We start from the raw sequence: 288,358 nt of genomic DNA on the forward strand, positions 1-288,358 counted from the left end.
CTGCATGGTGTCTCTTATGCAAAGTCCTATATACTTTAATAGGGATGAAACTAACAGGGTTCTGTGAAATGTACTTTAAAAAACAATCAAATTTAAAAGAGGACAAAATAGCAGGGGCATAACTTCCTATTTAATCTAAGAGTTTTGGAACCATTCTATATCATCACTTCATATTAAGTTGTATAGAACTTTTCCACAAAGGGCTGGTGAGGGGTTGATGGTGTAGAAGGCAGCCATTGTCCATTCACAGAGTCTGATCATTCCAGAGCACCAGGAAGTGTTTCTGTGTGGTTGGGAGAAGGGGAACATACTGGGGTGCTTGCATCTGGATTCTCTGCCTTTTGCTCCAAGAGCAGAAGTAGACAGAAGATTTGGGGCCTTGGTCTGTTGCATGTTCTGTGAGGCACTGTATTCCACAGTGAATGCTCAGTGCACTCTGTAAAAATGTGTCCTAGATCTCAGTGGTTGTGAAATTCAGGCTCAGTTTAAGTACGGCACACCAGTAAAAGAAATAAGGAGCATTTTTACAAGAGTAATGGTCAGAGAGGGAGTATAATTGAGTTGCTAATTCTAAAATAGGCTATGCTCCTGCATTGATTTCTAAATTCATTTTATTCATTAATTAGTTAATGCCTGTAAAGTGCTTTGAAGATAGAAAGTGCTATATAAATACTAAGTACTATTATTACAATCATTATCCACTAGGCTTAATTAGTTCTCTTACTGTAATTGGATTATGGAGATGTAAATATGGGTGGGTGGGTGTGTGGGGGAGAAAGGAGGGATGGGGGACTACAGGCAGAAGGAGTGAGGGGCCCCCACTTGCTCTGGCCCAAGGCCCCACAAAACTGTAATCCGCCTCTGGACATCAGGGATAAAGCCAGCAGACACCGAATTCTGCAAGGGCCTGATCCAAAGGCTCTTGCAGATAATAGAAAGACTCCTATTTACTCCAGTGATCTTTGCATCAAGCCCTAGATTATCTAGCCAGCGCACCATTACATAATCTGAATACCTGATAAAATATTTCTTGTTAACCATGCATTGCCCTGTTAACTAGAGTTGCCCTGTCTCCAACTTTAGACTCTTATGTAATGACCTCTTATCCTTAATTCTCCAAACTCCCCAGGAATGACCCCTAATTGGATCTGGATTAGATCCATCTTTATTTCTCATTCTGCTGCAGTTGCAAGAATTCCCTACATGGAAGTCTTGCTTCGTGTGCATTATTTATCTCTTGCTACAAACAGCAAATAGTGGTTACCTCTAGAGCTCATTTGTCTTTGGCCTCAGCTATTTGCTTGTGTGAAACAACTGTTTGTACTGTAGCATTTTGTTTTATCTCCAGCAATTCTAGTTATAGGCCATTGTCTTACATCAGTCATGACAAAATGCCCAGCAAGTTGATTATCTCTTTTTTTCTGCTGCTCCTCACACAGATTGAAAGTTACATATTATGTAACTCCTAATAGTTGGAAATTTGCTGAAGTTGGCAACAGTGTGACTGTTCTAAAGCACATATTTATTTATTGTGCTTTCGTTTCCCATTAAATGACATTTCCAGGAATGACTTTCTCCAATCGCCTCCAGTGTTTGCCTTCACTCTAGGGTGATGGGGCCACACAAGTACAGAGACAGACTAGTGTGTGAACCCCTGGCAGACACTCCCGTCAGATAGTGAAGTATTGTTAATACCATTTTGATGCACAAACTATTGGTTGGTTCTATGGCCTAGATCAAACTAAATGATCATAATGGTCCCTTCTGGCTTTAAAACCTCTAAATTTTATAGATGGGGAACCAAGACACAAAGATGTGACTTTCCCAGCATCACACAGGAAGTCTGTGGCAAAGCCAGGACTCCTGAGTCATGGTATGTTAAGACCACTTTTCTTCCCTCTCCCATTGCAAAGTTCTCTCTCACGGTTTGGTTTCCATCCTCCCTCCCCACATTTTGGAGAGTGCATTATTCTTTCCATCTCTTGCTCCTTTGAAATGTGCACTCCCACTGCCTCTTTCTCTGTATCCCAACTCACTTTTTTGGATAAATTTCAACTTTGCATCACAATCAATAACCTGTTGTTTCTCCAAATTTTTAATTCTGTTAGCAGCATGTATCAGAAGCTCTCTACAGGCAGCTCTTCCAGTGCTGCCCTAGCACCTTGACCAAAACCGGATTAGTGTCTACTAGCAATGATTATGCTTAATATCTATCCACGTAACTCTACCAGATGAGTCTGAATATTATTGAGTCTGAATATTCCACTTGAGCTCCAGTACCCTTAGCTATGCTTGTGACGCCCAGAAATTAGGTACATCCAGCCCTGGGAGCACAAAGGTCCTGTGTGCAGCTAGTATACCCCTTTGGAAAATCATATACATCTATCTTCATTTAAGTGCTCCAGAAACCCTGAAAATTCCAGCCTCTCCTTATCAAGCTGGTTAAACAGTGATAGCTTAAGGTAAGTAGGCTTTTAACAAGAGTGCTGTATTTATTTACTTTTTGCAATAAACTCAAAGAATGAACACACCAATAATATGCATGTGACTGCAATACTGTACCATACGAATGTTACAACAATGTGTAATACAAGGCTAGTGCTTCTTGGAATACTTCAGTTACCTAAGATATCACATGCAGCTTAATTAGATATTTAAAGAATTTGTCCTGCTGAGGGGAATCAGCAGCATGACAAAAGAGTTTGTATTATGAAGATGAAAGTCAGAGTCAAATGATCCATGCGGCTCAATACTAATCATTTTAACAGTCTCTTGAGTTGCCTTTCCAGTTGCTTGTAAACTTTTTTTTTCCCCCGAAGCATGGCATTCCCTCCATTTATATATGTTTGTTAGTCAGTATTTCAGTGGTGCCTGGAGAATTAAGATTTTCAGAGTATTATTGAATATGACATGACAACAGGTATCAAATAGGCCACCACTTGCCAAACTGTCAGTACAATTGGCAGTTGCTATGTCATTTGACCATATTCCCAGAATCAGAATGGAATGGAGAGAGAAAGATACAGTGTAAAAGAACTCTGATAGAGTGATGATACTACCTAGGCAGACAGATGGATAGAATGATAGGATTCATGGACCATCCTCTTTCAGTTTCAGTAACAATAATCTTGATCATTTCTAAAATTTGTTGCATAATTTGGCACCAATTCTCTTACACATGCCAGGCCAGTACAGGAAGTCACTGGGAGAGTTAACACTCTACAATTGGAGAAGTTAGAGGCAATTCACACTCACGTGCTCACAGATTTGTTTGTTTCCCCTTCTTGGTCTCTGACGCCTGTAAACCACATACCCCAACAACAGGCACTGCATCTGGAAAGGTAGCTAACCCATATTAGAACACTACACTTTCTGGCAGATGTAATTTTTTCTCCTCTCTAATCCCTGAAGACCCTGTATTTTGACTGCTCAAGGCTATCTTTGTCAGTTATGACAGCCTGGTGATATCTCTTTAAGCATTTAACGTTTCCCCAACAATTCCCAGACTGATCTTTATTTTCAGCAGGACTAACCATCTTGATTCTGAGGGCTAAAATGTTTCCCTTATTTTCTCTATTTATTTCTCTAATGTCTACCACAGTCCCCATGGTTTCACTATTACCACCTGCACAGGCATTGTCTGGACATTGTCTAATTTCTGCCATCACTGGCCCTCTATAATCTTTTTAGATTTCATTACTAAGTTTATTGCTGCTTGACAGAATCCCCTCTAACATGGAACTTAAAATTTTTGTCTTGTTACTTCCATTTTGTCCTTTCTTCCCTGTAAATCTTCTCTTTTCACTGAGTCTCAAGCTACTTTACTATCTGCTACTTTCTGCCTTTCTTATGTGGGTTTTCCTTAACTAGCTTAATATATCGCTTTACTATGAAAAATTATGATATAAAAATGGCACTGTCTTACTCAACGGATCTTCTCCCTAGGTATATTCAGAGTATGTTGACAAAATGAGTGTTTATTGCTGTTTACTTCTGTTAACCTGGCAGGACACACGTCTAAGACTAAACAAGCTTCAGACTCTACTCCCACTTGTGTAACATCATCAGAATCGCTAAACTAAACTCCAACCAGTTGTATCTATGGCAGTTCAATGAAGACAATAAGTGTGAACAAGTCTATTTATTAGTGGGCAGTTTCAGTCTACACTAGTTGCAATTGCTGAATAGCTTAAAGAGGAAGGCAGCTGTAAAGCTCTTTGCAGTAAACCTACATGACATCTGCAACATTAGCTACAAATTAACCATTTTAACCAACATACTATTACCTTTTCTTCTTTTTTCCCCTAAAGTATCTTTGTAAGGCTGGTCAAACATTTTCTCTCAACATTTGTTTTTTTGACGGAAGACTGGGTTTTTGGTAAAATGAAAATTTTCATGGAAGGTGTTTGCTTCCCTCACAGAGTGCTCCTTTCTTTACCAGAAAAGTAAAAACCAAAATTGTTTAGCCAAACACCAAACAATTTTTGCATTTTTTTGGTTAATTCAACAAAAGGTCAGTGACCGTTTCAATGGATAGAAGACCTTTTTTTTTTATTTGTCAAATTTTCTGTGGAAAATTTACCCCATTTTCCAACCAGCTCTAATGTCTTATTTGCATTTACTATTTTCAAAGCTGTACTTAAAATTGATGAGGGGGGAGCACACCCTTAAAGATGTACAGAAGTATTGGTACCATTTCAGACCAATATCCTTGAAAAGTTTCTGTGCCTTTGCAGGAGAAAGCTGATTATTTTGTGCCTTGGAGAGCCCCATCCCTTCTTCTGAGTGGCTGATTGAACAGGGGGTGCAAATTCAGAGATTCCAAGAGCAGCTGCTGCATTTGAAGGATCCCTGGAGAATGGTTATTACATGGGTTTGTCCCCTCTGAACCATAGCTTCCCATTTTCAGGACGACACTTAAGATAGCCTGGATCTTATGTGTATATTACTTCTGTGGATTTAACTCTCAAATCAATGATAAATCTGAACTTGAAATGAACTCTATTCCTGCTGTGTGTGTTTCTAATTCCCCCACCCCCAAAATGGCTGATCTGTGGTACCTGCTACTCAGGAATCCTTCCAGGATGAACAGCCTTAAACTGTCAATGGCTTTGCTAAGAGTCTGTTTCTATGTGCATTTTAATCTGTGCCTTTCAGGTGAACTTCTGAGCCCATCTTTGTATCATAGTTTTGATAGGACTATAAACAAAGATGTTAGCAAATGCCACGTTTGTGGGTATTCATTGGAATGGCAGAGCCTACTTACAAAACACTATATCTGTGAAGAACGGGGAAAATGCTTTGTTTTAGCTATATCACACAAAAAACATATAGGGCCAAATTCTCTACTGGTGCGAATGGACACAGCTCCACTGAACTGAATGGAGCTATGCTGCTTTAACTAGCCAAGGCTCTCTCCTGCTGACTTTTGCTATGAAGTAATTTTATTTAAAATTAAACTTTACAATCCTATGCAAAAATAAGCTATGCATAACAATATTATCTACAAGAGATAATGACCTCATCATGAAATACACTAGTTCAAAAAACAATACTTTGGGTCTGCAAAGAATAAAAATACTATGTCTTGTGTGTCAGGGCAGTGATGACGACAGGATATGGAACATATCACTTCTAGTTTGAATCCAAGTAGTCAGTCAGAGTGGCTGAAAATTGTTACTATGCAATGGTGGTTTGGTTGCCCATGTGGAGTAAGGATTATTAGTCCAGTTCTTAGTGGATATATGTGCATATTGAAAAAGCTACAACCCTTGTCCGCGGTGTTCCCTCTAATTTTTTATGTCCATGTGCAGAATGAATTTTGTTATGTGCACCAGTATGGAGGTGATGTGATACATCACCTTCATATTGATGCACATAACAAAATTCATGTCTTTGGGGTGGGGCTGAGGAGTCTGGCGGGTGGGAGTGAGCTCAAGGCTGGGGCAGAGGATTGGGGTGCGGGGCAGGGATGAGGGCTCTGGCTGGGAGTGCAAACTCTGGGGTGCGGGGCAGGGATGAGGGGATTGAGGTGTGGGAGGGGGCTCAGGGCTGGGGCAGAGGGTTGGGTGCAGGAGGTGAGGACTCTGCCTAGGGGTGAAGGCTCTGGGGTGGGGCCAGGGATGAGTGGTTTGGAGTGCAGGAGGAGGCTCAGGGCTGGGGCAGAAGGTTGGGTGCACGAGGTGAGGACTCTGCCTAGGGGTGAAGGCTCTGGGGTGGGGCCAGGGATGAGTGATTTGGAGTGCAGGAGGGGGCTCAGGGCTGGGGCAGAGGGTTGGATGCAGAGGGTGAGGACTCCAGCTAGGGATGCAAGCTCTGGGGTGGGGCCAGGGATGAGGGGTTTGGTGTGCAGGCTGCCCCAGGGCTGCAGTGGGGATAGAGGACTCCCCCCAGCCCTCACTTGCCGCAACAGTTTGGGCCGGGTGACGAGCACCTCTCCCCAGCCGCGGCAGCTCCAGTGGGCCCGGGTCAGGCCGAGGGAGGGGCTCCTCTCCCCGGCAGCTCCGGTGGGCCTGGGTCAGACTGGGGGAGGGGCTCCTCTCCTCGGCAGCCCGGCGGCCCTGAGCCTGGCATGGGTTGGGGAAGGGGCAACTCTCCCTGCCTGCCTGTGTGGCCCGAGCCTGGCACGGGCTGGGGAAGGGGCACCTCTCCCTGCCTGCCTGCACGGCCCTTGTAAGCCTTGTGAGTGGCCGTGAGGCTGCGCAGCTTACAGAGAATGTAGCTTGTCTGTATGAACTTCATGGAAATCTCAGCAGAGAAGTGAAGGAGCGAATGTGAATGGAAACTGAACTATACCCTCACTTCTAGATAGCGGGCCTGTTGGACTGCTTCTTGTGTAGTCATTTACACCAGTGCAACATGCATTTGTTAGCCTTTTGCCATCACTTTGTGCTGGTCTGACTGAAAACACGTGGTGCACAGCAGCAAGAATTGGGCCAACTGTCTTTCTAGGGCAGATGTGTAGCCTGCTGGCAAAGTGGTGAAGAAAACTAGCACTGCACCTCTTTGGGGAATAAACTGAAGTTTTCAATCCATCCTGTTTACATGAACCCTGAATTAACTGAACTACGTTCTGCCTAAGTCGAGATCACCATCCAAGCAATGTGACAATAAATTACATTTTAGAGACTGAATTCTACTAAAACGCTTCAAAAGATTCATAAAAATTATCAGTACAAATTAATACAGTTAAAACAATCTTCCCAAATTCATCAGCTTGTTACAAGAACTTGTATGGAAATTGTTAACTCACAATGTTGAGGTCAGAGATCAAATGAGAAGAAGCTGGGGTGAGGAACAGAAAGGTAGAAGAACAATGGAATGTCAGCAAGTTTGGAGTTTCCTCCATATTTTCTCTTCAAGAGGGTAATGTTTGGAACCTGCGACTGGGAGGACTCTTAGGTGCTATGCAAAAACCTGGCTCTATCTCCTCGGATCCCAGAATAGTAGTGATGGGTACAGAGCACTCTCTGTGTTACCTGACTTTCCACGCACCTCCCTCAGGAGCTATACATCCATTGGTTATCCCCCAGTACCTATGCCCAAGGCACCTCTCCAAAGGCAGCCATGGAGAGAGTGGTAAAGCTGCATTCACTTCCAGGCTGATTAGGAGAGGAGCATGCATACAGATCAGCTGTTCTCCATCTTCAGCTCTTCCCACCCTGTGGAACCCCTATTGCTTGGTATATTAGTAGTGGGGTTTGGAGGAGGGAAGAAAGCATTTTGAGGAGCATAGCCCCTTCATCCTTCCCACCTGCTTTGCTTCTCTCCATCAGCATAAATGGAGGGAAGCATCTGGCTCCTCATTAACTTACTAATCAAATATGAAGACAAAATGAAGTTAAAGGGTCCCAAAATGATAAATAGAAGTATAATTAGAACAAACCCACAGATGTTAGAGAGATGAGGCTCTCTTGGACCCTGGCCAGGATAAACTGTCAGCTGTATGAAAATCTTGCCAAGCTCTTCAGGGTAACATCAACCCCATAAAATGTTATCATTAGCAATTTTAGTTTAACATCTTTGGATGCCTTCATGTTATTGTTCCAGATAGGTTTTCTCTTGAGCTGGAAAGATGTCATTTCCTAGAACCAGGCTGTAATTTGATGTAAGGACTAATTACTCAATCCATTTTTTAAACCTTGAAAGGAGTTTTAAATATATTGATTTAAATGTGCCACATTGGAATGAATAAATAGGTTTGAAAACTTAGGCCAACGTTTTTGAAAGTGGCTTCTGGGGCTATTTGTGTCACAGTTGCCTTTCCTCTTCAGTGGCAGGTACTGTATGTATAGATGTGACCACAGGAATTCCAGATGTGTTGTGGAGGAGAAGAACACACTTCAAAGCTGATTAGCGCTTGTGTTTTTAATGAAAATGTCCCAGAATTTTTTTTTAAAGTCTCAATTTGTGGCTCTCAGAAGTGAGGCCAGTCCTGAGGCTTTTGTGAGACAAAACAAGCTGCTACAGCACCTTCCAATCTTTTTCTTCTTTTGAAGTTTGGCTGACCTGTGTTCAGCACAGGACCTGAAGAGAAAGTGCTAAACCTGTTCCACTCCCTCTGGTGGTTGAGTGGCTGCTATAAGCTACACTAGCTGCAACGGTTCCCTGGGGGTAGATCTCCCCCCCGCCCCGCTCTCCTGCTGGTAATAGCTCACCTTAAGTGATCACTCTCGTTACAGTGTGTACGGTAACACCCATTGTTTCATGTTCTCTATGTATATAAATCTCCCCACTGTATTTTCCACTGAATGCATCCGATGAAGTGAGCTGTAGCTCACGAAAGCTTATGCTCAAATAAATTTGTTAGTCTCTAAGGTGCCACAATTACTCCTTTTCTTTTCACTGTGACAGTGATTGCAGGACTCTGCCTTATGCCATAGCCAATCTTGCTTGTGACAGTTTGAGACTGTAACCTCATGATCCACCATGATTTGCAAAGAGAACAGAGAGGGTCTAAAGTACATACAGTGTGCCTTCAAGAGCAGTGGGCAGAACTCCCCTTTTATAGTCCCAAGCAGTATTGAATCACAGAATTAGAGGAGGTAAAGGCCTCTTATCATTCCTTTCCCTGCCTATGCAGGATTGTTCTGGAGAGACTGGATGACCTAGTACAGTGAATCCAGTAGATTATCCACCAAACTGGTTCAGTTCATCCATTTCTGCCAATGGTAAAATTGAGATACATCAGATCACCTTACTTAGTGAGAAACACTGATGGACTATAAGGCTACACTTTCAAGTCATCCACAAAGAAGATTAGTCCTAGTACAGGATGTTTGCCCCTCACAACTCTACAATCACTCTCACAATGTTGGGCACTTGGAATCTGAAATCCCAGCCAGCAACATATTGCAGGTGTACATAACCTTCTGCAAAATGGTGTTGTAGCCAACTACATCAGATCTGAATTTGGCCCCAAAAGGTAAATTCTCTCTGTCTGTAAATGAAGGGTCAGGACAAAGTGTATGAAATGGAGCTTTTTGTTGCTCACAATCTTAAACAAACAATTTCATTTGCTCCATTAGAGAAAACAGGAGTGCTAACAGGTAGGATGGTTTTGGGTAGTTATTTTTCAATTTAAAATAGTTTATATAAATGTGTTTGAACATTGGTTTCAAATCTCACTGTCATAAAAATAAAGGGAAGGGTAACTACCTTTCTGTATACAGTGCTATAAAATCCCTCCTGGCCAGAGGCAAAACTCTTTCACCTGTAAAGGGTTAAGAAGCTAAGATAACCTCGCTGGCACCTCACGAAAATGACCAATGAGGAGATAAGATGCTTTCAAAGCTGGAGGGGGAGGAACAAAGGTTCTCTCTGTCTATGTGATGCTTTTGCCGGGAACAGAAAAGGAATGGAGTCTTAGAACTTAGTAAGTAATCTAGCTAGATATGCATTAGATTCTGTTTTGTTTAAATGGCTGATAAAATAAACTGTGCTGAATGGAATGTATATTCCTGTTTTTGTGTCTTTTTGTAACGTAAGGTTTTGCCTAGAGGGATTCTCCATGTTTTGAATGTGATTACCCTGTAAGGTATTTACCATCCTGATTTTACAGAGGTGATTCTTTTACCTTTTATTTAATTAAAATTCTTCTTTTAAGAACCTGATTGATTTTTCATTGTTCTTAAGATCCAAGGGTTTGGGTCTGTGTTCACCTGTACAAATTGGTGAAGATTTTTACCAAGCCTTCCCCAGGAAAGGGGATGTAGGGCTTGGGGGGATATTTTGGGGGAAGACGTCTCCAAGTGGGCTCTTTCCCTGTTTTTTGTTTAACATGCTTGGTGGTGGCAGCCTAGGGTTCAAGGACAAGGCAAAGTTTGTACCTTGGGGAAGTTTTTAACCTAAGCTGGTAAGAATAAGCTTAGGGGGTCTTTCATGCAGGTCCCCACATCTGTACCCTAGAGTTCAGAGTGGGGAAACCTTGACACTCACCCTCTCATCAAATTGTTCATTAGGCTTCAAGGTTGCAAAATCTGAGTATCTTGATATAGTTTGTAATGTACTGTAGAGAACAGTTCTGCTTGGCCAGGGAGCTGAGCTGGGTAACAAGAATAGATGCAGCAGCAACAAACAATAGTAATTAATCTTTAGCACTTACACAGTCTTGTTCATGGAAATCAGCTGTACAATATTTAATTGAGAGAGTAATTAACCATTGGAACAATTTATCGAAGGTCCTGCTGGAATCAACATCTCTGATGATTTTAAAATAAAGATTGGATGTCTTTCTACAAGATGTGCTCTAGGACAGTGGCTCTCAAGTTTTCCAGACTACAGTACCCCTTTCAGGAGTCCGATTTGTCTTATGCACCTCAAGTTTCACCTCACTTAAAAACTACTTGTTTACAAAATCAGACATTAAAATACAAAGGTGTCACAGCACATGATTACTGAAAAAAGTGCTTACTTTCTCATTTTTAGCATATAATTATAAAATAAATCAACTGGAACATAAATATTGTACTTGTATTTATTGTACTGGAGCGCCGGAGCAGGGCTGAGCTGCGTGTTGCGGTCCCAGACCAGTGCCCCGGCTGGAGCGCCAGAGCAGGGCTGAGTTGCCTGGTGCGGCCCCTGACCCCACTCCCCAGCGGGAGCTTGCAGGGCAGCTTAAAACAGCTTGCGGCCGGCTGCGGCCCGTGGGCCATAGTTCGCCCACTCCCTGTTCTAGAGCAGATGATCACAATGGTCCCTTCTGGGTTGGAACTATCGATCATTCCTTGAACACCAATGACTGCTTCCCACCTCTTTCGGGGGAAGATATCTTCTGCCCAGGGTTGGGATGAGGCGATAAGGCAGCAAGGTTAAGTGGAATTGGTCAGTCATAGACTCCACCACTTTCTCCTCTGTCTCTCCTAGCTAGTGCCCAGGCTCCTAGTAGCTCCCAAATAAGGAATGCTGCCCCTCCCTCCGTCCCCCTACCTTGCCATTGTACAGGCAGGGCATTCAAGAGGGCTGAGAGAAAAGAGGAGTAGGCTGAGGAGCCCGCTGTGTGAAGCTAGTTGTACAGGCAGCGAAGCCAGTGGCATGCAGCAGGTGGCGCCTGGGAGCCACGCTGGACTGCGGCCGCTGCGGCCGGCGGCTCCCTCCCAGTGGGCTCGCACATGGCACGCGCCTCTGTGAAAAGCCGCGCGCCGCTCCGGGTCAGCTCACTTGTTCCGGGAGAGCCTCAGCGGGAGGAGCGGCGCGTGAGTCTCCGGCCGCAGCTGCAGGCGCTGCAAAGCTCCACCGCCTCCCCCTCCCAGCCCCGAGTCCGATGCAGCCTCAGTGCCGCCCAGCGGGTACGCGCCGAGGAGGCATGCCACGGAGCGGGGCGGCGGCAGCGGCACTGCCCTCTGCCTGCACCCCTCACTCTTACTGCTGCGCAGACAGAGGGGGCGAGAAGCCAGGCACCAGAAGCTGCGTCTGCTTTTAAGGGGCGCTCCCCCCGCTCCCGCGGGATCCTGCTCCCCAGCCTCCTGCTCTCCTCGTCCCATCCACTATGGTGCTTCAGCTTGGGACTTTGCACTCCTGTTCTTGCGCATGGCTCCATCGCGTGCCGGAGGAGGACTCGGTACCGTCAGAGCCCTAATTAGGGAGGATGGCTTTGGGGGATGAGCACAACCTCGGGAGCGGCGAGGAGGAGGAGAGCCAACTGCAGCTGACTTGGTGAGGAGGGTGCGATCCCCAGGCTGGCTGTGGGAGTCCCCCCAGACTTCAGCCCACCTCCCTCGCTCTGTCAGGATCTGCGGTCCGGGTCCGGACCCCGCCTTGTATCAGCACAGCAGCAGCACATCGTGGCCAACTTGCTGGGAGAGAGCCGTCCCTGCTGCTGTCCTGGCTGAGGAGCTCCCATTCCCTGAACCCAGCGGCAGCAGAGCCAAGGGCTGGCTTGCTGGGGAGCGGGCTGAGCCCCGGCTGGCTTTGGGGGAATCCCCCAGCGCAGCCCAGCTCCCCGCTCTGTACGGACCGGCCCCTGCAGTCAGCACCCAGCCCCGGGAGCTGGACCGGGCTGACTTGCTGGGGAGCAGGCAGAGCCCGGGCTGGCTTTGGGGTCCCCCCATCTGCTGCCGGGGCGGCCGCGGTCAGGGAGCTTGGACTTGGGCTGCCACCATGTCTAAGACGGCGGATAGCGGCGGAGCGGCTCCAGCCGAGGACCTGTCCAAGGTGTCCGACGAGGAGCTGCTGAAGTGGAGCAAGGAGGAGCTGATCCGCAGCCTGCGCAGGGCCGAGGCGGAGAAGATGAGCGCGATGCTGGACCACAGCAACCTCATCCGGGAGGTGAACCGCCGCCTGCAGCTCCACCTCGGCGAGATCCGCGGCCTCAAGGTGAGGGGCGGGGGCAGCCCCGGCCGGCACGGGAGAGGGGGCCGCTGCCGCCAGGCACTGGGCGGGGCGCTTCTCCTGCGCCCCCAGCACCGAGCCCACCTCAGGGGCGCTGCTGGAGGGGTTTGGCTGCGGAGCTGAGCCCGCTGCCCGCGCGGTCTGTTGGGCTGTTCTGTGCTTGGGGCAAGAGTCTCCTGGTGGTATTTTGCGGGAAGGTTTGGAGAAGAGAAGCACGGATTCCCCATGAGGTTAGGGGGATGGGGAATGATGAATGTGTCTTTCTCCCCCACATCCCTGGACTGGCAGAGGGCCCTCGGTGGGTTCAGGGATCTGCGCTTTCCATCAGAGGGTGGATTTCCAGTCTGCATGTGCATCATCCAGGGACAATTCCCCTACCTCCTCAAATGTTTTTACTCAGTCATTATTTAGGTAAATTCTCACTGGGACTTGACAGCAGTTTGTCTTAGTGAGGACAGAGTAAAACCTGAATAAGGATGGCTGGATTCAGCCCACAATGAATAGGAATTGAAATCTTTTAAAAAAATCACTCTACTTTTATGTCCTCCCTAAAATGTGCAGAAACAGAAGTGGCAAACTGTGTGCAGGGTGTAGAACGAGTATATGGTGCAATGTACCTCAAAAACTTTTTTGTGGTGATGGGTACCTTTGATTCTTTGAATTCTTGCCCTCAAAACGTGTAGATTTCAGTAGGTTTAAATGTTCTCATTTCCAGTGCATGTGAAAGGATAAAATATATGATCATGTTGGATAGATTCAAAGATTGTGGTGTTAAACTCTGCTGCTGTCTTAAGATTGTTTCTTAATTTACCAATACAGCTTCTCACCAGGCTTCTGGGAAGCTTTGATCATTTTCAGTGTGCAGCAGGTAGTATTTATGCTTTCCAGTCCTGGGACAGATTGTTGAAAACCTCTCTGATTTTGGGTTCACCGATACTATGCTTTAATTTCTTTAGTGAGAGCATGTCCTCTGATTAAACACTAATATTTTCCTAATTCCCTCCTTTAATTTTTTTAAAAAAGCCAATTGCAGTTGAAACTCTTTTCAAGCAAGATGTTTTAATAAAATCTATGAGTTGGGCATATCTTCAGAGGGTTTCCACTTTTTGACATGCTGTTTCTGTTTTAAGACCTGATCCAACCATTCTCAATGGAATATTTCCATTGACTTCAGGCCTCTAATTATTTATTCCTAATTGTTTTAATGTTTTCTGGGTGAGAGGCATAATCACTCATGGATGCTCACCCTGCCTTTGAGAACTGGGGCTGTGTGATAGCTACAGCTATGATGTAGCATGCCAAAGCTGTTATATGGAACAAAAATTTCCAGTTGGGATTTATATAGTTTATATAGCTCACCAACACTTTCCATCCTGTTGCTCTGAGGGATGAAGTTCTCAGGGAGTTCAATAACTGAGTTGAAACTGCAGGATTATGAGGGGGGTAATGAGAAGAGACACATAGGGACAGGTATGGACTTATGAAATATTATCTGGGGAAGTTCTTGTCTGACAAAGTAGAGCAGGTGCATACAGTTAGCTCATATTATGTACTATTATGTACAGAAAATCAGTGAGAGATAGAAGACTTCATTCCCCTCCTCATATGTCCTGTTCTGCAAAGCATGACTAGACCTGTTTCTGCTTTGGCGATAAATGACATCTGTCTGCACTTCAGGAGGTGCCAGGGTCCCATCTGATGATACAATTATCTTAGTAAAAATAAAGCTAAGGTTCTAAATTACAACAGCAATGCAAGGAAATCAAGAGTTTAGGCTTTCACTCTCTCTGCTGCTCTCTCCCTTGGTATTGCAGGGGTGTGGCTAGAGAGTATGGGTTTATATACTAGGTAAATTTAATTAAGAAACCACATTGGACTGTGATAGGGAATGAGTGATAAGTTACTATTTTAACTCTGAACTTCCTAAGCGATACTTTTATTTCCTCTTTTTTTCTTCTTCATATTTTTGAACTGGGACTTGAAAATGAATTTTCTTCTAATAATTCATAGGCCTGCTGTGTAATGTTTTAAGTATTAATTGTAGATGTTATTCATTTCAGAAGCCTCATTCTCTCTTTTAAAAACTTGAGCTTAGTTCCAGAAGGCTACACGATTGTGATTTTCTAAGGTGTTTAATGGAGTTAGGTGCCTACACTCGACTGAATTTCAATGGGATTTGGGCACCTACCTCCTACATGTTCCTTTGAAAATCTGAGCCTGTATAAACACTGCTGAATAAACATCCATCTTTGCTTCTAAGAAACAAAAAGAAAAGGGATTTTCCCTAATGCTAAAACATCATATGTGTAATTAATTTCTGTATTTCAAATAAGACATGAGAGGAAGAAAAGGGAAGTATAGGAAATGTATTTAAAGTGTGAGCATTTACAAAATAAATATGTGTCACAAATACACAGAATGTTACAAAAGCATTAAAAGGTGGAAAAGAATACCCGGAGTTGCAAATGATGAATATGATCACAGGCCAGATTGTTAAAACTGGGAACAACCATAACAAATGCTAAAAAAAGGTTTCTTTTGCATCATGTCCTGCTATAGCAATATCTTGAATGTTTTTACTTTAGAGCATGAATGTTCAGTAGTTAGAGAAGGGCATGGGGTATGTACTTCTTAGTCTTCTTTGAATTGAGACTCTAGTAAGTTATTTATAGGAAATTATTTAATTTCAGAATGGCTGAACCAGTCTGGACTAAATCAAACCTGACCAGATTCTTTTGTCCAAAATTGGAACCAAAGCAAATGAAACCCCAAACTCTTTTGGGCTCTGAAAAGTATTATATATATATATATATAACCTTCAATCATCCATCTATCTATCTATCTATTAGATTATAGATATAATAACATCAAAGTATGATCATATATATAATTATTAGTGTCTCTACACTTCCTGGTTTTATTCAGCAATAACAGACAAGAGGACATTTCACGACAGTGGAAATCTTTTGAGAGAAGCTATGAAAAATATATTTTTTTCTATCCAGTTTGAGATTAAAAGGTTATGGATGAGTTTTGGTTTAAAAAACTGAACTCTTCTCACCATATCTGAAATTAACCTATGAACCTTTGAGATTCATTCAGTGTGATGTTTAGTTTTGTGCTGCTTAATGTCTTTGTTTTACAGAAATATTATGCAGTCATAGTAGACCAATTGTACGTGCAAAATTGATTGATGTATGCTGATTAGAGCAGGATGGGGAAGTTAGATGACATGTCTACAACAGCTCTGTTAATTGGCTTATGTACTGTTAACATTAGAATGAATGTTAATATTTAGACACTTCTCTCTAATTATTTTCTTTCTTTTAAAGGATATCAATCAGAAGTTGCAAGAAGATAACCAAGAACTGAGAGACCTTTGCTGTTTTCTGGACGATGATAGGCAGAAAGGCAAGAAGGTATCACGAGAGTGGCAGAGATTGGGCAGGTACAGTGCTGGGGTTATGCACAAAGAGGTTGCCTTATATTTACAGAAACTGAAAGAATTGGAAGTGAGACAAGAAGAAGTGGTTAAAGAAAACATGGAACTGAAAGAACTGTGTGTTTTGCTTGATGAAGAGAAAAGTGGTGGAGCAGGCAGCAGGAGTTCCATTGACAGCCAAATCAGCCTCTGCCAGCTAAATGCAACAAGTACTTACATACGAGATGTTGGTGATGGGAGCAGCACCTCTAGCACTGGAAGTACGGACAGTCCAGACCATCATAAACACCATCCAAATACTAGTCCTGAACATCTCCAAAAAAGTAGGGGCGAAGGAAGCCCTGAGCATCAAAAACATAGGAGTCTTAGCCCAGAGCATCTCCAAAAACCTAAGAGTTCTGGAAGTCCCGATCACCAGAAGCATCTAAAAGGACCAAGTCCAGAACATCATAAAAATGTTGGCAAAGGTAGTCCTGAACAGCAAAAGCACTCCAGTAGTAGTCCAGAAACTCTTCCAAAGCACATTTTAAGTAGTAGCCCTGAACATTTTCAAAAACATAGGCCTAGTAGTAGCCCAGAGCATCAAAAGCACAGCAGCAGCAGCCCTGAGCATCTTCAAAAACACACATTGAGTGGAAGCACAGAACATCTCCAGAAAGTGAGGGGGACAAGCCCTGAGCATCTCAAACAACATTATGGAGGGAGTCCGGAGCATCTCAAACATCTCAGTGGGGGCAGCAGAGAAGGTACCCTAAGGAGACAAGTAGCAGATGATATGTCACCTCATCACAGGAGTGTATACAATGGAATGAATGGTGGGTCAATATATTTACTGAAAGCACATTTACAAAGACTACTGAAGTAGATGTAAAATTATACCAGCCACTTTTGAAAAGAACAATTACATGTAATGGTAAAGCCAATAAGAGCTAGATATTATTATTATTATTTTATTTTATTTCATTATTAAGTGAGGCAGACATAATGTAGCCATTCAGACATCCATTGGCAGTTAGACTTAATAGATAAGTAAGGGATAATGAAATCATGTCACTTAAGTGTGTAAATGTCATGTCTGTGACAGATTAACAATTCTAGGCCCTGATCCTACAATGATAGTTATATAGACAGACCCTTATACCTATGTGGAATTACACTGAAGTCAGCTATTAGATAATAATAACTTCTGGTTAGGTCTGATGCTGGCCGGATATGAACCACCTACTTAAAGTTGAAAGCTTCTCCATCTGAGTGCCAGTTTCCTGAGCCACCCTGTCTTCTAGTTAAAAGATGAATCAGATAGCTGCCTGAAGGCCGTTACTTGGCCTTAGGCCCCTACAGTGTCCCAAACCCTATAGTTGGTATATATTTATTAATGAATTGAAAATAAAATGAACAGGATTAGGGAGAATTTTAAGTATTTTTTTTTCTGCTCTTTAGTGTTCCGATTCAGGAAGTTAGCAATGGGAGTACTCATGTGCTTGTCTTCAAGCACATGCTTAAGTATTTTCCTGAATTGAGGCCTTGGTATTTTGGCAGGAGAGAAACATTAGGGAAGCATCCTATAGAAATTAATAGACAATACCTTTTAAAATCAACCTATAGAACTCAATAAAATTGCCTACTTCTGTTGTAGAATATTTATAGAATGGATGAAAAACCCACCTATAAATTCTGTAGATTTTTACAGTAATTTCCATAGAGTCTGCTTTGATTTAGTTCCTTTTACATTCTTTATAAGGTTTCCATAAGGGAGCACCTGAGTCTTAGTTATGCAGTTATAAAACCTATTCCTCACCTCTTCTCACTCTGATTTGGAGTAGGGCATCCTACAACTCTGCCAACAATGGAAATTTTACCTGAGTAAGAGGCTGAGGATAGGCTTTATAGGCTCCAGCTCTGCAAGGCCAGATCCCTGCACCTGCATGGAGCCCATTGACTAAAATGGAACTCTGCACTGGCATAAAGGTCTTCCTGTGTGGATCTGCTTTTAGGATCAAGGCCATAATGAATTACATGCCTGGGTTGCAATCTTCATCAGCTTGTGACATTGCTCCCTCAAGTCAATCCATTTATAAATAATGCATGACTTACAAGAGGGTTTTGTTATGAGATGATCTACTCCTCAGGCCTGTTGACTGGCTTATTCCTAGTGAAGTGTGGATTCACAACACCACCAAACCCTGAAGGATAGTTAAAATATGGAGATTTCTAATTGATTTTTAAAACAATTAATTAAAGTGAATATTTGAAAAATGAGAATGTAGATTTTAAGATATAGACATTTTAAAAACGTTTTATGCTTTATTAAAGTATATTTCCGTTTTCATTTAGTTTATTTAATTTAAAATTAATGAAAAACATTGAACCTCTTAATATCTTATTGTAGTGATACATTTTCAAAGGGCCTCCTTATTTGCAACCACGTTGTTCATGAATCTATCCACTTTGATATCTTAAATCATCTCTTAGCACACACAAATATATATTTGTATGCTTGCAGACATAGATGCAGGTTGTGTGTGCAAATGGGCCCGCTAACTAATATTCTACATACAAATAATGAGATCCCTTGAAAATTTGGACATGTTATTTCCAATGAAACTAGAGAAGTTGCAGGTTTCAACCTGAAGTGATTGGCATTTCTTGAGTAAAGTATTCCAGCTTTACACAATTTGGGCTGAAGTCATAATGAGCTGAAGGGAGGAGCCAGGAATTTGGGAGTCTCTTTATTAGCTATTGAGCTGGATAAGACTTTACGGCCACTCAGAATGCTGCTTTAATCCTGCCCATTATGTAATCATGTTAGTGGAGGCCTTTGGGTGCTCAAGGGCCTTCACTGTACTTTTCCTTTGTTTTTGTATAATATGACTTAAGCGTGAGTTCTGGGCCCAGTAAAATCAATGGCAAACCTCCTAATGATTTCAGTAGTCTAGGATTAAACCCTCTAAGTTAAAATTTAGGTAACTTTTCTGCTTCCGAACTATACTGTAACTGTTTTGTCAATTACGCTAAAAAATTTGCAAGATAGACATTGGTAATAAAGAACTGCATTTTCATAAGTGGCCTGAAAATCTGTTTTTCCGCTATTCTACGCATACTGGTACATGTGCAAAAAGCCTGCACATTTTTCTCCCTGTGTTCTTCCCTCCTCCACCAGAAAAAATGTGGGGGAGGGATAGTTCAGTGGTTTGCACATTGGCTTGCAAAATCCGGGGTTGTGTGTTCAATCCTTGAGGGGGCCATTTAGGGATCTAGGACAAAAATTGGGGATTGGTCCTGCTTTGAGCAGGAGGTTGGACTAGATGACCTCCTGAGGTTCCTTCCGACCCTGATATTCTATGATTTGAGTAGAGAATTGTGAATTACATTACCCAGAATTTGAGTGCAAACTCAGGTTTTACATGTGCAAAGATGATGCAATTTATAAGCATTAATGTAGGGGTCCCTTGTGAAAACATGGCCCAAAACATAGTGTAATAGAATAAAAATAATGCTATAACCATTGCATTTAAAAAAAATCAAACTTTTTATAGGTACTTGGGATCCTGTGTGGGTTAGATAAAAATCTAGATAAATTTCCACCTCAGTATATATTCAGGTACTACAAGACAGCATGTGTTTGATCAAATATCAATGTATAGTGTTCATTTTATGATGTACTGCAGGGGTAGGCAACCTATGGCACGTGTGCCAAAGGCAGCACGCGAGCTGATTTTCAGTGGCACTCACGCTTCCCGGGTCCTGGCCACCGGTCCGGGAGGCTCTGCATTTTGATTTAATTTTAAATGAAGCTTCTTAAACATTTTAAAAACCTTATTTACTTTACATACAACAGTAGTTTAATTATATATTATAGACTTATAGAAAGAGACCTTCTAAAAAATGTTAAAATGTATTACTGGCACGCGAAACCTTGAATTAGAGTGAATAAATGAAGACTCGGCACACCACTTCTGAAAGGTTGCCGTCCCCTGATGTACTGGCAATTTCATTGCGATATTATTTGTGGCTGTCATTTGTTTGACCAACAGGAATGAAATGTTCATGTTAGCGTATGATGAATAGAAAGGTTTAAAATTGTTTCAATTTATAGTATGTGTTAAATATGTAATCAGAATATTATCTTATTCATCAAAGGCCTGATCCAAACTTCTTTGAAGTCAATGGAAAGATACCCATTGACTGCAGCGGGCTTTGGGCTGGGCTGAAGGGGTGTAGCTCTGCCTGATACCAAACCATCCTGTGAGGTGCCATGGTCTCTCAGTTCTTACTGACTTCACAGAATCATAGAATCATAGAATATCAGGGTTGGAAGGGACCTCAGGAGGTCATCTAGTCCAACCCCCTGCTCACAGCAGGACCAATCCCCAATTAAATCATCCCAGCCAGGGCTTTGTCAAGCCTGACCTTAAAAACTTCTAAGGAAGGAGATCCTACCACCTCCCTAGGTAACGCATTCCGGTGTTTCACCACCCTCCTAGTGAAAAAGGTTTTCCTAATATCCAACCTAAACCTCCCCCACTGCAACTTGAGACCATTACTCCTTGTCCTGTCCTCTTCTACCACTGAGAATAGTCTAGAACCATCCTCTCTGGAACCACCTCTCAGGTAGTTGAAAGCAGCTATCAAATCCCCCCTCATTCTTCTCTTCTGCAGACTAAACAATCCCAGTTCCCTCAGCCTCTCCTCATAAGTCATGTGTTCCAGACCCCTAATCATTTTTGTTGCCCTTCGCTGGACTCTCTCCAATTTATCCACATCCTTCTTGAAGTGTGGGGCCCAAAACTGGACACAGTACTCCAGATGAGGCCTCACCAATGTCGAATAGAGGGGAACGATCACGTCCCTCGATCTGCTCGCTATGCCCCTACTTATACATCCTAAAATGCCATTGGCCTTCTTGGCAACAAGGGCACACTGCTGACTCATATCCAGCTTCTCATTCACTGTCACCCCTAGGTCCTTTTCTGCAGAACTGCTGCCTAGCCATTCGGTCCCTAGTCTGTAGCGGCGCATTGGGTTCTTCCGTCCTAAGTGCAGGACCCTGCACTTATCCTTATTGAACCTCATCAGATTTCTTTTGGCCCAATCCTCCAATTTGTCTAGGTCCCTCTGTATCCTATCCCTGCCCTCCAGCATATCTACCACTCCTCCCAGTTTAGTATCATCCGCAAATTTGCTGAGAGTGCAATCCACACCATCCTCCAGATCATTTATGAAGATATTGAACAAAACCGGCCCCAGGACCGACCCCTGGGGCACTCCACTTGACACCGGCTGCCAACTAGACATGGAGCCATTGATCACCACCCGTTGAGCCCGACAATCTAGCCAACTTTCTACCCACCTTATAATGCATTCATCCAGCCCATACTTCTTTAACTTGCTGACGAGAATACTGTGGGAGACCGTGTCAAAAGCTTTGCTAAAGTCAAGAAACAATACATCCACTGCTTTCCCTTCATCCACAGAACCAGTAATCTCATCATAGAAGGCAATTAGATTAGTCAGGCATGACCTTTCCGTCGTGAATCCATGCTGACTGTTCCTGATCACTTTCCTCTCATGTAAGTGCTTCAGGATTGATTCCTTGAGGGCCTGCTCCATGATTTTTCCGGGGACTGAGGTGAGGCTGACTGGCCTGTAGTTCCCAGGATCCTCCTTCTTCCCTTTTTAAAAGATTGGTACTACATTAGCCTTTTCCCAGTCATCTGGGACTTCCCCCGTTCGCCATGAGTTTTCAAAGGTAATGGCCAATGGCTCTGCAATCACAGCCGCCAATGCCTTTAGCACTCTCGGAAGCAACTTGTCCGGCCCCATGGACTTGTGCATGTCCAGCTTTTTTAAATAGTCCCTAAGCACCTCTTTCTCCACAGAGGGCTGGCCATCTACTCCCCATGTCAGCGGGAGGTGAGGGTAGTTAGTGCTTTGCAAGATTGAGCCCTATGTAGGGCTAGAAGTTGTGTGTGTGTGTGTGTGTGTGTATGAGAGAGAGAGAAAGAAAAATTTGGTATGTATATTACTCTAATAAGATAGTGCATTAACATTTTGTGGAATTTTTCTGCAGTGGGGACATCATTATTATTACATACATCATTATAACATCATTATTTCTGTAAAATCACAAAAGAGAAAAATCCTAACACATGCACAAATGTTTGTTCCTTATTACAGTTGTGTTGCTTGCTTTGGATGTTGTTAATCTTTCACATTTGTACTACAAGGTTTGTCTAAGACTTCTAACTTGGCAGTTTCAAATAACATGGGCCTGAAGCAGCATAGCAGACTATGGTCATGTCACTCTTATGTGACAGTTAGAGCCTGAACACAAAATGAGTTGGTTTTTTGGTGGATACAAATCAATTTCCAATTTATAAATTGTGAAAAAATAGAAAATGCTTAGAATTTGAGGTGCTCCTTTTTTTGCTGAACATTATTTTGAAAAAAAAAATCCTATTATGCAGACTTGAAATGGACTAATTGCTCTTGGTATTTGGAAAGCACTTTTGTAAACAATCAAGACATTTCTAGTAAAATGGAAGCTCCTATAAAGGTACTTTTCTTGCTGTCCAAAATTCTTCCGTCATTAATACTTGCATCACCTCAGTATAGTTAGTAGCACAGTTATGATGACAGAATTTTGCCCTACTATATGTGTTATAATAAATACAAAAGGTATAAAAATAGCTTAAGCATTTGATTGAAACTGACAAAGACTGTGGAGTTAAGGCTGTTTTAGTAGGCTATTATAGGTGTATCTTAATTGTATGATATTAAGTAAATATGCTGCAGTGTGTGGAATGATATGTGTTGTAATACTTAAGTCCTAGTTTTCTCTCAGATGCATGCTTAGGGCTCCCACTGAAGTTAATGGGAGCTGCTTGCACCTGAGAGCAGTATTTGTAGGCACAATTGGGTAAGTAAAGGATGTTAGGTGTCAGCTTTAAGTTTAAATTTCTGTTTCCCCCCTCTTTATGCCAAAAGTATGATTGCATTTTGATATGTTTTTATGTATTAATTTTCAAATTCTAATGATAATATTGTAAAAGTTTTAAAAAGTAGAAGATAGGAAAATGTTCTATACATTCCACTGAAATGGGTTCCCTCATCTGCTCAAAAGTTTTGTGTGCTTAAATGTTCTGCTGAATCGAGGTCAGAGAGTAGAAATTGGTCCAGTGTTTGTAACTGAAAACATATATTTCATCTTAAGGATGTTAACCGAATACAACTTATGTTGTAACAGTTAATAATATTTTACAGTGATCACTCTTAAAGTGTTCTGCTTAATGAGCACAGAACTATTTGGGGATAAGAAGACTGCAGAAATTATAGGACAAAATGCAATGGTAAAATAATTTTTATAGTGAACATTTATGGAATCTAGAAATAAGGTATGACAATCTTTAACTCTGACATAAGTATAGGTATTGTATATGTACCTCTATATAAAAATTAATATGCTTTGAGGGCTAGTGTTTTGAGTTGTTTTTTATTCTAAATTTACTGTAAATCTCCAATTTTCTGATTTTGTTTTAGTCTGGAATTTGATTTTTGTGTCAAAGGAAAATATCAGAGGCTTTTAGAGATGCCTCTTGCTTCTTGTTGAGGTTATTAATGAGCTAAAGTAAAAGTGCTGACTAGCACTAACTGGTACATACTGCTGGAGGTATGGGAACTCATGTACAGAACAAGTGCAGCAGTATTTCTCTCAAGCAAAAATATTTGTAGGTTAAATGGACACACATCTTAAACTATGAACAATTACTGTTATAAATGTGTTGCTTTTTAAGGAAAGACAGTGCATAGCAGAACATACTCTTTGTATGTGAATGAGCACAGAAGAAATTGCTCTATGTCTTCAGGGAGAAAAGGTTGAATGGCAATACTGCACTGATTTAATTGTTGTCTGCTGGGTAGTATGCAATGGCCAAAGAACAAAGCAATGACATATGTTCTTGTGCAGGTTTATTTAAGGTAAAGTAACCCCCTTTAAAAAGTCAAAGTTTTATCAAAGAGTCAGCACACAGTGGTATTTAAGATGCAACAATTATTTTCCTATACGGAGAACAGATAATCATTTTGGTCTCTCAAATACGATGGTGTGGTAATTTGTTGGTAAATGTAGCCTTTTTAATGGAAACCACTGTACTCCTGTCAATAGGTGTCTAATCTAGGTGGGTAACCCTTACTCTTGCGAATAGTTTTGTTGACATCAGTGGGACTATTTGGATGGTTCACATGAGTAAGAGTTTCAGGATCAATCCAGTTTGACAGAATGTCTACTTGTAGATCTCCTATTGATTGCAGTGGAAGTGTGCTCATTGAAGTGATACAAGATTGAGACATACTTGTCCCAAAGCCCATTGATGTCCGTGGGAGTCTTTCCACTGGACTCCAGTATATGGGTATCTACATGACTAGAATATGCTGAATTTGTTATAACAACAAAAACATTTTTGTGAGCAAGTGTGGTTAATGCTGGAGGTGCAGTTGGTAATATGAAGTTTGAAGCTTTTGGTTAGCTTCATGTTACTGGAAAATTTGTGTCTGAACTCTTTGGAGAGAATTGTAAGTACTGCCTTACATATTGTTAACCACACTGGGAATATTTTATTTATACTTTAAATATTTTAGTATTTGGTGAATCATCTTTCCAAAAATGACTCCATATCTTAATAGGTGCACTAATGTCGGTTTATAAAGCAGCCTAATCTAGTTTAAACAGTTGTCTGTATGTACTGACATATCACCACTCTGATTACTAAAAGTTTAACGAAAGATTGAACTGGGAATCATACAATAGCTGATACAACAATGCACATAAAAGTGGGAATGACTACAAATGATTGCATTTAACAGCCCTCCACCCTTACACCAGTATAGGTAAGAGCAGACGACAATGAAACATGCTCATTGTATGAATGCGCAATGTTCAGGCTGTATGCCTGTATTTCTGAAATGCCAGTAACCTTTTCTGAAAGGGTTCAGCTAAAAGTTCAGCATTATGGAAGAGACACAAAATAAAGTGTGTAAACTTTTAAGACTGGCTTTACTGTAAGCTAATGAGAAATACCCATTTTAAGCCAACATTGGCCAAATTTCAAAGTTTATTGTTTAAGTTGGATAGTCATGCAAAGACAAATTTTGGTGAGATTTTCATAAGCGCTCATTGGCGACCTAACTCTGCTCCTATTGAAATCAATATCAGTTTCATCATTGGCTTCAGTGGAAGCAGAGTTAGGCCTACAGACTGCTGTTCTAAGGAGATGTGGCCATGCGACCAAGGTATTTTGGTGCAGCCAGCAATAATTCCTGTGCTGGGCCTTTGGAATAGCCCATGTCTGAATGGGTGAAGTACACTTTCTTCATGCATACTGTGGTCTTATTTGTTAGGCTAGTATGGAAGAGGGCCCAGACCTCTCCCCTGGCCCTTCTTGTTTTCTTCAGGAGTATAGCAGTGGCGACACTACACTTTCCTTGTGTTCAGGGAATGTAAGGGATTGGATTTTGGCTGGTTCCTATGGGACATAAAGGATGGGAGAAAGCTTATTCCACCTGTCTCTGTGCACCTTTGCACACCCATACAGGGCCAGTGAAGTCTGGATTGACCTACATCAAGCCTGTTTGCCATCAGTTTTCGCATCTCCATTTTGTTTGTATGATAGTTGTGCTCATGACTGGTGGCAGAAATCTCACCAATTTAGTTTTTTTGTGATTTAAATAAACAGTAACCCTTTTAATTTGAGCATCGGATCTAGGGAATTGTTCTGTAAGTGCTGTAATGATTCCTGTCTTATCAGTCTTGGGAATAAGAGAACAGTGTTCTCTGCAGTGCTACAGTATATCTTAACCACACCTTTTAAGATCATGTAAAAATTTAATCTTGAGATTTATATTAAGGTTTATTAATGTTATACACCCCCCTCTCTCTCTGCTTCTGTTTTTCTGTCTGTCAAGATTCCTTCCCCACTCTGAACTCTAGGGTACAGATGTGGGGACCTGCATGAAAACCTCCTAAGCTTACTTTTACCAGCTTAGGCTAAAACTTCCCCAAGGTACAAATGAATTTTACCCTTTGCCCTTGGATTTCCACTGCCACCACCAAACTTTATCTGGGTTCCTGAAAAAATGGAGTTTGGACACGTCTTTCCGCCCAAAATCCTCCCAACCCTTGCACCCCACTTCCTGGGGAAGGTTTGGTAAAAATCCTCACCAATTTGCATAGGTGACCACAGACCCAAACCCTTGGATCTTAGAACAATGAAAAAGCATTCAGTTTTCTTACAAGAAGACTTTTAATAGAAGTAAAAAAGAAATCACCTCTGTAAAATCAGGATGGTAGATACCTTACAGGATAATTAGATTCAAATATAGAGAATCCCTCTAGGCAAAACCTTAAGTTACAAAAAAGAAACACAGACAGGAATATTCATTCTATTCAGCACAGCTATTTTCTCAGCCATTTAAAGAAATCCTAATCTAACACATACCTAGCTAGCTTACTTACTAAGTTCTAAGACTCCATTCCTGTTCTGTCTCCGGCAAAAGCATCACACAGACAGACACAGATCCTTTGTTTTTCTCCCTCCTCCCAGCTTTTGAAAGTATCTTGTCTCCTCATTGGTCATTTTGGTCAGGTGCCAGCGAGGTTACCTTTAGCTTCTTAACCCTTTACAGGTGAAAGGATTTTTCCTCTGGCAAGGAGGGATTTTAAAGGGGTTTACCCTTCCCTTTATATTTTATGACACTGTCTCTTCCCTATATGTTTAAAAAGTGACTAGTATGCTTGGGTGCATTAATAAAGAAGGAATATGGTAAAAACATAATATAAATAAATGATATGAAGCAATGGCATGTGCTCACATGGAATATTGTGCTTAATTTTGGTTCCCATACCTTGAGGAGGGTACAGCAGAGATAGGAACAGGGGCAGGACAACAAAGATTGTTGGGGGCGGGGGGAGTAGAACTTACATAGGAGGAGAGACTGTAAAAAGCTAGGATTAATTCGCTTTGTAAGGAAAAGAGTTGAGGGGACTTACCAATATTGAGGTAGATAAAATTACAAAGCGTATAGGAAAAGATTTTCAAAAGGCACAAATTGGAGTTAGGTGTCCAATCTTCATGGACTTCTAATTGGTGGTAGGGGTTTAACTGCCCTTTATGTCTTTGTAAATCTTTCCCCGAGGGAAAACAAACACTCCTCCTGTTGTGAACTGCCCCACACTCTGAGGTGCCAGGTCACTCAGTGAAGTGAATGGCAGGAGAACATAAACCACATAAAATGAACCTTCCATTAAAGCAAATGCTACTTCATGCAGAGTGTAATCAGCCTCACCACAGGAATTCACAGAGTGTAATACCTTATCTGGGTTTAAAAGGAGCCGGGTGACCAACCATTATACATGTTGTTATGCATGTTAAAATAGGGGTAGTTACACTTTGTGATTCAGGGCATCATGATGCTGATTGTCTCAGGCATTGGGAAAGAAATCTGCTCTTCCTCCATGTACAGCACTGTACAACTGGCCAGGGGTCTGATCCACTCCCATTGAACGCAATGGAAGTTCTTGGGAATTGGTTTGGCACGCAGGTGTCAGATGGATTTGTTGAAATTTCTCTGAAAACACAGACATGAGACCAATACCAGAGGCAAGATAACTCAGCTTGTTAGCCCAGTTGTCTGACTGGTGTGACAAATCCTATATCCTAGAAAACTTTCCACGGTCTATGCTGTATGTGATGGGAAAATGCCACCTAAGCAATATTTACAAACAGTCCTAGGGCTCCACCAGTTTAACAGGAGAGTTTAGCAGTAGGGGAACTAAAAAAACAAGTGCTTGTGTATCTGGAGAGTGGAGTTTAGCAAATGTTAAACCTAGTATATCTCATGAGTAAAAGGCCAGTAACATCTGCTAGAGCCCAAGGTGTCCATGAGAATTCCTAGGTCCTGAGGACATTAATATTTGAAACTCCTTTAACCTTATACATATGTTTTTCCTCCACCCTTCCTCTTCTTTTCCTTCTGCTTCTCTCCCATCCTTTTCTGCTTTCATATGTGTCCCTGTCAGACCTCCTTCCTCACTCCTTCTCACCCGTTGCTGTGCTGAATAAGAGTTAAAAAATATTTTGGGCTCCTGGTATCCATCTGCTTTTTCTTGATGGGCTGCTTCAACAGTAGTCCTGTCCTGTAGCAATACAGCCACTCTGGTCTCTGCTCTGCATGTGCTTTGTTCTTCACTGTGAACTATTACTGTATCCAGCAACTGCTGTAAAGGTCCAATGGCACCAAAGTGGAATCACTGACTGTTAGAATGAGTGGGAATCACATCAAGAAAACAGGAGATAACTACTGCAGGCAAGTTATCTGGCACTTTTAAAAAGTATGCTTTATTTGAATTAACTTTCATGACCAGTGGACCCTCTGAGTCATTGTCACTTTCCCCAGGTGGGTATGGCTAGAGCTAGGCATTTTGCAATTATACAGAGGTATCTGCACAGTTCTATCAATTCCAGACCAGCAAGTGCCCTGATGTTCCCAGTATTTGACTTTTGCAGAACAGAATCTAACAGCTGTGCCAGATTGTCTGGGTCATTTGAGATGTGTGACTATCCAACTCATTTCAAGTATATATTAGAACTTAAATGAGGTTTGAAGACATACTTGCAGAGGTGAAAAGCTAGCATATTAAATCACTGTGTCATGTTTAGTAGCACCTTTATACTTAGGCAATCCAATTCTCACTCAAATCCACTGACTTTACTGGGATGACACTTGGGATGCATTTGAGCTATAGTTTCTTAATTGATTTTTATGTTATATTTTGATTAATTAGATTAGTGACTAGGAGGTTGTTTCAGCACCCATTTAAGTCAATGGAAAGGATAATTGATTTCAGTGGGAACTATCAGGAGCGTGGAGGATCTCAGAATGTTTGTCTACTTGAAGTATGTGTTGTAGCAACAAGGGAAGGTACTAACAGACTTCGACAGAACTTTATTTTTAAAGTGGAAACCTCTTTACTAAGCAGCTTCTGCACCCTTGGTAGCTCTCACTCCGCCTCCTCAACTCCCCCCCCCCCCGCTTCCTGTTTCCTGTCCTTTCAACCAGTGCTCCCAGTTCTAATAATTACAAGCAGCATCTAAACACCACATTCCCTCCTCTCTTAAGAAACTCTCCCAATTAAAATAAACATTGTTGTTCTAACCACAGGAACAAATATGAAACAAGACACTATACTGTTGGCAGAAATATTACACTGAAAACACTGTAGATACTACATAACATAGTCTCTAGTCCAGACAGGTGCTTTTCTGGGTCTGACAGGCCGTCTCCCAAGCCCCGGTTCCAATGCAATGGCTTGTTGTGTTGATACTGCGGTGAAGTCATCCAGTGCAGACTGGGTGTTGGCATAATCTCCTCTTGGTGCATAGCCAGGTGCAAGATAAGAAGCATTTCATACCCACCCATCAGAAAGTCGATAGGTGTAAGGTCCCTTCTTCTCTATGATTTTAAGAGGAGCTGTGAATTTATGGTCCCCTTTGTGTAAAATTCCAGGTTTTTGGAATTCTGATGAAGGCACCACACTCAAACTTTGGTTCCTTAGCACCCTGCTGTCTGTGAAAGCTTTATACTTTGCTTGGTTCCGTTCAACTGTTTTTCTCACATCACCTTCGGTTGGGCATCAGGTCGTGCCTTTAACAATCCAGCAATGTTCAGTTTAGTATTCATCTGTTTCTCATGCAGTAACTCTGCTGGTGATCTTTGCGTTGTGGCATGTCGTGTAGCCTGGTATGCTTGCAAGAAATCAGTAGTGAAAGTTATCCACAATCGCCCTTCCAGTTTAGCCATTTGCAAACTGTCTTTCAAACTTCTGTTAAACCGTTCGATTTCCTCATTGGCTTGATGGTAATATAGGGATGACCTTCTGTGTAAAATGTTCCTCTCTGCTAGAAAAGTTTCAAACTCCAGGGAAGTAAATTGGCAGCCATTATCTGAAACTAGTTCTTTGGGGTTACCTTCCCTGCTAAAAACTGAAGAGAGAAACGTAATTACTGTAGCAGAAGAGATTTGTGATGTAAACGCTACCTCAGGCCATTTACTGAAATAGTCTATTTAAGTGATGGCATAATGGCAGTCACTTGGAGCAGTATCAAAGGGTCTTACAATGTCAATCGCCACTTTTCCCATGCAGATTCAGGAAGAGGAACAGGCTATAATGGAGGGGTACATGTCACTGCTGTTTTATCATGCATTTGGCAAGTGACACAGGATTTTATGAGTGTTCCAGTTTGAGAGTCCATCCCTGGCCACCAATTCAGATCCCGTAGTCGTTGTTTAGTTCTGACAATTCCTTGATGAGTATTGTGTGCCAGGTGTATGAGTTTTGACTCTAATTCTTCTGGCACAAGTAGCTGGTATATACCTCGTAGCACACAGCCATCAAGCAAAGAAAGTTCATCCCAAGATCTAAAATAAGGCAGCAAAACCGGGTCAAGGTTTTTAGGGTTACTGGGCCATCTCTTTGTCAGAAATTCCCGTAGTTTTTGTTGAATTGGACACTCTGAACGAGCAGCTTGAAGTTGTTCTTTTGTAACTGCAGTGAGAGTGCTTGTAATAAGCGCAACTACTACATCCTTATCCTCTGGTGGATCATCTGGTGAAGGCAAAGGCAGGCGAGAAAGGCAATCAGCTACCACATTTTGGTTTCCAGGCTTATATTCCAGTTAATAATTGAAAGAGAGTAGTCTTGCAGACCATCTAGCAATACGATATCCTGCTCTTCCCAGTCCTTTTGTGGTGAGCAACGTCGTCAAAGGGCTGTGGTCTGTGCGCAACTTGAACGTGTGGCCCCATAGGTAAGTTCTCCATTTTTCAGTAGCCCAGACACAAGCAAGTGCTTCTTTTTCGACTGTAGAATATTTCCTCTCAGCATTACTTAGTGTCCTTGAAGCAAATGCAACAGTACTCTCTGTGTTGTCCTCATGAAAGTTGTGTGAGGACAGCCCCGAGTCCATAATCAGAAGCATCAGTAGTTACAATTGCGGGCAATGAAGGAGTGAATAGTGCAAGTACTGGATGATGTACAATCAAGTCTTTCACCGTTTTGAAACTAGCTTGTGCATCCGTTTTCCACACTAAGGTTGAACTTCTCTGTAGTAATTCTCATAATGGTTCAATGACAGAAGCATAACTGGGAATGAATTTTTCATACCAGGAGGTAAGACCCAAGAAGGAACGTAAGGTTTGCAAATCTGTTGGAGGAGGAACATTTGAAATTGCCAGGATATGATCTGGATCAGGTTTTAGTCCAGCCTCTGAAATTGTATGCCCCAGAAAGGAGAGTTCAGTTTGTCTAAATTTGCATTTGGACCTATTGAGCTTGAGGCCTGTTTTGCTGATGCCGTTTAGTACAGACTGCAGGTTATTGTCATGCTGCACAGAAATATTTCCAAACACGATAATATCATCCAGATAGCACAGAACTCCATGTTGATTCTTCAGAATCAATTACATCATTTTTTGGAAGGCACTTGGGGCAGATGCGAGACCGTATGGAACACGTTTAAAACAAAATAGTCCCTCGTGTGTAATAAATGCTGTGAGGTCTCTGCTATCTTCATGCAACATAACCTGGTAGTATGCAGTCTGCAAATCAAGAGTAGAAAACATCTTTGCTCCACGGAGTTCTGCAAATACTTCTTCTATGTGAGGAAGAGGATGGCTGTCAATCACAATAACTTTACTAGGCTCCCTTAAGTCCACACAAAGGCAAATGCCTCCACCCTTCTTCTGCATCACTACTATCGGTGAAACCCATTCCGAGGAGTCAATCTCTTCAATATTGTCCTTTTGAACAAGTTTTCTAAGTTCCTCTGACACAGCTTCCCTGACTGAAAATGGTAAGCGCCGTTACTTCTGTTGTACAGGCATCACATTATTCTGAATTTTAACTTTATGCAAAAACCCATAAGCACAGCTGAGTTTCTCCTCAACCTGGTGTTGGGTCCCAGCTGAAACAGGTGTGTGTACTGCAAGAGTGCTTTGCTGAGGAAGATCAATTCGTCCATTAACTACCTTGATTTAAAGCAGCCAATAAATCTCTGCCAAGGATAGGAGTGCCTTTGTGGACAATGTAGAACTCTGCAGTTACACAGCAATCACCAAAAGTAACTATTGCTGGCAGGCAGCCATGTTCTGGAATATGGTTTTTCAAATAGCACACCAAGTGAAGTTTGGGTTCAGGAAGAGGCAGATCTTTAAAGTAACGCAGATAGATGGAATCAGGTAGTATAGATACTGCTCAGACAGTGTCCAGCATTAGCTGAATAGAATGTGATTTGCCTGAGGGTATGGTGGAAACATTTACAGTGCACTTTATCTGGTCTGGAATATGTGCAGTGGTGATTTTGTCCACGCTCAGCACCGTAACATCTGGTATTGTAACTTCATGCACCTGTTGATTGAACTGGCTACTGTGACATACTTTAGCAAAATGCCCAATCTTTTTGCAGTCATTGCACTGAGCTACTTTTGCCGGACATCCTGTGTAGCTTGCAAGGTATTATGGGGATCCACAGTGAACGCATGCTTTTACTGTATTTTGAATTTGCTGATTTGGTGGTTTTCCATTAGTTTTTCTCTTGTAATCGTTTGTCTACAGCAATAGTGAACTTTTCTGCAAAGGAGTCACAGCTTGGACTGTGCTTCCTGTATCCATGCTCATTATTTTGGCTTCAGCTGTAGCCGACTCAATCTGAGTAGCAACGGTTATTGCTTTTTCTAGTGTAAGTTATGGTTCTAGAAGTAAGCGTTCTCTTACACGAAGCACGGTTGTTTTCTCAATGAGCTGGTCTCTAATCATCTCATTTGCCATATTCCCAAAGTCACAAGTTGCATCCGATGAAGTGAGCTGTAGCTCACAAAAGCTTATGCTCAAATAAATTTGTTAGTCTCTAAGGTGCCACAAGTCCTCCTTTTCTTTTTGCGGATACAGACTAGTATGTCTGTTACTCTGAAAAAAGTTACAATCAGACTTCTCAGGGAAACAATATACTGCATTATAGTTTCCCCTGGTTTCTGCTCACACTGGCAAAATCTGTAGCTATTAGCTACTACATTCACTTTTGGCACAAAAAAGTTCTTTAATGCAGTGAGCGCAGTCTCATATTTATCATCTGCAAGGGGAGAAGTGTAAAATATACGCTGCCCTTCTGCTCCAAGGCAGTGGATTAGCAGAGCACGCTTTCTTACTTCAGAAATCTCTGGAGAACTGATTGCAAGCAGGTAAGTCTCGAACATATGGATCAAGGTAGTAAAAGCTATTGGAGGCTCACCTGGGCTTTGCAGAAAGGGTGCAGGTGGGTTCAGAGGCAGAAGATCCATCTCGTCGCCAAAATGTTGTATCAACCAGGCAAGGTACTAACAAACTTCAACATAACTTTATTTTTTTAAGTGGAAACCTCTTTATCAAGCAGTTGCTGCACCCTCAGTAGCTCTCACTTCGCCTCCTCAACTTCCCCCCTTTCCTTCCTGTTTTCTGTCCTTTCAGACTCTCAACAGCCAATGCTCCCAGTTCTAATAATTACAAGCAGCATCTAAACACCACATTATGCAGTAATATTTTGTGGCTGGGAGGAAAGGTCTGCCACAGCTCTTGAACTCTTAACTCAGTCCTTTACTCAAAGGAAGCTCCTTTTGATTTCAGAATTGGGTCTTATGCATCACGTTAAACTGAATTCTGGGTTTCTGTATTGCAATATTGTTGCAATGTAAAACATGCTTTTTAGATATATTTTGGTGATTAAATTGTCTGACTGTCTGAGGTCTGGCTGTTTTAATGCAGATCAACAATATTATCATAATTCTTCATAAGTGGTGCTTGCTTAACCTCTTCACTCTCTTCAGATTTATAATACACATTAATCAAAAAGCCTCTTTTCTTTCCTTCTGCATGTGCTGACAGAATATTTCTTACTGCCCTGTTGAAATAATAGAGCCTTAAAAGAATGACTGCCAGATGTAATAGGACCTGGAGTAGAATGGGTTAACAATGAGTAATGAGGAGCCCAAGTGGTCAGGTAAAGTGGAAATGAAAATACCGGCAGCCTGCGTTTACCATTCAAATGTAGAAATCTTGCTGTACAGATGCTTTCTGGTGTTATATCTGTTTTGTGAGGTGTAATAAAACTGTGCATGCCTTGTTTTCATTGCTAGAGTGATTTTGTTTATTGGTTTTAGAGCTAGCAAGCATTGCCTTTATTACTGAGCCAGAGAACTGCTAGGCTGAATTTAGTTCTTTCATGTCACATACGAAGATTTTTTTCCCTACCAAGAGAGCATTCAGCATTATGTTCAATTAGTGGTCTTGAAATAAACATCGTCCAGGTGGTGCTACTTGAATAGTTACAGTGTGGTCTCCATGAAGAGAATCAACTTGGAACTCAAGCTGCTCAGTTTCTGAATGCTGCTGCTTTTTCCAGAGAGTAGTACATCTTCAAAATGCCATGTTCTAACTGTCACAGGATCAAAACTGACCCATGCTATGATGGGTCTGTGTGCAAGCTTGCAACTTGTATTTTAAGACTGTAGGAAAATATATTTTTTAACCGTCAATATTTTTGTCTTTCTGAAGGTACTTTGGAGTTTGGAGTCTCAAATGGAAAAGGGCAAAATGCTGTACAATGGCATTTTGGGAAAATATTTTTGATAGGATGAGACTCCTTAATCTCTTACAGTTAACACAATTCATTTCCACAAGATACCATTAAGACTAAGCCCTGGTCTACACTACGAGGTTAGGTCGAATTTAGCTGTGTTAGGTCGATTTTATAAGTAATGTGGCTACACAACCAACCCCATTCTGTTGACCTAAAGGGCTCTTAAAATCGACTGCTGTACTCCTCCCCGGCAAGGGGAGTAGCGCTAAAATCGACCTTCCTGGGTCAAATTTGGGGTAGTGCAGATGCAGCATTGTGCAATTCGACGGCATTGGCCTCCGGGAGCTATCCCAGAGTGCTCCAATGTGACCACTCTGGACAACACTTTCAATTTCGATGCACTAGCCAGGTACACAGGAAAAGCCCCGGGAACTTTTGAATTTCATTTCCTGTTTGGTCAGCATGGTGAGCTCAGCAGCACAGGTGATCATGCAGTCCCAGAATCGCAAACAAGCTCCAGCATGGACTGAATGGGAGACACTGGATCTGATCGCTTAGTACGATTAAAAAGAGGATTTGCCATTTCTTGGGATTTTGACAACATACAGAGCTACAATAGTAAAGATGAAAACAAACAAACCAGGACTTTAAGGGTTTTGGAAGAAACCAAACTCTCCTGCTGGAAGCCAACCTCTGCTAATGGAGGTTTGGAAGAAAATTCACTGTGGGCAAGTTATTCCATGACTGCCTACTGCAGGGTGTCTTGCATATTCCTTTAACATAGCCGGTATTTGTCACTGTTTGAGACAGGCTGTAGGACTAGATGGAGCCACAATGGCAATTCCTGTGTTTTTAGGTTACAGTTTTTGAAAAATGTCTCTTTCTTTTACCATACTGCATGCATGTTTGTGATTTGTCTACACATTGGTTTTCTGGCTGTGGCCACTAGAACGCTGATACTAGAGCCCTCTATTATAAAGGTAAAAGCATTTGTAAGTTATTCAGCAGTGATGAGTTGGTTACTTATAGATACTCTTGGGGGAATTCCACGCCAAAAAATTAAAAATTCTGCACCAAAAATTAAGAATTCTGTGCACAATATTTTAAAATTCTGCAACTTTTATTTGTCAAAATAACACTATATAATCATGCCAGTTTCAATTATTTTGGTAATTTATTTAAAAATACCGGTCAGCAAGTATGTCTGTGACAATATAGACACACACAAAAAATGCCCCAGGAATAGATTTAAAGAAACCCCTACGACAACCCAGTTCCTTTTTCTCTGCCTCCTCTCCCACAGAGCCCAGCCATGGGGTATCCCCCAGCCCAGACACCTGCACCCCTGATCCCCAGGGGTAGAAACAGCCTGATGCTGGGTCCTTGGCTTGTACGGAGTTTCCTCCATGCCGTCTCCTTCCTTCAGGTCGTGCTTAGTACTGCAGCTGCCCAAAACCCACCAGCTCCCTCTCCCCCTCCCTGGCAGTGTCTTCTGTTTGTGAGCTGGGCTTTGCTGGGTTCAGTGGCTTCTAGTGGCGGCCAGCAGTTCTGTACTACTTTTTTGGGGCGGGGAGGAAGGGAATTTCTTCATGCACAACATTAATTTCTGCTCAAATTCTGCTTTGCACAGTGGCGCAGAATTTGCCTAAGAATACTTGTAGATCAGTCCAGATTCTTTTAGATTTTCCAGGCATTTTTTGATCAAGGAACCTTAAAATGGCAAAAATCGTAAAAACTCATCCCCAAAACAAAACACAACCCTCTCCTCACCATTTGTGCTACTGCATGGCCTTTCTGTGATGGAAGTTCAGTTGTGATCACATTACAGACAGTCTCAAAACTGGAGCTGTAGCAAGTATACTGGGGGACAGAACCAAACTGCAAAGAAACCTGGAACTTAGAGCAATGAGGGTTGAAAGGCAATGAGGTACATTTCAGTAGTAATAAAGGTAGAGTGTTTTCCCAGGAAATTAACAGAGAGAAGATGGGGGAAGAGACTTAGTCAAGTAGCTGTATCAATCCCATTTAAAATTAGTTTGTTTAAATCTTGTATATATATTGATATTACTTTTTGAGGTAACTGAGCACAATAGTAGCCTCCAAGAAGATGTGAGATCAGGATTGGCGGTGTGCTCACTAAATGATTTTGATCTCAAGATGTAGTCTACTATATGAAAAAGTTTGTAAACCTTTGGATAGCAATTTGTCTTTTATTTTGTCTCAGTATAGACTTGAAGGAGAGCTCTGCGAAGCTTGAAAGCTCGTATCTTCCACCAGCAGAAGTTGGTCCAGTAAAAGATATTACCTCATGTACCTTGTCACTTTAATAAAATATAAACAGATATGGGCAGATTGGCTGTGAATTGAAACATTTCTGTGGTTCCGACTGCATCAGGTTTGCGACAGAGCTTCTAGTGCATTTTCACTTGCCTATTTTGCTATACAATCTTTTGGAAAAATCTGTTGGACTGTTGGAAAAGACTGTTGGAAAAGAGGATGGGATGGATCACTGTTTCATTTTTTACCTCTGTGATTCAGTGAGTACATTTCTTAGAAAGCCTGGCGTATATTTCTCTTACATCTGATTTGTATGAAATTTGCACTAGGTTATCCTGAAGGGTATTACAAATAATGCTGGCTGCTGGAGGAGAACAGACTGCAACATTTATAGAGCAGTTCTGTAAAAATCTAGTATGATTTTAAGTGGTTGTTTAAATTAGTCAAACACAGCAGCATTTAAAACTCTGTTAGGGATAACAAGAGATTTATTACGGTTAATTAAAGGCTAATCAAAGCGAACCCTGAGATAAACAGTACAACAAAGCAAACATGAACTAATATAGTAAGTAAACAAGACCCAGTAGACATTTAAAAGACTTTGTGATCTTGGGAAGCACTCAATAAGTTTTCCAGAACTCCTATGACATAGTTTAGATTAAGAGATTAAATGACATAGAACCAAGAATGCCCAACTCGTTCCATTTAATCAGCAGAATCAGATTTGCCTTCCATGTGCTTCCAAATGTTTGGCTTCATGGCCCAATGGCTAAGACTGCATAGCCGTGTCTCTTTTAGTGCATCTGTTTTTATGGGCTTATGAATTGTAACGCTCTCCCTTGATCATTGCCTGCAAGTTCTAGAAATGTGAATTTACAACTAAGACCTAACATCTGTAGTGCTTTTTGAAACATTCCTGGAGTGATTTGCTACCAAGTTACTCACATTTAAATAAACCTTACTTACAGCTGGGGTACTACATTGCTTGGTGACTCACAGCCTGTGTTGGTTTAGGAGTCTCTTTTAGTAGAGACTTTTACAGTGGATGAATCTAAGGATTTAAAAAATGCATCCCATGATTTTTCTTGTCTGAGGTCAGTACTGAAAAGATTGATAGATTTCAGAACATAGTGCCCAGCCATGGATTATGTAGTATTTCACTGGAGTTAGTTAAAGAAAACCAGTAAAACTAAACCTGTTGAAACAAATGTGGTGGGGCTAAAATTGGAACATTCTAAGCTAGTTCCTGCAATGCTCTTTTCAAAGACATAATTTAACTATTATTTTAGTACATTGTTTTCATTTCTGTTGTGGGACTTTGAACGATTTGGGGAGGGATAGCTCAGTGGTTTGAACATTGGCCTGCTAAACCCAGGGTTTTGAGTTCAATCCTTGAGGGGGCCATTTAGGCATCTGGGGCAAAAAAATTGGGGATTGGTCCTGCTTTGAGCAGGGAGTTGGACTAGGTGACCTCCTGAAGTCCCTTCCAACCCTGATATTCTATGATTTTAGGGTTTTCTATATTATTAAATCCATAAAAATAATGAAACATAAAACAAAGCATTCCAACGTTTTTTTTCCTAACCAGATCTCGAACCACCAAGATCAAAGGCTCTGCAGTCTTAACTAAACAGCAGAAGACACCAGAATCAGTGTCTCCTCCAGGTACAGGTGCTTAGTATTCTTTGATTTATTCCTTTTTGGAACTTGATAAGAAATGAGGCCTGATACACTCTGCAATCAATATGCTGAATGCTACATTTCATTTAGTTGCTACTACAGAGCAGGTGTATAGTTTGGAGAGCTAGTTAGAAAAAGAGCATCTTGGATATATTCAACCAAACTCTGTTAGCTTTTGGGTATCTGGACTCATATCTCTTTTCAGTTCCATATCAAGGTACTAAAATGGAAAATGAAGAGAACTCATCTTTTAGAACCTACTGAAAAATTGTACTCAAGCTAGTAAAGATGAATCATTGGATTAATTGAGAGCATGAAAATGACTGATCAGACTATTTTGGAATCATGGCCCTCAGATTTATATCACCTCAAGACACCCGATCATCCCGGTTTTGTTGAAAATTAGTTGGATAGTGCCAACTCAATGTGTTGATCACAGTCCTGCTGTTGTATCCAGGGTTACAGATCCAAGGGACAGAGAAAAGATACTAGTGGAAGTCTAACAGCAAAAAAGAGTTTCTGCATAAAGGGAGCTGCGTTATCCTCTTTCTTGACATTTCTGAAAACATTCAAATTAAACAGAGGGTTTTTTTTTAATACACACGTAAACATTTATCAACAGCCACTTGGAAATGCATACTGTAGATTGTGAAACTAGGAGTCTGTTTCCAGGACAACACATTTTTATTCTGGTACTCTGTCATCTGAAGGTTTTTTATTTTAAAGCCAGCAAACTCAGTTGCTGGAAGGATTCTGATATCCATTTGGACAAGAGGATAGTTTGAGTGACTGCATAATATCCAATATGAAATCACTATTTTTTGCTTCGAGAACAAAATATTGGTTTGAATGTACTAATGTGCAAGAGCTCTCTGTTTTATTAATGTGGCAGATCTCAGCTTTGTATGTTTCTTGTTTAGTGTGGTTACATTTGGAAGAGATGTATTTGTCACAAGGTTGCTGTTAGATATCAGTCTTATCACTTCCTTGCTATAAGATTTCAGATATCTGCATAATGGAAAAATAGGATGAAATAGGTGAAATTTGCCCCCAAATTTAATATTTTGAATAACATGCTTTTACAAACCCTCAAATCATTTAACATTTCAGTGAATTTACATGAAATTCCAGTAGAAATACATTTAATCTCCCCTGTTCCCCAGAAATTCTCTACCTTGTTTGCAACCCCAAAATGCATAGTACTAATGACTGAGAACTTGAAATTGACTGGAAGGAGACTACATCCCAGAGTGAAACTGAGTGTATTTTAATTGTCCTGAATGAGAGAAATACAAAGAGTTAAAACAAACAGCACTAATAGTGAGAAATGTTGTGTCTCAGAGAATGAGGAGCTCCCTAAATCAAAGCACTGAGACTCATCCAGTATTTCTTCTTTCCCTCTCATGGTGCTCTAACCAATCTCCCCATTACTGTCATCATAATTGGGAGGGGCGTTCCTGATGTGAAGCTGCTAGATAGGCAGACAGCAGACAGATAACAGTCTCTTCATTTGTATCTTTTGATCTTGCAGTGCTTTTTGCACTGTGACAGGCTGGTAGAGGAATGGAGAGACAGCATAAGTGAGGAAAGAGGCAGGTGGCACACAGGCCAGCCTCCTAGGGAGGGCGGCAGCAGGCCAAAATCAGGAGATGGTTTGAATAAGTCAGGAACACAGGAGTTTGTGGCTAACTCTGGGAACTTTACAGGTGTAGACAGTTTTACCTGTGGTTATCAAAGCTGCTTTTGTTAGTTCCCTTCAGGAAAGGGTTTCCCAGGTTGGCCAGAGCAGAATAGGAACGTTTGGCCACGACTCTTCTTAAAGTTCTTCCTCAGTTCATGATGAAGCTTCCCTTGCAGCAGGATGTCTGGATATGTCCTGAGTATCTGTTGTACAAATCCTCCAATGTCATTATCATGAGCCTGATTCCCGTGCATGACAATGAAGCCAGGCAGTCAGAAGGCTGATTCTTATTTAGACTGCGCTGGCAGTGTAAATGAGAATAAGGCCCAGCGAGTCTGCTTTAAAGGAAGGGGTTATGTAGGTTTGGTGAATAAAAGATGGTATTTCTCCCATCAATCTCCCTGTCACAGTGGCAGCTATTGGGCTCAATTCACCCTCACTGGTATAGGGAAAAGTTACGTGCTCCTGCCTGTGCCAGCATGGACAGCTGTGCCCCAGAGGGATTCACTTTGGAGGAAGGTTTCCTTTGGAGGAAGGAAACTTTAAATTAAATTGGGGGCGGGGTGCAGAGGAGCTCACTGGCAAAGGCTCCAGCATGGTGGATCAGTGTGCTGGATCAGTGCCCCAACCATGATCTGTGCAGCCCATTTTGGGGACATGCTAGCCACCTGCAGAACTCACTGTGGACTTTCAACCACCCTGGATTATTCTGGCTAACCCAGAGCTGAGTCTAGCTATTGGATTAATAGGAATTTTACGGAGCTTCTGGGAGACTGCAGCTGCCTAGGTTAATTTCAGCTGGATTGAGCATTTAATACTGTAAGTAGTGATGTCATCTAATCCTGCACTGTGAGCCGAAATTCTGTTAAAATATTGGTGTGATGGTCTGTCTGTTTCCTGTAACAGAGATTGCTGAGGGCAATATCGGTTTATATTACAGGTTTTGCCATAGTTTCTCTTTCCATCTGTTCAATAGTAGATGCAAGGAAGTCAATTGTCCTTGATAGTTATTTCGATAATGCTTGGCATTTTACTGTGTGCTGTTATTTTGCACAGGCTTGTTAGGGGCTGCTCTTTCAAGGTGCTGTGTACTTCCTAGGAGCTCCTTGAGTGCCTCAGTTCTCTGAAAGATCAGGGCACTGCACACCAGTCAGGAAGCATGCCTTACCTGGAAGGATAGGGCCATTATAGCAGTTCAGCTCCTGTATCTTCTGTTTGTTCAATTATCCTTGTTTTTGTAAAGTCATCTTTTTTTAAAAGTATTGTGCAGAAAACTGAAAAAAAATCTAGAAGATTAAGCAGCTACTGAAATAAACACACAATGTCGTATCATCCCCAGGGTAATGTCTACAGTGTGTTTAAGCAGAACAGCTGGCAAGAGAAGGAACTGGAAATCCCTAATATACTGGTCATCAGACTAATCTCGTTAATGAATATTGTGGCAATCAGCAATTGTAGTAAGTCTGCCCCCTCCAGCCCCAGTACACTTCGCCTGACCTGAAATTTGCTGCTCTGATTCTAATTGTATAAACTGACTGCTGCATTCCTCAGAGACCCGTTGAACTTTGAGGAGCAGGTCCTCAAAGAATCAATCCTGAAGCACTTGCATGAGAGGAAAGTGATCAGGAACAGCCAGCATGGATTCACCAAGGGAAGGTCATGCCTGACTAATCTAATCGCCTTTTATGATGAGATTACTGGTTCTGTGGATGAAGGAAAAGCAGGGGATGTATTGTTTCTTGACTTTAGCAAAGCTTTTGACACGGTCTCCCACAGTATTCTTGTCAGCAAGTTAAGGAAGTATGGGCTGGATGAATGCACTATAAGTTGGGTAGAAAGCTGGCTAGATTGTCGGGCTCAACGGGTAGTGATCAATGGCTCCATGTCTAGTTGGCAGCCGGTATCAAGTGGAGTGCCCCAAGGGTCGGTCCTGGGGCTGGTTTTGTTCAATATCTTCATAAATGATCTGGAGGATGGTGTGGATTGCACTCTCAGCAAATTTGCGGATGATACTAAACTGGGAGGAGTGGTAGATACGCTGGAGGGGAGGGATAGGATACAGAAGGACCTAGACAAATTGGAGGATTGGGCCAAGAGAAATCTGATGAGGTTCAATAAGGATAAGTGCAGGGTCCTGCACTTAGGACGGAAGAACCCAATGCACAGCTACAGACTAGGGACCGACTGGCTAGGCAGCAGTTCTGCGGAAAAGGACCTAGGGGTGACAGTGGACGAGAAGCTGGATATGAGTCAGCAGTGTGCCCTTGTTGCCAAGAAGGCCAATGGCATTTTGGGATGTATAAGTAGGGGCATAGCGAGCAGATCGAGGGACGTGATCGTTCCCCTCTATTCGACTTTGGTGAGGCCTCATCTGGAGTACTGTGTCCAGTTTTGGGCCCCACACTTCAAGAAGGATGTGGATAAATTGGAGAGAGTCCAGCGAAGGGCAACAAAAATGATTAGGGGACTGGAACACATGAGTTATGAGGAGAGGCTGAGGGAGCTGGGATTGTTTAGCCTGCAGAAGAGAAGAATGAGGGGGGATTTGATAGCTGCTTTCAACTACCTGAAAGGGGGTTCCAAAGAGGATGGCTCTAGACTGTTCTCAATGGTAGCAGATGACAGAACGAGGAGTAATGGTCTCAAGTTGCAGTGGGGGAGGTTTAGATTGGATATTAGGAAAAACTTTTTCACTAAGAGGGTGGTGAAACACTGGAATGCATTACCTAGGGAGGTGGTAGAATCTCCTTCCTTAGAGGTTTTTAAGGTCAGGCTTGACAAAGCCCTGGCTGGGATGATTTAACTGGGAATTGGTCCTGCTTTGAGCAGGGAGTTGGACTAGATGACCTACTGGGGTCCCTTCCAACCCTGATATTCTATGATTCTATGATTCTATGAACTGCTGACAGGCTCAAGTGAACATTGTGGTCTTCTGGATGGAAACAGCTGCAGTGGCCTGGGTGATTGGGGCACTGTATCTTTGATTGTTTTTTTACACCTGTGGCTTGGATGCTGTGAAGAGCCATCAGAAAATCCTCTCCTCTTTTACACCTTTCAGTTGCAGGCCACAGTCCGCAAAGACTTGACATAGACATAACCTGAAGGTGCATATGTGTTTCAGGACTCCCTCTGTGCCTGAATGAAAGAAGATTACAGTGTCACCTAGGGAGCCTTGGCTTCTAAACTCCAGCTGGAGAAACTCACACTTTCAACTCTGGAGGTCCCTTGTTAAGTCCCCAAGAAGGTGGCCATCACGCCGGGATTGCACAACTTTGGTTTGTGAGTGTTGATTTCAGTAGGACTGCTTGCATGCATATCATTATGTATATGCGTAAGTCTTTGCAAGGTCGAAGCTTGATGTTTTGATAGAGCTGCTGGTGAACTGATAAATCGAATTTAGCCAGCTTCTCAGATATAGCCCTTTTGATCAGTTGATTTCAAAGCGCTTTACAAAGGAGTTCAGTATTATTATCTGTGTTATACAGATGGGGAATCTGAGATAGGAAGTGACTTGCCCAAGGCACCCAGCAGCAAAGCTAGGCATGGAACCCAGATATCCTGAGTCCCGGGCCAGTGCGCTGCCCACTAGGCAACACTATCTCCTATTAGGTCTTTTAAAGATAATATCTTAGGGGAAATAAAGCTTTACTATAATGCATAGAAAATTTTTAATTTTAATCATTATCATGATATCAACATTATCAGTGTGTTTCCTTTTAAAATTAGCTTCTTAGGGAGATCGCTTTTTTTGCTAGGCCAAAGGGAAACTAAGCTACTTTTTAATTTTTGATGCAGAAAACCCATTAATAGATGACAATGTGCTTGTAATGAGATTGTCTTAAAGATCCTTGCTCACAAGTAAAAAATGCAATTTAAGGTCCTCTCTCCCCCCAAAATCTTAATAACAAAGGATTGACGCTTTAAGTAAAAATTGATGAAGGGATTACATGCTATGATCACGTTTGCAAAGGCAGCTTTAATTTCTAATCTTGTTTCTTGTGACCTGTTTTTCATGTTGCAGTGTAGTGCAACAACCTTAGTTTTTGTATTACTACTATAGACAACTTCTGGCTAAGAAAGTTGTTTATATTAATCAGTGGTGCAGTCAGCTGTTAGCCAGAGATTGCTAACCTGAGGAGAAACAAAAGAGCACAAATCTTTGTGATCAGAATTCAAAATTCTTTGTTCAGTCATGATTGGTAGACTTAAAAAAACCCTGACTTAGTATAAGACTGTGTGACAGGATGGTCAGCCTGACCACTGATTTCAGTCAGTACCTTGATATCATTGCAGACATGCTGGTGGGTGGGAGGAAGTGGTGCATAGCAGATTTAATCCTCTCTGATGGGTGTCCAAGACTATATCTCCCTTGCCCTGTAGTTTGTACTATGGGGATGTGAATTGCAGAGCACACCAAAGTGCAGTACTGTAACTCTCCCATGTGTCCGCCTTGGATGCGAAGGAAAAGGTACCTACTTTGTGTTAATGGAGTACTGTTCAAAGAGGAATACATTAACACAGGGGCGGGCAAACCTTTTGGCCTGAGGGCCACATCGGGTTTCTGAAATTGTATGTAGGGCCGGTTAGGGGAGGCTGTGCCTCCCCAAACAGTCAGGGATGGCCTGGCCCCTGCCCCCTATCTGACCTCCCCTGCTTCTCGCCCCCTGACTGCCCCCCCCAGGACTCCTGCCCCACCCAACCCCCCTGTTCCCTGTCCCCTGACTGCCCCTGACCCTCTCCCCGACTGCCCCCCACTGCCCCATCCAACCCCTCCTCTCATTCCTGACTGTCCCCCCGGAACCCCTGCCCCCATTCAATTCCCCTGTTCCCCGCCCTCTGACCGCCCCGCCCCCTATCCACACCCCCACCCCGAACTCCCCTGCCCTCTATCCAATCCCCCCTGCTTCCTGCCCCCTGACCGCGCTGCCTGGAGCGCTGGTGGCTGGTGGCGCTACAGCCATACTGCCCAGAGCACCAGGCCAGGCAGCTGTGCCACCCGGGTGGAGCCAGCCACGCCACCGTGCAGCACAGAGCACCGGGTCAGGCCGCGGCTCTGCAGCTGCACTGCCCGGCAAGAGCTCGCAGCCCTGCTGCCTAGAGCATTGCGCCGGCGGCTCAGTGAGCTGAGGCTGCGTGGGAGGGGGAACAGCAGGGGAGGGGCTGGGGGCTAGCCTTCTGGGCCAGGAGCTCAGGGGCGGGACAGGACGGTCCCGCAGGCCGGATATGGCCTGTGGGCTGTAGTTTGCCCACTTCTGCATTAACATGAAGTTGGGTACCTTTTTGTTCGCGCCTTCAGCGTCTACACGGGTAAGTTACAGCACGGCACTTGGGTGCATGCTATAATTCATACCCCCCCATAGTCTAAACTGTGGGGCAGTGTGACTTGGCAGATGTGGAGGGTGGCACCCTGGTGAACTAGCCTCTTCGAAGCTGGCGTGGGTTAGTGTGCTTTGCATATTAGGCACATTATTTCAGGCAGGTAGGTTGCTGCTTTTGATGTTCTTGCGTGCACTAACTTGGTGGACCGGTTAGTTGAAACTTGTATGAAGCAGTGACCATACATTTGAAAGAAGCTCTCGGAAAGAGAACCCACAGTCCATTTTGTACAGAATGACTATGTGAAGTGTAGTGCAAATGTTAATTTCTACAAGCACTTACAATGGGCACCATTTGCAGTTAAGATTGAGATTTTCATAGCCTTAGGAATTTGGACACCCAGTTGTGACATGGGTATCCAATCCCTTAGGTGGCTTTACAAATCTTAGCCTAAACATTTTTCACTCTGTAGTGATTGGTACTATAGCACCTCCTGTTATATGTACAGAAAGATACCACAATTACTGCAGGTTCTGGTGGTGTTTAATGTTGAGTTTTTAATGGGATTTTTTATTATAAAGCCTGTTTGAGTGCAGTTCAATCTCTCTAAATCATCCATAGATTAAATCTCAGATGAGGTTCCATTACTATTTTAATCCTACATAAAAACTAGTGCAAACATCAGGTTATGTGTCCTGAGCATGATTTGCCAACATTTTTGATGGTCTTTTAATTATCTATTTCTTAATTAGATTGGTCTGATTCTTGGCTCCTTAAAATATGCACATATTTCAAGGATCACAGGGCAGTAGTTTTTCAGAAAGACTTCATTACGTTTTGTTTTACAGTCAGTATTTCTTGCAAGCTGAAGTGTAGGAACATATGGTGTCACTTATGATGTAACACTCTTGTATAAAGGTCTTTGCTGTAAAACATTCTGCAGAGACATATAATTTTCTCCTGTGAAAATATTCCTAATGTATTTAGCCAATTTTATAATAATAGTTTGGGCTTAAAGCATGTGTGCCACTAAAAACCTTTTACTGGGTATAGGTCAAATAATTAAATCGTTGCCCCAATTTAAGATAAGATGAGCAATAAGTGGTTAGAAATTTCAAGTGCCTAATCAAAAAATAAGTAGTTTAATACAGACAGTGAAAATAGCACAAGAAATCAATTATTTTTAGCAAAACACACACAAGAAATTCTCTAAGAGTCAAACTGTCAAGGCTCATATCTCATCATTTTACTTTTAAGATAAATGCATTTGATACGGAAATCACTGAGAGACAACAACCATGGGACCCCCGATGTCATTTATTAGAGAAGAACCACACCATAAGAGATTCCTTCTTGGTTTGTGTTCAGTCTAGTTTTAAATATCCCAAGTGATAATGCTTCTGCGCTGCATGAGCATGTTCAGCTTGAGTTGTCGGTGAGCCATCCAAGTTGAAACCCCGGAGAAAGAAATTTAAATATACAGGACTGGACAGGGAGAGACTGGTCAGGCATGGAGAAACAGATTTGAAAGCCATCAGAATAAAGATGATAGTTAAATTTGTGTGAATGGATGAGGTTGGCCAAGGCCAACCAACAGAATGGACAAGGACAAAGCCCTGTAGGTCCTTTGCAGAGGGAGTGAGAGAGAAATCACCAAAGGAAACACTGAAATGGCAAAGGGAAGGGGGTGGAGGCAATGAAAGCCAAGGGGGGACAGAATGTCCTGGAGAAGGGGGTGATCAACAATGCCAAAAGCTGTGGGAAGGTTGAGGCTGGAGTACAGGTGGGAACTTTGTCTGAGGGGTAGGGCAGAAAAAGGGAACGGCAGGAATCTCACAGTGGTGGAGAGGGGAAATTGAGTGATATCAGGAAAGTTTCCTGTTGATAGAGAAAGGGGATCGATTTGGAGATATGGTAGTTCAGAGTGGAGGTGTAAAGAGACTTGGTGATTGCCATGCTTCTTATGAAGATTTCTAGGATGGGCACTGCCTGGTGTTTTAAAAATTAAAGCTGTACATAGTAAAGGAAATGGCATTAAGTGCTTTCCTCTGATTGAGCAGCTCCAGTACTTGATGAGATAGGACCGTTTGTATAGAAAGTCTAGCACAGCTAAACAGTAGGTGGGATTATATCAGTTTCTCTCGAAAATGCTGACAGACAATGCTCCTGTAGCTTCTGAGGTTTGAATTGTTAGTGAATACAGACTTGAGCCTAGTTCATTCCCTATGTGCAGGAAGGGGTTTGTTTGGAACTAGCCACCAGCTATAATGTTCGTTTCAGGTGTGGATTTTTTGGGTTTTTTTGGAGGGAGGATTTCAATTATTGATGTTTTGGTCATGTACAATAAGGAATTACAATTATACTGTTGTGATGCATATTGTTACATATTTAACTATGGAATTAAGTGTTAAGCAATATATTGTATGTTGACCATATATTGTTATATAATTAACTTTTCTGTTTTTTTCTAAAGTTATTAAAATACAGCCTTAACATGGTGTGTGTTTGTGCTTGTATAATAACAAAACAAACTTCATATTAATGTAGGCATAGATCTTAATGCAGTATGTGTAAATCTGGAGACTATGGCATTTTCCCAACACACTTCATTTTGTTATTGTACAAGCAGAGCTGAATGCTCTTTCTCTCTCTCATTGTAACCTGTCTATCCACAGTGCAGATACAGTACTTGTTTTTAACAGGGCTACTGCAGGCACTCCCTGTTCAGAGGTATCTTGCATTTGCCTAGGGCCGTTGAAAACCATTATTCCTTTTGGAACCATTTAGAAATGTTACATTGTGTTACTTACTGGCTTTTGCCCCATCTCACGATGATAATGAAAAATAATGAGTGTAATAGCACTAAAGAACTGTACTTTATTAAAAACATTGCAATAATTGAAAGCATTAAAATAGTAAAACTATCTTTGAAAAAATAAAACTAGTCAAAGGGATCTAGAAAAAACAAAAGACAAAAATGGGTAGAAGGACAGAGAGGCGTAAATATAGGGCCCACAATTCTTATAGTAACAAATAAACCTTCATAGCAAAAAGTTTTAAGGTGTTTTATAAAAGTCAGGGAGAGCTTGATGGAAATGGATTTTAGGGAGAAGCAATTCTCATATTTTAGACCCATCTTAAGAAGCAGAGGTAGGGAACTTAAATGATGGATAGTGCCTGACCGCAGAGATCCACCAAGCTGAGGCTGAAGGATGAGATATCTCCTATAACTGACTTCGACACCATTAAAAATCAAGGATGCTATCTTAAAATCAATCCACTGCAGCAGGCAGCTGATGAGAAGCACACAGAGTGGTGGCTCTTCCATGGAAACAGTAGTTCCAGCCAGAGGGCATATGTGCTGGCCTCCTTGCATTCTGAACAAGCTGCCAGCACTGGAGAAGCCCTGCTAAGTGAGGATTACAGTAATTGAGGCATGTGGTCCCGAGGACATGTGTTGCGATTGTGAGGTCCTCACAGGATAAAGAGGGATGTAGCAGTTCAACTGTAAAAGCTCCGTTGCCGAATCACATCCAACCCAGGGTGGCTTGCCACAGAAAGGGGTAATCTAATGTGACACGATGCTTGAACTGACTTACCACCTCGATAAATAGGAGTATAAAGGAGAGCGGAGCCTCCTCAACACTGCACTCCTGGCCCTGCCTTGTTCCACAGTCTTTCATAAGGCCACCTAGAAATAGGTGTCTAGTATTTAAAGAGGAGTTAGAAGCCGTGTTGACCACTAGCAGTTGGGAATTCCAAACTATGGGCTGTTTTCTGCTCTAGGAGTGCAGGAAGTGGAATGGAGAGACCCAGCTAGGTTCTTTCTTAGGGGCTTCTAGCCAGCACACACTGCTTTACCACCTTTATGGACATTCCCTGTTGGCCAGTGTAGCGGGAGGTTACAACAAGAGCCCCCTCTCCATGCCCCTTACCTCTCCCTGATCCCTAGTACCTGTGGGAGTGCTAGGAAAGAGGAGGTCCTACTCTCCCATTAGAACTCTGACCATCTCCTGTGCAGGGGTATGGAGAGGGGGCTCTTGTTGCCCCCTTTACCCCTATGTAGGAGCTGGTCAATTTCTGTTGTTATATTAGTAGCCCTAGCAGAGGAGTAGCCTAAAGCTGAAAAAGCTTACAGGAATTGAAGCCTCAGAGGCTGATCAAGTGAATTAAGGAGTGACTTGCTCCAGAAAATTCCATCCAGGTGATCAGTTACTCTTTTGTTCCACTGGAACTATCAATTCCAGCATCATTAGGAAAGGGCAGAGTGGGGCGCTAGCATTTTGGAGCACAGTTATACCTAGGATTACCACCTGACCGATATTTGACCGGCTTGGCTGCTTTTCTATGGATTTGCCAGTTGCCAGAAAAATAATGAAATCTGCTGGGTTATTTATGTGAGTCTAAAGATTTGCATTATTATCACAATGCACTGGGATATCTAATATTAAAAGTTTCCGTGTCCAGGTAAAGATGCTGCAGTGTTCCCATGTCTGCAGTAAGAAAATGATGTTATCAATCTTATCTATATGTGTGTTCTCTCTGGATTCTATACATGGCTGTTGAAGGAGGAGGAAGGTTGCGGTGTTGCCTTTTTTTGCATTTCAAAGGTGGTAACCCAAGTTATACCCCACCAAGTGACTCATTCCTTTAGACCCCCAAGTGACATAGATCAATTTTTTTACATGTAAAAAATTGGATTTTCTAACTGCTAGCCCTGTGAACTCAGCATGGAGTATCCCAGTGTCAGACTTGGTTCTTTTTGGCTTGCACATCACAAGTAATAAAAATTTGCCAACTGGAACCTGGTTAACAATTCTGATGATAATGTGCAAGTCAGAAAAGAATTAGCTTATTCTCCCCTAGCAGTATGGGCTGTGCAGTATGAATAGCAAAGAGTAGTTAAAAACTGTTTTGTGTTTCTAGGAACTTATTATGGCCTTCATCACTGCAGAATCTGAGCACCTTGCAAACAGTGATGAATATATCCTGACAATACACCTGTGAGAAGTAGAGAAGCAGTGTTATCCCCAAGATTTGGTATGTCTGCACGGGAGAGAGAGAGGGGGAGAGAGAGAGAGAGAGAGAGAGAGAGAGAGAGAGAGAGAGAGAGAGAGAGAGAGAGAGTGTGCGTGTGTGTGTGTGTGTGTGTTATAAGGGGTAATTTCCCAATGCCCAGGTAGCACTATCTGTTTCAGAGACATCATTCTTCCATTGTGAAACTCAGGCATGTGCCTTCTCCCTATTCCTTTCTCAAAGGAGGCATAATTGGGCCCTGAGTATCAGTAGAATTGTCTTCTAGCTCAGAAAAAAACTAAGAAGAAATAAACTACACGTTTCCTATTTAAAAATTGATCTGATCTGTTAAAGAAAAGCTAAATGAACAGAACAGTGAGTGTTAAATTCGCTCTTAAATAGTGAATCACTTAGGGCCAAATCCTACTTGTTTTACTAATCAAAGTATGCCCATTACAGCAGCTGATACTCTACGCATATGAATAAAGTGTGCAGATTGTACTTTTCAGCATGCTGGTTCTTTGATTAAAATTTATTAATTTTACTTTAAAATCTTCACTATAAATGTAAGATGCTATGTAGTTTCAGGTTTCAGAGTAACAGCCGTGTTAGTCTGTATTCGCAAAAAGAAAAGGAGTACTTGTGGCATCTTAGAGACTAACCAATTTATTTGAGCATGAGCTTTCGTGAGCTACAGCTCACTTCATCGGATGCATACCGTGGAAACTGCAGCAGACTTTATATATACACAGAGAATATGAAACAATACCTTCTCCCACCCCACCAGCAGGACAGTGGGGTGGGAGGAGGTATTGTTTCATATTCTCTGTGTATATATAAAGTCTGCTGCAGTTTCCACGGTATGCATCCGATGAAGTGAGCTGTAGCTCACGAAAGCTCATGCTCAAATAAATTGGTTAGTCTCTAAGATGCCACAAGTACTCCTTTTCTTTTTATGTAGTTTCAGAAACTTTTAGCAGCTGCCTATTGAACTATTATACATAATTAACAGCTCATTCATCATAGATGATTCAGATTACTTGCCTGTCTTTAGTATCAGTTTGACCTTTAAAGTATTCTTCTGCAGTTGGATTGTAATTTAAAAACAACACGTAAAAGTCTATTAATCAGTCTCTTTCGGACATTTCCATGTCCCCTATATATTATTCAAATAGCTTTGGTTTGTTTGTGAGAATATCAATAGTATTTTTTAACAGTGACTTATTTTGCAGTGGATGTGACAAGAAATTTTGTTTTTGATCTCTAACAGCCTTAAAAGGTCAGCAAATATATTAACTAGTTGTTTATTCTGAAATGTACAAAATATCTCATTTGAAGAAAACTGTAGACTAGCAGTACATTAATCAATGTGCTGTGAAAGGAAATATTAAATTGAAAATGTTATCAAGAATGAAGATCTTGGCCTTAGTGGCAAAAGTTTGTGTTAGTCATTCATTTTTCTCCCCAAAAGTAGATAATCGGGAATACTTCAGCATATTGTTAAACTATTACCCAGCATGAGCAAAAATTAGTAAAAGGACAAAGTCTGTAAAACAGATTGCCTATTAAAGTTAAGGTGGGAAAAATATTAATCTCAACAAATGATGCATATATAAAATTACTCCCCTTGCACAATGATGGGAAAGTGATGATATTGATCAATATGGCTCTCTAGAAACTCTGTAAGGCATCAAGATGTGGGGATCTGATTAGCATCACTTGCATTACTGTATTAGGAAATGCTCCAGGGCCTAACACAATAGAAGACTGATGAGAGGGCCTAATGCTCCTCTGCAGCTTTATAGCAGTTACATTATCCAGCAACCTGCTGCAGTTTTTGAGTGTACATACTGATTGAACTGGGCAAACTTAGGCAGACAAGCAACCAGAAAATGTCTCCCATAATGCACAAAGGCTTACATGGAAACACAGATTTGTAATGACAGGGTTGCCAACCCTCCAGGATTGGCCTGGAGTCGCCAGGAATTAAAGATTAATTTTTAATTAAAGATTGTGTCATGTGATGAATTCTCCAGGAATATATCCAACCAAAATTGGCAACCCTATGTAATGCACATTTTTTAATGTGCACTGACCTTTTAGGAATATGCACAATTAATATAAAACTTAACACAGAAAGCTCCTGTTGCTGCTTCCTAGGACCAACAGTTTTCCTCTCTTACCTGGACTGTTTTCTCATTATGTGCAAAATTATAAAAATTAATATTAATGTTGTAGTTTTTCTTCCTCTGAGAACAGGAGAACTCACTTATCTACGATCAGCTAATCTAGTTAGTGAAAGAATTTAGGGCCTGGTCCTGCATTTGTTTATGTAAGTAACTTTATGCATTTGAGGATTCCCATTGAGTCCACAGTCTCTTAGACCAGGGGTCGGCAGCCTTCAGCACACGTCCCATCAGGGTAATCCGCTGGTGGGCTGCCAGACATTTTGTTTACATTGACCGTCTGCAGGCCCGGCCCCCCACAGCTTCCAGTGGCCGTGGTTTGCTGTTCCTGGCCAATGGGAGCTACAGGAAGTGGAACAGCAAACCGTGGCCACTGGGAGCTGTGGGGGGCCGTGCCTGCGGATGGTCAACATAAGCCAAATGTCTCGCAGCCTGCCAGTGGATTACTCTGATGGGTCGCGTGCCGAAGGTTGCGGACCCCTGTCTTAGACTGTTCTAGAAACAATGTTAACTCCATGACACCACAGAAATACTAATGGGCTGGGCTTTAAACTGCTTATTTTCGGGGAACCTGGTAATGACTCCTATATTTAGGTTGCCTAATATTTTCCAGTGTAAAGGAAGCTTGGAACCTTTTCTTTGAGAAGGTCTTGCATTCCTATTGATTTCAGCAGGCCTGTTATACTCAGCAGGGAACATCTCCTTGTTCTACAGAATTGCCTTTTCTTTATCCTATGAAACTCTACTCAGGTTTGCCTGAGTGTTAAAAATCACCATTTCCTTCTCTCTGTTGAGTTTCTGCCAGCCTGCCCAAATCTTTGAACATACTGAAGTCAGACTCATGATACTGCCAGTGCAGCAGTAGCAGCAGCTCCTACTACATGGAGAAGACCAGAGAGCTCTCAGAACAGCAACACATGGGAGAGGAACTCCCCAAACTGTGGGTGTGAGGATGGCGGTAGAGCGGTGGAGGACAGAGTCAGGCTGGACTGGACTTATTCCTGAGTCCTGGCTATTCTCTGGGACCAGCACCAGGATCTAGCAACCAATTGTCACCTCTGGGAAAATAATGTTCTCTTGCTGCCTGCTCATCTGGTTAGTCCTGTAGCTCAAGTGCTGCAGTACTAACGGCTCATGCCTCTAGCCTGATGATGATGTGCAATAGAGGGTTGTTCGAGGTGCACATAATAGAATTTGTTTTATCTTTTTTTTTTTTTTTTTTAAAAAAAGGAAATCACACAAACACTTACATACACAAACCTACAATAAATAACATTATTTAGATTGAAAACTCAAACACGCAAAAGCTAGGAAAAACTAAAAGTAAGGTACCTTAATTTGGACCCCTGGTGCATCTGATACAGTCTTTAATTACATGAGCACATGCTACTTTTTCCACAGGACTCCTGCCTTATTCAGTGCACAGGATAGATGTGCAAGGGAGCAGAATTAAGGTTGAATAGGAATCCATGAATTTGGCTTTTCCTAACTTTCGAAGATAGGTTTAATATAGGTTTTTTCAGTGTGTGATATATTTAATAGTTGAAGGTTTTAGTATTATTAAATAAACAAATTGTAGTGTCTGTGACAGGTTCCGGATAGGTAGCCTGAACCGCCCCTTAGAAAAGTTAATATCTATATTATAGCCACTGCCACCAATGATAAAAATGGTACTGAGTTACTGGTGTAGTTGAGAATCAGGTTTTTTAACACTGTGCTATTCTGTGAGTGCCCCTGGCTGTGGGAGCTGCTGGTACTTCTGAGGAAGACCTTATAGAAATCATATGGACCGTCCCGATGTGTAGAAAGAATAGCAAATATGGCAAGAGACCAGCTTGGCTTAACTGTGAAATATTCGGTGAGCTTAAACACAAAAAGGAAGCTTACAAGAATTGGAAACTTGGTCAGATGACTAGGGAGAAGTATAAAAAATATTGATCGAGCATGCAGGGGTATAATCAGGAAGGCCAAACACAGCTGGAGTTGCAGCTAGCAAGGGATGTGAAGGGTAACAAGAAGGGTTTCTACAGGTATGTTAGCAACAAGAAAAAGGTCAGGGAAACTGTGGGACCCTTAATGAATGGGGGAGGAAACCTAGGGACAGATGATGTGCAAAAAGCTGAAGTACTTAATGCTTTTTTTGCCTTCACAGACAAGGTCAGCTCCCACACTGCTGTCCTGGGCGACACAGTATGAGGAAGAGGTGAGCAGCCCTCAGTAGTGAAAGAACAGGTTAAGGACTATTTAGAAAAGCTGGACATACACAAGTCCATGGGTCCAGATTTGATGTGGTTACGGAGCGATTGGACATTATCTTTGAAAACTTGTGGTGATCGGGGGAGGTCCCGGACGATTGGAAATAGGCAAATATAGTGCCCATCTTTTAAAAAGGGAAGAAGCAGAACCGGGGAACTACAGACTTGTCAGCCTCACCTCAGTCCCTGGAAAAATCAGGGAGCAGGTCCTCAAGAAAACTATTTTGAAGCACTTGGAGGAGATGAAGGTGATCAGGAACAGTCAACATGGATTCACCAAGGGCAAGTCATGCCTGACCAACCTGATTGCCTTCTATGATGAGATAACTGTCTCTGTGCCTGTGGGGAAAGAGGTGGACATGATATATCTTGACTTTAGCAAAGCTTTTGATACAGTCTCCAACAGTATTCTGCAAGTTAAAAGAGTATGGATTGGATGAATGGACTATAAAGTGGATAGAAAGCTGGCTAGATTATCGTGCTCAATGGGTAGTGATCAACGGCTCAATGTCTAGTTGGCAGCCGGAATCAAGTGGAGTGCCCCAGGGTTCGGTCCTGGGGCCGGTTTTGTTCAACACCTTTATTAATGATCTGGACGATGGGATAGATTGCACCCTCAGCAAGTTTGCAGATGACACTAAGCTGGGGGGAGAGGTAGATACGCTGGAGGGTAGGAATAGGGTCCAGAGTGACCTAGACAAATTGGAGGATTGGGCCAAAAGAAATCTGATTAGGTTCAACAAGGACAAGTGCAGAGTCCTGCACTTAGGATGGAAGAAGTCATGCACTGCTACAGGCTGGGGACCGACTAGCTAAGCAACAGTTTTATAGAAAAGGACCTGGGGATTACAGTGAACGAGAAGCTGGATATGAGTCAGCAATGTGCCCTTGTTGCCAAGAAGGCTAACGGCATATTGGGCTGCAGTTGTAAGAGCATTGGCAGCAGATTGAGGGAAGTGATTATTCTCCTCTATTCAGCACTGCTGAGGCCACATCTGGAGTATTCCGTCCAGTTTTGGGCTCCCCATTCCAGAAAGGATGTGGACAAATTGGAGAGAGTCCAGCGGAGGGCAACATAAATTATCAGGGAGTTGGGACACATGCCTTACGAGGAGAGGCTGCGGGAACTGGGCTTGTTCTCTGCAGAAGAGGAGAGTGAGGGGGGATTTGATAGCATCCTTCAACTACCTGAAGGGGGTCCCAAAGAGGATGGAGCTCAGCTGTTCTCAGTGGTGGCAGATGACAGAACAAGGAGCAATGGTCTCAAGTTGCAGTGGGGGAGGTCTAGGTTGGATATTAGGAAACACTATTTCACTCGGAGGGTGGTGAAACACTGGAATGCGTTACCTAGGGAGGTGGTAGAATCTCCTTCCTTCAAAGTTTTTAAGGTCAGGCTTGAGAAAGCCCTGGGTGGGATGATTTAACTGGGAATTGGTCCTGCTTTGAGCAGGGGTTTGGACTAGATGACCTCCTGAGATCTCTTCCAACCCTAATCTTCCATGATTCTTCTATGATTCTATCTCTGATGGGTGGGAAGGGGATGTTGTCACTTAAGCTACATTAGAGTCATGAGACTTAGATAGCCAGATAACTTTTCACCTAATGAAAACCTCCTTTCCTAACTGAAAAATGACAATATAAGAACATAAGAATGATCACGTTGGGTCAGACCAATGGTCCATCTAGTCCAGTGTCCTGTCTTCTGACAGTGGCCGGTGCCAGATGCTTCTGAGAGAATGAACTGAACAGGGCAATAATTGAGTGATACATCCCCTGTTGTCCAGTCCCAGCTTCTGTCAGTTAGAGGTGTAGGTACAAGCAGAGCTTGAGGTTGTGTCCATGACCATCTTGGCTAACAGCCATAGACCTGTCTTCCATTAATCTAATTCTTTTTTGAGCCTACTCATACTTTTGGCCTTCCCAGTATCCCCTGGCAATGAGTTCCACAGGCTGACAGTGTGTGACGTGGAGAAGTACTTTTTTATGTTTGTTTTAAACCTGCTGCCTATTAATTTCATTTGGTAACCCATGGTTCTTCTGTCATGTGATAAACACTTCCTTATTCTCTTTCTACAGAGAGTTAATGATTTTATAGACCTTTGTCATATCACCTTTTAGCTGTCTCTTTTCTAAAGTGAACAGTCCCAGTCTTTTTAATCTCTCCTCATATGGAAGCTGTTCCATGTCACTGATCATTTTTGTTGCCCTGCTCTGTACTTTTTCCAATTCTAATATATTTTTTTATTTTGAGATGGGGTGACCAGAACTGCACACAGTATTCAAGGTATGGGTGTATCATGGATTTAAATAATGTCATTTTGATATTTGCTGTTTTATTATCTATCCTTTTCCTAATGGTTCATAGAATTGTAGGACTGGAAGGGACCTTGAGAGGTCATCTGTTCAGTCCCCTGCACACGTAGCAAGACTAAGTATTATCTAGACCATCCCTGACAGGTGTTTATCTATCCTGCTCTTAAAAATCTCCAATGATGGTGTCAGGGTTCCTTCCCCACTCTAAACTCTGGGCTACAGATGTGGGGACCAGCATGAAAGACCCCCTAAGCTTATTCTTACCAGCTTAGGTTAAAACTTCTCCAAGGCACAGATTCCTTTCTTGCCTTGGGATCGCTGCCACCACCAAGTGATTTAACAAACAATCAGGGGCAGGACCACTTGGAGTCCTATTCCCCCAAGCCTACACCCCCTGTCCTGGGGAAGGCTTGAGCATATATCCTCATCAATTGGTTACAAAGGGACTACAGACCCAAACCCCATGGTCTCAGAACAATGGAAAAATCAGTCAGGTTCTTAAAAAGAAGGATTTTATTTAAAGAGAAAAAGGTAAAAGAATCACCTATGTAAACTCAGGATGGTTACAGAGTAGCAGAAATTCAAAGAGCACAGAGGAACCCCCTCTAGCCTTAGTTTCAAAGGTACAGCAAAACAGGGATAAATCCCCCTCTAGCAAAGGGAAAAATCACAAGTTGAGAAAACAAAGATAAACTAATACACCTTGCCTGGCTGTTACTTACAAGTTTGAAATATGAGAGACTTGTTCAAAAAGATTTGGAGAACATGGATTGATGTCTGGTCCCTCTTAGACCCAAGGCCACAGAAACAAAGAACCCAAAACAAAACCTCTCCCCCACACCAGATTTGACAGTATCTTTTGTCCCCATTGGTTTCTTTGGTCAGGTGCCAACCAGGTTACTTGAGCTTCTTAACCCCTTACAAGTAAGGAGGAATTTAGGCTACCCCTGTGGTTCTGACAGATGGATTCCACAACCTCCCTAGGCAATTTATTCCAGTGCTTAAACACCCTGACAGTTAGGAAGTTTTTCCTAATCTACAACCTAAACTTCCCTTGCTGCAATTTAAGCCCATTGCTTCTTGTCCTACTCTCAGGGGTTAAGGAGAACAATTTTACTCCATCCTCCTTGTAACAATCTTTTATGTACTTGAAAACTGTTATTGTGTCCCCTCTCAGTCTTCTATTTTCCAGACTAAACAAATCCAATTTTGTCAATCTTCCCTCATCGCTCATATTTTCTAGACCTTTAATAATTTTTGTTGGTCTTCTCTGGACTTTCTCCAATTTGTCCACATCTTTCCTGAAATGTGGCGCCCAGAACTGGTCATAATACTCCAGTTGAGGCCTAATCAGTGTGGAGTGGTGTGGAAGAATTTCTTCTTGTGTCTTATTTACAACACTCCTGCTAATACATCCCAGATTGATGGTTGCTTTTTTGGAAACATTGTACTGTTCACTCATATTTAGCTTGTGATCCACTAGGACCCTGAGATCCCTTTCTGCAGTACTCCCTCCTAGGCAGTCATTTCCCATTCTGATTTTTCCTTCCTAAGGGGAGTACTTTGCATTTGTCCTTATTGAATTTCATCCTGTTGACTTCAGACCATTTCTCCAGTTTGTCCAGATCATTTTGAATTTTAATCCTATCTTCCAAAGCACTTGCAACCCCTCTCAGCTTGGCATCGTCCGCAAACTTTATAAGTGTACGCTATGCCATTACCTAAATCACTTATGAAGATATCAAACAGACCCAGACCCAAAACTGATCACTGCATTCCTAACGTTCTGTTAGTTTTATTAACTGCTGCTACACATTGAGTGCATGTTTTCAGAGAACTATCCATGATGATTCCAAGATCTCTTTCTTGAGTAATAATAGCTCATTTAGGTCCCATCATTTTGTATGTATAGTTGGGATTATGTTTTCCAATGTGCATTAATTTGCATTTATCCAATATTGAATGTCCTCTGCCATTTTGTTGCCCAGTCACCCAGTTTTGTGAGATCCCTTTTTAACTCTTCCCAGTCAGCTTTCGACGTAACTATCTCGGGTAATTTTCTTATCATCTGGAAACTTTTCCACATCACTGTTTACTTCTTCTTTCCTGATCATTTGTGAATATGTTGAACAGCACTGGTCCCAGGACAGATCCTTGGGGAACCCTGCTATTTACCCTTCTTCATTCTGAAAACTGATAATTTATTCCGACTCTTTATTTCCTATCTTTTAACCAGTTACTGATTCACCAGAGGACCTTCCCTCTTATCCCATGATTTCTTATTTTGCTTCAGAGCTTTTGTTGAGGGACCTTGTCAAAAGCGTTCTAAGAGTCCAAGTACACTATATGCACTGAATCACCTTTGTCCACATTTGTTGACCCCCCTCAAATAATTCAAATAAATTGGTGAGGCATGATTTCCTTTTACAAAAGCTGTATTTACTCTTCCTCAACATATTGTGTTTATCTATGTGTGTATCTACTCAAAAGAATAAATGGATAGAAATCTGACATCAGGAATCATAACATTCAAAAACCAGTAGGAGAACACTTTTTAACCTCTCTGGCCATTCAGTAAAAGATTTAAGGGTGGCAATTTTGCAACAGAAAAGCTTCAAAAACAGACTCCAATGAGAAACTGCTGAGCTTGAATTAATATGCAAACTAGATACCATTAACTTGGGGTTGAATAGAGACTGGGAGTGGCTGGGTCATTACACATATTGAATCTATTTCCCTATGTTAAGTATCCTCACACCTTCTTGTCTACTGTCTAAATGGGCCATCTTGATTATCACTACAAAAGTTTTTTTCTCCTGCTGATAATAGCTCATCTTAATTAATTAGCCTCTTACAGTTTGTATGGCAACTTCCACCTTCTCTGTATGTGTGTGTATGTGTATGTATATATATATAATCTTCTTACTATATGTTCCATTCTGTGCATCCAATGAAGTGGGCTGTAGCCCACAAAAGCTTATGCTCTATTAAATTTGTTAGTCTCTAAGGTGCCACAAGTACTCCTGTTCTTTTTGCAGATACAGACTAACAAGGCTGCTATTCTGAAACTTTTGATAATTCTGTTCTTTACTATAGTTTCAACCAATTTATCTGGTACTGAAGTTATGCTTACTGGTCTGGAATTGCGTCTTGAGCCTTTTTTAAAAATCAGTGATACATTAACTATCCTCTAGTCATGTGGTACAGAGTCTGATTTAAGCAATAGGTTACATACTCCAGTTAGTAGGTCTGCAATTTCTAGGGCCTTTCATTTTTGATTTTTATTTTATTTAATTTTTCCTGGGAATTTATCCATGTTTATTACTACAACAACAAAAACAGGTGAAAATTGGTGGGAAAAAACATTAATAATTTTTCTGAGTATATTTCGGGGTTTATTTTGGTGGACAGAAGGATGGAGAAAAAAGTATTCAGTAGATTAATGCTTTGATGAATGGAATTCATCGTGGTTTGCTGCACAACTAAAACAGAGCTCAAAACACAATGCCACCTCTGAGTTTAAAAAAACAATATTTCTCTAATCCCCAAATAAAACTTTTCATTTGAATAAACAGTTTACTGTTGTAGACTTAGAACTATTAGCCTGTAAATACTTGCATCTAATAATTGGGTCACATCATTTGCAGTCCATGCACTCAACTTCATCCTTTTCTCCTGTGTTTGTTTTTTTAAACTTTCAAATACTTCCTTGTGTTCTGAAATGTATTCTGATACAGATTTTAATTTTCTTCCCATTTTAATGTGTCAGATCTTGAAACCATTATCTGCTAGCAGCTTGAAATGTGTACGTGGTGGGTGTGAGATTCATCAGTATGTTCAGATGCACACGCACTTTAGAGCTTGTATGCGTGCCTATTTGTTTATTGTGCGTATCTTCTAGACTAATACATAGCCTTACTTTAACAGGCAGCTTTGCATATACACACGGACTAATGTATTATCGAAATACATATATCTCCTGCAATGTATTGTATTTTCCTAATAAAACACATTATTTTTTATATATTTGAATGATACAAAAGTAGGGTGAAAATTGGAAAAAAATAAATAATACTTTCTGTAAAACCTGGGATTTTTTCAGTAAAAATCGGTTTAAACTGAAAACGAAGGGGTTTAGCAATTTCATATTTGAATTCCTTCAGAACTGTTGAGTGAACACCATCTTGTCCTGGTGACTTATTAGTCACAGACAGCTGCAGCGGCACAGGAGCTAGCAAATAGAGCTGTAAACAGGGGAGTTTGAGTGGGAGTTCTGTTGGAGGAGAAGGTATTTGTGTGTGTTTGGTTTTGTATTGGTAGTATCTGTATGTGTAGAGGCTTGTAGGGGCTTTGTGCTGGGAGAGAAGCTGAGCCCTGATTAGGGGGCGTGGCTTCACTGACTAGGGGTCCTATAAAGGTAGCAGCCAGTCAGGCAGCGGCACAGGAGCTAGCAAACAGAGCTGTAAACAGGGGAGTTTGAGTGGGAGTTTGAAAGGGGAGTTTGTCTTGTGGTGCTTGTGTGGGGTTTGGTTTTGCTGTGGGTGGTGGTGTTTTGGTGTGGTTTGTGTTTCCCAGTTTAACAGGATTTAGGTGGGAAGGCTATGACAGATTCAGAGGTGGCAGTGGGAGTGACCCATGTAGCAGATGACACAATGAAGATGACTGGATGTGGAAGCTGTGGTATGTACATGATCCTGGAGGGGGCACCTGGTAAGAGTTTTGTCTGCATGAAATGCTGTCTGATAGAGCTGATGGAGGAAAAGATCAGAGGTTTGGAGATGCAGGTGGAAAGTCTGGTAGAGTTTAGGAAGGGGTTTGAGCAGATTATGGAGCAAAGACATGAGGTATCTGAAGGGAAAAGCTCAGACTTGCAGATGGAAGCAGGACTAGGGAATTCTGAGGGGAGACTGGGTGAGGAAAGTGGTCAGTGGAAGCATGTGACTAAAAGAACTAGGCAGAGGAAAAGACGGGCTAGTGAAGGAGAAATAGAGCTTCAGAATAGGTTTGCAGAGTTGGAAAATGAAGAAGGGGCTCAGCAGGTAGTCACTGAAGGTGACAGGGCAAGGAAGAAGAGAAGAGCGGTTAGTCCTATAGGAAAAGGGGAAGAGTTAATGGAGATTACACCAAATATGAGCCCCAGGAGGATACAGGATGGGTTAAAAAGGATTACAAGGGAGAATGGGAATGGAAAGAACTTGCAGCCAGAGGGAACAGGGGATAGACTGGAGAATAGCACCGTCACTAGGAAAAGGCAGGTCTATGTGATTGGGGACTCTTTACTGAGAAGAATAGATAGGCCTGTAACCAGAGCTGATCCAGAAAATAGGAGGGTGTGCTGTCTTCCAGGTGCTAAGATACGGGATGTAGACCTGAAGTTGAAAAGGATTCTAAAGGGAGCGGGAAAGAATCCCCTAATTATCCTTCATGTGGGAACAAATGATACGGCTAGATTCTCGCTGGAAAGTATTAAGGGAGACTATGCTAGGTTGGGGAGGACGCTTAAGGAAATTGAGGCTCAGGTGATCTTTAGTGGGATTCTGCCTGTTCCTAGAGAAGGGCAACAAAGGTGTGACAAGATTATGACTATCAATAGATGGCTTAGGCAGTGGTGCTATAAGGAGGGCTTTGGGATGTATGGCCATTGGGAGGCATTCATGGATAGAGGACAGTTCTCTCGGGATGGACTTCATCTGAGTAGGGAAGGAAATAGACTTCTAGGATGGAGGCTGGCACAACTGATTAAGAGAGCTTTAAACTAGGAATTTGGGGGAGATGGTTGGGAGATGTCCAGGTAATCTCCACGCCAGAATTTAGCATAGAGTGGAAAGAAAATGAAGTAAGAGTGGATACAGCTGTAGGTAGGAGGAAGGGCAGTGTAGATACAAGTCTAATAGGTTATACTGGTAGTAAAATAACCGTGCCTAATAGGGTACAGAATGTGAGTGAGGCCAAACAGCAAAAATTAAGATGTTTGTACACTAATGCAAGGAGCCTAGGTAACAAAATGGAGGAACTAGAGTTACTGGTGCAGGAAGTGAAACCAGATATTATAGGTATAACAGAGACCTGGTGGAATAGTAGTCATGACTGGGCTACAGGTATTGAAGGGTATGTGCTGTTTAGGAAAGACCGAAATAAAGGTAAAGGTGGTGGAGTAGCACTGTATATCAATGATGAGATAGAATGTAAAGAAATAAGAAGCGATGAAATGGATATGACTGAGTCTGTCTGGGCAACAATTAAATTGGGGAAGATAACTATTAGAGCCTCCCCTGGGATAGTGCTTGGGGTGTGCTATAGACCGCCGGGATCTAATTTGGATATGGATAGAGCCCTTTTTAATGTTTTTAATAAAGTAAATACTAATGGAAACTGTGTGATCATGGGAGACTTTAACTTCCCAGATATAGACTGGAGGACGAGTGCTAGTAATAATAATAGGGCTCAGATTTTCCTAGATGCGATAGCTGATGGATTCCTTCAGCAAGTAGTTGCTGAACCGACTAGAGGGGATGCCATTTTAGATTTGGTCTTGGTGAGTAATGAGGACCTCATAGAGGAAATGGTTGTAGGGGATAATCTTGGCTCAAGTGATCATGAGCTAATTCAGTTCAAACTGAATGGAAGGATTAACAAAAATAAATCTGCAACTAGGGTTTTTGATTTCAAAAGGGCTGACTTTCAAAAATTAAGGAAATTAGTTAGGGAAGTGGATTGGACTGAAGAATTTATGGGTTTAAAGGTAGAGGAGGCCTGGGATTATTTTAAATTAAAGCTGCAGAAGCTATCAGAAGCCTGCATCCCAAGAAAGGGGGAAAAATTCATAGGCAGGAGTTGTAGACCAAGCTGGATGAGCAAGCATCTTAGAGAGGTAATTAAGAAAAAGCAGAAAGCATATAGGGAGTGGAAGAAGGGAGGGATCAGTAAGGAAAGCTACCTTATTGAGGTCAGAATATGTAGGGATAAAGTGAGACAGGCTAAAAGTCAAGTAGAGTTGGACCTTGAAAAGGGAATTAAAACCAATAGTAAAAGGTTCTATAGTCATATAAATAGGAAGAAAACAAAGAAAGAAGAAGTGGGACCGCTAAAAACTGAGGATGGAGTGGAGGTCAAGGATAATCTAGGCATGGCCCAATATCTAAACAAATACTTTGCCTCAGTCTTTAATAAGACTAAAGAGGATCTTAGGGATAATGGTAGCATGATAAATGGGAATGAGGATATGGAGGTAGACATCACCATATCTGAGGTAGAAGCGAAACTTAAACAGCTTAATGGGACTAAATCGGGGGGCCCAGATAATCTTCATCCAAGAATATTAAAAGAATTGGCACAAGAAATTGCAAGCCCATTAGCAAGAATTTTTAATGAATCTGTAAACTCAGGGGTTGTACCGTATGATTGGAGAATTGCTAACATAGTTCCTATTTTTAAGAAAGGGAAAAAAAGTGATCCAAGTAATTATAGGCCTGTTTGACATCTGTAGTATGCAAGGTCTTGGAAAAAATTTTGAAGGAGAAGGTAGTTAAGGACATTGAAGTCAATGGTAAATGGGACAAAATACAACATGGTTTTACAAAAGGTAGATCGTGCCAAACCAACCTGATCTCCTTCTTTGAGAGAGTAACAGATTTTTTAGATAAAGCAAACGCAGTGGATCTAATTTACTTAGATTTTAGTAAGGCGTTTGATACTGTGCCACATGGGGAATTATTAGTTAAATTGGATAAGATGGGCATCAATAGGAAAATTGAAAGGTGGATAGGGAATTGGTTAAAGGGGAGACTACAACGGGTCCTACTGAAAGGTGAACTGTCAAGTTGGAGGGAGGTTACCAGAGGAGTTCCTCAAGGATCAGTTTTGGGACCAATCTTATTTAATCTTTTTATTACTGACCTGGGCACAAAAAGTGGGAGTGTGCTAATAAAGTTTGCAGATGATACAAAGCTGGGAGGTATTGCTAATTTAGAGAAGGACAGGGATACCCTACAGGAGGATCTGGATGACCTTGTAAACTGGAGTAATAGGAATAGGATGAAATTTAATAGTGAGAAGTGTAAGGTCATGCATTTAGGGATTAATAACAAGAATTTTAGTTATAAGCTAGGGACGCATCAACTAGAAGTAACGGAGGAGGAAAAGGACCTTGGAGTATTGGTTGATCATAGGATGACTATGAGCTGCCAATGTGATATGGCTGTGAAAAAAGCTAATGTCGTCTTGGGATGCATCAGGAGAGGTATTTCCAGTAGGGATAAGGAGGTTTTAGTACCGTTATATAAGGCACTGGTGAGACCTCACCTGGAATACTGTGTGCAGTTCTGGTCTCCCATGTTTAAGAAGGATGAATTCAAACTGGAACAGGTACAGAGAAGGGCTACTAGGATGATCCGAGGAATGGAAAACTTGTCTTACGAAAGGAGACTCAGGGAGCTTGGCTTGTTTAGCCTAACTAAAAGAAGGTTGAGGGGAGATATGATTGCTCTCTATAAATATATCAGAGGGATAAATACCAGAGAGGGAGAGGAATTATTTAAACTCAGTACCAATGTGGACACAAGAACAAAGGGATATAAACTGGCCACTAGGAAATTTAGATTAGAAATTAGACGAAGGTTTCTAACCATCAGAGGAGTGAAGTTTTGGAATAGCCTTCCGAGGGAAGTAGTGGGGGCAAAAGATCTATCTTGCTTTAAGATTAAACTCGATAAGTTTATGGAGGAGATGGTATGATGGGATAACATGGTTTTGGTAATTAAATATTCATGGTAAATAGGCCTAATGGCCTGTGATGGGTTTTTAGATGGGGTAAGATCCAAGTTACCCGGGAAAGAATTTTCTGTAGTATCTGGCTGATGAATCTTGCCCATATGCTCAGGGTTTAGCTGATCGCCATATTTGGGGTCGGGAAGGAATTTTCCTCCAGGGCAGATTGGAAGGCCCTGGAGGTTTTTCGCCTTCCTCTGTAGCATGGGGCACGGGTCACTTGCTGGAGGATTCTCTGCTCCTTGAGGTCTTCAAACTACAATTTGAGGACTTCAATAGCACAGATATAGGTGTGAGGTCTTTTTTAGGAGTGGTGGGTGAAATTCTGTGGCCTGCATTGTGCAGGAGGTCAGACTAGATGATCATAATGGTCCCTTCTGACCTAAATATCTATGAATCTATGAATCTATGAATTAATGTTTAATTTATCAATTTGTTCCAAAACCTCCTCTGTTGACACCTCAATCTGGGACAGTTCCTCAGATTTGTCACCTAAAAAGAATGGCTCAGTGATGGGCATCTCCCTCACATCCTTGGCAGTGAAGACCAGTGCAAACAATTCATTTAGCTTCTCTGCAAAGGCCTTGTCTTTCTTGAATGCTTCTTTAGCACCTCTGTTGTCCAGTGACCCTACTAATTGTTTGGCAGGCTTTCTGCCTCTGAGGGACTTAAAAATGTTTGCTTTTATTTTTTGTGTCATTTGCTAGTTGCTCTTCAAATTCTATTTTTGGACTGCCTACTTATGCTTTTACACTTGACTTGCCAGAGTTTATGCATTTTTTTATTTTCCTCACTAGGATGTGACTTCCAATTTTTAAATTTAAATTAATTTAAATTTAAATTTAATTTAATTTATATTCCAATTTTTAAAGGATGCCTTTTTGTCTCAAACTGCCTCTTTTTTGTGTTTAGCTACGGTGGCATTTTTTTGACCCTCTTACTGTTTTTCGGGCGGGGGGGCATACATTTAATTTGAGCCTCTATTATGGTGTTTTAAAAAAGTTTCCATGTAGCTTGCAGGCATTTCACTCTTGTGATTGTTCTTTATTTTCCATTTAACTTGCTTCCTCATTTTTGTGTAGTTCTCCTTTTTGAAGTGTGCTGGGTTTCTTTGGTATTTCCCCCCTCCACAAGGATGTTAAATTTAATTACTTTATTGTCACTACTACTGAGCTGTTCAGTTCTCTTCACCACTTGGACCAGATCCTGTGTGCCAGTTAGGACTAAATCAAAAATTGTCTCTCCCCTTGTGGGTTCTAGGACTGGCTGTTCTAAGAAGTAGTAATTAATGGTATCTAGAAATATTATGGCAGCATACCATTCTGAGGTGACATGTTCCCAGTCAATATGGGGATATTTGAAATTCCCCTTTATTATTGAGCTTTCAGTTTTTGTAGCCTCTCTAATCTCCCTGAGCTTTTCACTATCACGCCAACATCCTTGTCAGGTGGTCAGTAGTATATCCTACTGCTATACTCTTATTATTCAAGCATGGGATTTCTATCCATAGAGATTCTATGGTACAGGTTGATTCATTTAAGATTTTTACTATATTTGACTCTATGCTTTCTTTCACATATAGTGCCACTCCCACACCAGCCTGACTTACTCTGTCATTCCTATATATTTTGTACCCTGGTATTACTGTGTCCGTGGTTGCTATTGTTCCACCAAGTTCCTGTGATGCCTGTTATATTGATACCTCATTTAATACCAGTCACCCAAGTTCACACATCTTAGGATTTAGACGTTTAGCATTTGTATACAAGCACTTATAAAATTTGTCAATATTTAATTTTCTGCTTTCATGTGATGGAGTTGCATGGGACTCCTTTTTGTTTGACTGTTTCTGTTCAGTTTCTACCTGTACTTTATCAACATCTGTCCTTTCCTCTTTCCTAGAATATAGAGAATCCCTTTTAATAAATCCTTTCCTAAGGGATATCTCTCTCCAAACTGTGTGATTCTCAGCACCAGTCGGCTTTCCCAGAGCCCTTAGTTTACAAACTTCTCTATGACCTTTTTAATTTTACATGCCAGCAATCTGGTTCTGTTTTGGCTTAGGATGAGCCTATCCTTCCTGTATAGGCTCCGCCTTTCTCAAAAAGTTCCCCAGGTCCTAATGAACCTAAATCCCTCCTCCAAACACCATCATCTTATCCACCCATTCAGACCCTGCAATTCTATCTGTCTAACTGGCCATGTGAGTGGAACTGGAAGCATTTCAGATAATGCTGCCATGGAGGTCCTGGACTTGAATCTCTTATCTAGCAGCCTGAATTTGGCCTCCAGGACATCTCTCCTATCCTTTCCTGTGTCACCTACATGTACTACAATCACTGGCTCCCCCCAGCACTGTGCATAAGTCTGACTAGATATCTCGAGAGGTCTGCATCCTTTGCACCTGGCAGGCAGTTCACCATGTCAAAGAATCCTAAAGGGATTAGGGATCAAAGGATGGCAAGCCAGAGCCTCATTACGAAGCTCTCAGCCTTGCCTAGCACACCACTAGGCTCAGCACACAGCCACCCAAACTGCACACACTATACATTTCAATCGAGCAGACACATGGCAAGCAAGCACACAACAAACTAACTGATGACAAACTCACCCCAAGGGTCACATAGTTGCTTCTTCTTTGGCTGGGAAACTCCCTTGCAAAACTCTCCATTGCTGCTCCTGTTTGCTAACTATAAAAACTTCAGACTTGTGTCTTTACACACTAACCCTGATTAAGAGGTGATGCACTGAACAATTTTTTTTACCAAGTTGGAATGCAAAGTCTTTGGTATTAGAGGGTTAATTTTGTAACATCTCCCTCAGTTTTACCTCTGTGAGACGGCTGGATATGTTTACAAAACTCGGCTAACTCTATTGCATCTAAACTTTCACTTAAAAAAAAGGAAGAAAAGTCTCTTTCCTTTCTAACCCTTTTCATCATTGGTTAGTGTTTGGGGCTTGTGAAGCCCATGCCCAGGGGTCCTCTGACTTTTATTGCTATTTAAAAAAAGATTTATATTACAGGACTCCAAAAGGCATCAAGCAAGAAAGGCTCTGTACCAAACACATAGGCCTTGTCTACATTGCGGCAGCATGTTGGGCATGTGTAGCAACATGCTGTAGTAAAAAGCAGGCAGTGTCCACACTGTAGTGTGTAGCTACACGTAGTATTGAAAGGGGGAGGCAGCGGGGAAAAGCTACAGCAGTTCCCCACTGCTGGAGCCTTTCATTGTGGCGAGGAAAGATTCTGGCTGTGGGGAAGCAATGGGACACTACACTGCTAAAAATAACAGTGTAGACAGGGCAGGCCCTGCTTGGGTGGGTAGAGAACTGTGTAGGCTACATACCCGCAGGGTTCAGGCATGTCAGGACTCCCCCAGCTGTACTGCTATTTATACCCGTGATCGCTGGGTATGCTGTGTCCGTATTCTACATGCCGCCCTAAATGTAGACATATCTTACGTGACTTAGGACCACAAGTCCCACTGACATTCAAAAGATGGCTTTCCCTTCACTATGGATCTGGAGAAAATGGAACAGATTCATAGAGAAGTTTGCATTCCATATGCTGCTGCTGGTCCCCATTCCAACACTTTCTCTTCAGGTCTTGACACATGGGGATGAAAGTATTTTAAACCTTTTTTAGAACAGCTAGAAGCCTTCCATATGCGGTGTCTGTGGGCCATTATAGGGATCCGCTGGCCAGACAAAATTACCAACCATGAGGTTCTCCAAAAATCAAATGCCATAAGCATCGAGGCCACGCTGATAAAAGACCAGCTGTGCTGGGTTGGACACATCATTAGGATGCCTGAACATCGACTCCCTAGAAAAATTTTCTATGGAGACTTGGCACAAGGACGTCGGAATCAAGGCCACCCCAGAAAGCGCTACAAGGACAGCATCAAGAACATCATACACTTTGATACAATAAAACCAGACTATCTTGAGAAGGCTGTGTCAAATAGATCAGCATGGTGACACACAGCACTCAGAGCTTTCCAAGCCTTTGAAGAGGACAGAAATAATTGATTGTTAGCTGTAAGAGAAAAGCATCATACCACTGTTATAGCTACCAAGATGCTCACCAATGACTTTGTCTTCCCAATCTGCTCACAAGCATACGCGTCACGCTTTGGACTTCAGAGTCACTCCAGAATCCACAAAATGAGAGAACATGAAAATGGGGAGGCAGCGGGGAAAGGCTCCAGTACCTCCCAACTGCTGGGGCCTTTCACTGTGGCGAGGAAAGGTTGTGGCAGTGGGGATGCAATGGGACACTACACTGCTAAAAATGTCTGTGTAGATGGGGAGGCACTGCTTGGGAGCGTAGAGAGTTGTGCTGGGCATATATTCTAAGGTTATGGCATGTCTTTACTCACATAAGCAATGCCACACTGTCTATACTGCTGTTTATACCCAGGCTAGGTGGGTGTGCAGTGCATATACTTTACACGCCACTGTAAGTGTAAACACTGCCTTAGTGAGAGGCAGACCCTGCCCTGAAAAGCCTATGTTCTAAGTAGACAAGGCAGACGAAGGATGGGCGATGAAGCAGGAATCTTTTTTTGTCGGAACAATAACTTTAGGAAAGAGCCAGAGATCCCAGTGAAGTTTGTCAGCCATCCCTATACAGACTGGAAAACCCACTGTACCTACCTTATTCACTTTCCTCGTTTTGGCTGGAGACCCCACATTGCAAAGGTATATTGACCATAGACTCCAGAGTACCTTATATAAGCCTACTTATGCAGCAGAGCTGGGAATTTACTTGGGCCCTGTACACAGGGAGGGGTGTGTGTTGCCCTTACATGGCAGCCTCACCACATGGTTAGTTGTTAGGGTTTTTTTAATTTTTCCCTTGGATTATGTAAGAAAAGAAGTACAGTGTAGCTAGAATGATTTAGAGCATGGCAAAACAGGTTGAGTGCAACAGTACAAAAGAACAGAATAGAGGCATTTAGTGGAGGATCCAGATGGCTCATGCTGCCTTGTTCTTTCCGCATTGTAGAGCTGCTTAAAAGCTTAGCAATGTGCTGCTAAGCATAATCAGAATGATCCATCAAGCCAGAGACAATACACATTACTCAAAAGTCAAAAATGGCTTAGTAGTTACATTTTACTTATGGCCCTCTTTTCTAATATATTAAACTTACAGTGCAAGTTGCCTAGTGTCTTAGGCCCCAGTCCTGCAAGCATTTGTGTATGTGCCAAACTTTAAGCACATGAGTGGCTCCATTGACTTTAATGGGACTTTGCTCAAGTGCTTAAAATTAAGTATGTATGTAAGTGTTTGCAGGATTGGGGCCTTGGTCTTGTTTTAAAAGGCAGAACTGTGCAAAATATTCATAACAAAATTGGAATCACAAGAGACTCACCTGCACTGGAGGCTTTGTCTCTGGCTTGAAACTCAGGCCATGTTCACAGAAAGGTTTCGATCAAATTTGGCTTTTGGAATCTGTATCTCATGAAATGTAAAACAAATTCATGTGGATCAAAACCACAGAAAATATTTGTGAGAATCCCTGAGAAGAGAAATGGTCCAGCCTTGTATAGCTCTAGTAAAAAGCACAGACCCAATAGTCAAAGTAGCAAATTTAATTGTAAGAAAGATTATAGGGCGAGTACTATCTTGAAAGCAAAGCTTAGTTTATATGGTGTTTTCAGTTTTAGTTGTAGTTTATTGACTTTTTTAGCATAAATCATTAGCATAGTAGATTAATGCAACATTCTATAGTGTTTACTGTAATAACATAACAAGATTTCATTTCTTACATAGACAGGGCTATGTTAGCGCACTTTTTTTTTTATCACTGTGTAACCAACCTTGGCACATAAACTCTGGCCAGCTTCAGACTGATGTAACTCCACTGATTTCAACAGCATCATGCTTGTTTGCGGCAGGGCTGAATTTGGTCCTGAGCGTAATGGAGATGAATATATTACTGCAAATCTGCCAGTGACTAAAATAATCAGGACCGGCTCTAGACACCAGTAAAGAATACTTGTGGGAGTATTCATGAAAGATACTCCTGTGTTTTAGGCTTTCAGTAATGTTTTGCAAATTTTAGCAAATATTTCCAGTCCAGGCAAATTAGAATCTGATGATGCAATGGACCCATCCTATCCAGTGGCCTTAAGTACATTCAGGGTATTGCTCATTTTTTGTTTGAAGTCCAATAGAAAATGCACAAACACTCTGATGTCACGGTGATTGGTACGACACAAATGCCTAGTCAGATTAGGTCAAATAAAACTTATAAATGGATTTAAACTATTGAAATAGTATCTTGTATTGAGTGACAATCATATCGTTGTATTTTTTTAATATATAAAAGGTGGATTATACCCTTTAACTGGTGGGTTAAATAGTCCCATGTGTTAGGGGGCTTATTCCTTCACCCACTTACTTCCCTGGTCCTTCTCGCATGAACAGAGAACAGTACCCGAAGTCCAAAGGTGCAAACAATTCAATGTTTATGGGGGTGAACTTTCAGCAAGCATGATTCCAGTTTCCTTCCTTAGTGTCCCCCTTCCCAGCTCTGACAACACAGAGCCTTACCTGTGTCCCTGTTCCTATTTCCCCCCTTAGCAAAACATGATTCCAATTTCCCCACCCCCATTCCCTGTTCCCATTTCCCGCCCACACACACACTTCCTGATTGACTGCAGACTATATAATAAAACTTGAGTTCTGCTTAGCTATACCTTAACCAATCATTTTCCTGAAATTTAACTAACCAATCCTAACATATTGTAACATAATTATGTAACCAATTATATCCCACCACCTTAATTAGTTTACACCCAGCAAAATTAATTATACAGCAGACCGAAACAATCACAGAGCCAGACAGAGGCCATGCAAATAAACAATAGCAAAGTGGGAATTATAATGACAAAACAATACAGAAGTGAGGATTTCATATCCCAGCTATTGATAAGTGAGTTCTTGCCAGACAGGATGCTATCAAACTAAGTTTCCTTTTACATCTTCTAGGCACTTCCCTTTCTCTAGAGGCGATAGGCATTATCAGGACAGGATTGTATTCCTAAAAGCCCAATAGCACCTTATTTCAATGTGACTAGTTTGGAATGTGAGGATGTGACCGTTCGCTTCCCAGTTTATGGCTGCCTCTGCTGCTTAGCCAAAGATCTTAGCCTAAGCACAGGGCCTCAGACTGTCATAGTAAGAGAAGGACCTTACACCGGCAGACAGTGATTTTGATTCTTTCTTTTATACCTCTATAACTAGCCAAGTGATAAGAATACACCTAAATTCTTAGAGTACAGGCCTTTGCAGACAGGCCTGAATATCTATATCCTAACACCATGCCTATTATTTTTTAACTCTTAAAATCTTAAAACCAGATTCTGATATCTTGATTGACATTGAATAGAACTTATTACTATTCTTATTCCATGGGCTTCAATGGGGCTACTTTTGAGGTGAGGTGCTACTCAGTGTGAGTAAGTTTTCTGAATTTGACCTTTAGAGTTATCAGGCTGGATCAATGATTTTCTACTGTTTTTTTTTATTACAGATAGGCAGCAAACCTAATGCTAACTCTACTGAAAATTGACCACAGCATTTAACAGCATCTCAGTGTGACTCCCTCATTCTGCTGATCCTTGGGTGCACTTCCACATCCAGTTATATTAGTACTCTTAAAAGTAGTTATAAGCTGCTGCACTTGTTACAGGTTGAAAAATAAAGACTGTTATTGGTGCACTAGCAGAGAAATGAGCAGCACTAACTCTGAGAAAAAGTTTCAGGTCCTTCAGACATCTCCTAACCTCTTATCTTTCCTTTGAGCTGTCCAATCAAATGGGTGTACTTTCAGCTATTAAAATAATTATATGCTGAAATAGAGGTAGGGGGTGAATATTGTAAGCTGTAATTTTTCAAAAATTTCAGCCCCTACAAATGTTCCTCTCTTCAGAGAGGCAAAGAGGTGAGGCTTTCTGAAGATAATGCACTAAGCAACACTGTTATCAAGTGTCCGTTCCTTAACACTAGTTCACAGGAAAAACTTCAGGCAGAGCAAAAGCACTAAGGCCTAGCTGTGTCCACTGCAGAGGGCTGGGATCAGTGGGAGCTAAGGACATTCCACAATTCACAGAACTGAGATCATAGTGCTCATTTCTGGGTTAGGTTGTGACTTGGACTATACAAAGGAGTAAGGTGAAATAAGAACCCCCTTACAGTCTTGCACAGGCTACCCAAGCGTTGGGTTCAAACATTAGGAATAAGTGGAGCTAGTTGCCTGTTTACTACTTCCTGTGTGGGGAGGAGTACAGAATGGTGAACCTTCGACTGCACCTCTTCTTCTTGAGGCCAGAGTGATCGAGCCAGCATCGGGTGATATATATGCCAGCAGTAGATTACTACGCCCTTCCCACCTGCCTGGAAGCGGAACTAAGAGGAGTGTCTGAATCATGAAAGCAGATGACAGAACAAGGAGTAATGGTCTCAAATTGCAGTGGGGGAGGTTTAGGTTGGATATTAGGAAAATCTTTTTCACTAGGAGGGTGATGAATGCGTTATCTAGTGAGGTGGTGGAATCTCCTTCCTTTTGAGGTTTTTAGGGACAGGCTTGACAAAGCCCTGTCTGGGATGATTTAGTTGGGGATTGGTCCTGCTTTGAGCAGGGGGTTGGACTAGATGAGCTCCTGAGGTTAATTCCAACCGTGATATTCTATGATACCTAGCAAGATTACTTGGCAGATGGAGCCACTTCATACCACCCCTTGCTGAAGGCTGTGCCTAAACCTACAAGTCATCCTTAAAGTCATCATAGAATCTTATGCAGACTAAATAACCCCAGTGCCCACAGCCTCTCCTCGTAAGTCATGTGCCCCAGCCCCTTAATAATTTCCGTTGCCCTCCGCTGGACTCCCTCCCTCCAAAATATCCACATCCCTTCTGTAGTGGGGGAACCAAAACTGGACTCAGTACTCCAGGTGTGCCCTCACCAGTGCCGAATAGAGGGGAATAATCACTTCCCTCGATCTGCTGGCAATGCTCCTACTAATACAGCCCAATATGCTGTTGGCCTTCTTGGTAACAAGGACACACTGCTGACTCATATCCAGCTTCTCGTCCACTGTAATCCCCAGGTCCTTTTCTGCAGAACTGCTCCTTAGTCAGTCGGTTCCCAGCCTGTAGTGGTGCATGGGATTCTTCCTTCCTAAGTGCAGGACTCTGAACTTGTCCTTGTTCAACCTCATCAGATTTCTTTTGCCCAATCCTCCAATTTGTCTAGGTCATCCCTCCGATGAGTTTTTCAAATAATTCTGTGTTTGAGTTAGCAGGGTGTAATTAAAAAGAAAATCTGAAAAGTTTCTTAACAGTTGAAAACTAACTGTCCCCCATATTTGGATAACACAAGAATGACTGAACAGGTTTTCATGGACTTTTCCAAAAAAGTTCTGAGAAAATGAATGAAAAGGGCTGTTTGGATTGGAAGGGCCACCTCACTATTAACTGTCACATTGTTCGTGTGGCACTATGACATAAAGGGTCAGAACAATCAGTAGGAAAAATCCTGACTACACAAAACTGTGACAAAGCAGTATAGATTTGTTTAGATTTGCTGTTTGTGCACGTACTGTGGAAACATCCGTCCACATTTGATTAGGAGGAAAATCCAGCGTTGACAATACATTTTGAAAATAATGAAAGCTTCTTATTATGTACTGTGTCTTAGTGATACAGTCGCTTAACAGATTAGGTGTTTAGCTAAGGTCTGAAAAGCAATTCCCTACAGTTCAGAAAACAGATTGAGGATTTTTCCAGTCATTTATTATAAGAATGTTTCTTTAAAAATTATCAGAAACTAACTAAATAATCTTACAAAGACAGAAAGTTGGAAAGCTTTCTTAAAAAAATTGTAATGCATAGAAAAAGTCATGAGGCTAAAGGCTAACACACAGCCTGATTACCTCTAATCTCTCATCTTCTCTAAATGGTAATTCTGATAAATTTAACACCAACCAAAGACACCGTGGGCGTGGAAACCTTTCCTGGAAGTTGCCTAGGAAGAGAAATGGATTTTTGAGTTAAATGAACAAAATTAAAAACAAATTTATTTTCAGTTCTTAAAAATTAAAGTTTAGAGGGCAGAACCTCTGCCTGGAGAAAAGACTGTGGTAGTAGAAACTAGTTTAGTGAATGAGGATTGGAGATACATAAAAAACCCCTTTGATGAGGGACAAAAAATAGCTTGTCAAAGGGATAATTAAGGTTTTTTTGTAACTCAGATTGGAATGTAAAATAAAATATGCTTCCACAGAGGGGCCGTATTGATAAAAATCCCCTCTGCATTATAGGTGGTTTGTGCTCCAAGTATTGTAGATTTGGAATTCCCCATAAAGAAGATTGGGGTTTTTTTTAAAACAAATTATTTGTGCTTCAAAGGGATAGTTACCAGTATAAGAAAGTACACAACTGAGTAAGCAGTTAGATACATAGACTATACTGTTGGTTAAACAAATAAACATTGTGACCAGATACACAGGGTATATTTGAAATTACATAAATTAGTGATGCAAAGAAGAAATAACACAAGGATGTAGGCAGGACGTTGTTATAGTGATAGGCAGAAGACCATGTGTGTGCAATAAGTCAGTTTGTAAACAAGTACTGGACAGACACTGATGGACCAATCTGTGTATAAAACTTGAAGTGGCTGAGTAAGCACTTAAGGCATTTGGTGTCATATGTCATAGTCTGACGAAGGTTTCTAATGATCAGAGGAGTGAAGTTCTGGAATAGCCTTCCAAGGGAAGCAGTGGGGGCAAAAGACCTATTCTGACCTATCGAACTAAATTCGATAAGTTTATGGAGGAGATGGTATGATGGGATAACATGATTTTGGCAATTAATTGATCTTTAACTATTCATGGTAAATAGGCCCAATGGCCTGTGATGGGATGTTAGATGGGGTGGGATCTGAGTTACTACAGAGAATTCTTTCCTGGGTATCTGGCTGGTGAATCTTGCCCACATGCTCAGGGTTCAGCTGATTGCCATATTTGGGGTCGGAAAGGAATTTTCCTCCAGGGCAGATTAGAAGAGGTCCTGGGGGGTTTTTGCCTTCCTCTGCCATATGGGGCACGGGTCACTTGCTGGAGGATTCTCTGCACCTTGAAGTCTTTAAACCATGATTTGAGGACTTCAATAGCTCAGACATAGGTGAGAGGTTTATTGCAGGAGCGGGTGGGTGAGATTATGTGGCCTGCATTGTGCAGGAGGTCAGACTAGATGATCATAATGGTCCCTTCTGACCTTAATATCTATGAGTCTATGAGTCATATTTCATGGGGCTGGAATAATTTCCTGTTAGTTTGCAAGGGTGGTCTCTACTTTTCCTTTAATATTTTTCTTAAGCACCTGCTCAAAGTACCAACATAATTGAATTGCTTGAGACGTGGTCTTCTGCCAAGAGTAGAACTGTATTGTGCACCCTGGATCAAATTCAGCTCCCAGCCCCAGTGCCATTGGTGTAACTCCACTGAAATCTCATTTACTCCAGCTGTGAATACTGTAACTGAGGGCAGATTTTTGGAAATACTATGCTCCTAAGTCATGAGGTTGCACAGACAGGTGTTCTCTTTGTATTGGTGTCCGTGTATTTCAAACAAATGGTGCTGGATGAGGAAATGTCATGTTCGGGATACCTGTTCTTGGGTGCCTTGGAGAGAAGGGCTCTGACCTCAGTGAAGGCTAAGTCACGACAGGAGTAATGGATCATCTATCAGATCATTGAAGCAATGGAAAAAACTGCCACTGACTTCACTGGTTGTTGGACTAGGTTCTCAGACAAGAGCGAAAGGGGCTATGAGCCCTTTCCTAAACATTCCCATGAAGGAGTTCGTGAATATTGGTATGGGGAGAGCCAACTGTGCTGAGGAATTTTCAGCTTTATAGGGGAAAATGAAAGCAAACGAGTCTGCCATAGAAATAAAAATGTAATGATACCAGTGCTTGAACTAAGCAAAGAAGTCCCCATTTTAAAAATAGTTTTTCTAAATATTTCTTGTAGCGAATGCCCACAGACTCCCCTATGTTGACCTTGGGCCTCACCTTGGGCAATATCTCAGGTGCCTTATGCTATAAACCACAGTTGCTCAGAGTGATGCATGTGAAATACAGTCATTTAGCTGAATTGATTGGGCAGCAAAAGAAAACAGCGTAGGCCAGATCCTCAATTGGTGTAAATGCGCATAATTCCATTGAAGTCCGTGGAGTTACTCTGGTTACACCAGCTGAAGATCTGAGAGGACTTCTCAGTTATTTGAGTCTGGTATTAGTCTTTTGCATGCACCACATTTGTCAATCGTATTTGGAAAGTGATATGTCCAGAACATAGTCCTGAAGGTACTGAAAAGGATAGAGGGTGGGGCTATGTATTTTCACAAAACATTCAAAAGATCATCACTGTCTCTGAAGCAGAAATAAAATTACTACTCAACATGCAACTGACTCCTTGGGAATGAGAGTGATGTATGTTTGGAATACTACACTGGCAGTTCTAGAATGTTTTACTTAGGTTATTCATTACCTCTTTTTTGGTTTTGTTTTCTGTGAGACATGGAATGGCAAAAGTAGAGAGGAAATTTACCCTGTTGGGTAGAAAGAGCTTGTTGGGTAGAAATCTTTTGTGATTTGTTTGCATAGGGGTCTGGGCTTTGTTCTTGACAATGGGCTTTTGAAAAGGGACATCATATTCTTTGTTTCTCACATTAGTTGTTACTACCAGTGTGGGAAAAGATTAGGGTAAGTAGAGAAGGACGAGAGGGAAGAAAACAGTGACAATTCTAAACACATGCCTGTTATGCCCTTTAGAACTGTAAAATCATAGGTATGATCAAGGGGGGATATTTCCTGGCTCCTAATGAGGTGTTATTTGTATTCCTCTTGTGACAAATACAGAATGACCCTTAGGATAGGGGAGGGATAGCTCACTGGTTTGAGCATTGGCCTGCTAAACCCAGGGTTGTGATCTCAATCCTTGAGGGGACCATTTAGAGATCTGGGGCAATTGGGGATTGGTCCTGCTTTGAGCAGAGGGTTGGACTAGATGACCACCTGTGGTCCCTTCCAACCATGATATTCTATGATTATGGGGAGAAGGGATACAAGAACTTGGGAAATGTTCAAAACTCCTCTTGAGAAAATGAAAATAAAACTGAATGGCAAATTTAAGATATGGGGGACTGTTTCTGCTCCCTTTGAGGCCACTGGGAGTGTTGCATTAGCTTCCACTGGAACAGGATCAGGTCATGCTGTCTGAGATTCTGTGATCTCTACTATTTGTATTCAGTTCACTACTACTCTTAAAAACTCTGCTTAACTGGATAGAGGTTTAATTAACTTCTCTGTGTTGAGTTTAAATATCACAGAAGTCATATGGATCAAATTGAATTTCTTTCCTGAAACAGGATTTCAGGGCTCTGCATTTTGCTTGCTGGCATATATACCTTGAAAGAGGAGCTTTCCAACTGTAGTAATAGTAATAATATGAGGTATGGAATGCTGCATCGCTCTATACTGTACTGTGGAGAAAACTATTTTTGTGGCTCCATTCTACATATTTTATATTGATGGTTTGTGAAACAAAGATCTAGACAAAGAAGTGTCAGAATTACACAAATGTGGATACCTGGAGCCAGACTCTAGCCCAAGACACACACACACAAGTTCCATGCACATGAATAACCGAGGGCACAATTTAGCCCTTATTCTTTACTTTAAGTAAATTAATGAATGGTTTGTCAGTTAATAGAAATAAGCTGGTTGAGAGTGTGCTAAAATGGCACCATTCTCATCTGACAGTTTAGTGGATCAGGAAATATGTTTTAGCTCTTTACAATTTGAAGGTGGTAAAATCTTGTGCATCTTTCTGCTGCTGCCACTACCACCTCTTCTTCTTCTTCTTCTCCACTTTCCTGTTTAGTATTCTAGGTCTCATTTATTTCACTAATCAAAACACAGTCCTTTTTTCTCAATAGCACACTATAGAAAATGCTGACATGATGAAAAGGGACATTTCCAAATGATGCTTAAATCAGCATTTGCATTTAGCTTAGACAATCGTCTGGGAGAGAATCTAAATGTGTAGAAAGAATAGTAAATATGGCAGGCCACCATCTTGACTTAACAGTGAAATACTTGTTTCAGATTAACAGCCGTGTTAGTCTGTATTCACAAAAAGAAAAGGAGTACTTGTGGCACCTTAGAGACTAACCAATTTATTTGAGCATAAGCTTTTGTGAGCTACAGCTCACTTCATCGGATGCACACTGTGGAAACTGCAGAAGACATTATATGCACAGAGACCATGAAACAATGCCTCCTCCCACCCCACTCTCCTGCTGGTAATAGCTTATCTAAAGTGATCACTCTCGGGGGTGAGAAAACCTGGATTTGTGCTGGAAATAGCCCACCTTGATTATCATACACATTGTAAAGAGCGTGGTCACTTTGGATAGGCTATTACCAGCAGGAGAGTGAGTTTGTGTGGGGGGGGGGGGAGGGTGAGAAAACCTGGATTTGTGCTGGAAATGGCCTAACTTGATTATCATACACATTGTAAGGAGAGTGATCACTTTAGATAAGCTATTACCAGCAGGAGAGTGGGGTGGGAGGAGGTACTGTTTCATGGTCTCTGTGTATATAATGTCTTCTGCAGTTTCCACAGTATGCATCCAATGAAGTGAGCTGTAGCTCACGAAAGCTTATGCTCAAATAAATTGGTTAGTCTCTAAGGTGCCACAAGTACTCCTTTTCTTTTAGTGAAATACTTGCTGATCTTAAACACAAAAAAGAAGCTTACAAGAAGTGGAAGTTTGGACAAATGACCAGGAAGGAGTATAAAAATATTGCTCAGGCATGCAGGAGTGAAATCAGGAAGGCCAAATCACACTTGGATTTTCTGCTAGCAAGAGATGTTAAGAGTAACAAGAAGGGTTTCTTCAGGTATGTTAGCAACAAGAAGAAGGTCAAGGAAAGTGACCTTACTGAATGATGGAAGCAACCTAGTGACAGAGGATGTGGAAAAAGCTAATTTACTCAATGCTTTTTTTACCTCTGTCTTCACGAACAAGGTCAGCTTCCAGAGTACTGTACTGGGCAGCACAACATGGGGAGGAGGTGACCAGCTCTCTGTGGAGAAAGAAGTGATTCAGGACTATTTAGAAAAACTGGACGAGCACAAGTCTATGGGGCTGGATGCGCTGCATCCGAGGGTGCTAAAGAAGTTGGCAGATCATAGAATCATAGAATATCAGGGTTGGAAGGGACCTCAGGAGGTCATCCAGTCCAACCCCCTGCTCAAAGCAGGACCAATCCCCAATTAAATCATCCCAGCCAGGGCTTTGTCAAGCCTGACCTTAAAAACTTCTAAGGAAGGAGATTCTACCACCATAGAGGTAGAATATTGAATATTGGATATTAGGAAAAACTTTTTCACTAAGAGGGTGGTGAAACACTGGAATGCGTTACCTAGGGAGGTGGTAGAATCTCCTTCCTTAGAGGTTTTTAAGGTCAGGCTTGACAAAGCCCTGGCTGGGATGATTTAACTGGGAATTGGTCCTGCTTTGAGCAGGGGGTTGGACTAGATGACCTTCTGGGGTCCCTTCCAACCCTGATATTCTATGATTCTATGATAGAGGGGGATGATCACGTCCCTCGATCTGCTCGCTATGCCCTTACTTATACATCCCAAAATGCCATTGGCCTTCTTGGCAACAAGGGCACACTGCTGACTCATATCCAGATTCTCGTCCACTGTCACCCCAGGTCCTTTTCCGCAGAACTGCTGCCTAGCCATTCGGTCCCTAGTCTGTAGCTGTCCATTGGGTTCTTCCGTCCTAAGTGCAGGACCCTGCACTTATCCTTATTGAACCTCATCAGATTTCTTTTGGCCCAATCCTCCAATTTGTCTAGGTCCCTCTGTATCCTATCCCTGCCCTCCAGCATATCTACCACTCCTCCCAGTTTAGTATCATCCGCAAATTTGCTGAGAGTGCAATCCACACCATCCTCCAGATCATTTATGAAGATATTGAATAAAACCGGCCCCAGGACCGACCCCTGGGGCACTCCACTTGACACCGGCTGCCAACTAGACATGGAGCCATTGATCACTACCCGTTGAGCCTGACAATCTAGCCAACTTTCTACCCACCTTATAGTGCATTCATCCAGCCCATACTTCTTTAACTTGCTGACAAGAATACTGTGGGAGACCGTGTCAAAAGCTTTGCTAAAGTCAAGAAACAATACATCCACTGCTTTCCCTTCATCCACAGAACCAGTAATCTCATCATAGAAGGCGATTAGATTAGTCAGGCATGACCTTCCCTTGGTGAATCCATGCTGTCTGTTCCTGATCACTTTCCTCTCATGTAAGTGCTTCAGGATTGATTCTTTGAGGAACTGCTCCATGATTTTTCCGGGGACTGAGGTGAGGCTGACTAGCCTGTAGTTCCCAGGATCCTCCTCCTTCCCTTTTTTAAAGATTGGTACTACATTAGCCTTTTTCCAGTCATCCGGGACTTCCCCTGTTCGCCACGAGTTTTCAAAGATAATGGCCAATGGCTCTGCAATCACAGCCGCCAATTCCTTTAGCACTCTCAGATGCAGCTCGTCTAGCCCCATGGACTTGTGCACGTCCAGCTTTTCTAAATAGTCCCTAACCCCCTCTTTCTCCACAGAGTGCTGGCCATCTATTCCCCATGCTGTGATGCCCAGCGCAGCAGTCTGGGAGCTGACCTTGTTAGCGAAGACAGAGACAAAAAAAGCATTGAGTACATTAGCTTTTTCCACATCCTCTGTCACTAGGTTGCCTCCCTCATTCATTAGGGGGCCCACACTTTCCTTGGCTTTCTTCTTGTTGCCGACATACCTGAAGAAACCTTTCTTGTTACTCTTGACATCTCTTGCTAGCTGCAGCTCCAGGTGCGATTTGGCCCTCCTGATTTCATTCCTACATGCCCGAGCAATATTTTTATACTCTTCCCTGGTCATATGTCCAACCTTCCACTTCTTGTAAGCTTCTTTTTTATGTTTAAGATCCGCTAGGATTTCACCATTAAGCCAAGCTGGTCGCTGCCATATTTACTATTCTTTTGACACATCAGGATGGTTTGTCCCTGTAACCTCAACAGGGATTCCTTGAAATACAGCCAGCTCTCCTGGACTCATTTCCCCTTCATGTTAGTCCCTCAGGGGATCCTACCCATCCGTTCCCTGAGGGAGTCGAAGTCTGCTTTCCTGAAGTCCAGGGTCCGTATCCTGCTGCTTACCTTTCTTCCCTGTGTCAGGATCCTGAACCCAACCAACTCATGGTCACTGCCTCCCAGATTCCCATCCACTTTTGCTTCCCCCACTAATTCTTCCCGGTTTGTGAGCAGCAGGTCAAGAAAAGCTCCCCCCCCAGTTGGCTCCTCTAGCACTTGCACCAGGAGATTGTCCCCTACGCTTTCCAAAAACTTCCTGGATTGTCTATGCACCGCTGTATTGCTCTCCCAGCAGATATCAGGAAAATTAAAGTCACCCATGAGAACCAGGCCGTGCGATCTAGTAGCTTCTGCGAGCTGCCGGAAGAAAGCCTCATCTACCTCATCCCCCTGGTCTGGTGGTCTATAGCAGACTCCCACCACTACATCACTCTTGTTGCTCACACTTCTAAACTTAATCCAGAGACACTCAGGTTTTTCTGCAGTTTCGTACCGGAGCTCTGAGCAGTCATACTGCTCCCTTACATACAGTGCTACTCCCCCACCTTTTCTGCCCTGCCTGTCCTTCCTGAACAGTTCATAACCATCCATGACAGTACTCCAGTCATGTGAGTTATCCCACCAAGTCTCTGTTATTCCAATCACGTCATAATTCCTTGACATCACCAGGACCTCCAGTTCTCCCTGCTTGTTTCCAAGGCTTTGTGCATTCGTATATAAGCACTTGAGATAACCTGCTGATCGCCCCTCATTCTCAGTATGAGGCAGGAGCCCTCCCCTCATAGACATTCCTGCCTGTGCTTCCTCCCGGTATCCCGCTTTCCCACTTACCTCAGGGCTTTGGTCTCCTTCCCCGGTGAACCTAGTTTAAAGCCCTCCTCACTAGGTTAGCCAGCCTGCTCGCAAAGATGCTCTTCCCTCTCTTCGTAAGGTGGAGCCCGTCTCTGCCCAGCACTCTGCCCACCCACATCCCATGGTCAAAGAATCCAAAGCCTTCTCTCCGACACCACCTGCGTAGCCATTCGTTGACTTCCATGATTCGACGGTCCCTACCCAGGCCTTTTCCTTCCACAGGGAGGGTGGACGAGAACACCACTTGCGCCTCAAACTCCTTTATCCTTCCCAGAGCCACGTAGTCCGCAGTGATCCGCTCAAGGTCATTCTTGGCAGTATCATTGGTGCCCATGTGGAGAAGCAGGAAGGGGTAGCGATCCGAGGGCTTGATGAGTCTCGGCAGTCCCTCCGTCACATCGCGAATCTTAGCCCCCGGCAAGCAGCAGACTTCTCAGTTTTCCCAGTCAGGGCGGCAGATAGATGACTCAGTCCCCCGGAGGAGAGAGTCCCCGACCACCACCACCCGCCTCCTTCTCTTGGGAGTGGTGGTCGTGGAACCCCCCATCTCAGGACAGTGCATCTCATGCCTTCCAACCAGCGGAGTCTCCTTCTGCTTTCTCCCCCCAGACATATCATCTGGTCCACTCTCCGCAATGGTACCTGTGGAGAGAACATGAAAGCGGTTAGTTACCTGTGTCTGCGTTGCTGGAACCCGGACATTCCCCCTTCTTCTTCTGGAGGTCACATGTTGCCAAGCTTCTTCACTGGCCTCTTGGCTCTGCTGTGCAACCTGCTCTAAATCTTTAGAGCTTTGTGCTCGTAGAAGCATATCCTGACTTTTGTCCAGAAAATCCTCCGTTTCTCGTATGCAGCGCAGGGTCGTTATCTGTTGCTCCAGACCTTCAATCTTCTCTTCCAGTATGAAGACCAGCTTGCACTTTGTACACACAAAGTCGCTTCTGTCCTGTGGAAGAAAGACAAACATGGCACATCCAGTGCAGGTCACAACAGCTGAAGCCCCCCCCCTTCCATATCACCTTCCTACTATGAGCTTCCTCAGAGAAGTTGGCAAGATGTAAGCCTCACTGGGCGAACTCCAGGCGAACTCCCAGGCAAACTCCTGCTGTGTGCTGCTCTGCTGTTCCCCGCTGCTCAGTTGGTTCGCCGCCGCTCAGCTGGTTGGCGAAGCTCTGGCTATTTTTAAACAGCCAGGCTTCCCTGAAACAAACAAACAGACAGCCCCAGTGCCCGCCCCCTGCAGGCTACCAGCCAATCAGGCAGTCACTCAGGCTCTCACACTGCCCTCCCGGCAAACACACACTCGGATACTTACTCAGCAAACACTCACTCGGATGCTCACCAATCCCAGGCAAACTCCTGCTGTGTGCTGCTCTGCTGTTCCCTGCTGCTCAGCTGGTTTGCCGCCGCTCAGCTGGTTGGCGAATCTCTGGCTTATTTTTAAACAGCCAGGCTTCCCTGAAACAAACAAACAGACAGCCCCAGGGCCCGCCCCCTGCAGAGCGGATGTGATTGCAGAGCCATTGACCGTTATCTTTGAAAACTCATGGTGATCGGGGGAGGTCCTGGACGACTGGAAAAAGGCTAATGTAGTGCCCATCTTTAAAAAAGGGAAGAAGAAGGATCCGGGGAACTACAGACCGGTCTGCCTCACCTCAGTCCCTGGAAATATCATGGATCAGGTTCTCAAGGAATCAATTTCGAAGCACTTAGAGGAGAAGAAAGTGATCAGGAACAGTCAGCATGGATTCACCAAGGGCAAGTCATGCCTGACTAATCTAATTGCCTTCCATGATGAGATAACTGGCTCTGTGGATGAGGGGAAAGCAGTGGATGTGTTATTCCTGGACTTTAGCAAAGCTTTTGATATGGTCTCCCACAGTATTCTTGCCAGCAGGTTAAAGAAGTATGGCCTGGATGAATGGACTATAAGGTGGACAGAAAACTGTCTAGACCATCAGGCTCAACGGGTAATGAGCAATGACTCCATGTCTAGTTGGCAGCCGGTATCAAGCAGAGTGTCCCAAGGGTTGGTCCTGGGGCCGATTTTGTTCAAATCTTCATTAATGATCTGGAGGATGGCGTGGATTGCATACTCAGCATGTTTGCAGATGACACTAAACTGGGAGGAGTGGTAGATACACTGGAAGGTAGGGATAGGATACAGAGGGCCCTAGACAAATTAGAGGATTGGGCCAAAAGAAATTTGATGAGGTTGAACAAGGGCAAGTGCAGAGTCCTGCACTTAGGATGGAAGAATCCCATGCACTACTACAGAATAGGGACCAAGTGGCTAGGCAGCAGTTCTGCAGAAAACGACCTAGGGGTTACAGTGGACGAGAAGCTGGATATAAGTCAACAGTTTGCCCTTGTTGCCAAGAAGGCTAATGGCATTTTGGGCTGTATAAGTAAGAGCATTGCCACCAGATCAAGGGACATGATCATTCCCCTCTATTTGGCTTTGGTGAGCCTCATCTGGAGTACTGTGTCCATCACAATCAAGGCATTTCTAAGCATCTGAAAATTATTTAATTGTGCACTTCAGTAGAAAGCAAGATCTTGTCAGAACTCAGTATGCCCATGTGTAAGTGTGCAGTGAAATGAACATTTGTGAGCAGATGAATATGCTTATGTTTAGTGTAGCTATACTATCTCAAGCTATACTGTACTCATTTTATAAGCTAAGCAGGGAAAGGCAGGGTCATTACTTGGATGGGCATCCTCTAAGGAAAACCCGAGGGCTGCAGGAAGTGATGTTGGTAATGCAGTACACAGCATTTTTCCTCTGAGTCAGTAATAAACATGGTGAGAGTTGAGGATGAGAGATTAAATTGAAATCCTTCTTACTTGTTTAACGTGCCAGGCAGTTTTTATGAGAATGGGAGAGTTTTCCAATGTTTTGTTCCATGCGTTAACATGGGTATTACATTTTGCTTATCCACAGTTCCCCTGTAAATTTTAACTGGGTACATTATCATGCACTTCTTGTCATGAACTGTTGGGTAGTGCAGCAGTGTGCTATTAACGGTTACTTTCATGCCAAAGGCTGGCAAAATTATTCAGCTATATCTAACTAGCCAAATTTTGTTCTTGGTTACAACTCCATTGAAGTCGTGTTTGTAAATAAGAGCAGAATTTGCCAGGTAAAGCTTGATACTAGTTTTCTTTATATTGGCCAATGTGAATTATCAGAAAAGGTTCTGCTGAGACACTGAGCCTCCTGCAGTTGTGTTGCTACAAATCTTTACAATATCTTAATCATCTGAGATAGTGTTTATGTTAAAAATAAAGATACTTTTGTTCCATCCCCAACTCCCTGCCACAATCCATTATCAATTTTAACTTATAAAGATTTTATATAACCATAAGTAAAGTGTCACCTGAGGCTTCAAATTGTCCTTGACCGTGTCCGAAGGAGAACTCCACCTTCCTGAACTAATTGCTTTTCATTCTCTTTGACTGGGTCCCTCACTGAAGTAAATGCACAGCACAGGTTTGTTCTTTCTCTGTCTTGAAAGCACAGTTTCCCACACAGATGTAAAGCTTCTGAAAAATCTTTTTTAAAAAATTATTTTCAAAATTTGTGAGTAGGGTCTCTGTCCTTCATGGCTGGTAAAGTAAATAAACATACTGTAATTATGCAAATCCCCGTGGACTAATTATATGACTCAATGTACCTCCATCTGACTCTGATCTGATGGTATATCACAACTGATCACTGTAAATTATTGACATCATTCCTGTTTAATAGCCAGTAAACCCAACAAGCCAAAAAAACCACACCCCAGTTCTGCTCGGTTAAAACCCCTCATGATTTTTTTACTGTCATCATTGAATTTATCTGAGTGATTAGTGTTTGGGCTTTCATGGCTACATTTGGCTTGCCTATCTGATGAACAGCTGTACTTATGAAAGAGACAGTTTTCTTAACGAGCCCTTGGTGTTCTGGTCTTTATCCTTGAAAAAAGTTGTAAAAAGTGAATTGATAGTGCAGTAAATTCCTGGGTGTGTTAAACGACTTAGCTGTGCAGTCACAAAACAATGATTTCAAATTATTGACTTCTGAAGTGCAAAGTAATGAAATGTAAGTTATGGAAAAAAATTCTATATTAGAGAAACTAATCCCAGGTTACATCCAGCTTTCTTTGTCTTTGCCTATGGGCTACTTTAGGAGAGCTCATAAATTAAACTGAGTTCAGCCATGCTAGTACTTGAACAGTACAATGTTTTTGTCCTTTTGGAGGAAACTCATCTGGAATCAAGACATCATTCTGTTTGGGAATAAAGATGGCCTTAAGGTTAAGGCACTGGTCTGAGATTTAGGAGTTCTGGGTTTACTTCCTAACTCTATCATAGACTCCCAGTATGACCAAATCACTCAGAGTTGGATTTTCAAAAGCATCCAACATTGATCTAATGCTGCTTCCCTTGAAATCAATGGTAAAACTCCAAGAAGAGCAGAGTCAGGCTAACACTGAATGCTTTTGTAAGTGTTCCCTTGAAGTCACTGTATATCAGTGCCCCATCTGTAAAACAAGAGTAATAATACTTTCTTTCTCCTATCCTAAGATTGTCTTGTCTATTTAGACTCTTCAAAGTAGGGACTATCTCTTAATAGGCGTTCTGACAGTGATTAGCAAAATGGGCCTCTGCTCTCAGCTGAGGATCGAGGTACTATCTTAATACTGATTACCACAACAATTTTGCATCATACTCAACATGATGTGTTAAAATGTCATCCAGCCGCATGAACCTTAGTAATATTCCTTCATCTCTAAAAGTAATTTTATGACTTGTTACCATCCTGCAAACAGCACTTTGGGAAGCGGGATCATCTCAGCAAAATCAAGATGGCTGGCAACCAGCCCAATCTCTATGGAACATCTCTGTGCTGCATGAAGCAATACTGGTGGTTTTTAGGTCTATCAGAGTCAGGGCTGAACCAGTTCCCCAGTAAGATGGTAAGAGGTTCTGTACAGCTGGAGGTACCATTTGTTACTCTAGATGTACTTCAGTGGTTGTAGATGTGCCCCTTGTATATAACTGGTTTGAAAGTTTCAATGTAGTTTATATGGGTCCAACAGGTCAAGCAACTGTAATAGGAAAAATAACTTTTTGGACAAGTACATAATGTGTTATAAGGAAAATATATAAATATATTATTACTTTTTGTAATGTAAATAATTCTTAAAATTGAAACTTCTGAATTGGTGGGAGACATTTATGAGAAAGGGTAGAATGAGAGGAGACTATAGCATCATAGAAATGCAGGAGTTGAAGGGATATCAATAGGTCCTCTAGTCCAGTTCCTTGTTCTGAGGCAGGTCTAAGTATTATCTAGATCAGTGGTCCCCAACCTTTCTGTTGCAATAGCATATTCATGTTCCCAGAAGAGTGTGGTGGGCGCCGGACGACCAGCTGCCAAAATGCCACCGAGAAGTGGCGTCATCAAGACGTGCTGCCGCCAAAATGCCGCCGAGAAGCAGCGGTATTTCGGTGGCGACACTTGTTGGCGTTGCCACTTCTGGGCGGCATTTTGGAGCTGGTTGTCCGGTGGCCGCGCTCCTCAGTGGCGGGTTGTCCAGCGGAAGTGCTCCCTTGTCAGGAGGCAGGCGCACATAAATGCCCCGGCGGGCGCCATGGTGCCTGCGGGCACCATGTTGGGGACCACTGATCTAGACCATCCCTGACAGGTGTGTATCTAACTTATTCTTAACCCTGCCCCCCAATGACTGACATTCCACAACTTCTTTAGTTAATTTGTTCCAGTGCTTAACTACCTTTACAGTTAGGATGTTTTTCTAATGTCTAACCTCAATCTCTCTTGCTTCAATTTAAGTCCATTACTTCTTGTTCTGACCTCAGCGGATAAGGAGAACAATTTATCACTCTCCTTTTTATAACAACCTTTTACATACTTGAAGTTTGTTATCATGTGCCCCCTCAGTCTTCTCTTCTCCAGAGTAAACATACTCATTTTTTTCAATCTTTCCTTGTAGATCATATTTTCTAGACCTTTAATCATTTTTGTTGCTCTCCTCTGGACTTTCTCCATTGTGTCCACTTTCAAGTTGCAGTGGGGGAGGTTTAGGTTGGATATTAGGAAAAACTTTTTCACTAGGAGGGTGGTGAAACACTGGAATGCGTTACCTAGGGAGGTGGTAGAATCTCCTTCCTTAGAAGTTTTTAAGGTCAGGCTTGACAAAGCCCTGGCTGGGATGATTTAATTGGGGATTGGTCCTGCTGTGAGCAGGGGGTTGGACTAGATGACCTCCTGAGGTCCCTTCCAACCCTGATATTCTATGATTCCTGAAATGTGGTGCCCAAAACTGGACACAGTATTCCCACTGAGGCCTGATCAGTGCTGAGTAGAGTGGAAGATTACTCCTTGTGTCTTGCTTACACACCTGCTTTACATTCCAGAATGGTGTCTGCTTTGTTGCAACAATATTACATAGTTGACTCCTATTTAATTTGTGATCCACTATAACCCCAGATCCTTTTCTGCAGTACTCCTTCCTAGGCAGTCATTTCCCATTTTGCATTTGTGCAATTGATTTTTCCTTCCTAAATTAAATACTTTTTATTTGTCCTTATGAATTTAATTCTGTTTATTTCATAGTTATTCCAGTTTGTTAAGATCATTTTGAATTCTAATTCTGTCCTCCTAAATTCTTGCAAATCTTCCCAGCTTGGTATTGTCCACAGACTTTATAAGTGTACTCTCTATGCCATTTTCCAAATCATTTATGACTATATTGAACAGAACTGGACCCAGGACAGATGTCTGTATAGGACCCCACTTGATATGCCCTTCCAGCTTGACTGTGAACCATTGATAAGTACTCTCTGTGTATAGTTTTCCAAGCAGTTGTGCACCACTGTATAGTAGTCTTGTCTAGGCTGTATTTCCGTAATTTGCTTATGAGAAGGTCATATGAGACAGTATCAAAAGATTTAGGCTATGTCTACACTACTAATTTTTGTTGACAAAAGTGATGGCAACACCCAAAAGTTAACATAATAAAAATCGGAATCTCATGTTCACACTTGCTCCCTCTGTCGGCAGATCGCACCCACAATGGGGGCACCATCATCAACAGTGTGAGTGTTGCACTGTGCGTAACTATCCCACAGTCCAGCTCGACACCTTCTGTTGCTATGGAAGGCAGAGCGAATTGCATCGCGGCACATCTTGGGACCTGGCTAAATGTGATGCATTGCTTTATGTCCCCGCAGTACATGGGCTTCCAGCTTTCTTTTGCGGCATTTTTGCAACAGCCTTTCTTTGCTATGCACCTCGGCATCTTTGTGATAAGAGAGGGATCCCACACTGCTCTCCTGTGCTTTAACTGTCATGAAGATGTCACGCATGGCAGTGCAGTTAATCATCAAGTTCCTAACTGAAGAAGACTCGCAGGCATCTGACATTCTGCGTGACATGGATAGGAGCAACTTTAAATTGCTTTTGGCATTCACAGAGCAGCTGCATAGGGTAGACAGTCGCTTTTCGGCTCACGAAACAAGCACTGAATGGTGGGATCATGTCGTCATGCAGGAGAGGGGTGGAGAGCAGTGGCTATAGAACTTTTGGATGTGGAAAGCCACCTTCCTGGAACTGTGTGTGGAGCTCGCCCCAGACCTGAGGTGCAAGGACACAGAATGAGAGCTCCGTCCTATTGGTAGAGAAGCATGTGACAATTGCTGTGTGGAAGCTGGCAACTCCAGACTGCTATCAGTCGGTTGCAAATCAATTTGGAGTGGGGCTGCATTAATGCAAGTATGCAGGGCAATTATTCACAGCCTGCTACGAAGGACCGTGACTCTGGGAAATGTGCATGAAATAGTGGACGGCTTTGCAGAAATGGGGTTCCCTAAATATGGAAGGGTGATAGATGGAACACATATTTCAATTTTGGCACCAGACCACCTTGCAACAGAGTACATCAATAGGAAGGGGTACTTCTTCATGGTGTTACAGGCACTTGTGTTTCACTGAGGGTGTTTCACTGACATCAGCGTGGGGTGGTCTGGGAAGGTGCAAGACGCACACATCTTCAGGAACACCAGCCTGTACAGAAAACTACAAGTGAGGACGTTCTTTCCAAACCAGAAGATTATCATGGGGGATGTTGAAATGCCCATACTGATCCTGGGAGACCCAGCATATCCCTCACAGCCATGGCTCATGAAACCTTACACTGTAAACTTGAACAACGGTAAGGAGAGGTTCAATAACAGTCTGAGTAGGTGCCAGATGATAGTTGAATGTGCCTTTGGCAGATTAAAGGTGTGCTGGCGATACCTTTATGGCAGGCTAGACCTTAAGGAGGATAATATTCCCATGGTCATAGCTGTGTGCTGTATGTTGCATAATCTCTGTGAAGCTAAGGCTGGAAGGTTTGTTCGGGGTAGAGTGCTGAGGCAGACCACTTGGCTGCTGATTTTGAGCAGCCAGATACCAGGGCTGTCAGAGGAGCCCAGAGGAGGGCAGCTGGAATCAGGGAGGCTTTGAGGCAGCATTTTGAGAATGAGCACCAGTAATGTATATATCTGTCAAAGGTGCTACTTTTCCCAGTACACAATGGTGGCATTTTGGGCCTTATGTTCCTGTAAGACAGTGATAACAATGCCTGCGCATGTATTGGTAGTGCCTGCAATCTCAATTTGTAGAAAAAAATAAAGGTGATTCACCATTAAAGAACTTTGATTTTATTGAACAAGAAATAGCACACACAAACACACAGATGCCTGCTAGGAAAGGAGGAACCAGGAAAGGGCAGCTATCATTGTGAAAGTTGTCTGAGGGGGTGGAGTGAAGGGGAAACCGAGAAATCCCAGAAAGTGGAAAGGAATGTATGGGCAGAGTTTGGGGGGGGGGCATGGAAAAGTGTTCTGAATGTGCTGCATGGGAGGGCGTGCATGGATCTGCTCAGTCTGCAGCACCATTAAGGCCTGCAACATCTGTGTGTGCTCCTCCATTACTTTAATCATCCTCTCAGTTGTGTCCTTAACTAACACTTGATTCTCTTTTCTGTCCTGCTGTTCAGCTTCCCAGCACTCCTTATGTTTCCTTTTTTCTTTTCTTTTTTGCATTGGAGCACTGCAGGACCTCCTGGAACATGTCTTCTTTGCTGTGTCTTGGGCGCTTTTTTATCTGGCAGAAATGCTCAGCAGGGGTATGTGGGGTGTTCCTGAAGGCTTCATCTGGAGAAGTACAGGGAACAATGCACAGAAGTGGGATTGTTAAATTCACACACAGCATTGTAACATTTCAGTTAAGTACACCTTTTGCAACATTGTAATCACTGTCTCACTGACCCAAGCTGGGCACACATCTCTGTGAACAGCCAAACCATGATGAGTGTTGGGGGGGTTGGGGTGGGGGGCAATTCTCCACATGGGGAAAAGAACCTGCACTCTCTCCAAGGGTCATGGTGCAGCATTCTATGGGGAAAAAAATCTAAAATTCTCCCACACTTTTCCACAGGCAGGGGTCATTCTAGCAGACATCTCACTGCCAAGGGTAAGCAGGGAAACAAGGATACATCTACTCCACGCTTGTGGCTTCCACCCTGCTCATTATGCTGCTTGCCCATGTGCTGCATTGGTCCCTGTACAAGTGATTGCTGAATGGCATGGGAAAGTTTCATACAATGGGGGAAGGAACAAAGATGCTCTGCAGTGGAACTTTCAGCAGAGGATTACTGAGTACCTCCAGGAAACTTTCCTGGAGATCTCTCTGAAAGATTCCCATGAGATCTCGCTGTGCATCAACACTCTATTACACCGTACTGATTAGCTACACAGGAAAATGTCCACCTCAGAGAAACATAGTCAGCGTCCCACATTTCTATACACTGAATGCACCTCTGCACTACACAAGCCACAGCCACTTACCAGGCGTCTGACCTCCTGCTTCTTGCTCCCCAGAGAGCGACTGCTGAGACTGGCTAGACACCTCAGGAGTGGAGAACAATTCCTGACTGCCTGCCTCACTGAGCAACTCTGCCAGGAGCTGCACATCCTCATCTAACTCCACCTCTTCATCCTTTGGGTTAGGTCCTCTTTCTGCTGCCTCTGTTCCCTCCAAAGTATCCATGGGGGTATTGGAGGTGGAGGTGGGGTTGCCATTGAGGATAGCATCCATCTCCTTATAGAACCGGCAGCGTGAAGTTGAAGCACTGGAGTGACGGTTTGCCTCCCTCACTTTCTGGTACGCCTGCCTCAGCTCCTTTATCTCCGCTCTTCACTGCAGCATGTCCTGATCATAGCCCTTTTAGCACAAGTCTAGAGAAATGTGCCCATAGGTATCCCAATTCCTACGGCTCAAGCGCAGCTGGGACTGCATAGCCTCCTCTCCCCGTATACCGATCAGATCCAACAGCTTCGCAGTGGTCCAAGCGGGAGAGCGTTTGGTTTAATAACCCATCATGGTCACCTAGGAAGATGCGTTGAGGCCTCTCCACACTGAGCAAGCAGGAAATAGAATTTCAAAAATTCCCGGGGCTTTTAAGGGGGAGGGGCAGATGGTTGTTTGAACTCCACTGCCCTGCAGCTAGGTAAACTGCTGACCAGAGCTGTCAGGATGGGCATTGTGGGACACCTCTTGGAGGCCCATGAAAGTGATGAAATCAAGCATGGTGTCTACACTGGCACATTGTCAAGAAAAACGTAGAGGAAAAAGACATAAGTCTCTTGTTGGGATGGATGTATTTAGTCACCAAACCGGGCATTTTTCCTGACAAAAGTCGCATCGCAGTGTGTACGAACTCACTGTTTGGTTGACAAAAAGCAGTTTTTGGTGACAAAACTTGGTAGTGTAGACAAGGTCTTACAAAAATTGAGGTATATCACATCTACTGCTTCCCCCCATCCACAAAGGTTGTTAACCCTGTCAAAGAAGGATATTAGGTTGGTGTGACATGATTTGTTCTTGACAAATACATGTTGACTGTTATTTATCATCTTATTATCTTCTAGGTGCTGTGACAAAGTTCCTCCTCTGCCTTAGTGGGTCCTGCACTTTTTGGCAGATTTGCTTGCCTCAGAGGTTCACAGCAGCCCTCAGTTTAACTGTTACTGCTAGAGGCTCAAACCTGCCATTCTCTCAGCTAACCTCATCACTGGCCAGCATCGGGGGGAACAGAGAACGATCTCTGCAGTCCCTGCTGTCCCACCTAGTGGGTTGGGGACAGGCCAGATCCCTTTCCAAATTAGACCTTCCCTTCTGGTGTTGCTCACAGACCAGGTCAACTCCTCTTGTGTCTGTTCAGAAGTTGGGGGGAACCCATGCCCGCCCTCTACACCGGGTTCCAGCCCAGGGCCCTATGGTTAGCAACTGTCTACAATGTCTCTTGTATCAGCTGTGTGACAGCTACAACTCCCTGGGCTACTTCCCTATGGCCTCCCCCCAGCACCTTCTTCTTTATCCTCATCACAGGATCTTCCTCCTGAAGCCTGATCACGCTTGTACTCCTCAGTCCTCTAGCAGCACGCCTTCTCGCTCCCTGCTCCTTGCACGCCCTCCAGTAACTGATGGGAGGTTCTTTTTAAACCAGGTGTCCTGATTAGTCTGCCTGCCATAATTGATTCTAGTATGTTGTTAATTGGTTCCAGGTGTCTTAATTAGCTTGCCTGTTAATCGGTTCTAGCAGGTTCCTGATTGCGCTAGTGCAACCCCTACTCTGGTCACTCAGGGAACAGAAAACTACTTATCCAGTGACCAGTATATCTGCCTTCTACTACTCTGCAGTACCCAACTGGCCTGGGTCTCTCACAGTGCTTACAAATTGTTTGATGATTTGCTCAGCTATCTTTCTGGGTACTAAAGTTAAGCTGACTTGTCTATATTTCCCTGGATTGTTCTTATTCCCCCGTTTACACATAGGTACTATATTTGCCTTTTTTCAGTCCTTTGGGATCTCTTCTGTCTTCCATGAGTTCTCAGAGATAATCACTAATGGCTCAGAGATCTCTTCAGGAAGTTCCTTAAGTATTCTGTGTTTTGTAAGGCCCTGCTGACTTGAAGACATCTAACCTGTCTACATAATTCTTAACTGGTTCTTTCCCTATTTTTGCCTCAGATCCTACTTAATTTACATTGATGTTCACTATGTTAGTATTCCAATCACTGCTAACCTTTCTGAAACACTAAAGCCATTTAACACTTTGGCCATTGCTGTGTTTTTTATTATTGTTTTTCCCACCTCACTGTCTGTTCTCTGTCCTTGGTCTTCATCTTGCTTATAATGTATTTGTAGAATGTTGAATGTCAATGTTGAAATTCCCCTTAATGTCAATGGGAGCAGAGTTTGGCCAATGCTGAGCATTTCTGAAAGGCCCACAATGAATGTATGTTTTGTGTGAATGTGAAAATTGCTGGTTTTAAAATTCAGAAATTTACACGTTAATCTTGGAGTGACTTTAACAGCTTTATTCCATGTGGCGCCTCATTTTTAAAGCTGATACAACTGATGGGCCCCCAAAGTCATGCTTGCCTATTCCACCCACGAATGAAGAGGTACTTGTGTATACAGATCAGGTAACTGCACACCTGTCTTTTTGAGTGTGTGCAAATGCCCCTTGACTCATCTAAATATGTGGCTTTTTGGGGGCATTAGCTGTACCCCAGCTTTGAAGATTTGGTCCATAATGTGCAGGTAGACTAAAAAAGGCTATGTGCATATTGTGTAGCCTGATAAACAAGATAGGCCTTATTATAAATGCAAAGCTGATTAATGCTGCAGCAGGAATGCATATGGACATTAAAGGTAAGGGGAGTCAAATTGAGGACATAGCTTCCTATTTTTCAGCATTTAGCTTTGGGGTATTAAAGCTAAGGTAGTTCAATACAAAAACTTTCTTGATGGGTAATATAGTTTTAAGTAATCTGCTCATTTGGGATCATTTTAGCCTGACTTGAAAATCTAGCTTGATGGTTTTCTGATAGATAGGCTGTATCCCGGCCTTTTCAGAGGATTTATGAAAAAATGCCAGTGTCACTTTCGTTTTTATAAGCTGCAGGCAAACTTGCAAGAAGAATGAGCTATGTGTCCGTTTTTACAGGGATTTTTTATCAGCTGCTGTTTTATTGGATTGGTGAGTTAACACCATTCATATTCAGTTTTATGCCTTAAAGGTTTAAAAGTAGTGGTTAATAAAAGAGGGCGGGCACTTTAGCACTTCTCAAAAATGATAAAGGAAAACTTCACACAAGACAGGAAACACCTATGTTGGTTAAAACTAGGGCTGTCGATTAATCACAGTTAACTCACACGATTAAGTCAAAAATATTAGTCACGATTAATCGCAGTTTTCATTGCATGGTTAAACAATAGAATACCAATTGAAATGTATTAAATATTTTTTTCACCTCATACCAGTAGTACAGTGCAGCATCTTTATCATGAAAGTGCAACCCAAAAATGTAGATTTTTTTTGTTATGTAACTGCACTCAAAAACAAAACAATGTAAAACTTTAGTGCCTATAAGCCCAATCAGTCCAACTTCTTTGTTCAGCCAACCGCCAAGACAAACAAGTTTGCTTACCTTTATGGGAGATAATGCTGCCCGCTTATTTACAATGTCACTAGAAAGTAAGAACAGGCGTGGCACTTTTGTAGCTGGCATTGCAAGGTATTTCCTTGCCAGATATGCTAAACATTTGTATGCCCCTTCATGCTTTGGCCACCATTCCAGAGGACAGGCTTCCATGCTGATGACGCTTGATAAAAAAATAGTATGTTAATTAAATTTGTAACTAAACTCCTTGGAGGAGAATTGTATGTCTCCTGCTCTGTTTTACCCATATTCTACCATATAATTCATGTTATAGCAGTCTCGGATGATGCCCTAGCACATGTTGTTCGTTTTAAGAGAACTTTCACTGCAGATTTGACAAAATGTAAAGACGGTACCCATCTGAGATTTCTAAAGATAGTGTCAAGGTTCCTTCCCCACTCTGAACTCTAGGGTACAGATGAGGGGACCTGCATGAAAAACCTCCTAAGCTTATTTTTACCAGCTTAGGTTAAAACTTCCCCAAGGTACAAACTATTTTACCTTTTGTCCCTGGACTTTATTGCTGCCACCACCAAGCTTCTAACAAATATAACAGGGAAAGAGCCCACTTGGAAATGTCTTTCTCCCCAAAATGCCCCCAAGCCCTACACCCCCTTTCCTGGGGAAGGCTTGATAAAAATCCTCACCAATTTGCATAGGTGAACACGGACCCAAACCCTTGGATCTTAAGAACAAGGAAAAAGCAATCAGGTTCTTAAAAGAAGAATTTTAATTAGAGAAAAAGTAAAAGAATCACTTCTGCAAAATCAGGATGGTAAATACCTTTCAAGGTAATCAGATTCAAAACATAGAGAATCCCCCTAGGCAAAACCTTAAGTTACAAAAAGACACAAAAACAGGAATATACATTCCATTGAGCACAATTTATTTTATCAGCCATTTAAACAAAACAGAATCTAACGGATATCTAACTAGATTGCTTATTAACCCTTTACAGGAGTTCTGACCTTCATTCCTGATCTGGTCCTGGCAAAAGACAACACAGACAGAGAGAACCCTTTGTTTTCTCCCCCTCCAGCTTTGAAAGTATCTTGTCTCCTCATTGGTCATTTTGGTCAGGTGCCAGTGAGGTTGTCTTAGCTTCTTAACCCTTTACAGGTGAAAGGGTTTTTCCTCTGGCCAGGAGGGATTTAAAGGTGTTTACCCTTCCCTTTATATTTATGACAGATAGGTATAGCACTCGACCCAAGGATTAAGAATCTAAAGTGTCTTCTGAAATCTGAGAGGGACAAGGTGTGGAGCATGCTTTGAGAAGTCTTAAAAGAGCAGCACTCTGATGCAGAAACTACAGAACCTGAACCACCAAAAAAGAAAATCAACCTTCTCCTGGTGTCATCTGACTCAGATGATGAAAATAAACATGTGTCGGTCAGCACTGCTTTGGATTGTTATTGAGCAGAACCTGTCATCAGCATGGATGCATGTCCTCTGGAATGGTGGTTGAAACATGAAGGAACTATAAATCTTTAGCACACCTGCTCATAAATATCTTGCAATGCTGGCTACAACAGTGCCATGCGAATGCCTGTTCTCATTTTCAGGTGACATTGTAAACAAGAAGTGGGGAGCATTATCTGCTGCAAAGGTAAACAAACTTGTTTGTCTGGACGATTGGCTCAACAAGAAGTAGGACTGAGTGGACTTTGTTTTATTTTTGAATACAGTTTTTTTGTAAATAATTCTATATTTGTAAGTTCAATTTTCATGATAAAGAGATTGCACTACAGTACTTGTATGAGATGAATTGAAAAATACAATTTATTTTGTTTTGTAAATATTTGTAATAAAAATATAAAGTGAGCACTATATACTTTGTATTCAGTGTTGTAGTTGAAATCAATATATATGAAAATGTAGAAAACATCCAAAAATGTTTAAATAAATGGTATTTTATTATTGTTTAACAGTGATTAATTTTTTAAATTATGCGATTAATCACATTTTTTTGAATCGCTTGACAGCCCTAATTAACAGATCAGCCAGTATTTTACAGGTAATGGGTTAGACTCAGTCCAGGTCTAGGTTGGATTCTGCTAGCATACCCAAGACATGGGGCCCCCAGCAGTGAAATGTTGGCCATGGGAAAGTTTTGATAAGACTAATGGGTCACAACTTCCCCTCTGCCAGGGGGCTTGCAAACAGCCAACAAATGTGAGCAGAGCTGGCTGGCAAAGACGGTGCAGTCAGGGTAATAGGAGGAATATCTGATTCAGCATATCCTAGCTCCATATGATATGGACTTCCTCTCCCCCAGTGGATATTGCAACCATGCACTCATTGGCAGAAAACCAAGAGGAATGTAAATGGTAGCATCATGGTATATGCTTCCTCAGTGAATCTTCTCTTGGGGCACAGAGCCAGACTTGAGACCAGGAGGTGTGATTTGGAAGTGTATCTATACAAATGTGACTTTAGCCCAATATTCCTAGGTATTCTGTCTCATTTGGGAGGCTATGTATTTGTATATATTTGCGTAGAAAGTGCTGCTTATTTGTATTCAGCATATTTTGGTGTTGTACTTAACATAGTGTATTATCTCTGGTCTAAGATACATTACCTTTTGTTTGTAAACTTCACTTGGCACAGTGCTGAGCACAGTATATCACTTCTCTATCTGCCTCCAGATAATAATTGTCACATGTCTGAAAATTCATAAACCAGAAGGATAAAGGGGATATGAATAGAGGCAAAGTGTAGTGACAAGATTTAAACCAACAGGATATGGGATAGGAACACATTTGTAAACTACAATTTCAATATTTTTTGGCCAAATAAGAAAAAGTGTCTTTTAAAATAAATGACAAAAGCATGCAAAGAAAATGGCATTCTGTAGCGGCAAAACAAGGGTAAATATATATATATATATAACTCAAAGCTGAATATTGGGGGTGTAGAGGTAACAATAAAACCTATATGAAGAATTAAAGAAAGAAATAAAGACCAATAAATAAGAGGAAATGTAAAACATGTGTCTTAGGGACCTTTGTGAAAAACAAGCAAATATCCTTAGGAATAAGGCTGTAAAGTATGCACATTCTTGATAGTGTTTGCTTAAATTGGCAGAAGTATGCTTGAAAAAAAATCATCAGCACTAATTTATTCAAAACCAGCTTACCTGAATATGGTAAATTTGTCAAATTTCACTTGAATTTGATGTGGAGTCATGGTATTTTATTAACCAACAGGAATTAAATGGTTTAAATATTGCAGTATAATGACTTATGGGTTTCATATCTTGCCAGTGCTAGTAATCATTTTTCTTTTTTTTCCCATGACTTGTAAAATGCATTCAGTGGAGATATGCATACTATTCTCTGTTGTCATAGAAGCTTCACATCCACCAGGTGATTCAAAGAAATATATGTCAATATCATCCCCTTTCTATGAGGGTATGTGGTGGTGGGAAAAGAGTGGCACCTTTGAATTGTCAATAATGAAGCTAATTACTTATGGTAGCTAGATGATAGGAGAAATGAAGAATGCTGCATGTCATGTACTAGACATGCTTGTAAGAAAGTGACTGATATTAGTTTCCATTTTCTCATTAAGTTAGAATTGTGACAATAAGTGTAGTCATTCATTATGGGCGGCTGAGTACAGCAGTCTCATAGGGTACCTAGGAATAATCCTCTAATCCATGAGAGCAGGGGTGGCCAACCTGTGGCTCCAGAGCCACATGCGGTTCTTCAGAAGTTAATATGTGGCACCTTGTATAGGCAGCGACTTCTGGGGCTGAAGCTACAGGCGCCAACTTTCCAATGTGCTGGGAGGTGCTCACTGCTCAACCCCTTGCTCTGCCATATGACATATTACTGTGCCTTCTGACATATTACTGTGGCTCTTTGGCAATGTACATTGGTAAGTTCTGGCTCCTTCTCAGGCTCAGGTTGGCAACCCCTGCACTAGAGGTCTGATCCTGAGCCTATTGAATTCAGTGGGAGCTTTGCCACTGACTGCATTGGGCTCAGGATCAGATCCTAAAATGGCACAGAATCTTCTGGGTTTTCTGAGAAGCATGTTTGGTCTGTGATATTTCCCTTTCTTATCAAGGGGAGCTTCATTGGAACCAGGGACCCTCTGTGGAAAGGGAAGACAACAATGCACAGCTCATTGTGGAGTCATACAAGACACTCCTTCCTCTTAGGACTGTGTGAGAGTCACAAACTCAGATTTACCCCCATGTTAGCATGTTTGTTGTGACACTGCTGGGCAGGTCCGGGGGTTATTATTTTATTATTTTTATTCTAATCCTTCCATGCATATCTGACTGATTTGTTAACGTAATGTTGTTTGCTTTTACTTTTATACCACATACATTTAAATAGTTTGCCATGTCCCCTTGAAAGGCAAGTGATGTCGCTGGTCTCACAGCTTTGTAATCAATAATGTTTGTGTTACTGAGCCAAACTTTCACCCTTTTCTTCCCTTCTCCTTGCCCTGCTGCCTGACTAAGGGAGACAACTATAATCTCTAATTGCACAGGCTTGCTGAATGACAGTTCCCATCCTCCTTCATTTGCTCTAGTGTTTCCAGCAGCCAGGTCCATACTTATAACTTTCGCTTCCCACTATTTGCCTGAGAGATTTGAGTTTGGGCCCTCAAGCCATGGTTCAAATTACACATAATATTCTGCTCCCTAACTTTTTTCCCTCAACTTCATATTGTTGGGAATTGGATCAACAGATTCAAGTTACTTTCTGAGGGCCAGACTGTGTCTGTATGTGCTGGGTCAGAGGGGGCAAGGAGCCCCTTCCATTTCCTAACCTGATATGCTCTCTGCTCTGAAGGTTTGGGGAAGAATGGGGAAGGAGCTGGATCTATATCCCCTGGAGACTTCCCCATACAAGGGATTTCCCAACAGGGTTGGTAATCCAGATTCCATAGTCTTTGCACCACCAGAGAGGCACATGGGAAGACTTGGGACAGTGACTCAGGCCCCATATGTCCTACCCTTTCACCCACCATGCTGCAGCTGGCCACAATCTCTTCAAAGCAAAAATAGGTGATTTAGAATATCTTCCAATGTACCTTGATATAACAGGCATTAGAAACTTGGTGGAATGGCAAAATTCAACAAAAAAACTGTACTACCTGTTTACAAACTATATGAGAAAGGTAAAGTACACCAAAGAGGTGGGGACTAGTGTTGTATGTAAAGGATTTCATAGAATCTAATGAGATAACTATTGTGAGTGGAGAGAACCACACTGTTGAAACTATATGGTGTGACAAAGCTCCGACCTTGTCTCAGGGCTTCCTGACGGATTACGCTAGCCTCAAAGGCTCACTGTGACCCTCCACATAGCCCTTATCTCTCTAGAGAGAAAGGTCACAGCCTACGGAGCCATTTTCATCACAAGCCAGCAAGGGAGGTGAGAAGAAGCAACCCTCCTCACACAGTCTCTGTTGTCTCCCAGTCTCAGTGATTAGTCAGGAAGGGAAGGGGGGAGCCTGGGCCCACCCTCTACTCCAGGGTCCAGCCCAGGGACCCTGATAGTAGCAGCTCTTGGTAGCAGCTCTTGGTAGCTGACTTTTTGGAAACAGGACAAGTACAATTCCCTGGGCCACTTCCCCACAGCAGCCCCCACTTCTTCAATATCTGTTACCCTTACCTCAGAGCCTCCTTTCTTGTGCCTGATAAGGTTTGTACTGCTCTGTTTCTCCAGCAGCATGGCTCCCTTCTACAGCTCCTGACACACACCCTCCCCCCCGCCCGACTAAGTGGGAGGCTTTTAACTGGTTCAGCCAGCCCCTGATTGGCTTCAGGTGTCCCAATCAACCTAGCTGTCTCCACTGCTTTCTGGAAGGATCTTAATTGGCCCCAGATGTCTTGATTAACCTGGAGCAACTGCCATTTGGTTACCATGGTAACAGGGATTTGTTTAGCCTGGGGCTAACATACCTGTTTCTCACTACTTTTCTATAGCCATCTGGCCTTGCCCCGTCACAATGGAAACAAGTCCTAAGTGATGAGAATGTGAATATATTAGTAGGGTTATACTATTGGCCTCCAGTTCAAGAAATAGAAGTTGAGTGCACAATGTTGAAAGAAACCAATGAGGCAGCAAAATCTAATAAAATGGCAATAATGGGGGACTTCAACTACCCACCTGTAAAATAGTCAAACGGCAGAATGGGACAAAATTTAGTGAAACAACTTCTCAATACTTTAAGTGTTCACTTATTGGAACAGCAAGTTCTAGAGCACATAAGAGGAGAAGCTATTCTTGACAATCATAAGTAACACAGGAGCTAATTTAAGAAGTTATAGTAGCTGAGCCACTGAGTAATAGTGACCACAATGTAATTAGGTTGACCATCCAAGGGAACCAAGAGGTAGGGAACCAAAAAGGTGACAATTGACTAAACTTCAGAAAAGGAGATTTCATTTTAATGAGGCTAGTCTAATAGGCCCTAAAGTTAAAAGTAAGGGAAGTAATATCCGTAGAAGTGGCATGGATAGTACTTGAGGAAACAATAATAGAGTCTCACAAAGCATGTGTAATGCTGAACAAAAAGGGAACAATGAAGGCAAGGAGTAAATCAATATGGCTAAATGGCAAAAGTTGAGAGGCAATTCAAGCCAAGCAGTAATCCTTCAAAATTTGGAAATCTGACCTAGTGAAGCAAGAGCATAAATTATAGTGGGCAATATGTAAGAAGGAAATTAGAAGTTCCACCTGTGGGCCCACTGGAATCTTCAGAGGCTACGGAATAATTAAGGAAGGCAAGGACATGACCGAGAAACTAAACAATTTCTTTGCATCAGTCTTCACCACAGAGGATGTTGGGGAGATACCTGCTGAAGACCTGCACTTTTCTGATAATAAAGATGAGTTACTCTTGGAAACTGAAGTGTCAGAAGAAGTAGTACAGGAGAGAATTGATCATTTCAAAAGGAATAAGTCACCAGGCACAGGTGGTATATCTAGGAGAAATATGAAGAGGCTTAATTACTAATACAGATATCCAATCACTCATCTAAATGTTCCAGAGAACCGGAGAGTAGCAAATATTGTTTCTAGACTTAAAAAAGTTTCTAGGGTTGATTTGGGAATTATAAACCAGTATGCTTTACATCTGCACTTGGCCCATTGGTTTGCACCTGGCCCATTGGTTGAAACACTAATTAGAAATAAAACAACAAAACTCCTGGAAGATCATGAGATAATGCAAGTTTTATACAAAGTAAAACTATGTCTCACTAATCTCTTATAGTTCTCTAAATGTGTTAATAAAGTAGTGGATAAAAGAGTACTGGTTGACATAATTTATTTGGACTTCCAAAAGGTCCTGCAGAGGAGGCTATTGAATAAACTAATGATGTGAGAGGCAGAGTATTGGCTTGGATCAAAAACTGGCTAGGAGACAGAAAGCAAAGTGTAGGATTAAATGGTCAATTTTATCATGGCAAAAGGTCAACAGCAGGTGCCTCAAGATTCTGTACTAGGTCTCGTGTTATTTAATACATTTATTAATAATCTAGAAGGGGGAGAGGCACTTCAGAGAGACCTACCCAAGCTAGATGAATGGGCAACATTATGGCAAATGAAATTCAGGGTTGATAAATACAAAATAATGAATATTGGGAGAAAAATGTAAACTACTTATATACCTTATAGGGTTATAAATTTACTACATCAACTTTGGTAATACCTGGATATTACTGTAGATAACTCAGTGAAGAACGCTGCTCAATGTGGCAGAAAAAAGCTAGCAAGATGTTAGAATGGGAGAATATTGTAACGCTTTTATATAAATAAGCCAGTCTCTAGGTATTAAGGATCAGGAGCAGATCTATGGAGGGAGGCAGATTATCCAACATCTGTCTACTGCAGGGTTTTCACACTTTCCATTGAAGCATCTGCTTCTGGCCACTGTTGGAGATGGGATTCTGGACTAGAAGGATCTTGGGTCTGATCCAGTCTGGCAGTTCCTATGTTCCTGAAGCAGTTTGATTGTCAGTCATAAGTGCTAAATGTTACTCTTTTAGTGTCTATGGACAGCTGCAGCAATGTTAGCATCACTGTATAGATGTCCCCAAACTTAAGGGGTGCTGGAATTTTTTTTGTAGGATCCATCTACAGAAAAACATAAGACCAGACTCCTGAAAGTGTGCACTTATTTTTGTATGCAGCTGTCAAGGTTACTTCTCCACTCTGAACTCTAGGGTACAGATGTGGGGACCTGCATGAAAACCTCCTAAGCATACTTTTACCAGCTTAGGTTAAAACTTCCCCAAGGTACAAACTATTTTACCTTTTGTCCTTGGACTTCCACTGCCACCACCAAACGTCTGACCGGGTTTATTTTTGAGAAAGCGTTGTTTGGAAACGTCTTTCCCCCCAAAATTCTCCCAACCCTTACACCCCACTTCCTGGGGAAGGTTTGATAAAACTCCTCACCAATTTGCATAGGTGACCACAGACCCAAACCCTTGGATCTTAAGAACAATGAAAAAAACATTCAGTTCTTACAAGAAGAATTTTAATAGAAGAAACAGTAAAAAAGAATCACCTCTGTAAAATCAGGATGGTAAATACCTTACAGGGTAATTAGATTCAAAACATACAGAATCCCTCTAGGCAAAACCTTAAGTTACAAAAAGACAGGAATATCCATTCTATTCAGCACAGCTTATTTTCTCAGCCATTTAAAGAAATCATAATCTAACACATATCTAGCTAGCTTACCTACTAAGTTCTAAGGCTCCATTCCTGTTCTGTCTCTGGCAAAAGCATCACACAGACCAATGCTTTGTTTCTCTCTCCCTCCAGCTTTTGAAAGTATCTTGGCTCCTCATTGGTCATTTTGGTCAGGTGCCAGTGAGGTTATCCTAGCTTCTTAACCCTTTACAGGTGAAAGGGTTTTTCCTCTGGCCAGGAGAGGTTTTAAAGGTGTTTACCCGTCCCTTTATATTTATGACAGCATCTGTTAACAATCTGACTGTGATGGGATTTACAGACCCCAAGCTAAACCAGAGCAAGCCCTGGAGCAGTACTGGGTGGGGTAGCCCCCACCCCAGAGCAGCTGCAGGGCATGCTGCAGGTGGAGGGACAGTTTAGAAGGGCACTGGCAGCCCAGGTGAGGAGAGGGGGAAAGGAGCTACAGGATGTGCCAGGAAGTGAGGCAGATGCCTGGAGCTGTGGGAAGAGCAACTGCAGTACTTGTGAGGCCAGCAGTGATCAGGACCCTTCACCCTTTAGAGCTGGGAACCAAGGAGAGGCCAGAGGAGTGGAACGTTATCCGCTGGCAGGCTAAACTGCTACAGCCTGTGACCACGCCCCAAATAGAGGTGCTCCTGCCCAGTAGGAAGAGATCCAGCAGGGAGTATAGCTTGGGGTTTCTGGATGACAAATGAAATTCACTTCAATTTAGGCTTAAACAGTTTCTTTTAGTTCTTATGATGTATGTTTTAAAGACAATGCTATTATCACTGGGAGCTGCCTGGAATCTCAACCTAGTTCTTCGTGGTCTTATGAAACATCCCTTTGAGCCCTTAGCTACCTCATCCCTTCTCCACATGTCTATGAAGGTAGCTTTCTTGGTTGCCATAACATCAGCAAGAAGAGCAGGGGAAATAAGAGCTCTGATGGCCTACCCTCTGTACACAACCTTCTCTAAAGACAAAGTTACCTTGCGACCCCACCCTAAATTTCTCCCTAAGGTGGTGTCAACCTTCCACCTTAACCAACCAATATACTTACCTGCATTCTATCCCAAACCTCATAAGACTCCGCACGAAGTGGCACTACATACCCTCGACATCAGACAGGCAACTGTCTTTTATCTAGACAGGACTAAACCATTTCGTAAATCCCCTTGGCTATTTGTCTCCACTACCAAGAGATCGAAGGGTGCGGTTATCTCTAAGCAATGCCTTTCCAAGTGGATCACAATGTGGGCGATGTCAACATCTGTTGCCTTCCTCCATAACGTACCTATTACTGACATCTGCAAGGTGGCCACATGGACATCTGACCACACATTTGCCAAACATTACGCTATCACACAGGATACTACCGCAGACACCATAGTAGGCCACACAGTACTGTCTACAGTTGTCACTGCCACAACCCCAAAGTCCCACCAGCCATAGTGGGTACTACTTCACATTCACCTGGAGTGGAGCACCCACAGGGACAGCACTCAAAGAAGAAGAGAAGGTTACTCACCTTGCAGGAACTGAGGTTCTTCGAGATGCGTGTCCCTGTAGGTGCTCCATCTGTACAGTAGAAAAGGAACTGAGGGGGGTGTGGGACACGCATGCTTAGGCAGACTCTAATAAGGCTGCAAGACAGCAGTTGAGCGCGTGCATCCCAACCAGGCACTGCTACCAAAGATCTCTGATCAACGGCGCTGGGATGCGCCATCACCTGGAGTGGAGCACCCACAGGGACACACATCTCGAAGAACCTCAGTTACTGCAAGGTGAGTAACCTTCTCATTTTTCCCTATCCTGCTAAAACTTACTTTTATCTGTCTGATTTCCAACCCATCTCTTCTCTGCTATCAACCCCACTGGCTCCATCCAGTTGTTCTTGTCTTACAGCAGTTGTTTATTCTTATTGGTCTATTTATGTATCCTTGGGTTTTTACTTTTTAGCTTGTCTTGTTGAGAGGGAGGGAAATATACCTGGAGCTAACAACTTCCTCTTGACACTCTGCTTCACCGTGCTATTTTATAGTTCAGATACACAGACCAGTTGCCTATAGTACGCAGCCCTGAAGCTGTTTCTGCTAAGTTCTGAAATGCTGCAGCAGCAGAGAGGCATAAAAAAGCAAACATTCCATTATATTTTCTTATAGTACTATAAATAATATTAATTTTTCTAACATTCAGTATATAAGAACAGCCATACTGGGTCAGATTATTGGTCCATCTATCCCAGTATCCAGTCTTCTGACAGTGGCCAGTGCCAGATGCTTCAAAGGGAATGAACAGAACACAGCAATTATTGAGTGATCCATCCCCTGTCATCCAGTCCTAGCTTCTGGTAGATGGTAGTTTAGTGACACCCAACCAGATGTGTCCCTGACCATCTTGGCTAATAGCCACTGATCCTCCATGAAAATATCTAATTATTTTTTTGATCCCAGTTATACTTTTGGCCTTCACAATATCCCATGACAAGAAGTTCCACAGGTTGACTGAGTGTTGTGTGAAGAATTTCTTTTTGTGTTTTATAAACTTAATTGCTATTAATTTCATCAGGTGACCCCTAAGTCTTGTGTTATGTGAAGGGGTAAATAACCCTTCTTTATTCACTTTCTCTCCACCTTTTCATGACTTTATAGACCTGTATCATACACTCCTTAGTTGTCTCTTTTCCAAGCTGAACAGTCCCAGTCTTTTTAATTTCTCCCCATATGGAAGCTGTTCCATGTCCCTAACAATTTGTATTGCCCTTCTTTTTACCTTTTCCATTTCTAATATATTTTTTATAAGATGGGGTGATGAATACTGCACACAGCATTCAAAGTGTGGACATACCATGGATGTATGTAGTGTCATTATGGTATTTTCTGATTTATTATCTATCCCTTTCCTAATGGTTAGTAACATTCTGTTAGCTGTATGTTTGAGTAACACAATTCATTACACAGTTCTCTAAAAGGGTGGACCAACAAGTGGTCCGGGCACTGAAATACTCTTTTAGGGCCTGGTTCTGGACCCAGTGGAGTGGGAGGGCCCGGGTCTCCTACCTTGCTCCCATCCTCCCTCTGTCATGACAGAACCCTGCAGGAAAAGGAAGGGGAGCTGAGGCCCTCCAGAACAGAGAGATTGAAAAGAACTGTGGAGCTACAGCCTGACCACTAGGCCAGCTGTGTTTCAGACCGACCTGCTACACTGGCCTGTTAGTTAATTGTTATGAGAAATATTTTTAATAAAAATAAGCACATAACGAAAACAGTGAAATGGCCCAGTAGTAGTATCTGAAACTCAGAAGGAAGGCAGCATTCATTACACTTGGTTATTATGTGTTAGGATCAAACGGGGTAAATGTGCTGAGATCAAAGGGGAAGGAAGAAGTACACTATGGCAACAGATGCTTTTAAAAAAAATATACACTCAAATGATGAGGCAGAGAGTAATCTGCACTGCTCCATCTGGCAGCTGTGAGGAGAAAAATAACAGCACTTGAGAATGTTGTTAATTAGGGCTGAAGTGGGCAGCTTCAAGTACTTCAAACTTCTAAAATAAAGACCAATTGGGAACCTAGTGAGTACTTAGCCTGGAGTGGCTTCGCAGAAGCTGCATTCAGGGAGTCAGATTGAGCAGCCAAACAAATGGTGGTTGACATTTCATGTCAGCCATAAGTTGGTTATAAAACAGATGTAAATGGTAAAGTAGGATAGTGTGCACCGATTTGGCATTCAGTGTGCATGAAAAACAATGTGATGTAAGTCTCAGGTGCCAGAGGGGTGTAGTAGAATAAGCTACTACCAGGAGGTAAAGAATCCCCCCACCCCAGCTAAACAGGGAAAGTTCCAGTATTACCACTTATCCTGTTTTACTAAGTGATTTACACCTGTTCTGTACCTATTCTACCAGATTGCCATGCTGAATTTGGCATTGAGATTTCCTTTTAAACCCATTAGAGTTCTGCCCAGACAGTGAATAGCAGGCAAAAATGTTTATTGTTATTAAAGTAAATATATTAATTTGGTTATTTTTAAAAATACCATTATGGGCCAAAATCTGTTCTCGGTATGACCTGTGCAACCGTATTGGGACAAATTCACCCATAGGGTATCTCCACTGACTTCAGTGGCCTTACCCCAGAGACGGGGTTGGCCTATTGTCTTGAAGCGTGACTGAGGGCAGAATTTGGCCCTCTGCATGCACATTGAAAAGATTACAGCTGTTACAAAAGCCAGGATTCCTCTGGGATTCGGACTGGCACTAGATGGAGTGAGGACATAACTTTAGTTGTGGCTATTTTATGTTGGTTGCAAATCAAATTATATGATGACTTCCAGGTATGTCCTCTTGATGTATGTGCTATGGAACCCTGGCCTGAACTATTTTTCTGCTATAGTCACAACTTACTGAAGGTCAGAGCCTGAGAGCAATATCCAAACATGCTGAGGAATGGTGAAAACTAAATTACTCAGATGTCACATTGTGTCATTTTCTGCTGCACTGGCTATTGCTCCTCTGCCATCCTCTGTGTGTGTCTCTCTGACCTTTTGCCTTTGCTGTTGCTTCTTGCTCATAGATGCCTTGTTGGAGTTCCCTATGGATAATGGGATGTATTATTATTAGCTAAATTTTAGCAGTGCTCAGAATGTGCCAGGCACTTGCCAAACACAATGGAAGACATAGTCTCTGCCCTGAACAATGCACAGTTTAAAAGACAGAGACAGAAGAAGGGCAGTGGAGAGGTATACAGCAGACAAGCAAAGTGGTCAGGGAGATGATAAGTGCATGTCATATTAGTTACACGTTTGTTATGGATTCTAATTTTGTATATATTTTAAAAGTTAAATACACTAAATTCCCGTTCTTCCTCCATAATCAGCTCTTGCCTTTCCTCTTTCCCTGCCCTGCAGTTGTTCCCAGGTTTAGTCCCTGCAGTTCACCACAGAGAAAAGAAGATAAGTAGATGACTTTTTCAGCTAGTTTCTTGTAGGTGCTGTGGAAATAGGTCTTCAGGAGGGATTTAAATTCTTGGCTGGAAAAATGAAAGCTCGATGTTCATTGTTATTTGTCATCTTGCTAGAAATGTAATGAACTCTAGGTAAAAGTCTGGGATATTACTATCCTCAGGTTGATAAAGCCTGTACAGAAAGCATTGCTCGCACCTTTAAAGTACAAATGTGCAGCATTATAAACAAATCATGTGGAAGGCAAGTTCTTATAACTTTTATCTCTTTCATTTATGATGTGCAATATCCTATCCATTATTAAACAACCTGAAACGTGGCTAATAAAAATTAAACCTGAATCTATTGGCATTCTCCAAGACCTGCTACAGCCCTGGGTTCTCTGAATTCTCATTATGCCTAAAATTACTATCTGGGAATGATGTTAGTATCAGTCAGACATTGTTTCCAGAAGCATTCCCCCGCCTAACCCCTCATTGTGGTACCTCAAAACAGAAAACAGATACATTGATATACCTGTTGTGGGCAAATACTTTCCATTGATGGTTCTGTGTATAAACAGAGAACGTCAAACAATAAATTAACCCCAACCTTATCTCTCACTAGAAAAAAACTCTTAGGACCTTCAAGAACCTTCTCCATGGTTTAATTAATACAGGGGATGGCATTCTAGCCTCACAGGCATATTCTTATTTAACGCCCAAGGCATAACTCTAGTAAATGTCCATTTACTGAGATGAAAATGTGTGCTGGCATGTGCCACTGTTCATCTCCGCTGGAGGTAAGGTGACCAAACATCCCAATATTATGGGCTTTGTCTAATGGGCATGTTATTCCTTGACTTTAGCAAAGCTTTTAATATGGTGTCCCACTGTATTCTTGCCAGCAAGTTAAAGAAGTATGGGCTGGATGAATGGACGATAAGATGGATAGAAAGCTGGCTAGATCATCGAGCTCAACGGGTAGTGATCAATGACTCCATGTCTAGTTGGCAGCCGGTATTAAGTGGAGTGCCCCAAGAGTCGGTCCTGGGGCCGGTTTTCTTCAACATCTGGTGTTCATTGCACCCTCAGCAAGTTTGCAGATGACACTAAACTCGGAGGAGAGGTAGATATGCTCGAGGGTAGGGATAGGATACAGAGGGATCTAGACAAATTGGAGGATTGGGCCAAAAGAAATTTGATGAGGTTCAACAAGGACAAGTGCAGAGTCCTGCACTTAGGATGGAAGAATCCCATGCACTGCTACAGACTAGGGACCAACTGGCTAGGCAGCAGTTCTGCAGAAAGGGACCCTAGAGGTTACAATGGACGAGAAGCTGGATATGAGTCAACAGTGTGCCCTTGTTGCCAAGAAGGCTAACGGCATTTTGGGCTGTATAAGTATAAGCATTGCCGGCAGACCAAGGGACGTGATTATTCCCCTTTATTTGGCATTGGTGAGGCCTCATCTGGTGTACTGTGTCCAGTTTTGGTCTCCACACTACAAGAAGGATGTGGACAAATTGGAAAGAGTCCAGCAGAGGGCAACAAAAATGATTAGGGGGCTGGAGCATGTCACTTATGAGGAGAGGCTGAGGGAACTGAGATTATTTAGTCTGCAGAAGGGAAGAATGAGGGGGGATTTGATAGCTGCTTTCAACTCCCTGAAGGGGGGTTCCAAAGAGGATGGATCTAGACTGTTGTCAGTGATAGCAGATGACAGAAGAAGGAGTAATGGTCTCAAGTTGCAGTGGGGGAGGTTTAGGTTGGATATTATGAAAAACTTTTTCACTCGGAGGGTGGTGAAGCACTGGAATGTGTTACCTAGGGAGGTGGTGGAATCTCCTTCCTTAGAGGTTTTTTTAAGGCCTGGCTTGACAAAGCCCTGTCTGGGTTGATTTAGTTGGTGTTGGTCCTGCTTGAGCAGGGGGTTGGACTAGATGTCCTCCTGAGGTTCCTTCCAACCCTGCTATTCTATTATTTTATAATTCTATGAACTATGCCCTCCCGCTCCCCCCCCCCCCCAAAAAAAAATTATGTTCTGATTTTTCACACTTACTATTTGGTCATCCTATCTGGAAGCAGAAGATTGTATAAGACTCCTGTGATGATCTGGGGTATCTATGTACAACTTATGAATTCTGTTTAATATTGGGGACTCTTTATATGGATCTGTGTCAGACTGCATGCTCCATTTTGATTGGGGGGTTTGTTTGCATTCTCTGTTGTGCTCTTATCGCCATATTGGACTGGAGTTCCAAGGGGTAGTGGCACAGGACTAACAGTAGTTAAACCTTGATGATCCTCTATTCAAATAGAAGCACCTTAGACAAAAAGCTGACTTCTATCTTGGAAAATTGGTTTCTTAGGGGAGAGGTTGCCTGACAATGAAGTTGCTTGGCAAGGGTCAGTTCTCACCTGTTGAGACTGATCAGGACGTCATATGAGGGAGGAGACTGGAAGGTTATAAAAGGGCAGTAGCTGCCCTACTCTGGGTTTTTGGTTATTTTCACCTGTTCAAGCTGATGAAAGTTGTTGCAGGGGCCTGATCTGGGGTGGAGGGAATCCTGTCTGTCTGTCTGTCCCTCATAAGGGAAAAGGTGAGCTAGAGTGATTTCCCCATCCCTCTTGGGTCAAACTTTTCTCTAGCTCAGGGAATTCTGTGGTGTTTATCATGACTGGTTTCATTGTGTTACTGTAGTGCAGCCTATATCACAATCCTGTTCGTGACACCAATTTCTGTTAGCCGACGGCCAAGGATGTTTGGTGAGGTGCCAGCTATGCCCGTTTATACCATCCATGACTTTAACCGCTAGGACGCACTGTCCCTTCGCGGCGGGCAGCCCGGGCTAGGCTGACGGATGCCCCAAGGTCCTAACCACCCGTGACTTTAACTGCTAGAGCTCAGAGCTCCTTCGCAGCGGGCAGTCAATACTGACTGACAGGTGCCCCAATGGCAGCACTAAGAGCCTCTCCACACCCGTGACTTTAACTGCTAGAGCTCAGAGCTCCTTCGCAGCGGGCAGCCAGGATTGACTGACAGGTGCCCCAAGAGTTTGCCCCGTGGAGGCGGCACAACTCAACGCTAGGCTCTTAGTACTCCCACCTAATGGCCAGGCTTTATAGCCAAAACGGCTGAGGTTCTTTAATTGTGTCGGCTGCTTTACAGTAAACCAGAGAAAACAAGTCAGGCTTATGCACAAATGGTTACCAAAATGTATTAAGCTAGATTCTAATCATGTGGTTACAAAATTGCTAGTGCCTACTTATTTAAATGTAGAGATGTTACACACACAAACAAGTTACAAAACTGAAGCCACAATCCCAAAGAAAGAAAACAAAGTATAGAGCTCTATTTCAAAATATGTGTACACTAAAGATAGGAGATCAGGTGTGGGTGCTTCTTACCCTCCTTGCATCTCTCCATTCCAGCAGTGCCAAGCCAGGATCGGTCACTCAATTCCGCGGAAGGACGAATAAGGGACAAGGCGTAGGGACCCTCTTAGCTGCAGAAGCCTTGGGAGGCTGTCACTTATCTGACCAGCAGATAGATAGTAAAAAGCACTCCAAAAATCATGGTGCTGTAGGTCCCCTACTTATACCTCTGTACTCCTTTATTCTCTTTCTCCTTTCTTATGCCAAATTGAGGCTGGTCTGTCTGGGTGACGCCAGCTTTCGCAAGAGTAGTTTACACTTGCAAGGGACAGAAACAATAAGTGTCAACTACTGGACATTTCTTTTATCAGGGTAAATATTTTCCCACCTAGGATGTTGGTGTGTGTGTGCATCACGCTATTTAGTAGGGGCTAAGAGCCATGTCTGTCACAGGGCCTCTGCCTGCTGTGAGCTTAATCATCCTATCTGTTCCCAGAGGCACATTGTAGCAGCACACCTGTGCTTTCACAGCTTCAAAGGCTGTGCTGGAATATATGTTAAGTGCCCTGTTCCGGCTTCCTCCTGTGTTTCCAGCAATGCTGGTCTGAGGGCGGGGGGCTGGCTGTCTGGCTACAGGTGGAGGGAATCCTGTCTGTCTGTCTGTCCCTCATAAGAGAAAAGGTGAGCTAGAGTGAGGGGCATTGTGTTCAGGGTGATCATTGTTATGTACATGATTGTGCCTTATCTCTTAGGAGTAATTCAGTCAGAAACCTTTTGCTAAGCCTCTGTCTATTTACTTTCATTGTCATGTGCCTCTGAAGAGGTAAACTATAAACTGCGAAGCCCATGTGTTTGGTGGGATTCTGAGGAATATACAAGAGCTTTTGGGGAGGCTTGGGATAGATGGGACTAGTTTCAGTGTCTTGGTAGTTATACTGTAGGGTCCCCACTGCCAAGAGGGGTGCCTGTGTAACCCACACACCTCCTGGGTGTGGTGTTCTGTCCCATCTAGTGGCACCAAAATCACTTAGAGAGAGATTAATGAGTCTGCTCTACAGCCTTAGCTAACAGCTGGTTAGTTTTTAGCTCATGCTGTAGAGGCTCATGCACTAAGCTCCAGAGATCCCAGGTTTGATCCTGCTTGCTGATGACCAGGGTCTGTTGGCGTTACACCTGCACCTGGAATGAATGCCTCGAGGCCCAGCTCAGAAAGAGTGTATAAACTCTGGCCAGTTCTAGCAAGCTAAGGGCATGTGGGATTCAGTGTTTGGATCCTCTCACAGAAGTCTGAGTGTCCAGCATGAGGAGCTCAACCAGATCTGTGACAACTCCAAGTGGTATTTGTCAGTGTGTCTCTCCATAGTTAAGGTTGTGGTTATCTTTCTGTTGTAAACCCAAATTTAACTCTCAACCCCCTCACCAGGTGGAGCAGAAATAAATCACCTGAATATTTTTTATGGGTGGTTCTCTGCCAGAGGACAGTTTTGTGACAGGGGAGGTAGATTTAGGGGGTAATTGGATAAGACAGTTTCAGTTCAGAGGCAATTCAATTTTGTAAAATTATTCTAATTTTAGAAGGGGCCTAGAAACATCATACTGGTATGTGCGTGGGGTGGGAATTTTTGTCTTTTTGTCTTTTTTTGGTCCTCAGTGAGGATTGTGGCCTTTGACTATTTCTGGCAATGTAGGGTGCTAATTTTTGAAATAATTTAATTTGCTTTGGGGAGCTCTGAGCTCTAATGCATATGCTGTAATCTCCTGAAGTCTGATCTGGATTTCCTGTAGCATTTATACACTGTGTTGGAAGTAATGTGAGTCCAGGAGGAGCACTAGGGAGCATTCTGTCTCAAGGAAGGCAAAATACCTCCCAGAGCTCCTGGACAACCCCACTGAGACAGTCACCTTTGCTTCCCACTGTTACTTACAAAAGGGCTAGAAAGAATCAGGCTCTTTAAGAGTCATGTGTGTTTCCCTCTGAATAAATTATTCCTTATAGTGTTGATACAGGCTGTGAAGTCAGGCTTAATGAACCTTAGATCATCCTAGAATGCATTCCACCATTACTATTTCATAGCTGAAACTGCTGTGGTATGTATGGGAGAAAGAACACATACATACACTACAGGGTTGTAATTATCAGCATTAATATAATTTACAAATAAAATATTTTTTATTACAAATTTACCCTGCTTAATGGAGGCAGTAAATGTTTTTCAGCTAATGTAGCAGATTTTCCCTTCACCCAAATAAAGTCTTAAGGAAAATAGCACTTTGACAGAATAGTATGTAGAGAATAGCTCAATCTTGTTGCCAGAATGAAATGAATAGCTAAATCAACTAAATGGAATGCTATACTTGGGATACATTGCTTGTCTCTATGAAAATGCATATAAATGTTAATACAAAGTGACTGATATAAAAGGATGTGAATGTGATATGTCACAAAATGGTCAATGCAGAAAGATGCAGTTTTCTTAAATACGAATGGGGGGAAACGTTTTATAAGGAATATCACGTGAAGAGAAAATCACTTCCACTTTAAGAACTATCAGGTAAAAGAAGCTGCTATGATGAGGCATGTCTAGCTGTATTCAGCTGTGTAAGCCATTGGATGATGTGAAATTGTGAATCCATCTTAAAATTAATAATCACCAAAGGATCCTTTTTAAAACCTGAGTATCCCACGTGAGTGTTCTAACCACTGGGCTATCTGCTATTCTGGGTTGGAGTGGGCTGTCTCTCTGGTTTTGACCAGAAATTCAATCCTAGACCAGAGAAATTATTTTGATGAATTGACACTTTCCAAAGAAAAAATTGTTTGATAAGTTCCCAACTAGCTCTAAACATAACATGTTGCCTTTGGGAAATTGAACAGCATCCTACTGTGACTGGCAGACTATGAGGAGGGTCTGGTTCTTTGACTGCAGTACTTGCTTGGGGGTGATGGATTCTTTCATCTAAGCTTTCTGTTCTGGTGGTGGGGTGAGTTCATTAATTTACTTGAGGTAGGCAAACAATTTTTATGCCATTAAGTGGCCATTGATAGAGAGCATTTTGCATTTTTTTCTGTTCCAGTGATATGGATCATATGTGTTAAATTTCAGTTTCATATCCAGTTTACAGGGTTTCACTGTTCATCTGCTTTTACAAGGATCAAAAATTCTGATTCGGTCAGATTTCCCCAGACAAATTACATTGGCTTGGAGACAATAGGATATTATGGTTCATAAGTCTGTTTGATGCAATGTGATTTTTTTGAAATCTGTTTCTGGGGTGAAAGAGATTCTTAAATCAAAGTGATATGTATTGCCTTAGCATTGTTTGATATGATAGCTCTTGCTCAGTAGGGCCACTACTTTGGTTAACATTGGGAAGAAGCTACAAACAACACTTTTTTCTGTGGTAGTGATCAAGATTAGCAACTATCAAAACTGCAAGAAACTCTCTCTCACTCTTAGCCCTCTCACTCTTGGGCTAAATTCACTGATGGAATCAGAAACCATAACACAATTTTAATCAATGGGGTTGTGCCCACTTAAGCAAGTCCTGAATTTGAACACTGTTGTCAGCTTTCAAGAGAGCAGAATCCAGAGTTGCAGTGCAGTGAGTTAAACTGTCCCCACACAGTCCTCCTTTTGGAGATTCATGAGGCCACAACATGTATATTCTGTGGAACTCCCACTTGGGAGCATGAAAAATGCAAAAAGCAATATTTTCATGTTGCAACAAAAATAATTAATTCCTTCTGTCATCTCACTCAGCTCTACACAATGTCTCTGACAGGACTATTTCACTGCAAGAAATCAGAGTCTAAAAATATCAAAAACAGAAAGCTGTTGTTAAATAGATATTAGGTCACTTTTTTTTTTTTTTACTTCTAAAAATGTAAATTTAGAAACTCATTAAATTTTGGTCCTCCTGGATTAGACATTTTAAAACAACTGCAGGAATTTCTCTGAGGGATTTTTCAAATTTGTTGATGTGATTAAGGAGAAAATGAAGGGCATGATCCAAAGCCCACTGAAGTTAATGGAAAGACACTCGTTGATTTCCAAGGGCTTTGGATCAGATCTTAAGATTCTTTTTTCCAAAAAAGTTTCTTAACTTACATATTGGGGAGGTAATAACCTATTATTACTTTCTAAAGGAAAACATAGCACTGATTCAACCTGAATGAAGTATATTGTTTGTATACAGTGGTTTGTAAGGCTCTAAATGCTTCTTTATGTGTAGTAGGAGATGGCATAGACATTGCAGATGTAAGCACTCATCCTCAAAAAAGCAGTTCCTGTTAGCAGGTAACTTTCATTTAAGGCTCAGTTCAGCTTGATTTAAAAGAGAAAATCCCACACAAAGCTACAGAGGCAGAAAACATGCTCCTTGTCTGGTCAGATGATTAATCAAAAAATTGGTTGCTGTGACAAAATTGGTTCAGAAAAGAAAAAAGCCAACGTCTTCAAAAGTTGCCTCTGATTTTGGGTTCCTCAGTGCTTGGCTGTTCAAGATGGCTTAGCGTGGGCACTGAAAGACAGATGCGCCCAGAATCAGCAGCTGTTTTTTAAAATTTTGGCGGCAAACTTCCACCGACCTCATTTTTAGATACTTTTTTTGCAGCTGGGCTCACAAATGTAAGTGATAAAAATCTTGGGAAGGAGCCTGTTCTCTTGAGATTTTCACCTTAATTTTACAGACTCAACGTTTGCTTAGTTTGGAGATGTTTCAGATAAACGTTTGTTCTTAAGGATTCTTATTCAAACCCAAACCTTAACTTTCAACCATTTAAGTTAACTCATTGCTAATTATGACTTCCTTTTATACTAGAAGGACTAAAGAGGGAACTTTATATTGATGCTTATGTCAGTATATTGATGTTTACATCAGTCCTTAGGTACTTGAGTTCTGTGCAGAGGTGCACAAAATAAATATACAACCAGGGTGGTATTTAGCTATATTACTCAAATTCTGCATCAAAGGCTCCATGCTTTTACATATGGTGAGCATGACTCATCAGATTTGCCTGCACTGCTCAGATAGCCCTTCCTTAACTTTTTCTTTCATAGTCTTTCAGCCAAAGCCAGTTGGATATTTAAATACTTTTAGAGCCACTGATAGTGAATAATAATGATCTGAACAAGGATACATTTTGAGTACATTAGTGCACTAAAATTCATGCAGAAGTGTTTTATGTGAAGCTCAGATTTTTGTGCTTTGCAGTAGGTGGAGAATGAAACAACTCTTAACCTTGTGAATTGAAATTTTTATATAATGTAGAAATCTACAGTTCCATCATCAACTGTGGCACTTTTTTTTTTAACCAAGCTCAGTGTTCTACCAGTGACCAATTTCACATATAGAGATTCTTGCACTTTCTGGGTAGTGTTAGTGCCTAGATGTTCCATGAAGTCTTATTTTGTAGAGAATATGAGCTTGCCACACAGTAATGAGTCAGTTAGCTCATTTTAACGCTGATTACTCATTGTCAGAATGTTCATTCCCATTGATATTCCAAATGAATCTGTATAGGGATTATTGATATAAGGTAAGTTAGTCAGTCCCCTTAATGTAAAATAAGTTAAACTTCATAGAATCATAGAATATCAGGGTTGAAAGGGACCTCAGGAGGTCATCTAGTCTAACCCCCTGCTCAAAGCAGGACAAATCCCCAACTAAATCATTCCAGACAGGGCTTTGTCAAGCCTGACCTTAAAAATATCTAAAGAAGGAGATTCCACCACCTCCCTAGGTAACACATTCCAGTGCTTCACCACCCTCCGAGTGAAAAAGTTTTTCCTAATATCCAACCTAAACCTCCCCCACTGCAACTTGAGACCATTACTCCTTCTTCTGCCATCAGCTACCACTGAGAACAGTCTAGATCCATCCTCTTTGGAACCCCCTTTCAGGTAGTTGAAAGCAGCTATCAAATCCCCCCTCATTCTTCTCTTCCGCAGACTGAATAATGCCAGTTCCCTCAGCCTCTCCTCATAAGTCATGTGTTCCAGTCCCCTAATCATTTTTGTTGCCCTCTGCTGGACTCTTTCCAATTTTTCCACATCCTTCTCGTAGTGTGGGGCCCAAAACTGGACACAGGACTCCAGATGAGGCCTCACCAATGTCGAATAGAGGGGAATGATAACGTCCCTCGATCTGCTGGCAATGCCCCTACTTATACATCCCAAAATGCCATTGGCCTTCTTGGCAACAAGGGCACACTGTTAACTCATATTTGGTCCCTAGTCTGTAGCGGTGCATGGGATTCTTCCGTCTTAAGTGCAGGACTCTGCACTTGACCTTGTTGAACCTCATCAGATTTCTTTTGGCCCAATCCTCTAATTTGTCTAGAGCCCTTTGTATCCTTTCCCTACCCTCACCGTATCTATCTCTCCTCCCAGTTTAGTGTCATCTGCAAACTTGCTGAGGGTGCAATCCACACCATTCTCGAGATCATTTATGAAGATATTGAACAAAACTGGCCTGAGGACCGACCCTTGGGGCACTCCGCTTGGTACCAGCTGCCAACTAGACATGGAGCCATTGATCACTACCCGTTGAGCCCGACAATTTAGCCAACTTTGTCCACCTTATAGTCCATTCATCCAGCCCATACTTCTTTAACTTGCTGGCAAGAATACTGTGGGAGACCATGTCAAAAGCTTTGCTAAAATCAAGGAACAACACGTCCACCGCTTTCCCCTCATCCACAGAGCCAGTTATCTCGTCAAACTTGGGCTTGTGTGCCTGCCTCAGTAATACATACAGAATGTACTAAGCTAGGGACTTCTGGTTTTTAATAGAATTGTATTTGCATTTAATTTAACATGAAAGTAACATTTCCAGAAGCAAACTGCAGCATTAAATTATTCCAAATCATCATCACAGGTTTTCCATTTTAACAGCTGGATATTTACATGCCTCATTAATGTTATATGTTAATAACATTGCTTATAGCTACTAATGTTAATTTATTAAGGGGTTGTTGGTGCACTTGACTTTGACCTATATGCACATTTATATTCTCATACTTATGAGTAAATTGAATTTTTTCCTAATTTCCAGTTATGCACATCCTAAAACCACTCTGCAGTTCAATAAAGTGCTAAACAATCTTCAGTTTGTGTTAGACTACAGGGGAAGGACTGATGCAAGTAAGGATTATCTAGTGCATTGGCAGAATAGTATGTGGGAACTTGCACTATGCATGTGTCAAGACTACTTATTAGTCCATATATTTTGTGAACCTTTAATGAGTGATGTTTACCGTATAAGCATTTTTAAATTTATAATATACTCACATCAGAACAGAGCTTAGGCACTGTATATATGGTCCTGTCAGACAATAATTGGGCTTTATAATTTTATAACACAATTATTATGTGAAAGGACCGTACTCTTCACACATTCCTCCATGAGTGTTTGGCTTCTCTTGTTTTGCTCAGTTTGTCTCCGGGGAGTCATGATTGTGCTGCAGGAAGGAAAAACATTTAGCACTTACCCCCTTGCACATCCATGCACCAGCCAGGCACAGTCTAGCTCCTGATAGCCTCCAGTTCCACTAACCAATGAAGGCCACTGGAAGTGCCTATGTACCTTCAGAATGTCCAGCTATATTGAGTGCTCTGCAGAAACACAAACTTTATTTTCATTTTAAAAAGTAGCTACTATGTATATTCAGCAATTGTTTTCCTCTAGCAAAAATGACATAAGCATTGTTAGCATTCAGTTCTCATGGGCAGTAGTTGCGGAGATGTCATGGTCCTTCAGATGACTATTTCCCATTTAAAGCAAACTCTAAATATGTATATTGAAAAACAAAGAAGCCATTATAGCTGCTGTCACCATACATGGGATAAAAAGTTCATAAAATTTACATTTACAGGATAGTCTTTGAAGGTTTGGAAGAGCTCTTATGTTCTATCAAATCAATAATATGAGGTACATTTTAGAATTCCATCCACACACACTGGATAGTGTACACTTTTGAAAGAGGACATACAGGAATGATTTTCTTTTCCTCTCTCCCCATTATTACACTATCTGGAAGGGAAATGAAAACGAGACTAAGATGGATTAAAATGAAAAAGTCAGTTCATCCCATTATGCATAAGCACAGGGTTATTTGAACATATGGTAACTGATATGCCTCAAAACAGATTGCTGCTGAAATCAGGGGAATCACAGACAGAAATTAATTTATGTCTCCTTGTTCTTCAGACCATAGCCCCAGTTCTACAAGGTACACTATGATCAGTCCCACTGAAGTCAGTGGGATTCTGCTGGAGTACAAGTGCTATTTGAAAGATCAGGGCCTATAGCTGGCTTCAGTTAGATGCATTGGGCCAGTTTAATCAGTTCCATGACACGTTCTGTAATAATATAAAAATGCATTTACAGTAGTTGCTGTTGAAAAGTCAGTATTTACCTAGTGTAACTGCAGGCATTTCAATATATCTAGAATGGAAAATAACTGGTATTTCACTTGTGTAAATGTTTACTTTTTAATGGCAGCTCCTGTAAGAAGTAATTTGGTAATCATTAATTAATAGGTTTTTAGAACTGTTGTCTGCCTGAAAGCAAGCCTGTGAGTGCAGTGTGAATTGTGTTGATAAATTGCATAGTCAATTACTTGACCACAGTTTGGTTTGGTATGAAACATACTCAAGAGGCCAAATAACCAATTTTAGTCAGGTTTATTGCTCTAAGCCAATAATAATATAGTTACAGGACAAAGATTCTACACAATACCAATCTCCAGGAAGCCTCTTTTGCAGCAATGTTACATTCACCTTATACAGGAGGTGTGTTCCCCAAGTTATAAATTTCAGCTGTTATTATTTATATGATGGTTTTACTAGTTACACATTGTGACACTCTGTACCTAAGGGGAACACCCAGCACCGCCATGTTCACCCTTATAAAATGATTGTGTGGTATCCAATGCAAAGTCGTGTGTCTTCAAAAGGCTCATGAGGCACTGAGTAATGTTGTTATAGTGATGTCATAGTAATTGTTGTTATGGTAATGTTATAGGTTGTAATTTCATGTATATAGTTATGAGGCTGAAAATGTGTCCTCATAGCTTAAAACAGGCCCAGGCAAAACTCTCCAAGAGCAGAGAGGCAGTTCATACCTCATCAGGGCATGTATGGGACAAATCCAGCCCAGCCTCTCAGGAACAAAGGACACTGGCCTAGGCAGCAACAAAGGATCTGTTTGACTCTCGAGTGAGTCACCCCCATTCCTTTGGTCAGTTTGGGACTACGATGAGGTAATGATCACCTGACCCTGAAGGGGGGAGGCAAAGCCAAGAGGGAAGAAATAACATGATAAAAGGGAGAGACGTTTGCCATGCTCTTCCTCTCTCTTCCACCTCCATCTACAGATATCACCACCAAGTGACTGAAGCGCTGATCAAAGGGGAGAGCCTGGCTGAAGAGCAACCAGCCAGCCTGTGGTGAGAAGCATCTAAGTTTGTAAAGGCACTGAAAGTGTTAAGATCAGCTTAGAAAAATGCATTTTGCTTTTATTTCGTTTGACCAAATCTGATTTGTTGTGCTTTGACTTATAATCACTTAAAATCTATCTTTGTAGTTAATAAATGTGTTTGTTTATTATTCCTGGAGCAGTGCGTTTGGTTTGAAGCATCTCAGAGACTCTCCTTGGAATAAGAAGCCTGGTACATATCAATTTCTTTGTTAAATTGACGAACTCATATAAGCTTAGTGTCCAGTGCATAACTGGACACTGCAAGATGGAGGTTCCTAGGGTTGTGTCTGGGACCAGAGATTTTGGCTAGTATCATTCAGTTGCACAATCCAAGGAGCAGCATACATGCCAGAGGCTGTATGTGAACAGCCCAGGAATGGGGGTTCTCACAGCAGAGCAGGGTAAGGCTGGCTCCCAGAGTCAAGGATTTGAGTGACCTAGCAGATCACCAGTCTGGATAACACTAGAGGGGAACATCACACACATCTCTTGACATGTAACTAAAATCCAACCTGTTTGTCCCAGTTCCCTAACTTGGTGTTCTGTTCTTTCCTTATCTTTGTTTTGGATACTAACATTTCAGGTACTGATCCATGGAGGTACTGCCATAGCTTGTACTAAGACATAGAACAAATGTATCTTGATTTTGACAAGTTTCCTGTTTGCTTATGCCAAAGCTTACTTAAAGGTTTTATGGGATATTTCGCATAAGAGAACAGGATTGTAGTAAAGGTACAGGCCAATTTAGAACTGCTATACTATTTGTGCTTAATGCTATTTGTGCTGAATGCATACTAACATATATAGGGTGTGGCCAGTAGATATTATCAATATAATATATACATATGCTAGCCAGCATATAGTGGTCAACCATTCCATACAGTAATAAGATGCACTAGTTTATTTGATTTTAGTGATGTTACACCAGCAGTGAATTTGTCCCTTACGGGATGCAGTAATTTGACCTTGATGTATTTTTTTGTATTTCAGTATCATATCTTTTTGAATAAGATGCACTGATATTTCAATTGACCTGGACTCATGGAATATGCCTCCTCTACATGCTTAGGTACTTAGGGCCAGATTCTGATGCCCTTACTCATGTTGAATAGAAACTTACTTTGAGAGGAATATCACTGAAATCAGCGGGACTACTTGAGCAGAAAGGTGCCAATCCTGCACAGATAGTTGGTTCTCTGTACCCATACAAAGCACCGCTGAAATCCACTTTGGTTTACTTACAGAATCAGGTCAGAAGGTACTGCTTAGCATGAGTAAAAGTGGCAAAATCTGGGCTTATTAATTAATTATAAATAAAATTGCTATAAATAAAATTGTAAAAACATTTACCCAGAGTTAGCACACCACATGACCATGATATATCCTATTCTCAGGAAAATACCTGGAGTATATCAGATGCTGTGATGTGGAAACTCTGGATAAATAGTGGCTTTTTAATAGTCACTTCTGTAAATGCATTAATATCAATTGTGTTGGATCACATTGTGGACATGTGTTTAAATTGCTTTCTATAGGTGCTTTGTATCTGCTATAATCTCATCTGTTAAGTATTTTAAAATAATTGATACATGATTAAAGTATTTTCTAAAGAAACTTATTTATTTAAAATTTCTATTAATCATTTCTTAATTATTACATTATTGATGTTACTTTAATTTTACATGTTACTGAATGTACTCTGCCACAATATGCAGTTACCTTCTCCCTAATAATATTGAGCTGAAGTGTACTGTATTGAGGGCAAGATTAATACTAAAACATTATACATAATGTCCAGTTCTAACAAGAAAAATAGGCATGAATCTCTATTAATTTGCAGTCCTGTTGCCTGTTTTGAGTTTCCTGTCTTTAATGGCTTCAAAGTGAAAGACCTGCAAAATTTGTCCTAAAAGAATTAAAATTCTTAAGCAATTTACATTTTGTGCTATAATTTTGGTTTGGTAAGAACTATATCCACATAAAGGGCAAGGTTTTCAAAATTGCTCAGTGTTAGTCTAACTCTGTTCCTATTGAAATCAGTAGGAACTTTAGCAGTAGTGGGTCAAAAGTTCAACAGAGAAACTTTCATCACACTAGCTGCAGATGATCTATTGGGGGAAAGAAACACAGAGTATTTCAGTATATGTAATGTGGCAGAGCTATATCTATATATATAACTGTATAAAACATTTATCCTGTGTTAGTAGTGTTTACATTTAATCATTTTTATTGTATATTATGAGAGCCCTAATCAGTGCATTCTTGGAAAACAGATACTAAAAAATCTTGCAAGCGCTGCTTTTCCTGGAGTGAGACAATATTTGCCTGTAGTATTTATTGACAAAATGTGTTTGAGTGGAGGACACATTACAATAAACACGTTTCTGCTTGTTTTACATGATGGTATTTAAGATTTCTTAGGCAATCACATTAAAATAAATGAAGAACACAATAGTTAATGGTTCAGCAAGGCCCAGAACTCATTACAGCCCCCAGATTGAGTAGCTGGGGGGAGAGGCTCAGTGGGTAGTGTGAGCAAACCTTACTCTCCTTAGTGTAGAGCCACTCTGGTATATCCAAAGAAGCTACTTCAGCCCAATCCAAGTCCTTAATCAAGAAACAGTCCCGTTGGTCTGTTCAATAGACATCATCACGTTGTTTCAATCACTGGTTTCACTATAGCTGTAATTTGTAGAGCTCTTATGGTTTTCTAAAACAGAAACAAGCAAGAAAACAAAGAACACAGAACTTTCTATACTCAGAGGAGAGATGCTGTTTCTCACACCTGCCCGCACTAAATAATTCAAATTAACTAATCAAAACCAATTTGGCACCTCTCTGCTGTCACTGCATATTAATAAACCTGTCCGTGCAGATTCCCATCATGGTTTATTTATGACTGGACCATTGTTTGAACTATTTTATTGTGTAGGGCTGGAGCAGTCAAGTGTTCCTTAGACCAGTGTTTTCTCAATGACCGGTCTATGAACCGGCGCCAGTCCCTAAGATCTCTGTGACAGTTTAGGAAGGCAACAAGCCAGTTCCAGGTATAAAAAGGTTAAGAAATGTTTAGGTCATTCATGTTTAAGTTATGGTGTCTAAAATATTTGGCCTAAATGGCTCCCTTCCATGTAGGATTTAGTGAGGTGAACTCTGTGTCGATGCATTACTTCTTCCTTTGATGTGGGAGGAAGCAGTGAGATACATCATAGATTTATGGTTGGGTCTCTGAAGGTGTTGGCGGGAGAGAAGTCTGTCATGCAGGAGCTCTTCCTCTCTCTAGCCCCAAAGCCCCACTTCAGTCCAAGGACACCTAGCCACATGGTGTTAGTGTGGAGTGGCTTCTGGACATTCCCCAAATGGCAAAATGTGATGTTACCACCTTCTTTCCTTGCTTTTGGGGCTGTTAGTTTCTCCTTTATTCCCTTTGCACTGTGCAGCACAAGGGAGCACCTTGACCTTTTGTTATCCACATGTGGAAGGGGCAGTATTATTTCCCAAAACAGAAGTGTTTTTAAACTGAGAAACAAATTTTGAGAAGAGGAGCACTTACATAAGGGGACAATGAACTTTGAAAGTGTCCCTGTGTAAGGGGACTGTTGCCCCCTTACTAACATTCAGTGGGGGTGTTTTGGTTGGCTAGCTCCCAGTACTAAAAAGGGGGAAGGGTCGATGCGGAATCAGGACCCTGAGACTGACAGCCCCCAGGAACAATGGGGAGAGGCCAGTGCTCCAGGTCAGCCTGAATGACAGTGCAAGCAGGCTAATCAGGGAGTCGGGAGGCCGGGGGGGGTCCCGTCCTCTGTGTGAGCTAGATTTGCCTGGTTCAGACAGAGTGGGGCCGAGCTAAGGAGAAAGCAGGGGCCCAAGCTAAGCTGGGGTGCAGAGCTGTGCCAGATCCAGAGGGACCAGAAAAGCAGCCCAGAGAGAGCAGACCCTGTCCTGGGAGCAGAGCTGCAGCCCCAAAGCCAGAGGCACAGCCCAGAGAGAGCAAACTTGCCCTGGGAGGAGAGCTGCAGCAACTAGAGCCAGAGAGGCCAGAAAAGCAGCCCAGGAAGCAGGTCAGTGCTGGGAGCAGAGCTGCAGCAACCAGAGCCAGAGGGGCTAAAGAAGCAGCCCAGGGAGCTGGAGGCAGAGCAGCAGCAGTAGTGCAGAGACAGAGTGGTGCAACTGGGGCTGGAGCAGTCTGGAGCTGGGTGCGGTGAGCAGCTGGAGAGACTGAGGGGGGCCCTGGGCAGCAGGCCCACCACAGAGAGACGCCTCAGCCAACAAGGCTCTGCAGGCCAGGCTTGGATCATAACCCCGACAGGGCGGGGGCGACACTGGGAAGAAGGGTCCTACCACTTAGAGCCTGAGAGCGTGTGGCCATCACCAGAGCAAGTGTCCAACCCACAGCATCCCTGCAGCACAGCCATGGCCTGAGAAGAAGGCCTGGGACTTACAAGGAACAGACTGTGAATGGCCCTGACATTCCAGAGACACTGTTTGTGATGTTCCCCACCACAGAGCGGGTTGATGTGTTTCCTTTAACCGTTCCCATTTTTCCTTATTCTTTTTAAAATTAATTGTTGATTAAATAACTTGCATTTGCTTTAACTTGTATGTAATGGTCAGTGGGTCAGAGAAGTGCCTAGTGCAGAGAGAGTACCCCGGAGTGGGGACACTCTAGGTGACCACAGCAGCGTTGGGGGGTTAAGCCCCTCAGGAATCCTGGGCCCAGCCTTGTTGGGATTACGAGGACTCTGCCAGACAGGAGAGTGGAAGGGGAGTCCTCAAGAGCAGGGAGGCCAATGGGTAAAGGAAGTGGGAGTGAGGACTCAGATCCTTTTGCTAGCCCACTTCACCGGGGTAGTACAGAAGCCAGGAAATTTCCCCACAATAGCGGGACTATTCCCCTGCTTACACCTGTAAAGGTAAGTTAAAAGTGGAGCTTGAACCATGTGTGTGCCCTTTGAAAGTGTGCTTTGGTCCAGATTCTCCCTTCCACTTCCTGTCTTATCCTATCAGTGTTTCTGCTCTTCAAGCCTTGCTCACATCCACACCATAAGAAAACTAGCATGCTCTGCTTCAGAGTAGTGTCACAAAGGAGACTTATGTGGGAAAGTAGCTTTGTGATTTCCATCAGCTCACCACTGGCTTTTTCACTGGAAACAGTGTGAAATTTTCTAGCATCTCTGCTATTCAGTGGCACAGTTTTCAAGCTGAAACTTCAAAGTTGGGCAGAGCAGCATTTGCAAAAAATGAATCTTTGGTTGACAGCTCACTGCAAATGGAAGGGCAGAGAAACAGCCAAAACAGTGAAAACTGGGTGTGAATGACAGGTAAAGATAAAATAAATGGCAAAAAATAGGTAAGGCCAAATGTTATGTCAGTTTTAATGGCCAAAGCTCAATAGAGTTACTATAGATGAATAGTATTGCAAGTGAGAGCAAAATTTGGCCCTTAAATGAAAGGGACATATAAATTAGATCCCTAATATAAAATTAATCTTGGCACAGGTTACACTATTATTACTAAAATCGTTAGTCTTTCTACAGTCTCCTATTCTAAAGCTGCATAAAAAGTTTCACACTTAGGGTACGTATACGTGCTCAGTGGTGTAAATCCCTGGGGGCTCTGGGCATGCCACTCTGGCTACACTGCTGTTTTCAGCATACTAAATCGAGGAGAAGTAGTGCAGAAATGTCTACGCAAGCAGGGAATCACACCTCCCAGCTCAAATGTATCCATATGGTGAAACTGTCTATCTAAAATTAAAGGATTGTAGATATTGACTAGTAGAACTGAAGAGACTGATGAGTAAAGAGTACTTTATTATAAAATAATTTGTCCAGACAAACGCTAAGAAATCACTGTTTTGTTAAGATATATATTGTGTAATAGATATTGGCATGATCACATTTGACAATACAGATCTAGGGCCTGGTTCTTCAACTTCTTGCAAATCAGTGGACTTCTGCTCTTGCACAGAATGGCATTGACTTCTCTAGGACTCAGCGTGGGCTCAACAATCTGCCTGCATGCCGGAAATTGAATTAGAATTCTAAGCTGGAATTCCTTCCACATACAGTACAGGTTAAAAATCCATTTTTGAAAATCTCAGGCATATTAAGTTTAATTACACACACATTTTCAGAAGAATTAAATGATCTGTGATTGATTGCTGTCTTCAGCCATACAATCATTGCAGTAGTGCATTTGAGTTGAATATAGCAAACCCCAAATTTCTGCTGAAATTCTAAATTCTGCCCTGACTCTCCTTCCCTTCTTCCCCCCCCCCCCACCTCCCAGTCAGCAGGCACAGGTCCTCTCTGGCCTCCTCTTTATGTCCTTGTCCTAATGGGCTCCTACTTAATCCCTTCCTTGCCTTCCTAGTGAGGAGTAGAGCCCATCACAAGTTCTTTATATTATTTATCTTTCTATTTCTACACTAAGAGCAAGGTTGTTAAGAACAATCTGCTCTAAGGAGCTGTATGTAGCTGTGATGCCCCCAGAGTGGACTCGGAGTCAAAATACCAGCACCAGATTACTTCCCTCTCCATACCAGCCTTGCTGTGCCGGTTGGTGACTGCATCCTGAAACCCAGAGCTGTATCCACTTCCTGTCCTGCCTGCCTACTTGCCACCCACCGGTGCAGGAGTGCAGAGTAAGATACAGAATAATTAGAAGATTTGGGCACAGTTTGCTGCTAATTAGATTACACGTTTGCCCATGACACTGATCTTTAAAATAATATGACCCATTTTTGTACTTAGAAAAATATGGAGGTAGTTATTAATGCTGATGCATATTGGACAGAGAGATAAAAGAGGAGAACACAGACCTATAAACAAGGGGAAACAAAATTTTATATCTGCTTTGAATTTTTTAGGGCAAAATGCCATAGTTCAATAAATTCCCACTATACTAATTGTTATGGGAGGGAACCATAAATGAAAGTAGGCTAACAATAGAATACATGTTTAATTATATTATATACATGTTTAACGATAAATTCCGAACAAAAACTTGGTTCATATTGGTAAAAGTATCAACAGAGGGACTGAGTCTGCCCTCAGATGTATGCATGCACCTACTTTTAAAGTTTAAAGCAGAGGTTCTCAAACTGTGGTCCGTGGACCACCAGTGGTCTGCGAGCTCCATTCAGGAGGTCTGTGGATAGTTCCCTCAAAGGTGTGCGACTGGGCAGCCGCACACAAGAGAATGAAGGGTCACCTACCTAATTAGTGGAGCCGCGCAGGTGTGGCTCCAGTAATTAGGTGCCTGGACCCTGGAGAAGATGCACATGTAAGGTGAGGTGGTGGCATTGGGGGGAATAGGACTAGTTGGGAGGGGGCACTGGGGTGAGAAGAGTGGGTGGGAGGAATTTGGGATGTGCAGGGCTGCGATGGATGGAGAAACAGGTGAGTTTCCCTAGCTCCAGGGCTGTGGCTGCTGGGGAGAGACAGCCCTCCTTCCCAGCCTCAGCTCAGGGGCTGCCACGGCAGGGTAGAGAGGGAGAGACCCCCCTCCTTTCCAGCCCCAGCCTGGGGACTGCTGCGGCGGGGTAGAGAGGGCACATCTATCGCATTAGAAAGGTTAAACTACTGATATGAAAATATGAGTTGTACGCTTTTTATTTATAGAACAAAAAAAGTTTATTATGGTTTTTTTTTAATATAGTGCTTTTCTCCAAAGCGCTTTACAATAGTTAGCTAATGGTACAAACAGCATTTGGAAAGATCCTTAATTGGTCCACCGAGACTCTCAGCAATTTTCAAGTGGTCTGTGGGAAAAAAAAAGTTTGAGAACCACTGGTCTAAAGGGCATAATTTGGCTCATAGTCTGTTAACAAGTTGATTTATTGTAAACCTACATTTGCAGTGTACAGTGAATACGCTAATGAAAAGAATACACACATGCACACACCATAAAAATGGGCCTCTTGCAGAATTGGATCCCTGTTGTAGGGGGAAAAAAGTACAGTTAACTTGTTAAACAATATCTCTAATGTGTTGAATCTATAGGTATTTTCCTACATATATAGCAAAGTACATATTTCTTCTAGAGGTTTTCCTTAATATATCTAACATGGTAAAGGCAAACTTTGCTGAGCATGAAAATTTTTGCTACACTTTAATGCTGGTTTTACTATAGTGTATGATGGGATTCAAGGGATAAAACTTCTTACTGGGATCGTTGCCTGTGTTTCAGTGTCTTATGTACATTATGACTTTCCCTATCAAACAGAATATTCTGTAGTTCTCAGATCATTACAAAACATTATCTTGGTTAAAATCCTCCAAAATGCCTCATGAGACTTCATCCAGAATGGGGATTTCCTGAAAATTGTGGAAGATTTGGTATTTGATGTTTTTGTTTCAAAATGTAGAAGGCTCATTCCTTACTACATTTCAGTAAATGATATGCCAGCATTACTTAATTAAATATGTGGTCTTTGTTTGATTCGGTGTTGTATGCTTAACATGCAATATTTGGTAGGTGATGTATTCTTATTAGATTATTATTAAATTTAATACAGTATATGATGCAGTTGATTCAACAGTCAATTTTTCTGATTTAATAACAAAATGCTATCGGTTTGATAAGTGACATACTCGACAACATTAAGCAACAACTTTAGGATTTAGACATTTTGGACTGTATACATTAAGATTTTAAAGGAGGAAGACTTCTAGAGGATTTGTAGTATGAGATACTCGGTGACATATGTGATACTCTTCCAGTATTTGTTTTCCAGTGTGATAAACAAGTTTTACAAGGAAATGTACACAAAGTATTTTAAAACTTAATGTATATTCCATGCACTCTTGAGTTGCTATAATATTTCTGGATTCTGAATTGGAAAATTTGCATTCTTTTTCATATAAAGGCAGTTTTCTGAATCAGCAGATTTGGTAGAATGCTTTTACAGCTGGAAGATAAAAGACTAAGTAAATGTATAAATTATAGGCACTGTAGGCTGATTTTTACAAGAATAATTGTGGTTCCCTGTCTTTAGTGATGAAAGACTTTTCTTTCTATACCCTTTGAGTGTTTTAAACATTGTAATGTAATTGCTACTGGATAAGAGAGCACAGTACGATACACAGAGGCCAACATTTTTCAGTGTTCAGTTAATTTTGAATATCTGTTTTTGGGTGCCTGACTTGAGACATCTAGAATCATAGAATCTCAGGATTGGAAGGGACCTCAGGAGGTCATCTAATCCAACCTCCTGCTCAAAGCAGGACAATCTGAAGCTGATTTTCGTAGATACTGAATGTCTGCAACTCCTCAGAAATTCAGGCCTTGATGTCAGTGGGATTCATCTTATGGGCCAGGAAATCCACTGCAAGACAGGTGGAATTTGAAGACTTCAGGGCTGCGATTGTGTCATTTGGCAGAGCGCATTGAAATAGATGGTTAATCGCATGATGAAATTACCACCATGTTTAGCTCTAACATGGTCATCTTGCTGGAGTGTCTGCAGAGAAATCGAGGATTAAATAAATGCGGAGAGCTACCTTCTCACTACTAGAGAAGCCCCCTCCAGGTCAGGCTTTAAGGCACATATTGTACAATAGCATTGAGAAGTAAGCATAGAGGCTTATCTGTTTTGTGGCTAAAGAGAGGACTTTTTTTCCAGTTGTGTAGTCAGTTAGGCCAGTGGCTCTCAACCAGGGGTCCAGGCGCACCCGGGGGCTGTGAGCAGGTTTCAGGTGGTCCTCCAAAATAAACCAGAGAGCAGTGCCAGCGTTAGATTCACTGGGGCCCAGGGCAGAAAGCTGAATCCTGAGCCCCGCTGTGCAGGGCTGAAGCTGAAGCCCGAGCAACTTAGCTTCACAGGCCCCCTGTGGCGTGAGGCCTTGGGCAGTTGCTCTGTTTGCTACCCCCTAACGCCAGCCCTGGCTTTTAATCTACTGAAAAACACTTATGGTGGCACGGGTGGGCTGTGGGATTTTTCTAGCATGTGGGGGTGTGGGGGACTCAGAAGGAAAAAGGTTGAAAACCCCTTAGTTATGCTGTACTTTTACTTATATGCACACACATGCAAAGAAGTGAAAAGAAAAGGATTGCAAAGATGCCAAAGATATTGTATCTGGATGTGACACTTTTTGTAAGCACAACATGCAGCTTGTCAGACCACAGCAGGTATGGAAATATGTTTCAGTTTGCAACATATGTTGACAGCTTAATAACAGTAAGTTTCATAGACTCTGATTAGGGACACTGTTGACTAGGTTTCTAAAATACTTCATATACTAATGCCAGTATTTTAAATAAAACATTGTAAAATATCACACAGGCAGTAAATATCGTGCTGTAATAAATGTGACATCATAAGTTCTATAAGTCAGCTATGATACATCTTTCAAACTAAAATATTTTCAATTGTGATTTTAATGTCTAATTTCATACTCTGAAAGGAAGTTACTAGCTAAAGGAATGAATTGGCTATGTGGCATTGTTAACAGCCAGTATTAGACTAGCTATTACATGAGCCACTATAAGAACTTTAGAAAATTAGGAGACCTCATTGCATAATCAATTACAGTGAAACAATAATGTTTGTTACCCACAGTTAACAATTTTATTAGCCAATGCTTTGATGCTAAATTTGAGGGATCACAATACTTCAGAAGAAACTCTTGTCTGTAGTAATGACTGTTTTGAGGAGGGTGGCCGTATTAAAAAAAAAAATCAATTTTTCAGTTTTGGTTTATAGTCAATTCTTTACCAATTTTAACATAAGAAGCATTTTGCTCAGTGATTAAAAATGAGATAGACTAGACAAGATGACTTACCCAAAGTAAAAAAAATATTATTTATTACTTATTTCCTCTCTGCTTTTACTTTTTTCAAACATATGTACATTCCTCTGGCTTCCATAGTAGCAGATTTGTTTCATTTGATAGTTTAATTTGAGGTCAAGTTTTCTTTTTTTCCCATTCTCTAAGCTTCAAAGACAAATATGAGCTTATTTCTCAGTTGCTTCCTAACAAAAGCATGTAGGGACAAAAGATTGAAAGCTGCTCCTGCGATATCTCCCCTACTTTATATTCTGACAAGAGCTGAGCAAGGACTGATATATGCACTCGAGACACAAATAAAAACCTGTCTTTATTAATGTGTAAAATAATTCAGTGATTGTCATAAAATCAACAGCAATGATCAAGTGATTACAGTGCATATATTGCTTATGGAATATCAGTACGTCAAGCTAATAGAGATCAGTTGAAGATAAGTGTTCGTATGTCAGGGACTGGATGGCCCAGGAAATTGATAAGGGGAGACAGGTCTTTTCGCCCTTAGACTGCTAGTTTAAATCCAGAAAGTGTCAGCTGGGACTGGAAGCCATTGCTGTTCAGCCAGTGTCTTCTCAGTGGCGGTTGTGAAACGAAAGGCTGGTCTCAGGCTTGTTATATCAATAGAGAAGAGTCCGTGTAGCAAAAAGCATCATCAAGCTTTGGCACCCTTGCTGGAAGTTTCAGCAGACAAGCCAAGAGCTGAATAAGCTTGGAGACTGAGGCACAGTAATAGCGTGTCATGGTGCCAAAATTGTACTTATCCTCTGGTCAATAGAGGATGTTACTTCCGGGGCTGACAGTACGTCACCTTTCACAAGCATTTAGCCTTGGTGTTGCGATATCACAGTGGTAGGTGCCTTATAAAAAAACCCTCAGATCTATCTATCTGTTCAGGGTTGTGTACTGGTCACCACAGTTTGAGTGCCTCACAAGTTAAGTAGAATGGCATAGTGAAATCTCTAGTGGGCTTCATAGGGTCTTTAGCCCCTGCCCCTTCTCTGATTTTAAAAAGCACTTCTTGGGTAGTTTTTTGGGAGCTGGGTGCAGTTGTTGAAAAGACAATACTTAAATTCACTCACAGTTATAAGGAATTATCTAAAAAGAGTGATTGTTGTCAAGGAAAGTGTAGGGGACAATTTCCTGGTGCAAGTGCTGGAGGAACCAACTAGGGGCAGAGCTCTTCTTGACTTGCTGCTCACAAACCGGGAAGAATTAGTAGGGGAAGCAAAAGTGGATGGGAACCTGGGAGGCAGTGACCATGAGATGGTCAAATTCAGAATCTTGACACAGGGAAGAAAGGAGAGCAGCAGAATACTGACCCTGGACTTCAGAAAAGCAGACTTTGACTTCCTCAGGGAACTGATGGGCAGGATCCCCTGGGAGAATAACATGAGGGGGAAAGGAGTCCAGGAGAGCTGGCTGTATTTTAAAGAATCCTTATTGAGGTTACAGGGACAAACCATCCCGATGTGTAGACAGAATAGTAAATATGGCAGGCAACCAGCTTGGCTTAACAGTGAAATCCTTGCTGCTCTTAAATACAAAAAAGAAGCTTACAAGAAGTGGAAGATTGGACAAATGACCAGGGAAGAGTATAAAAATATTGCTCGGGCTTCCAGGAGTGAAATCAGGAAGGCCAATTCACACCTGGAGTTGCAGCTAGCAAGAGATGTTAAGAGTAACAAGAAGGGTTTCTTCAGGTATGTTAGCAACAAGAAGAAAGTCAAGGAAAGTGTGGGCCCCTTACTGAATGAAGGAGGCAACCTAATGACAGAGGATGTGGAAAAAGCTAATGTACTCAATGCTTTTTTTGCCTCTGTCTTCATGAACAAGGTCAGCTCCCAGACTACCGCACTGGGCAGCACAGCATGGGGAGGAAGTGACCAGCCTTCTGTGGAGAAAGAAGTGGTTCGGGACTATTTAGAAAAGCTGGATGAGCACAAGTCCATGGGGCCGGATGGGCTGCATCCAAGAGTGCTAAAGGAGTTGGCGGATGTGATTGCAGAGCCATTGGCCATTATCTTTGAAAACTCATGGCGATCTGGGGAAGTCCCGGTGTCTGGAAAAAGGCGAATGTAGTGCCCATCTTTAAAAAAGGGAAGGAGGAGGATCCTGGGAACTACAGGCCAGTCAGCCTCACCTCAGTCCCTGGAAAAATCATGGAGCAGGTCCTCAAGGAATCAATTCTGAAGCACTTAGGGGAGAGGAAAGTGATCAGGAACAGTCAGCATGGATTCACCAAGGGCAAGTCATGCCTGACTATTCTAATTGCCTTCTATGACGAGATAACTGGCTCTGTGGATGAGGGGAAAGCAGTGGACATGTTGTTCCTTGACTTTAGCAAAGCTTTTGACAAGGTCTCCCACAGTATTCTTGCCAGCAAGTTAAAGAAGTATGGGCTGGATGAATGGACTATAAGGTGGATAGAAAGTTGGCTAGATTGTCGGGCTCAATGGGTAGTGATCGATGGCTCCATGTCTAGTTGGCAGCCGGTATCAAGCGGAGTGCCCCAAGGGTCGGTCCTCGGGCCAATTTTGTTCAATATCTTCATAAATGATCTGGAGGACGGTGTGGATTGCACCCTCAGCAAGTTTGCAGATGACACTAAACTGGGAGGAGAGGTAGATACGCTGGAGGGTAGGGATAGGATACAGAGGGGCATATACAAATTGGAGGATTGGGCGAAAAGAAATCTGATGAGGTTCAACAAGGACAAGTGCAGAGTCCTGCATTTACGACGGAAGAATCCCATGCACCGCTACAGACTAGGGACCAAATGGCTCGGCAGCAGTTCTGCAGAAAAGGACCTAGGGGTGACAGTGGACAAGAAGCTGGATATGAGTCAACAGTGTGCCCTTGTTGCCAAGAAGGCCAATGGCATTTTGAGATGTATATGTAGGGGCATTGCCAGCAGATCGAGGGACGTGATCGTTCCCCTCTATTCAACACTGGTGAGGCCTTATCTGGAGTACTGTGTCCAGTTTTGGGCCCCACACTACAAGAAGGATGTGGAAAAGTTGGAAAGAGTCCAGTAGGGGGCAACAAAAATGATTAAGGGTCTGGAACACATGACTTATGAGGAGAGGCTGAGGGAACTGGCATTATTCAGTCTGCGGAAGAGAAGAATGAGGGGGGATTTGATAGCTGCTTTCAACTCCCTGAAAGGGGGTTCCAAAGAGGATGGATCTAGACTGTTCTCAGTGGTAGCTGATGGCAGAAGAAGGAGTAATGGTCTCAAGTTGCAGTGGGGGAGGTTTAGGTTGGATATTAGGAAAAACTTTTTCACTCGGAGGGTGGTGAAACACTGGAATGCGTTTCCTTGGGAGGTGGTGGAATCTCCTTCCTTAGATATTTTTAAGGTCAGGCTTGACCAAGCCCTGGCTGGGATGATTTAGTTGGGGATTGGTCCTGCTTTGAACAGGGGTTTGGTCTAGATGACCTCCTGAGGTCCCTTCCAACCCTGATATTCTATGAAGGACTTAAAGGCCATAGAACACAATACAATGCCACTTTGCTAAATATATAGCTAATAGGCCCCGTTGCGCACAAAGGGTAAATGCTACCGTTTAGCTTGGTGTGCAAAGAATCTATTGTAACTTTGAACAATGAAGTTAGCTGTAGCTGATATAAGGATGATGTGAAGGATTCAAGGATCTTGTGCTCGTCAGAAAAATAATCTTTCTTCCTAGTCAGAAAAAGAATCCATCTTCCTGTAATAATTTCCTTCTGATTACAAAGTATATTTTGTGTCTGTATTATTTTTGTCTGTCCATTAAAATTTTAAACTCCATAGAGCAGGGAGTGTCTTCCTATGTTTTGTGTGTGTGGCTAAGTACACAGTCATGGTATAACAAGTACTGTCGGAAAACTCAGCCATCTGTGAAGACTGTCTCAGTGGGCATTCCCTTAACAAAAGGAGCAAAGTAAAGCCCAGGAATATTGTGAGTTATTGAACCTGGAAAGAATCCATCCATGGACTCCTTTGTAACAGTCAGGAATGGGTAGAAGTAGACATTGAGGTGGAAAATCTGTCTGCCACTTACTTAAGCTTTGCAGCCTATGTGGTGTCTTAAAGAGAGGTGTCAGAGATGCCTGTTCTCTTATACCCTTTTGTGCTAGCTGACATTTTCTTTTCAATAAAAGAAGCAAACATAATTCAGATTACTACTTTCTAGTCCCACTTGCTTCCTTTGGGACTGATCCTATGAAGTGCTGAGTACTCTAATGAGAGTTGAGGGCACTTAGCTCAACACCTTATAGGAGCAAGTCCTGAATTCTCAAGTCAAGGAAATCCTGGCTATCTGTAAATCTGCAGTTTTCCATAAAAGGGCCAGTCCCTCATTCAGACCTGGTCTGTCAGTGCTGACAGTTAAGAATCTAGTCTTCGACAGAGTGGGAGGTGGTGGTCAGCTTCTGTTCTGCCTGATAATTCTTCTGCTTCGGTTGTTATTGCAGAGTCTAGTTGAAGTTTATTTATGCTACCAGAAAAAAGTAGGCTTGTATTCTTCCTCAGACATTGGCATGTTTCCAGGAAGAAGAGTGTTTGCATGTCAACTGTCTCAGGGATTCATTGTGTAGTAATTGCTACTATTAGAGGAATAAGAGAGAAGGACATTTGTTTAGTCTCCCATCACTACATACAGATTATTTTTTTGTCTGCATTAGGAATCTTTATTTCTCTGTTGAGCTCTTGACCAGCAGTCCTCAACAAAAGGCTATCTTGCGCCTGGTGAGTAGACCAGGGCCACGCAAAAGCCTGCCCCTGAGTTTATGCCCACAATTTTTGCCCCTGTAGAGTCAGAAACAGATCCCATTTAGACTCCTATTTAGGTGGAAAGGTTTATTTTTGGGCAGGAAAAGTCCACAGTGAATTTCTGTGGAGGAGTTTTTTTGCTTGGGCTGCTGCCTCTTACGTTTCTCAGGATGTTTTCAGATACATATGAAATTATTACCAGAGCATGAAAAATCCCTGTACTGTGAGGCAAATTTCTATTGCTGATGAGCCAGAAAAACAGGAAATTTAGTGCTCTACTTCTTGACAGGTAGCCCTGCAGCCCTGTACTGAGAGCCGTCTCTTCCCTTCTTGTGTAAAACATGATGTAGACCAAGTGGCTGGGAATGAGAGAAATGGGTTTCCTGGTGCTATCCCATAACTACAGCACACTCTGTAGATGAGCATAGTATCAAGGCCCTCCCTACCAGTGAACTCACAGAGACAAGCGGAGGTGATGTAGGAAGACCAAAGCCAGTAGTCAAACCTGACAACACCACAGTAACCATTGATGTAATGGGAATTGCAATAATTCTTAATCTGGGTATTCCTGGCATAGGGTGAGTATGTCCCTGGTTCAGTAATTTGCTGCCTCTAACCCCTCCTTTGGGTTGTGGCTAGGGCTGGTTGAAAATCTTCTGTCAAATCTATTTTTAGATGGAAAACTGGGTTTTAGATCTTGGGGGGGGGGTGTCAAAAGTTTCCACACAAAAAACCCCCATGTTGTGACCAGCTCTAGTTCTGTCAGTGAAGGAGGGACAACCCAGAAAATAGTTGGCTTATCAAGACAAGGTTAAAAGGTAACTTGAACGGAGTCTATAAGTTCTAAGAGAAGATTTCTGATAGTAGAGGATTCTTTAATCCTGTGCACAAAAGGTATAATAAGCTCCCATGGCTAGCAGTTGAAGTTAGTAAAGTTCAAATTGGAAATAAGCACAGATTTAACAGTGAGGGTAACTAACCATTGGAACAACGTACCAAGGGATGTGATTGATTCCCCTAGAGATGGAAAAATGTATTCATCACTTTAAATCAAGATTGGAAGTCTAACTGCTCTAGTTCAACCAAAAGTTATGAGAGTGAAAATTTGTGGTCTGTGATATACAGAAGATCAGACTAACAAATCATAATGGTCTCTTCTGGTTTAAAATATCTGAATCCTTATAATTGCTTTCCCCCCTTACCTTCAAGCTCCTCAGGGTGCTATCTGCATTCTGATCTAGTACCTACCCTGCTAGATCAATTACAGAACCTTTCTATTTAGATACTTCTGTAGCTTCATCACTGTACTATCTGAGCTCAAACTTACTTAATAAAATAAGGGATTGTCTTTTTATTGTCTTTTTAATAGAGTCATGGTGGATATATGTATATGACATCATCTGATTTGCAATTCCCCTCTGTTTTACCCATTGCAATTCATCCTTGAAGTCATATCTACCTTTTATCATACAGGACTCTGGGAATAGTGATATATTTTTGTCTTAATCCTAAAAATTCACTGGAGATGTCTTTCCAGCATAGATTCATAGATATTAAGATCAGAAGGGACCATTATGATCATCTAGTCTGACCTCCTGCACAATGCAGGCCACACAATCTCACCCACCCACTCCTGCAATAAACCTCTCACCTATGTCTGAGCTATTGAAGTCCTCAAATCATGGTTTAAAGACTTCAAGGTGCAGAGAATCCTCCAGCAAGTGACCTGTGCCCCATGCTACAGAGCAAGGCGAAAAACCCCCAGGGCCTCTTCCAATCTGCCCTGGAAGAAAATTCCTTCCCGATCCTGTCAAGGTTCCTTCCCCACTCTGAACTCTAGGATACAGATATGGGGACCTGCATGAAAACTTCCTAAGCTTACTTTTACCAGCTTAGGTTGAAACTTCCCCAAGGTACAAATTATTTTACCCTTTGCCCTTGGATTTCCACTGCCACCACCAAACTTTATCTGGATTCCTGAAAAAATGTAGTTTGGACACGTCTTTCCCCCCAAAATCCTCCCAACCCTTGCACCCCACTTCCTGGGGAAGGTTTGATAAAAATCTTCACCAATTTGCATAGGTGACCACAGACCCAAACCCTTGGATCTTAGAACAATGAAAAAGCATTCAGTTTTCTTACAAGAAGACTTTTAATAGAAGTAAAAAGAAATCACCTCTGTAAAATCAGGATGGTAGATACCTTACAGGGTAATTAGATTCAAACATAGAGAATCCCTCTAGGCAAAACCTTAAGTTACAAAAAAGACACACAGACAGGAATATTCATTCTATTCAGCACAGCTATTTTCTCAGCCATTTAAAGAAATCATAATTAACACATCTAGCTAGATTACTTACTAAGTTCTAAGACTCCATTCCTGTTCTGTCTCCGGCAAAAGCATCACACAGACAGACACAGACCCTTTGTTTTTCTCCCTCCTCCCAGCTTTTGAAAGTATCTTGTCTCCTCATTGGTCATTTTGGTCAGGTGCCAGCGAGGTTACCTTTAGCTTCTTAACCCTTTACAGGTGAAAGGATTTTTCCTCTGGCCTGGACGGATTTTAAAGGGGTTTACCCTTCCCTTTATATTTATGACAGACCCCAAATATGGCGATCAGCTGAACCCTGAGCATGTGGGCAAGATTCACCAGCCAGATACCCAGGAAAGAATTCTCTGTAGTAACTCAGATCCCACTCCATCTAACATCCCATCACAGGCCATTGGGCCTATTTACCATGAATAGTTAAAGATCAATTAATTGCCAAAATCATGTTATCCCATGTAGCTGTTGGGAGAGTAAAATGTCAGCATTTTTGTTTTTTCTAGAACTTTCATTTTTTACAAAATTACTATATTTTCCATACATATTAATAAAATGGTTATGATAGCTACGAGCATTTCTATCATCCTAAAGTATTTTCCCAAATTATTAAACCACAGTTATTGAAATGTATTTTGTGAAGTATAAAGCAATCTAATATGTAGAAGTGTCTAGCCTTGCTGCTTAGGTTTGTGTCATTACATGTAATGTGAGGAATCTGCTATGGTTTGGGTCAGGCCCTTTGAGCTCTTTTCTTAGACTGTAAATTCTTGAGGCCTATGTAGCTGTATAACACCTACCACAATGGGGCACCTATCTTGAATGGAACCTCTGGGCACTACTGTAATATAAACTTCAAAAATAATAATAATAGTTCTGTACTGCTGGTAACAGCACTCTAAAAATGGCTATTTCTCCATGAAGATTGTGGCAGGTATGGGTCTCTGTTGTGTCTACATTGAACTCTGAAGAATATTATTGTTTCCAATATCAATTGTAGCTTAAAGTGGAGTTCAATTATTTAGGAAAGGGTGCTGCTTGCCCACTATTGAAAGAACCAGGACATAAAGAAGAGAGACTTTGTTTAAAATATATGTTTGTGTCAGCTGGATAATATAGGTAATCAGCTGTCATCTCTCTTATGGAAAAGTCCTGTATAATGTAAGAGAAAATTATAGCCTTTGTCTAGAATTTTGGAAGCCTCCAGTAGCGTTTAATACAGGACTTAATCCCTGATTATAGAAAAGGTACAAAAAAGGTACACAATAAAACCTAGAGAAGCCAGAATGGAAATAATTTTGTCGTAAATTTTATAGGTTTAAGAGTAATTTCGGTAAAATCCTACTGACTTAATCCCCATTGAATTAAATTGCACTTTTCCATAAGGGATTGAGAAGGTGGTCGAGACCAACTCACCAGTCCTCAGTAGGTAGCAATGTACCACAGTTCGGAAAGCTTTCAACAGAAACAGCTCATTGCAGACAGATGGTACAGTCAGAAATTGTTAGCTGGGTTATTTTTGGCTGGGCATTACAAAAAAGTATGTACTGACAGATCTGTATGTATCAGTTCATAGTCATTTATTTAGAGTCATCTCCTATGCAGTACATGGTATAGCTTAGAGGGATTGTTTAGATAAACTATTGGCTGCTGAATAGTAAGGAGGAGGAGATGATAATCTGTGTTAAAGAACCTGGGGTTTTGGTTGGGTTTGATAGACGGCTGGCAGAGAGATGCAGCAGCAGGATGGCTTCTAGGGGAAGATGTAGTGCTGACATAAGGTGGCCGCAGCCTGCCCTCGGCTGGGAGGTTTGTGGTCTGTAGTGAGCCAGTGCAGCCTGAAAAGCGGGTGGTACTGGCCAAGAAATGGGCATGGCTGGGGGACATGTGAGTGAGCATATCCATCTCAGCAACCTCTACTATGTGGAAATTAAAGCTGCTACAACCAACAGACAAACAGAGGGAGGGCAGGCGACAGCATCACCACCTGCTCTCCCTTGGGATGAATTCCCTTAGTGTGCAGAGGCCATATCTGGCTCAGGGAGGTGCAATTTACATCCCTCCTGTGCCAGCTTCAATAAATCTTCCCCTCTAGCTGCTCTACAATTTGAAATTATACATAGAAGAGAAACATAGCTGTGTTTTATTTATGACTGATCTCATTTGCCTTTGGATCTGTACCAAACTATTTCTGATTAAATCATGACACTGCAGAGAAAACTGCACAAGGGTCTGTGATTTGGATTTAAGGTTTACAGAGGTGGCAAACTAAAAGGTTATACTAATATCTCAGTCTCCTTAATAAAGTGCTATCACTGACTGGACTGGCTGGTGAACAAGATTTATTCATTGAGGGGTCAGATCCTGAGCTGGTGTAAATCAGCATAGCTGTATTGACATCAGTGGAGTAATGCTGATTTAACCAGCAGAGGATCTGGCCTCAAGCACTTGGTAAACAATATACTTGCCACCTCTCATATTCTGGCATGGAGCTCCTATATTTAGGACTCCCTCCTTGTCCCTTGTGTATTTTGAAGAGCCTTATGTTTCTATTACCACCAAATATAGCTCTAAGTCAGATGGAAGTTTCTTCTGTTTGTTTATTTTTTTTACTCACTCTCCAGAAATAGGGATAGGATACAGAGGGACCTAGACAAATTAGAGGATTGGGCCAAAAGAAATCTGATGAGGTTCAACAAGGACAAGTGCAGAGTCCTGCACTTAGGACGGAAGAATCCCATGCACCGCTACAGACTAGGGACTGAGTGGCTAGGCAGCAATTCTGCAGAAAAGGACCTAGGGGTTACAGTGGATGAGAAGCTGGATATGAGTCAGTGTGCAACTGTTGCCAAGAAGGCCAATGGCATTTTGGGCTGTATAAGTAGGGGCATTGCCAGCAGATTGAGGGATGTGATCGTTCCCCTCTATTCGACATTGGTGAGGCCTCATCTGGACTACTGTGTCCAGTTTTTTTTCCAGAAGGACGTGGAAAAATTGGAAAGAGTCCAGCGGAGGGCAACAAAAATGATTAGGGGACTGGAACACATGACTTATGAGGAGAGGCCGAGGGAACTGGGATTGTTTAGTCTGCAGAAGAGAAGAATGAGGGGGGATTTGATAGCTCCTTTCAACTACCTGAAAGGGAGTTCCAGCCTGTTTGCGCCCTGACCCTGCAGGCTCCACAGCTGTCTCCCAGGCAAGGGCTTAGCACCCTTTTCACCCACTCAGTCCCCTAGGCACCCTCCCCTGCTAAGCCACCTCTCTGGCTGGGTTCACTGAATCCCCTGCAGTCAGGTTCCCTGGGCCCTGGTGCACAATGCATCCTTAGGGCTTAACCCCTTCTTGCCCACACTGTAGTTGGAGGACAGGAGGTGGCTGCGTTTTGTGGGTGGTTATGTTAACTGCCTTTCGACACTGTGTGGGAAGGAAGGAAGAAGCTGCTTCCAGCCAGCAGGGAGTGTGTGTGGGGGGAAGAGATGAGCTCTGCAAAGACATGGGCCAGGTCATCCTTTACTACCCACCACCCACCCCATGGCTGGAAGTAGCTCCCATCCCTTCTGTTCTGCACAGTGCCAAAAGGCTGCTGCTGGTCACATTCTGATATGCAGCGGGGAGGGCACGCAGGTTCACATGCCTCCCCCATGGCAGAAATCGGCAGGGGGGAGGCCTTCAGTCCCGTATTCAGCTTAGGAAAATATGGTCACGCTAGTCATCATAGCAAGCACTTGGGCACAGAAGAGTAGGTGGAGGGTGCAGATCATCTCCCTTTTGGACACCATTGGAAAAACAGGTGAGTTAGATTCTGATCCAACAAAGCAGATAAGCACTTGCTATCTGCTTTGCTGAATCAGGGCCTTAACACAGCCTGAACCTCTGATTGTGCTGGGAAATCCCTTTGAAGGATGTATCCATGGGGGCAATGGCAACTAGGGGAATCCATGACAGCATGCAACCCATGGAGGCTGCTGGAGGTATGTTATGAGTGCAGCAGGATGGTTCAAACGATTCTGACTCCATTAGCTGGATACGCAGACATTCAGTTATAGGCCCTGGCAGAGCATATGGAAGTCATTGGCTCATGGACAGGACAAACCAAAATCACAAAATTTCACCTATGTACCCTTACCTGAACACCAAAGACTTTAGTTGGACTCAAGCATTTCACTCCTCAGGAGACTAAACTGCGTGCCACAGACAGAGAATGGGAGACACTGACATTCCATCAATCCCTAGGCCCCTGTATTGGCAGGGAATTGATTAAGTGAGATATGCCCAGTTGATGAACTACCATATGCTGTTGAGGAAGAAGAAAAATCCTCAAGGTCTCTGCCAGTCTGACTTGGGGAAAAATTCCTTCTCCGTCCCAAATCTGGTAGTCAGCATGATCCTGAGCATGTGAACAAGACTAACGGGAGTGGGAAAGAATCCATTGATTATCCTTCATGTGGGAACAAATGATACAGCTAGATTCTTGCTGGAACGTATCAAGGGAAACTATGCCAGGCTGGGGAAGACGCTAAAGGATATCGAGGCTCAGGTGATCTTCAGTGGGATTCTGCCTGTTCCTAGAGAAGGGCAACAAAAGGTGTGACAAGATTATGATGCTCAACAGATGGCTGAGGCAGTGGTGCTATAATGAGGGCTTTGGGAAGCATTCCACTAGGAAGCATTCATGGACAGAGGACTGTTCTCTTCGCATGGACTTCACCTGAGTAAGGAGGGAAATAGACTTCTAGGATGGAGGATGGCACAACTGATCAAGAGAACTTTAAACTAGGAATTTGTGGGAGATGGGTGGGAGATGTCCAGGTAATCTCCATGCCAGTTATTCTCTTTGAGAGGGAAGAAAATGAAGTAAGAAAGGATATAGCCATGGGTAGGAGAATGGACATAAGCCAGAAGGGCAGTGTACATACCAATCTAACAGGTAATATTGGCTGTAGAATGTCTGTGCCCAATTCGGTAAAGAATGTGAGCGAAGCCAAATGTCAAAAATTAAGATGTTTGTACACTAATGCGAGGAGCCTAGATAATAAAATGGAGGAACTAGAGCTACTGGTGCAGGAAGTGAAACCAGATATTATAGGGATAACAGAAACATGTAGTAGTCATGACTGGAGCACAGGTATTGAAGGGTATGTGCTATTTAGGAAAGACAGAAATAAAGGCAAAGGTGGTGGTGTAGCATTGTATATCAATGATGAGGTAGACTGTAAAGCAATAAGAAGTGATGGAATGGATAAGACAGAGTCTGTCTGGGCAAAAATCACATTGGGGAAGAAAGCTACTAGAGCCTGTCCTGGGATAGTGCTTGGGGTTTGCTATAGTCCGCCGGGATCCGATGTGGACATGGATAGAGACCTCTTTAGTATTTACTTCTTTAAAAACATTAATGAGAATTGTGTGATCATGGGGGACTTTAACTTCCCAGATATAGACTGGAGGACAAGTGCTAGTAATAATAATAGGGCTCAGATTTTCCTGGATATGATAGCTGATGGATTCCTTCACCAAGTAGTTGCTGACCTGACAAGAGAGGACGCCATTTTAGATTTGGTTTTGGTGAGCAGTGAGGACCTCATAGAAGAAATGATTATAGGGGGCAATCTTGGTTCAAGCGATCATGAACTAATTCAGTTCAAACTAAATGGAAGGATAAACAAAAATAGATCTGTGACTAGGGTTTTTGATTTCAAAAAGGCTAACTTTAAAAAATTAAGGAAATTAGTTAGGGAAGTGGATTGGATTGAAAAACTTGTGGATCTAAAGGTGGAGGAGGCCTGGAATTACTTCAAATCAAAATTGCAGAAACTATCAGAAGCCTGCATCCCAAGAAAGGGGAACAATTCATAGGCAGGAGTTGTAGACCAAGGTGAATGAGCAAGCATCTCAGAGAGGTGATTAATAAAAGGAAAACACCTACAAGGAATGGAAGATGGGAGGAATTAGCAAGGAAAACTACCTTACTGAGGTCAGAACATAAGGATAAAGTGAGAAAGGCCAAAAGCCATGTACAGTTGGACCTTGCAAAGGGAATTAAAACCAATAGTAAAAGGTTCTATAGCCATATAAATAAGAAGAAAACAAAGAAAGAAGTGGAACCGCTTAATACTGAGGATGGAGTGGAGGTTAAGGATAATCTAGGCATGGCCCAATATCTAACAAATACTTTGCCTCTGTCTTTAATGAGGCTAATGAGGAGCTTAGGGATAATGGTAGGACAACAAATGGGAATGAGGATATGGAGGGAGATATTACCACATCCGAGGTAGAAGCCAAACACGAACAGCTTAATGGGACTAAATCGGGGGGCCTGGGATAATCTTCATCCAAGAATATTAAAGGAACTGGCACATGAAATTGCAAGTCCATTAGCAAGAATTTTTAATGAATCTGTAAACTCCGGGGCTGTACCATATGACTGGAGAATTGCTAACACAGTTCCTATTTTTAAGAAAGATAAAAAAAAGCGATCCGGGTAACTACAAGCCTGTTAGTTTGACATCTGTAGTATGCAAGGTCTTGGAAAAAATTTTGAAGGAGAAAGTAGTTAAGGACATTGAGGTAATAGTAATTGGGACAAAATACAACATGGCTTTACAAAAGGTAGATCGTGTCAAACCAAACCAATCTCCTTATTTGAGAAGGTAACAGATTTTTTAGATAAAGGGAACACAGTAGATCTAATATACCTCGTGTCATAAATATAAAGGGAAGGGTAAACCCCTTTAAAATCCCTGCTGGCCAGAGAAAAAAATCCTCTCACCTGTAAAGGGTTAAGAAGCTAAAGGTAACTTCACTGGCACCTGACCAAAATGACCAATGAGGAGACAAGATACTTTCAAAAGCTGGGAGGAGGGAGAGAAACAAAGGGTCTGTGTGTCTGTCTATATGCTGTTTCTGCCGGGGATAGACCAGGAATGGAGTCTTAGAACTTTTAATAAGTAATCTAGCTAGGTATGCGTTAGATTATGATTTCTTTAAATGGCTGAGAAAAGAATTGTGCTGAATAGAATAACTATTTCTGTCTGTGTATCTTTTTTGTAACTTAAGGTTTTGCCTAGAGGGGTTCTCTATGTTTTGAATCTAATTACCCTGTAAGGTATCTACAATCCTGACTTTACAGGGGGGATTTCTTTATTCCTATTTACTTCTATTTCTATTAAAAGTCTTCTTGTAAGAAAACTGAATGCTTTTTCATTGTTCTCAGATCCAAGGGTTTCGGTCTGTGGTCACCTATGCAAATTGGTGAGGCTTTTTATCCAACATTTCCCTGGAAAGAGGGGGTGCAAGTGTTGGGAGGATTGTTCATTGTTCTTAAGATCCAAGGGTCTGGGTCTGTAGTCACCTAGGCAAATTGGTGAGGCTTTTTATCAAACCTTGTCCAGGAAGTGGGGTGCAAGGCTTTGGGAAGTATTTTTGGGGGAAAGACATTTCCAAACAGCTCTTCCCCAGTAACCAGTATTTGTTTGGTGGTGGTAGTGGCCAATCCAAGGACAAAGGGTGGAATATTTTGTACCTTGGGGAAGTTTTGACCTAAGCTGGTAAAGATAAGCTTAGGAGGGTTTTCATGCAGGTCCCCACATCTGTACCCTAGCGTTCAGAGTGGGGAAGGAACCTTGACACCTCGATTTCAGTAAGGCATTTGATACGGTTCCACATGGAGAATTATTAGCTAAATTGGAAAAGATGGGGGTCAATATGAAAACTGAAAGGTAGATAAGGAACTGGTTAAAGGAGAGACTTCAGCGGGTCACACTGAAAGGTGAACTGTCAGACTGGAGGGAGGTTACTAGTGGAGTTCCTCAGGGATCGGTTTTGGGACCAATCTTATTATTATTGACCTTGGCACAAAAAGCGGGAATGTGCTAATAAAGTTTGTGGATGACACAAAGCTGGGAGGTATTGCCAATACAAAGAAGGACCGGGATATCATACAGGAAGAACTGGATGACCTTGTAAATTGGAGTAATAGTAATAGGATGAAATTTAATAGTGAAAAGTGCAAGGTCATGCATTTAGGGATTAATAACAAGAATTTCTGTTATAAACTGGGGATGCATTACTTGGAAGTAACAGAGGAGGAGAAGGACCTCGGGGTATTGGTCTATCACAGGATGACTATGAGCCGGCAATGTGATATGGCTGTCAAAAAGGTAATGCAGTCTTGGGATGCATCAGGCGAGGTATTTCCAGTAGAGATAAGGAGGTGTTAGTACCGTTATACAAGGTACTGGTGAGACCTCATCTGGAATAGTGTGTGCAGTTCTGGTCTCCCATGTTTAAGAAGGATGAATTCAAACTGGAACAGGTACAGAGAAGGGCTACTAGGATGATCCGAGGAATGGAAAACCTGTCTTATGAAAGGGGACTCATAGATTCATAGATATTTAGGTCAGAAGGGACTATTATGATCATTTAGTCTGACATCCTGCACAATGTAGGCCACAGAATTTCACCCACCACTCCTACAAAAAAAAAAACAAAAAAAACCTCACACCTATATCTGTGCTATTGAAGTCCTCAAATCGTAGTTTAAAGACTTCAAGGAGCAGAGAATCCTCCAGCAAGTGACCCGTGCCCCATGCTACAGAGGAAGGCGAAAAACCTCCAGGGCCTCTTTCAATCTGCCCTGGAGGAAAATTCCTTCCCGACCCCAAATATGGCGATCAGCTAAACCCTGAGCATATGGGCAAGATTCATCAGCCAGATACTACAATGAGCTTGGCTTGTTTAGCTTAACTAAAAGAAGACTGAGAGGAGATATGATTGCTATCTATAAATATATCAGAGGAATAAACACCATGGAGGGAGAAGAATTATTTAAGCTCAGTACCAATTTGGACACAAGAACAAATGGATATAAACTGGCCATCAGGAAGTTTAGACTTGAAATTAGATGAAGGTTTCTAACCATCAGAGGAGTGAAGTTCTGGAACAGCCTTCCAAGGGAAGCAGTGGGGGCAAATACATATCTGGCTTCAAGACGAAGCTTGATAAGTTTATAGAGGAGAAGATATGATGGGATAGCCTAATTTTGGCAATTAATTGATCTTCGACTACTAGCGGTAGATATGCCCAATGGCCTGTGATGGGATGTTAGATGGGGTGGGATCTGAGTTACTACAGAGAATTCTCTGCGTGTCTGGCTGGTGAGTCTTGCCCACATCCTCTAAATTTTTGAAGCAATGTCTTAATCAGCACCACAGTAACAAAACAGCAACATATTACAGTATCACTGAGATATCTCTCTGTGAAAGCGGGCCAGGAAACCCAGCTAGCTAATATTTATGTTTATATATTTTGTTTTCCCGTAAGGTGCTGATTTTGTGCAGCTCCATGTGGCATTTATGCAAATTGCTTAATTTAATTTGCATATTCACTTATTTGCACATAATACAATTTAGCTTATGATCAACACACTCTGTCCTAAGCAGTGGCAGGGTCAGAACAAGGAGCTGTGGAAAATTTGGTAGTGGCTGTTTGGGTGGTACGAAGGGAGAAGTTGGGTGGGTGCTGGGGTAGCTGGTAATGGCGGGGGGGATGTTTGCTGGTTTCCTGTGACTGCTGAGGTGTCAAGGGTTGGGTGTTGTTTGAGGGTGGGCACGAGGTCCTTGGTGTTGGGTGGCTGGCTGGGGTTGGTACCGGTGCCAGTACAGAAGTGGGGATGGCTGTTGCGGTATGGTTTTGGAGGGCAGGGGAAGACAAGGAATATACCTTGTGCAGCTGCTGACACCCCTTCCTCCAGCTGCTGCCTGGACCCAGCAGGGAGAGTAAAGAGGGAGAGGTGGGGCAGGGTGTGCCACCGTGGTCCCTAGCTGCCACAGCGACTGTAGTTTCTGCCTGCAGCTGAGCCAAATGCATGAAATTCTGCAGCTGAGCTGACGGTTGGCATGACAGGGCTGCCAAATGAATGAGTGTCATATGCAATGCTTGACAGCGGGTGCTCATGATTAAATCCATTGCTTAGTCTATGCCTAACTTTCAGGACAGAAGTTGTAGTTGTGTTAAAGGCACAGGGAGCCTGTATTTAACACAGAAGTTATTTTACTTTTATTAAGTTTATTATAGGTGCACTTTTGTATACTTTATTCAACATGCTTCCTGTAATATGGCACTCACAACGTTGTACAATACAATTAGTGTGGTCTTGCTGGTTCTTTGTATGATACCATCAAGTGGTCTTCTGATTTGAGCTTTGATCCTCCATTGATATATCTCACCTAACCTGTTTGCTTAGGGTCAGATGGTATTTTCATGGACTCAGGATAGATATGAACTTGAGTGATTAAACAGTGAGTTACCCTTTGTAGAATGAGTGAATAAACCATACCAGCAAACATCGCTTGAACAAATTTACTCTGTAACTGTCTGAAAGGATGTGAGTACAAAGTGCACTGTACAAAGTGCAAGCTGGTCTCCATACTGGAAGAGAAAGTTCAAGGTCTGGAGCAACAGGTATCGACCCTACGTTGCATAAGAGAAACTGAAGATTTCCTGGATGGATGTCAGGATAGGCTTCTATGGACACAAGGTTATGAAGATTCAGAGCAGGCTGCACATCGGGGCCAGAAGGATGGTGAAGAAATTTGGCATCATGTGACCTCCAGAAGAAAAGAGGGGGAACGTCCATGTACCAGCAGGGCAGATACAGGTAAGTAACCATTTTCATGTTCTCTCCACAGGTACTAATGCAGAGGATGGACCAGATGATACGTCTGAGGGAAGGGAGCAGAAGGAGACTCTGCCGATTGGAAGGTATGGGATGCACTGTCCTAGGGTTAGGGGTTCCACAACCACTGCTCTCAAGAGAAGGAGGTGGCAGTTGGGGACTCACTCCTCAGGGGGACTGAGTCATCTATCTGCCGCCCTGACCGGGAAAAACGGAGAAGTCTGCTCTTTGCCAGGAGCTAAGTTTCGCGATGTGACTGAGAGACTGCCGAGACTCATCAAGCCCTCAGATCGCTACCCCTTCCTGCTTCTTTACGTGGGCACCAATGATACTGACAAGAATGACCTTGAGCGGTTCACTGCAGACTACGTGGCTCTGGGAAGAAGGATAAAGGAGTTTGAGGTGCAATTGGTGTTCTTGTCCATCCTCCCTGTGGAAGGAAAAGGCCTGGGTAGAGACTGTCGAATCATGGAAGTCAACGAATGGCTACGCAGGTGGTGTCAGAGAGAAGGCTTTGGATTCTTTGGCCATGGGATGGTGTTCCAAGAAGGAGTGCTAGGCAGAGATGGGCTCCACCTCACAAAGAGAGGGAAGAGCATCTTCACAAGCAGGCTGGCTAACCTAGCAAGGAGGGCTTTAAAATAGGTTCACTAGGGGAAGGAGACCAAAGCCCTGAGGTAAGTGGGGAAGTGGGATACCGGGAGGAGGCACAAGCAGGAGCGCGTGAGAGGGGAGGGCTCCTGCCTCATACTGAGAAAGAGGGGCGATCAGCAGGTTACCTCAAGTGCCTATATACAAATGCATGAAGCCTGGGAAACAAGCAGGGAGAACTGGAAGTCCTGGCACAGTCAAGGAATTACGATGTGATTGGAATAACAGAGACTTGGTGGGATAACTCACATGACTGGAGTACTGTCATGGATGGATATAAACTGTTCAGGAAGGACAGAAAGGGCAGAAAAGGTGGGGGAGTTGCACTGTATGTAAGGGAGCAGTATGACTGCTCAGAGCTCAAGTATGAAACTGCAGAAAAACCTGAGAGTCTCTGGATTAAGTTTAGAAGTGTGAGCAACAAGGGTGATGGAGTGGTGGAAGTCTGCTATAGACCACCAGACCAGGGGGATGAGGTGGACAAGGCTTTCTTCTGGCAACTCATGGAAGTTACTAGATCGCAGGCCCTGGCTCTCATGGGAGACTTCAATCACCCTGATATCTGCTGGGAGAGCAATACAGTGGTGCACAGGCAATCCAGGAAGTTTTTGGAAAATGTAGGGGACAATTTCCTGGTGCAAGTGCCGGAGGAACTAACTAGGGGCGGAGCTCTTCTTGACCTGCTGCTCACAAACCAGGAAGAATTACTAGGGGAAGCAAAAGTGGATGGGAACCTGGGAGGCAGTGACCATGAAATGGTAGAGTTCAGGATCCTAACACAAGGAAGAAAGGAGAGCAGCATAATACAGACCCTGGACTTCAAAAAAGCAGATTTTGACTCCCTCAGGGAACTGATGGGCAAGATTCCCTGGGAGAATAACATGAGGGGGAAAGGAGTCCAGGAGAGCTGGCTGTATTTTAAAGAATCCTTATTGAGGTTACAGGAACAAACCATCCTGATGTGTAGAAAGAATAATATGGCAGGCAACCAGCTTGGCTTAACAGTGAAATCCTTGCTGCTCTTAAATACAAAAAAGAAGCTTACAAGAAGTGGAAGATTGGACAAATGACCAGGGAAGAGTATAAAAATATTGCTCGGGCTTCCAGGAGTGAAATCAGGAAGGCCAAATCACACCTGGAGTTGCAGCTAGCAAGAGATGTCAAGAGTAACAAGAAGGGTTTCTTCAGGTATGTTAGCAACAAGAAGAAAGTCAAGGAAAGTGTGAGCCCCTTACTGAATGAGGGAGGCAATCTAGTGACAGAGGATGTGGAAAAAGCTAATGTACTCAATGCTTTTTTTGCCTCTGTCTTCACGAACAAGGTCAGCTCCTAGACTACCGCACTGGGCAGCACAGCATGGGGAGGAGGTGACCAGCCCTCTGTGGAGAAAGAAGTGGTTTGGGACTATTTAGAAAAGCTGGATGAGCACAAGTCCATGGGGCTGGATGCGCTGCATCTGAGAGTGCTAAAGGAGTTGGCGGATGTGATTGCAGAGCCATTGGCCATTATCTTTGAAAACTCATGGCAATCGGGGGAGGTCCCAGATGACTGGAAAAAGGCGAATGTAGTGACCATCTTTAAAAAAAGGGAAGGAGGAGGATTCTGGGAACTACAGGCCAGTCAGCCTCACCTCAGTCCCTGGAAAAATCATGGAGCATGTCCTCAAGGAATCAATTCTGAAGCACTTAGAGGAGAGGAAAGTGATCAGGATCAGTCAGCATGGATTCACCAAGGGCAAGTCATGCCTCACTAATCTAATTGCCTTCTATGATGAGATAACTGGCTCTGTGGATGAAGGGAAAGCAGTGGACGTGTTGTTCCTTGACTTTAGCAAAGCTTTTGACACGGTCTCCCACAGTATTCTTGCCAGCAAGTTAAAGAAGTATGGGCTGGATGAATGGACTATACAGTGGATAAAAAGCTGGCTAGATCATCAGGCTCAATGGGTAGTGATCAATGGCTCCATGTCTAGTTGGCAGCCAGTATCAAGTGGAGTGCCCCAGGGGTTGGTCCTGGGGCCGGTTTTGTTCAATAACTTCATAAATGATCTGGAGGATGGTGTGGATTGTACCCTCAGCAAGTTTGCAGATGACATTAAACTGGGAGGAGAGGTAGATATGCTGGAGGGTAGGGATAGGATACAGAGGGACCTAGACAAATTGGAGGATTGGGCCAAAAGAAATCTGATGAGGTTCAACAAGGACAAGTGCAGAGTCCTGCACTTAGGACGGAAGAATCCCATGCACCGCTACAGACTAGGGACCGAATGGCTCAGCAGCAGTTTTGCAGAAAAGGACTTAGGGGTTACAGTGGATGAGACGTTGGATATGAGTCAACAGTGTGCCCTTGTTGCCAAGAAGGCCAATGGCATTTTGGGCTGTATAAGTAGGGGCATTGCCAGCAGATCGAGGGACGTGATCGTTCCCCTCTATTTGACATTGGTGAGGCCTCATCAGGAGTACTGTGTCCAGTTTTGGGCCCCACACTACAAGGAGGATGTAGAAAAATTGGAAAGAGTCCAGCGGAGGGCAACAAAAATTATTAGGGGACTGAAACACATGACTTATGAGGAGAGGCTGAGGGAACTGGGGATGTTTAGTCTTCAGAAGAGAAGAATGAGGGGGGATTTGATAGCTGCTTTCAGCTACCTGAAAGGGGGTTCCAAAGAGGATGGCTCTAGACTGTTCTCAGTGGTAGCAGATGACAGAACAAGGAGTAATGGTCTCAAGTTGCAGTGGGGGAGATTTAGGTTTGCTATTAGGAAAAACTTTTTCACTATGAGGGTGGTGAAACGCTGGAATGTGTTATCTAGGGAGGTGGTGGAATCTCCTTCCTTGGAAGTTTTTAAGGTCAGGCTTGACAAAGCCCAGGCTGGGATGATTTAGTCAGGGATCGGTCCTGCTTTGAGCAGGGGGTTGTACTAGATGACCTCCTAAAGTCCCTTCCAACCCTGATATTCTATGATTCTTTTAGTGACACTAGAAGCCACATTTTTGAAGGAATTTAGGCATCTAATGGATGCAGATAGGCACCTAGTGGGATTTTTGAAAGTGCCTAGATGCCCAATTCCCACTGAAATCATTAGGAGTTAAATAATACAACCCCACCTAGTGTGGATGAAGTTATATCACTATCAACCTTCTTATAGCAGTATAGCTTATTCCTATATGAGAAGGGGAATAAGCTGTATTGGTATGAGTACTTTTATGCTGATATACCTCTGTTCACTCCAGAGGTTGAACAAGTACTAAATGTTTTGGTCAAAATAAAAAAAATCACCCCCGCCCCCCTCCGCCCCCACCTCCTTGACTGAAATAGTTATACTGGTACAAAATTGTGTGGATATATGAGGCCTGAGACAGTGTTTTTAAAGTTTCATTTCACAACCACATTCTGATTCTGTTAAGAGTGGTTTGTAGCATGTGATCCATTAGGATTGAATCATTTCTCCCTTTTATGACCCAGTGTGTGTCACTTTGTTAATTACATGAACTGCTTTTCAGCCAGTATCCTCATTTTGCCCCTTGGACTCTTTCCCGTGGATTTAATGGGCATTAGATTAGGCCTTTTATACAGATAAGGGGGCACACTGCTAGTGCAATGTAAAGGAGCCTTGGTGTAAATGAGATCCAACAATGCTTTACACTTTGAACTTTCTGTACATGCATATCTATTAATTCAGTCTCATCCAAAACACACTGAAGTCAATGGAAAGACTTTTGGGGCCTGATTCTTATTTGCGCTAAGTTCCCTCTGTACTGTTCTGGCACTACCATAATGGTATCAACGGACCTTAGTGTAAATGAGAATCAGGCCCATTGACTTCAGTGGGGTGTGGCTGAAGCCCTGGTAGGGTATTAAAAAGGGTATTAGTATAACTCATCATTACTACTTGGTCCTCTGTCACAGATGCCAATGTATTACATTTTATATGTCAAAACCCCAGTGTTTGAATTTTTATATGCTAGCACTTCTCTTGTTTTCATGTGATTAAAATCACTGGACATGTGCAATGCTTATAAAAGCCTTATAATTTAGCTCAATTTAACACCAGACCATGTCTGTGAGCTATGGAATTACTTATGGTAAACTAAGTTTCTATCCCCAAAATGTTGAAGCACTAGATTTTTTTAAAAAATATTTTTTTATAATGGTAAAAGTGTTTGTTTATTCCACTCATTTGTTAAAATGGCTACATCATTTTTGCTCAGTGTTCTTTAAAAAAAATTCTGAGACTAAGAACAAACTTGGAAAATTAAATCCAAAAGGTAAAAAAAGTCTGAGGGAGTCTGAACAACAGTCTTTTCCTGTTAAGACTAGAGATGTCTGTGCAACTTTAACTAAAGGAGTCATTTTGAGGTCCTCCAATCAACTCATCTTTTGTAACCCAAAGCTTTGGGGGAAATGAAGCACAAATCTGAAATTCAGAGTTAATTTTTACTGCTCTTTAGAAAGTCTGATTCATTATTTCAATACAAAATTGTGTATTGTCAATGCTTGTAATGCAGCTAGTAAGAAACTCTTGGAAATGTCTGACCATAAACCAGAATAGCTTTTCTTTTTACTACTAATGGTCTATGTTTCCATGACTGAGAATTGAGATAAGGATTTAAAATGTCACAGAAGGAACATCCCTGCAAATTCTGTGAGCAAGCGCTACCATTGTCAAATAAGGTAATTAAGCAAGAAAAGCAATCCAGGAGTGATCTCCTCATCCACCTCCCCATCGCTTGTCTAATAGTGATATGATTATTTAAAAACTACAACATCATATAATTGTTTTAGGTCATTGACTACAAATAAAATGTAAACATTCTACAAACATGGCAAATAAGTAATGTACTGGCTTGGTTTATTGAATGAAGGATTCTATGCTTGCGGTGGGTGAGTGTTAGAGGGCGGGTGTATGATGGGTAGGCATAAGAGGGTTTTTGATCTGGAAGTTGAGTCTTGGTTAGAATCATGGGGAAGAATATAAGGTTGTTGTTTGAATGTGTTTTATGATATTTTATAATTGTACATTTTGGTTAGAGATTATATGAACTATATGGATATTTTGGAATATTTCTCTTTAACTGGGTCCTTTTAGGTAGCTAAGTGGGTGGTGTTCTTTGTAGGGTTTGTTAGTTACTGTGAGATTCCCTGGTGTCTAGGACATATTTTAATTATAATGGTAAGTCTGAACTGTAACTTAAAATTACAAAAGGTTTTTTGTCTGTTGCATGAACAAGATCAGATCTAACTAGTCTTTGGTGTTCTGCTTGTCATTTTCTTTCTACCCATCCCAGTATCTTTCTTTGACCTCAGTTGCTAAGATTATTTTTTATTCAGATGAAAATTTTACCATCAATATTCTACTTAATACATTTATATACTAGTTTCTTTTATGTGGTATGATCTGTGTTTGAAAGCCCTCTTCAAGTCCCAGGAGATTACTTTACTGTTGTATGGTTTAGAATGCCAGCAGATATATTTAATTCACCTAAGAAGGCATTTTCCACAGTGTGTTTTAATCTATTTAATGGGTATTTTCAGCCACACCCAAACACTTTCTTGTTCTGGATCAGATGGCATATGTTAATTTACAAAACTCTGTTCAGAAGTGAATGTTTGGGATTCCTGTCCCTTTCAAAAGCTTTTTATTACAAAGGAGAGTTTTTGTTACACAAAATAATTGTATTGGGCCCAAGTTTCCTTGCCCAAGTTATTCTTATATTGGAGTGAAATTTTGCCTTTAAGGGTCGGGTTGTTTGTCTGCCCCTCGCCATGGAAGAGGCTGGTGTTTAGCTCTGTAAACCCAAAAATATCCGATAATCCACTTGGATTACTCTATCAATAGTTAGACTCTCAACCAATCTCATTTTTGGAGATTTATGTGCTTCTTCAGGCTATTAAGTCCAGCAAGTGGCTTTTTGATTTCAGAGTCTGAAAACCTGTACCTTCCTTGATCAGAGGTGTAGCTATTACTTCTGTACCCAGTGCTGTGAGGTGCTGAGCAACCACAATTGCATGAGCTCAGCACCTCAGCGGATTTGGCCATCAGATGTTAAGACATACCCTGTTTTCTTTTGCAAAGTCATGCTATATGACAAACATATGGAACAATGGCATTCTGTTTCTGTACACTTGGGTGGGAGAAGGAAGACTTGTTGCTGGAGGGTGGTCAGTAGCTGGTTCCTTGGAACTGGCTTATGCTTCTGTATTGTTAATAGCTTTTGTAGAGCCCGGGGTGGGGGTCTTCAGTAAGGAGTTGTTTATTAATAATAATAAATACAAATTAAACAGATTGGAATTTTAAAGCTGTGACATAAACTGAAGATTATTTCTCTAGACCTGATGCTTTTTCTCCCATCCATGAGCTTCTCTCCATGCCCTAGTTGTGGAGTCTGCCATGATTATCTCTTGCTCCTGGACCAATTCTTAATCCTATCTCCGATTTAGTAGCCCTTCCCATTTAGTGATCCTCCCATACTCCTAATTCCACTATCCCTCATCCCAGACTGCATCCTCGTTTCCTTCTTCAGCTCTTCTCTTACTGAGGCTGCTCTAAAGCTCAGTTTTGTCAGTCTTTCCATTGAGTTCAGTGGGCTTTGGATCAAGCCCATTCTTAGCACCAGTCCTTCTTGCTGCATTCCAAGTGCAGTAGGATTCATCTTGAGGTAGGAAAGCATTGATAAAGAGCAAAGGAGAGCATGGAGTAGAATCAATATTGTTCTTAAGTAAAATATAAATCTGCTTATCCTCAGATAGTAGAAACCCAAGCCTGTATTTTTAAATAACCTGTCTCAAAGGCAACATCTAAATAGTGATTAAGAGTGTGGCTTAGAACAAATCTTTGAGGGACTCCTTAAGTGACATCAGCAGGAGTCAAACAAAAGTCTGCTATTGAAATAAAATTATGTCATCAAGTTGGAGTAGGAGAAAAACTAATGCACTCTGGCCCTAGTCAATGCAGCCCCAGTTCAAAAGGAGGTCATCATCTATAGTGTCAAAGTAGCACTTAAGTCCAGACAAATGCAGACACACAGACAACCCCAGTCAGACTTCATCAATAAACCATTAAAGCCTTGACTATAGTAGAGTCAAGACTATGAAAAAATACAAACCTCTGACTGCAACAAATAGACATAATTTGCAATTAAAAGCTGCAACTGAGAAAACACTAGTTGTGTAAGAAAATTTGGATAAATGTCTAATTCCAGAGACATAATTACTTAAGTCTGGATCCCATGTGTGTTGAAAACAGGAGGTACAGCACCTGTTGCCCAAGAAACAAAAATAACTGTTTTGATTGAAAGAATAATAATCTGAAGGGTACATTCTAGTTAAAAAAGTGTAAAGCTTACAAGCACTAAGATCTAATTTGAAATAATCAGAGCAGTATCCATGGAGCTGAGTTTAGTGAATTGACAAACAAAACCAAAAACCACCACAAGAAGTTATATTGTTAGTTACAGGAAAAAAACTGTATAATTGTGACCAATAATCACAGATGAGAGCGCTCAGTTTTGCTGCAACAAAATGTAAGACAAATAATTATTCTGGTCAAAAAAGCAATAATCTGAGTGATACAAACCCTACTCTAAGGGTTTTGCTGCCATAGGTGTTCTAGAGGACATGCTTTACCAGTCACTTTCACAATAAACAGTTGTTAAACGTTTTGCTGAGCTTAATACAATTTCCCTTAGGCAAACATCAGGTCTATCTATATGATAGTGCTAACCTTAATATTGTTAAGTTTCAGAGGAATTTCACCATAGTTTAACAAGAAGCTCTCTAGGATTTAAAAATGTCATACAAGGGATGCAACTCTAATAGAGCTAGTGGAAATACAGAGTAGCTTCAATGAGTAGCTTCACCAGTGTAAATAAGAACAGTATGTTGACAATGTACAGTAATGAGATTTAAAAATGGGCTGGATGCGGTTATAATATTTCTAGTTATGACTTAATATAGGAGTACTCAAATCATGCTTTGAGCTGTTACTTGGTCCCTGTAAGGTACAAGGGAAAAGATTTATATTCTGTAATACTAGATAGTTGGCTATGCGCAAATTCTCACCTTTCATCTTGCGATGGACTTAAGTGACCTGGTCTAATATAATATTGCAAATCTTATGCTCCTGCTGAAAGTAGTACAGTGAAAGCAAGGTTACACATATCCTTCATGTTTTTGAAATAGCTTTCCAAAGACTACAGGCAGCATCTTAAAGGCCTTTCCCTATTGTTTGAACCTTCTGCAAATGTTTTTAATTGAACCAAATTCATCAGCTACCTATATATCTTGGCACACAATGGGTTAACTTCTTTGCTGATGTAACTAGATGGCTCAGTTGACTTCACTGTAATTTTACCCATTTATACCACTTGAGAATTTCTCACTGTATTTAAAATATGGTCACCCCATTCATCAGAATATAACAAGGCTTATATAGATCCTGGCACACTCCATGTAAATTATGATTACCAAATAGAGCTATCAGAAAGTTTTGATGAAAACCAAAACAAGATTAACATTTTTCATAAAATTTTATTTTTCCACTTCTGGCCAGCCATATTATGAGATGCCTCCCAATTTAACAGTTCCTTCACTGATGTGCAGTTCTATCAGCTGTAAAAAAATAAAAGTTCTATTCAAAAAGGAGCTACGTAATGAACAATGGTCACATATTTATAGCCACAACTGTTGTCAGTGCAACTCAAACTCAGCACCTTAAGTCCCAAAAACCAGAGCTCTAATGCTTGAGTTAAAGATGATGATTTTTGCTGTCTAATTAGCAGACTGTTAGAGTCAGTTGGGCCAGTCACTAAAAGGAAACATGATCATATGCAGTAATGGCTTATCCAAGGCCTATTGGCGTCAATGGAAAAACCTACTATTGACTTCAGTTAGCATTGAACCAGGGCCTAAGCCATATTCATAGTATGAGAAAGCCCTAGTGGAAAAAGATAGAACAAAGGGAAACGTCTTAAGAAAAGAGACTTTAATGTGACATCCACAACCATTCTAAAATAGAGGAGGAAATCCAGTTTAAAGAACATTACAAAAGTATTTGATGTAGGGAGATCAGTCACAGACACACTGAAAATGGATATCAGTGTGATAAAACAAGTATATGCATGTGGGAACAAAATCAGGCTCTAACATAGTTAGACACAAACAAAAAGTATCTAGCAGTTTCAAGAATTCTGATGTCATAAGAGAAAAATGATCAGCTACATAAATACTGAAGTCCTCTAATAAAGTTAGACTAACTGATACAGAATGAGGGCAGATTGTCTCAGTATTTCTATAAAAACATGGTATTAAGTTTTTGAGGATGATAAACTACCACAAATACTACACTGTTATTATACAAATAATCAAGAATTTTAGTTTAATTCCCAGAATGGAGTGAGGCACAATGACTACACTTCCAACTATGTTAACTGCATGTGGAACTGATGTAAAAAGGGAAGATTTGAGGAACTGTGTGTGGTATAACTACAAAGACTTTCATCTTCACTGATCAGATCCAGTATATCTGAATATACTTGCAGACTGGAAGGAGACTCTTAAGGGTCTGTCTACACTGTAGTAACACACCCAGGCTGGCCTGTGTCAGCTGACTAGGCTCACAGGACTCAGGCTGCAGGGCTATAAAATTGCAGTGTAGATATATGGGCTCAAGTGGAGCTCAGACTCTGGGACCCTTCCCACCTCACAGGGTCTCAGAGCCAGGGCTCTAGCCTGAGCCTGGACATCTACTCTGCAATTTTATAGCCCCACAGTCAGAGTTCCACGAGCTCGAGTCAACTGACAAGGGGCCAGCAACAGATGTTTTATTGCAATGTAGACATACCCTGTAATACACCAAGGAAACAATCCTGTGTCTTCAGGGGGCTGAGACAAAATATGACCCAGAGATGGAAAAGGTTGCTATTTTTTCTGCTTATAGCTTTAATGAATAATACTATAATTTTAAAATACACATTTATTTGACAGAGATCATATTTAATGAAGTAGAATGGAACTTGTTCAAGATTGCTGCTTCAGTAGAACAAATATCTAAAAACAGAATATTGGACCATGGGAGAAGCAGAAGTAATGCAGCCAAATATGAAGCTAGGAGTTCCCACACTGGATCTGACCAGTGGTCCATTAGCAGGGAGAGATGGATCAGAATTCACATCGCACTCCCTATCAGTACTCAGCTCAAGCTGGGGAAGCTAATGATCCAACCAGCAGACCAAATTCAGTAATGAATCCTGGTCATGTGCCACCTGAGGCACGTTGCACAAACTAAGAAAGAAGTGGTCCATCTAGTCCAGTATCCTGTCTCTGGGTCCAAATCCTGTTCAGTTCTTGAGCAAAAACAAGTTGTTTGGTCTTATCCAAGTCCTCATTTGGCCGTAACATCACTGACAGGTTTATGCTGATATTCAGAACATGACAATAGAGCTTTTACTGGTATTAATACAAATATTTTTCCATCATTCATTAGTTGTTTAAGACTGAGGGAGCTCAGATGAGATGTGTTTGGGAGTTAAAATTCTATATTGTGACAAAGCTCTGTCCTTGCCTCAGTGGGTCCCGCATTTCCTGGCGGATTTTACTAGCCTCAGGGGCTCACTATGACCCTCAATGTAACCCTTCTCTCTAGAGACAAGGGTCACAGTCTACTGAGCCATTTTCATCATAAGCCAGCAAGGGAGGTGAGGAGAAGTTATCCTTCCTTGCACAGTTGCTGTTGTCTCCCAGTCTCAGTGATTAATCAGGGGGCAAATGTGTGTGTGGGGAGCCCAGGCCCACCCTCTACTCCAGGCTCCAGCCCAGAGATCCTAATAGTATCAGCTATGGTAGCTGACCTTTTAGAAACATGACCTGTACAATTCCCTGGTCTACTTCCCCCACAGCAGCCCTCACTTCCTCAAGCTCCACTTTACCCTTACCTTGGGGCCTCCTTCTTTGTGATATGGTGTATACTACTCAGCCTCTCTAATAGCAGAACTTCCTCCCACAGCTCCTGACATGCACACCCACCTGACTGGCTGGGAGGCTTTTAACTAGTTTCAGCCAGCCCCTGATTGGCTTCAGGTGTTCCAGTCAACCTAGTGTTCTCCCTGCCTTCTGGAAAGTTCTTAATTGGCCCCAGGTGTCTTAATTGACCTGGAGCAGCTTCCATTTCACTTAACCTGGTACCAGGGATTAGTTTAGCCTGGAGCTAATATATCTATCTCCCACTACTTTTCTATAGCCATCTGGCCTTGCTCTGTCACAATATGTAAGCAGCTGTGCAACCAAAGATTAAGATTTGTTTTGTAGTAAATGGAGGTCTTTTGCGATGCATTTGAAATCCTAAGAACTACATGGATAATAAATGAATCTACTTAGAGAAGCATAAAATACAAATGGCTTTACTAATTACATCAGGTGAAAATCATCTTATTTGTCCAATGATTATCAATTTGTCTTTCAAAACAATTATTGTCTGATATTGTGGTGGGGTAGTTTGCCCCTTAAAGGCCGTGGGCCACCTTGCCATGTGACATGCCCTTTTAAGTCTTTAAGGGTTCATTATATGAACCTAATGGGGACAGAGAGAAAGTAGTCCTGGGAATAAATGATGCTTGGGAGGAAATCCTGTCATTATATCTTTAAGAATCTGAGGCCAGGAGTCTTTCAGAAAGGGCAGGAAAGGCTCCTCTCTCCCCTCCAAACAACTGGGAATGAGCTGGGAAAAGAGGTCCAGCATAAATTCTGTTGCCTCTCTCATAGCAGGTCAGATGCCTGCAGACACTGTAGGGAGTAAAAGGACTCCTGTAGGGCCCTAAAGAGCAAGAAGGCATCAGCAGGAGAAGGCTGCCTGCTGGATCCTCCTAGCCTAAGGATTAATTGAGGATAAAGGGGCCAGCAGAGGGAGAAGTTAGTTAAGGCCCTACAGCTGGAAAAATTATAACCCGACCCCAAGGAGGAGAGCTGGGGGGGCTCCTGCCATAAGGAGAGGCAGTGACTGAAGCACAGCACCAGCTCCAGGAAGGAGGACGGGGGCTCCTGAACTGGGACAAAGAGCTGACCAGGTCTTTTATTGGGACCCCAGCAGGGAGATCTGGAGCAATGAAGTAAATCATCCATTGTAGAAAACTTAATAAATCAGACCCCAGGAAGGGGGTACATGTTCTTGAGCCAATTAAAGTCTGGTAATTGAAAGAATACGAGGGTGGAGTGCCCTGGAAGGACCATAAAGGGCCGTGGCTTACCTCTTGACAGATATATTGGAGCATCTTGCAAGATGCTAGACTGGGAAATAACACTAATATAGATCTGGTAGGTGTTACTGCTACAGTTCTCGTAATGCCTTTGGCTGTGCTGCAGTGAATATAGGTTGGATGAAATCCTGCTCCATGGAAATCATTGGGAATTTTGCCACTGACTTCAATGGAGATAAAATTTGTGTAATTTATGGTATCCATTTTACAACATAACTTGAGTATATTAATTTATACTCCTATATATATATCTATATATATATTTGTAATAATGAAGGACACCAGGACTACTCATTTCAATTAGCATTTGCTAGATCAGGCCCTTGGTATCTGATCTAAGTGTTAGTATTAATGGGATTGGTAAGGAGATTAAAATAAATCTTTCACACTATGAAAGGATTGAAATACTAGGAGATTTTATACCAGATGCTCAGATAGTGTAAAATCAGCGTTGACTTCACTAGAGCTATGTAGATTTACACCAACTATGGCTCTGGTCCTTAAGCTGTAAAGTATAATACAAAGGAATATATAAGAGAGGTGAACATCTTTTACAAATATAACATGTAAGTATGTGACGCTAGACGGTGGTAGAGGAGCAAATGGCAGAAGCAAAAGCATCAAGTGTAAAAGTGAATTCAAAAGATAATGGCATGGGTTGGCAAAAGCATGAAGTTCAAAAGGAGCAGCTTTGAGTCCAGAAGCCTCCTCTTGGTGGTGGAAATCTGCAAATCAACCCCGTTGAGAAGATGGTACTGTAGGAGGGGGAGGAGTACATAGTCTTTCCCCTAGAAGAATGTTGGAAGGGAAGGATGGACTGTGAACTGTTTCCCAAAATAACTGCCCTTAGGGTGGGGAAGGTAGTGTGGGAGACTGTTGTGGAGTGCTGTTACCACCAGGGGTGGGTTACAGATAAGGAAGGAGGGTCATGAGATGGGAGGTCCTCTTAAAGAATGTGGTTAGTTTTGGATAAGCTTTGCAACTTCAGTGCTTATCTATACCAAACTTTGGGAATCCAAAGAGACTCATCCAGGACTAGTTAATGCAAGACTTGCAGAGCACAGCATATAAAACCTCAGATTACCTTTCTCCCTCTGTTTCTATGTATAATCCACTACTTCACTGTGTACTAATCATTTCTGACAAATGACTATATATTGCCTTCATGTTCTATAACTTCATGTGCACTACATATGTTTGCATATTTTAAGGCAGGGTTTCTCAAACTTCATTGCACCGCAACCCCCTTCTGACAACAAAAATTAGTACACAACCCCAGGAGGAGAGACTGAAACCTGAGCCCTGCTGCCCTGGGTAGGAGAGCCAAAGCCCAAGCCCCACTGCTCCATGCAGGGGGCCTGTAACCTGAGCCCCACCGCCTAGGGCTGAAGCCCTCGAGCTTCGGCCTAGGCGGTGGGGCTCAGCCTTTAGCCCGGGGCCCCAGCAAGTCTAAGCCAGCCCTGGCAACACCGTTAAAATGGGGTCACAACCCACTTTTCGGTCCCTACCAACAGTTTGAGAACTGCTGTTTTAGGGATTGTATTCATGGAGACACTCAGGAAAGTTAATCAGAATTAAATAAAGGTATGAATTTAAAGTGGATTAGTTAAACTATATTAAACCCCTATGTGGACACTCTAATTCAGAATTAAAATGGCCCTTAGTCTACCATCTCCCCATAAGAGTGTTAAGTGAAACCTAGTCTACTAGAGAGACGAGGTGGGTGAGGTAATAGCTTTTGTTGGAAATATATTGCCTCACCCACATCGTCTCTCTAATATTCTTGGACCAACATAGCTACAACTACATTGCATTCCCAGTCTCCTATCATTTTTATTTCATGGACTGGCTGGCATGTGAAGTGACTTGGATATATTAGAGATCTAGAGTGCCAGCTAATTTCAGCTGAGGAACTCCAGTGAAGTCAGTGGAGCCATGGGGATTATGCCAGTTGAACACCTGACCCAGCATGTCAACAGATACACCTTTTAGAGACCAAATAGCTAATTCTCCACTCTATTCCATGAGTAGATGGCTGGTGTAATTCCAGCTAAAGTCACTAGAGTACACCAGCATAAAAATGGTGTAGAGAATTAATGAATCAGGCCCCAGAGAAGGGCTGACTTCTGTTGAATTAATAGGGGCTGGTAGAGTCACAGTTATGGTCTTGTATGGAGAAGTAGTCTTCTGTATTACAATTAAACTACTCCCCATTCCATGCACATTTTCTTTAGAGGCACTTTTCTACCTGCAGAGCTTCCATGTGGGCCAAGATATGCATGGTCATCTGTATTGGAAAATTCTGATTTTTGGCTTTGGTTCTCCTTATGGACCAAATTCTGCTCCCATTTAAGTCATTAGGAAAACTGTTTGCTTCAGTGGGAGGATAATTGACCATATATGACTCTCTCAAGGGTGGAAGTGAGCCCATGGAATTGATGTATGCTTATTTTTTGAATCTCATATCTGAGGGAAATCCTGCTCTCCTTCTTCACCTGAGGCCAATGAAAATATTTGTGTGAGCAGGATGGGGCGAGCAGGATTTACCTCTGTGATTGGCTCTTGCTATAGCACAAACTCTTTTATCTTGTACAAAAGTGACCCCATAGTTCACTGTATTATTCTTGTGTTTCTAAAATTGTATGTAGTTACATAGCACAGAAAATTCAGGAAGTTTAGGGTAGGGATTAGCAGAAATTGTTCTTCATTGCCTTTCTTTGGGACTTTTATTGTGTTGTAGAGAAGCAACTGCCTTGTCATTTACAGTAGTTTAGACTCAAAATCAACAAGGAATTAGGCTGATTCTGCCAAGTCTTAACGTTTTAAACGACTTATAGTATCAACAATAACTGGTATTATCTTAGAGAGAAACAGAACTGGGTGTTGTAAGGTACACTTAAGAGGAGATATCTGCTGTGATTACACCAAATCAGAAATCTCCTGTCTTATATAGGCTCTGATGCTAGTGCACAAAAGCAGACTTGTGTGTATAATGCGAGTTTTTTCTTTTTAATTTTAGACTCAACCTTGTCCTATGTTAGGCAGCTGGAGGCAAGAGTAAGACAGCTGGAGGAGGAAAATCGCATGCTACCCCAGGTGGGTGACTTCCTGTTGATAGGAACAGTAGCTCCTAGCTAGATAGTAACACTCATGTATTAGTGTTTAACATCCGTGTTTTCTGCAGTGAGACACTGATATAATTTGAACTCTTACAGTGATCAAAGGCTCTCATTACAGTAATCAAAGCCTCTAGCATCTTTTATTTTCATTTCTCATTGCTGATTATAGTGGAGCATTTCTACTGGTGTATTTGAGATCATGACAATACTTCAGAGCATTTTTTTCACCTTTACAAGTGTTGATACCTTGTAAGAACTCACTGGAGGCTGAAACTTATGTTATAATTAACAATTAAGAAGTTTAAAATTACAAACAGCTGACCTTTGACAGTCCTAGTTTCATCTTAAGAGTGAATTTCTCTCTTCATATCTTTCTAAAATATAAAGTTTCAAATGCTATTGTGCAGACAACTTAAAACATTACTTTGATTCAAAAATGGAAATTTGTCAAGCAATTAAAATAATACATTTGTTATTGTAATTTTTTGGGGGGATGTATTAGGTGCTTAATGGGGAGACTGAAATTACATTTTAAAAATAAACAAACATCAAATGATTTGGAGTTAAAGCTCTCCTGGGTACATGCCTTTCTTTTTATTTTAACTATTTTTATTTATTAGCAATGAATTAATAATATTTGCATTTTTCAAATATATGTTAATTTTGTATTGACTAATGCATCTTGCTATTATATTTAATTTAAAAATACTGTGGAAATTAGTACCTTTTCAAAATGAAATATCTTGTTCATTTTTAAAAAAGAGCCATGTAATGCTAGTTCGTCGTACTGACTCGGAATACTATGACTTGTGTGTAAAAATCAAAGATAGTGGTGAAGGGAAGGGGCAATGATATTCATAGACTCAGATTTAATCATTTTTATAAAGTATAGAGACAAATGAATTAGTTACAGGGATGGCTCAGGATCAGAGTTGGTGATGTCCTTGGTAAAGCAGATTTTAAGCAAGGTTTTGCCTAATAGTTAAAGGGGGTAATAGTTCTATTCTTTGTTCTGCCACTAACTAGTTATGTGACCTCGAGCAAGTGATTTAACTTCTCTGTACCTTAGTTTATTCATTTGAAAAATGGGCATATAATATTCACCACCTGCAAGGGGTAATGAGGATTATCATATATAAAATCACATTTGCTGAGCCTTTGAGATGCAAGATACTCTGTGATGCGGAGTATTATTGTCTTGCCAAGCAAGGCAAATGATAATGATTGACCAAAAACACAATCTCTGATTTGTCTTGGTATGATAGATCATTCAGGAAAGACTTTAGGGCCAAAAATTTTCAAGTTACTAGTGATTTTGTTTGTCTCCATTTTGGGGTGCACACCTGAGACACTGTAGAGGGGTCTGAGTTTTCAGAAAGTGCAGAACGCCCAACTTCTGAAAATCATGGCCCTTTAAGGTCTCTCATGTTTGGTATCCAAAGTCACTAATCAGTTCTAAAAATAGTGCCTAAAAGTCTACAATGGGGCAGTGGTGTATTTTTTTTGGGGGGGGGGGCAGAAGCTGAGGGAAATGCAAAGGGAATAATTAAGTAGGCAACAAAGTCTGCATCTTGACATAAATATATGCTTTATGGCCAAATGTGTGTCTATATCTTGGCTTGGTTTATTGGTTCTAGAAGCTAACCACACACCTGTAAACACTTTATCATTAGAAATTATGAGAATGACACGTGTTGGCCTTTCACAGCATGTCTGCTCATCCTAGGAATTTCATTGCTTTCAGTACAGGAAGGAAGTATAGTCAACAGCTAGCCTATTCTGAAGTCATACTCAGTTATGTTAGTGTTTCATTTATATGAGACAGTGGGGACCTGGCTAGCATGTTCTATAAAGAATTTTCTGGGGCTTTCAGGTGAGTTGGTGAAAGACACTTATTCAGGCAACATTCTATCTGACCTGTTTTTCTACCTTCAAAGTTACTAAGGTTAAAAAGGGGAGTAGTGGCTAACCTTCTCTGTTGTCTGGGTTGGTTGTCATTATGGGAAACATCGTAACTATACTCTGGACACTTGTCAGGCTGAAACAGAAGTAGAAAGACATAGAATGGGATTTTGATTTTCAAAAGCTCTCTCCACATTGCTTTAACTATCTTTCTGATGAAGGCGATGGGAGTTTTCTGAGGGTTAGGCTGACTCTCAGTGCTTTTGACAGTTCCACTCCAAGCCACGTCTACACTACCTGCCGGATTGGCGGGCAGTGATCGATCTATCAGGGATAGATTTATCGTGTCTAGTGTAGACGCGATAAATCGATCCACCTCTCACCCTGGTGGAGTTCCAGAGTTGACAGCAGAGTGATCGGGGAAGTGGAGTCGACGGTGGAGCGGCAGCGGCCGTTGATCCCGCGCTGCGAGTATGCAAAGTAAGTGATTCTAAGTCAGTCTAAGGTACGTCGATTTCAGCTACGCTATTCTCGTAGCTGAAGTTGCGTATCTTAGATCGACCCCCTCCCCCCCAGTGTAGACCAGGCCCAAGTGTAGAGCATCAAATGAAATTCCTTTTCTGTTATGGGTATGAAAACTCCACCTGTGTTGTGGGAAGGGAATGTCTTTTTGTAAAAACAAAAAACAACAACAAACCCCCCTGTTATTCAGTGGCACTCACCCTGCAGAACAGCAGGGATTTTAAAGCTCCAGGACTGTACATATTAGAAGAGAGTGAGAGAGGTGAACTGTTATTGATACACTTGTTAGTAGCTATTCTATCCCTGAGTGAGTATGATCAGTGCTACTTACAATGCTTACTTTTTCCTGTCTGCTCACCTCTCTTCTTCTGCTACGCCTTCTTTCTTCCTCTTTAAGCCCTTTCCTACCCTGCCCTATTTCTCCTCTTCCAGATATGCATTACTCATACCAACTTGTGTAATGGTGTGACCATTTATACCCTGCATAGAGAACAAAAGTCCTTGGCAACCGACTAGTTATCTCCCCTTTTCCTTTGCCTTTTTTGTCTTTTTCTTACATATTAGTTTTTATTTCAACCCCCCACTACCTGTAACTTAAAGGTTTTATTAATATTTAGCAGCAGGCACCTTTTCAGAAAAAAGTGTTTCAGTGATGACATCTTCACTGTTCAAATTGAATTCTGAGCTCTAGTTTGCTGCACTATGACAAGAAATTACAATGGCTAGGGGAAAAACCAATAGCTACAGTGAGTCAATATTTCAGTCTGATCAGGGAATAGAAACGGCATAAAAATGCTCCTATTCATTTAAGACTGCAAAAGTCTCCCAACATTTGCTCGTGTGCTGGTTGATTGCATTCTACTAGGTTTAAGAGTTATGAGAAGCTGCAGACAAGTTGTAAATTTGCTTTGTTGATGGGGGCAGCAATTAGCATATATTTGTTTTCAGATGGCAAACAAAAGATATAATCCAAGCACATTCAATATATGGCCACAGATATGAGTTTTGTGAAAGAAAGCAGACGTTTTCCAAGACATGCAGCATGCAACAGGGTCTTCCTACCAGTTGCCAAACTACATTGGCTGGGCATGAGGAAACAGTAGATTATTGGTTAATATCAGTGCTTCTCAAACACAAAAGTATGTAACAGTGCTTGCTAGTGGTGTACACAGAGAGACACAATTTGGGGAAGGATGTTTGTGGGTGGTGTAATTTGAACCAAGAAAGATCTGGCATATAATAAGATTCTTTAAGATATCTGTAGTTTGGCCCCTGGCTGTTCTGCGCAATTCACAGAAGCACAAAATATTTATGATGATTTTGGTGGATCAGAAAGAAAGCAGACTTAGAATCAGTAATGTCAGACTTCTTTTCAGGAGATTCATGGCTAGATATAATACGACTGGAAGAGTGTATCCAGTATGTATGTATGTTTAAGCAACTTGGTTTATACAGTGATTATTTTCTCCTATATATTCAGGGCATGTTTAGAATTCTTGGTTAAGCCTTACTGGCCACTGGCCACGAAGAATAATATCTCTGCACCCTCTTACCTAAAGTTTTATTTCATGTTTTTGTTTCTTGTCCATCTTTATTTTAATATCTCAGTGCAAGGAATTTCTCTTAGTCCAGGTCTACACTTAAAACTTTTGTCACTATGATAATGTTGGGGTGTAATTTTTAAAAACCTTTTTATACTGGCGAAGCCCTAGTGTTATACCAGCAAAAAAGTGCTTTGGCTGGGATAGTTTATTTTGTTTGAGAAAACCAAGATAAGCTATGTTGGCAAAAGCATCTCCTTTGCTGGTGTAAACTGCATCTACACTAGGAGGGTTTGCCAGTGTACCAGTAGTTATACTGGCAAACCTCTTCTAGTGTAGCTTAGGCCTTCCTGTAGAGACTAGTTTCAGTCCGTATGTAAAAAAGGCACAGCTCTTGTGTGAAATAGCCGCTATTGTTATGTCAGATTGTGGGAGGTGGATTGAAAGTTCTAATGGCCATCTTTCACATGACAGTACATGGCTCTGTGAATGCTGAACAGAATGGAGTTGCTTGTTTCAGCTAGAAGCTGACTCTGGTTTGTCTACTATCACTTGGCTGTAAAGTTAAGAATAAAATTATTTATATAAGAAAAGCTTTTTTCATTAATGTGATGACCAACACAACTCTCATTAAAATTATTAGTATTTGTCACTTATATTATGGAATTCTCAGCCAATTGTTCTAATTACCGTATGAGAGAGTTGCAGTTGCTTAATCCTAAAATCAGTTCTCCAAGATTTTCCACTGATATTTATTTGACTTATATTTTGATTCATTTCAGCAGTGTTCATGTCTCTCTGTTCCAGACAAGTTTCCAGTAAATTAGGACTGAATTTTCTTGGACTGAAATAGAAGAATCTGGGTGGTTAGAGGACATGAATAAAGCAGCAGAATAGAAGGGATAAAAAAAAAATGAGTGGTTGAACAGAAGTCCCCTTCTCTTTAATTAATGGGTAGGTGAGAAAGGTGGGGTAGTTGAGAGCATAGAGTGGGAATCCGCTTGGGAAATTTCTGAACGTTTGGAAGGAGTGGCTGCTACAAAAATTAGGCCCTTATTTGCAGACGTTTTTTGTCCCCATGCATAAAAGCAGAGGGTGTGATCTGACCTCACATTTTTGTTGCATGCAGTAAATAACATACGTCATATTGTAACCAGAGTCCTTAACCAAAGAGTTGCAATTAATGAGCTGGCTGTATTACAATGCAATATGTTATAAGATAAATTATACGAAAACAACCTATGCATCACCCTTTTCGTGTGCCTTTTCTGCTGTTAGTCTCTACCTATTGATCGGCTCTTGTGCATAGAATTTTAGGCTATCTCTGATAGTATATTCTGCAGTTAGCAGAGACATAATGTCTGCTTGTACTGAGACATTTTGCAGTAGTCAAAAAGCTTCTTAAAAGACAAAACTGGATTCATACTTCATTTACATCAATATTATATTGATGTAAATCCATTAGGCCACATTCTGATCTCAGTTATGTTGGTGGACATCTAGAACAGTGGTTCTCAACAAGGGGTACGTTTACCCCCGGGGATATGCAGAGATCTTCCAGGGGGTACATCAACTCATCTAGATATTTGCCTAGTTTTACAACAGGCTACGTAAAAAGCGCTAGTGAAGTCAGTACAAACTAAAATTTAATATAGACAGTGACTTGTTTATACTGCCCTATATACTATACACTGAAATGCGAGTTTACAATATTTATATTCCAATTGATTTATTTGATAATTATATGGTAAAAATGGGAAAGTAAGCAATTTTTCAATAATAGCGTGCTGTGACACTTTTGTATTTTGATGTTTGATTTTGTAAGCCAGTAGTTTTTTCAGTGGGGCGAAATTCAGGGTACTCAAGACGAATCAGACTCCTGAGAGGGGTACAGTAGTCTGGAAAGATTGAGAGCTACTGATCTAGAATAACTCCACTGATTAGGCAATCGTTATTCCAGATTTGCCCTCATGTGTAACTGTGAACAAAATCTGTCCCATTGACTCCTTATCTACACTGGTGTGTGATCAGAATCAGGCCTCCAAAAGTCAGTTAAATGAAAAAGAAGCTTGTGAATTGAACAGGTTGATTATATTTCTAGGGGTGATAACATCATACGTTGAAACAACACAAGTGTACATGTGCCATGTAGTCAATGAATGTATTTGGTAAGAACATTCCTGGTGAGCCACTCTTTTCTTCTTCAATTAGTTCCATTTTAAGTTGTATGGTGGAGAGAAGGAAGCGTGTTAGGGTTAGAATGGAAAAAAAGTCTCTGTTTATGTAATCTGGTTACAAGTCCCAACTTTTTATGAAATACGAAGCCAGAGGCAAATATTGCCAGGACAACCAAGTCTGAACAAACAAAAAGAATGTTGTCGTTACCAGAAGTTTATATGAGTGTGCAAGAGCTAGAGGAATTGAATTCTCAAATTCCATGGCAACGCAGCATAAGTCTGACACAGCAGAGCTTATGCACAGGTTAGCCAACGAGTCAGTGAAAGAATCTATGAGGTTATCTAGCACTGTGTTTCCTTCTGTGCATTCTGTCCTTTCTCTTCAGTTTCTTGATTCTTGGGCCTTTTGTTTGTTTTCTTTCTTTCTTTCTTTCTTTCTTTATTATTGTTATCATATTACCAAAGGCCCCCTGTTAAGGCGTGGGATCCATTGTGTGGGATGCTAATCAGACACATAGAAGGAGACAACTTCTGCCCCAAAGAGTTTATGATCTAAATAGACAAGACACAGACGGTGACAGACAAACAACAAATAAGCATCTGTCTAAAGTACAGACCGTGTAACTATTTATCCCTTCCCCATCCACACTCTGCCCAGATTCCACAGCCACCATGCGTTGTTGCTGCTCCTCTAACACTTCTTTCTTCTTCAGAAACTGCAGAGCTACAATTCATTTGCAAATTTAATACCATTAATTTGGGCTTGAATGGGAACTGGGGGTGGCTGGCTCACTACAAAAGCAGTTTTCCCTCTCTTGGTATTGACACCTCCTCATCAATTATTGGGAGTGGACTACATCCACCCTGACTGAATCGGCCCTGTAAACATTGGTTCTCCACTTGTAAGGTAACTCCCTTCCTTTCTTCATGTTTCAGTATATTTACTCCTGCATCTGTAATTTTCACTCCATGCATCTGAAGAAGTGGGTTTTTCACCCATGAAAACTTATACCCAAATAAATCTGTTAGTCTTTAAGGTGCCACTGGACTCCTCGTTGTTTTTGTAGCCTCAAGTCTTCTTTTCTTCTATTGCTGTAATAGCCAGCAAAAGAGATTTTGAAGAACTCCCTGAAGTTTTTTTTGGAACTCAGTCACAGCACTCAGTACAAGGGTCACAAACAAGTGACATCTTCCTGCAGTCATTGTAGGCTTTTTACAGGGGATCACTAATTAACCAGCATTATTTGTCTTGTGGTCCCATGACAAATTCACAGTGACCTCCCCACTGTCAGTCCTTTAAAGATGCTTCAGTTTGCAAATGGGACTCTTCAGCTTTTTCTTACAGTTGCCTCTCCTCTGCTACAACCAGGCTAGATCAGAACAAGTTATCCAAAGAGACAGAGACAAAACTTCTCAAGAGGCTTTGGTTTCCTGGTGGCATAAAACTGACCAGGAACTGACCAAACTGTGTAGTGAAAAGGAGCTGCAAGCAAGCGGCCATGGAATGGCTCTAGTAGAAAAAGTGAGCAAATGGAGATCATTATTACCACAGATTCAGAAGATACTCTAGTACTAGCAACTTCAGACAGGTGGAGCCGGAATGAAAATATGAGCTTACTCCAAAAGAGTTGCTAATTTGACACTAATATCTAATAAGTGATTTAGAGAAGACCTAGGAAATTCCATATCATTAAGTGACAGGTTTCACCATCATTAAGTGTGATTTCTGCTTTAGGGAAACACTGAAAACACATAGTAGGGACAAAATGGGAGAAGACCTCCACCAGTACAATTTCAGCATGGATTGCTGATAAACATGCCTAACAAAACTATTTCATAGAATCATAGAATATCAGGGTTGGAAGGGACCCCTGAAGGTCATCTAGTCCAACCCCCTGCTCGAAGCAGGACCAATTCCCAGTTAAATCATCCCAGCCAGGGCTTTGTCAAACCTGACCTTAAAAACCTCTAAGGAAGGAGATTCTACCACCTCCCTAGGTAACGCATTCCAGTGTTTCACCACCCTCTTAGTGAAAAAGTTTTTCCTAATATCCAATCTAAACCTCCCCCACTGCAACTTGAGACCATTACTCCTCGTTCTGTCATCTGCTACCATTGAGAACAGTCTAGAGCCATCCTCTTTGGAACCCCCTTTCAGGTAGTTGAAAGCAGCTATCAAATCCCCCCTCATTCTTCTCTTCTGCAGGCTAAACAATCCCAGCTCCCTCAGCCTCTCCTCATAACTCATGTGTTCCAGTCCCCTAATCATTTTTGTTGCCCTTCGCTGGACTCTCTCCAATTTATCCACATCCTTCTTGAAGTGTGGGGCCCAAAACTGGACACAGTACTCCAGATGAGGCCTCACCAATGTCGAATAGAGGGGAACGATCACGTCCCTCGATCTGCTCGCTATGCCCCTACTTATACATCCCAAAATGCCATTGGCCTTCTTGGCAACAAGGGCACACTGCTGACTCATATCCAGCTTCTCGTCCACTGTCACCCCTCGGTCCTTTTCCGCAGAACTGCTGCCTAGCCATTCGGTCCCTAGTCTGTAGCTGTGCATTGGGTTCTTCCGTCCTAAGTGCAGGACCCTGCACTTATCCTTATTGAACCTCATCAGATTTCTTTTGGCCCAATCCTCCAATTTGTCTAGGTCCTTCTGTATCCTATCCCTCCCCTCCAGCGTATCTACCACTCCTCCCAGTTTAGTATCATCCGCAAATTTGCTGAGAGTGCAATCCACACCATCCTCCAGATCATTTATGAAGATATTGAACAAAACCGGCCCCAGGACCGACCCTTGGGGCACTGCACTTGATACCGGCTGCCAACTAGACATGATATTTACCTTCTTGGAGGAAATAACAAATATGATTTTAAGGGTCTGTAGAAAGTCATAGATATATTCTGTTTAGCTCTTAAGAAGGTTTGTGGTACAATAACACTTAAAAGACCTGTCTATAAATATAGTACTATCTGGAGTGAGTTGTATTTCCATTGTGTTGAGTAGGTATGTAAGATAAACATACAGATAAGAATTGATTAACTCTCACACTACTTTATTGTAACTTCACTGCAGTCACTCGAGACTTCTCTATTGTACTACCTGTAATTAGAACTCCCAAATTTCTTCTTGTACAGTCAAGCACCATCTAGATATTTAATAAGGTATTGCAAGATTTTCATATAGTAAAAATGCTCATGTTAGACAAAATATGCACTAAATGAACTTTTAGAAGTTGTCTAATATGTTGATCTCGCAATTGGTTTAATTGTATATGTTATAATTTCCTGTCAAATTGCCTGGTGAAAGCATATGTTTTTTTAAAATTACATCAGATGACAATTCAGAGGGAATTGTTTTTTTTTCCAATGAAGTTTAAAGGACTGTCCAGAATGTGAAGTTTGAATCATCTTTGCTTCATCAATATGCTGTTTGAAAGTGGTTGATAGTTATAGTAAAAAATAAAGCAGAAAATAGATGTGATCTAATGTTCTGAGCATAGGACTAGGAGCTAGGAATTCCAACCTTCTAATCCCAGATCAGATGCTGATTTCCCTTGTGGCCTTGTGCTGACTGACTTCACTTCTCTGCCTCAGTTCCTCAACCGACAATATTAATAGAGCATTAGGAGGTGTGTTGTGGTATTCTAGCAGGGCTCAGCATGGATCCCAGCCAGGCCTTTCAAGTTCTTTGCTTGCTCTGACTTTTCTGTTTATCCATTCAACTGTGCATAATAGGGTCTTGACATCGTGTGTTTTTTGCCAGAGATTTACTTCCCTTCTGATATTACATGATATAGGAGGCATATAGGATTGCTAATAAGAGACTGCTTCATTTACTGGGTCATGGTTACAAAAAGTTATGCCCCTGTCACATGTCAGTTGTCAGTATCCACTACCTTTGAGATTTATTTATTTTGTAAACTGATTTTTTTAAAAAATGGCACATGCAGTCCTCAGTTTTGCTGTTCAATGTCCTGTTTAGCTGGAGATTAGTGCATGCTTTTTCAGGCTCTGTGCTGTGGGTTGTGAAAGGCTAGTCTAGTTATATCATTATTTAGGGATGAGATCTGCTCTAAGTAAAGATTCAGAAACAGCAAGTGAATGCAGTTGGAAATATCCATCTGAAAAGGTTTTTGACCATCAGATGGGAATTCAGAGACTATAGTTTTAAGATGCCTTCTTCATTGAAGAAATTTTTAAAAAACCTGAAAAAAATGGAGGTTTTCTGAGATCTACAAAAGCAAGAAATGTAGTAAACAAAAATAACATAATGTACATTTTAATCAAGAGGATTATTTCCAACCAACTCCTTGCTGGTTTGTCTTAATGGCCTTTTCCTCACAGCATGGTCTTGTAAGTGGAGTTTATCAAATATCAGCAAATATACCCTCTGTCTTGCAAGAATGAGAGGGTAACAGGGGAGGGTGGGTAGGACACTGCACCCCATATTCTTCATAGAGATATTATGATATGATTATGGCATAACTATGGTGTATTTTATGCAAGATAGGTCATGTGAGATACCATTGGAAAGGTTATGATTTACTGAATATTATTATCCTATTTGTATACAGATGTCACTTTGTATCTGAAGTTATGAATATTGACAAATGTGTTTACACCTGGGAAACGCCCACTAGGCAGAGGATGTTGAGTCTAGATGGCTGGCTTGGAAGGGCCCATTCAGGTTGATGAGCCATTAGGAGAAAACAGTAGGTTTTAGAAGAAGCTCATCTCCCAACGGGGAATCTTTCTGAGGACGCTACAAACAGCCTCTGAGCAATGGCTGCTGTGGCACTACAGGGACATGTAACCAGGTGACCTGGTTACGACTCCATCTTGGAATACCACTGTTTTTCCACTGACTGGTGTGGGAACCAAACTTTGAGACAAGGGGTTCCTGCCACATGCGGAAGCTATTTAAGACAGGGGAGTGACATCATCATAGTTCTTCACTGACTCCTGCCCCAAAGAGACTCTAGGAAACATCTGAGGAACACGGACTGAACTGGGAGGAAGTGTTGGACCCAAGCTAAAGGGATTTTTAGCCTGTGAAAGGAACACCTGGTGTTTTTAAGCTGTAAGCAAGTGCAGCTAGCCCCTTAAGAATCTCTGCAGCCTGCTTGAATCATCATTTAGGGTAAGAATTTGCAACTCATATACAATCTCTTGAGTATATTAAGCTTAGTTCGCATGATTTGTTTGTTTGCTAGGTAATCTGCTTTGGTCTATTTACTATCCCTTATAATCACTTAAAATCTGTTTTTGTAGTTAATAAACTTATTTTTGCTTTGTCTAAAACCAGTGTGGGAGAGTCATAACTTTGGGCAGAAAGCTGTTGCATATCCTTCTCCACATTGAGGGAGGGGGCAAATTTCATGAGCTTACACTGTACAGATCTCTGTGCAGCACAAGACGGTATAATTTTGGGTTTAAACTCCTGAGGGGGGTGTGCACTCGAGCAGCTGGGCAGCTCCTTAGCTGTAGCCTCCCCATGCAGAGCTGATCACAGCATCTGCAGCTGGGTGTGTCCCTACCTGTATGTGTGCTGGAGCTTGTCAGGAGCCAGAACTAGCTGCCTCAGAATAAGGTGTGAGAGGTCCTGCAGTTATGGGGTGACGGAACCCTGAGTGCACTGATTTTAATGAAGAGGCAAGGACCTGTTTCTAAATGCTTTCTTCAATGGGGGTGGAATTCAGCCACTCCACTCCTCTCATGTGGCAGGCTCCTGACCACCCTAAGAAGTTCATGTTGTAATTAGTAACTATGTAGGTACTTCTTTTGGGTATTTAATAGAGTGCTGTGCTGCAGAATCATCCAAGACTTCACTTGGCATCCATCAATCATCAGAATACCAAGACTTTTACCCAGTTTCACTTTCAATATAAGAATCAGCTTTATTTTTCTTTACATTTTCCAAACACAGATCATGATTTTCAAAAGTGACTATAGGTTTTGTTTGCCTCGTTTTGGAGTGTCTCTTTTGAGACACCTCAAAGAGGCTTGATTCTCAAAAAGTGCTAAGCACTTTCCTTCTGAAAATTGGTCCCCTTTTGGAGGTCTCAGGTTAAACACCCAAAAATGGAGGCACTCCAATTACTACAGTAAAACCTATTTTATCCGGCATGTTGAGGGAATTGGGGGTGCCAGTAAATGAAAAATGCCAGTTAACTAAAATGAAGGAAGTTTGGGTGCAGGAGGGGATGCGGGGCTGAGAGTTGGGGCGTGGGAGGGGGTGTGGAGCGCGGACTCTCTGAGGGAGTTTGGGTGCAGGAGGGGGCTCGGGGCGGCAGGTTGGGGCACAGGAGGTGGTGCAGGGTGCCGGATCTGGGCAGTGCTCACCTCGGGCAGCTCCCTGCAAGTGGCAACCTGTCCCAGCTGCTCTTAGGCAGAGGCATGGCAGACAGCTCCATGTGCTGCCACTGCCCCGAGCACTGGCTCCACAGCTCACACTGTCTGGGAACCACAGCCAATGGGAGCTGCGGGGGCAGCACCTGTGGGCAGATGCAGTGTGCAGAGCTGCCTGCTGCGCCTCTGCCTAGGAGCACCCGGGACAAGTCGCCACTTGTGGGAAGCTGCCCGAGGTGAGTACCCCCAAGATCCGGCACCGCACACCTTCTCCCACTTCCCAATCCACTGCCCTGAGCCTCCTTCCACACCCAAACTCCCTCCCAGAACCCGTGTTCCACACCCTCTTCCATGCCCCAGCACCGCACCAGCTCCGCGCCAACCAGACTATAAACTGGAATTTCAAGGAAGATCAGAAATACCTGTTTATAGAACTTTCCGGTTGGTGAAGTGCCAGATAAAACAGCTTTTACTGTAGTTTCTTTAGAAAACCTTGACCTTATCCTTTATTTATTAGTTCACAAGCGGGATGCTTGTCTCCTCTCAGTACTGCTGCAGAAGATCAGTCTCATGGTACAGCACTGCCACTATTTGCCAGAGATGGCCCAGACCAAAACTCCTGATAAGGAAGTACACCAAAGTTGGTGGCACTGAGATCCCCCACCAGTTCTTTGACTCTGAACTGTTATTTACTTAATGGGCCAAACCAAAACCTGAGCTCCAAAAAGTCCCAGCTTTGGAATGCTTGATGTCCAGATCCAAAATGAAAAGCTAAGGACTATCTTTAGAGTCTACCCTCAGAAAGTAAACAACTTTGGGAGAGTCTTTGTAAAACACATTGAGCTGCTCAGATGTATGGCAATCAGGGGCAGCAAAGCACATTTTGTAGCACATAGGAAGCTGTTGCCTCTTGTGAAAGGACAAAAGGGGATGGACGCCTGAGGGGAAAAGATTAATTTTTCAAACATCTCTTATGAACGTGTGCGTTGGATTTGCCTTGAGAACAGTGGTGGCTTTGAACCATGAATATTCACAACTAGTTCTCATGTTCAGTCAGGGGCAATAACGGGGGGTAAGCATTCTGTGCGTACACAGAAGTGACTTCCTGGAAGAAAGCACAGTGCCTGCAGGAAGGCGTGGACTCTGAAAGCAGCACAACTCGCAGGACTCATATTTTCTGGCATTTGGGAGATTTTAGATGTGTGTGCAAAGTCTTGTATTTTCCTTGCTTTTAATATCAATATTTTTACACAATTTGAAATTGGCCAGAGTTTTAAAGAAACTGAAAATATTGACTCATAAGAAAACAAAGGGACCTGAGAGAATTTTTCCCAAAACAGAATTGCTCCAATCTATTTTATTACTCCTTTCCTCCCGCCCCCTTGTATAGTTATTTCCTTTTCAGAAGGGTAGCTTTAGGCTTGTCCAGATCTATAAATTTTTATTTTATATAACAGAAAAATAAATCCAAACTCCCTTCCTAAATTGATACCAGTGTATCACTTTGGAGAACTGTAAGATTCACTATATATTGTGGTAAATACATTTGTACGTCAGTGTTATCAGCCCAATTACTAGGTTCATATGCCATCAGTTACAATTGTTTTAATCACTTCCTTATAAAAAAGAAAAACCCCAACATCCTTTGAAAAGATGAACGGTACAGGATGAGATGCTTGAGAACCTAAACTAGTTTCAAATGCTGATCTCAACACTCATTTACATGTGTTCAGCATACAATTTATGATGTCTATATAGGAGCATTCTCATTTCTGTAGCTATGCCTTTATTTCTAGGATTTTTCACACATGGGGCTCAATCCCACAATCTCAGTGTGCTGTGAATTCCCAGGAAGTCTCAGGATCAGGCCCCCTTGTCTGTAATTATCAGACAATTCTCTGTTCCCTTCATCTTGTGCAGTCATTTACACTTTGCACTGGTGTAAATATCTATATCAGGTGTAACATAATGGAGATGCAGGCCCAAAATGTTTTCATGAAATCACTCAGAACATACAAACTCAGGCTGTTTCTTATGCAATATTGTCAGAGAATTCAGTTGCATATCACTTTCCAGTGCCTGTTTCCCCTCCCTCCCTTTGTATTTTCTATTTCGATTGCAGGCTCTTTGAGAGAGAGACTGTCTCATACTATGTGTTTGCATAGGACCTAGCACAATGAGGCACTGATTTTCATTGGAGGCTCTTGGCACTATTATTATTATTATTATTATTTATTATTATTTATTATAGAAATGCATTTCCCTTTCTACAGAACAAATAATTAGGGAATTTTATATATAATACAGTATTTCCAAGAAAAAAATGCTGGAAGGAGACGTGTTTTCCTCTATTTTAGCAACTTCTAAATGCTTTGCTTTGCTTTGCATGGTTTTCTTCCTTTTTAAATTAAGTTCTGGGTGAAGAATGAAAACAGCAAGGGATCATATTAGAACAGGTCCAGTTGAAAACATCATCAGCACCTCATAAGTGTATTACATAGCTGTTTCTCTCTGTTGTTAGTGGGTTGCTATTGCAAGACTGTATTTTTAGCATTTCACCAAAGTAGGCTGCTAGATAAGGTTACCTCAGCACAGCAGTTTTGCCTTGTACTCCCTATCATCGCTCAAGGAACTACTTTGAATACTGCAAGTTCAGGTGCTCAAACAGCTAATGTGTAGTTAGCTAGTAGAGTTGGCATTGTAACTTCAAGTCCATACTGAAAAGAATAACTAACTGTTGTTGTTTGTTGTTAAATGCATAGATCAGGGGCTATTATGATTTTTCTATTTCTATTACAGAAGTACCTAAAAGCCCCAGCTAAGCACATAGGCCATGTCTACACTAGTGATACCTTTTCCAGTATACTATAGTAGTACCAGTATACAAAGTTCTTCTAGTGTTGATGCAGTTTTTATCGGCTTCTGTCTACACAGCTGTGTCAGTCAAGATTCACACCTCTGGCCGGCATAGCTATGCTGGATGAAGTCTATAGTGTAGACATGGTCAGTGTGAGAGACAGCCCCTGCCTTGTATAGTTTACAATGTAAATGGCCAGGACAGACAAAGGGTGAGAAGGGAAACAGAAGAAGAGTACCTTCATGAGGAGAAAATACCGTATACTAAAGTGCTCTTTAATCTACCAGAGAGAGGCTGAACAAGAACCAGTGGCTGGACGTTAAAACCAGATAAATTCAAATTATAAATAAGGCCCAACAGTGCCTTATTTTTTAATGGTGATCAACCATTGGAATAAACTTCCTAGGGAATGAGTAAATTCTCCATTTCTTGATTTCTTCATGTCAATACTGGATGCCTTTCTGGAAGAGATGCCAAACAATTTATGCGACTCTGTAAAGGGCTAACAGTGAAATGTAATGTCCTGTGATATACAGGAAGTCAGACTAGATAATCTAATATCCCTGTTGGCCTTAACTCTATGAGTCTGTCAGTCTACTGGGTAACAGGCTGTCTGACTGGCCTGCTTTGATACTGACAGTTAGGCCATGTCTACACTACCAATTTGTTTCGACAAAAGTGATGTCAACATAATAAAAATCGCAATTTCCTGTTCACACTTGCTCCGTCTGTTGACAGATCGCATCCAGAGTTGGAGCACCATCATCGACGGAGTGAGCAATGTACTATGGGTACCTCCTTCTGTCACTAGGTATTGTGGGATGATGGAGCGGATCGCGGCGCATCTTGGGACAGTGCTAAATGTCCCGTGATGCATTGCTTTCTGTCCATGTACTCCATGGGCTTCCGGCTTTCTTTCACTGCATTTTTCCAAACCCCGGCATCTTTGTGAGAAGGGATGGATCCCGTGCTGCTCTCCTATGCTCTGTTAACTGTTATGAAGACATCACGGATGGCAGTGCAGTTAATCGTGAAGTTCCTAACTATGGAAGACTCGCAGGCACCTGACATTCTCCGTGGTGTGGATAGGAGCAACTTTAGATTGCGTTTGGCATTCACAGAGTAGGTGCACAGGGTAAACCATCACTTTTGGGCTTGGGAAACAAGCAGTAAATGGGGGATTGTATCGTCATGCAGGTGTGTGATGATGAGCAGTGGCTAAAGAATTTTCAGATGCGGAAAGCCACCTTCCTGGAACTGTGCACGGAGCTCACCCCAGATCTGCGGTGCAAGAACACCAGAATGAGAGCAGCCCTCTCGGTAGAGAAGTGTGTGGCAATTGCTGTGTGGAAGCTGGCAACTCCAGACTGCTACCAGTTGGTTGCTAATCAATTTGGAGTGGGGAAATCGACTGTTGGGCTGTGTTAATGCAAGTGTGGAGGGCAATAAATCGCATCCTGCTACAAAGGACTGTGACTCTGGGCAATGCGCATGAAATAGTGGACAGCTTTGCAGAAATAGTTTCTCCTAACTTTGGAGGGGTGATAGATGGCACACATATTCCAATTTTGGCACCAGACCACGTTGCGATGGAGTACATCAATAGGAATGGATACTTCTCCATGGTGTTGCAGGCTCTTGTGGTTCACTCAGGGCGTTTCACTGACATCAAATTGGGGTGGTCTGGGAAGGTACATGACGCATGCATCTTCAGGAACATGGGCCTGTAGAGAAAGCTGCAAGCGGGGACTTTCTTTCCTAACCAGAAGATTACTGTGGGGGGTGTTGAAATGCCCATCGTGATCATGGGGGACCCTGCATACCCCTTACAGCCATGGCTCATGAAACCTTACACAGGACACCTGGACAGCAGTAAGGAGCTGTACAACAACAGGCTCAGTAGGTGCCAGATGACAGTTGAATGTGCCTTTGGCAAATTAGAGGTGCGCTGGCGATGCCTTTATGACATGTTGTACCTCACTGAGGATAATATTCCTATGGTCATAGCTGCGTGCTGTACATTGCATAAGCTCTGTGAAGCTAAGGTGAAAGGTTTTCTCAGGGGTGGAGTGCAGAGGCAGACTGCTTGCCCGCTGATTTTGAGCAGCCAGATACCAGGGCTGTCAGAAGAGCCCAGAGGGGAGCTATTCGAATCAGGGAGGCTTTGAGGCAGCACTTTGACAATGACCACCAGTAACATATATCTCTGTCTGAGTTGCTTCAATGGTACATGACATATAGTTTTCCTAGGGGGCAATGGTGACATTTGGGGCCTTATATTCTTGTAATAAAGTGATTAAAATGCCTGTGCATGTATTGGCAGTGCCTGCAATCTCACCCTGTAGAAAAAAGATAAAGACGATTTACCATTATAAAAGTTTGCTTTTATTGCACAAGCAACAGCACATGCAAACACACAGACGCTTGGCGGGAAAGGAGGAATCAGGGAAGGGCAGACTTTCACAGCTGTGTGTAGGTCCAGCTAGCATTGTGAAAGTTGTCCAAGGGAGAGTGAATGGAAAACCCAGAAGTCCTGGAGGTGGAAAGGAATGGATGACCTTGTAAACTGGAGTAATAGTAATAGGATGAAATTTAATAATGAGAAGTGTAAGGTCATGCATTTAGGGATTAATAACAAGAATTTTAGTTATAAGCTGGGGACGCATACATTAGAAGTAACGGAGGAGGAGAAGGACCTTGGAGTATTGGTTGACCACAGATGATTATGAGCCACCAATGTGATATGGCCATGAAAAAAGCTAATGCAGTCTTGGGATGCATCAGGAGAGGTATTTCCGGTAGAGATAAGGAGGTGTTAGTACCATTATACAAGGCACTGGTGAGAACTCATCTGGAATACTTTGTGCAGTTCTGGTCTCCCATGCTTAAGAAGGATGAATTCAAACTGGAACAGATACAGAGAAGGGCTACTAGATGATCCGAGGAATGGAAAACCTGTCTTAAGAAAGGAGACTCAAGGAGCTTGGCTTGTTTAGCCTAACCAAAAGAAGGCTGAGGGGAAATATGTTTGCTCTCTATAAATATATCAGAGGGATAAATAACAGGGAGGAAGAGGAATTATTTAAGCTCAGTACCAATGTGGACACAAGAACAAATGGATATAAACTGGCCATCGGGAAGTTTAGACTTGAAATTAGATGAAGGTTTCTAACCATCAGAGGAGTAAAGTTCTGGAACAGCCTTCCAAGGAAAGTAGTGGGGGGTAAAGACCTATCTGGCTTCAAGATTAAACTTGATAAGTTTATGGAGGAGATGGTATGATGGGATAACATGATTTTGGTAATTAATTGATCTTTAACTATTCATGGTAGAAATAGGCCCAATGGCCTGTGATGGGATGTTAAATGGGGTAGGATCTGAGTTACTACAGAGAATTCTTTCCTGGGTATCTGGCTGGTGAATCTTGCCCACATGCTCAGGGTTCAGCTGATCACCATATTTGGGGTCGGGAAGGAATTTTCCTCCAGGGCAGATTGGAAGAGGTCCTGGGGGGTTTTCGCCTTCCTCTACCATATGGGGCACGGGTCACTTGCTGGAGGATTCTCTGCACCTTGAAGTCTTTAAACCATGATTTGAGGACTTCAATAGCTCAGACATAGGTGAGAGGTTTATTGTAGGAGTGGGTGGATGAGATTCTGTGGCCTGCATTGTGCAGGAGGTCAGACTAGATGATCATAATGGTCCCTTCTGACCTTTGTCTAAGAGCGGGGAGTGACTTACCAAGGTCTCACAACAGATTAATGGCAGAGCCAGGAATACAACCCAGTTTTCCTCAGTGCTTCATCCACTAGATCATGCTGGTCCCCAAACTCTTTATGCTGGAGCATCCCCTTAGGGCACATCTACACTGCAATAAAAGATCTGTGGCATGGCCACGGCTGGCCCAGGTCAGCTGACTCAGGTGCATGGAGCTCATGCTGTGGGGCTAAAAGTTGCAGTGTGGATGTTCAGGCTTGGGCTGGAGCCTATATGGAGGGTGAGTCTCAGAGCCTGGGGTCCAGCCTGAGCCCAAGCTTCTACAGTGCAATTTTTGCCCTGCAGCCTAAACCCTGTGAGACTGAGGATAAGTCTACACTATAGGGTTAAGTCGACCTAGGTTACACAATAACATGATAACGTAGCTGGAGTGGATTTAGCTTAGGTCAGCTTACTGCGGTGTCTACACCATGCTGGGTCAATGAGAGAAACTCTCCTGTTGACTTACCTTATGCTTCTCATTCCAGTGGAGTACCTTAGTTGATGGGAGAGCTATCTGCAGTCGATTTAGTGGGTCTTCACTAGACCCACTAAATTGACCCCAGGTGGATCGATCGCCACAGTGTCGATATCTGGTAAGTATAGACATACCCTGAGTCAGTTGACCCAGGCTCTGAGACCTGGTGCCACAGGTTTTTTATTGCAGTGTAGATGGATCCTGCATCTTCTCATCCCAGGACAGCTGCTACTCTCTTGGCTTTCCCTCTCCCCTATCCATTTCTGTCTCTGTTCCATTGTTTGTTTGCTGTGGTGTTTTTTTTTCTTTTTTTCTTTTGAGTTTTTGTATTGTTACACTTTTAAAATTCCTCTCATCGCCTTTCCTTTTCCTTCACTGCCTCATTCCCCTACTCACCTGAAATCTACACTCCTCTCAGAGTGGCAGAAGATCCACTACTGAGCTACCCATGGCATTTTTGAATGCCACAGGCCACAAGTAAAGAAAAAGATGGACTTGCCAGGCTGCTGTCTGAGCCATATCTCCATAAATGGGAGCTGCTTCCAAGGCTGGTAACATTTGATGCCATTGCACAAGCAGAGAGAGAATGCAGGTGACTTTCGAGGGACCACCTGTCACTTTATTTTCAGCAGACTGCATATGTTTAAAGTGGGGAAAGGATAAATCAGGAGTCATGTATCTTTCCCCACTCACACTGCTCCTCTCCAAATAAGACACAGCAGTATTTGGGCTGCAAACCCTACAGGGGAATGTTCCAAAATTTTAACTCTTCCCAGTCAATTTAACTGGAATTAAAAAATCCAACCCCCCATTCATGGAAACATTTTGATTGAGGTTAGGCATTCTCAAAACCTACTGTGACAGATACAGTGATTTCCTGCAAAATCCTGGGGGAAAAAAACCTTAATGAATTAAGTTTAAGTACCTTTGGAGTCCATTGTATTCAAAATGCAAAGTTTGTGTTAATGTGCAATTCTATGTAACTTCAGTAGGGGAGATGTGACCAGTGTAAACCCTGGGAAGTGTTATGAGCATCAAAGGGCTGTTTAAAACAATGTGCCAGACAAAAATGAACTTATGGGACAAACAAAGCTAGGTGGGTCTCCCAGAAAATCTCCAGGGGAATATACCTTCTCTGGGTATACAAGAGCTCATCTTTTGAAGTTTCACCCTGAGGAGGGGACCTTTGCTGATTATCTGTTCCCAGGGTCCCAAGACCAAAGACCCAAACTGTATAAATGAGTGACTCTGAGTCCTGGGTGTGCTTGTTCTGAACAAAGGCTGTTCTGAACTTGTGACCCCAGAAAAACCCCTTGGTGGGATTTCATGGACTGAATCCTTCCTGAGCCCTTGCTGGAATTGGGATGATCTCTGCTAAGCTTATTAGCATGTGTGTAGGTTTTGTTTATTGTTGTAATATGTTTCCTTTGTAATGCCTTCATCTTAAAAATATATGTGTTTGCTCAGAATGGGCTGTGTGGAAACTTTTAACTGAGGGCAATTGTTCTGTGTATAGCCTCTGAGGAGAAAGCAAAGCAGGCCTGCGTAGTCTGACTTGCTGGGAACTCAGTGTAGGCAGGGAACTGTGCGGCTTGGAAAAACCCTGGTCAGGAGGGAGAGAGACACAGGTCTCTTCCCAAGAGAGGTGACAGCTGAGGAGCTGGACCATGGAGGTGAAAACAGGTGCAGTTGCCCTGAACGGTGACAAGTATATTTGGGGCCAAAACTGTTTCCCTTTAAGCTTCACAACACCCTTCTGAAGACTGTCAGTAAGTATCCTAATTTCCCAGATGGGAAAACTGAGCCACAGAAAAGTTCAGTGGCATGCTCAAGATTTCAGTGAGGCTCCAGGACAGCAAGCTGCTCTGCACAGACAGACCTTGGTAGAACACCTTGCAGATGTTAAGTTAGTGGCAAAGCTGAGAATAGAGCCAAAGCACCTGATTCTGCCTTGTGCTCTAACCACTTAACCAGGTTTCCTCTCCATGATAGTAGGTGACCACTCACAAGGGTAACGAGTATCTTTCGAGAATCAAACTCAGGCAATTTGCTCAATGTAGCTGAGGTGTTTTAGACTTAATTCAGGTCTTTTTATTATTGAAAGTAGCACAAGCATGGCACAGAGATAGGGAAAGGTTTTGAATGAAATATGCCCTCCATGCTCACATGATAAACTGACTTTTTAAAAAATTTACATCTGCTTAATTAGTGGCAAACACCTTTCATTATTAAATAGTTTTTAATTTTCTACTAAGGGTCCCCTTAGGATGCCATCAGGGGCGGATGGGAGTTACTGCTCTCCAAACCATCCAGCTAGCTTCAGTGGACATGTCTCACCTTCTCAGCAGCCTGAAGCAGTGGTAAATGCTATTAAGGTAACACACTCCCATACAGTATATGCAGAATGTTACGTATGTTGTTTGACATATGTTCCATTGTACTTAGAGCAATATCACTGCAATATCTTCATATACAACATTATTTTTTGTTTCACTCATGTACTTAGAGTGTGAGCTCTTTGGGTCAGGGACTCTCTCCATTGTGAGCGTATAGTGTCTAGCACAATGGGTTCCATTGTGTTCCCGTAGTAAATTATACCTACTTTCTTTTATGACAATGATTATGATGAAGGGTCGACAAGAGATCTGTGAACTAGATGTATTCTCTGCTATAGTATAAGGTGATTAATATGAATATCACAAACATTTTTTTATAAAAATGAAACCAAATTATACAGTATGCACAAGCATGGTGTGGACTTTGTCATGTGTTTTCAGAGAGTGTGATGTACCTACTATGTAGTGCTGAAAACAATGCACGATAATCTCAGAGTCATTCTGGAAGGTAGAGTAAATCCCTTTAGTTCTCATGCTAACCTGGGTCCAGATTGTGAACCTCTTACTTACTTTGGTGAACACACAGGAAGTAGTCCTGTTGACTTCTAAGGAATTATGTGAGCAGAAGGCTCACAGTCTGGCCCTTTGTGACTTTAGCAGCAACTACTTCCCTTAATGAAACAAAATGTTACAATGAGCTATCAGGAGGTATCTAGCATATCATGAGATTTCACATGGCAACTGTGCAAGTACATGTTCCCACCACTATATATGCATCAGCTATGCAATAGAAATCTCTTGTCCTTTCGGGGCAGTTTGGACAAGGCGTGACCTAATGGTCTGAGCATCGAACCAGGAACTCCCAGGTCTGATAGTGATAACCTTCTGTGAGGTGTAGGCAAATCATTCTTACACAGCTTACTCATTTGAAAACAGGAATAATACTCACTGTAACTCCTTACCTGCCATACCAGGCAATGATGTAAGGATAAATTAGTTACTTAAGGGTCCCAGTTTTGCACTCTTCACTCAGACAAAATTGCCAGTAAAGTCAGCGTGAGTTTTTCCTGAGTAAGATGAGCAATATTGGACTCAGAATTGGTTAAGCTCTTTGAAGATGAAAAATGCTATGTAAGTACTGAGCATTATTGATTTGACAATATTTGTTGGTTAGTGGAAAGGAGAATTATCCTACATGTGGATGGGTGACATTTAATTATCCTACATAAAGCTTGAGTAAACAGCTTTTATGCTGGTGAAATGTGTAGGCGTTGTGGCAGTAAAAGCCATTTCTTCATCAGAATATAAGGGTTCGGGTAGTCTCCCCGCATCCACGACTCTAGCTTAGGACTAGCCTCCTGCCACCTGCACATAATTGAGGTTCAAGCGGCTGCTCCCCTAGTCTGCCCTGCCACCATCTACACCCAGTCTGCTTGGGGGCAGTACAAATCCCAGCCCTGTAGTATCCAGGGGTGGGGAAGCCATTCAGTTTCCTCTGTGCTTGAGAAGTGCATATTTCAGCAGCACCAAAGGTCTTGTGTGTGCCCTCCAAGGATGGGTGAATTTCACCTGCTGTCATTATGGAAAACAAAGCTGCACAAAACAATTTAGCCTAGAGATCATGTGGATTTACAAAATAAGATTATTGTAGTTAGCTCTGTATAGCCTCTGACAAATCGCTTTGATTGGAACAATTATCAACATGCTTTTGACAGTGTCTGATAGCTAGTTGGTGTAAGTGGATGTGTTTACAGTGGTAAAGTACTCATTAGGATTATTAAAATGGTTAGATGTATCCAAAATTTCATTTTCTGTGCTGTGTTGCCCCTGCTTTTATCCTGATAGGAATTGTATCAGCAGGCAAAAATAGAGATAAATGATGCTAGGCATTTCCCTGTGTGCGCTACATTTTATCCAGTTAAATAAAATTTCTTCCTTTCAGCCAAACTGAAAAATGTACACAAGTCCTGATCCCTTGAACAGAGGTGGTCACAAACAACACACAAGGCAACTCCCTCTACTGCCCTGTCTCCAAGAGGCTGCTCACTTGGACCTCTATCTGTCTTGGGCCTGGTCTGTACTGGAAACTTACCAGTATAACTGTTTCGGTTAGGGGTGGTACAAGTCCTAGTATGAACACAATAATACTAGCATACAGGTAGAGCTTATTCCCTTTCCATATAGGAATAGCTATACCAGTAGAAGAACCCTTTATACCAACAACACTCAGTAATGGGATTGTTCCACTTTAACTACACTGGTATCTATAAAGTGGAGAAACTTTTGTGTATAGATAAGCCTTGGACTCTCCTGGAATCTCTGTACTTAAACACAGTCCTTTGTTGCTGTCTCAGCCCCTGTGCAAGGCCACGTCTACATTAGACATTTTTACTGATTTTTTTTAAAACTACACTGTTTTTTTTTAAACTATGCTGGAGGGTAGGGATAGGATACAGAGGACCTAGACAAATTGGAGGATTGGGCCAAAAGAAATCTGATGAGGTTCAACAAGGACAAGTGCAGAGTCCTGCACTTAGGACGGAAGAATCCCATGCACTGCTACAGACTAGGGACCGAATGGCTAGGCAGCAGTTCTGCAGAAAAGTGGAAAAGAAGCTGGATATAAGTCAACAGTGTGCCCTTGTTGCCAAGAAGGCTAATGGCATTTTGGGATGTATATGTAGGGGCATTACCAGCAGATCAAGGGATGTGATCATTCCCCTCTATTCGACATTGGTGAGGCCTCATCTGGAGTACTGTGTCCAGTTTTGGGCCCCACACTACAAGAAGGATGTGGAAAAATTGGAGAGAGTCCAGCGGAGGGCAACAAAAATGATTAGGGGACTGGAACACATGACTTATGAGGAGAGGCTGAGGGAACTGGGGATGTTTAGTCTACAGAAGAGAAGAATGAGGGGGGATTTGATAGCTGTTTTCAACTACCTGAAAGGGGGTTCCAAAGAGGATGGCTCTAGACTGTTCTCAGTGGTAGCAGATGACAGAACAAGGAGTAATGGTCTTAAGTTGCCGTGGGGGAGATTTAGGTTGGATATTAGGAAAAACTTTTTCACTAGGAGGGTGGTGAAACACTGGAATGTGTTACCTAGGGAGGTGGTAGAATCTCCTTCCTTAGAAGTTTTTAAGGTCAGGCTTGACAAAGCCCTTGCTGGGATGATTTAGTATGGGATCGGTCCTGCTTTGAGCAGTGGGTTGGACTAGATGACCTCCTGAGGTCCCTTCCAACCCTGATATGCTATGATTCTATGGTCTAGTTAATTCATTAAAAACTTCTATAACTGCATTACAATAGCAGTATAAAAGTGCTTATTCTGGTGTAGCTTATTCCAGCACAGGAAGGGGAATAAGCTATACCAGTATTAGTCTTTTTTGATCAATATAACTCTGTGTGTGTGTGTGTACACACTGGTATAATTATTTGATTAAAAAATCACCGCCTCTCCTCAATTGACATGGTTATGCTGGTAAAACTTCTGCAGGAATGTCTGCACTAAGGAAAGTTAAGATGAATCAACTAAATGCGTGAAGTCCATGTGCACAATTTAAAGCACATTAAACCCCTGTCTGGCTGATGTCACTCAGGAGTAAAGTGGTCTTAACTTAATCCTTTACTTCTGAGTGAGAGCATCCACATGAGGGTAATGTACTTTAATTTGTGCATGTTGCCGTTACACCTTTTAGTTGGTTTACAAGCCCTAACTGTAGACCAGGCCTAAGGCTCCTGACTTAGGATCACTGAGGGTATGTCTACATAGGGATAGCTCCTGTGGCATGGCAAGAGCTAGCCGGAGTCAGCCAATTCGGGCTTGTGGAGCTTGGGCTGTCAGAGCTCAAAATCTCTGTGTGGACATTCAGGCTTGGTCTGGAGCCCAAGCTGTGCGACCCACCACCATCACCAAAGTTCTGGCGGCAGTCTAAACCTGAACATCTACATAGTGATTTTTCAGCCTTGCAGCGTGAGCTCTGGGAGCTTGAGTCAGCTGACCCAGACCAGCCGTGGGTTTTTTATTCCTATGTAGACATACCCACAGTGTAAGGTGAAGTTGGCCACTGATCCTCCTTTTGTGCAGATGCTCTGCAACATAAAGGAATTTCGGAAAGTTTTTTTACTTTCCATCCAGGAGTGACTTAACCCCCACAGACCCTTTAACAATTGTCTATATAGGGCGAGTTACATCCTGAGGGTTTGTACCTCAGTGACTCAGAACATAGAAGAGAGTAGCACCTTTCACCATCACCTCATATATATTTTGCAAAAATAAAATAAATTAGAACTTTGTTTTCCTCAAAACTTAAATCTATTAAGCATTAAGTTGATTTTAAATGCAATTCTCCAGAGCACACAAAAAATCAGCTCCTATGTGGTGTATCTGAGAAAGGTGCCCCCCAAGCTTCAGTTTAGTAAAGCACTTGAGCACATGCTTAAGATAAGCATGTGTTTAAATTCCATTGACTTCAAAGTTAAGTGTGTTTGTGTAAGTGCTCTGCTGAATCACGATCCTCACCTGAATCCAAATCCCAATGGCCTAGTCCAAAGCACATTGATGTCAATGGGCCCATCGTTTCTGTGCATATTTACAGGAAGAAGATGACTAATTAGCCAGTAAAATGGAAAGCATAGATACCACTCTTGCTTGTGACAAGTAGAACATTTGCACTAAATCCTCAATCCTAAATGGGAAGAGGTTAACTTCTAGTAACCAATATTAAATTAGTAGGGCTGAGTGAATGGCATGGATTTTTTTATTTGAATTGAATCCTGTCAAGGTTCCTTCCCCACTCTGAACTCTAGGGTACAGATGTGGGAACCTGCATGAAAGATCCCCTAAGCTTATTTTTACCAGCTTAGGTTAAAACGTCCCCAAGGTACAAACTGTTTTACCTTTCATCCCTGGACCTTATGCTGCCACCACCAAAGTGTCTAACAAAAATAACAGGGGAAGTGCCCACTTGGAAACGTCTACCCCCCCCCAAGCACTACACCCCCTTTTCTGGGGAAGGCTTGATAAAAATCCTCACCAATTTGCATAGGTGAACACAGACCCAAACCCTTGGATCTTAAGAACAATGAAAAAGCAATCAGGTTCTTAAGAGAATTTTAATTAAAGAAAAAGTAAAAGAAAAACCTCTGTAAAAACAGGAAGGGAAATACCTTACAGAGTAGTCAGATTCAAAACATAGAGAATCCCTCTAGGCAAAACCTTAAGTTACAAAAAGATACAAAAACAGGAATATACATCGCATTCAGCACAACTTATTGTATCAGCAGTTTAAACAAAACAGAATCTAACGCATATCTAACTAGATTGCTTACTAACTGTTTACAGGAGTTCTGACCTGCATTCCTGCTCTGGTCCCGGCAAAAGCATCACACAGACAGAGAGGACCCTTTGTTTCCCCCCTCCCCCTCCAGCTTTGAAAGTATCTTGTCTACTCATTGGTCATTTTGGTCAGATGCCAGTGAGGTTATCTTAGCTTCTTAACCCTTTACAGGTGAAAGGGTTTTTCCTCTGGCCAGGAGGGATTTAAAGGTGGTTATCCTTCCCTTTGAGTGTTTTTTCCCAAATAGAATCAACCGTTTCTTCGGGAGTTTTGCCTGGTTAAAGACTACATAACTAGGTTACATATGAAATAACTCTGTGAACATTTAATATGGAAACAAATGCTTTTATGTAATGGCCAGTATTGTTTTATCACCCAAAAGCCATATTTCCATGTAGAGATACAGTAGAACCTCAGAGTTACGGACACCTTGGGAATGGGGGCTGTAACTCTGAAATTATAGTAACTCTGAAAAAGACGTGATGGATTTCAGACATGGGGGAATTGGAGCTGAAACTGCAGGGTAGAGGCGGAGGGTCAGGACTATCAGCAGGGTGTGTGTGTTGGAGCTTCTGACCTTAGGGGCCACCAGGGCTTCCGGCAGGGGGCTCAGGGCTTCTACCCCCCGGGAGCACCAGAGCTCAGGGCTTTAGATCTGGGGGGAGTGCTGGGACTTGGATTTCAGCCCTGCAGCTTAGCTCCTGGTTTCAGCCTCGTGGGGGGCACTGGGGCTCAGAGCTTCAGCCCCGAAGCTGCCCTGTGCGAAGCGCCAGACCGCTCCTGGTTTCACCAGGGAGTTGGTGCCTGTGGGACCAGGGATTGGGGCTTCAGCCTCACAGCTCTGTTCCTGGCTTCAGCTGGGGCAGGGCGCTGGGGCTCAGGGCTACAGCCGAGCAGCTCCACTCCTGGTTTCAGCAGGTGTGTGTGTGCGGGGGGGATTGGGGCTTTAGCTACAGGGGGAGCTCTGGGGCTGAAACTGGCACTCCCCTTGTAGCTCAAGCCCCAGCACCCCCGGGGCTGAAACTGGGAGCAGAGCTATGGGGCTGAAGCCCCAAGCCCTGACACCCCCTGCAGAGCAGAAGCCAGAAACGGAGTCACAGGGCTCCCGAGGGTTAGAACCCCTGAGCCCCCCGTCCGCCTGGAGACCAACCCCCCAGTGGCTGAGGCCCAGAGCCTCGGGTCTAATGCCCCAAGGCAGTACAGTATTTGCTTTTTTTTTCTTTTTCTCTGCACTACTGTCTGATTGATGACTTCCAGTTTCACAGGGTGTCGGTTGATCGGTAAGTCCGTAACTCTGGTGTTCATATCTTTTAGGTGCTACTGTATACATGTTCCATGTAGGTTATAGTACTGATGTAAGGTACAGCCCTTTTCACAGCTTAAGGCCAAAAGAGACCATTAGTTTCACCTGTTCTGACCTCCTGCATAACAGAGGCAATAGAACCTCACCCAGTAATTTTTGCATCAAGTTTTTAAATCTAGTCCAATTTCATTGTATACTGGAGGAAACGTGTGCTGACTACATACTCTGATCTGCTTCATTACACTTAAATCTATTATTCAATTACACATGCATATTCTTACCCTGAAAAGGCCTTTTTAGAGATTACATTTCTTAATGTTCTTATTGTAGTTGAAGAACAAATTCCATTTGTAAAATAAAATTTACTTTTTTTTTTAACATACCCAGGTCTTGGAAGCTCAGGAAAATATAGATCGGCAGCATGGTAAAGAATATGATCATGACCTTAGTGAGACAGAAAAAGCTATAGTCAGAGAAATGTGCAATGTAAGTTTAATGTGCTTAATTTTGTATTCTGTACTGAAACCTGAAACAATATTTGTACCCAGGTAATTAATATTTAAAAATTGCTGACAATATGCCTTTAAAGTTTTCATTTGAAAATGAAGCCACTTATACTCTGATTTTTCAATAATATAATTTACTGAATTTTTATGAACTAAATAATTGTTACACTTTGGTCAGCATGTTTTGTTATAATATATAAATATATATCTATAAAGAGAGAAAGTGATCCAGTGAATAAGACACTAGAATGGGACTCAGGAGACCTGGGTTTTATTCTCAGTTTTGTCATCAAGACTAGGATGTTAAAAGATGGCTAATCTCTGTGTGACACTGGGCAGGTATATTAACATCTTGGTTCCTTCGTTTCCCCATCTATAAAATGTTAGTAATAATTACCCACCTGTACATAGAGCTTTACGATTTATGGATAAAAATATTTTCTAAATTATAAATATTGTTATAGTTATCCATAAAACTTCCCAATAGTTACATAATTTCATATCTGAAATGTTCATGTATTATATCTGACACAACCACTTCTTCCCAATGCACTTATGTTTTGAGTTTAAAATTTAATATTTTTGTTTAAAAATACTTTTCTTTTTTTTCCCATCTGCTCAGCAGGGAAAAGCTAAATGTTTTTACTCCATTATTGCTTATATTCTTTAAACTTTTTAAATTTTTGTTTCTCCTCAGGTTATCCCTGTGTATTCAGATGAAGAGCAAGCCTTTGATTAGCTAATTATTCTTTTGTTTTAATTCTCACTAGTTTCCTAGGACTTACAGAATCATTACTTTGCTCCTGGTTTTTTGGTTTTGTTTTTTTTTGGGCGGGGGGGTGGGGGGGAAGAGTCGGGGTTAGGTGAAATGTTTGTCATGTGATCATTTTGCCTCTGTGTTCTGGGTCAGGGTTTTCAATAGTCACTGTTGATTTTTGGAGGTTACCATAATTTTTAGGTGCTCAGTTTGGGACATCTTAAAAGGACCTGATTTTCAGAGGGTAGGTGGTCAGCCCTCTGACATATCTCAAGTTGGGCACTCTAACTGTTGAGACCCCAAAGTCATAGTCAAGTCTGAAAAGTTTGGTTTTATTTTTAAAAATATTTATCTACTATGTGGTTTTTCAGTTTATAAAAAGTCTGCATCACAGAATATGAAGGCCTTGTAATGTTTTCAGCACACTTTCCATCCTTAAGGATTCCCCTAACTTACACGAAGGGGCACATTCTCCCCTCAGGATGCATTTGCATTCCACATTAATGATGGAAATTATGCCAGTTCCTCAAGAGGAAAAGACACCATTTCTAACACATTCCTCTTTTTATTCACATTGGGTGTCTACATAACATTTAAATAGATCTTTTACTTTGCGTTTGTACAGTGCTTAGTACAGTGAAACGTGTGATTTTTGATTGGCGCCTCAAGCCACTGTCTTATCACAAGTAACAATCATAGGTACATTTGGAGTTATTCTCTCATATTAGCTACTGTGAGCTGGCTTTCAAAAGCCAGAACTTCTGCCCAGCTTGCTGCAACATAAATCTGAGGTGCTCCAGTGTGCTGCACGCTAACTGTCCAGGTGAACCATGCTACTGCTCACAAAGTTCCGTAGTGCTTATTGAAATACTACTGTTTGTATCAACAGTATATCAGGGCTCACTAGGAAACTTCTAGCATGCCACAGCAGTGTCAACATTGCTATTTAGTGCATGGCTTGCTGGAGCACTGTAGAGTTGCTGTGTAGCACGCTGGGGCATATCTGCTCGTTTAGACATGCCCACACAAATGAGGTTCCACATACAATTACTTGATTGAGGGGAAATGTGCCTTTGTGGGCACAAATGTGGGTATTTGCGGCCACTCCTGAGATGCTTGGCCCACATTGCTCTATGTCTTCAGACAGGTGCCAGTGAAAATCCTAACTAGTACCAAACTCAATATGCTGGAATAGCTTCAAGGCCCGCATATAGGTTGCTTTCTACACGTAAGCAAAGGTGGCTGCTGGTAACAACAGATCCCATGTGGTTGTCTGATTCAGATTCTGATATTAACCCCCATTCAAGTCTCCCCAGCACCTGATGAAAAGGGTTTTGAACAGAGATCTATCACCTCTCAGGTGAGGGCCCTAACCACTGAGCTATGGGATAGTCTGATGTGAATCTCCCTCAGTCTCGCCAGTTGAAGCTGTTCCACTTTGCTAAATAATTGAAGTCACTGAGCTGGAGACAATGTGAGCATGGCTCTATATCCTGGTGGATAGGGCATTCCAGTCCCCCTGCTCCAATGACTCTCTTGAAAAATAAAGAGGAATTGGGCATCTTTCACATCCGAACCACTGGGCTAAAAGTTTTGAGGGAACTGCTTCTTAATCCGCCCCCCTCCTCATAATTGCTGGGTGACTAGGGAACTTTTGCAGCAAAAAGTTTGGTACCAACTACGTTTGAGGGTTAGGGGGCAGCTAAGTGGGGATTTTGTGAATCCTAGTGGCACCTAAATCTGGGACTTTGGGACCTAAAGTGCTAGTTAGGTGCCTAAATCCCAGATGTAGGCACCACTGTGATTCGCAGCCTCCCACTCACCTGCCGCCTAACCCAGCAGGCGCCTAAGTTTTTGCAGTAAAAGTCACCTATGTTTCTGCGTCTCAGCATATGCACTGCTGCCTCACTCTAGAGGCATCAGGACACTTAAGTCCCTTTGTGAAACTAGCCTATAGTTGTCAATTACTGTGCTGTAGGTATGACACTGGTCTCTGGTTATCAACATGTTTTCCATGATTTTTACTGTTACTGTTTTGTTAGGAATGGCCTTTTTTGTTAATTCCACCCATCTCCTTCAAATCAGACATGAGCTCAGGCCATAATGTGGGAGCAATTTGGAACACAAAATTCAGAGGGTGATGGGGTCTGGAGTCTTGGTTTGGGCCCATCCAACTGGTCCAAAGACAAATCCCTTCACAGCCCTGTGCTTGAATTTGTACTCCCATATTTTATCTTTACTTCTGACCTTGTCTTGTTTCTATTTCTCTTTTTAATAACCAATCTTGTCCATTGCTTGCTTCTTGGTGGTCCAGAGAGAGATGCCAAGTCATGTGTTGCTAACTGTTCTTGTTTCCTGTTTGTAAACTTCATTAAAAGCCAACTAAGAATACACTAAATGCTTTCCTAATATTACCTTCTGTGCTAACAATTGTTGTAGTTGTGGCATGTATTTAATACAATCATGAATGGGAACAGAGGTGAGGACAAGGAGCAAATTTGTTCACATGTAGTCCACACTATGAAAAAACTTGAAAATTCTTACTAAATCATGTGTGACCCTGATCCAGCAAAAGCACTGGAGTATGTGCTTAACTTTAAGTATAGGACCACTTCTGTTGATTTCAATGGGACTACTCATGTTCTTAAAGCTAAGCACTTGCTTAAACTCTTTGCTGCATTGGGGCCTGTGTGTCTGAAATTGACTTTGATGGAAGTTTTGCCTAATAAATGATTGCATAAAGATTTCCAAACCTGGCCCTTGTTTTCAGGACAGACATTGCTCCTGAACAGACTTCTAAGTAACAGATGGTCAAAAATGAAAATACTGAATCTCCTTCCAAATTTATTCTTCCTTCTTCCTTTGTCTCTCTGCCTCTATTTCTGTCTATGCTGCATGGTGTGTGTGTGTGTGTGTGTGTGTGTATATATATTTATATATATATATAATGCATACAGATACACAAATCCACTTTTGGTTGGATGATATAGCTGACATCTCTTTTTATCACTTGCCTTTAGGTTGTGTGGCGGAAGCTTGGAGATGCTGCAGGTTCATGTCCTGGAATTAGACAACATTTGTCAGGAAATCAGTATAAAGGACCTATGTAAAAGGACCTGAGTGTCACCCCTCTCAGAAGATAGAGTTTAAATGGCAAGTGACGGATAGAGGGAACTTACTCTATCCACAGTAACTTCTCAGCTGACAACAGGATGTCTACATGCAGTATACATGACTTCTTTGAAACAGTGGTGAAGTGGTTAAAAAAAAAGTGGATAAACTGACCTAAACTCCATACTCTCTGACTGAGAAGTGGGTAAACTCTGTTTACTCTTGACTACACTACTGCTTTGAAAATTGGCACAGCTTCTTCATAAAAGTCTTTCAGACAACAGTTATGTACCCTAGAGTCCTGGCACTGTCATTTCAGGATACTGTAGAGTTAAACTCTGCCTCTTAGCCATGGCATTGTCATTCAAAACTACATGCTCAGAATGAAGAGATCTGAATGCTTCTTATTTAAAACATAATTGGTATTCTGCAGGAGATACACAAAAATGTTTTTTTTTTTAAAGACAGTTATGGTGAACCTTCATTGAGTCTGAATGAATTTTAATTAGGTTTAGCAGGAGTTTTTCACCAGAGTGGAGAGACACCAAAAAACTGTGCCTTGAGTCATCACAGTTACAGGAAAGTCAGTTACTTGGTAGCTCACGCTTCAGTCGACAGTATTAGTTAATGGTGCTTAGGCAATTTGCAGCTGAAATTACTTTTTTTTAGAATACTTGCATTTGAGGTGCTAAAAGACAATAAAATCTCCTAACCAGCCAGTAGTGTAGCAAAAACTACAGTACATGTAGCAAAACACAATTTCTTTCTAAATGAAAGTGAAGATAGACTTTCTGCATTCTCTTTTGTGCATGCCTCCTGGAAACATACATGATGGGCAGCACCCTGCGAATAGAACACTGAGGTAACAATATTTAAGACCTCAAACCAAAACCACCATCAGAGTTCTTTTCTGAGAGCATTATCCAATTGCCAATGCTTATTTCTACCATTTAGTTTAGAGACATGCTGTTTTATTTAAGAAAAATATGAGTCTAAAAGATTGCACTGCATTTATGAAAAGCTTTCCTTGCCTACTGTAATGTTCTTTCAAATAAAACTTTTATTCTTCTCAAAGCATGTCTTTAATTTATTCTGAGGCTAAAAGCTCTTGTTCAGATTGCCTGAGTTTTGACCAGGAGGTGCCCTCGATGTGCTTAGTTTAATTTTTTTCTGTGTGTATAACATTAGATTGTGTGTATTGAAATGCTATGATAGGTATTTCGTGTATATCTAAATGCAACAAATACTTTCTTGTATGAATGTGCGACAGGCTTGTGACTGAATGCTGTTGCTTAACTTTTTACCATAGCTGAGCATCAAAAAATAGGAATGCAACAATCCCCAGGTTTTGGGTTTGTTCTTGATTACTAAAATTTGATTCAAAGGTGATATTCTCTGGTTTTTGTGGGCTTGTTATATGTTGTATACTGGTTTGTTGGAAGTGGAATGTAGTTGGGCTGCTGTGCAACCTTTTTTATATGGTGGTGTAAAATCAGCTTCCTGTCTTCAGAAAACTGTTATGGATTAATTTGTGGCAGTAATTATATCTGTTCTGTCATTTTATTTGGTACCATTCAACAGAGATGTAAGGCCTCCAATCCAGCATTCCTTTCTCAGGCACAACTCTTGTTGATTCCTTTTCCTTGAGTGAGGACTGCAGAATCTGGTTTTTAATTTTGAAACATGGCATTTTTAAAATAGTTCTTATATATAAAAAAAATGCTTGTTACATTTCCATATTTTTCTCTCAAGCAGTTTTATCATTAAACTTAAATTGTTGTATTCCTATAACATGGGGGGGAGGGGAGTAAAAGAGTAGTATTTACCTGCAGGGGCTAATTCAAGGGACACTGGTCTTTTGACGTTACACTTGTGTAAATTTTGATACTGTATTAAAACTATTTTTTTACAGTTCTGCATACAACTGGGTATCAAGTATCTGTGTTCATTTTAGCAACGGTAATAAATTATTTAATCCCATAGTTGTTTGCTTTCTTTTAATGATGCATTTCATGAGATATGTGAACTGATGCCAAAAGCAAATTCTGTTCACTGAGAGTTCTATTCTAAATACTTCTTGTATAGTAGTTACATTAGTGCTCAAAAATAAATTATCTAGCTCTATCTCCCACTGCAGTCACTGGAAGAACTGGATGCTCAAAAATAGAAATTCTGGCCCCTTAACTTGTCTTGACTACTCCCTACTGCTTAGATTCTGCTGCTTAAACACACTGGGCCAGATCCTACTGTGTGGTGCTGTTGGTTTATGTCAGGTAGCTGGCAGAGAACAATTTATCATTCTGATATAGCTGGGCATGGGAAGATCACCTCAGTGTAGGGATAATTGCTTGTGATGTAGAGCCAACATGGTGGCTTCTACTCCATCCACTCCTTCCTGCTGGTGGCATATAGGGAGCTGCCATGAGCAACAGGAACTAGCCAAGGATTCTTTATGGGATGATGAGCCCACTCTGCCCTGTTGGTCCACGGGTTCCATTTGCAAATGGCTTAATTTAAAGCAGCCTTGTTGTGCATGAGTTCAGATTGGTATACAGCTGGTCAAGAATGAAAGGAGCCCAGGGTCACTTCTGAGACTATTCCAGGAGTCTTTGGCCATAACTGAGGATTGAAATCAGTATCTTTTGGCAAATGTCCTGTGAGATTGTCTTAGTGCTTCTGAATAGGAATTGTTGTGGTTTTTTTTTTTTTTTTTTTGTTAAACAGTCACTTCCTATCGAGAAAAGAAAACTACTGTGGCTAAATCCTTTTTCACTGTAATAAGCACTCGCTCAGAAATGTTTCTGAACAGAAAGAAAAATACGTCATAGATTTTGCCCTGGATTTTAGGTTCTTCATTGCTCATCACTTTCTTTTAACTATTGCCCTAAATCCCATAATATACATTGGTCAACAAAGAAGAAAATTAGGATGAAAGTAGCATAATCCAGAATGTAAAACTGAAAGGCTTCAGCTTCTTACCTTTATGAAAGGACTTATCAGGGTCACCATCTTCCATCTACATATCTGTGCTGAGGTCCAGAAGGAGCAACATCTTACTACTTGTGTGTAATGAGACTAATAGAATTTTAAGAGCAGTTATTCTATCCTAATCTCTAATCTGAGAGACTTCAACATATATTTTGGGAATCATTTAGCCTTTAACTGTGCTTCACTATGTAAAAAATGGCCCTAATTGAAGTAATATTCTCCTTATATGTATGCAGTGTCCTATCTGCTGACTTCAGTGCCAAAAAGAATTTTTGCTGCTTTTTACTCCTATTACCACTTCAGGATCAAGTGCAAATTCTGTTCTTTCTTGTTAGCAAACAATGCTATTGATGGTGAGGTTCTAACAGTTGCACCTGATATTAATTTATTATTAAAACAAGTCAGAGAGGTAAAGTGACTTGTCCAAGGTCACCAAGCAATGAGTGGCAGAGTCAGAAATAGAGTACAGTTCTCCTGTGTCCATGCAGCCAATTTAAATGGGCTAAAAACTGGGTGATAGATTCCAAAAACTAATTGTAAATGGAGAATTATTACCCATTAGGGGTGTTTCTAGTGGAATCCCACAGGTATCTGTTCTTGGCCAAATGCTATTCATTGACTTTATGAATGAGCTGGGAGAAAATTTGCATATGACACCAAAAGTGGCAGAATGGTAAATAATGGATGGGAACAGGTCAGTTTTACAGACCGACCTGGTTCGCTTGGTAAAATGGGTTCATTTGAACAATGTGTGTTACTACAGTCAAATGCAAGGTCACATATCTAGGAACAAAGAATGTAGGTCACACTTATAAATTGGCTGACTATCCTGGAAAGCAGTGACTCTGAAAAGGACTTAAGGATTATGATAGTTTACCAATTGAACATGAGCTCCCATGCAAGGGTGTGGCTAAGCAGGTGAGTGCAATCCTTGGATGTATAAATGTGGGGGGAGGTGATATCAAGCAGGAGTAAAAAGGAGGGGGTATTAGCTTTGCATACAGCATTAGCGAGACCGTTACTGGAATCCTGGGTCTAGTTCTGGTGCCCACACTTCAAAAATAATGTTAACGAATTGGAAAAGGTTCAGAGAAGTGCTACAAGAATGATCTGATGTCCAGAAATCACGTTTTATTGTGAGAGACTAAAGAAGATCAAGCTACTTAGTTAATCCAAGAGATGATTAAGAGGTGATTTGATAACATTGTCAAGAATTTACATGGGGAAGAGATGCAATCCTTGGTTGCATAAGCAAAGGACAATACCATGGAGGAGTAGAAGGCAGCTCTTTAATCTCACAGAAAAAGGTTTAATAAGGTGCACTGGTTGGAAGCTGAAGCTAGACAAATTCAGACTAGAAATAAGAGACACAGTTTCAACTGTGAAAGTAATTAGCCACTGGAACAACTTGCCTAAGGGTGCAGTGGAATTTCCATCACTTGAAGGTTTTAAATAAAGGCAGGATATCTCTCTAAAATATATGCTATAGCTCAAACTGAAAATGTGGTCTTGATGCAAAAATGACTTGATGAGGTTCTATGTCCTGTGTTCTGCAGGAGGTCAGACTCAGTGATCGTAATGGTCCCTGCTGGCCTTAAATTAACTTGAGTCCACTTGGAAGTGTCCCACTTACAGTGTCTCATTGAAAGCACAGGTGAGACTGAGGTTATAATCTGAAGACAATAGTGTTACACAAGTGTAACCAAAGATCTTAATATGACCTACAGCAGTGGTGGGCAACTTGCAGCCCGCGGGATGCACGTGGCCCATCAGGGTAATCCGCTAGCAGGCCATGAGACAGTTTGTTTACACTGACCATCTGCAGGCACGGCTGCCCACAGCTCCCAGTGGCCGCGCTTCACCATTACTGGCTAGTGGGAGCTGCGGGAACTGCGGCCTCTGGGAGCTGTGGGTGAACGTGCCTGTGGATGGTCGATGTAAACAAACTGTCTCATGGCCCGCCAGCAGATTACCCTGATGGGCCACGTGAAGCCCTCGGGCCGCAGGTTGCCCACCACTGACCTACAGAGACAGAAGCTTTATGACTCATGATAATTCACAAAAGAAAAACCTCTCATGCAGTATCAATAACAATATTCTCCAAATTTCATAAAACTCCAAAACCTTCTTCTGTAGTGCTGAGCAACTGCCTACATACAGAAGTCCAACAAAGTAAGTCTCCTCAAAGTTATGGATTCCTTGGCTTTAGTATCAGGATATACATTGATAAATCACCTAAACATCCACATTAATCTCAAGAGAGACAAAGTGGGTGAGGTTGTGATATGTGAAAAAATATGCTCAGGGAGACCAGTTTCCTACAAAACGGAACAGCAAATACATCTTCTAGGCATATTTCTGCAAGATCCAACCTTAAAAACTATTATACAGGCTCAGGTGAAACGTTCAGGCCATGACCTGTTTGAAGCCACTACTGGGAATGCCCCTAATAACTTTTAAAGACACACCCACAAAGAAGGAGCTACTCCTATTGCTTGTAGAGAGCTGAGAATCTAAAAGTGTGTCCAGTAAACTCAGCAGGAACTAGACCTGGCTCTATACATAATGAGGTGTATCTATTTATGTCAACTATAGAATCATAGAACCACAGAAGATTAGGGTTGGAAGAGACCTCAAGAGGTCATCTAGTCCAGCCTCCTGCTCAAAGCAGGACCAACACCAACTAAATCATCCCAGCCATGGCTTTGTCAAACTGGGCCTTCAAAACCTCTAAGGACGGAGATTCCACCACCTCCCTAGGTAACCCATTCCAGTGTTTCACCACCCTCCTAGTGAAATAGTGTTTCCTAATATCCAACCCAGACCTCCCCCACTGTGACTTGACACCATTGCTCCTTATTCTGTCATCTGCCAACACTGAGAACAACCGACCTACATCCTCTTTGGAACCCCTCTTCAGGTAGTTGAAGTCTGCTATCAAATCCCCCCTCACTCTTCTCCTCTGCAGACTAAACAAGCCCAGTTCCCTCTCCCTCTACTCATAAGTCATGTGCCCCAGCCCCCTGATTATTTTCGTTGCCCTCCACTGGACTCTCTCCAATTTGTCCCCATCCTTTCCGTATTGGGGGGCCCAAAACTGGATGCAATACTCCAGATGTGACCCCACCAGTGCTAAATAGAGGGAAATAATCACTTCCCTCAATCTGCTGGCAATGCTACTACTAATGCAGCCCCAGGGCATGCTGCTGACTCATATCCAGCTTCTCATCCACTGTAATCCCCAGGTCTTTTTCTGCAGAACTGCTGCTTAGCCAGTCGGTCCCCAGCCAATAGCGGTGCATGGGATTCTTCTGTCCTAAGTGCAGGACTCTGCACTTGTCCTTGTTGAACCTCATCAGATTTCTTTTGGCCCAGTCCTCCAATTTGCCTAGGTCACTCTGGACCCTATTCCTATCCTCCAGCTTGTCTACCTCTCCCCACAGCTTAGTGTCATCTGCAAATTTGCTGAGGTTGCAATCCATCCTATCATCCAGATCATTAATAAAGATGTTGAACAAAACCGGCCCCAGGACCAACCCCTGGGGTACTCCGTTTGATACTGGCTGCCAACTAGACATCGAGCCATTGATCACTACCTGTTGAGCCTGAAAATCTAGCCAGCTTTCTATCCACCTTATATTCCATTCATCCAGTCCATACTTTTTTAACTTGCTGGCAAGAATACTGTGGGAGACCATATCAAAAGCTTTGCTAAAGTCAAGATATATCATGTCCACTGCTTTCCCCATATCCACAGAGCCAGTTATAGAAGGCAATCAGGTTCGTCAGGCATGACTTGCCCTTGGTGAATCCATGTTGACTGTTCCTAATCACCTTCCTCTCCTCCAAGTGCTTCAAAATGGTTTCCTTGAGGACCTGCTCCATGATTTTTCCAGGCCCTGAGGTGAGGCTGACCATCCTGTACTTCCCCGGGTTCTCCTTCTTCCCTTTTTTAAAGATGGGCACTATATTTGCTTTTTTCCAGTCATTCGGGATCTCCCCCGATCGCCACAAGTTTTCAAAGACAATGGCCAATGGCTCTGCAATCACATCAGGCAATTCCCTCAGCACCCTTGGATGCATGAGATCTGGACCCATAGACTTGTGCATGTCCAGCTTTTCTAAATAGTCCTTCACCTGTTCTTTCACCACTGAGGACTACTTACCTCCTCCCCATACTGTGTTGCCCAGGAGAGCAGTGTGGGAGCTGACCTTGTCTGTGAAGACCAGTACATGCCCAATGAAGCATACTTGCTATGCCTTGCCATTTTTTTTAAATACAGTGTTTCTCAACAAGTATGGTGGCCCACAAGGAGGTGGCTGCTGGGTTGGGTCAAAGTCTTTTTCCTCACCAAAAGTTCAGCCTGTTAAGTAACAGAGAGATCCCGGGACCAGGAGGACAGAAAGGGAAGATCCACACCATCCTCCTACTGTGGCTAATCTCTCTCTGTGCCCCCCCCCACCATGTCTTTTAAAGGACACTCTTCTGGGGGGGGTGGGAGTGGGAATGCTTCAGTTTCTTGATGATTTGTTTGTGTCCTGGAAACATCATAATATGACTGACACTTTCACAAAGGGAAGAGACATTGAATGAATCACAATGGCCCACCAAGCACTGAGTTCAATTAAACACAGGCTCATAGATGGAAATACTTAAGGAATCAGTTTTGTTAATCACTGCACCTGCCTAGCTGCCATTCATTGGGAGTTACCCAGGCACGTTCATGACTGCCATACCCCTCTGAAAGTTGGCCTTACTTTTGCATGTTTTACTCAGCATGGAGCTGACTTTATAAACTCCAATATGTCCCTAAACACAGAAACAAGAACAAATAGAGTTTCATATAATTTAACAGAAATAGAAATATTTTTGCAAATTTTTAAAAGCAAATTCACTGAAAATAGACTCTGCCTGAAGTTGGAAAATCTTACCTGAGCCATCCTCATTTTGGTGAGCTGTTTCCTGCCCTGCAGTGGGGCTACTTGTGTGCTTAAAATCTATGTGCAAAAAGAAAGGTTTTCAGGATCAAATCAGATTCACTTTGTACATTTAAATATCCCCTGGTGCCTGAGAGCTAAGTGGCTAGAGAAAATGGCCTTCCTCTTTTCCTACAGAAGTGCACTGAGATTGCATGGTAGGAAGATAACAATCTGTTCCTGCCATGCCATAAAACTAGCATGAGTGGAAAGCCAGTGGATTTATGGGCCTGGATAAAGAGCCAAGTAGTGACCCTCATGTGATGAGTTGGGTCACAGAGACCCCTTTGGGACTGCCACCTGATATGCTGAGACTACCCCTGAGCTCGTTTTCCCTGGCAGCTTGGGACTTCAGAACCCTGCCTTGTTGAGCCAGACATGCCAGTCTGCTCCAATACAGACTCAGGGTCTGAAGCACATCCCCCCAAAACTGCAGACTTAACTAAAAACGGCTTAGAAAGTGCTCCCATCTCGAGCACCCAGATACCCAGTTCCCAATGGGATCCAAACCACAAAGAAATCTGTTTTACTCTGTATAAACCTTATACAGGGTAAACTCATAAATTTTCTGCCCTGTATAATACTGATAGCTATGCTCCCCCAAGTATTAATTACTTACTCTGGGTCAATTAATAAGCAAAAGTGATTTTATTAAATATAAAAGTAGAATTTAAGTGGTTCCAAGTAATAACAGACAGAACAAAGTAAGTTACCAAGCAAAATAAAATAAAACATGCAAGTCTAAGCCTAATACAGTAGGAAATTGAATACAGATAAAATCTCACCCTCAGAGATGTTCCAATAAGCTTCTTTCACAGACTGGACTCCTTCCTAGTCTGGGCCCAATCCTTTCCCTTGGTACAGTTCTTGTTAGCCCAGGTGGTAGCTAGGGGATTTCTCATGACTGCTGTCCCCTTTGTTCTGTTCCACCCCCTTTTATAGCTTTGGCACAAGGAAGGAATCTTTTGTCTCTTTGGGTCCCCACCCCTCCTTCTAAATGGAAAAGCACCAGGTTTAAGATGGATTCCAGTACCAGGTGACATGGTCACATGTCCTGTGAGACTCCCAAACCTTCATTCTTCCTGGCCTGACTGACAGAAAGGCTTGCAAGTAAACAGAGTCATCTACAGTCAATTGTCCTGGTTAATGGGAGCAATCAAGATTCCAAACCACCATTAATGGCCCACAATTTGCATAATTACAATAGAACCTCAGAGTTATATTTCATAATTCTAGTTTCATATACAATAATGATACATTTATACAAATAGGATGACCACAGTCAGTAGATTATAAGCTTAGTAATGATACCTTACAAGAGACCTTTTGCATGAAGCATAAGCCAGTTATTCACACTTGTTAGCATATTTTCATAAAATCATATGGAGTGCAATGTCACACCTCAGACACAGCCAGTGTTCTCTTTGCTGTTCCCTAGTGGCCTGAGTAGCCTGACGAAAGAATAATGAATGAGCCATTGGTGTGTTGGATGCTTGTTTGCCCTCAGGGTCTCAGCATGTGAAATTGTCTCTTCCTATATGACTATTCAGTGACTAACACAGTGACAATATGTTCCCATGACATTCTGGTGTCTGGGCAGAAATAAAAAAGGACTCCACATTTCTAGGAGATGAGATGAAAAGCAGGAATCCTTTCAGACCTTGCTGCAAGCTGAGTCAGTCCCAAGTTACCAATTGATTTGACCAATCATGGTCACCTACATCCCTTCATCACTATGGACAGGCAGGCCAAGAGTGGGCAATTGCCTCCCGTTCATTCTTTAACAAATCCCCTGCCTGGAAGCAAGGAGTTAGTTGCTTTTTTGTTCATCTACAATCATTCCCTAGCACCGTGGTTCTCAAAGAAGTGCCCAAATAGTAATGAATTATTTACCATTTCTCTGGAATGGGACATTTAATCTCCACTAGAAGAGATAATTATCATAGATCAGGCGTGGTCAAATCGCAGTTCATGAGCTGCATGTGGCACTTTTAAAATGTGGCTTGCAGAGCTTGGGGCTTCTGCCCTGCAGGAGGTGCAGGGGCTGAGGGCTTCAACCCTACTGGGTGAGCTGGGGCTTGGGGCTTCCACCCCCAGGAGGAGGCATGCCAGTGGTTGGGGCTGCAGCCCCGCAGGGATGAGCTGGTGCACAGGGCTGCAGCCCTTTGTGAGGAACCAGTGCTCAAGGTTCCATCCCTGCACGATATACCCGGGTTCAGGGCTTCAGCTGCACATGCATATTATAACAGGAAATTACATTATGTAGTGCTGTGCGGACCTCGTGTGCTTGGGATCTCCCTGCATTATGCACAACACAGACTGTGTTTACTATTCATAAATTGGATTTCAATAGTTTTCGATTTAAGTGTTTACCCTATGTTAATTTTGTGGATGACAATGACAGCTTCAAATTATAAGAAATACAAGTATGAAGAAGAAAAAATGAAGTTTTAAGCCAGAATGGGAGAAAGCTTTTGCATTCACTGATAAAGGTGGCAGACCCCTGTGTCTTATCTGCAATGGATCACTCTCTCACTACAAAGTGAGCAACTTGAAATGAATCACAATAACTTTTCATCTAAACAGCTTCCTGTTTAAGGCAAAACAAGCTAACCGCATTAAAATTACACCTAAACAGTCTACAATCATACTTTTGGCATTCAGTAAGGAAGCTGATACAATGACAGAAGCTAGTTTTGTTATGTCATGGAATGTTGCTTGTGCTAAACATCCATATTGCAATGGAGAATTTATTAAGAAGAATATTGCAGAAGTGGGTGCAATTTTAGAGCCAAGTAACACAAAACTTCAGCGACTAATAAAGCACATTCCAATTTTGTGCCACACTGTGGAGAGGTGGATCTCCCAGATCAGTGCTGATGTCACAAGCAAGATGCAAAATGATCTGAAGAATTCTCTAGCATTCAGCCTCGCTGTCTATTAATCCACAGATATACAAGATAAACCACAACTAGCTGTATTTTTTCTCTATGTTTCCATGGATGTAATTGTGAAAGAAGAAATGTTGGAGTTACTGGCATGAAAAGAAACAACTTGCAATGTTGACATAACGAATGAACTTGACAAAGCATTGACAAATGCAGATGTACCGTTGGATAAACTTGTCAGTGTTGCAATGGATGGAACACCTGCAATGGTGGGGGGGAAAGTAGGCCTTATTGGACTCTCGAAAAACGATCACAGATTTCCAGAGTTTCTCCCTGTTCATTGTATCATCCATCATGAACATCTCAGAGGGAGTTACAAAAACGGTCCTATAAATTGTCAATTTCATCCACTCAAATGGGAAGACTCATTAACAGTTCAAAAATTTCATTGAAGATCTAGATCTTGAAGACAAACCTAACAACATCTCTTTCTACTGTATTGTGAGTTGGTTATCAACCAGCAATGTCTTAAATAGGTTTGTGGAACTATTGGAGCCTAGCAATGCTTTCCTTGAAGAAAAGGAGAAGCCCTAGCCACAACTGAAAGATGTGCAATGAATGCAGGATCTGATATTATGCATCAGCTGCAAACTCTCAACTTGGCACTCCAAGGGAAGAATAAGATTATTTCCTACCTTACACAGACAGTCTTCAGCTTCCAGAACAAGTTAAAGCTTCTGCAAAGAGCCAGTGTCAAGAATAGGGTTAACACATTCCCTGAAATTGAAGTAGAAGATCACAAACTCAGGAAATACAGAGGTAAATTACAAGGACTGCTTGATGACTTTCAGGCTAGGTTTGAAAACTTGCAGAAGCTGAGATCCTGCTTTGCCGTTCCTGTAAACCCATTCAGGGTTGATGTGATCAATGAGAGCTGTCCAATTCCCAAAACCATGAGTACAGAAATATCTACTGTAGAAATGGAACTATTGGATCTAAAGATGATGCATAAATCATAGTCTACAATTGAGTTCTGGAAGCAAGTGCCAGGAATGAAGTATCCTCAACTCAAGAAGACTAGTGTGTGACTCATTTCAATTTTCTGCACAACATACTGCTGTGAATCACTCTACTCCGTGACGAAGTTCATAAAATAGAAACATTGTGCAGTCCTTACAAATCAACATCTCCTCTGTACTACCTTGATAACATATCAATGAGATTTCCAAAGATTTATGACCAGGATGGAGACCCACAAAGCCTTTAGCACTAGCAGTAATTAGCTTTGATACAGTAAGTAGGATGTTACTGTTTTAAAAAATTCATGTGTAAAGGTTGTGTGTGTTTTGCGGCTCTTGAACTTCTGAAGACTATCATTTGTGACTCAAAGGGTCAGTAAGTAAGGCCACCCCTGTCAGGTTCTTATTCAATGCAGTAGCCTTGATATTTTGGCTCTGGTGAAGATGTTGAAGTAAATGATTAAATAATGTATTTAGAAGTCTTCAGACAACTAGGACAATGTGAGAAAAAAAGCACATCACTGGAAACCTCACACTAAATGGCATGAAAAAAGGGGACTGTATGAAAAGAGGGACAGGTAAAATCATTACTAGACTCATTACTGCAGATAGTTAAAAGAGAGACTAATGATTCTTCCTTAGTCTTTTTGTCAGTTGCAATATAATTTCTATTCTAAATTTGTTACCTGTGGCTAGAGCAATGGGAGGGTCCTGAGAGAAAGACTCATTCAGAGAGATTAAAAGAGATAAATACCTGTAACTTGTCTAAGAGGAAGTGGGGAAGGTGATGTAATTCATGCTGATGTCTGCTCAATGGACTACGTGAAATAAGGTTGCTGGTTTGCAGGACCTTGATCCTTATCCCAGTGCATTAGGTCAAGATTTTCAAAAGTGACTAGTGATTTAGGGTGCTTCGGTTTTCAGGTGTCCATACAGAGACACCTTAAAAGGCCTGATTTTCAGAAAGCGGTTATCCAAAACTCAAGCTCCTTTAAGGTGTCTGTAGCTAAGCACCCAAAAAGTGAGGCTTTCAAACTCACTAATTGCTTTGGAAAATCTTGACCGGGGCCCCCCATCATAAAACAGGCATCATGTTCTCAGTAGAGAGGCCAACTAATGAATGGGTGAAGAAGCTAAATAATTCTTTCAGCTCTGGAGGTGGCCCAGCAGATTAAGATGAGGCTCACAGGGAGGATGGCGTGAGGATGCTTGAACTCTGCTGTACCTCATTAGAGCAGAGCTGTCAATCTGTTCCCTTTCATTGGCACTAAGCTTCACAATAATAGAAGCAAATATACTCTAAAGAGACTCTAAATTAGCAAAAAAAACCCAAAAAACAAAAAACAAAACAACCCAACAAAACAAATAACCTCCCCCCACAAACAACCAGAACAGGTAGTTTGTAGAAATGCTGCATATGCCTGATGAAGATTAACAGAGCACCACAGAGCATACCCAAAGCAGCCTTGAAAAGCCAAAAGAAAGTGTAGCAGAAAATGTTTCCATGGGAACAGTTCCTGTACTCTAGCTAAGAAAATGGACCAATAATATAACTGGTAACAGGTCTCTCTCTCTGCAACCAAACTACAAACAACTGAAAACTAAAAAGCAAGCCAGATAGAAAGGAGAAGCAAATCAGCTAAACTGTAAAATTAATTTGGAATTGGAGCCCCCTTCCATGTTCACATACATCTCTCCACCCTCAAAAAATCATTTTAATTTCAGCATATACAGCCAATACAAACCCCACATACTGTATTAATTCAGCCAGCCTGTTTTTCTGATTCTCTGCAGGAAACTTTGAACCCAGATCAACTGTATTCAGGAGGGAGTCTTAATAATTGCTCCATCTAGCTGAGTCAAAACAAACTAGGACAAGGACACAATTAACATTTTATTTGACATTATCTGCAAAATAGCAATATTGGGTAGACTTTACAGTCACACATACTACATTTCTTGGAAAAAAATATTTGTAGTTTTAATATTGTAAATTAATTAGACCCTTCGGCCGGGGTTCAGGAAGGGCAATTAAGCAGATGCTTAACTTTAAGCACATGCTTAAGTGCTGTCCTGAGTAGGGATTTTTTCTTGAATCAGAGCCTATATAAATTGTGAAACAAATTTTAAACCAGTATTTTATTCTTACATTTTGAAGAGGCTAGTCTCATCATGCATTAATATTTAAATAAAATGCTCTCTTCTCTCACATCATTTTCAGATTTTGATATTCTCCTGTTTTTACAACCTGGTTTGCATTGAGATTTTACTCTGTGCAATTTCCCTTAGTTTCTAATTACAGATACTAGAATTTTCTACTCAGACATTTTGGACTTTGTCCATGTGAAATATGATTCTATTGTTTCTTTCTCTAATTTTTGTACCAAATATACCAGGGGGAATTTTTTTTCCCTTTCCCCCCTCATTGGATTCAACCATACAACCAATCTGCACTCGGAAAACTTCAGAGGGAATTAGAGGGAAGAACTGTATGTAGGTTCAGAACAAAGAACAGAGGAAGGATTTTCCCTGCAGACAGGGAGGAAATAATATTTCCATTTTCACAGATGGGAAAACGGAGACACAAAGTGGCATAGGCCAACATTTTTCCAATCTGCCTGCCTAACTTCAGGCATCTAATTCCATATTTAACAACCTAAGTGACATGATTTTCAAAGGTGCTGAGCATACCATTCACATTGGGCCCGATGCCACAATGTGATGAGAAGTTGAGGATGCTCAGACCCTTACAGGAAGCTCTTGGAATCTTGCAGAATAAGACCCAGTGATTTCAGCTTTAGGCAGCCAAGCATAAATTCTTCACAGGGAGGCATTTTTGTTTTGCCTGTTACCTATGGGTCAGTAAGTGACATACAGAACTGGTAGTGATGCCTATAATTAAGGTTACCCAACACTTCTCATTATAAGAGCTATGGTGGGTGTCTGCCTCATATAGAAATTTTTTTGAAGTTCTCAGCCAAAATGGTTCAGCTGTTGCCAAGGACGAGGTTAGGGGGGAAAAAAACACTGTCGCCCAGGTTAAAAAATTCTGATACCTGTTTAACTAAGATGCTCCTAGCACTTCCATGCTTTTGGAGCAGGTGCTTGAAATTTGGGGTTACCCTGCTGTGACATTATTGACAAAACAGGTCATGTAAGGTGTCTATGGAAAGGTTGTAATTTGCTGGTTATGATTATGCTGTCTGTATCATTTTTGTATTTGAAGTTATGAATATTGATTATGTACTTACATCTCAATGTGTTTGATTCTAAGTAGCATCAGTGAAGCATTTGGTCAGCTTCTTGAGAAAGGACTGTTCTGAGTAAGTGCCCCATCAAGAAACACTTAACTGACAATGGACCTTGGGAGACTCCAATCCACAACTGAGGAGCCTTCCAGGGACATTCAAGATAGGATGTGAGCAATGGATGCCACCTGCAAACTGAGTCATGCATGGACATGTGACTTGCCCATGTGACTCCAAACTCTATCTTGCTGCTGTGATTTTCCACAGTAAGAACAAAGGGGTTTCCTTCCACAGGGCAGAGGATGATTTTGGGGGGAGGGATAGCTCAGTGGTTTGAGCATTAGCCTGCTAAACCCAGGGTTGTGAGTTCAATCCTTGAGGGGGCCATTTAGGGATTTGGGGCAAAAATTGGGGATTGGTCCTGCTTTGAGCAGGGGGTTGGACTAGATGACCTCCTGAGGTCCCTTCCAATTCTGATATTCTATGAAATATAAAAAGCCCTGGAAACCCCTCCATTTTGTCTTCAGTCCTGCTTCTTACCACTGGAGGAACCTTGCTACAAACTGAAGCTCTGAACAAAGCTGTGGATGTACTCCAAAGACTTGATTTGAACCTGCAGTTTATTCCATCACTGCTACAAGCCTGAACCAAGAGCTTTGCCATTACTGTATGTAATTGATTCAATTTAACCAGTTTTAGCTCTCATCTATATTTCTTTCTTTTTATGAATAAACCCTTTAGATTTTAGATTCTAAAGGATTGGCAACAGCATGATTTGTGGGTAAGATCTGATTTGTATATTGACCTGGGTCTGGGGCTTGGTCCTTTGAGATCGGGAGAACCTTTTTTCTTTTACTGGGGTATTGGTTTTAAGAAGTGGCTGCTGGTGGTGATACTGGGAAACTGGAGTTTCTAAGGGAATTGCTTGTATGACTTCTGGTTAGCCAGTGGGGTGAGACTGAAGTTCACTTTGTTTGGCTGGTTTGGTGTGCCTTAGAAGTGGAAGAAACCCAGCCTTGGGCTGTGACTGCCCTGCTCTAAGCAATTTGTCCTGAACTGATACTCTCAGTAGTGTCCCCCTCAAGAGCCTTCTTCGTTACACCTGCTATCAGGACCATGCCTTTTGTCATCCCCATGAAAGTCTGCCCAAATTTGTCCAACTTAGAAGCCTCTGAAAAAAATCTCAGCTCTTACATACTCAGTAAAGACTTGTTAGAGTTTCTCGTGTGCTCTCAATGTTTCTCGTACTGGTGGCCAGGCAGTGAAAAGGATCGGCCTTACTGGAATTCAGATGAGAGACAGAAACTAAAGGGAGAATAGAGCCAGAGGGAGGGAAGGATTTGAGGAGTGGTTTGGGGAGAGGTCAGCAGAAAGGCAGGGGAAATGAGTCGAAGGAGGGTTAGGAGCAGAGAGGGATGGAGATGGCAGACAGGTGGGGTGGAATCAGAGAGCAGTTCTAGGTGGATCTGATTTATGTTGATGCCAGACTGTGAAGTGCTTGAGTTCTAGAAAGGAAAGACTTTTCAGTGATACCTAGTTATGAGTTAGGAAAGGTTACAAAACCAGACACCAGGGCCCTCGAGAGGAGCAGAAGTCTGTTGGATTGGGAGCTATCTCCTGTTGTGGAATTGATCATTCAAGTACGTCCTTACCGAGGAGAGGTGAACTTGAAGATCATCTCCTCTACTGAGTAGAGGCCCACAAATGATTTTTAAAAGTGGGGTAACAGGACTTATGAGTGTGGGAATGGGTGATGGAGAGCTCAATGCTTCCATCCCATATGGCTGGGGGGTGTTGAGTATCCTTCCGTGAGATGCTATTGCTGAACAGATTTGCCTGCCCGAAAGGACAGCATTATTATGTTGTTTTCAGGATTATCTGGTGTCAGAGTTGGTGTTTGTACAGCCCTGTAACAAAAGGGCAGTGCCTATGAGCTGATTTAGTGTGGAGTGGTGAGGAGAGGAGTTGATGCTCATATGCCATTACTCAGCAGTTTGTGTCTTTTTCTCCACGCTTTCACTATACTCACTTATGGCTCTGGTGTGGAAGTTCTGTAACATCACTGCAAACTGTCTGTGTAAATATCACTCCTCTCTGAGGTTTTCTGATTGGAGCTGGCACCAGAAAGAAAGATGTCTTCCAGGAAATGTAAAGAAGTGGTCTCTTCATGGAAACTAGAAGTTACAAATGGCATAAGGACCTTTAAATCTCAGGCTACCTGAGTTGGTTTCTGTCTCACTGAATTACAATCCCATCTTCTATTACATGCTGTCTCACAGCATCTCTGTCATTTAGGGCCCTCCAGAAATGTTAGATCAATGGTCCACATAACTTCACCTCTCTGTGTCAGGGGAAAAAATACTTTTTCCAGCAACACTGCTTGCAGCGTTTAAGAACACAAAAGCTAGTAAGGTCAGAAGGAGAACATTCATTAGAGATGCTTTTATAGCTGAATACATCATGCTCACTGAGCTTGTTTATGACAATTCTGAGATATTTGTTAGCGCCACTACAAAATTCATGCACAGTTAAGAGAAACAGTGAACCCTGCCATATCCAGAGTCCGGAAGTTAGCAACAGCTTACCACACAGTATACAGAATTGTACCAAAAACACAGTGGGGGCTGCAAGGATTCACACCAGCTCAGGATCTGACCCTTGGTACTGGAGTTCTTTATTACACAACAGCTTCCACAAACAATGGAATTATAGGGCTGAATTGTATCATGTCATGGGTAGGTACCCTCTGGAGAGGAGTTGGGCCAGAAACTCTCTGAGGTAAACCTCCTAGAATTTCCTGGAAATTCTTCCCTCAAGTGGGAGGGACATAGAATCATAGAATATCAGGGTTGGAAGGAACCTCAGGAGGTCATCTAGTCCTACCCCCTGCTCAAAGCAGGACCAATCCCCAACTAAATCATCCCAGCCAGGGCTTTGTCAAGCCTGACCTTAAAAACTTCTAAGGAAGGAGATTCCACCACCTCCCTAAGTAACGCATTCCAGTGTTTCACCACCCTCCTAGTGAAAAAGTTTTTCCTAATATCCAACCTAAACCTCCCCCACTGCAACTTGAGACCATTACTCCTCGTTCTGTCATCAGCTACCACTGAGAACAGTCTAGATCCATCCTCTTTGGAACCCCCTTTCAGGTAGTTGAAAGCAGCTATCAAATCCCCCCTCATTCTTCTCTTCTGCAGACTAAACAATCCCAGTTCCCTCAGCCTCTCCTCATAAGTCATGTGTTCCAGTCCCCTAATCATTTTTGTTGCCCTCTGCTGGACTCTTTCCAATTTTTCCACATCCTTCTCGTAGTGTGGGGCCCAAAACTGGACACAGTACTCCAGATGAGTACTCCAGATGAGGCCTCACCAATGCTGAATAGAGGGGAACGATCACGTCCCTCGATCTGCTCGCTATGCCCCTACTTATACATCCCAAAATTGGCCTTCTTGGCAGCAAGGGCACACTGTTGGCTCAGATGCAGCTTCTCGTCCACTGTAACCCCTAGGTCCTTTTCTGCAGAACTGCTGCCAAGCCATTCGGTCCCTAGTCTGTAGCGGTGCATGGGATTCTTCCATCCTAAGTGCAGAACTCTACACTTGTCCTTCTTGAACCTCATCAGATTTCTTTTGGCCCAATCCTCCAATTTGTCTAGGTCCCTCTTTATCCTATCCCTACCCTCCAGCGAACCTACCTCTCCTCCCAGTTTAGTGTCATCTGCAAACTTGCTGAGGGTGCAATCCACACCATCCTCCAGATCATTTATGAAGATATTGAACAAAACCGGCCCCAGGACCGACCCTTGGGGCACTCCACTTGATACCGGCTGCCAACTAGACATGAAGCCATGGATCACTACGCGTTGAGCCTGATGATCTAGCCAGCTTTCTATCCACCTTCTAATCCATTCATCCAGCCCATACTTCTTTAACTTGCTGGCAAGAATACTGTGGGAGACGTGTCAAAAGCTTTGCTAAAGTCAAGGAACAACACGTCCACAGCTTTCCCCTCATCCACAGAGCCAGTTATCTCATCATAGAAGGCAATTAGATTAGTCAGGCATGACTTGCCCTTGGTGAATCCATGCTGACTGTTCCTTATCACTTTCTTCTCCTCTAAGTGCTTCAGAATTGATTCCTTGAGGACCTGCTCCATGATTTTTCCGGGGACTCAGGTGAGGCTGACGGGCCTGTAGTTCCCCGGATCCTCCTTCTTCCCTTTTTTTAAAGATGGGCACGACATTAGCCATAGGAGCTGCAGTGGAGGCAGAACACTTGACTTCATCACGCTGCTTTACCTGACTGCAGGAGAAAACAGCCGCAGGCACCAAGCAGGGAAAGTAATAAGCTTTAATGGAAGTTAATAATTCAGGTGCCATAGTAGATTCATTTAGGGTCTTTCCATTTATGGTTTGTGTTATGTAAAGCCTCCATTCAAATGCAATTGTAAGATCTAAACTGGGAGGAGTGGTAGATACTCTGGAGGGGAGGGATAGGATACAGAAGGACCTAGACAAATTGGAGGATTGGGCCAAAAGAAATCTGATGAGGTTCAATAAGGATAAGTGCAGGGTCCTGCACTTAGGATGGAAGAATCCAATGCACCGCTACAGACTAGGGACCGAATGGCTAGGCAGCAGTTCTGCGGAAAAGGACCTAGGGGTGACAGTGGACGAGAAGCTGGATATGAGTCAGCAGTGTGCCCTTGTTGCCAAGAAGGCCAATGGCATTTTGGGATGTATAAGTAGGGGCATAGTGAGCAGATTGAGGGACGTGATCGTTCCCCTCTATTCGACATTGGTGAGGCCTCATCTGGAGTACTGTGTCCAGTTTTGGGCCCCACACTACAAGAAGGATGTGGATAAATTGGAGAGAGTCCAGCGAAGGGCAACAAAAATGATTAGGGGTCTAGAACACATGACTTATGAGGAGAGGCTGAGGGAGCTGGGATTGTTTAGCCTGCAGAAGAGAAGAATGAGGGGGGATTTGATAGCTGCTTTCAACTACCTGAAAGGGGGTTCCAAAGAGGATGGCTCTAGACTGTTCTCAATGGTAGCAGATGACAGAATGAGGAGTAATGGTCTCAAGTTGCAGTGGGGGAGGTTTAGATTGGATATTAGGAAAAACTTTTTCACTAAGAGGGTGGTGAAACACTGGAATGCGTTACCTAGGGAGGTGGTAGAATCTCCTTCCTTAGAGGTTTTTAAGGTCAGGCTTGACAAAGCCCTGGCTGGGATGATTTAACTGGGAATTGGTCCTGCTTTGCGCAGGGGGTTGGACTAGATGACCTTCAGGAGTCCCTTCCAACCCTAATATTCTATGATTCTATGATTCTATGATCTGTAACTTGTATCATTAAGTTCTGCAACCTTTTTGCAGACTTTGTAACTTCAGTTATTGTTAGCATAGACTTTTAAGCTTTGTAACCTTTTCAGTTACACTTCCCCCCACTGCCCTTTTTATATCGTCTGTGAAGTGGCTTTCCCCCTCCCTCTCCTTCCTGGAATGCTTGTGGGATGAATGGGCTGGTTGAACAGCTGGAAGTTCAGAAGAACTCCCAGGTAGACAAGATGTCTGGGACTCTAATTAGGCAGCAGTCACACACCCAATGCATGGACACTGCATGGACACTGACTGAGGTGGAGTGTGACCAGCCGGACGCAGCCAAGTCATATCTAGTCGCAGGTCATTACTCTCTGATTAGGCAGTGCTCACACCCCCATTGCATGGACACTGCATGGACACTGACTGAGGTGCAGTGTGACCAACCAGATGCAGCCAAGTCATCTCTAGCCACAGGCCATGAGGAGCAAGTCCTTAAAAGGGGAAGAGGCCACGTGCTCAGGAGTACACTCACAAGTTTGTACCTCCCGTGAAGGCCCTTTGCCCAGACCGCTTGGCCGGTGGTTCGCTGTGTTGCATTCCATCATGCCCCGGGAAGACTTACCTTCATCACCCCATCCATCGCTGCGCTGTGGGACACTTACCTTGAAGGATCCTGACATCTCCAGTGCCGTGCCTGTCCTGGGAGTGTGAGTGTGACCCCCCACCCACCCACCCACGCAACAGTGGCATCATAATAAAACAATATAAGTGTAACCCTGGGTTGGTTTCTAGGGAAATTGAGGTAACAGTTTGTACTTTTGTTCTCTATCTCTGAACCTGGTCTCACTTCAAATATAAAACAGCTTCTCTTAAAAGAAATGGACCACATTCTGTTGGGTTTGAATGGGATTGCTATGTGGGAAAATTTGAGCAAGATTTGTTTTTTGTGTTTATAGGCTTTCATAGAATATCAGGGTTGGAAGGGACCTCAGGAGGTCATCTAGTCCAACCCCCTGCTCAAAGCAGGACCAATCCCAATTTTTGCCCCAGATCCCAAATGGCCCCCTCAGGGATTGAACTCACAACCCTGGGTTTAGCAGGCCAATTCTCAAACTACTGAGCTATCCCTCCCCCCAATTTCATCTCTTATCCAAGAATAAAATAAAACTACAAAGGGTGGGGAGGAGAGATGCATGTTTGGAGAAGCTTGCCCAGGGCTTGAGCACTGATTTACATATGTTACGATCCATGTGGGGTGACATTTCACCATGGCCACTGGGGCTGCAGAAAAAAACCCAATGCCTCTACTGTGCCTAGAATGGGTGTGATGCCCTTGTGTGGAATTCTGCATTCTTTGCCGATGGCGGAGATGGACTCCATGCAGGCTCTCCGGAAAGTGAGGTGGGTTAGAATAAGGTCTGGGAGTGTGAGACCACTGGGTATTTGGTTATGTGGATACAAATCTCTATGTAGGGGATCCACAAGGATTCCATACACTGTTCCAAATGAGGAACTGAAATAGCAGCCCCAGAGGGGATGTAGAACTACCCAACACCATGCCTGGGCAGGTAGGCATATGGAAGATCCTATCTGCATGCCAAACAGAGCCTATTTATTTGGCTTTTGTGTTTGGGGGAAGAGGGGAATTTCCATTTATATGATCCCTAACAACATGTCCCAAGACAGCATTATTACTTCTTCACTTTTCTGAGCAGTATATTCACTCAAAAATGTTTAAAAATAATTCTAAAAATGTAATCAAAAGCTAACAAAGCTTGCCTATTCATATCAATACTGCTTATTTGTATGGTAGCATTCAGTGGAGCCTGCTATGAACTGATTCAAGTTTAACATATGCACCTTCTGAACATTCTAGTACCTGCAGCTAATTAGGATTCTTTACACCTGGAATCCTTAATCCCTATTTAAAAGGACTCCAATTCTTTTGCATTTAGCTACAGTACTGTAAATAAAATGTGTGTACAGGTTTAAGAAACCAAAACAATAAAAGATTTTACTGCCCAGAAATGATTTATTACTGTAAATTAGGTTTCTCACAAAAATGCATGTGCTACTTAATTGTCCTACTAAAAGATTTAAAAGAAAAACCTTAAAAATAAGGATGAATAATTAATCTTGATCTCTGCAGAACTCATTAATAAATTTAGGGGAAAGTAAAGGATACAGAGTGCTGTGTCTTTCTACCAGCTTCACTATGGAGAAGAAAAGATATACAATTAGTGCATTACAGTTAATTTGCATGGAGGAAAATATCAGATTCGTAAAGCTCAGTGTGTCAACGAAAATTAGAAATTATTTAGGTCCTGATCCAAAGGCAATGGGAGTCTTTCCATTGGCTTCAGAAGACTTGGGACCAAGCCCCAAATAAAGACTTCTATAGGCTGATTCTTCACGCTTTAGTCATGCAGAGTAGCAGTCCCATGAGTAATCCCACTGAAGTCAATCAGACTGCTTGTGTTAGTGAGCACCACTCACTATGTGTAGGGCTGCAGAATTGGTCTCAGAGTAACTTGGAATGGATCCCAGCAGCCCAGTTCAGATTTGCATCTGAACTTCAGGAGTGTTCAGATTTGAAGGTTTTATTCAGGCCTAATTCATCAGATCCTTTCCCCTCACCAATGGGCACTGCAGCAGAAGGACAGAGGATGAAAGCAAATAAACTGAGTAGATGTAGTGCCAATCTTTAAAAAAGGGAAGAAGGAGGATCCTGGGAACTACAGGCCAGTCAGCCTCCCTTCAGTCCCTGGAAAAATCATGGAGCAGGTCCTCAAAGAATCAATCCTGAAGCACTTGCATGAGAGGAAAGTGATCAGGAACAGCCAGCATGGATTCACCAAGGGAAGGTCATGCCTGACTAATCTAATTGCCTTTTATGATGAGATTACTGGTTCTGTGGATGAAGGGAAAGCAGTGGATGTATTGTTTCTTGACTTTAGCAAAGCTTTTGACACGGTCTCCCATAGTATTCTTGTCAGCAAGTTAAGGAAGTATGGGCTGGATGAATGCACTACAAGGTGGGTAGAAAGCTGGCTAGATTGTCGGGCTCAACGGGTAGTGATCAATGGCTCCATATCTAGTTGGCAGCCGGTATCAAGTGGAGTACCCCAAGGGTCGGTCCTGGGGCCGGTTTTGTTCAATATCTTCATAAATGATCTGGAGGATGGTGTGGATTGCACTCTCAGCAAATTTGCGGATGATACTAAACTGGGAGGAGTGGTAGATACGCTGGAGGGGAGGGATAGGATACAGGAAGACCTAGACAAATTGGAGGATTGGGCCAAAAGAAATCTGATGAGGTTCAATAAGGATAAGTGCAGGGTCCTGCACTTAGGATGGAAGAACCCAATGCACAGCTACAGACTAGGGACCGAATGGCTAGGCAGCAGTTCTGCGGAAAAGGACTGAGGGGTGACAGTGGACGAGAAGCTGGATATGAGTCAGCAGTGTGCCCTTGTTGCCAAGAAGGCCAATGGCATTTTGGGATGTATAAGTAGGGGCATAGCGAGCAGATCGAGGGACGTGATCGTTCCCCTCTATTCGACATTGGTGAGGCCTCATCTGGAGTACTGTGTCCAGTTTTGGGCCCCACACTTCAAGAAGGATGTGGATAAATTGGAGAGAGTCCAGCGAAGGGCAACAAAAATGATTAGGGGACTGGAACACATGACTTATGAGGAGAGGCTGAGGGAACTGGGATTGTTTAGTCTGCAGAAGAGAAGAATGAGGGGGGATTTGATAGCTGCTTTCAACTACCTGAAAGGGGGTTCCAAAGAGGATGGCTCTAGACTGTTCTCAATGGTAGCAGATGACAGAACGAGGAGTAATGGTCTCAAGTTGCAGTGGGGAAGGTTTAGATTGGATATTAGGAAAAACTTTTTCACTAAGAGGGTGGTGAAACACTGGAATGCGTTACCTAGGGAGGTGGTAGAATCTCCTTCCTTAGAGGTTTTTAAGGTCAGGCTTGACAAAGCCCTGGCTGGGATGATTTAACTGGGAATTGGTCCTGCTTCGAGCAGGGGGTTGGACTAGATGACCTTCTGGGGTCCCTTCCAACCCTGATATTCTATGATTCTATGATGGTGCCAATTTCACTGTTAATTTCTGGACCATAAGAACACTTGTAAATTACATAGTAATAGCCTTTCTCCATTGGTGCTCCATTGTCCCTTGCAAAAATATTCTGTAAACCCTGTACTCAGTAGTCATTGCCTTTTTCTGACCATTGCTGTAGCAATTCTAGCTTTACTTTTGGATCTCAGAGTAGGAAAGCTTGGACATGTGGCTTCAGAGCCATTTCTCTAGGTTTGCAATCTGCAGCTGGATTTATTGGTACACTACACTCCATAGCAGCAAGTTCTCCAGAGCACATTTCCCCCCAGTTTAAAAATGTGGGGGTGGCTCATGAGTGCAAGAGACTGGACTTCCACAGGAGCTGGACCTAGAACCTGCACCTCACTCCCTAATATAGCATATAAGGGTGGGCAGAGACTATACCACTTTCAGGACTAAATAAAAAAAATTAATCTCTTTAACTTAGCTTCACCTCAAGATGTTGTTCTCTTTCTCTCTCTCTCTCTCTCTCATGCACACGACAACACAAAATCATAGGATCATAGAATCATAGAATATCAGGGTTGGAAGGGACCTCAGGAGGTCATCTAGTCCAACCCCCTGCTCAAAAGCAGGACCCATACCCAATTAAATCATCCCAGCCAGGGCTTTGTCAAGCCTGACCTTAAAAACTTCTAAGGAAGGAGATTCCACCACCTCCCTAGGCAACGCATTCCAGTGTTTCACCACCCGCCGAGTGAAAAAGTTTTTCCTAATATCCAACCTAAACCTCCCCCACTGCAACTTGAGACCATTACTCCTTGTCCTGTCCTCTTCCACCACTGAGAATAGTCTAGAACCATCCTCTCTGGAACCACCTCTCAGGTAGTTGAAAGCAGCTATCAAATCCCCCCTCATTCTTCTCTTCTGCAGACTAAACAATCCCAGTTCCCTCAGCCTCTCCTCATAAGTCATGTGTTCCAGACCCGTTATCATTTTTGTTGCCCTTCGCTGGACTCTTTCCAATTTATCCACATCCTTCTTGTAGTGTGGGGCCCAAAACTGGACACAGTACTCCAGATGAGGCCTCACCAATGTTGAATAGAGGGGGACGATCACGTCCCTCAATCTGCTCGCTATGCCCCTACTTATACATCCCCAAAATGCCATTGGCCTCCTTGGCAACAAAGGCACACTGCTGACTCATATCCAGCTTCTCGTCCACTGTCACTCCTAGGTCCTTTTCCGCAGAACTGCTGCCTAGCCATTCGGTCCCTAGTCTGTAGCTGTGCATTGGGTTCTTCCGTCCTAAGTGCAGGACCCTGCACTTATCCTTATTGAACCTCATCAGATTTCTTTTGGCCCAATCCTCCAATTTGTCTAGGTCTCTCTGTATCCTATCCCTGCCCTCCAGCGTATCTACCACTCCTCCCAGTTTAGTATCATCCACAAATTTGCTGAGAGTGCAATCCACACCATCTTCCAGATCATTTATGAAGATATTGAACAAAACCGGCCCCAGGACTGACCCCTGGGGCACTCCACTTGACACCGGCTGCCAACTAGACATGGAGCCATTGATCACTACCCATTGAGCCCGACAAGCTAGCCAACTTTCTACCCACCTTATAGTGCATTCATCCAGCCCATACTTCTTTAACTTGTACTTCTTTAACTAATGACTTTAACTTCTTTAAATCCCTCCCTTCTGCCGGACTGTTTCTCTCACACAGACAAATAAACAAAAATACCTATACATGAAGGAACGTCTTTCTCCTACACGCTGGGAAGGAAGAAAGAGAGATTCTTGTGTCTTTTTAAAATATTTGGGTGGCATACAGGTGATGATGTCCAGTATACGGTGATGTCTGATGTAGATAAGTACATTACATAGACAGAGGAGTTAAGAAAATTCATGTGACTCAGAGATTGAAGTAAAGTTCAGACAAGTGATTTTTCCAATGTTAAGGAAAAAATGAACTTGTTATTTTCCCCCAAACACTAGCCTTGACTATATACACAAATTATTATACTTACAAGTATGTGTGCTGTGTTTAACTAGAACTCACACCTTGCCTCTTCAGCAATTCCCACTCGACTAAAGCAGCTAATCTTTCACACAGTTCATCTGAGATTTGAACTCTAGCAAAGAGACTTCAGACCATGGCTTTCATAGAAAGCCTTACATGCATGCTACTGCTTGCCTAGAAGCAAGCCCCAAAGCTGCTGAGAAGTGTTTCAAGCCACTGATATCCAGAACTCAAATTCCTGAAAGCAATGGAATTGTCAAAGCTATTAGCATGCTGCTGAAATAACTGAGCAGCCCTTGGAATAAAATAACTCCATCATAATCCTACTCTAACTGTAACTTTCTTGTCATACCCAAGTACCAGAGGGAAAGAGGAGAAAGAGTAGATGGGGTGTTATTGTGCTGAGAATTAAAATTAAATGTATGAAGTGAAGCTGAGATTTTCAAAGGAGACTAAGGCAGTTAGGTCCCCAACTCCACTGAATTTCATCCAACTCCTAATTCCCTTAGGCACTTTTGAAAATTAAAATTCTTTCCACTTAAACACTGAAGACAGTTTTTGGTCCTAAAATGATTGGAATGTTATATTTATCAGGGTTATGGGCTAGCTGCACCTCTGTGAGAGTTTGTCAGTCTGGCTCTCTCTGGCTCCAGACACTTTCAGACCATAACAGCTCTATTGAATTTGCAAAGACAAGTCATCACTGAGTGCAATTGTGAATATATTTGTGATATGGTCATCTGTTCACTGGAACTGGACTGAGACTATCACCTCCTTGTATATAAGCTAGTGACCGGCTATGAGATGGTAATGTCTTTTGGTCACAATAAATTCTTTGAATGACTTCTTTCCTCTTGTGTTGCACGAGTGCAACCACAATCAACCGCATCTTGGTTTCCTGATGAGAAGCCACAGAGACTTGGCCGAAACCATTATACTGATTTATTTTCCTTGGGACCTGAATGTAGCCTGCCCATCACAGGCACCAATGTAGCACTGTATGGTGTCACACTAATGGAGAGGCCATTCTTTAAACTAGACACAAAGAGGATCAGAAAGACTTACTGCTACCCTGAACATACCAGCAGAATCTCTATCGTTTGTCTTCTTCGCCATCATTAGCACTGTAGATTAACTGGCAGGAAGACAAAGGTGCATGACTGTAAATGGGCTGTCACCAAGTGTGTAATAGTCTGACACAGAAGCTCCACTGCAAACAACTTCTTGTAGCCGTTTGTCACAGTTTCAGAGTACCTACAGCTGTATTCCCTCTCAGTAGTCCCTTATAGGTACCACTTTAGTCTCTCGGCTGTCGCTTCCTGTGGGTCACTTCCTGTGTCTCCCTCCTTTCTGACTGGTGTTTTAAGGCTGCACAGCTCCCTAGATTACACTGAAATATCCTCAGCAAACCAGATTGCCTGAAAAGGGCAGTGCTTCCACTTCGCTTTCTCTCCAAGGGCTATGACCAGGGTATTGCCCACAGTTATAAGCTACCGCACAGCTCCTTCTAAGCAAGCACATTTACTCTAAAGATAAAAGCATTGCAGAGAAAACATATTGAAAACAATACACAAACCTACATGCATGCTAAAAAGCTTCCCAGAAGTCACTTATCAGTCTTATGGGACCCTAGTAGGTCAAGTGCTTCCAACACTTCCACAAGAATTGAGCCCCTCCCACCCCCTGCCCACCCTTGGACAAAAGGTCCTGTCTGTTTGCTGGCTCAGAAACAGGCCCTGAGTCAGTTTAAAATCAGGATAGTTATCCAACAGTCATTTATTTGTCTATTAGTCTCTGAAGAAAGTAGTCTGAACTAGTATATGGAAGCTTCCCCAGGGGATGGTACCTCTTAGGGCCTGGGAGGAGTATGGGGATGGTACAACTTGGCTGATTGGCTTTAATCACCATGGTGTTTTCAGTTCCTGGATGAGCTGTGGTAGCCCTCCCTCATGGACTAGAACACAGTCATACATAAACTATTCCTTTACGACAAAGGACCCTAAAGATACTGCATGTGGTTGCAATGTCTGTCCCACCTCCCCTCTAGAGACATTACATACAATGCAGGGCCATAGTTTATATATAAACTTAATACAGTAAGGTCTGTCAAGGACTTTGCAGGAAATTGCCATATGTGTCAAACTGTGTACAACATTTGAAAGTATTTATATCAATTACAGTGTGGGTTGCAAGAAGCATCACCTCCTTGTATATAAGCTAGTGAATGACCATGAGATGGCAATGTTTCCTGATCACAATAAATTCATTGAATGATTAGTTGCAATTTTGAATATCTTTGTGATATGATCACCTATTCACTAGGAACTGGAGTGAGACTATCGTTGCCACGGTATGTTGTGAAACCTGTGAAGTCTGTGTTCAAAAAAAGAATTAGATAAGTTCATGGATGGTAGGTCTATCAATGGCTGTTAGCCAAGATGATCAGGAATGCAAGCGCATGCTTTGGGTGTCCCTAGCCTCTGATTACCAGAAGCTTGGAGTGGATGACAGAGTATAGATCACTCAATGATTGCCTGTTCTGTTCATTCCTTCTGAAGCACCTGACATTGGCTACTATTGGAAGACAAGATACTGGGCTCAGTAGAACCATTGGTCTGACCCAGTATGACCTGCCAGGTTGGCTGACCACAATGAAAACTTCCTATATAGAATCAGAACAGATATTAAGTGTGTCCGGTAACTACCAGGCCCTCGTTCTGGATGTTTCTGGGCCCTTCTAGCTGAGTTGCCCTACTCTGCACAAGTATAGAGACACAGAGTATTCCAACTTAAATCCATGTCTCTTCCCCATGGTTTCTCTCCCTTTCTGTGAAAAAAGATAAAGTCAAATGCTGCAGAATAAAGCATGTGCGTTACATGAAGTCTGTAGCAAAGACACAAATTGAACCCTGCAGCGAAATCTGGTACACTAAGCTATCCTCTGAACCTGTTAGTGTTTCACTTGTAACACTGAAGTCTGAACAAAGGGCTTGATGGGTTAACAAGCTTTTTAGTTTACCATTAGGAGATTAGAAACCACTAGAAGGATGGGAAAATACTCTATTGTGTTTTGTTTCTACAAGGCCTGTGAATGAAAATATTGTCTAGGCCACATGACTAAGGGAAAATCCAGCCACTGATTGGCTGAAATGCTAGAAGCAGATTGCAAGGTTTCACTATATCATCTACGTCTATTCCCTAATTTAATTTTGGGGCCTACACTTCTTAATACTCAGTGGCTAGTATTTTCTAATTACTCTTTGCAATCATTCAAGCCAGGATCGTCCAATGAGCTCTGCTTGGGCACCCCCCTGTGTCAGCATAGTTCAGTGGGCTTTGAGGGGATGCATGGGTCTGGTGTGTGGAGCTCATTGCAGGATCAAGGTTTGGTTTCCAGGGTTTAGACCAATATTCACACTATTCAAGTAATCAATTATTATCAACATGATAGTTTTTAGTTAGGCAAACAACAGACTTTCTGGTTGGTACCCTATGTACTTGTCATTGGGAATCTGGATTTTAGAGAAGGCAAAAAAGTCTGCCTTGACTAGGCAAAAAGATTCAACTGTGAAATAATTCCTTATTATCAAAGAACTACAAGGTTAAAAAGGAAAATCATTTTGTGAACTAAAAATCCAGTGCTGCCTTAAATTCTGTGAACAGCTTCCACTGTTTTTTGAATAAGTCAAAAAATAACATCTAACCATCTCTTGAACTTTTCTCAGAAGAACTTCCAGGTGACCATATACCTGACATTTCTTCTGCCTTCTGGCTTCTCATAGAAAGGTCAGACCATGGTTTGAATGTTAAGACTATTGAGACTACACCCATAGTGGAAAATATGGTGTTATCTTTGATCTCAGTGCAATAATTGGTGCCCAACTCCATTCCCTTCTTTTCCTCTCTTTTTGAGATACTAATAGGGCAGTAGAAAAAGCTGGTGCTTATTTTAGTCATATGCTCCTGGGAGAAGGACCATGTGGCTGGTTTCATAAAAGCTTATGACTGAGCAGATATATTGGGGGCTGAAGGATTAGATGGTGGAAAAAACCCCCAAAGGGCACCAATCCTCAGGTTTGGCTGAACTGTACTTATTTAATGGGGAGAAGCAAATGTGGTTTTACAGAAACTTTGAGGCACTCCAATTCTGGAGCTGGCTAGGCATAGGAGCAGTCTTGGCATAGGCCAGAGCACCCTCAGGACTGTTGTTAACTGTGTTCCATTGCCTATAAGGGCACATTCCAGCAATTGGCAATAGTTGGAGCATTGGGATAGTCCAGCCTCACATCTTTTTCTCCAACCATAGAATATCAAGGTTGGAAGGGACCTCAGGAGGTAATCTAGTCCAACCCCCTGCTCAAAGGGGGACCAATCCCCAATTTTTGGCCCAGATCCCTAAATGGCCTTCTCAAGGATTGAACTCACAACGTTGGGTTTAGCAGGCCAATGCTCAAACCACTGAGCCACCATGAAGCAACTAAGCTCTGATGGCATCCAGCAAGTGCCCACACTATACTGTCTCTACATCACCTGCAAGAGGAATTCCCATGTGGTGAGTTTTTCCAGACTTTATGTGAGGAAAGATCCATTCTTCCCTGAGAAACATACCCTAAAGGTCTCTCTTAAAATTACTTCCACATACACTTAGAGCTGCTGGGATAAGCACATGATTGTAGGGGACGTAACAGGAGAGGAATGCTGGTTCCAGCCCACAGAGAGGTGACAGCTGGAGGACTGAGTCCTAAAGAGGTCCCATTGAGGAGATCCTGGAGCAGACAAAGTAGCAGTTTGCCCTGGAACTGTGACTGTTACCACTATCAGTCAGGTGCTGTTCCTATGATGTTTTTCAATGTTGTCAGATCAGTTGCTAATTCAGATAGTTTCCTTCTGCACTCACTTGTAATCTTCTACACTAGGTAAATGTGTCAGCAGCACCACATTCCAACCAGAGTTAGAAAAGCACTTAGAAGAGGGGTAGATTATAAATTTCAAGCAGACCTACAGGAGTCAGATTGCTCCCTTCATCACATAATGTTAGTGACGCTATATATTGGAATGTTGGACTCCAGCTGTTCTTACTTTTCCATGTACAGACTGAAGGCCTGCTCCTCTGAATGCATTTGGATGTTTGGCCAGTAAGCACACTGGAAACATGGTCAGACCACACTGGAAGCATGCAGACCCCCAAATAGCCCTGCACCTGTTGACTGCAGGGAGAGCAGTATCCCCTGAAGGCAGCACTTTGTACAAGCATACCTAGATTAGATTAACAGATTAATTTATTTGAAAGACAGAAGGGACCTTTATAATAATTAAGTCTGCATAACACAGGACACAGATTACACACAGAAATTCCTGCTTGTAGCCCAACAGCTTGCAGATAACCCAACAATCTATAGAATGGCTGCCTTCTCTTTTCACTTATGATTAAAGCTAAGATTTTGTCATGGTTATTTTTAGTAAAAGTCACAGATAGGTCATGGGCAATAAACAAAAATTCACAGAAGCCTGTGACCTGTCCCTGACTTTTACTAAAATATCCGTGACAAAATGGGATGAGCCTGAGCCTTACTGCGGGAGGAAAGGGAGGAGGGTCCAGCACCCACCGCTACTGCGTCTGGGAGCTCCGGGGTCCCCCCAGCACCTATGGTAGCTGGGAGCTCCAGGTTCCTCGTTTGGGAACTCCTGGTCCTCCTGCCACCTGCAACGGCTCAGAGCTCTGGGTTGCCCCAGGGTGGCTGGGAGCTGCAGCAGTCTCCACTGGCTTACAGCTCCAGCCTGGCTGCCCCAGGGCTGAAGTGGAAAGTGTTATGGAGGTCACAGAGTCCATGACTTCTGTGACATAAACTTAGCCTTATTTATGATTTGGTGTTCTCAGTATAGGGCTTTTGTATCAGGGGAAATTTTAAGCATATCAGATTTCAAACACAGATTTTGCCTTTTCTTCACAATGTTTGCAATTATCAGACATGTTTTCATTTAAAATGTCTTCTCCTTCACTGTCCAACTTCCCTTTCATCTTGGTCCTGCACTAAAAACATACATCCACATTCCCTTACTCACTTTCTGTAATTTTCCCCTCCTGTTTCCTACATTCCACACCCTAACTTCCCCCTCCTTTTTGCCCTCCCTCTTGAGTTGATCTTGTGCAATGGGTTGCTTTGAACAGAAATATTTAGGATTAATGGTCAAAGAATATTATTCTTCAGCCTCTACTGAAGGAGAAACTTTCAGTTATGAAGAAAAACAGAAAAATCTGTCCATTAATCCTTAAAAGATTTTTTCCATTGTAGTTTATGCACAAGATATCAGGGTGTTTTAATTACATGGGAAGCTTGAATAGTTCGCATTTTTCCATTAAGATCATTTGGGGAAAAAGTCTGACAAGTGGAAAAGTTCTTAAAGGACTTATTCTAAAATTAATTTTAATAAAGTAAAAGATTTGCTTACAAATTCATTCAGTGCTTAAAGTGTAAATGTAATTTTGGGGACAATAAGTTATATCTTTCCTTTATAATAAAGAGGGTGAACAGCTGTTTTACATGCAAAACTCATCTCAGCCTTAAGTATGGTGCCATGGCATCCACAATAAGAAGGCTCAGGAATACTTGCTTAGGTACAGACTCTCTCTCATACATTTGACCCAATTGTAGCATATTTGCCCTGGATACATTTTGATCATTGTTTCTAGCTGAATCTTGAGTTCTAGTTGTAAAGAATGAAAAAAGGTTTTGAACTTTTTATGTTGAAGTACTGTAGATAAAATATGCATCAGCTAACGTATCATATCATGGACTATGTAGCTATATATTTCCCTGAAACATGGCACAGAACAAAATGTTCATAGTGTTTGTATTATGGAGAGCGGTATTAATTTGGTTAAGAATATATTTAGATTAATTATGTAAATATTTTTAGGGAATTGTTTAAATGCAGTCGCAGTGTGGATGAGAGCCTGAAAATCTTTGGCAAAGATTCTGTGAACTCAGTGTGTATATTTCCTTAGTAAAGACTGAGGCGGTTATGCAGGAGGGGACTTAAGCGTGTAAGTAACTTTAAACATATAGTCTCATTGATGGCTCATGTGCTTCAGGGTAGGTCCATGCTTATGTACCTTTCTGAATCAGAACCTGAATAAGGACTTTAGGAGTTGGCTCAATAATTGTTACACTTCACCTCACCCTCAGCACCATATTAAGTGACAGCTTAAGTACTGGGAACTACTCAATAAGATTTTGGTGAGAGGGCGCTAGGAGGGTAGAAATATTTATTCATTGAATCCTTTAGGGAATTGGACATTTAGAGTATAAGAAAGTGTTAAGTGGACCCCATGAGTGGTCTAGAGAAAGTAAATAAGGAAGCGTTATTTACTCCTTCTCATAATACAAGGGGCCACCAAAAGAAATTAGTAGGTAGCAGGTTTAAAACAAACACAAGAAAGTATTTTTTCACACAACAGACTGTCAACCTCTGGAATGCCTTGCCAGAGGGCATTGTGAAGGCCAATACTATAACGGGGTTCAAAAGGGAGCTAGATAGATTCATGGAAGATAGGTCCATCAGTGACTATTAGCCAGGATGGGCAGGAATGGTGTCCCTAGTCTCTGTTTGCCAGAAGCTGGGATTGGGTGACAGGGCCTGGATCACTTGATGATAACCCGTCTGTTCATTCCCTTTGGGGCACCTGCCATTGGCCACTGTCAGAGGACCGGACACTGGGCTTGATGGACCTTTGGTCTCACCCAGTCTGGCCGGTCTTACATTCTTATGTTCAATATAACCATTTACTGAATTACTCCACTCCATAGTCTCACGCTAATGAAGCCAGCCCTATAATTTTCACAAGAGGCCATTCTCATATGACAAAATACCATTGGCCATTAAAATTATGATAATAGTTTCATTGTTCAAAGCAGTCTTTGCAAATCTGTCAGAAAAGTCCAATAGGACACAGTGAAAAGGTTCTGCTAGATTATTCAATATTTTGCTAAAACATTCAGTCACTTAATACAAAAGTTTAATGTACCTTTTGTAGCTCACTAGTACCATACCCTACACATTGGTACTGTGCATTAGGAGTAAAATTCTGACCCCATTAGAATCAGTGACAAAATATCCATTGACTTCAATGGGGCTAGGATTTCTCTTTAAGAATATACGAATGACCATTCTGGGTCAGACCAATGATCTATCTAGCCCGCTATCCGGTCTTCAACAGTGGCGAATGCCAGATTCTTCAAAGAGCATGATCAGATCAGGGCAATCATCAAGTGATTCATCCCTTGTCATCCAATCCCAGCAGCTGGCAGCCAGAGGCATAAGGGACACCTGGAGCATAGGGTTGCATCCCTGACCATTTGTGCTACTAGCCACTGATGGACCTATCATCCATGAACCAACCCAATTCTTTTTTGTATCCTGTTATAGTTTTGGCCTTTACAACATTCCCTGGCAATAAGTTCCACAGGTTGACTGTGCATTGTGTGAAGAAGTACTTCCTTTTGTTTGTTTTAAACCTGCTGCCTATTAATTTCATTTGGTAACCCTGGATTCTATGTTATATGAAGGGATAAATATTCCTTATTCACTTTCTCCACATCATTCATGATTGTATAGACATCTTGCATAGCCTCTCTTAGATGTCTCTTTTTTAAGTTGAACAGTCCCAGTCTTTTGAATCTCTCCTCATAGAGAAGCTATCATAGAATCATAGACTTTAAGGTCGGAAGGGACCATTATGATCATCTAGTCTGACCTCCTGCACAATGCAGGCCATGGAATCTCACCCACCAACTCCTGTAACAAACCCCTAATTTATGTCTGAGCTATTGAAGTCCTCAAATCATGGTTTAAAGACTTCAAGGTGCAGATAATCCTCCAGCAAGTGACCCATGCCCCACGCTGCAGAGGAAGGCGAAAAACTTTTTGCGAATACAGGCTAACACGGCTGTTACTCTGAAACATGCCTCAGTTAGTAGTTCTGCAATTTCATGTGAAGTTTATTTAGAACTTCATGGCACCTTAAAGACTAACAGATTTATTTGGGAATAATCTTTCATGAGTACCTTATGCCCAAATAAATCTGTTAGTCTTTAAGGTGCCACTGGACTCCTCGTTGGTTTTGTGGATACAGACTAACACGACTACCCCTCTGATACTTGATATTCAGAACTTTGTGGGCACAGTCCTGCAATTTACACACAAACAATCCTCATTCAAGTAATTGATCTGAAGTGAGACTCTGTATTTGCAGCAGATGCTCTGGTTTTTCAGCCTACAGAAGACAGTTTTTATTGCAGACAAAGGTTGCTTTGATGAAAGAATTTTAGGGTCCAATTATAATCCCTTTGGATTATAGAAGAGCCCCCATTAACTTCCAGGGGAGCAGTATCAGACACTCAAACAAGGAGCTCATATTTGTAAGAGAAGAGCATATACTGTTCTTGAGTGTCAGGGTTCTTACTTTATATTCATGACGCACAGTGAGAATTATTCATAAAATGATCCATAGTGCATAAGGGATCTCTGTGGTCTCAAAGCAGGTGAATATTTGTTTGAATACGGTAAATTTAAAAGGCTTTTTCATTTTTAAGTGCATATGTGGGCTAATCAAGGACATGGCCTTTTGGTTTGCACTGTCTGAGTTGTTGATTCAGCTAAAATAGCAGTGATTCTGGTAATTGTATGTACAGTTAGCAATATGGAGCTTTTTTCCCCCCAGGTTGTATAAATCTGCTGACAACTCAGGAGAAGGACTACAGAGTTTTGGAGATGGGCCATTGTACCTTCAGTCCTTTAACAAACATGCTCAGGTTGGTTTGAGAAGCTTCACCTCAGACACTAGTGAAATTTGGGTCTTAATCTTTTCCTTACTTATCAGTAAACTAAGAGTATCACTGTTATGCTTGTATGTCTGCCTCAGGGAAAGAGAAGGCTGATGTTTTTTCAATGCTAGTCGGACATTCTCAGTAGCACTCCTAATTTAAAACAGCCAGTTTTACTGTGCTTGGCTTACTCCCATTCACTTCAGCAGAACTCTACTTGTGCATAAGGTGAGCACAATATTGCAGTGTGACCCAGATCTGAAATCAATGAGAGTTTTTCTTTTGGGAGTTTTTCTTGACCGGTGGGCTCTGGATCAGGACCTAAAAGAATACATTTCAATTGAAGTTGACTTTGTGGGTAGGGCTGGCTGACTCAAATAGAGCTGGGATGTGGGTGGCACTAGCTAGTGCCCCTGTCTGGCAGACTTCCAGCTGCACGTTGGCTGGAGGAAGCTAGCATAACCCAATGAGAGACTCTGAGCTTAAGTGCCAAAGCAAAGCAGCTACTAACATCTACAGACCATTGCCATGTAGAATCTTAACACTGCATCTTTTTATTAACAGAACTGGGTGATAAATTCACCTATTATATACTGTAACTTACCTAACTGGAGTGCAGTAGCATGCATGTCAGTAAATGCAATGCCACACAGCTACCTCATAATTACTGCATAGGATTTTCTAATATGTACCTGTATCAAAAATATAATTACAGTGTATCTAGAGTGTAGTTCTTATACCTGTGCAAGGTTTCCACATTCAGCCTAGTGTTATAAACCCAAAAATAGTCACTGAGGTATGCAAATCCCATGTGTCACTGGTCACACCCATACTAAATTTAAATTGGTTAATAACCAGTATATTTTGGAGTGGAACATGATCACCTCAACTTTACGCACAGCTCTGGTGTTATTGGTTCTCAGATCTAAGAGAGCGAGATTAAGAATGATCATTCTTGTTTCATCATGTTTGCATTTAAAATCACAGGCCAGATCCTCACTGAAGCTATATCAATGTGTACAATGTACACAGCTCCAGATTTGGTCCCATATATACAGGACAGATGAAACATTTATAACCTTTGTAGAATGGTAATATTCAGCCTGTACATTTATAAAACATTTTAAAATGAAATTGCATATACTGCAATGAATATTTTTTTCCATATTAGCACTGTAACTTGTTCCTTAAGTTCTTCAAATCAGAGGCATCTGAACAAAACAAGCAAAAGCTCGGGGGCAACCCCCAGACAGTTGCCAATACAAAAGGATAGTGTCTAGAAGAAATATGCCTATGGCCAACAAATGCTGTATGCAGTGCTGTTGTAGCCATGTTGGTCCCAGGATATTCGGGAGACAAGGTGGATGAGGTGATATCTGATTGGACCCACTTCTGTTGGTGAGAGAGACAAGCATTCGAACTTACACAGAGCTCTTCTTCAGGTCTGGAAAATGTACTCAGGGTGTCACAGCAAATACAAGGTGGAACAGATTGTTTAGCATAAGTAGTTAATACGTTTCAAGGGACCATTCAAGGTGAAGTGGTCCATTACCACCGACGCAGTCATGGAGGGTGTAAGGGGAGAAAGCTGAAGGGTGGGGTGGGGGGTTAGTGGGTTATAGATTGTTGTAATAAGCCATAAATACAGTTTCTGTGTTCAGTCCATGATTTTTAGTGTCTACCAAAGTTATGAGTTTAAAATCTCCCAGGCTTGTCTTTTCAAAGTGTCATGCAGGTTTCTTTTGAGGATGAGCACTGAGAGGTCAGATATAGAGTGATCGCTTTGTGAAAAGTGTTCACCCTCAGGTGATAGGGTGTTTTTTGTCTTTTATAATTTTTCTGCGTGAGTTCATTCAAGAGAATAGTGATTGTCTCACTTCAACCACATAGTTGTTGTTGGTGCACAGTTAGTGCACTGGTTGAGGTACACCACATATTGTGTTAGGTACCTGTAGAACCCATGGATCTTGAAAGGTGTGTTGTGGGGGGTAATGATCATTGTAACACTGGAGATATGTCTACAGGTTTTGTATCTGTTGTTCTGACAGGGTCTGGTGCTGCTTTGAGTTGGTGCATCCTTGTTTGTGGGGAGCTTGCTTCTGATGATGAGGTTGGGGAGGGGTTGTCTGAAAACCAGAGGAGGAGGTTAAGAAAAGATTCCTTTTAGTATGTGGTTCCCATCTAACATGGATTGTAATTGTTTGATGATACCCTGTATGGATTCCAGTGTGATGTGTAAGTGACAATTAAGCGTGTGTGGTTGAAGGGGTGTTTATTACTTGAAAGAACTTGCTTCAATACAGGTGTTTAGGTGGTATCTGTGTGCCTGGCTCTGGATAACAGATTTCTTTGCATGTATCAGGTGGTTACTAGATCTGTGAAGGTAGATGTGGTGATCTGTGTGTTTCTTGTATATAGTTGTCTGTAGGGTTCCATTGTTGAATCTGATTGTGATGTCCAGGAATTTGATTCTAATGTGGGAGTGCTCTAGAGGGAGTTTAATGGGTGGGTAGCAGTTGTTGAAGTTGTGATGGAAATCTGAGGGAATTTAGGTCATCTGTCCAAAGGACAAAAATATCACTGATGTAGCTTAGGTATATCACTGATTTTGTGGTGCATATGTCCAGAAATTCTTCCTCAAGGTGGCTGATGAAAAGGCTGGGATATTAGGGAAACATCCTAGTACCCATAGCTGTTCCAATGGTTTGGACAAAGTGTTTGTTGTTGAATATAAAATTGTTATGGGTAAGGATGAAATAGATGAGTTTGGTGATGCATTTGCGGGTAGCTATCTGAGTGTTGTCCATTGTCTTGTAAATATTTGAGGGAGGCAGCGATGCTGCCATTGTGAGGGCTGCTGGTGTATAGAGATGATGATGGGGGAGTGGGGGTTGCAGTGGGGGAGGTTTAGATTGGATATTAGGAAAAACTTTTTCACTAAGAGGGTGGTGAAACACTGGAATGCGTTACCTAGGGAGGTGGTAGAATCTCCTTCCTTAGAGGTTTTTAAGGTCAGGCTTGACAAAGCCCTGGCTGGGATGATTTAACTGGGAATTGGTCCTGCTTCGAGCAGGGGGTTGGACTAGATGACCTTCTGGGGTCCCTTCCAACCCTGATATTCTATGATTCTATGATTCTATGGCAAAATAGTGTTCTGAGGGAGGTTGTTAATGTTGTGGAGTTTCTCGAGGAAGTCAACAATGTCCTGAAGGAAGCTGGATCTTTGTGTGGTGAGTGGTTTGAGGATGTTTTATATGAGTCCTGATATTCCTTCAATAAGAGTGCCGTGGCCAGCTATGATGGGTCTGCCCAGGTTCCCTTGTTTGGATAACTGGGGAAGCATGTAGAAGATCCCTGGGGTGGCTTTATGGGGGATAATGTTGTAGAGTTGTCTGGGGAAGTATTTGATGATATCCATAAATTGTGGTATGGAGTTTTCTCTGAGTTCTTTACAGTAGGTAGTTTTGGAGAGTTGTTGGTTGGCCTTGTTAACATAGTCATCACAGTAGAGGACTACAATGGTGCCCCTTTGCTGGCTTGAGCACTATCTGGTAGTTGGATTTCAAGGACTAAATAGCTGTCCTCTCTGTAGTGGAGAGATTGTGGTGAATATGATATTTGTTAAGGATTTCACAGACAATATTTTCCTGAAGCAATCAATGTAATGTTCAAGAGTGTGATTTCGTCCACTATGAGGTGTCCAGTCAGATGATTCTTTTTTCTTATGACTGCCAGTGGCAATGTGATAATAAACTCACACAGAAAATGGTAAAAGACTAAAACACCATCTCACGTGTGGGTGAACACTGCACAGTCTACAACCCACTAACACCCACCTCCTCAGGTTTCTCACCCTCACACCCCATGATTTAACAGGCCACTTCACCTTGAATGGTCTCTTGAAACATGTTAACTACTTATGTTAAATAATCTGTTCCACTTGTATTTAGCTGTGACAGAGTACATTTTCCAGAGCTGAAGAAGAGCTCTGTGTAGCTCAAAAGCTTGTCTCTTCTCACCAACAGAAGCTGGTCCAATAAAAGATATTATCTCAGCATCTCATCTCTCGAAAGTCAACAGAGTGATTCATGCTGTGGTAAGACTTATTTATCACTTTGACCCAAGGTCACAGAAGAAGTCTGTGGCAGGACTGGTTATTAAATACAGGGCTCCTGAGTTGTAGTCCAGTGCCTTAGCCACTAGATACCTTTCCTTCCTAAAACTACAGACCATACTTCCAAAATATGACAGCCATTCAGTCAATAGTTATCCCCACATTGAGACTTGATTAACTTAAATAATCCATTTAAATGTATTGCAACACAGATATTGTAGGCTTTTCAATAACTGCAGTTTATTCAAGGCAGATATTATTCTGTATTATTGAGGTACCAGAATGTTTCACAGACACAATCTCTGTTTGAGCTATTATATTCTAAAATTTAACATGTCAAATATGCCAACCAATGTGCTACAGGTGCAGGACTAGAATTATGTTTTAGTGGGAGTTCTCTTCAATATAAAATGAAGTTACACCATGAATGTGGAAACTGCATTAGAGGGTAGATGTTAGCAGGCACTTCTTTAAGATGGACAGCAGCATAAGATATACACTTTGCAATTACCAGAACCCAAACAAATAAAAGGCACGGGACAAAAGTAATATGCACAAAGAATTAAAACATGAGATTTTCAGTTTGTTTTATTGGTGACTTTTAGCACCTATTTCTATTCATTAACTTGGAATGTGCCATTTAAAAAGAATGGCATGAGGACTTTCTATCATTTAATGCCACATAGGAAAAGGGCTAGTCCCTTGAAAATAACTTCAATAACACTATGATAAATCATGTGTTATGCATCTTACTATACACAATTAATTGAGCGTGCAGCAACCATAAAAATCAAAGATCAAGAAAAAATACTGAACGCGTATCATTAAAAATTTATTCTAAATCATATTTACTGCATTTTAGTTCTAAGACATTTTCAGTCATTATAGATACAAACCTGAATGGCCAAACTCATAAATCAGTATGATTGCAAGATGGAAACACAATTAGCCTAATTACCTCATGAAATCCATTATGGATGGGGAAAAATGTTAGGCAAACTGCTGAATTCTGAACAATTAAATTTCACCTAAATGGTTTCTGTATAAACTGCATATTAGCTATAGTCATAGTTTTTATTATAAGTCATATGGGTCTCAAATCTTGTGGCATGAAGAATGGAATAATAGAATACCAGGGTTGGAAGGGACCTCAGGAGGTCATCTAATCCAATCCCCTGCTCAAAGCAGGACCAATCACCAACAAAATCATCCCAGCAAGGGCTTTGTCAAGACTGACCTTAAAAACCTCTAAGGAAGAAGATTCCACCACCTCCCTAGGTAACCCATTCCAGTGTTTCACCACCCTCCTAGTGAAAAAGTTTTTCCTAATATCCAACCTAAACCTCCCCCACTTCAACTTCAGACCATTACTCCTTGTTCTGTCATCTGGTACCACTGAGAACAGTCTAGAGCCATCCTCTTTGGAACCCCCTTTCAGGTAGTTGAAAGCAGCTATCAAATCCCCCCTCATTCTTCTCTTCTGCAGACTAAATAATCCCAGTCCCTTTAGCCTCTCCTCATAAGTCAATAGCATAGCTTCACACCTTCATACTGTGGGCCCTCTCCTAACATGTCTCTCCCACCCCAGCCCTGCCCCTAGCATGCCCCTTTTACAGAGGTTTTCGTGGGAGTCCTCAGAGTACAGCCTGAAAATGTCTTCTTCAGTTCCCGCATCAGGAGAATTCTTATCCAGGGACTGGGGCTTTTAGAGTTCCTTCATGCTGCTCCAGCCCTTTTACGAAGTGCACAGGGGCTGGCCAGAGGTGAGAATCTCACCCAATGACTTCAGTGGGACTAGTCACAGAGTAAGATAGGTTATCTGAATCTAGGTCTAGCAGATTTTCTATGCAGTATCTCAATCTTTAACAATTGAAAAGATGTATAATACACATAAATAAATGCAAATATATGGGATTTACTAAATGTTAAAAACCAAGGGCCTGATTCTCCTCACATTTGCACTGTTTTTAGTCTTATGTAACACTATAAACTTCAGTACTGTTACCCCTCCCATTAATATCCATGGAATCTGGAGTAGAATATAGCCTTGAAATGATGCAGCTCATTCTTAACAGAGTGCATATATTCTGATTGCCTGAGGAATGGGAACGTTCAGAGGAAGTGGTACCTATCGTAAAGCAATTGGGCACAGCAATTCCTAAAAAAATGCCACCTCGACACTGGTCATAGGGGCACAGGCCACAGTTGCAGCCAAACAGGGAGCCAAAGAGTACAAGCATATAATAGTATCAGCAAAGATAACATGATTGAAGGAAAGCGATAGAAGTATTTGTAACAGAAAAAAAACCCCAGAATGGGCTAGATTCCAGATGGTGTAAATTGATGTAGCTCCATTGCCTTCCAGGAAGCTGCTCAGTTGCTATGAACTTGAGCATCTGGCCCCCAAAACTGTAGAAGACTAATTGCTGTGATCAGAGAATTGTTGTACTTAGACACATTCTCTTCCATAGGTAACCACAGTAGTGCTCAATAGAAAAATTGGATATTCCTCAACATTAGGTGGCTAGAATAACTCACTAATCCCATGTCTACTTAAATTACAAGTGAACAAAACATATAGATATAACAATTTTATAAACTATCAGGGTATGTCTACACTACAAAATTAGGTCGAATTTATAGAAGTCGGTTTTTTAGAAATCGGTTTTATATATTCGAGTGTGTGTGTCCCCACAGAAAATGCTCTAAGTGGATTAAGTGCATTAACTCGGCGGAGTGCTTCCACAGTACTGAGGCAAGCGTCGACTTCCGGAGTGTTGCACTGTGGGTAGCTATCTCACAGTTCCCGCAGTCTCCGCTGCCTATTGGAATTCTGGGTTGAGATCCCAATGCCTGATGGGGCTAAAACATTGTCGCGGGTGATTCTGGGTACATATCGTCAGGCCCCCCGTTCCCTCCCTCCCTCCCTCTCTCCGTGAAAGCAGCAGCAGACAATCGTTTCGCGCCTTTTTTCTTGAGTTACCTGTGCAGATGCCATACCACAGCAAGCATGGAGCCCGCTCAGGTAACCGTCACCGTTTGTCTCCTGGGTGCTGGCAGACGTGGTATTGCATTGCTACACAGCAGCAGCAACCCATTGCCTTGTGGCAGCAGACGGTACAATAGGACTGGTAGCCATCATCGTCATGTCCAAGGTGCTCCTGGCCACGTCGGCCAGGAGCGCCTGGGCAGACATGGGTGCAGGGACTACATTAGAAGTGACTTGACCAGGTCATTCTCTTTAGTCCTGCAGTCAGTCTTATTGAACCATCTTATGGTGAGTAGGCAGGCAATACGGATTGCTAGCAGTCCTATTGTACCATCTTCTGCCGGGCAGGCAAGTCATGAGGATGGCTAGCAGTCCTATTCTAACATCTTCTGCCGAGCAGCCATGAGATGTGGATGGCTTGCAGTCCTACTGCACCGTCTGCTGCCAGCCAAAGATGTAAAAGATAGATGGAGTGGATCAAAACAAGAAATAGACCAGATTTTTTTTTGTACTCATTTGCTTCTCCCCCTCCCCCGTCTAGGGGACTCATTCCTCTAGGTCACACTGCAGTCACGCACAGAGAAGGTGCAGCGAGGTAAATCTAGCCATGTATCAATCAGAGGCCAGACCAACCTGCTTGTTCCAATAAGAACAATTACTTAGGTGCACCATTTCTTATTGGAACCCTCCGTGAAGTCCTGCCTGAAATGCTCATTGATGTAAAGCCGCCCCCTTTGTTGATTTTAATTCCCTGTAAGCCAACCCTGTAAGCCATGTCATCAGTCGCCCTTCCCTCCGTCAGAGCAACGGCAGACAATCGTTCCGTGCCTTTTTTCTGTGCGGACGCCATACCAAGGCAAGCATGGAGGCCACTCAGCTCACTTGGGCAATTAGGAGCACATTAAACACCACACGCATTATCCAGCAGTATATGCAGCATCAGAACCTGGCAGAGCGATACCGGGCGAGGAGGCGACGTCAGCACGGTCACATGAGTGATCAGGACATGGACACAGATTTCTCTGAAAGCATGGGCCCTGCCAATGCATGCATCATGGTGCTAATGGGGCAGGTTCATGCTGTGAAACGCCTTGGGAAACAAGCACAGACTGGTGGGACCGCATAGTGTTGCAGGTCTGGGACGATTCCCAGTGGCTGCGAAACTTTCGCATGCGTAAGGGCACTTTCATGGAATTTTGTGACTTACTTTCCCCTGCCCTGAAGCCCATGAATACCAAGATGAGAGCAGCCCACACAGTTGAGAAGCGAATGGCGATAGCCCTGTGGAAGCCTGCAGTGCCAGACAGCTACCGGTCAGTTGGGAATCAATTTGGAGTGGGCAAATCTACTGTTGGGGCTGCTGTGATGCAAGTAGCCCACGCAATCAAAGATCTGCTGATATCAAGGGTAGTGAGCCTGGGAAATGTGCAGGTCATAGTGAATGGCTTTGCTGCAATGGGATTCCCTAACTGTGGTGGGGCCACAGACGGAACCCCTATCCCTATCTTGGCACTGGAGCACCAAGTTGGCGAGTACATAAACCGCAAGGGGTACTTTTCAGTAGTGCTGCAAGCTCTGGTGGATCACAAGGGATGTTTCACCAACATCAACATGGGATGGTCGGGAAAGGTACATGACGCTCGCATCTTCAGGAACTCTGGTCTGTTTCAAAAGCTGCAGGAAGGGACTTTATTCCCAGTCCAGAAAATAACTGTTGGGGATGTTGAAATGCCTATAGTTATCCTTGGGGACCCAGCCTACTCCTTAATGCCATGGCTCATGAAGCCGTACACAGGCAGCCTGGACAGTAGTCAGGAGCTGTTCAACTACAGGCTGCACAAGTGCAGAATGGTGGTAGAATGTGCATTTGGATGTTTAAAGGCGCGCTGGCGCAGCTTACTGACTTGCTTAGACTTCAGTGAAACCAATATTCCCACTGTTATTACTGCTTGCTATGCGCTCCACAATATCTGTGAGAGTAAGGGGGAGACGTTTATGGTGGGGTGGGAGGTTGAGGCAAATCGCCTGGCTGCTGGTTATGCGCAGCCAGACACCAGGACGGTTAGAAGAGCACAGGAGGGCGCGGTACGCATCAGAGAAGCTTTGAAAACCAGTTTCATGACTGGCCAGGCTACGGTGTGAAAGTTCTGTTTGTTTCTCCTTGATGAAACCCCCCCGCCCCTTGGTTCACTCTACTTCCCTGTAAGCTAACCACCCTCCCCTCCTCCCTTCGATCACTGCTTGCAGAGGCAATAAAGTAATTGTTGCTTCACATTCATGCATTCTTTATTCATTCATCACACAAATAGGGGAATGACTACGAAGGTAGCCCAGGAGGGGTGGTGGAGGAGGGAAGGAAAATGCCACACAGCACTTTAAAAGTTTACAACTTTAAAATGTATTGAATGCCAGCCTTCTGCTTTTTTGGGCAATCCTCTGTGGTGGAGTGGCTGGTTGGCCAGTGGCCCCCCCACCGCGTTCTTGGGCGTCTGGGTGTGGAGGCTATGGAACTTGGGGAGGAGGGCGGTTGGTTACAGAGGGGCTGTAGTGGCAGTCTGTGCTCCAGCTGCCTTTGCTGCAGCTCAACCATACATTGGAGCATACTGGTTTGATCCTCCAGCAGCCTCAGCATTGAATCCTACCTCCTCTCATCACGCTGCCGCCACATTTGAGCTTCAGCTCTGTCTTCAGCCCACCACTTACTCTCTTCAGCCCTCCACCTCTCCTCCCGGTCATTTTGTGCTTTCCTGCACTCTGACATTATTTGCCTCCATGCATTTGTCTGTGCTCTGTCAGTGTGGGAGGACAGCATGAGCTCAGAGAACATTTCATCACGAGTGCGTTTTTTTTTCTTTCTAATCTTCACTAGCCTCTGGGAAGGAGAAGATCCTGTGATCATTGAAACACATGCAGCTGGTGGAGAAAAAAAAAGGGACAGCGGTATTTAAAAAGACACATTTTATAAAACAGTGGCTACTGTGTTTCAGGGTAAACCTTGCTAATAACATTACATACATAGCACATGTGCTTTCGTTACAAGATCACATTTTGCCTCCCCCCACTGTGTGGCTACCCCCTCAACCCTCCCCTCTCCCCGGGGCTAACAGTGGGGAACATTTCTGTTCAGCCACAGACAAACAGCCCAGCAGGAACGGGCACCTCTGAGTGTCCCCTGAAGAAAAGCACCCTATTTCAACCAGATGACCATGAATGATATCTCACTCTCCTGAGGATAACACAGAGATATAAAGAACGGATGTTGTTTGAATGCCAGCAAACATACACTGCAATGCTTTGTTGTACAATGATTCCCGAATACATGCTACTGGCCTGGAGTGGTAAAGTATCCTACCATGGAGGACGCAATAAGGCTGCCTTCCCCAGAAACCTTTTGCAAAGGCTTTGGGAGTACATCCTGGCATTTTGGGATGTATAAGTAGGGGCATAGCGAGCAGATCGAGGGACGTGATCGTTCCCCTCTATTCGACATTGGTGAGGCCTCATCTGGAGTACTGTGTCCAGTTTTGGGCCCCACACTTCAAGAAGGATGTGGATAAATTGGAGAGAATCCAGCGAAGGGCAACAAAAATGATTAGGGGACTGGAACACATGAGTTATGAGGAGAGGCTGAGGGAGCTGGGATTGTTTAGCCTGCAGAAGAGAAGAATGAGGGGGGATTTGATAGCTGCTTTCAACTACCTGAAAGGGGGTTCCAAAGAGGATGGCTCTAGACTGTTCTCAATGGTAGCAGATGACAGAACGAGGAGTAATGGTCTCAAGTTGCAGTGGGGGAGGTTTAGATTGGATATTAGGAAAAACTTTTTCACTAAGAGGGTGGTGAAACACTGGAATGCGTTACCTAGGGAGGTGGTAGAATCTCCTTCCTTAGAGGTTTTTAAGGTCAGGCTTGACAAAGCCCTGGCTGGGATGATTTAACTGGGAATTGGTCCTGCTTTGAGCAGGGGGTTGGACTAGATGACCTTCTGGGGTCCCTTCCAACCCTGATATTCTATGATTCTATGATCCAGGAGAGCCACAAATGCCAGGGCAAAGTAATTCTTTCACATGCTTGCTTTTAAACCATGTATAGTATTTTAAAAGGTACACTCACGGGAGGTCCCTTCTCCCCCTGCTGGGTCCAGGAGGCAGCCTTGGGTGGGTTCGGGGGGTACTGGCTCCAGGTCCAGGGTGAGAAACAGTTCCTGGCTGTTGGGAAAACCGGTTTCTCTGCTTGCTTGCTGTGAGCTATCTTCTTCTTCGTCCCCAAAACCTGCTTCCATGTTGCCTCCATCTCCTTGAAAGAGTCAAACAACATGGCTGGTGTAGTGGTGGCTTAACCCCCTAAAATGGCATGCAGCTCATCATAGAAGCGGCATGTTTGGTGCTCTGACTCGGAGCGGCCGTTTGCCTCTCTGGTTTTCTGGTAGGCTTGCCTCAGCTGCTTAAGTTTCACATGGCGCTGCTTCGGGTCCCTGTTATGGCCTCTGTCCTTCATGCCCTGCGAGATTTTGACAAAGGTTTTGGCATTTCAAAAACTGGAATTGAGTTCTGATAACACGGATTCTTCTCCCCATACAGCGATCAGATCCCGTACCTCCCGTTCAGGCCATGCTGGAGCTCTTTTGCGATTCTGGGGACTCCATCATGGTCACCTCTGCTGATGAGCTTGGCATGGTCACCTGCAGTTTGCCATGCTGGCCAAACAGGAAATGAGATTCAAAAGTTCGCGGTTCTTTTCCTGACTGCCTGCCCAGTGCATCTGAGTTGAGAGTGCTGTCCAGAGCGGTCACAATGGAGCACTCTGGGATAGCTCCCGGAGGCCAATACCATCGAATTGTGTCCACAGTACCCCAAATTCGACCTGGCAAGGCTGATTTAAGCGCTAATCCACTTGTCAGGGGTGGAGTAAGGAAATAGATTTTATGAGCCCTTTAAGTCGAAATGAAGGGCTTCATCGTGTGGACAGGTGCAGGTTTACATCGATTTAACACTGCTAAATTCAACCTAAAGTCCTAGTGTAGACCAGGGCTCAGAGAAATTCACTATTTTGCATTTCCTCTCTCATGTTCAGAGGATTGAAAAAAACACCCCAACATTTTGTTGTTCTTTTAGCTTAGATTTTCAAAGTGTTCCATGGGATTTAGAGCAGTGGTTTTCAAACTTTTTTCTGGCGACCTAGTTGAAGAAAACTGTCAAATCCCGTGACCCAGTGGAGGTAGGGATGAGGAGTTTGGGGTGTGGGAGGGGCTCAGGACTGGGGCAGAAGGGTGGGGTGTGGGGGTGAGGGCTGCGGGGTGAGGTAAGGAATGAGGGGTTCAGGATGTGAGAGGGGACTGTAGGCTGGGGCAGGGAGTTGGGGTGCAGGAGGACTGGGGGTGCAGGCTCTGGGGTGGGGCCAGGGATGAGGGGTTTGGGGTGTAGGAAGGGGCTCCAGGTTTTGGGGGGGGCTCAGGGCTCGGGCAGGGGATTGAGGTGTGGGGTTGACAGGAACTGGCCAATGGGGGTGTGAAGCCGATGCTCGAAGAGGGGGCAGCGCGTGAAGCCTCGTGCTCCCCACAACCTAGGAGCTGGGCCTGCTGCTGCATGCTTCTGGGGTGCAGTGAGGTGTCAGAACAGGGAGGGACTAACCTGCCTGAGCTGGGCAGCACCGCTGATGGGACTTTTAATGGCCCAGTCGGCGGTGCTGACCAGAGCAGCCGTGACTCCGTGCCTTACATTGCGCAACCCAGTACTGGTTCGCGACCCACAGTTTGAAAACTATTGATTTAGAGAAGCTACTGTATAGAACTTCCATTGACTTCAATGAAATTATTGTGTCTTATTCCTGTATAGCTCTTTGAAAATGTAGAGGTACAACAGGGATAGTTTGTGTATGAATAATTTATAGCACTGAATACAAGTCATTCCTCTACTTACAAGGGCGTAAATTCATTCCACATCATACTGAGATCCATCAAATGTCTTGCTACAACTTTTTGCTTTCACAAATAAGTAGCTGAGCATTATACATACAGCTCCCCTGCACATAAATTGCTGATAACTAAACATGATGTATGCATGTTTTGACAGGTAATTACATGGTAAATATGTTTTATGAAGACAGTATATAAGATGTTGGCAAATACAAACAATGTAATTTGTACTAACTTTGTGCTAACATCAGGAGTGAGTACAGGTTGGCAACTGCTCTCATTTCAAATTCAAGGGGCCCACTTCTGCTCTAGTGGTGCAGTAACACCAGGGCAACCCTAATGCACAGATCACATGTATGAAATCTAGGGCAGAATCTGAAGTCAATGGTGTTATGCTGGTGTGCATTGCTTGGCTGTTGTGCATTGTTTGTTTATAGGTCCATCAATGGCTATTAGCCAGGATGGGCAAGAATGGTGTCCTTGCTCTCTGTTTGCCAGAAGCTGGGAATGAGCGGCAGGGGATGGATCACTTAATGATTACCTGTTGTGTTCATTCCCTCTGGGGCACCTGGCATTGGCCACTGTCAGAAGACAGGATACGGGGCTAGATGGACCTTTGGTCTGACCCAGTAGGGCCATTCTTATGTTCTTACGTTGGCCTGTGAGATTTTTTTTTAAACTGGTGAGGATGTAGTAGCTGGAAAGAGCCAGCTTGATTCTCAGCTCCCTGGTTGAGTGGGTAGGGCTGGCAATTAGGAAAACATGCTTCTTTTTCCTTCTAACCTGAGCTCATTTGACATGGCATCACTGACAGACGCATAGGGCTGCACAATGCCATTTTTCTAGAGTACTTTTCAGAGAAGATCTGTGCCTTGGCCTAGAGTCCCTCCTTTGCCAATCTTTCCTTGTTGCAGGGGATGGGAGGTTACTTAAGGGTGCCAGAGCAAAACTGTAGCCCTTTCCCAATCCTGAAACATTCCCAACACTGAGCAGGGAGTGGTGAGGACTTCTCACCTATGGAGCTAGTACATGAATTTAAATTATGTATGCATTAGTTCTAGGGTACCCCCCAAGTCACAAATGTTATTAGGAATTACTACCAGAGAAAGCAAAATGACCATGTGCAGTTTAACTTCCTTGCAATTCCAGTTGTGCATAATAGCAGCTATAAAAGCAATCACAGCAATGGACAAGGCAATATCTGTAATTTTATTTCTTTGCCCCGCCTACCACCCCAATTGCACAGGAGCACGAGGCATAATCTGTGATTTTTGGAGTTAGTCTGATAGTCTGGACTGGAGCTGATACTGGGTTGAGTTCGTCATTGTAAACTAATCTGATTCTTTATGTGTAACAAATTCTCCAATTTGCATCTTAGAGCAAAGAGTGAATTTCACCAGCAGAGTCATGAAGGGCACTATTCCATAATCACAGCTCATTTGGGACTGGCATGGCTGTTCCTGGTCATGTGCCTCTTCAGGCACAATGAAAAGCTCATGGGAGAAATGATGTGGGCCTTTTTCCATGGCATTATTGTACCTTTAAGAGTTCCTATATTATTTCCCTCATCTTGGCTTTGAAAAAGAGGAAAGGATTTTCCTTTTCCATTATCCATCTTGTGAGGATCCTCCCAGCAAAGAGAAGAACTTTTAAAATACTCCCGCCAAAAGCCAAAAACAGAGCAAGAAACCCAAACATTAAATCAGAATGTAAATGAAGCACCTAACCCGTCAAGCTGCTGAGTGTTTTTTAGAGGTACCGGGCCCACTGAATATTCGCTAACATCAATGGGAGTTGAGGGGGCTTAGCATCTGTTCGAAATGCATGGCACTATGCAGTGTTGGGCCTTTACTGAACATCAGGAGCCAGCTGCATTTCCAGCATTGAAGCCAAAGCTTTGCCCAGGAAAAAAAACATACCTGCAAAACTCATTCGTGCAAGGGTATATTGAGGATTTCCACATGGAAGTACCCATTTGTGCACACAGTAATCATTTGCACATATACATGCAAGATTTGTGCACATGACTGTTGTATGCAGGCAGTTGTACTGAAACATTTGCTATGTGGTACTTTCACTGTATTTCTTGATAGATTATTGCAAGTTTTCTTCAAAGGGATTTATTTTGTGACTTTCCTTCTTCCTCTCCCACTCTATTGCCTAACCTGTTCTCCCTTCCTCCTCTTTCATCAACAAATGCTGCTGATTACAGGGGTAAGACTCAGTTTGCAAAAATGTGCCAGAGCAAGCAGAATGCTCCCTTTGTCCTTCAGCACACTCTTCCGCTGTGAATCACGGTTTAGGTTTCAAGGTGGAAAACACTTTTCAACATGTGAAAAATAACTGTCTTTAGCTGATACGAAAATGAGCAAAAACCTGCAGATGAAAGCAGAGTTTTCCCTCCTTGTTCACTGCCATGAGGAAAAAATCCCTAGGTTTGCTTGAGGAACAACCATACAAACCAAACCAGCAGGAGCTGCCAAGGTATGGGCTCTTTATTATGCTAACAAGTAAGACATTTGCATCTAGACAACTTCCTTCTGACTAGTTCCTTAATGAGAGAGCATGGTATGAAACAATGAGTAAAATAAAGAAATGGTATTGAGCTATAATTATCTAAAGATGACCCTAGTGACTGATTGTTTATGCATAATTTTGGCATAAAATAACTGAGCTCCAGGTCTTCCTGTCAAACATATAGAAAGGATTTTTGTTGAGGCTACCAAAATATTCTTGGTTATAGCATGAGTGAACGTGGGAGCTCTCAGCCTTCCAAGATTTAAGATTCACCAAAGCTCCAACCTTGTTCCTCTTGGGCTCTGAGATCTAAAGAGTGGGATATCTGTCTGTTTGTCAATAGGCAAGAGTGACTGTACCTTGCTCATCACTATGATATCAGAAATAAGCAGGTAGCTCCTTGCTGAGTGCTTCCCTCCCTCTCCTCCCATCCCATAGTGGTGAGAAGCCGTTTGCTCCACTTATTGAAGTTTGGGGAATTTATTTTAATTGCTAGAGTAAAGCTAGGGTATAGTGTTGGATTCTGTATTTGTATCTGGAGGTGGTGACATTGGTGATCATCCTGAGCACTTGAGGAGGGAATTCCACTACTGTGGGCCAGCCTCCAAGAAAGCTCAGTCTGCAGCTGTCATGATTCTTTGGGCCAGATTCTATAGTTCAGTAGGGCAGCTTTGTATCAGCCCCCAGAGCAAAGCTGCATTTAAGCAAGTGGATCTGGCCTGTGTAGGATTCTCCCTGTGTAAGGGAATTCTCAGGTGGCACAAAGTGGGTGTAATGGCTCATACAGCAGTTCCATTCCCTTGCATACTGACATGTCAGAGTACAAAAGGGGGCATAGTTGGATTGTCCCTAAACCCCAGCAATACCTAGCTTCCAGAATGGCCCCTTTGAGCCACTGGCAGCCAGTGTAGTTTACAGCAATCTTCCGATTGCACTCATATGAGCTTGGAGACAGAGCTAATATGGAGCTAGCCAAGGTTTGGGTGGGCCAAATAGCTGGTCTAAAGTCACCTTTGCAGACACCTGATTTTGTGCCAAGCACAGCTAAGTCAGACTGTAGAATCTAGCCCTTGCTTTTGTTGTGAATAGTTTCATGTACCTAAGGATCTCAGCTATCATGGAAGATATTGGTTACAGAAGGAGCGTTGGTCCCTTGATCCACTGTTCTATCGGGAACCAGCATAATGACCAAACATAGAGGTGAGGCATGTACAGGGATTTTGTGGTCATTCTCAGGTACAGGTCACCGTAATATCTAGCCTAGAGGTCAAAGAGGCATAGATCGCTGATCCCATCAGCTTCTGTCTGAAGAGGATGAAGTCTCGTAGCAGACAGGTGGCAGAAAGTATTTCTAGCAGCAATTGCTATTTTGATATTCATATTCAGCAAGGAATCCAGGAGCACCTGGAAGCTCTGCACTGTGTCATGTATAGGATTGCATTGCTCACTAGGCAGCTAATTTTCCTGCCTTGGTAGAACTGGTAGTTAGGAGTGGAGAGGTGCATCTGGAACCAAAGGCACAAGGATAATTTGCCAGGCCAGCCAGTATACATCTAATGTTGCCAAGAACTGATGTACTGCTGTCCCAGTGATAGAGGCAAAGTAGTACCAGCAGTAGGAGGCATTTCTTTTAGAGAGAGAGGGAAGAATATATGCAATGATAAAAATAATAAAATGATCACTAAAATGATTCCCTAACCGTGTGAAAGGACAACGGCATTTGCAGGGGCTGACAGGGAACAGCTGGAGGGAGACGGTTTTGTCATATGAAAGAATGAAGGAGAGACTGGGCAGGTGCTAAAGCTTTTGCCCAACCAGAACCACAGTAGAGTGGGGTTACTTGGTAACTAGGGATGTGCAGGGGAGGAAAAGGGAAGCCTAGCTATTTTAGTAGAGGCTTTGTAAAACACATGTGAAGCTTCAAGGGCTGCAGCTGCTCTCACAGTGGTTTAACTCCATTGATTTCAGCCGATCAACATCAACATAATTGCTTAGAATCAGGCACTATAGGCCAGCTTCTTAGCTAGTGTAAATTTAAGTCAATGGAGTTACACCTATAAGGATCTGTCCCTTTGGTTTGACTTAAAATGGAGAAAATTCTGCTCACTATTACAGTCATACTACCCCTTAGAACACAGTGGTGCAGCAATTTGAAGAACAGAAGCAAGCTAGCATGCTGCAGTCAGGGCCGGCTCCAGGCCCCAGCTTTCCAAGCAGGAGCTTGGGGTAGCATTCAGAATGGGGCAGCAATCTGTGTCCCACAGTGGCAATTCGGCGGCAGCTCTGCCACTCTTCCGGGTGCGGCGGCAATTTTGGCGGCGACTGCTTGGGGCGGCAAAATTGGTAGAGCCGCCCCTGGGTGTAGTGTATTTTTTGTATGCCTGATTTCTTGAAACGGTAGCACTGCATCCGATGCAGTAAGCTGTAGCTCACAAAAGCTTATGTTCAAATACATTTGTTAGTCTCTAAGGTGCTCCTTAAGTCTCTAAAGTCTCTAAAGTACTCCTTTTCTAGTAGCAGCTTAGTGTTGCTTACTCAAAGCAAGTGAACTGCCTTAGGTTATCTGAAATATGTCTGACTAAAGGCTTGAAAGCATGCAAAATCACATTGATCTGTGACTGGAGCAGCCATCCATTCTCTTTATCCTGTCATAATAATTTGTTTATTCCATATATGATTTTAGTCGTCAAAGAAATACCATTTACACCGCTGATAACAAACAAGTATTATTGCTGGAAATTTTAGCTGCCAGCTGCAATGGCAGACAAACCACTTGCCAATTGCTGTCATCCAAACAGTCATGAGCCAGCAGGACAGGCTGTGATCTCAGGAGCCCAAACGGACTGACAAGACATGGGATTCAATCACTGCAGAGGGATTTCTTTTGGAGTAGTTTTATTCTTTCTGCAACTCTCAGAAATAAATCTGTCAGAAAGACAGGAGATGTAAAATAATGTGCGAGCAAGAGGCGTTCTAATAGCAACTTTGTCAGTGAAAGCTGGATGGCCTAGTTAGTATGTATCTAATCCTGCTGCCAAAGCAAAATTTCCCCACTGTATGTAATTTAGTTATCAAAGAGGGATACTTGTCTGAACTTATACAGAGGAGTCACTAGCTATGGTTATCAGGTTGTTAATGGTTAAATGAGTGTCTTCAAAACTTCAGTAAAATATTCAACTTGTCCAAAAGATATTAGCAGTAGGAGAACGATATTTTGTTATCAGCCATTGTGGTTTATACTGTACAGTATTTTGCTTGTAGAATAAAGCACTAGATGAATAATCTGTCATCCACAGTGATAGAAATAGTTTAAGACTTGGTAGCTTATAATTAAAAAAATCAAAGTCAGAAAAAATCTTCAGTCCTCAATTGGCTGGTATTATTGTTAATAATAATAATAAATTAATTATAACACCATCGATCTAAGGATCACAAGTTGCTTTACAAAGACTAATGGCCACATTCTGTTCTCATTTATTCCCATGCAACGACTTCCATTTCAGCAGGATTACACAGCTGTGAGAGTAGAATTCAGCTTTAGACATTTGATCCAAAGCAGTCAATGGAAAGAACCCATTTATTCAATAAGATATGGTTAAGACTTCACTATATTAAGTTCAGCTTTGTACCATAGATAAGCAAATATGGGGGTGGAGGCGCAATAGCTCAGTGGTTTGAGCATTAGCTTGCTAAACCCAGGGTTGAGAGTTCTATCCTTGAGGGGGCCATTTAGGGGTCAGGGCAAAAATGGAGGATTAGTCCTGCTTTGAGCAGGAGGTTGGACTATATGACCTCTTGAGGTCCCTTCCAACCCTGATATTCTATGATTACTATATCCATTTTTACATGAGTAAACTGGGTCCAAGAGAGCTTAAGGATTTCCTTTAGGCTTCTTTGAATATCCGTGTTTAAAGGACTTCACCATGGTCATACAAGTAATCAATGGCAGAACGAGCAATGGAACTACATTTCATGGCCTCTGTGGTGGTTAGACTTCACTGGAATCCAGAAATTAAAAAAGGTGGCTGAATTGCTGTTTAACCTAAAGCATTTGTACAGACTCACCCACTATGGGATCTATGATATGGTAGGGCTTTCCCCCAGCTTTGAAGTATACACTGCCACACCCTTTAAATAGGTTTATTGTTCAAGCAAACCAACCAGTCCTTCAGCTCACCCGTTGTCTCAGGGTTTCATAGCTGTCCCTCCTAGGAGTCTCTGCTGCTTCTTGCAGCTTTCCAGTTGACATCCTTCTCAGCCAGACCTTATTCAGCCAGCTCTGCTACTCTTCTGAAAGAGCAGTACCAGGGCAATTTCCCTAGACACCTAGCCCATTGCTCCAGGAATCCCTCACAAGCATTGATACTATTCTACCAGGGTTCCTTTTCCCCCAGCACAGCTTGTTCCAATAGCTGGGTCTCTTCCTGGCCTCTGACAGCCTTTTTAGCCCCAGCTGTAGCCCTGCCCCATCTTAATTGGCTCAGTTGGGGCCATCTGCTCTGACACAGGGGAACTGGGCTTGGTCTACTTACAGGACACAGCAGCCCTTGTGGTTCAGGGCAGTGTGGCCTAGCAGCCAGAGACAATACTGCTGCCCTTGCGTTCAGGGAAGCACGGCCTAGTGGCCAATACCCAGGGGGCCATCGCCATGGGGGTGGTGGCCGAGGCCCACCCAACTACACCAGGCCCTGATTCAGGGCCCTGACAATGGGTCAGCGGGGAATCCCACTGAAACAAACACACTGACTTCACACGGATAGGAGATACCACTCGATCACCCTCCCTGGGTCACTTCCTATTGAGCTTCCTGAAGCTGCAGTCCATGGGGCATCGGGGTCTCTGGGCTCCTCAGCGCAGGTAACTCCTTGTGATGCTAGTGGTGACAGATCTCTGTTTTGGACATCAGGATCTCTGGCTCCTGCCAGCAAAGGCTGAGATGGCTCCTCAGCCAGAGCCTCAACCAAAGGTACTTCTTCTCCAGCAGTCCAACCAGATTGAGCTGGGCTGCTCCCTTTTATACTAGCACAGCACTTGGATCATGTCCAGTATGGTCTAGGGGGTGGGACTTCCTCTGCCTATCATGTGGAGTTAAGCCCTTTTTGCCCAGTGCGGGATATTCAGGCCAAATCACAGGTACCTATTGAATTTCTGGGGAAATGGGCATGAATTGTAATGGGTAGTGGGCATCATGTGAGATGTGTAAAATCTTATGCCCGTCCTGGCCATATGGGCTGCACTGCCGATGCATGCCAGGCCTGTAAAGGATGGCAGGATTTCCATAGCTTCTCTTGGGTTGCATCAGCATCTCCATTCTATTTTAATTAAATGTTTGTATTAAAAATTCATTTTTTAAAAAAATACAATAAGTTCCAAGGCAACTTCATGGGTGAATTATTGATATACATTAATAGCATAGCAATTTGTGGTGTGTATAGGTGAACAAGGTATAACCCCCTCAAAATGTGCTAATCAAATAGCTACTGGTCTATATAAAAAAAAACTAGCAGAGCTACCACCAGTGGACACAGTCTCATCATTTGCCTCTGTAGAAATGATCATGGAACCACAAGTTGTGAAACAGTTTGAAAGTAGCACACTTCAAACCTTGTAAAAAACACTTAATGAAGTGAAACATGGATCAATGTTAAATTTTGTATAGTGCCTCAGTCATATTGTTTTCTGTTGTCAGTGACTTTTAATATAGACCTGTTAAACAGCTATAAAACTTGTTGAGGTTATGAAAACTTGTTGAGGAAATGATAGGTGGCAAATATTAATGAGGTTCAAAGGCTGCATTACTACGTTGGCTTAAAGCACCAGATTCTTTTTTCTCATCTGTTGTTTTTTATAATGGGAGAGCATCAGTGGGAATCTTTAGGACATGTGAATGAAATCTTCCTTAGTTTCACTTGAGTGCAATGAAAAAGAGGTAAATTGTAACTGGTGGCTGGTACCTTCTTCTATTGGCTTTATTTCCAGTATATCCAATGATAGAAATGCAGATGCTGCTTAGACTTACTGCTAGAACTAACTCCATGTTTACTGAATTATTTGAATTTATCTCTAAGGAAATACACAAACATTAAATAGGAGCACAGAGAGCCCTGGATACCGTGGAAATGGAGCGGTACTGGGCAGAGTCCCGTGATTACCACTGAGCAGAACTATGCAGGGTTCTGAGTGTCCTAGTGTGAATGTTAGATGAGCTGGGGGGTGGGAAGTAGATCCATTACTATAATGGAGCCACCAACCATTCTCCCTGTGGACTTAAAGGGACAGTCTCAGGCACGGGACTCAAGGCACTAGAGCAAAGATAGATTTCTGTGATCTTTCTGTCCCCATGATCCTGATGGCAGCTTCTCTAACTTTCGTTACCTTGTAATAACTTGTTTCCTGCCCCCAGCATGCCCCCTACCATCCCCTATACTGTGGAGAGGGGAGAAATGGGTGTTTGGCAAAGAGCTGGCTCTATGCCAGGCAGAGATTTGCCTTAGGGCCAGTAAGACAGTTTTCTGGCCTTTGGAGGTTGAGGCTTTGGTTAGGAATGTGACTGTAAACTTGGCATTCCCTTACTTAATCAGGTGAAGGAACAGCTATTTTCCCTTGCTTTGTGGATTGCATTGGGGTTTAGGCAGAAGATCTACAGCAGTGAGCATGCCTTGAGGCAGAAATACAGGTGCTCAGAGGACTTTTACAGTGAACATTTAAGCACTGTGTGAGCTTAGGCACCTACAGGGTGAGCTGGCAGCAGCAAAGCAGGAGTTTTGTGGATCACAGTGGCACCTAAATCTGGGACTATGTCCCTAAATCTGAGGTTTGGTTACCACAGTACTTTGTGGATCTGGACCTAACTCCCTGAATCCTGAGCACTTGGCTCACATTAGCAGCAATGAGACCCAGCTGGCAACTGACGATGCAGTCTCTTAAATCCTCCTCAATACTTAATGCCCCCTACTTTGTTTAAATTGATATTTAGTGCTGCTCATTCTTGTTAGCCCCACAGGGTCAACACAGCTGTGGGAGAAGGAGCTGGGCTCTGTTTCAGCTTGTGCTGCATCAACAAAATTGTAAACCAAATCCCTGATGCAAAACCTTTTGCCTTTGTTCCACTTATCAGTACAGTGGTAGTACTAGTTATTAGGAACAACAATATTATAATGGCTTGTCAGCACTGGTTCTCCACTTGTGAGGTAACTCCCTTCTCTTCATGGGTCAGTATATTTACGCCTGCATCTATAACTTTCACTCCATGCTTATGAAGCTTATGCCCAAATAAATCTGTTAGTCTTTAAGGTGCCATTGGACTCCTCTTTTTTTCTGTGGATACAAACATGGCTACCCCTCTGATACTTAACATTATAATGATTATACTGCCAACCTCTGAGCAACAACCTCAGTTGGGTCAGCTCTACAGAGGATGAGGTGCGAACCAAAAGAATACAGCTTGGCATTCATCTCCCAAGATGCATTTGGCAGTCATTTAGTTTACTTGAAACCAGGGTACAGTTGACCTGGAAGTGACAGAGATGATTAATATGCTGCCCCCTTTCCCATGATGCTATTTTTAGAGTCACTTTTTAGAGTGAACTCAAGTCTACACTATGAAACAGTGACTCTGTGATAAAAGGAATTTCTGCACTTGTCCAGAGCTAATAATGAGCCCTAAAGCTGCATTTCATAGAGATGTAAGACAGCATTGTTATTATTTTTTTCCAGGGTGCACTGCTAATCCATCAGCACTTTTTACTTCAAAATATTCTGAGAATGGTTCTCAAGGGAGAAAACTGATTGGCTAGGGATTTATATGGGACCGGATTTGCTGCAGTAGTTGTTTGTAATAGTGAAACAGAGTATAATTTAGCGGTAGTTGGCTTTGGTACAATAAAAGCTAGATCCTGGCTCCAGTCTGATCCCCTAGTGATACATTTGTGATTTTGTAACTACTCAAGGATGCTGATTCCTTTCTCTCTGCTGCATGGAAATATACAGTACTGCACCCTCCGCTATAGCATGCATGCACAAACACGCTAAAGCAATTATAAAGGAATAGCGGGTGCATATGATCAAGTAGGCACTACTGCAAAATAAAATCAATACAAATCAGCTGAAGAGATGCAATCTTGCACTTCAATAACATAGTATCTATCTATCCACTTTACATACATTATTGATACATACATAGCAAAATATTACAATGCAAGATTACACACACACACTTCCTAGGTGACAAGTACCATAGTTATATGGTGTAGGAAAATAATAGGTTAGAAGCTGTGTTGAACCTGTCAATATAGTCTGTCTTTAGTGAGTCCAATGATGATCACATACTTAACTGGAGTGTAAATTATTCTTATCTAAAAAAAAGCAGCCATCTTTACTGCAAACGCTTCCACAGCACCAATTAAACCAGTAGCAGCACACAGGGGATCTGCTAAAGATGGCACAACCTGGGGTTCTTAGCCTACATTTTTTGATATTGATGAATAGAAGAATTTAAAGGCCAGCATGGACCCATGTGGGTTATTTTAAAATCACAACAGATACTCTTTCATTCTTATTAGCTGTTTAGGGGCAAATCCATACTCCATTGTTTGCTCTGGATCGCAGGCTGAGTGATTGACTGATGTGCAGTTGGGTGGGGAGAATGGTAGGTAGATGTGCATGTGGGCGGGAATGATGTGCAGGTGTGGGAGAAATCCTCCCTTTCCATGCCATGCAATAGCTGTGGAACCATTTTGTGGAGGCTGCTATGGCTCAGTAGTTGGAGTAAGGTCTGTGGCCCCTTGCAAGTTTACTCAGCCCCTCGTGGAAAAGGGGGAGGATCAGACATGCCAAACCTGCGAAAAAAATGTTTGTGACTTAATTGGCTTGTGAGTTGCTTGTTGGCTAGTTTTTGGCTTGTAGCTTGTTGCTTCTTTTTTTTCATAGGCTCCCAGCAAGCAGGGGCAAGGGGGGGAGAGAGAGTCAGGGGTGCACAGCGGGCACACCACAGTCCCAGACTGCATGCCAGGGGGATCTAGTCACATAGAGTGCTGCGGTTCTTAGGGATTGGTATGTTTTGGCCTTGTTTTGAAATGGGGTTAGCTTGAATTTTGGCTTATTGTGAAAGTCGAGTGCTTATTTACTGAGTGAAAGTTGGCAACTGTGGGGAGGATCTGTGAAGAGATTGAATACCCTCTGCATCCTTCCAGAGACCCTGCCCTGTTCCTGCAGTGATTCAGCTGCCAAGGGAGCTTCTGTGGCTCAGGTGATGGGCAGGATTTGCTCCAAAGTGAAGAAATAGTTTTCTCAACCATGATAGTGGAAGCTGTCATATTCTTCTGATAGTTTTCCAGTACCTCAGACTCTTCCTGTTCATTACGCGTACGCCTTACATTCACATACAGACTCTTAGAGACTTACAGGAGGGACAAATCCTGCCCAGACCTGCCCCTCCCACCACACAGAAAGCCTTGCATGTTATGCGTCCGTTCCAATCCCACTGCACATTATGGGCTGTGACCCTCTGCAGGCAGTTCACAGTGCTGCAGTGCTGGGAAACAAAGGTCCCTGAGCCCCAGCAGTGAGGAGAAGTTTGGTGTCCGGGGGAGTATTGGGGCTAGTGGATGCACACAGTCATGGATTCAATGGGTAGTCCTGCATCCTTAGCCCCTTTGTATAGGGGGCACAGCAACTGTAGGTGCTTCTGCTCCACTCTGGCTACAGTAGCAACTGAGGAGCATGGTCTTGTGAGTGGATTAGGTGTACCTGCACACATGATGATGATGTCCTTTATTTAAGAATTTATATTTTTACAAATATGACTTTTTGATACATGTCAATATAGATATTATATTTCCTGGCCTCTTTGTTACAGTTGGACTCTTATGATCATCTTAAATTCTGTTTCATTTTTAATAGGAAGTTGACAACATTTCTGTTACTCAAAATCTCTGACATGGAGAATGGAGAATAAATTGCATGGAATAGAAAACGGCCTAGCATTGTACAGATCTGACCCTTTATAAATAGGGCTGCTGATCAATACCTGATGGTTTACTGAATTTAATCCAAATAGCCAAATGTGTATCTTAAGAAGGCATTAACCTTGTATATCTCTCCTTCCATGTGAATGCTATCTGCTGTGTGAGTGGTTCAAAGTCCATAACCACTGGTATTGTCCTTTGAGGACTCCTGTATTTATAAGGGTGATTTTGTAAGGCATGGCAATATTCTGCTGACAGATGACTCAGTGCTTACAAAGTTGCGGGGCGGGGGGGAGGTTACTTGATAGCTCTAAAATTCACTAATAATGAATGAGGAAAGAAAATGCTGAAGTTGCTATTTTATCCATTTAGAGCCTGATTTTGCTGCCCTCTCAGCTTGCATAGCACCTTGCTCTGTAAATAGCACACTGAAATAGACTGCAACAGCAGCTTGGAGAAGGTGGAATGTTCCTACCCCTACCTTTCCCTGTGCACATCTGCTAAGCCCCTACTCCAGCATCTGTCTGATAGCTGACTTCAGCTGGAGTACGTGTTAGGTATTACCTCTCTATCTAAGCTTCTTTGCAAAGTGAGATATTGGTCAGAGTGAGTGAGTGTGGTAGAATCAGGCCCTCGGAGAATGAATATGCTCTTCTTGATGACTGATTTATCTCAGAAAAAAATTAAAGGCATGAAATTAACAGTTTATTTTATTATGTTTTATTTTGACAGCCCAAAAGAGTTACATTTGCCAAGTAGTGTTTTTCAAGGTTTGTCTGGTTTGTGTATAAAAGCTAAGGTACAAGTGCCTCAGAGAATGCTCACAAAACTCCTTGAGGAAGTGACTGTAGCTCATGAAAGCTTATGCTCAAATAAATTGGTTAGTCTCTAAGGTGCCACAAGTACTCCTTTTCTTTTTGCGAATACAGACTAACACGGCTGCTACTCTGAAACATATCCTCCTGGTGCCTTCTTTCTTCCTTTTTCTTGATCGGTTTTGGCTTAACAGAAACGTTCCCTTGCTCTATGACCTGCCTTCCTCTTGGACTGTTACTTTGATTTCAGAGAACGTCTCAAAACTAGGTCTGTTCACAATTTGAACAAAACATTTCATAGAATCATAGAATCATAGAATATCAGGGTTGGAAGGGACCTCAGGAGGTCATCTAGTCCAACCCCCTGCTCAAAGCAGGACCAATCCCCAATTAAATCATCCCAGCCAGGGCTTTGTCAAGCCTGACCTTAAAAACTTCTAAGGAAGGAGATTCTACCACCTCCCTAGGTAACGCATTCCAGTGTTTCACCACCCTCCTAGTGAAAAAGTTTTTCCTAATATCCAACCTAAACCTCCCCCACTGCAACTTGAGACGATTACTCCTTGTCCTGTCCTCTTCTACCGCTGAGAATAGTCTAGAACCATCCTCTCTGGAACCACCTCTCAGGTAGTTGAAAGCAGCTATCAAATCCCCCCTCATTCTTCTCTTCTGCAGACTAAACAATCCCAGTTCCCTCAGCCTCTCCTCATAAGTTATGTGTTCCAGACCCCTAATAATTTTTGTTGCCCTTTGTTGGACTCTCTCCAATTTATCCACATCCTTCTTGTAGTGTGGGGCCCAAAACTGGACACAGTACTCCAGATGAGGCCTCACCAATGTCGAATAGAGGGGAACGATCACGTCCCTCAATCTGCTCGCTATGCCCCTACTTATACATCCCAAAATGCCATTGGCCTTCTTGGCAACAAGGGCACACTGCTGACTCATATCCAGCTTCTCGTCCACTGTCACCCCTAGGTCCTTTTCCGCAGAACTGCTGCCTAGCCATTCGGTCCCTAATCTGTAGCTGTGCATTGGGTTCTTCCGTCCTAAGTGCAGGACCCTGCACTTATCCTTATTGAACCTCATCAGATTTCTTTTGGCCCAATCCTCCAATTTGTCTAGGTCCCTCTGTATCCTATCCCTGCCCTCCAGCATATCTACCACTCCTCCCAGTTTAGTATCATCCGCAAATTTGCTGAGAGTGCAATCCACACCATCCTCCAGATCATTTATGAAGATATTGAACAAAACTGGCCCCAGGACCGACCCCTGGGGCACTCCACTTGACACCGGCTGCCAACTAGACATGGAGCCATTGATCACTACCCGTTGAGCCCCACAATCTAGCCAACTTTCTACCCACCTTATAGTGCATTCATCCAGCCCATAATTCTTTAACTTGCTGACAAGAATACTGTGCGAGACTGTGTCAAAAGCTTTGCTAAAGTCAAGAAACAATACATCCACTGCTTTCCCTTCATCCACAGAACCAGTAATCTCATCATAGAAGGCGATTAGATTAGTCAGGCATGACCTTCCCTTGGTGAATCCATGCTGTCTGTTCCTGATCACTTTCCTCTCATGTAAGTGCTTCAGGATTGATTCTTTGAGGACCTGCTCCATGATTTTTCCGGGGACTGAGGTGAGGCTGACTAGCCTGTAGTTCCCAGGATCCTCCTCCTTCCCTTTTTTAAAGATTGGCACTACATTAGCCTTTTTCCAGTCATCCGGGACTTCCCCCGTTCGCCATGAGTTTTCAAAGATAATGGCCAATGGCTCTGCAATAACAGCCGCCAATTCCTTTAGCACTCTCGGATGCAACTTGTCCGGCCCCATGGACTTGTGCACGTCCAGCTTTTCTAAATAGTCCCTAACCACCTCTTTCTCCACAGAGGGCTGGCCATCTATTCCCCATGTTGTGATGCCCAGCGCAGCAGTCTGGGAGCTGACCTTGTTCATGAAGACAGAGGCAAAAAAAGCATTGAGTACATTAGCTTTTTCCACATCCTCTGTCACTAGGTTGCCTCCCTCATTCATTAAGGGGCCCACACTTTCCTTGGCTTTTTTCTTGTTGCCAACATACCTGAAGAAACCCTTCTTGTTACTCTTGACATCTCTTGCTAGCTGCAGCTCCAGGTGCGATTTGGCCCTCCTGATTTCATTCCTACATGCCCGAGCAATATTTTTATACTCTTCCCTGGTCATATGTCCAAACTTCCACTTCTTGTAAGCTTCTTTTTTATGTTTAAGATCTGCTAGGATTTCACCGTTAAGCCAAGCTGGTCGCCTGCCATATTTACTATTCTTTCGACATATCGGGATGGTTTGTCCCTGTAACCTCAACAGGGATTCCTTGAAATACAGCCAGCTCTCCTGGACTCCTTTCCCCTTCATGTTAGTCCCCCAGGGGATCCTACCCATCCATTCCCTGAGGCAGTCGAAGTCTGCTTTCCTGAAGTCCAGGGTCCATATCCTGCTGCTTACCTTTCTTCCCTGCGTCAGGATCCTGAACTCAACCAACTCATGGTCACTGCCTCCCAGATTCCCATCCACTTTTGCTTCCCCCACTAATTCTTCCTGGTTTGTGAGCAGCAGGTCAAGAAAAGCTCCCCCCCTAGTTGGCTCCTCTAGCACTTGCACCAGGAAATTGTCCCCTACGCTTTCCAAAAACTTTCTGGATTGTCTATGCACTGCTGTATTGCTCTGCCAGCAGACATCAGGAAAATTAAAGTCACCCATGAGAACCAGGGCGTGCGATCTAGTAGCTTCTGCGAGCTGCCGGAAGAAAGCCTCATCCTCCTGGTCTGGTGGTCTATAGCAGACTCCCACCACTACATCACTCTTGTTGCTCACACTTCTAAACTTAATCCAGAGACACTCAGGTTTTTCTGCAGTTTCGTACCGGAGCTCTGAGCAGTCATACTGCTCCCTTACATACAGTGCTACTCCCCCACCTTTTCTGCCCTGCCTGTCCTTCCTGAACAGTTTATAACCATCCATGACAGTACTCCAGTCATGTGAGTTATCCCACCAAGTCTCTGTTATTCCAATCACGTCATAATTCCTTGACATCACCAGGACCTCCAGTTCTCCCTGCATGTTTCCAAGGCTTTGTGCATTCATATATAAGCACTTGAGATAACCTGCTGATCGCCCCTCATTCTCAGTATGAGGCAGGAGCCCTCCCCTCACAGACGTTCCTGCCTGTGCTTCCTCCCGGTATCCCGCTTTCCCACTTACCTCAGGGCTTTGGTCTCCTTCCCCCGGTGAACCTAGTTTAAAGCCCTCCTCACTAGGTTAGCCAGCCTGTTCGCAAAGATGCTCTTCCCTCTCTTCGTAAGGTGGAGCCCGTCTCTGCCCAGCACTCCTCCTTCATGGAACACCATCCCATGGTCAAAGAATCCAAAGCCTTCTCTCCGACACCACCTGCGTAGCCATTCATTGACTTCCACGATTCGACGGTTCCTACCCAGGCCTTTTCCTTCCACGGGGAGGATGGACGAGAACACCACTTGTGCCTTAAACTCCTTTATCCTTCTTCCCAGGGCCACGTAGTCCACAGTGATCCGCTCAAGGTCATTCTTGGCAGTATCATTGGTGCCCATGTGGAGAAGCAGGAAGGGGTAGCGATCCGAGGGCTTGATGAGTCTCGGCAGTCTCTCCATCACATCACAAATCTTAGCCCCTGGCAAGCAGCAGACTTCTCGGTTTTCCCGGTCAGGGCGGCAGATAGATGACTCAGTCCCCCGGAGGAGAGAGTCCCTGACCACCACCACCCGCCTCCTTCTCTTGGGAGTGGTGGTCGTGGAACCCCCCCATCTCAGGACAGTGCATCTCATGCCTTCCAACCAGCGGCGTCTCCTTCTGCTTTCTCCCCTCAGACATATCATCTGGTCCACTCTCCGCAATGGTACCTGTGGAGAGAACATGAAAGCGGTTAGTTACCTGTGTCCGCATTGCTGGAACCCGGACATTCCCCCTTCTTCTTCCCAGCAGACAACATCTCCCTTGATGCACAGTGGGAGCTCAGCAAGTGGGGAGACTGGTGTATTATGGAAAAGAATGGGGACATAAGGAAGACAAATTTCAACTCCTATGAGGCACCATAGAGGCATTTTGGAATCAAAATCTTTTGGTTCGGGGGCAAATATTTTCATTTTTTTTCACTGAAATGTTTATATCGTCTCTGGAAATTTTTTTAAAGAGTGACTCCCCTCCCCCATTGTCTACATTTTCCTTTGGAAACAATTTTAACAATTTTTTACTTTAATTTTTAAACAATTTTCCAATCATCTCTATTTATATATGTGCTGCAGTGTAAATTGGTCAGCAGTGAGCAACCAGTTTTATGGATGGTTATCATATTAGAGAAGAAACTTGTGTAGTCCTTTCAAAGTCAATGGCAGTACTCATACTTTACAGTCACATGTTTGCTTTCCTGGTTTGCCCAACTGTAGACATCAAACTTTGAAAACTTCTCCCTGCCATTTTAATTGACATTTCTACATTTTGGTTCTAGAACTATAGTACTTATCAAGAGCTAAATCACTGAGAATAAGTAGAGAACATTCTATATGCACTTCCTGGCGGATGTTTTGATGAACCACCTTATGCAGAATTACTGCTGTGTAAGTTAGATTTAAAAATTAATAGCCTTCCGAAAGAATAGTAATATCTCTTTTTCTAAGCAGCCCTACAATATAGAATGCATACATGGCTAGAAATGTGCATCTATGAGAAAAATTCAAATGTCTTTTTGTCTAATGCATCATGGCAGTAAGAAAAGCAATGAGTACAATTGCATAAATGTGTAATTGAAATTTATGATAACTTTTTTCTTCTTAATGTTTCATATACTAGAAGGTTCAGTGGGTATCCTCATAAGATGTAAAGTGATTAATTGTAACGACAAAAGATATTCATGCAGATAAGCTTTACAGCTAATGAGCAGGATGCATAAAATATACTCTGCCATTTAACGAAGGTATTATTGTCATCTGACATTTTTGTGAATTCCCGTGGAACTTATTGTTAGAGGGCTTATTCCTTCACCCACTTACTTCCCTGGTCCTTCTCGCATGAACAGAGAGCAACAATACCCGAAGTCCAAAGGTGCAAACAATTCGATGTTTATTGGTGTGAACTTCCAGCAAGCATGATTCCAGTTTCCTTCCTTAGTATCCTCCTTCCCAGCTCTGACACCACAGTGCCTTACACCTGTGTCCCTGTTCCCATTCCTACCCTTAGCCAAACATGATTCCAACTTCCTTACTCCCATTCCCTGTTCCCATTTCCCCCTTTAGCAAAACATGATTCCAATTTTCTTACCCCCATTCCCTTTTCCCATCTCCCACTCCCACACCCACACCCACGTCCTCATTGACTACAGATTATATAGTAAAACTTGAGTTCTGCTTAGCAATCATTTTCCTGAAATTTAACTAACCAATCCTAACATATTGTAACATGATTATGTAACCCATTATATCCCACCACCTTAATTAGTTTACACCCAGCAAAATTAATTATACAGCAGACAGGAACAATCACAGAACCAGAGAGATTATACAGACAAACAATAGCAAAGTGGGAACTATAATGACAAAACAATACAGAAGTGAGGATTTCACATCCCAGCTATTGATAAGTGAGTTTTTACCAGACAGGATGCTAACAAACTAAGTTTCCTTTTACATTTTGTAGGCACTTCCCTTTGGTGATAGGAATACAATCCTGTCCTGATAGTGCCTAACAGCCCAATAGCACCTTATTTCAATGTGACTAGTTTGGAATGTGAGGATGTGACCCTTCGCTTCCTAGCTTATGGCTGCCTCTGCTGCTTAGCCAAAAGCCTTAGCCTAAGAACAGGGCCTCAGACTGTCACAGTAAGAGAAGGCCCTTACACCAACAGACAGTGATTTTGATTCTTCTTTTATACCTCTAGAACTAGCCAAGTGATAAGAATACACGTAAATTCTTAAAGTACAGGCCTTAGCAGACAGGCCTGAATATCTTTATCCTAACACTTATTTTGCATTAATTTCTGTTAATGCTGTTGAAATTGGTGAATTATCCACTTTTTGACTCAAATTTGAATGCTGAAATGGGAATTTGTTGTGTAGGTTGGATGTTTCTTTTACATCATTCTATGATGTGGAAAAGATAAATTATTCTTTTCATGAATTATTTTGAAGGTATACTAAATTATTCGATTAGCATTTACCATTCTATTCATTTATTTGGGAATGATTACATGTGAATGTATGCAAGAAATTAGCCTTCTGTAAGTTATTGTGTTTTGTTTTTCAGCGAAATTCTCTGGAGTCACCCTCCACTCAATACAAGACAAAAAACAAACAAAATAACACCATAAAGCCTCTTATCCTAGCTCTGAATAGCAGGCTTTGAAACAGATCTGCATGGTATTTCTCTTTTACTTCTGTAGGTTGTTAAGATACATAACACAGGCTCAATTATGGCCATAGCTTTGCAATGTGAAACCACACCACCTCTGGGGACACACTAAGCGCTATGTACACATTTGAGAGATCTGGAACACCTGGAGGCTGTGGGCACAGACTAGTACCTCTTTCTGCAGACTGGTAAGTGTGGGCTGGGGAAGGAGCCCTGACTTGCCTTCTCCCTCCCCTCTCCAACTAGTCTATGGCTCTTGGTACCTTCCAGCCTCTTCTGACAGAAGTCATCTTCACCTTTCCTATATTTTCTCTAGACTGCACCTTTGTCTGTGCACACATGCAAAGACTTAGATAAGAATAAGAATCTCCCTTACACTCGGAGGGTAACCTTGATTTTAAGACTCAGCATGCAGAAGTGAGCAAGCATTGTGTACCTGCTACTCCTCTCTGAAGGGAAGAGTGGTCCTGCCCCCAGCAGGTCAGCTGGAGCAACTGAGCTGGTATGGGAGCTGTCAGAATTTCTGGTTGGTGTGGTCCAACAGCAAAGGTACTTTATCCATGCAACAAGAGGGAGCAGGTAGAGAATCGTGCCTCTCAGGGTATGTCTACACACTGCTCATTAAGGTGTAATTATAGTGCAGGTAAGCATATATGCCTTGCTCTACCGAGCATGAGTAACAACAGCCGTTAAGATATGGCAGCACAGGCTAGCCACTCCAGTACGAGCCCACTGCGGGTGAATGCTTGGTGGCTAGCACATACTGAAGTCCATGCCACTTCATGTTGTCACTTGCACTAGCTAGATTAAAGTTAGCACAGGTAGGCTTACTAGTACTAAAATTATACTTAACTGGTGGTGTAGAGGTACCCTCTGAGGCACAGCTCCTTCCCTGTAGTTCTCCTGGGGTGGCACCCCTGTGTATGGCCCCGTACTCAGGGTTTGTGACAAAAGCTACAATCTAGCCTAAAATTCTGCCTACAGTTTAGCCCATTGAAGTCAGTGGGGATAAGATCAGGCCCCAAGTGAACATTTTTTAATTCTCCAAACTCCAGATGACACTTATCCCTTCTGCAGTTAATAGCTGAAATGATTTTCTCTTCATTGCTCTATTTAGGAGGCTACAATCAAGTTACAATTGCATAGTCCCATCTCATTACTTTTCTCAGGCTGTGTATACATTTATCATGTAAACTGCAGGAAATTTTGGAAGGCAAGTGTGCTATTGGTTTCATAGCTTTATCAATTTCATTATGATGTTTGCTCATTCTATGGCTCATTCCTCAGTAAGCTCCTTTTTATAAGAAGGTCTCCTATTCATGTTAAGCATCAGTTCTTTGTACAAGCCTCAGCTTGAATGGGATTGAATTCCTAACCCTGAGAAGGTACAATAAACACATCAATGGTGTAGAACTCTAGTTCATCATCAGTTCAGTCATAAACAGGCAGAAAAATGCATTTTCTTTGAATCTGAACTTTGAAATCTCCATAAGAGACCAAAGGCACCATTGTTTTTATTGAGCCCATTGACTTAAGGCAGTTTATTGCAGTAACCCATGTAGCCTTGCTGTTGTTAAGCTTCACACAATATCAGTGTTTCTATCAAAGTCTGTAATTTTCAGGTGTATTTAACCTGGTCATTAGAATCAGATTAAGGGTGAAAGTCAATTTATAGAACTAGCTGAGTTTCTAGATGCAGATTTATATGTTTTTGTGTTTTATCCTTATACTCACTGATCAAAGCTTCAGCCTTTTTTCAGTTAAAATCAGGGAAAATGACATAACTAAAAAAATCACCTCTGTGACTTTTTTCAAAATAAAAGGGCATGTTCCTGTATGCATTCCACAAGTCTGTCCATAGTAGGTAGGGAGTTATGCTAAAATTTTCAGCCTCAAGTGCACCTAAATGCATAAATGCTTTTGTACGTGCCTGATGTAAATTCCCTTCTCCCTTGATAAAAGCACATGTTGGACTTTCATGTTCCTAAACAAACATCTAAATGTCTGAAGATTAACAGATCTGAACTGATTCCTTCTGTCTCCATTTTCCCACCATTGCATTCAAGCAACACCCATTAAGTTCCAAGCTTGTATGCAGTGGTGGGAGAGTTGGGTCTTTGGTAATCTGCTTCTAAAAGAGGAAGTGGTTGGAGATACAAGTACAGTAGATATTTTCCGGGATCTCTTTTTGGGTTACTTTAAAAACAATGTTCTATAGTGTGCAGCTTTATATTATTTCTTCTGACTTTCCCAGATTCCAAGAGGAGGTGCTGTAAGAACAAAGCTCATTTTGGAATTGAAATCCTCTTTTTGCAAGACAGGAGAGGAAGCATCTGAGAAAATATTCAAAGATCATGAGGAAGTAAGACATAATCGAAGAACCATTACAGAAAAGACTGGTCTTTCACATTATTTGAACTCTGATTTGGATTTGATATATGTCAAAGTATATCTTGGAAAATTTAAAAATAAATATTAACCTCTTTCTAAACACATTGGGGATGGCAGTTGAATCTGCCTTAATAATTATTACACTAGCATCCTCTAACTCATGGGTGGGCAAACTTTTTGGCCCGAGGGCCACATTGTGGGTGTGAAACTATATGGAGGGCCAGGTAGAGAAGGCTTTTCCCCCCAAAGAGCCTGGCCCCCACCCCCTATCCTCTCCCACCCACTTCCCACCCCCTGACTGCCCCCCTCAGAACCCCCAACTCATCCAACCACCCACCCCGCTCCTTGTCCCCTAACTGCCCCCTCCTGGCACCCCCCCGTCCCTAACCACCCCCCGGAACCCCATCCCCATCTAACCCCCCCTGCTCTCTGTCCCCTAACTGCCCCCCGGACCCCTATCCACCCCCCCACCCCCTATCCAACCACCCCCTTCTCCCTGTCCCCTGACTGCCCCCCGGGACCTCCTACCCAACCCCCCCGCTGCCCCCTCACCATGCCGCTCAGAGCGGCAGGAGCTCACAGCCGCGCTGCCGGGACGGAGACAGCCGCACTGCCCACACGGCGGCGTGACTGCAGGGGATGGGGGACAGTGGGGGAGGGGCCGGGGACTAGCCTCCCCGGCCAGGAGCTCAAGGGCCGGGCAGGACGGTCCCACGGGCCCGATGTTTGCTCAACTCTGCTCTAACTCCTTGCTTTGAAAACTGTTTTGAGATAATCTGAGTATGAATGCTCCTGAATAGACTCAAATTTTATTTTACATCAAAGACATTAAAGCTGCTCATAACTGTTTTCTTGAACAAGATTTTCATTCAAAATGAAAATGTATGCATAAAACATGTTTAATAAAACTAGAAACTGAAATCTGTTTTTTTTATTGTAAGTGATGTCTGAAAACAATATTTTAACCAATAATTGTTTGTGAAAACCAAAATATTTCTGTTTTATCTTTCTTTTGAAAAACTAAAACACGTTTACGGGAAATTTTAATAAAAAATTCCCACTATAAATAATTTCTCTTTTCCGACCAGTAGTAAAGTTTATCCCATTGATAAGTGAGGACACAAACTAAACACACCCCAATTCCAGCCACACACAATTTTAATTCAGATCTACAGGTTATCATATGCCACACATAATCTTGTCCTTAGATTGCAAACTTCTGGAATATAACAAAAATGCCTAGAAGAACGGGCCTATTGTATTCTCATGCTCAGATTTTCTATTGAGAATTCTCCAAAGTTCCTGAAGGGAACACTGTAGTTATCTCATAGTTACAGCAAAAAATGTTATTTTGAGCACCTCTAAATGGCACAAAACCAGCCTTAAGGCTTGATTTGGTAGCCATTACTTTTCCCACTTAATCACATGAATGGCCCCATTGACTTCTTAATGGGTCAAAACAAATTAAGAGTTTGGTTCATTTAGCCAAGGCACAGATTAGACCTGGATACTGGGCTGACTCAGAGCTGTGCTCAGTGCAGTTCAGGAAGGAATGGGGCAAAGATTATTTAAGTCATCTCCTGATTCTGGGATTCATTCCCATGAAGAGGTTAGAACAACTGCTGCCCTGAAGCCAGGAATAGTTAGAATCTGGAGACACTGTAGTCATGCTACCATTTTTTCTCCTGGTCACACTCCTAGCACCATGGGGGTGTGGAGGAGACATGGCATAGGAGCTGCTATGATGGCTCTATGTCACACAGGAACATGCCAGGAGTGATACAAAGCATCAAAGAGTTAAAAAATTAGTGGGTTTTTCCCGATACTAAAAGGCTTTCCTATGTTAATACAAAATTGTGTTTCGGGGCCCAGCCATGTGCAGAAATAGTGATTTTGCAAAATAGACTTTTTTTTTCTAATATGCTGCAAAAAAGGTTTCCTTGTTGCCCACACATTACTTATATGGGGGTGTTTTTAAATACATTGGCCCCAATTTTGAGACAGTGACTGGTGATTTTGGGTACCCCAAGTTTAGGCTCCCAGTTTGAGACACCCAAATGGGGCTGCTTTTCAGGGAGTGTGTGTTCAGCAGTTTCTGAAAATCAGGCCCTGGAAGATGACTAAAGTTGGGCTCCGAAAAATGGAGGCACCCAAAAGCACTCCTCCTATTGAAACTCTGGGACATTTGATTTTACTTATAAATAATAGAAGCCAGTGATCATAAATCTTATTTCTGTGTTATCTGCCTTGAATTTTTTTTTATATTTCTAAATTAGTGGGCATGTTTCTAATAATTTCCCTTTTCCATTAAATGGTTATATAAATGACTTAATATTTTATAATGTGTTTTCGGTAATTGACTGTTGTAATGTTGTCTGCAAAGCTGCTTTATATTACTTAGGACTTTGGTATGGACTGCAAGGCAGAAGTTCCTAAATTTATCTTGGACTCTTGATATGAAAATAGTAACAATTACTTTTAACAACAAACCTCCAAACCACATACTGTATATTTAAAAATTGACACCTTGTCTGAAAATTAAGTAATGTACTGTAACACTCGACTAGTTCTTTGTAACAGTTCTCTACAGGACTTCACAGCCGCAGAAGGAACAGAAGTAAGGACCTTGACATTATCACTTGAGAAAATGGATAATCTCTATCAGTTGTAAACATGGTAGCATTAGGGTTTATATTCTGGAGGCAATCTGCTCACGCAGGCCTGAACTGAGCTGGTCTGAACATAACATAAGAATAGCCATACTGGGTCAGACCAAATTTCCATCTAGCCCAGTATCTTGTCTCCCGACAGTGGCCAATGCCAGGTGCCCCAGAGGGAATGAACAGAACAGGTAATCATTAAGTGATCCATCCCCTGTTACCCATTCCCAATAGAGGTCAGTGGTACACATGGATTCTTACATAGAATCATAGAATATCAGGGTTGGAAGGGACCCCAGAAGGTCATCTAGTCCAACCCCCTGCTCGAAGCAGGACCAATTCCCAGTTAAATCATCCCAGCCAGGGCTTTGTCAAGCCTGACCTTAAAAACTTCTAAGGAAGGAGATTCTACCACCTCCCTAGGTAGCATGCTAGCACTTAGATCAAAGGTTCCCGAACAGTGATCTAATGAACACCGGTTGCCAGCTAAGCACTTGAGGAGAGCTAGTTAATTGTACGGTGCTGGCTCTCCTTTTTGTTTACAGCAGAAAGAAACAGAACAGCTAGGAGGGGCAGATGAAATGAAGAGCAAAGGTAAACAGCATCATTAATGCCTTCCAAAATGGACAAAACACATATCACTCTAAAACCAGTTGAAACTACATAAAGGTTTTCCTAATATTGCATTTCCATGTCAGCAATTGCTGTGGTTGCCATGGTGATGTTAAGCAATCCTGAATGTGAGGGAAGATGGTCCATATAATGGAGAATGGCTGGGGATCACATCACCAGTCAATCTATATTACAGTATGGTCCACACCATTGAATTCCAGGCTCTCCCTGCTTCACATTAGCTTCTGTGGAGACAGACATTCAAAGTCAGTGGCCTGCTGATTCCAATAGGGAAAATAATTCAGTGTTCATAGCCCTTGATTGCTCTGTAACAGCTTAAAATATTTGAGAACACCTCTGGCTTAGACAGTGAAGGGATGAGAAATACCTAAAGTCCTAATCCTACAAACTGTTCCATGCATGTGGACCCCCCACACCAGAACAAAGTCCCAGTGACTTCATTGGATTTGTCCATGCAGAGCATTTCTCAAGACCTAAAACCACAGACAGGTCAGGCTGGAAGAATACCACAGACAATTCACGTTTTAAAATTCCTGGCATACATTCTGTTTATAGCAGGCAACTGTATTTTCTGGCTCTGTAAATTCTGCATTATGTGCAAAACACCTTCCAATATTTTCAACTTAAACCACGACACAGTTAGCAAAACATCACTAAATGCAATTTTTTAGCAGATGGAATTTGAAGCATCACCTACAAATCAAGAAATGCCTTTACACTGCTTCTAGATAACGCAATGTTGTTTTTTTACAGGATCACAACAGACCCACCATCCTGGAAGAAAACAGGCAGATGAGAACTGTAGAACAGTTCCTAAAAAAAATGATAAATGACAAACTTGCTTAAACCCTGCACTTGCAATTTACTTGAAAAAAATGTATAGGGAGTGCAAAGACAGGACATCTGTTTTATGTTAGTCCCACATTGACCTACTTATTCAGCTATAAGCATCTCCACCTGTTCCATTAATAGGCATGGATCCTGTAATATTCCCTCTTCATTCATTCTAAACTGGATGGAGCTCTCTGAAACCAAGAGCTGCTGACTCATAAAAGTCTCATTTAGCACAAACGAAGTAGTTTAGAGTGAAACCCTGCCCCTCACCCCTTGAGGCCAATGGATGGAGTAAATTGGGGCTTTCTGGGGAGCCACTTCCTGGGAGAGCAGACAGCTTTGGGAACTGGCTAGGCAAGCATCAGGGATGTGGTCACTTATGTCTTGATTTTTGCAAATAGAAGCCCTGATTTATCCTTGGGATGGCCCCATGCTTGTAAGCAATAAAATTCGCCAACCAAATAAATAAAAAGCAACATGAACCCAGCAAACAGTGCATTGGAGGAAGTGAAGGCTGCTCCTGCCTGGGTGCAAGGGAGCCCCACCTCACTCCTGAAACAATCCCACAGTGCAACAGTCTGTACTCCTTGAAATAAGGGTTAGGTGCCTCTTAGCACAGCGATAAGCATTACATATCCTGGTGGTGGCAGGTCTGGGTTGGGGGGCCTGGTCTTCAGAGCGCTGGCATGCACCAAGGAAAGCAGTTCTGTGGGGGATGCCAACTAGCCCTCTGAAGACGTGTAACAAATGTCCTTGTTGGGTGTACAACCTAGAGTGCCCTTGGAGATTTTGGCCCAGAGTCTCAAAGGTATTTTAAGTACCTAACATTGATCTGGGCCCTTGTACCTTAACGTTAGGGAGGGGGTTGGCTGTATGAGGGATGAAGGAACACGCCCTCAGAAAGCCTCCAGCACCAGTAGCATGATGCTCTTAATGTATTTCTGTGTGTGTTTGATATTTACAATACACTGGTTGTCCAAAAACATATTATAACAGAAAGAAAATTGATTTTTTCCAGTCCTTTAATTTCATAAAGTAAATAGAAAAAGAATTGCTTTGTCAGTGCTTTGCACTTTCAATGCAGTAAGCACAATGCAGTTGAAATCCTGGACTCAGACCACAGAATAATTGGGTTTCAAAACTCAGGTGACTACAGTGAAAACTCTGGGCCAAATGTACTTGGCCTGCAGAGAAGCCTGTGAGAATTGAAAATATGTTAAAAAATAAATAAATGGTACAGTCATCTGCTAAGTCAGGCGAGCACAGGGAAGGGGGCTTGTGACCAGGCTGAGGAAGCAGAGCCATGGCCTTGAAATTCTGCAGAGACAGCAGATCCATGGCCAAAATCCCCCAGATCTGTACTGTGTGATGGCCTCACAGCCCCAGCTTAATTGGAGGATTGTTCCTTGAAATCTCATGTAAGTGTTGACAATTGTGCATGGTCTGTAGCACATGGAGCGCTATTTTACTGAGGTTCTTATATTGTGCCCGTCACTGTGGTATCTGAACTACTTGAGTAGGACTCCACTTACATCTGCTGCAGGGGAAGAAGTCCCCCCTCCAACCCTTTTAAATGTAAAATTAATCTTTCAGTTTGGGGCAGTGGGGAAGGCTATGGTGGCAAGACTGGGGAGGTTTTTTGCGAGGGGGAGAGAATATTTCATCTGCCATCTTGATGACCTTAAAGCCTGCCCTGATTGCCTACAAGGAGCACTGAAAGCCCCAGACTTCTGTAGGTTGGTACCATAATGGGGGGATACTGGACGTTCAAGAAGCAACAAACTTCTCAAGGAAGAGAGTGAGCTCGAAAGTGTGAATTAACTGGCTGGAGAACAGGGAAATAGGACAAACACTAGCTCAGTGCAGATAGATGGACAACAGTCCGGAAAGAGGGAAGGGCCAGTGCAGCTGACAGCATCTGAAGCAACAGCATTGTGAGAGTCCATCTCTGGAATGCCTGAGGGTCTCAAGGGCGTACCCCATCCCCTAGCTATGAAAGCTATAGACACTGCTTTGGCACAAGCCTCATCTCTTGCATATACACATATAATGAGTTCAAATTCCCCCAGGAATTCCATCACTTGAAACAACAGAGAGAGAAAAAAATTGGAGAAATTATTATGCAGCACTTCCCATGCACAAGCAACATCAACAGGCTCTTACACCTGGGCTCCCATATGCACAAGTGTGAAGGTGGGCAGCTGGCCAGGGACAGAAACACATATAGTGAAGGATAGACTAATTAACATTGCACCCCCTACATTAACAGAAATCTTATGATTGCAAAGTCAACCACTCAAAAGTTATGATATATCAGAATTAAGGTTGCCTGTGTGATATTGGTGCCTAATCAATATTTTGTTTTCTCCTTGCTGTTCAGTATGTGGCCCTAGGACTTATTTACTGAATGCTATTCTGACCCTGCTCTGAAGACAGAATTAATAATTATCTCATGGGCTCTTCTATGGCACTCATCACTATAGTATCTGAGTGGTTCACAAACATTGATGTATTTGTTTTCACAATACTCCAGTGAGATCAGGGGGGTATTATTCCCATTTTGTAGTGCCTGATTTGAGCCACTTAGGACATAATTTTTCATTAGCCTTTTAGCATTATACAGCACTTTATGAGTTCAAAGCACAGATTCCATGGACTTCAGTTGCAGCTGCGAGTGCTTCTCTGCTCACCCTACTGGTTCCGAGTCCCAGCCTCCTCTTCTGCTTCCTCCAAAGTCTTTGTCCCTGTCTATTCCTCCTGCCCCTCAGGTCTGGCTCTTGTCCCTTCATTTGATTCAGAGGCCTCCTCCACACTGCCTGGATGTCAACAGAGGAGTATTGAGAGCACAGGGCAGACAGATGCTCAGTTCCAATGTCTGGACTTGATACAGCCCAGATCAGTTGGGAACTGCAACTGCGGGGACTATCTTGCTCATCTCTCTACAGCTCTGGGTTGGAGCACACTCATTGCAAATGGAATCTTCAGGGAATTAAGCAGTGAAGCTCTAGCAAGTGTCTATTGAGCATATTCATAGTGAAAAATCCCATGATTTTTCAAAGGCTTATAACATGGCTAAAATTTGAGGGATTTTCATGGCAACAACAAAAGGCACATTTGTGACACAAGGGTAACTCACTACCAAAACTCAAGTCCCTATTCCAAAGCAGGGGGCACTAGGGTTGGTTAAAAAAAAGATCAGATTTTTTTTAACATGATTAAGACAATGTATTTTCCCCTAACCTTGGGCTCAGAAATAGGTGAACCATTTTGGCTGAATTATTTTAAAAAGTTGAGCATGAGGCAGACACGCAGCATGGAAATTTCAGCCCAAACAATTGAAATTTGGCAAAGTTTTAAGCAACTGAAATCAGGGTATTATAATGAGATGCGTCAAGCAACCTTAACAATGAGTGGTGCTACCAGCTTCATCTATAATAATGAACTGATTCAAAAGAAAATCATAGGGTGACTGTCACCTATCTATACAAAAGTTAATCTTTCATGTTTGAAAAGCAGCAAAATACAAACCAATGAAACATAAATGAAGTATGGTCATGTGAGCAAGTGAGACTTTCCAACTGGGAGACGTGCCAGAGAGCCTCATTGCATTGGTCTTTTTGTCCCCCTAGCATGCTAAGCATATGTTAATGCAGCCACAGGTTCTGTCAAGCAAAAGAACTGATGGCCTATATCTTACTTTTTAGTACTGTCATTTATTTTGTAATTTGGATTGAGTTGTGGCTCCTTTCTAGCAGTTGTTTCAGAATTGGCCTTGTGAAGGGGCAGATGGATCTTTCAGAGGACTCACAGTTGGCCTGTCACCCACCTGTCACTCAGTGCAGGGCTTCTTAGGTCATAGGCAATGGCGCTGCATCTGGCATGAAGAATATTGCCTTGAGAACTGAAAGCGTCTGCCAGCTGAAGTAGCAGCAGTCTCGTTCCACGCATCTTTGGCTGGTAATGAATGTTCTGATGTCACTTGAACAAGACTTGTCAAACTGCACCTTCCTGCCTCTTCCTTTCCAGCTCTAAGTGATGTATTGCACTCTCCTGTTCACAAGTATAAGATGGTGGAATAAAGCAGAGGTGCCAAGTTGGCATCTCTCTCTGTGGCTGCTGGTTGGGTTCTCACACAAGTGATTCTGTATGTTATGTGACATGGATCCGTCAGGAGCAAGGCACTAGAAATTCTAAACAAATGAGGAGGAAACTTTTGTTTGTATGTCACAGGTATGATATTCTCATCAGCTTTTGCTGTCAGGCATGTGCATCAGTGGGACATGCTTCATCCCATGACAGTTTGGGGGAAATTTCAGTGTCAGTTTATGAATTTCAATTTGTTATGAATTTCAATTTGTTTTGTGAGTGCCCTTTTATATTGTAACCTTCATTATGAGTTAAAGCATCCATTGGGTAGCAAAGGCTTGACCTCTAGTTGACAGGCTCTGTCTGAGAAGCTGTGACAAAGCAATCCAGGCTATGAACACTAAATGATTCTTCCCTATTGGAACCAGCAGGACCACTGACTTTGAATGTCTGTCTACACAGAAGCTGATGCGTAGCAGGAAGAGCCTGGAATTTCCCTGGCAGAAGCACATGGTCAACAGGAGGGACTGAGACTGTTTTTTAAAAATGGATGCTTCTATATTCAAGAGAGGCAATTCTATCACACATGCAGAAGATCAGGCTAAGCAGGCAAGAAGAACCACTTGGCCTAAGGGCTTGGACCAAACACAGGACTGATAGGAATGGTGAGGTCAGATTGAGGAGGACTGACTTGTTGTTTTGCATAAATCTGTAGCTCTTTTGTGCTTTTTCAAGAGTGAAGTGTTTGTGAATAAGAATCATAGAATATCAGGATTGGAAGGGACCTCAGGAGGTCATCTAGTCCAACCCCCTGCTTAAAGCAGGACTGATCCCCAATTAAATCATTCATTTACTAATCATGTGTTCCTGTCTTCACTGCCACATAGTCTCTAAAGGGCATAACTAGGGAACTTGAGCTTCCACAGCCAGATGGACTCTGGGGGAATGTGTCAAAAAGATTGGGGCCTCAAGAGGGCTCCAGCACTGGGTTTGGGATCTAGGCAGCTGGACTACAGGGTCCCACTGCCCAAGAAGGGTGTCAGACATGAGGTCTGCACCTCAGAGTGGACTTGAGATTCACTTAGCCCAGGAGCTTCTCAGTTAACAAGGACTTTCCCAGCGCCCAATTTTCAGCCTTTCTGGGAGCCAGAACCCCAAACAGATCTGTCTTACTCTGTATAAAGCTTATACAGGGTAAATTCATAAATTGCCCACCCTCTATAACACTGATAGAGAGATATGCACAGCTCTTTGCTCCCACAGGTATTAATCACTTACTCTGGGTTTATTAATAAACAAAAGTGATTTTATTAAGTTTAAAAGTAGGATTTAAGTAGTTTCTAGTAATAACAGACAGAACAAAGTAAGTCACCAAGCAAAATAAAGCAAAAACACGCAAGTCTAAGCCTAATACGTTAAGAAACTGATTACAGGTAATATCTCACCCTCAGAGATGTTCCAATAAGCTTCTTTCACAGACTACAGAGTAGCAGCCGTGTTAGTCTGTATTCGCAAAAAGAAAAGAAGTACTTGTGGCACCTTAGAGACTAACCAATTTATTTGAGCATAAGCTTTCGTGAGCTACAGCTCACTTCATCGGATGCATGAAGTGAGCTGTAGCTCATGAAAGCTTATGCTCAAATAAATTGGTTAGTCTCTAAGGTGCCACAAGTACTCCTTTTCTTTTCACAGACTAGACTCCTTCCTAGTCTGGGCCCAATCCTTTCCCCGGTACAGTCCTTGTTAGTTCCAGCAGACATCTTGGGTGGTAAGCAGGGGTTTTCTCATGAGTGACAGCCTCTTTGTCCTGCTCCACCCCATTTTATAGCTTTGGCACAAAGCTGGAATCTTTTGTCTTTCTGGGTCCCCACCCCTCTTTCTAAATGGAAAAGTACCAGATTTAAGATGGATTTCATTATTAGGTGACATGGTCACATGTCACTTTAAGACCCCTAGTCTTCTTTCCCCATGGGCTGGCTCACATGTACACAGGAAGGCTTTCAAGTAACTAAGGCCATTTACAACTGATTGTTTCTGGAGCACCTTTAATGGCCTCCACTTAATATGTTTACATCAGTGATACAAGTTTAAATCTTATTCTCCTAACTTCAGACGTAGAAATAATACATGTAAACAAATAGGATGGACACACTCAGAAGATTATAAGCTTTTTAATGATACCTTACAAGAGACCTTTTGCATAAAGCATATTCCAGTTACATCATATTCACATGCATAAGCATATTTTCATAAAGCATATGGAGTGAACGTCACAACACCTATGAGTAACGGTAGTTAGGTAGATGCTGGTAAACAGACAGAACAGCAGCATTCAATGACACTGAAGTCATAAATCATGATCATCTCTGAAATACAGAAAATGTTGCTTAAATGTCTGACAGACAGGCAGATGTACCCTCCTGAGCAACTGACCATCAGATTTACGTCAATTTTGTCACATGCAAACAGAAAATCCTATTCCTCATCTGTATTTTGATTCCCTTAGAGGTTTTCTTCCTGATGGTCTGGGCAAATATCCACACTTCTTTTCAATGCCAATTCAGCTTTGGCTGTCAGAGCCGAGATCAACTGTCACAATACATGCAGGCTGACAGACCACTATGGGTGCAGATTGCAAGGGATTTGCATTGTTTCACAACTCTGCCTCTAGCAATGTCTTTGCTGCTGCCAGTATTCTTACAGTGAGCTGGTGGCCATTTGCCACATTTTCGGGCTGCAGTTGTTCTTTTGCTTGGGATAATGAGTCATATAATTAGGCTGTGTTGTCAAACAGTATAACTGATGTGGTGCACTTGGAAGATGGAGGATTTCTCTTTTCCTCTTACTGCCACATGAACTACTCTGCCAATGAGGTTGCTATCTCTGAACAAGCTGTTATTTAAATGCTGGTTTGAAAGCATCACAGGAACTCCTTGTAACAATATGAAATTCAGCGCCTGTGTACTGGAAGTAGAGTGAACACTAGAAGCCCACAGTAACATTGCAGATTTCAGTATGAAAATGCAATCTGCAAAATGCCATCAGAAGTCCTGTGCAACAAAGGTGGATCTCTAGGTAAATGTTGAAATCAGCCCCACCATAGAATCATAGGGTTGGAAGGGACCTCAGGAGGTCATCTAGTCTAACCCCCTACTCAAAGCAGGGCCAATCCCCAATTTTTGCCCCAGATCCCTGAATGGCCCCCTCAAGGATTGAACTCACAACCCTGGGTTTAGCAGGCCAATGCTCAAACCACTGAGCTATCCCTCCCATAGAGCGCCCTTTATGCAATTGTTCACAAAAATAGTCTATATCTGTGACAGTCACCTAGAAAAGGGATTTCCCCTAAATAACAGCGTTATGGCACTCTCTGTTGGCATGAGCAGTAGAAAGCATCCTTCCTTCTCACAGACTCCCTTCAAATGAAACTGCTTAAGCCTCCCAGTGATGCTGACCTGGATCAGAAATGGGCAGCTCTATCATCTATGCCTTTTATTGCTCTCAAATCTTGGATGCTGTTCTCATTCAGCCAAAATGGAAGAGTCTCCGTCATAATCTGATAAGAACATCTACTCTGGTGATTCCAAATCCAGACCTAGGAAATAGCACCTCTCTCAACAGTTCATATCTAGATTCACTGTTTCCCTCCCACTCCAATCAAAGTTCAGTGGTTCTATTTTAGACGATTTCAAGGCCAGAAGTGACCCATTGTGATCATCCAGTCTGCCCTCCTGTATAACATAGGCTATAAAACTTGCTCCAAATAATATTTAGAACATGTCTTTTAGAAAAGCATCTGATCTTGATTTAAAAATAGCCAGTGATGGAGGTCGTCACCACGACCCTTGGTAAATTGTTCCAATGCTTAATCACCATCACTGTTAAAAATTTACATCTGATTTCCAGTCTGAATTTGTCTCACTTCAAATTTCAGCCATGGGATTGTGTTATACCTTTCATAGAAGATTAGGGTTGGAAGAAACCTCAGGAGGTCATGTAGTCCAACCCCCTACTCAAAGCAGGACCAACCCCAACTAAATCTCTGCTATATTGAAGAGCCCATTATCAAATATTTATTCCCCATGTAGGTACTTATAGACAGTAATCAAGTTACCTGTTTACATTCTATTTGCTAATCTAAAGAGAGAGACAAGGAGTTCCATGACTATAAGGAATGTTTTCTAATCTTTAATCATTCTTGTGGCTCTCCTCTGAACCATCTTCAATTTTTCAACATCCTTCTTGAATTGAGTATACCAGAACTAGACACAGTATTCCAGCAGTGGTCTCACCAGTGCCAGACACAGAGGTAAAATACATTTTCTATTGCTACTCAAGATTTCCATGTTTATGCGTCCAAGGATTGCATTAGCTCTTTTGACCACAGCCCTGTACTGGGAACACCTGTTTAGCTGATTATGCACCCCCTAGCTCCCAGAAAAGAAAACTTTCAGAGTCACTGCTTCTCAGGATAGATTTTCCCCATCCTGTAGGTATGTCATACATTCTTTGTTCCTAGATATATAGAGTTAGCCATATTAAAATGCATATTGTTTGCTTGCCCCCAGCTTGCCAAGAGATCCAGCTTGTTCTGTATCAGTGATCTGTCCTGTGCATTATTTACCCCTCCCACATTTTTGTGCCATCTGCAAATGTTATCCTTTTGATAGTTTAGATGACCCAGTTTCTAGGGAAGTAGAATTAAAGTTCCAAAGTGTTTCAGTGTGATGCCATACCAGAGCGTGCAGTGCAATTCCAGTTGTAGTGAATTCCTGCTGAATTGATATATGAGAAAAAAAGTTCATTTTAGGAGGGGTCCAGTGTATCTATTCAGAGTGACAAACATCAGATGCTTCACTATAGTCCTGCTAATATCCAAACATAATACTCCACTTTATTTACAAAAAACCTGACACTCTTCAGAAAGCGACAATACTAACATATCTGTAAATGAACAGTAAAGTTCCCGGCTTGTTCCACTCAGCCAGATGCTCTTTCATCACTCACTATCTTTGCTCACCCTACCTTAATGCTGCCTCCCCAAACTTTATAAACATAGATACAGAAGTCCCAATAAAATGTCCAGGAACCCAGCAAAATAAATAGCAAAGGAGAACACAATGGCAGACCTTACTGTCTGTTTAAAGCAATGGAGCAAAATGATCAGTTTCTCAGCTCCTCCTTGTTACCTGGCCTTGGCTTGGGTAGGGAGAACTGATTCAATAGAAAACTGGTGGAGGCCACCCTATGTATATTGTTATTGCTCTTCTCAGGACTTTCACCCGTGTCTTTTATTTATATCCCTAGTTGACCCTTGTTCTGCCTAGCTCACTGAGTTTTATTATATTATAATGCTGCTTTTATTATGATTTTTAATCCTCCCTCTCACTAGTGCCCGTACCTTCTTATACACATGCATTCCTGGCCCACAAAATAGTAAATATTACTTCTCAGCAAGGCCAGCACAATAACAGGGAAATAATTAGAAAGCAAAAACTTCAAAAGCCATTTTCAGATTTTTACCAAACTTAACAGAAGAAGAAAATAAGCTCTTTCCTGGGCTAAGATACAACATTCAGAACTTAACGGGGATAGATTTCCTTTCAGAGAAGCTACGTGAGGTGTGTGCACGTAAGGTTTAGCAATGGAGTGCCACGTTTGCTCCACAATAAATTGCTTTAATTGCGATAATTTTTACTGTAATAACTTAGAAAAAAATGTTTACCCCACAGGTGATATGGTGTTTTTGTTTTTAATCATTTTCCTATGTGAGTTCATTCAAGAATGTCGTGATTGTCTGGTTTCACCTACATAGTTGTTATTAGGGCATTTAGTGCACTGGATGAGGTACACCACATGTTGTGATAGGCATGTATAGAACCCAAGGAAACCCTTGAAATGTGTTTTGTGGGGGGTTTGATCATCATAGCAGTGGAGACATGTCTGAAGATTTTGCTTCTGTTGTGCTGGAAGGGTCAGGTGCCACTTTGAATTGGTGTGTCCTGGTCTGTGGGGAGCTTGCTTCTGCTGATGAGCTTGGAGGGGGTTGGGGTTGTTTGAAGGCCGGAAGTGGAGGTTCAGGAAATATTTCTTTTAGGATCGGGTTCTCATCGAGTATGGGTTGTAGTTCTCTGTGGCCACTTCACCTTGAATGGTCCCTTGAAATATGTGTTAACTACTTATGCTAAACAATCTGTTACACTCTGAGTAAGTTTCCCAGATGTGAAGAAGAGCTCTGTGAAAGCTCAAAAGCTTGTCTCTCTCACTAACAGAAGTTGGTCCAGTAAAAGATATTACCTCACCCATCTTGCCTCTCTAGAAAAAAAATGGCAGCCAACTGTTCATCTGATGCATAGTGCTCATCACAGAAAGTTCAAACTATATCAAAATGTACATTTTTCATTTGGAAAAACGATATCATGGTCATTAGTTTTGCTGAGCTTGGTGGAGGTGATGAGGGCCAGAGAAGAGCCTGGATACATTGAATAGAAAATACATAGCTATCAGCACAGTGGGAATTTCCAAAGGCACAAAGGGGAGTTAGGGGCACTACTCCCAATGATTTTAAACAGGAGTGGGGGGTGCCTTTTGTACCTGTCAA

The 288,358-nt window shown here is 42.4% G+C and overlaps 1 protein-coding gene across 6 annotated transcripts; it reads left to right on the top strand.

Annotated features, from left to right (window-relative positions):
* The first annotated feature begins 11,073 nt into the window (after positions 1-11,073).
* Positions 11,074-204,022, top strand: CCDC85A (coiled-coil domain containing 85A). 6 transcript variants are annotated; one of them, XM_084625259.1, is made up of 6 exons: positions 11,077-12,813; positions 16,161-17,085; positions 169,013-169,089; positions 190,958-191,077; positions 198,069-198,167; positions 201,965-204,022. In XM_084625259.1, the coding sequence occupies exons 1-6, from the start codon at positions 12,598-12,600 to the stop codon at positions 202,052-202,054; spliced, it is 1,527 nt and encodes a 508-aa protein (XP_084481385.1). In that variant the 5' UTR covers positions 11,077-12,597; the 3' UTR covers positions 202,055-204,022. The 6 variants fall into 6 exon arrangements, with proteins under 6 accessions (XP_084481390.1, XP_084481386.1, XP_084481387.1 ...); XM_084625260.1 differs by lacking the exon at positions 198,069-198,167 and having other exon boundaries at positions 11,075-12,813; XM_084625261.1 differs by lacking the exon at positions 190,958-191,077 and having other exon boundaries at positions 11,075-12,813.
* Positions 204,023-288,358: the final 84,336 nt, after the last annotated feature.

The sequence above is a fragment of the Lepidochelys olivacea genome, assembly GCF_965140295.1.
Source record: "Lepidochelys olivacea isolate rLepOli2 genome assembly, chromosome: 3".
In the NCBI taxonomy this organism is placed as follows: domain Eukaryota; kingdom Metazoa; phylum Chordata; order Testudines; family Cheloniidae; genus Lepidochelys; species Lepidochelys olivacea.

Bases quoted from the DNA above. Each gene is read 5' to 3' on its own strand.
- CCDC85A (XM_084625259.1), top strand. From the start codon at position 12,598: ATGTCTAAGACGGCGGATAGCGGCGGAGCGGCTCCAGCCGAGGACCTG. The intron at 169,090-190,957 runs GTGGGTGACTTC...TTTTCTACTAAG, and splicing joins AAAATCGCATGCTACCCCAG to GGTCCCCTTAGGATGCCATC. The intron at 191,078-198,068 runs GTAACACACTCC...TAACATACCCAG, and splicing joins CAGTGGTAAATGCTATTAAG to GTCTTGGAAGCTCAGGAAAA.